Consider the following 262,251-nt stretch of genomic DNA (forward strand, 5'->3'; position numbering starts at 1 on the left):
ACCTGCAGATGCAGCAGCTAAACAAACTGGCCTGGCCCGCCAGGAGGCTTACCCTGGCGGGCTGCATGCCAAAAGTTGCCGATCCCTGACCTAGCCTGTATTTGACCGGCCTGGCTGATTTTTGTATGGATTTGTCAATTGCCAGAAAAATAATTTAATCTGCTGGGTTTTTTTTAAAGGGGTCTAAAGATTTGTATTATTCCCACAATACACTGGGATATCTAATGTTAAAAGTAGGGCTGTCAATTAATCGCAGTTAACTCATGCAATTAACTAAAATAAAACTTAACTTATGATTAATCGCACTTATAACAATAGAATACCAATTGAAATTTATTAAATATTTTTGGATGTTTTTATACATTTTCAATATTGATTTCAAATACAACAGAGAATACAAAGTGCACAGTGCTCACTTTATATTTATTTTTTATTACAAATATATGCACTGTAAAAATGATAAAAGAAATAGTATTTTTCAATTCACCACATACAAGTACTGAAGTGCAATCTCTTTATTGTGAAAGTCTAACTTACAAATGCAGATTTTTTTGGTTACATAACTGCACTCAAAAACAAAACAGTGTAAAACTTTAGAGCCTACAAATCCACTCAGTCCTACTTCTTATTCTGCCAGTCGCTAAGACAAACAAGTTTGTTTACTTTAATGGAAGATGCTGCTGTCTGCTTCTTATTTACAATGTCATCTGAAAGTGAGAACAGGCGTTTGCATGGCACTTTTGTAGCCAGAAAGAAAAGGAGTGCTGGTGGCACCTTAGAGACTAACAAATTTATTTGAGCATAAGCTTTCATGACTACAGCTCACTTCATCGGATGCATTCAGTGGAAAATACATTGAGGAGATTTATATACACACAGAACATGAAAAAATGGGTGTTATTATACTCACTGTAAGGAGAGTGATCACTTAAGATGAGCTATTACCAGCAGGAGGGGGGGAACCTTTTGTAGTGATAATCAAGGTGGGCCATTTCCAGCAGTTAACAGGAACGTCTGAGGAACAGTGGGGGATGGGGGGTGAGGAAATAAACATGGGGAAATAGTTTTCCTTTGTGTAATGACACATCCAGAGTGACCAGAGAGATTGAAGTGTTCTCCGACTGGTTTATGAATGTTATAATTCTTGACATCTGATTTGTGTCCATTTATTCTTTTATGTGGAGACTGTCCAGTTTGCCCAATGTACATGGCAGAGGGGCATTGCTGGCACATGATGGCATATATCACATTGGTAGATGTGCAGGTGAACGAGCCTCTGATAGTGTGGCTGATGTGATTAGGCCCTATGATGGTGTCCCCTGAATAGATATGTGGACACAGTTGGCAATGGGCTTTATTGCAAGGTTTTGTAGCCGGCATTGTAAGGTATTTACGTGCCAGATATGCTAAACATTTGTATGCCCCTTCAGGCTTTGGCCACCATTCCAGAGGACATGCTTCCATGCTGATGATGCTTGTTAAAAAAATAAATGCATCAATTAAATTTGTGACTGTACTCCTTGGGGGAGAATTGTATGTCTCCTGGTCTTTTTTACCAGCAATCTGCATATATTTCATGTTAAAGCAGTCTCTGATGATGACCCAGCACATGTTCATTTTAAGAACACTTTCACAGCAGATTTGACAAAACGCAAAGAAGGTACTGATGTGAGATTTCTAAAAATAGCTACAGCACTGGACCCAAGGTTTAAGAATCTGAAGTGCCCTCCAAAATCTGAGAGGGGAAGGTGTGGAGCATGCTTTCAGAAGTCTTAAAAGAGCAACACTCTGATACAGAAACTACAGAACTCAAACCACCAAAAAAGAAAGTCAACCTTCTGCTGGGGCATCTGATTCAGATGATGAAAATGAATATGCGTTGGTCTGCACTGCTTTGGATTGTTATCAGGCAGAACCCATCATCAGCATGGACGCATGCCCTCTGGAATAGTGGTTGAAGCATGAAGGGACATATGAATTTTTAGCGCATCTGGCACATAAATAGCTTGTGATGCCGGCTACAACAGTGCCAGGCGAAGGCCTGTTCTCACTTTCAGGTGACGTTGTAAAGAAGAAGCAGGCAGCATTATCTCCTGCAAATTGTAACCAACCTTCTTTGTCTGAGTGATTGGCTGACCAAGAAGTTGGACTGAGTGGACTTGTAGGCTCTAAAGTTTTACACTGTTTTATTTTTGAATGCAGATTTTTTGTACATAATTCTACATTTGTAAGTTCAACTTTCATGATAAAGAGATTGCACTACAGTACTTGTATGAGGTGAATTGAAAAATAATTATTTTTGTTTTTTACAGCGCAAATATATGTAACAAAAATAAATATAAAGTACGCAGTGTACACTTTGTATTCTATGTTGTAATTGAAATTAATTTATTTGAAAATATAGTAAACATCCACAAATATTTAAAATAAATTGTATTCTATTGTTTAACAGTGTGATTAATCGTGATTAATTTTTGTAATCGCTTGACAGCCCTAGTTAAAAGTTTCTGTGTCCAGCTAAAGATGCTGCAGTGTTCTCACTTCTGCAGTTTAAGCGATAACAGATCAAAACTGTTGAAAATACAGTAGCTGTCTGCCCACCACCACTGTAAGCACACCATGCATGTGTGAGAGAAGGTTTGAGTCATGTGAGAGTGAGGAGTTGTGCAATAGTATCAATCCTATGCTCCAGTAAATTTGTTAGTCTCTAAGGTGCCACAAGTACTTCTCCTTCTTTCTGCTCATATAGACGAACAGAGCTACCACTCTGGAATCTTATCGATGTGTGTCCTTTCTGTAGATACTATAAGTGACTGTTGAAAGGGCAGGGGTTGCAAAGTTGCCTTATGGTTAGGGGGCGGGCTTGCCTTCTGGCGGTGGGTGCCAGTTTTTTTCCTTTTCAAAGGTAGTAAGCCTAGAAAGGGTAGGGAAGGGATAAACCCCCTACTTCCCCCTTCCCCCAGGCCAGGTGTATTGTCCTGAGAGGGAGCAGAGTTTCCCTTTAGGAAGGAGTGTGGTGTGATGAGGAAGCCAGGCAGAAGCAGGACTTTCAGGCCTGAGAGGGGTGGGGGATGGAGCTATGTGAGGGGAGGGGACGGGCCAGGAAACAGCTTGTGTGAGTGGAGCAGGGGCGAGGGTGGGGGTCCGTGTGCAGAGCGGGCGGTGTTGGGGGTGGAGCTATATGGGGGTGGGCGGGGTCTCCAGTGCGCGGTGACAGGGGAAAGGGAGGAGCCAGGGGGAGGAGCGGGGCGGAATCTATGTGCAATAAGGGGGCGGGGCGACGGGGAGACCCATCTCCGAGGAGGGGGCGGGGCCCGGCTGGCCGTTGGCCGTGTCGCGCGGGTGCAGTTGCAACCTCCGAGGATAACAAACGCCGCGGAGGGGGCAGGGTCCGCTCGTTGGCGGCGCGGCGCGGCCCGGGGATCGGCCGGTGGAGTCGCGTTCCCCACACCCCCCGGGGCGGGAGGCGCCGGGCGGCGCAAGGACAATGGAGGCGGCGGCGGCGGTCTCGGTGGCGGCGGGGGCCTGGCCGGCGGATCGAGCGGGGGCCGCGGCGCTGAGCGGGGAGAACGAGGCCGAGAGCCGGCAGGGCCCTGCGGAGCGCGGCGGGGAGGCGGCCCAGCTCAACCTGTTGGACACCTGCGCCGTGTGCGGGCAGCACATCCAGAGCCGGCGGCCCAAGCTGCTGCCCTGCCTGCACTCGTTCTGCCTGCGCTGCCTGCCACAGCCCGACCGCTACCTCATGCTGCCCCCCGCCGCCCCGTCCCCCGGCCCGGGCACCCCCAAGGAGCTGCAGCCGCCGGCGTCCCCCTCCTCGCCCGTCCCTTCGCCGACCTCGCCCCTGCACTGCACGCCGGGTAAGTGCCCCTCGGTCCGCCCCACCCCAGGCCGGGCTCCTCGCTAGAGGAGCTGGAGGGCGAGGAGCCCGTCGCCGCTGGAAGCCGAGAGGCGCCGCTCTTGCCATCGCTCTGTCAGCGACCGCGGCGGCCCCCCTTTGGAAGGGGAGGGCAGGTGCTCGCGTGGGTCGCCGCCCATTGGCGGGCAGCGGGAGAGGCCCGGGGTCTCTGGCCGCTCTCACCGTGGCTGTTGTGTAGGGATGAACTGGTCACGGGGGTGAGTGAGTGCCTGGGTCATGTCGCGATGCGGGAATGGCGGAGGGGGGGGGGAGTTCGATATTGAAAGGGAGCCCGGCCCCTCTGCTGTGTGTGCTCTGCGGGCAACTTCTTCCAGGAGCAAGTGGGGGCTTGGGATTCTTCTGTTAACTACCACTCTTCTGTCGGGGGGCTCCTAATTGCTGCTGTTATTGCGGTGCGTCCTGTGTCAGAAACGAGAGACGGAGCAAACTCTCTGATACCATCTACATCTTCCACCCCCCTCACGCCGCTGGATTATTCTCCGCATGGTGTTCTCCGGCACTTCACTCTCTAGATCTAGCTCTGGTTCTTGGAAGGAGCTTCTATTATTTCCTTTTGGAGCCACACCCGTTATCATCTGTGACAAGTTGCATGTGCTAAACAGAAGGCGAGAAAGCTGAACAGTGCAGTTTGTGATGTGGATTTGTTGGTGGTTTTGCATCTTCTTACTGCTGACTTTTGCACGTTGAAGAGATTTGACTTGCTCAGTACTGTAAAAGATAACTGAGAAGGGCTTGTGGTAGGGAGAAAAGAAGTATGGCAGAATAAAAGATCTGTCATTTGGTGGTGAGAAAGTTGTGTTCCGAAGTTTAGCTGTTTTAATCATTTTAAGAGCAAGCTGTTAAGCAGCCCCAGATGGATTTTTTTACACCGTTTATAGGTGTGATCTTGTTTGCACCAAGATGAAGTCTGTAATGGAATGTGCTTTTCATTGTAAAGATCTATCTGATGTCTGGTATATTTCTAGAAAATAGATGCATAGTAGCAGAAATCTAGTACTATGCCAGTAGTTTATCAAAAAACAGGGAAAACAGTTTAAAAATGTCTTGATCCCCTTTCTTATACATAAATTCATCCTGAAGAAAACCTCAAACAAGCAGCATAGTATGGGAATGAGTGAAGGTGATATATTTAATGGGGAAAAAGGTGTAACAAAATAAGCTGCTCTGTAATAATGTAGGTAGACCTATTATTGGGATGTTTACTCTATGACTAAACTTAGTTCAACAGGACAATGGTTTTCAAACTCTTTCTGTCAACCCAGTTGAAGAAAATTGTTGATGCCCAGAACCCAATGGAGCTGGGGATGAGGGAGTTAAGGTGTGGGAGGGACTCAGGGCTAGGGCAGAGGGTTGGGGTGGAGCTGGGAATGAGGGTTTGGGGTACAGGAAGGGGCTCTGGGTTTGGGGGGGCGCTCAGGGCTGGGGCAGGGGATTGGGGCATGGGCTTATCTCAGGTGGCGCAGCGGGGGTACTAAAGCAGGCTTCCTGTCTAGTCCTAGTACCATGTCCTAGACTAGTCCTGACTAGTCCTAGTACCATGTCCTTCCTGTCCTAGTACCATGGACCACGCTGTACCCCAGAAGCAGCCAGCAGCAGGTCCAGCTCCTAGGTGGAGGAGCACAAGCAGCTCTGCATGACTCTCGCCCACAGGCCTCCCCTCCGCGCCGCCCTTCCTCCCCGCACACCCGTTGGCCAGGAACCGTGGCCCCCCTGCCTAAGAGCTGGACCTGCTGCTGGCCACTTCCAGGGTGCAGCGCGATGTCATATCAGGTAGGGACTAGCCTGCTTTAGCCAGGCAGCACTACCAGTGGAACTTTTAATGGCTCAGTTGACGGTGCTGACCAGAGCCGCCTCCGACCCAGTGCCTTGCATTCTGTGACTCAGTACTGGGTCATGACCCACAGTTTGAAAAGGGAGGAAGGGAATAGAATAGCTCAGCATAAGCCATCCCTCCACAAACAAGGATTGTTAAGGGGCAAGGTTAGAACTACTAGCTCTGAATATTTTACTTCCTCCTAGCCAACCCGCAAAACTAGGTGGAACCACAAGAAAGGGACTGCTTGTTACTGAGGGGCAGATGTTCTCTGTGATAAGTTAAACTCCTCTCCCAATTGCTCATTATCAGGAACTACTTACAGATGTTTTCTGTCAATGTCATAGAGTTTGTATGGCAAATTCCACCTTCTCTGTATGTGTATATACATACCTTACTATGTTTCATTCAATGCATCCGATGAAGTGGGCTGTAGCCCACAAAAACTTGTGCTCTAATAAATTTGTTAGTCTCTAAGGTGCCACAAGTACTCCTGTTTTTTTTGTCAATGACTTGGTTACATGTGTCTTTAGCTTATCAATTAGACCAGATACAGTGAAAAGAGCTCTGTAGGTCAATGTGTTTTCGTTCTCGTTTTCTGTAAACACACATTGCATATAAAGGGGAGAGTTTCTGGGTGTTAGTTGCGAGTGAATCGAGCTGTGAAATCACTTATCCAGTCTGGTTTGGTATGTATAACTTTCCGATCTGTGCTTTGCTGTGTTGATCATTATTAATCAGTGATTACCTGACACAGAATCATAGAATATTAGGGTTTGAAGGGACCTCAGGAGTTTATCTAGTCCAACCTCCTGCTCAAAGCAGGACCAATCCCCAATTTCTGCCCCAGGGTCCCTAAATGGCCCCCTCAAGGATTGAACTCACAACCCTGGGTTTAGCAGGCCAATGCTCAAACCACTGAGCTATCCCTCCCCCCATCTTGTATTTTTAAAATTTGAACCCATAAGGGGATGGTGAGCTTTTAGATAAGATAGACTTGCACGTCGACTTGTTTTAAAATTCTTTTTCTCTGGAAGTTTCGTTTCTACTGTGAAATAAACGCTTTGGTTTTAAGAAGGTGGTTTGGTCACTACATACGCTAAAGGCATTAGACTTTGGCATGGGCTGACCCCAGTCAAACTTATTGGGTAAGCATTGTTGATACATAGGTTGTTCTAGTCCCTGGACTGGCCTAGGAGTGGAAGGATTGCAGAGTTCCACCCAGGAGAGGTAAAGGCATGTGGCCTGACACATGAGGTGTTGCACTCGGAGACTAGAAAGGGGATAGAGTTGCAGTCAGCCGTGTAACCATGACAGTGGGGTTAGGCCATATAATCATCTTTTGTTGGTGAATTCTCTTGAGTTTTGAGGTCATGAGCGCAAACAGCCCAAATGAAATGTGAATCCAAACTGACAAGTTAAATATAGAAGAGGTCTATAGTCAGGAGACAGATAAGATTAGGACTGTTCAGAGATTACTTGAATAGGAGGGGAGGTATGGTAGAATAAAATGAATAAAATGGAAAGAGTAGATTGAACACTTCTGTTCTTACCCTTTTTTTTTTTTTTATGATTGTGGAAGTGATGGCTGCAACTATAGTTTAAAGATTTGGTTACGGTTGCTTTTTTCCCTCCACTGTAAGGCTAGCCTGGGTGCCAGTGCAGGCTGGGGAAGGAACAGGCACAATCTGTGGAGCAGTCTGTCAGAACTACCAGGCAGCTGGGAATCCTGGGAAGATGTGGCACTCTGTAGTCAAAGCAGCACCTTGGAACCCCCATGTTTACTCCTGTTATGTAATTATGATATATTTCATACGAAGCATGTCACATAAGATGTCATATGAAGAGTCATGATCTGCTGAAACCCATTGTTCTGTCAAAAAAAAAAAAGTATATCATGAGTAAATATTAAGTTATGACATTTTGCTGTATGGTTGTTACTGAAACGTGTTACAAGTTTCCTAATGACAGACAAAGAAGGCAAACCACGCCCAGGAAGGTGTTCAATGACCATTAATCAGCAGGGGAGTTGTAATCAAGGGATTTACAATTCAATGACAATTGTGCTAGCACCAACTCTAGGACTCAGTTGCACAAGACTATACTGGGGGACTGCTCAATGCTGTGACTCGGCAAAGCCCACAGGATGTGTCTGGGCTAGTATTTTCCAGGCACGTAAACTGAGGATATAAAATAAGGGACAGTGGCATCTTGCCTTGGCCTTTCTCTTCCCCCACCTGTGCTGGAAGCAACAAGAATGCTGAAAAGATGGACTTCAACTGTGGTGACTGGCCCCAGGATAGAGAGAGAGAAGTCTGTGTATTAAGTACTGTAACTTCTAGTGGGGTGAGAAAACTGCTTGAACTAATAAGGTTTAAGATTTAGACTGTGTGTTTACCTTTTTATTTTCTTGGTAACGATCTCTGACCTTTTATGCCTACTACTTATAATCACTTAAAATCTATCTGTCTGTAGTTAATAATTCTGTTTTATATTTACCTAAAACAGTGTATTTTGGCTGAAGTGCTTGTAAACTGAGCTGAGATTTCCCAAAGGCTTGTGTATGTCCTCTCCACATTGAGGGAGGGGTGGACTAGGTAATAAACTTGCACTGGTTAGGCTTCAGACCAGGACAAGATGGTACAGCTCTAGGGTGCAAGGCTGGAAGTGGGGGACATTGGCTGGTGTGATTTGCGAGTGTCTCTGGGAGCATTCATGCTATCTATCTGGTGGGGCTCCACATGCTGTTGTGCTGAGTGATCACAGTGCCTAGAGGGGTTTGCTCCTTGTCACTAGGAAAGTATTGTGAGAGACAGCCCATATTGGAGAGGGAACTGGGGTACTGCTGTGCCCCCTTAAAAGTTGTATCCCCTGGGAATCCTGTCACTTAAGGTAGCAATGTTTTGCAGGCTGGAGTGGCTTGTTTCCTAAGGAGCCTATATACCTTGTTTTGGGGTCTCCCAGGGTTAGGCCCTTGCTTGTGGATTGGCTGGGCCCTGGTTCATTAGCATGGGCCTTTCAGAGGACTTGCAGGTAATTACCTCAGAATACTCACCGGCTCAGGGATGACTCATCATACCCACTTCACAAAGAAGTTGAATCCCTGCTTAACTTATGGAGAATACAAGGTATCTCCTTTCCACACTTATTGTATTGTAGTTCGGGTCCATTGTGACATGAGAGAACTCTTGACCAAACTGAACCAGAGTTCCATAATGCATTATGCCTACACCTAGGATGAAAACTACTGCTTATGGAGCTAGTTATATGTAATGCTGGTGCTGCAGTGGTGATTATACCACATATGGAATGAAACTGTACTAATGTTGGGTGAGCTTGGGGCCAAGACACTCAGGTTTATTAATTCAGACCTTTGTTTGAACCAAAAACATGGCCTTGCAGTTGCAATTTCTATAAAAGCAATGAATGATAGCTACACAGAAAAATAAATTGATCAGCTACCTTCTCCTGGGGCATATGTGGGTCACAAGAAATTTCCCTTTACATTCTAACATCTATACCATTCTGGATTATATGATCATCCAGTCAACATTAAGCATTGTCTTACATAGCAAATACAATACTGTACCACGTGCAAGCTTCAGTTTACATACATTTTTCTGCCCATGCAATTTCTCTTTTGTTTCTTTTCTGTTACCACTAACCATGCATGCTGGCCAGGCCTTTCACCTCTTACCAATGTAGGGACGACTTGGCAGTACATTTTGTGTGTTCATTGTACTGATAACTTCCTCTTATCTATGTAATGTCCTTCAGCTCAGTACATTCTGTTTTTAAAAAAATAAAAATAAAAAAAAATCACCTTTGTCCTGTACAAATGCTAAGTTTTACTGTGGAAACTTACTAGTCAAATTATTGTAACTTCTGTTCTTTGTGTAGTATCTGTCAGAAAATAAGATTTGTTTTGTTGAGGCTTATGAAGTTTGCAATCGACCAGGTATGGAATTACGGATGGTTATCTATATTGGGTCTGCTTGGTACAGATGCCTCTGTCTTGCAAACCTAGTATGAAGCTAGGTAAAAAGGTCTGTAAGGTCTGGCAATAAAGTGGAATTTGTGGAGGATTCTATCAATCATAAACAAGTATGGCATAAATATGGGTTTATGGGTAGGTTTGAATGCATACCTTTGAAGCAGGCTTACAGTGCAAGGTGTAATGCTGCAAGACTGTTTTCTGAAGAGGGCAATGTATGTATGACTGTGGCATTACCCAGGGTACAATCTGGACTGATGGAGAGTTAAGGGTATATAGTAAAAGTCATGGACAGGTCACGGGCCGTAAATTTTTGTTTACGGCCCATGGCCCGTCCATTACTTTTACTAAAAATACCCGTGACTAAAATGTAGCCTTAGTCATAATCTAGCATTGGTTGTTTGCATAGCATCTGTATAAAAACAAAAGAACATTAATATATTCTAGGAATTATTTGTGCGGAATTTCTGTGGCCTGTGTTACACGGGAGGTCAGACTTGATGATCACAATGGTCCTGTCCTTAGAACATATGAATCTATGAATATGGAAAAAACGGTTGTGTTGTGTAAAACTGTATAACCACTTATTTAACCAGTAGAACTCATTACTGCAATTTTCCTTAAGCTCAAGAGCTTGTTAGAATTCAAAAAGATTTGGTTTATGTTGTGCTGTAAGCCTCTTCACACCATTCAAATTTGATTTTTTTTCAGTGAACAAAATCTGAGTCTGTGATATCTTATATTTTGTTCCTAAAGTTTAGACTGTCGAAGAGTAAGTCTCAGAATGCCTGCATGTGTATAAACCATAGCACAAAAACTTCACTCATAGGACAAGATCATTAGGTCAGGTTAATTTAATTTATCAATAGTAAAGGCAATTCACCAGGCCCTGAAAGTTTCCTGGTAGGCTGTCTTATCCCCCCTGCCACGTCCCCGCTCCTCCACTTACCTCCCAGTGCTTAGGACTTTCCAAGAGGGATTGGGGGGGCGGGGAGAGCAGGGAGGAGGTGGAGAAGAGGTGGGGCGGGGATTTGGGGAAGGAGTTGGAATGGAGGTGGGAAAGGGAGGGAATAGGTGGGGCCTCATGGACTAGACGAGCAGTCTGAGGTATGAAGTTCAGCATGTATGATTCTTTGCTGGGAGTAGTTGGGAAGAATGTTAAAAGTGGCAATGTATTTTGTATGAGTAGTTACTTTAAAAAGTTCCTGCCATGACAGCTGTGTTGATAGACTGTTAGTGTAGATCATCATCAGTGTTTCTGACCAGATAAGGGATAGTTACAGGTATTTATATTTTATAGAAACCCCTCTTCACATTAGTTTTTAAAAAAAATTAAAACATTGACTTTTTATAGCATTCTATATTACTCTTCATTTTTTTCATTTTTGACTATACTTCTGTATCATTGTATGCGGCCCCTCAGGCCAATATACTAGTCCTCATGTGGCCCTTGTGGTGATTTTGAGTTTGACATAGAGTCATATGGGTTACGAATATTGCTGCAAGAGTGTGCTCCTAAAACTTAGGTTTTGGTGCTCCCAAAACTGAGTTTAGTATATGACCAGTTATCATTGCTCTTGGACATCTGGGCCTGATTGAATTTTTGGAAAATAAAAATTAACTTAATTTATTGGTTTTTGAACACTGAGTGTATGCTTGCAAACTGAGGTTTGATCACTGAGTACAAGATGATTTTTTTAGAAATTTTCTTTTTGCATGAATGTGTATTTTGAGTGATGCCCCAAAGGCCAGCTGAGTAATAACCTCTGTTTAATTCAAGGACAACTTCCAGGGTGGAGGGAGTGCAGAAGCATTTATCTGTTTTTGTGCATTTTTTTTAAATTGAGGCATCTGATAACCACATGAGTGAACATACTTTTTTCACAACAAAATTTCAGAACCATTTATTTCTTGCCATGTAAGCTTGAAACATCTTTGTTTCACTCTTGAATTTTCCATTATTGCCAATTTGGAGACAGAATAGATTTTGCAAATGAATCCTCTTTCTAGGTCAGCAGTTCTCAAACTTCATTGCAACACGACCCCCTTCTGACAACAAAAATTACTACATGGCCCCAGGCCAGGGAGTGGGGGTGAAGCCCAAGCCCTGCTTCTCTGGGCTGAAACCCTCAGGCTTTGGCTTCCGCCCAGAGTGGCAGGGGCTCAGGCTTCAGCTTCAGCCCCGGACCCCCGCGAGTCTAATCCTGATCCTGACCACCCCATTAAAATGAACCCACTTTGGGGTCCTGATCCACAGTTTGAGAACTACTGTTCTAGATAATGGACCTGTATGTTGTGGATGTGATTGGAAATACGTGGCAAAATTTTGCCTTCACTTATATCTATGAAATACTATTAATATCAGTATTCTCATATGTAACTGAGGCCAGGATTTGGCCTTTGTCAGTAGGCTTGTCTACACTAGAATTTCAAAAGCTTTTCATACCTTTGTAAAGACCAGTTTGGACGCTCCTAAGGGTACAAATGTCCAAGAATCTCCAGACTGACTTTTACAGATGTGCTAAATTCCTTGAGTTGGATTAAGTGAAAACTTGACACAGTAAGGATTTCAGTTTGATATTTCATTGGAAAGCTGTCCAGAAGTAATTGCTAACCATGACTATTTTGTGCTTTACAAGAGAGATCCAAGAACTACTCCGTCTCCCTTCATACATTCAACCCATGTCCAAATCTTGTCACTTTTTCATTAATCTTTACCATCCTAACTCTTTTTTTCTTTATTCACACAGCTAAGACTCTTGTCCAGACCCTCATTTCCTATGTTGACTACTGCAGTCACATCCTCTCTAGACTGCCTTACATGTTCAAAATACAACAGCTAAAATACTCAAACTATTCCAGCAAAGCTATGTTGCTGTAGCTATGTTGGCAACCCTGTAGCGTAGATGCAGCCTACACCAATGGAAGAGGTTTTCCTGTCAGTATAGGAACACCACTTCTGTGAATGATGATGGTAGCTACATTGACAGAAGTATTCTTCCATCAAAATAGCTGTGATTATATTGGGTGCTAGGTCAGCATAGGTATGTCATTCAGGGATATGGACATATTCGCTGACAGATGTAGGAATGCCAACCTAACTTTTAAGTGCAGACCAGGCTTTACTTGCTTATTGCTGCATGTAATTCTTCTTGTTTTCATCAGTGATTGAGCTTCTTGTCCTTGCCATCAAAGCTGTTTGTGACTTTGCCCCTCCCTGTTTATCAGCTCTTGCCTTATTATCTTTTTCCTCCCACTCCTCTCTCAGGCCTCTCCAGTCCCTCAATGATTCCAGCCTTGACAGCCTGTCTGCTACACAACTATTTCATACCACCTTGCATGTTACACTTTACGCAATGAATGCCCTTTCTGGGCTGATCTGAAAGTCCATTATTCTCTCTCCCATATTCCTCCTCAGGACCCAGTTCTTGATGCCATGATTCCTAGAAGAACTTAGGTCATATCTACACTATGGGTACTATAACAGCATATATACGGTGCCATAGCTATGCCAGTGTAACCCCGTAATGTAGATGCAGACTAAAGTGATGAATTGGTTTTTCCATTGCTGTAGGAATTCCATCTCCCTAAGCGACAGTAGATAGCTTGAAGGAAACATTCTTCCATTAACCTAGCTCCATCTATATCGGGGGTAGGTCAGCATAGTTATGGCAGTTAGGGGTGTGGATTTTAAGCTTTTAAGTGTAGATCAGCTCTTGGTCAGCTGATTTGGGGCAGTTGGAAGTTGTTGGTTTCTGTTTTAAAAAGAAAATGTTTGATTCTGTTTCTCTCCCCCACCTTTCGTATGCTGCTTGTTGTCTTAAACTGTGAGCTCACTGGGGTAGGGATTGTGTGTGCCTAGCACACTGTGGACAATGCTAGAATAAAAGTAATACATAACATTATTATTTCTATCCTGATAATGCCTTGCATGCTGTGGGCACCGTCCATGGGCACAGTTCATGTACACGATGGTCAAGTCTCTGATCGAGAGAGTCATGTTACTTGTGAAATAGCTTAGATATAGATTGTATACCTTTAAATTTAAAGAGACAAAAACACAAATGTTAGACAAATTACAAAAGTACTTTCTTCTTGTGAGCTTAACCTTTCAAAAATGAAAAGTGATTATAAGAACAGCATTTGAGTTAACATGTCTGCAGGTACTACTTTGAAAGGGGGAGGGAAATGTCTTCAAGTAGCCTCTATATATTTCTGTGGGTCTGTTGCCTTTTTTTCCCCACTGACCTCTGTGTGTAACTACATTCCTGCCCCAGTCAGTCTTGAACATCACGGATGCTGAAAGGCATTTTAAATTCTGTGCTTCCAATTTGGGAAATTCACAAAGCCTAATCTATCTAGGAGCCTCATCCTCCAGATGAGGATGGTCATGTTTGCCCCTGCCCTAAGTCTTGACTCTGTTCCTGTTGGTGCTCAGATGTTTTAACTCTGAAGCCATGTGAGGCTTCACACTCTAGAGCAGTGGTTCTCAAACTAGGGCCGACGGTTGTTCAGCGAAAGGCCCTGGCAGAATGGCCGAACCTGCGGACACGGCAGGTAAACAACTGGCCCAATCGCAGCTCCCACTGGCCATGGTTCGCTGCTCCAGGCCAATGGGGGCTGTCGGAAGTGGCAAGGGCCGAGGGATGTGCTGGTCACCCTTCCTGCAGCCCCCATTGGCCTGTAGTGGCGAACTGCGGCTAGTGGGAGCCACGATCGGCCGAACCTGCGGACGCGGCAAGTAAAAAACCATCCCGTCCCGTCGAGGGCTTTCCCTGAACAAGCGGCGGCCCTAGTTTGAGAACCATTGGTCTAAAACACTGATGTTTTGACTGAAAAGTGACCTATGCCTTGTTCATCATGGTGCTGAGTCTTTAGCCACAGTGGGTTGAATAACCAAGAATAAAATTGGAAACCATTTACATAACTTAACCTGACACTAAACATTTTGGAGTGTGTGTGGGGGGGTGTCTCTGTCCTAAATGTTTTAGATACTCTACCCCTTTTGTGGAGACCTTGTCTCCTATGGCATGAGAAACCAACTTTGTAGAACCTTAATTTGTATTGTCTCAGAATTAAGAATGCACCTATTAACCAGTTAGTAATGTTAAAGAAATATAGACATGTCATAGCTTTGCAGCTCACGATAATTGACAAGGCTGTTTTTAAAATTAAAAGATAAGCATATGCCATTGTCTCTGTTCAGGCAAGAGATGCATATTGAACGGAGGGGCATGTGGTCATGAGTTTCAGATTTGTGTTTACACTCTTGGTAGTGATGCTTCTTGATGCCATAGACTAAGGAAATATATCTTACCTCATGGGCCTTGTCTTCACTGGGGATGAGCGAGGGAGAGGTGAGTTAACTAACTTGAGATAGAATCCTAGTGAAGATAGAAGACAAGACCATTCGTAGTCTTAACACAAGTTAATTCATGTGAAGATTACAAGTTACCTAATCCTCATTAGGATTTTACCTTTAAATTAGCTAACTTGAGTTAAGAACACACTTTCCCCCTCCACCTCCTCAATGAAGACAAGGCCACGGTTTAGAGCAGTGTTTCCTAATGCAATGTGCTAAAAACCTAGAGTTGGACACTGGAAAAATTCTTTCAAAGCCAAGGGGATACATGAGTTTGCGGATGGAATTTCCCGTAACATGGGTGGAATTTTCCAATTATGGTACATCTATAAAGTTGATATTGCTTACTATAGCTGAGCTACTAATGGGGTAGGGGAAATCCCAGAAATATTTAATCTAAGTCCGAAGTGAATTTTGACTTGCTTGTAAGAACAACCTCTGATGCATAACTGAACACTCAGACTTCATGATAGTAAAAACTATGAAAGCTCAATTCTAATAGTATACTTGTTTGTAAAATTTGCCATTTATGCTGTGTAATTTAGTCAGATAACATTTTACAGTGGATTCTGCTTAATAGCAATCACAATATTAGCAATCACAATATTAACAACTTCCCCTTAATAGCAACAATTTGCCAATTTATTTGAGCATGAGCTTTCGTGAGCTACAGCTCACTTCATCGGATGCATACCGTGGAAACTGCAGTAGACATTATATACACACAGAGACCATGAAACAATACCCCCTCCCACCCCACTGTCCTGCTGGTAATAGCTTATCTAAAGTGATCATCAAGTTGGGCCATTTCCAGCACAAATCCTGGTTTTCTCACCCTCCGCCCCCCTCCCCCCAACTCACTCTCCTGCTGTTAATAATAATGGGAGGGGATATTGTTTCATGGTCTCTGTGTGTATATAATGTCTGCTGCAGTTTCCACAGTATGCATCCGATGAAGTGAGCTGTAGCTCACGAAAGCTCATGCTCAAATAAATTGGTTAGTCTCTAAGGTGCCACAAGTACTCCTTTTCTTTTTGCAAAGACAGAGTAACACGGCTGTTACTCTGAAACCTAACAATTTGCCAGGAACTGATCCTATCCCACTGACTTTGATATTCATGGGATTTGGATATTGGCAACAGGAATACCACTTAACTTTTTAGAAGAGAGGTCCTACCTGTAAACAATTTCCTGGCTCTCATCCTTGGCAGCAGAGCACTTCTTCTGCAATGTCATGGCTGCCAAACATGTGGACCTCTCTGTCACTGATTAAGTTAAGATTCTGGAGGCCCTGTGTGAGCCTGGTGCTAAGCATGAGTGAGTAGCGGAGAAGCTTGGTGTCTTGAAATCTGTTTTGTGCATTGTTAAGAATAGCAGTGACATTTTAATAGGAACATGAGAGCAGCACAAACCAAGACTTCAAGTAGCAACACAATGGCAAGGAGGTGACATTAGTGAAGTCTTGTGGCTCTGGTTTCAGCATATACCTGGCCAAAATGCTTGATTTTTCCAGTCTGATATTGAAATAGAAAGCAGCTCAGTTGGCAGCAGCTCAGGGAAAGGAGTTCAACTCCTCTGATGGCTGGCTTAGTTGTTGGAAAGGCCAACCCTGTGTTCTTCAGTGTCAGGGTCACTGCAGGAAACAAGAGCCACTCACTTTCCAGCAGCTCTCATTGGAGGGCGGACACCCTGGCCAGCTTTCTAGTCCAGTTCCAGCCATGTGACCTCTTCATTGCTAAGTCTACTCTCTTCTGCCTGGCTTTCTAGACAGAGGCCTTGCTTTGGTGAAGAGTTTGCAGGAGGGGGGGGAAAAAAGCCATGGACCTCATTATATTGCTATGTTGTGCATACATGGATGGGACAGAAAAAACTGCTTCATATGGGGATCGGAAAGAGGAAGCACCTATTTTCTTTCCTTAAAGATTATTCAGAGCTGCCCATGAGCTACAGAAACTCTGCCAATGCCTTCATGACTAGTTTATTTCAAGAGTGGCTGAAGACTTGGAACAGGGAGCTATGCCTACAAAATAGTCACATGTGCCTGTTGATTAACTAAGTGAGCAGGACAGTTGTTAATGTACAGCTGTCACATGTGTTTAAAATTTTTGCCTCCCAACACGACGTCAGGCATGCAGTTGATGGACATGGTATGTGATAAAGAACTTCAAAAGTCACTGTCACACTCATCTGAATGTGTGCATCATTGCCTCTCTGACCCACACCTACAAGCGATGGATGTTGCAAAACAAAACAAAATATCCTTTAATTGATGCAGTGCATCTCGCTAAGGAGTCATGGATGCTGTTCTTTCCAAGACTGTTTACAACTGCTTCAGAAAGAGGGTTTGAATCATCCACAGAAAATACTGGCTTAGTGGATAATGTGTTGTCCCAGTAATCTAACAGAGGAATTTGAAGCCATTGTTGAGTTTGAGAGTCACCTGGAGACAGGAGGTGACTCACAGATGCCAAAATTCTCATGTCTGTTTAGCACCCACAGGCTGAAAAGCCACAAGAGAGTAATGTGTCACCCAACAAACTTAAAGACCCTTTGCTTCCAGAACAGGTATGTGCAATGGACATTTTCCACAGGATATTCCAGTATTGTGACGTTGACAATGGCTACAAGGCTGTATGCAAAATTGAGAAGGATTTACAGCTAAAGGTAACAGATCATAAAAAGCAGGCAACATTGGACATATTTTAAATTATTTTTTGTTTTTGTTTTAAATTTGGCTACTTGATTTGTTCATAAAATTGTGTGCTGCTTCACCCCATGTCTCATGTGAGTACTAGCAGTATATCAAGATTTAAGTTTGCTCTACTTCTTACAGTGTAACACTTACAGCATCTTTTTGTTTATACTTTTTTAAATTTTTTTCTGCCTTGTAGCGAAGTGAAACTTAGACAGTAGCCAAGCTTCTACAATTTCAGTGGATTGTTCTTCCACACCCAAACAGGTATGCATGGGCTCAAAAATAGTGCCTTATTGCTTAATGTCAGCTGCTGGATAATGGCAACTTTTTGCTGGGAACTGAGAAGTTGGTAAGAAGTGGAATATACTGTATTTTTGCTTTTCCCTGGTAGGATATCTTATATAACTAATGAACACATCATGAATGGCAAATATTTCAATGGAATATGCTGTTTGAAACTTACACTGCATTGATCAGTTGGACAGTGTTCAATTGAATTGTACAAATGTTTTGCAGAGGAAGAAAGTTGTGAATAACTTCAGATTTAAAAAAAAAGAGACTTCTGTGATAATTGAACAAAAAAGGCAAAATTATGACTTGTGAGATTGTTTTACCTCTTAATTACCTACCTTGTATGGATATTGTGGGCATTTATATTTAATGCTGTAGGATCCTTCCCCTGTGGCCTGATTTTTCTGGTACAGACTACTGGGCCCGGTGGTATTACTATCACCATTTCGTTGTCCTGCCTTGGTGACCAATCACATTGCAATATTGTTTCCCTTGAGACATGCACCAGGATGGATTGATTTAAATCAATTTTAACCATGTTTTGCATTTGTACTTTTCTATAGGAAAATAATTAAAATGTTGGTTCTTGATGTTTGGTAATCACTAGGACATGTTGATTTGCAACTGAATATAGCCTTTACATTAAATTTGGTGCTTCTTTATACTAATCAGGAAATTGTTCTATATCTATACATGTGTATATAAGCAATTTATGTTAGAAAATGATGAATGATGCATTTCTTATTTACTAGATTAATTTTTTACTTGCGATTTTTTTTGGTCTGGCTCCATTTTAATGGAAATTCAAATTTAACTAAATGCACAAAAATATCACCTAGCTTTTTTATTGAATAAAGCTGTGTTAAATGTGCTTGATGCAGAAGACAAAAACAGATATTTATCAAAATGTTTTGCATTTAAAAAAACTGATTGAACAAAGGAACTATTTTTTTGTAGTTAGTATATTGAACTGACTTTGCTTTTGTCACAGTGTCTTTCAAGACTTTAGAACTAGCAGAGCTCATCCTCTTGCACCTAGTTTTTATTCATAGTTTGGAAGGAACTTTTTTCCTGCTTTCTCAAAGCCCAGCTGGTTTCTTAACTTCAAATGAAGTAGTCATTGAACTGAACTAGTCAAGTAAACTGAAATGAAGGAAATATTCCCTGTACCTGCAGAAGAAGCTCAAATCAATGAACTGGTTTAACTTTCTTTAAAACTTGGCAGTAAACATGTACTCAATTTTTTTGTATGTAATTTCAATGATTTTTAATATTTGGGCAGAGACCCCCTGAAATGTTTAATGCCAGAGGAAGTTATATTGATAGGTGGTACTATGTTGTCACAGTTTGCTATTCTATCATCAGCATATTTTTCTTTTAAATAAGAAATGTTGATTAATTGGACATACCTTTTGATAAGTATATTTGCTAAGTACCTGCTATATCCGTTTAATGTTGAAAAGCAAACATAAAGTGAAAGTCTTCAAAATGACCCATCGAATGTGTCATAAAATACTTGTTTATTGCTAATGCCTTGTCTACACAGGTTTTCTGTGTATTTAGATTTGTGCGTGCTAACTTGTGGAATAAATATCTTGCAATAATTTCATCCACATGGCTGGCTTTTACTTACTTACCTCCAAATCAGTGCATATACATGGCAATAACTTTTTTTTTTTCTGTCTAAGCACTCAGCATTCCAGACAGGTGCTCTGTCTTGTTGCTGAGTTCTGTACATTCTGGGATTTTTCTCATGGTGTATTGTGGGATATCTACCAGAAGCTGTTGGAATTCTGGAACTTGGGGTCACAGTAACAAATTCCCATGATTCCTCTCCTTTCATTCCAGCATGTCTTTTGTAAGTTAGCACCACTTTCAAACTTTGGTGAGCTGGCATGGAGGGCACATTGCTGTGTATCTTAGTCAATGTACTTATTAATACCAGGGTCGATTTGATTTAAATTAAATTGATTTAAATCACTAGTCAGGAAGACTCGATTTAATCATGGATTTCTACATAAAAGTGCATTCTTGTTGCACTTAATACATATTCTTCACAACTCAGAGATAAATACAGGTTTCATTTTTAGAAGATACACACTATACTTTTTAAAGTGATTTATTTTGAAAACTTTTCAGATTAGTTTTATAGCTATATCAGAAAATGAATGATTGATTGGTTATTTCAATTACCAAAGGTAATTGAAGCAGATATTGATGAAGTCATTGGAAGGTGAGCTATCTCCAATTCAACAGGTTAATCATTAATATTTGGAGGATTTTCTTGCCATGCTGTATTAGGAGGAGAACATCACCACACAGACGTTTAAATTATTCTGTTGAACTAAAACAACAACATTATGTATTCTGGATTTTTTTTCTTCAACAGCAAACTTGCTTGTTTTATATATATTATATGTGAATTTTTGAATTTAGTTAAACATTGAAATTTTTTTAAAATCCAGGTTTGTTTTTGTTAAAATTGTTTTTAACTAAAATATTTGAATCACAGACTTTAAGGTCAGAAGGGACCGTTATGATTGTCTAGTCCAGGGGTGAGCAAACTTTTAGGCCTGAGGGCCACGTCGGGATTGCAAAACTATATGGAGCCTCCCCAAACAGCCTGCCCGCCCCCGACTGCCTCCCTCAGAATCCCTGACCCATCCAACCCCCCCCCCCACTGCTCCTTGTCCCCTGAGTGCCCCCTCCTGGGGCCCCCTCCTCCCCCCGCTCTCTGTCCCCTGAGTGCCCCAACCCCTATCCACATCACTGACAGGCCCCCTGGGACTCCCATGCCCTATCCAACCACCCCCTGCGCCCTGTCCCCTGACTGCCCCCTTCTCCCAATCCCCCAACCCATCCAACCACCCCCGTCCCCTGACTGCTGCCCTGGAACCCCCGCTCCCCACCCCCTTACCATGCCGGAGCCAGCCAAACCGCTGCGCTGCCCGGCAAGAGCGGTGGGCCAGAGTCCTGGGGGCATGGAGGGGGGACAGCGGGGGAGGGGTTGGGGATAAGCCTCCCTGGCTGGGAGCTCAGGGGTTGGGCAGGACAGTCCTGCAGGCCGGATGTGGCCTGCGGGCCATTGTTTGCCCACCTCTGGTCTAGTCTGACCTCCTGCACAACGCAGGCCACAAAATCTCACCAACCCACTCTTGTAACAAACCCCTAACCTATGTCTGAGCTACTGAAGTCCTCAAATTGTGGTTTAAAGACTTCAAGGTACAGAGAATCCTCCAGCAAGTGACCCGTGCCCCATTCTGCAGAGGAAGGCGAAAAACCCCCAGGACCTCTGCCAATCTGCCCTGGAGGAAAATTCCTTTCCAACCCCAAATATGGTGATTAGCTAAACCCTGAGGATGTGGGCAAGACTCATCAGCCAGACGCCCAGGAAAGAATTATTCTGTAGTAACTCGGATCCCATCCCATCACAGGCCATTGGGTATATTTACCGCTAATAGTCAAAGATAGACTAATTTTGTCAATTAATTTATCCCATCATACCACCCCCTCCATAAACGTATCAAGCTTAGTCTTGAAGCCAGATATGTCTTTTGCCCCCACTGCTCCCCTTGGAAGACTGTTCCAGAACTTCACTCCTTTGATGGTTAGAAACCTTCATCTAATTTCAAATCTAAACTTCCTGATGGTCAGTTTATATCCATTTGTTCTTGTGTCCACATTGGTACTGAGCTTAAATAATTCCTCTCCCTCCCTGGTATTTATCCCTCTGATATATTTATAGAGATGAAATATTAAAAAAAACAACATTAAATTGACTGTCAGCCAGGTCAACATGAGAAACTTAAAATATTGGCTTCTGCAGCTAACTCAGTCGTCTTCACCTTCATTTCCTGTTTGTTCATAATCTGGAAAAGAAAAACAAGCTTTCCTGCTTTTTCAGGTCCCAAACGATTTCTCATTTTGGAATGAATTAGTCCAAAGGAAGAAAATACTCTTTCTACACTGGCAGAAGAACCTACTGCTGTTAAAAGTGAGATTATCACTTCAGAAGTCTCTGAATCCAAGTGCTTAAGTGACTTCCACCAGTTCACTGGTGTGACTTTCTTTAAAACATAATCAGCAAACGTATTTCTTGAATGGTTCACCCTTAGCTCTGAAGTTTGTTATAGTTGGCATTACGGAGGGATGATTGCTGGATGTCCATGTCCTAGCCAACTCCTTTTCTTCAGCAGTTAAGGTTTGACCTGGTACTGGCTATTGAGAATATTTGCAAGAAAATGAGCTCGAGATAGTGCTTGTCCCATTCATTTTTTAATGCTTGTAATTTAACTCTGTCATTGCCTATTTCTCTTTTTAAGATCTTACTCAGTTACTTCCAAATTTCCATAGCATCAGCAATAAAACAGCTATTTCCCTGCATTTTGTTCAAGGCTACAAAAATAGGCTTCAGGGTACTCAGCACGTGTTCAACATTTCTCTTAAGCCGAGTGTTGAGAACTTTGGCTGTGACAGTGCCATCTATTTTTTTCACGATTTTGTTCACAAACTGTCATCAGATTAGGCCAGTTCTTGATATAGTGCTCAGAACAGTCCACTAGTGAGTTCCATTGCATGTCGTGTGGGAGAGTTAGCTTGGTTCCTCCCACTTTTTTGAGAGCAGTTGCTGTAAAGTGGTTGTTACAGAAGTATTTTGCAATTTCAACAAGATTAGCCTTTATTTTTGGAACACTAAAGTCTTTGGCTAGGAGGTGCATCAGCTGAGCACTGCAACCATATGTTATTAGCTTGGGACTCTTCTAAATTTTTTCTCCTCTTGGATACATTTGCAGCATTGTCTGTGACCAAGCTGCGTACTAGACATTTTAATTTTTTTTCACAGTTTGTTATAGCTTTAACTGCTGCTACTTGTAAGTATTCTGCTCCTGTGTGCATTTCCTGATGTATCAATTGTTTCTGTAAGGAAGACATTCCCTTCTTCTATTGTCGCACAAGCATGTACAACAGGATCATCGTGGACATTGCTCCACCCATCAAGACTCAGGTTAACAATGTCACCCTCTAGACCTTTTGCACATTGCTCAATTTCTCTTTCATACGCTTTATCCAGCAATTTGCCTGTGACATCTGCTCTGTTGGGTGGACTGTATCCTGGTCTTAATGACTGAACCATGTTAATGTGGGTTCTCAATCATATGGAAAGGAGAGTTTGTTGAATAAGCAAACTGGACAATTTTTTCATCAATTCCTCTTTTTATAATCTGCTGGTTCTTATCACAAATGTACCTATGGTTGCTTCTGGATGATAGAGATTATTTTTTTCCTTTTTGCTACAGGTGATACACTGTGGCTATGTGACGTACATGATATCTGCCAATGCCAGTGTTTGAGTCATAACTCTGAAACTATGGAAAATGATGGTGATCTTGAAGGTGGATAGTCTTCAGAATCCTGTATGTTGAGGATGGATTCTCCTAAACACAATAAGTCCATGCAGTTATTTAATAATTATTATTACCATACTGCTCATTTAGTATTACCCATTGCATTCACTGATACTCAGTACTACTTTAAAGGTGAAATTGTAAAAGGAAGATCTGCCTATTTCAGCTGTTTGGTTTTTTTATCTACAGTGGTAGTACCATAGAGTAACAACTATATTTTTTGCTCAAACATGAGAATTCAGGAATAGTCTAGAAGGAAGACGGGCAGTTCTTAAGGAAGAAGTATGAAATAAAAGTTTACCAACCTGAAGATCCTGTTCAGACATGATGAAAGGAATATCTTCAGCGTAGCTTCCTCCTGAGAAGGAACACTTCTCATGCTGCTGTTTTATTCAGGCAGCCAGGCCTTGCATTTCTTTGTTGCACTGTTTGCGTTTTGCACACATGCCTGTCTTACCCACAGGTAGAAGAACTTCATTAAAATCTTCCCAAACTGGGTTCCATTTACGGCCTGCTGCCATTATAGGTTTTCCCTTCCAGTGAGAGAATGGTATGGTAGATCTCAAATCAATGAAGGCTACACTCAGAAGGACCTCAAGACTTCTGGAATATGCTGCTCGAAGAGTTTCACTTTTGTTTCTACTGCCTTTCCCTCCCTTCTCACATTTATCTCAAGACCTCTTCTTCTTTTCCAGATCTATTCCGCCCCCAACAATCTTTTATTCATTGAACTTTTTGAAACTTTGCACCTTTAGAGAGAGAGGTAAGGGATTGACTCTGTGTACACAAATTTGCAGAGGGACAATAGGGTTGAGGTCTGTTATTTCTCACCTCAATTTATTAATATTTAAAAATATTTTTTGCTGTTAACAAGCATGTTATGTCTGGAGACACAAATCCACAGTTTGAGAACTGCAAAACTAAGCATCTCTGATGGTATCTTCTAGACTGAGCCCTGAGTCCCATTGGGTAGGTAGAAAGATTAACCTATATAATCTATACAGAAGCCCCCGGAACTTTGTAAGACTTTGCTAGAGATCTGTGTGGAGCTCACCTTGCAGCTGCAGTGGCATCACACCAACATGAGAGTTCCCCCTGGTGTGGAGAAGTGTGTGGCCATCTCCATCTGGAAGTTCACCACTACTGATTGCTACTGGTCAGCAGCTAATCAGTTTGGGTATTGGTAGATCAGTGGTCAGGGCTGTTGTCGTGCAGGTTTGTGCTGCTTTAAGATGCTGATGACACAAGTCATAAGCGCTGGCAATGACCAGGAGGTTGTTGATGGATTTTGCACAGCTAGACTTTACTAAATGTATTAGGGCAGTTGATGGAGCCCAAGTCCCTATGTTTTGCCGCCTCCCCCCATCCCCACAAGGCTTCCAAGTCCATCAACAAAAAGGGGTACTTCTCCCTGGTTCTCTAAGGCCTGACTGTCACGAGTATTAATACTAAGTGATCTGGAAAGGTCCATGATGCTAAGATCTTTAAGAACTCACTCCTCTTTTCTTTAATGAGAAATGGAAAATTTGCTGCTCAGACTGCTGTGGATATTAGTGCTGGTGTGATTCTCCCATTCATTCTGGGATCCCCAGCTTACTTTTGCTTCCCTGGCTTATGAAACATTTTACTGGACACTTGGATAGGAGAAAGGGCCCGTTCAGCTATACCCTGAGTAACTGAAGAACGACAGTGGAATGTGTATTTGAAGGGGGGATGGCATCTTATGAGAAGGCTGAAGGCTGAATCATAACTGCTTGCTGTATTTTTCACAGCATCTGAGAGAGCAAGGGAGTCTCACTGATTGGTGGGAAGCACGGTTGCAGAGACTTTCAGGACACGAACTTCCTGAGGCTTTCTCTGCAAACTGAAGCAAATCATCAGGGCCTCAGGGTCAGGGATGCTCTGCCCTGTACTCCTCCTTTGAGGTAAAGAGCTGAAAGGTTCAATGTAATTTTATTATGCACTATTATACCAAGGTTTCATTACTCTGTGTATAGATTAAGTGACATAGGAGTGTATTTTGCTTTTTAAATGCTGTATTCAATGATTTTTGGAGAGGGCACTTTGTTTATATGGTTTACAGTAGATTCTGCTTAATAGCAATCCTGATAATAGCAACTTCTCGTTAATGACAACATATTGCCAGGCACCAGTCCTGTCCCATTAACATCAGTGTTAATGGGATTTAGATATTAGCAACAGGCATGTTTCTTAATAGCAACTTTTTTAGAGGGGAGGTTATCTAATCAGTTTCCTGCCTCTGAGCATACACAGTTGAGTGCTCTCATTGTGTGCTATGGCATCTATATGTGTGGACCTGTCTCTTGCTGATAAAGTTCAGGTCCTGTGGGCCCTATGTGAGCCCAGTGCTTGTGGGGTTAATTTAGCTGATGTGAGGAGGCCCAAGTTAAGACAAGCCTGAACAAGTAATTGCTGACACAACTAATTATTGTGAATGTCTACAGTAAATAAAGTAGGCAGGAATACCCCCACCTGATAAACTTACCTTACACAATCTGCAGATTATTAGTCCTTACATGCTCGCAGTATAGATGTAAGCTAGGAAAGATGTATATAAAGTTTTTTGTGTGTGGAATGGATTGGAATTGTGGTATCACTTTGTACCTAAATCCCCAGTGTCTGGGCGTGGCCAGTGCTGGCAAAGAGCTGCTACATGCCTAATATGATAACCTCAGTGACGAGCTGGAGTCAAACTGAGGTTTTTTTTGGATCCCAGAGAATTGGATGAAGTATTCGTCCAGAACTGGATGAGGTGTTCTGGTTAAACTGAGTGGAAAGATCTTGGAGGGAATCCCAACAGTGCTAAACAGGTGAGAGTAGCTGAGTGGTGTGGTATCTCAAAGTTTGTTTTGTGCATTCAGAAGAAGAGCCATAACATTTTAGAGGAGTACAGGAACAGCATAAACCAAGACCACAAGTGCCAACGTAAAGAAAAGGAGGTAGGTGTTGGTGACGCCCTTTGGCTTTGGTTTCAGCATAAGCTTGGACAAGATGCTGGGCTCTTGGGCCAATGCTGAAACAGAAAGCGAGGCAGCTGGCAGCAGAACAGGGGAAGGACTTTAACCCTTCAGATGGCTGGTTCAGTTGGTGGAAAGCCCAGTGCAACATGGTTCAGCATAAGGACCATGGTGAGAAGCAAGACCTTGACGTTATGGCAGCTACTGAATTGCGGGCAGACATCTTACCCACTGTTCTAGAGTAGTACCAGCCACATGACGTCTTCAGGGCTGACCAGACTGGTGTATCCTACTTGGGTTTTCCTGACAGAGGCCATGCCATGCTGAAAGAAGGGTTTGCAGGAGGGAAAAAAAGCTATGGACCTCATCACATTGCTCTGTTGTGTAAACGAATGGGATGAGAAGTGGCCTCTTCTGGTGATCAGAAAGAGCAAGTTCCCTCGTTGTTTCCCTGAGGTCCAGTCAAAGATGCCTGTGTTCCACTGAAACTCAACCAATGCATGAATGACAAGTTTGTTGTTGGCTTAAGAACTGGAGTAGGGAGCTGTGGCTACAAGACCAAACTATGCCTCTTATTTGACAATTGCCCAGCTCATTCAGCAAATGTAGAACTATCACATATCGTGTTAAAATTCTTGCCCCCAAACATAACCTCTGTCAAGTAGCCAATGGACGTGGGTGTCATGAAAAACTTCAGAGGTCACTACCATGCTTATCTTAATGTGCACATTCTTGCCTCTCTGGATGCTAACCACGTCTACAAATGGCGGATGTCAGAAAAACTGATTGCACTTCATCTTACTAAGAAGTCATGGGTCTTCCTTCTCATACAAAATCTTCTAAACTCCTTCAGAAAGGGAAGGTTTCATTAACAACAGAAAATGATGTCCTGGTGGACATTGTTATGCTGGCTGATGTTTCTGTTCCTGAAGATCTAACCGCAGAGAACTTTTGAGGCCATTGTTGAGTTTCCCAGTTATTTGGGATGAAAGGTGAACTTTCTGATGCTGAGCTTGTGGAGATAGTAGCAGCTGGAAAGCACCAACAGGCTGAGGCACAAGAGGATAGTGCATCTGATAGTGCAGTAGCTGCTGTTAAGGCAGGATTGAACAGTCTCCTCTCCCCACATCACAGTGAAATCCATGACCTCTGCATGGCTTCATGCAGATGCACGAGGCACGGCTGTGCTAATGCAGAGAAGGGTATGTGTCTCTAGGAGTGTGTGACTGCAAATAGGGCATGCCTGGCTGTGCACCATGTCATAAACAGGGAGATGACATCCAGTCAACATTACTTACCCCAATAGAGTGCACAAGGGTAAACAAACAGGTGAGTCTTAGTGTGAAGCAATGCAGTGTGGAATAGAAATGAGGACTGAAATTAATCCCGAATATATGCTTCTCCATACAAACCTTTTTCGATGTTAATTTTATTTAAAAATATCCACTTGCAAAGTCACAGGTGCTGGCTTCTAATTTTCCCTGAGGGTGCTCATCCCAGGTCATGCCCCCACTCCACCCCTTCCCCCAATGCCCCACCCCCTCCCTGCCTCTTTTTGCTCTTCCCCACTCCTCTACCTCCCCTGCAGCGCCTCCTGCATGCCATGAAACAGCTGTTCTCCAGCATTCAGGATGCATTGGGAGGGAAGGGGAGGAGTTGATCGGCAGGGCCACTGGCGGATGGGAGGCGCTGGGGTGAGGGGGAGAGCTGGCTGCTGGGGGGTGCTAAGCGCCTGCCAATTTTTCTGTGTGCGCTCCAGCCTTGGAGCACCCACGGAGTCAGCGCCTATGTTTAAAGTGGATTATCCAATTGGCCAGTTAATTCAGAAGAAGAATTGTGATGGGTGGATGTAGGACATTTTAATGGGAAAAACCTCTTCAGTTAGTGTGAAATACCCTTGAATAGGCAAGCCATAAATGAGGCATGGGTAGCTCAGAAATACACAGGTGATTAGTTCCTTAACTGTAATAAGGAAAGCAAACCGTTACAATGCCTGCATAATTTATGTCGTGCAAGGGGATGTTTTTTACACCCCTGAGGGACAAAAGTTTTGCTGACATAAGGGGTAGTGTAGACATGGCCTGAGTGCTGGACTCACTGGTCACCATGGAGGGATTCCTAGTTATGGTCATAACTGGAAAAATTTTTTTTGCCACAGATAAGCACCTTATTTAACTGTCTTTCTACTTTGCAGTCCCTAACAGAAGAGTGCAGCAGTAGTAGAATAAAACAAGACTACAACTGAAATACCATCTGAAACTGAACTGAAATGTCAAGCAGTCATTGTGAATTGTCATATTACATCAGTCTATACTGCAGCTTTATGTTGTAAAGAATGCACGTGCTTTTCTTTTTACCCAATTATAATTATTTAAATATTTTTCTGAAAGTATGTACCTGAATTAAAAAGCATGTCAGTCTTAAATGTATAATCTAGACTTTTTTTTGTTTACTAACAAACTTCACTGTCAGCACCTAGAAACTTTGAGCCAATCAGTGATTAAAATATGCAGATGGGAAGTACATAGTTCGTTCACCGTAGCATTAGTTTAACAGGAGCTTTTCATATGCATTGTAAAGATATCGGAGAACTTGCATGCCTTGTTCATGACTTGTGGTGCCATTGATTTGATAATCTCTCAGACAAAAGCTTGGATTAATTTTATAAATCAGCTAACCAAGTGATAAAACAATTGAAAGAGAAATTTCAGAGTTCATAGTAAACCAAAATTAGGATTGCAGGTTACCTGTAGTAATCTCTATTGGTCAAATTCAAGAGGAATTAAAATAACTTTAAATTACTACCTATTAGGTGATGATTGTGTGGTTCAAAAAAACCACAACCCCACAGAAAATCTGGGAACGCAATTGTGATTTGAAGCTTCAGTAGTTAACTGTTCAAATATGTAGTGTGCAAAACTTGTTTAAATTCACACCAACAGTTCTATAACTTTTGGCAAATCAGTTAAGGCTCTATTTGCATATTGACTTTAAAATCACCCACTCATGAATATAGAATTTGAATAGGTTTATCATTGTGATAAGCCTTTGAAAAGATTTGAATGTAGTGTGATCGGATATATTTTAGTAAATTCTCATGTTAAATTCTTTTAAGTTTGCAAGTATTAGCACTGAGTAACTTTTTTTTAATTTACTTTTTGTAACTTACTTTAGGAGGGATTTTCAGACACACTCTGTTGGCCTAACTGTACTTCCAGTTGACTTCAATGGAAACAGACTTGGGCCAATACTAAATGCTCTATAACAAGGGTGACCAAACTGTGGCTCTTTTACCATTAAAGTGCGGGTCACGGAGCCCCACACGTCCTCCCTTCCATTTTCCACCTACCAAACTGAGGGTGGGTGTGGAGAGAGCTCAGGACCTCTGCCTTGCAGCAGGGTGGTGGGGTAGGGGCTTCTGCCCAGCAGAGAGGGCGGGTCTCGGGGTGCACCCCAGCTCTTGAACTTCTGAAGATTTGTCCTATGGGGCTTGGAGGGTCAGTAAGTTTGGCCACCCCTCCTCTATAAGTCCACCCATTTAGCTTTTCGAAGTTGTGTTTTTGATTAGTAAAACACAGCTACAAGAAGTCTTGAGATTCTAGTTTGGCAAAGTAACCTGAAGACCAACAAATCTTGCAAAATTTGCAAGAAACGTGATATAGGTAACTGATTTAATCTTAATGACTTAACCAGAATTACTTATCCTTCTCTGACCCTGTGTGTCTTGTCTATTTAGACAATATTATTTCCTTGTACTCCACAGTCTGTCTGTGCATCAGTCTGTTGTCCCTTGTCTTACACTTACAATCTAAGTTCTTTGGGGCAGGAACTATTTATACAGTGCCTAGCACAGTGGGAGCCTGCTCCATGACTGGAGTTCTTCCTAGGCACTACAGTCGTACAAATTACTACTACCATAATGTTCTCTCAAACTCCCTTCCTGCTTCCTCAGGCAGGGCGTGTCTTCAGCCTTATGCTTTTGTTCTTATGCTCATCTCTTCCTGCAGTTTGAAGAGGGAGAAAGAGCTGATGAGGGCTATGTCTACAGTAGCACTTCTGTTGGTAAAACTTTTTGTTGGTCAGAGTGTGAAAAACCACACCCCTGATGGACATAAGTTACATGACTGAAGCACCAGTATGGACAGCACTATGTTGGTGGAAGATGCTCTCCCATCAACAAAACTACCACAGCTTGCTGGGGGTGGTTTAATTATGCACCTGCATGGGAGAGCTGTGCTGCTGTAAGGTCTCTAGTGTAGACATAGCCTTAGATTTGAAAAAGCATGCCCTAAACCTGACCAGTACCTGATTTTTTTAGAAAAAGGATAAGCACGTGGCTAAGAGAGCAGAACCTGGATTCTGAAGACTTGTGACTTTTTTTATTGGCTGTTGGGAGACAAGATAGGAGAAATTTTCCCTGTTAGTCCAACAAATTAGAGAGATGACTTGTGCTTTTCCTGACATCAAACCTTGAGTCACTTCTGTCTTGGGACCCACATGTATTGGAGGTACCCCCAATACCTCCATGCTCTTTAACCTGTTTGTGGGTGGAGAGGGTGGTAGTGCTGTATGGAGGCCCAGTTAGTAAGCAACTGTCTTGGCAGGGTGGGGTTGGAAATAACACAGCTATGGGAGTGAAGGTATGGCAGGAGTAAGTAGTTGGCTTGGGGATGATCAGGCATCTTGGGGGTATCTGCTCTCAATTAATGCTCCATATTAACACCATCTCCTTGGCCCGAGACAAGATATTCTCTCCTACCCCCCACCCCCCTTCAGCATCATTGACAGAGAGCAGATTGCTGTGGGAGCAGTGCTCCCTCTGTCAAAATTAAGAATTTTTGTCCGAGAGAGAAGCTGACTCAGATGGAGCTGCTGGCTCTGCTCTTGACCTGCTTATAATTGCAGCTTTCCCCCCGTGTTGGCTTCCTTTGTAGAACCTCTGTTCAGCTTGAGTTGAAGGACTCTTGTCTTTGGACATTCCTTTCTTCTGGCTCGTGCTGACTCCCTCCCTTTTGACACCTGATCACAACCATTACTTGTAGAGGTAACCTACAAGTAACCATTACTCTTGCGCTTCAGCTTTGGCTCAACAGGCTCAGGCCTTGATCCCCTCTCCTGGGGTCATGTAGCAGTTTTTGATGTCAGAAGGGGGTCGCAGCGTGATGAAGTTTGAGAACCCCTGCACTAGTGTCTATGTGTATTTCTCAAATACCATTAGACAAATTGTACAAATCTTTAACTTCAACAGCATATTAAAAGTAGCATTAATAAAATGTTTTGCTGTCTATATATGGTAGTAACAATTATTTGTATTGCTACTATTACCTGCATTTAAACAGATTTCTGTGTTGTTACTTTTACTAGATAGTAGTAATGTGCAACATTGATACACGACTTGGAGTTCTGTGATATTAAAATACACAATTATGTGACTAAACAGTATTTTAAAGCTATCATGCATAAAACAGATGACTCCAGTAAAAAAAATCTTAGCAATTACAGTACTGTTTGAATATGACCTCAAGGTCACCGTGGTTTTACGGAGCTGTAATACAAACATAAATTACTTGGCAGTTCAGTTGTGCTTTTTCATCAGAGGCTAAGTGCGTCATAGACAGCTAAGTTTCAACACTTCTATGAAGTAGAGAATTGTTTATACCTGATTAACAGATGAGATAAGTGACTTGCCCAATGTCTTACAATGGGTTCATCTAATTAGATGTTCTGTACACTTCTGCATTGGTTTTATCAACTGTGTACACAGGGTTCAGAGGTTTCTACTATACTGTTATCCCATGTTGCGGTAAAATGGGTAGGAAATCTTCTAATATAGACAGAACCAGTGAGTCAGTGGCAGAGCCTGAAAAGAATGCAGGAGACCCTGTTCCCAGCTCTTTCAAACTAGAAAGAACTCCTTCCAAACAGTAATACATTAAACATTCCAAATTGCACTTCAACATCACGCAACTTGAGGATGAGTTGGGCAGCAATCAGCATAGATACCCTCGACAGTGCTGAACAGTCTCCCAGAGGACATGCTGCTTAGTAGAACTAAAAGGTGGTCTCTTAGAAGTAATTTCAATATTTGGCAGATTAACAGTTGTGCTGTCGCACAATTCAACAGCACCTTCAAACTTGGAAAGCTTGGTTCTCTGACATGGCAGCAGTTGTGGAATCTCTGGATTGTTATTCCTCTGTAATGTCTTAATAGCTCTGCAGATATTTCCCATGTTACTTTCTTTAATAGTTTAACAAATTTTTACTTTGTCTTTCATTTGTTGTCATAGCTACTGGCATTTTCTTAGCTTACTTCATTGAGTAAATCTTTGAGTGACTCTTTTGGCACAATAAAGGTTGGCATATGAGCTAGAAAAATTTAAACCATTCATTCAGTACACAAGCCTATCTTTATCTGTGTTCTGATTCACTGTAGCTGAAATAAAGTGAGATGGTCAAGAACTTCTGTGGTTATGTATGGGTGGTAATACAACAGGGATGCAGGGTTGATCTGTGCTAATATCTAGCCTCTACTGGCTCTAGTAGGTAAACAGAAGCCATCCAGCACTAAATTATCAGAACCTAATAAAATGGGATTGAATCTTCGAGCAGGAGGGGCCAGTATGAGTGATTATGGAAGGGCATCAACTGGTGAGATGCCCAGATACTATCTCGAGTCTCCTACAGCTTTATGCCTATGCCCAGGAGGAGGATTAGAGTAGCTGAGAATAAACCCCCATCAACATGAGAGGATGGGTAAGTGTGTTCCTTTTTCCTCCGAGCAGCCAGAGAGAGGCTGGGATCCAAATCCCATGTTTGTGCTGATGCAGACCACACCACAGATGGTCAAATTATTTTCCTGATTACCTGCTAATTGCATTGTCTCAATCAAGTTATGAAAAGCTAGAGTCTAATCCTGGCCAGGCTCTTCAAACTAAGGAGACTTTGCTTCATTCAAGAAGTAGAGTAGACTAATGGTCCTATTTCAGGCTGGAAGAAGTCAAACTGGAAAAGCAGAGGTGGGAACACTGTTCTGGATAGGATAACCAGATGACAAGAATAAAATATCAGGGCACGGTGGTGGGGGGAAGGAGCAGCCACAGGCTCACAGCCCCCACCCCACTGGAGCCATGGGGGAAAGGGGATACGTAGCCTGAGGAAGCCGTGGGTCGGGGGCGCAGAGCCCTGGCTCTGGCTGCAGCCCCACCACAGGTCAGGGGTGCCCGGCCCCTGCTCCTGCAGCAGCCCAGCTGCGGGTTGGGGGCGCATGGCCTCAGCCCCCGCCACAAGCACATGGCTCTAGCTCCTGCCTGCAGCCCTGCCGCGAGCCGTGGGTGCAGGGTCCCAGCCACAGCCCCGCTGCTCACCTGGGGGACAGTTCGCACCCACTGGGAAGCACCTGGCAGGTTCCTCTGGCTCCTAGGGTCAGCAGCGGCCAGCAGGATCTCCACTCTACGTGCTGCGCCCGCCACAAGTACTGGCTCCAGCTGCCATTGCCTGGAAGCTGTGGGGGCGGGACTTATTTGGGAACATGAGTAGCATGCAGTGCCCCAGGGTCAGGGGCAGCCGGGGGGTGGGGGTGTGTGTGTGTGTCTGCGCCTGCAGCTCCCATTGGCCACAGTGGAACCAGCGCTTGTGATAGGTGCACCATGCAGAGACTCTTCTCCCCTCTCTCTCCCCCCCCCCCCCCACCTGGACATCGGTTGGAACGCAGGACAAACAACTAAATATCAGGACAGTCCGGATTTTATCAGGACGTCTGGTCACCCTAATCCTGGATGACTGGTAAAGCTGCATGTTAGCGCAAAGGAAGAGGCACCCCAACATCTACATTTTCAGCCTAGCCACAGAAAAGAAATTAGCAAGTATTTGGGAGTATAATTGGTTTATTGTGAGGGAGTCCATAGTATTTTAACTTTGTTTGGGTTCTGTCTGTGACCTCTTGTATTAACTCATTAATGGACTTGTTTAGTTCTTTCTGCTATGCAATTTTGAAACTACAGATAAATGTTTAAGTTGGCAACCAATGAGTTTCTGCTTGGTAACCCCAATTTGGCAGGGACTTATAGTTTTGCATTTAGCCCACCTTTAACCAGATGTTGTGCACGAGACAGCCCAATTTGTAAATGTCTGTGATCAAAGGCTTTGTGGGGGGTGGGGGGGAATGTTGACTTATAGCACACACTTTGCTCCAGCCATCTTTTATTATTTTCTGTTTTCACAGCATTTTCTGGAAGGCAATTGAAACTGCAGTACCTGGGTGTCTACTGATGGCCTTCCAGTGCAGAACTACTGTTCTTGTTTGTAAATTGTCTATGCAATAGACATTAAAGCGAAGTTTTGTCACTTAGCATTAAATACACTGTTATTGCTTGTATATGAACCCCAGCACTTTTCTGTCAGCATAGCTGCAAGTTGGCTGGTAGTGTGATTTACCCTTCCTCTCCCTCACACTCTTAGCAGACATAGCTATGCTGGAAAAATTATGTAGTGCAGACTAAACCAAAGCACAAGTTAAACCAGTACAATTAAAATAGAATAGTTAACAATACAACACCCCCAACCCACTGTGGATGCAGTTATACTGGTATAAAGCACCTATATACCGGTATGACTTCTTCCTGTATGAGAAGAGGAAATTCTTCTTTGAGTGATGGTCCCAGCTGCACCCCATTGAGAGTTTACGCATGCGCCCCATGTGTCTGGAGCCAGAGAATGTAAAAGTAGTTGCCAAGTATCAGAAGGGTAGCCATGTTAGTCTATATCCACAGAAACAACGAGGAGTCCATTGGCACCTTAAAGACTGACAGATTTATTTGGACATAAGCTTTCATGGGTAAAAAACCCACTTCTTCAGAGTGAAAATTACAGGTACAGGCATAAATATACTGGCATGTGAAGAGAGGGCAGTTACCTTACGCGTGGAGAACCAGTGTTGCCAAGGCCAATTCAGTCAGGGTGGATGTGGTCCACTCCCAATAATTGATTAGGAGGTGTCAATGCCAAGAGAGGGAAAATTGCTTTTGTAGTGAGCCAGCCAGTCCCTATTCAAACCTAAATTAATGGTGTTAAGTTTGCAAATGAATTGTAGGTCTGCAGTTTCTCTTTGAAGTCTGTTATTGAAGTTTTTTTTGTTGAAGGATGGCTACTTTTAAATCTGTAGTTGAATGTCCAAGGAGATTGAAGTGTTCTCCTCCTGGCTTTTATATGTTACCATTCCTGACGTCTGATTTGTGTCCATTTATTCTTTTATGTAGAGACTGCCATGTACATTGGCCAAACCAGACAGAGGGGCACTGCTGGCACATGCTGGCATATATCACATTAGTAGATATGCAGGTGAATGAGCCCCTGATGGTGTCCCCCCGTCCTCCCAATCAAAATATTTACACTGGTATGTAACTTTTAAGAATAGATCAGGCCGTAGCAGGTAAGAAAGTAGTATATTAAGCAGATCTTTTATATGTTACCATTCCTGACGTCTGATTTGTGTCCATTTATTCTTTTATGTAGAGACTGCCATGTACATTGGCCAAACCAGACAGAGGGGCACTGCTGGCACATGCTGGCATATATCACATTAGTAGATATGCAGGTGAATGAGCCCCTGATGTCGTCCCCCCGTCCTCCCAATCAAAATATTTACACTGGTATGTAACTTTTAAGAATAGATCAGGCCGTAGCAGGTAAGAAAGTAGTATATTAAGCAGATCTACATCGGTGTTTCTAAAAGTACTGGGCATGAAGAACTACCTGAAAAGATGAAGATGTATAAATTAAGTTGGGGAGGCTTTAGCAACACACTGAGAGCAGTAAGGGATGCATTTGATTTAAATTTCTGAAGGGGGCTCAACTTCTAAAAATTTGGAAAGCTGTCTTAAATAAAACCCAATTTAAGGGTAGCCTTGAAAAGCTCTCAGAAATCTACTGATGGAAATTGCCAAAAGCACAAAGTATCACTTTTCTTAATAAGCAAGCGTATGAAAATAAGGATTTTCCAAAGTAAGTGTTAGTGCTTTCTTCTCTCTCATCCTGTGGCAACTACTATTGTGCAAATGATTTAAAAAAAATACCAGGTTTATCGTGAAATCAAATCTCCGCTCTGACATGGCAACCTTAACGGCAACAGATTAGTGAAAAAGGGAAAACTTTACCGTATAAAATATTTAGAAGTTGTTGATAAATACAAATTAGAAAGTTGTGGGGTTTTTGTTTGTTAGGCATATGAGTGTGCTGGACATTGTGTACTCTACTCACCATAAAATACAGTTATGTCATCAGTCAATAGCTTATTGCAATGACACTACAATTAGCATGAATTTATAGTTTTGGGTTGGAGTCTAAAACTTCATTTTAAAAAAAAAATGTTTCTTGTAGATGTGATACCTACTAGTTTATTTTACACCAGCACAAGCTGGAGTTACACTGCAGAACAGTAACGATAGATAGATATTTCTAGAAGCGAAGCTAATCTAAATACTGATTCACCTCTGTAGTTTCTTTAGTTGGAATAAATTACTTAGCCGTGCATGAAACAGAAATGACGCCAAGGAAACTGGGTTTGTTACTTGGTAACATGGCTAATCTGGATTTGGCTACAAATATTTGACTCTCATATCGGTGTCTGTGGGACAAGTAAGAGCTGTAATTTAGTTTTTTTCTGTTTGACAGGGATATTCTTTGTCCAGCAATTCCCGCTCCAAAAAACCCAAAACAAACCATATATCCCTATCCCCTAATAGCCAAACCTGAAGTACCAGATCCATAGGTTAATAAACTTGCATCTATCTGTTCTCTGTATATGCTCCCTGCCAAGGTTCCTCCCCCACTCTGAACTCTAGGGTACAGATGTGGGGACCTGCATGAAAAACCTCCTAAGCTTATCTTTACCAGCTTAGGTCAAAACTTCCCCAAGGTACAAAATATTCTACCCGTTGTCCTTGGACTGGCCGCTACCACCACCAAACTAATACTGGTTACTGGGGAAGAGCTGTTTGGACGCGTCCTTCCCCCCAAAATACTTCCCAAAACCTTGCACCCCACTTCCTGGACAAGGTTTGGTAAAAAGCCTCACCAATTTGCCTAGGTGACTACAGACCCAGACCCTTGGATCTTAAGAACAATGAACAATCCTCCCAACACTTGCACCCCCCCTTTCCTGGGAAATGTTGGATAAAAAGCCTTAGCAATTTGCATAGGTGACCACAGACCCAAACCCTTGGATCTGAGAACGATGAAAAAGCATTCAGTTTCTTACAAGAAGACTTTTAATAAAAATAGAAGTAAATAGAAATAAAGAAATCCCCCCTGTAAAATCAGGATGGTAGATATCTTACAGGGTAATTAGGTTCAAAAACATAGAGAACCCCTCTAGGCAAAACCTTAAGTTACAAAAAAGATACACAGACAGAAATAGTTATTCTATTCAGCACAATTCTTTTCTCAGCCATTTAAAGAAATCATAATCTAACACATACCTAGCTAGATTACTTACTAAAAGTTCTAAGACTCCATTCCTGGTCTATCCCTGGCAGAAACCAGCATATAGACAGACACACAGACCCTTTGTTTCTCTCCCTCCTCCCAGCTTTTGAAAGTATCTTGTCTCCTCATTGGTCATTTTGGTCAGGTGCCAGCGAGGTTACCTTTAGCTTCTTAACCCTTTACAGGTGAGAGGAGCTTTCCCCTGGCCAGGAGGGATTTCAAAGGGGTTTACCCTTCCCTTTATATTTATGACACTCCCCTTCTGGGGTGTGTGTATGTGCAGGTTTTTCTTCTCTGTACCTATGTAATTTCTTGATAAAACTGATGGTCCTCATTACAATTACATCAATTTTAACCTGTTGTAAATTAAGTAGTGTGGGAAGTGAAGATATTGACAACTACCTGCCCTGCACAATGGTCTTCAGGAAATTTTAAAATTGATATCAATGTAGCAAAATACAGATTTCTTGTTTGCTTCTTTTTGATATATGAAGACCTGAAAATAATCTGAGAAGTATCAGCAACTTCAAATCTTGTCTTCCTTATTTGTGCTGGAGGACTCCTCAGAAGTCTAGAAAGTTGTGGGAAATAAGGCAGCCTTAAATAGAAGGGGTGGGATGTCAGAATTATTTAAAAAACAAACAAACAACCAAAAAAACCCCCAAACCACTCTTTCCTCATGTGTTTGAGTTAAAAACAAACACAAGACAGTGTTTAAAATTGCAGTTAATAGTTTAACAAATACAAAAAATACATTCAGTTGAAGTTCCTCTTTTATGAGGTCAGCGTACTAATTTTCTCGTCCTACAAGTTCTCTCTTTGGTTTTTACTGGACAAGACCTGATACTATTAATGTAAAGACAGGCAGAACAAGTTTGTATGGGGGGAAGCAACTTTCAGGCCTTCTTTATCTAAAATAACAAAACAAACTTTTCTTGCAGTTTTCCTTTAAATGTTAATCCATTACATACCTTTTACAGCCTTGTTTAGTGGATTCTTTTTAATAGCTCCCCCAGCAGAAATAGAAATATGCTAATCATTCAGTTGTCCCACTTACTAAATTTATAAAAGTATATCATGCTGGTATATATTCTGTTTGATTTCACAAGCTGATTTAAAATGAGCCTTTAATAATTTGAAAATGTATCTTTTGATTCATATGGTTAGCCAATTATTTGAGGCCTTGCTGGTTGTTTTCATTAGGAGAAGAAATTGATAGGTATTTCTTGGATGCAATCCTGTTTCATTATAAAGAATGTACACAAAGTCCTGAATGCTGTAGGAATCGAACAGGAGACAGTTTCCCTGCTCAGTTTTCCAAGCCTTTTTTTCTCAGCAAGCACTTGACCCAAAAAAGCTTTCTCTCCGCTTTCTCTCGGGGTTAGTCTATACCAGTGGCTCCTCAACCTTTCCAGACTACTGAACGCCTTTTGAGGAGTCTGATATGTATTGCATACCCCAAGTTTCACTTCACTTAAAAACTACTTGCTTACAAATCAGATATAAAAATACAAAAGTGTCACAGCACACTATTACTGAAAAATTGCTTACTTTCTCATTTTTACCATATTATAACATAAATCCATTCAAATATAAATCTTATACTTACATTTCAGTATATAATATGTAAAGCAGTATAAACAAGTCATTGACTGTATGAAATTTTAGTTTGTACTGACTTCACTAGTGTTTTTAATGTAGCCTGTTAAATTAGGCAAATATCTAGCTGAGTTGATGTACCCCTTGGAAGACCTCTGTGTACCACAGGGGGTACACACAACCCTGGATGAGAACCACTGGTCTGTGCTAGTAGACTTTGCTGGTACAGTTCTACCAACAATGTACCTAAGGGTATGTCTACACTACGAAATTAGGTCGAATTTATAGAAGTCGGTTTTTTAGAAATCGGTTTTATATATTCGAGTGTGTGTGTCCCCACAGAAAATGCTCTAAGTGCATTAAGTGCATTAACTCGGCGGAGCGCTTCCACAGTACCGAGGCAAGCGTCGACTTCCGGAGCGTTGCACTGTGGGTAGCTATCCCACAGTTCCCGCAGTCTCCGCTGCCCATTGGAATTCTGGGTTGAGATCCCAATGCCTGATGGGGCTAAAACATTGTCGCGGGTGGTTCTGGGTACATATCGTCAGGCCCCCGTTCCCTCCCTCCCCCTGTGAAAGCAAGGGCAGACAATCATTTCGCGCCTTTTTTCCTGAGTTACCTGTGCAGACGCCATACCACGGCAAGCATGGAGCCCGCTCAGGTAACCGTCACCCTATGTCTCCTGGGTGCTGGCAGACGCGGTACGGCATTGCTACACAGTTGCAGCAACCCCTTGCCTTGTGGCAGCAGACGGTACAGTACGACTGGTAGCCGTCATCGTCATGTCTGAGGTGCTCCTGGTCGCCTCTGTGACGTCGATCAGGAGCGCCTGGGCAGACATGGGCGCAGGGACTAAATTTGGAGTGACTTGAGAAGGTCATTCTCTTTAGTCCTGCAGTCAGTCCTATTGAACCATCTTATGGTGAGCGGGCAGGCGATACGGACTGCTAGCAGTCGTACTGTACCATCTTCTGCCAGGCAGGCAAGAGATGTGGATGGCATGCAGTCCTTCTGCACCGTCTGCTGCCAGCCAAAGATGTAAAAGATAGATGGAGTGGGTCAGAACAAGAAATAGACCAGATTTGTTTTGTACTCATTTGCCTCCTCCCCTGTCTAGATCACACTGCAGTCACTCACAGAGAAGGTGCAGCGAGGTAAATCTAGCCATGTATCAATCAGAGGCCAGGCTAACCTCCTTGTTCCAATAACAACGATAACTTAGGTGCACCATTTCTTATTGGAACCCTCCGTGCAGTCCTGCCTGAAATACTCCTTGATGTACAGGCACACCCTTTGTTGATTTTAGCTCCCTGAAGCCAACCCTGTAAGCCGTGTCGTCAGTCGCCCCTCCCTCTATCAGAGCAACGGCAGACAATCGTTCCGCGCCTTTTTTCTGTGCGGACGCCATACCAAGGCAAGCATGGAGGCCGCTGAGCTCATTTTGGCAATTAGGAGCACATTAACCACCACACGCATTATCCAGCAGCATATGCAGCACCAGAACATGGCAACGCGATACCGGGCGAGGAGGCGACGTCAGCACGGTCCCGTGAGTGATCAGGACATGGACACAGATTTCTCTGAAAGCATGGGCCCTGACAATGCATGCATCATGGCGCTAATGGGGCAGGTTCATGCTGTGGAACGCCGATTCTGGGCTCGGGAAACAAGCACAGACTGGTGGGACCGCATAGTGTTGCAGGTCTGGGACGATTCCCAGTGGCTGCGAAACTTTCGCATGCGTAAGGGCACTTTCATGGAACTTTGTGACTTGCTTTCCCCTGCCCTGAAGCGCATGAATACCAAGATGAGAGCAGCCCTCACAGTTGAGAAGCGAGTGGCGATAGCCCTGTGGAAGCTTGCAACGCCAGACAGCTACCGGTCAGTTGGGAATCAATTTGGAGTGGGCAAATCTACTGTGGGGGCTGCTGTGATGCAAGTAGCTCACGCAATCAAAGATCTGCTGATATCAAGGGTAGTGACCCTGGGAAATGTGCAGGTCATAGTGGATGGCTTTGCTGCAATGGGATTCCCTAACTGTGGTGGGGCTATAGACGGAACCCATATCCCTATCTTGGCACCGGAGCACCAAGCCGCCGAGTACATAAACCGCAAGGGGTACTTTTCGATAGTGCTGCAAGCTCTGGTGGATCACAAGCGACGTTTCACCAACATCAACGTGGGATGGCCGGGAAAGGTGCATGATGCTCGCATCTTCAGGAACTCTGGTCTGTTTCAAAAGCTGCAGGAAGAGACTTTATTCCCAGACCAGAAAATAACTGTTGGGGATGTTGAAATGCCTATATGTATCCTTGGGGACCCAGCCTACCCCTTAATGCCATGGCTCATGAAGCCGTACACAGGCAGCCTGGACAGTAGTCAGGAGCTGTTCAACTACAGGCTGAGCAAGTGCAGAATGGTGGTAGAATGTGCATTTGGATGTTTAAAGGCGCGCTGGCGCAGTTTACTGACTCGCTTAGACCTCAGCGAAACCAATATTCCCACTGTTACTACTGCTTGCTGTGTGCTCCACAATATCTGTGAGAGTAAGGGGGAGACGTTTATGGCGGGGTGGGAGGCTGAGGCAAATCGCCTAGCTGCTGGTTACGTGCAGCCAGACACCAGGGCGGTTAGAAGAGCACAGGAGGGCGCGGTACGCATCAGAGAAGCTTTGAAAACCAGTTTCATGACTGGCCAGGCTACGATGTGAAAGTTCTGTTTGTTTCTCCTTGATGAAACCCCCCGCCCCTTGGTTCACCCTACTTCCCTGTAAGCTAACCACCCTCCCCTCCTCCCTTTAATCATTGCTTGCAGAGGCAATAAAGTCATTGTTGCTTCACATTCATGCATTCGTTATTCATTCATCACACAAATAGGGAGATGACTACCAAGGTATCCCAGGAGGGGTGGTGGAGGAGGGAAGGAAAATGCCACACAGCACTTTAAGCACAGCACTTTAAAAGTTTACAACTTTAAAATTTATTGAATGACAGCCTTCTTTTTTTGGGCAATCCTCTGTGGTGGAGTGGCTGGTTGGCCGGAGGCTCCCCCACCGCGTTCTTGGGCGTCTGGGTGTGGAGGCTATGGAACTTGGGGAGGAGGGGGGTTGGTTACAGAGGGGCAGCAGTGGCAGTCTGTGCTCCAGCTGCCTTTGCTGCAGCTCAACCATACACTGGAGCATACTGGTTTGGTCCTGCAGCAGCCTCAGCATTGAATCCTGCCTCCTCTCATCACGCTGCCACCACATTTGAGCTTCAGCCCTGTCTTCAGCCCGCCACTTACTCTCTTCAGCCCTCCACCTCTCCTCCCGGTCATTTTGTGCTTTCCTGCACTCTGACATTATTTGCCTCCACGCATTCGTCTGTGCTCTGTCAGTGTGGGAGGACAGCATGAGCTCGGAGAACATTTCATCGCGAGTGCATTTTTTTTTCTTTCTAAGCTTCACTAGCCTCTGGGAAGGAGAAGATCCTATGATCATTGAAACACATGCAGCTGGTGGAGAGAAAAAAAAAAGGGACAGCGGTATTTAAAAAGACACATTGTATAAAACAGTCGCTACACTCTTTCACGGTAAACCTTGCTGTTAACATTACATACATAGCACATGTGCTTTCGTTACAAGGTCGCATTTTGCCTCCTCCCACCGCGTGACTACCCCCTCAACCTTCCCCCCTCCCTGTGGCTAACAGCGGGGAACATTTCTGTTTAGCCACAGGCAAACAGCCCAGCAGGAATGGGCTCCTCTGAGTGTCCCCTGAAGAAAAGCACTCTGTTTCAACCAGGTGACCATGAATTATATCTCACTCTCCTGAGGATAACACAGAGAGATAAAGAACGGATTTTGGTTGAATGCCAGCAAACATACACTGCAATGCTTTGTTCTACAGTGATTCCCGAGTACGTGTTACTGGCCTGGAGTGATAAAGTGTCCTACCATGAAGGACGAAATAAGGCTGCCCTCCCCAGAAACCTTTTGCAAAGGCTTTAGGACTACATCTAGGAGAACCGCAAATGCCAGGGCAAAGTAATCCTTTCACATGCTTGCTTTTAAACCATGTATAGCATTTTAAAAGGTACACTCACCAGAGGTCCCTTCTCCGCCTGCTGGGTCCAGGAGGCAGCCTTGGGTGGGTTTGGGGGGTACTGGCTCCAGGTCTAGGGTGAGAAACAGTTCCTGGCTGTCGGGAAAACCGGTTTCTCCGCTTGCTTGCTGTGAGCTATCTACAACCTCCTCCTCCTCCTCATCTTCTTCGTCCCCAAAACCTACTTCCGTATTGCCTCCATCTCCATTGAAGGAGTCAAACAACACGGCTGGGGTAGTGGTGGCTGAACCCTCTAAAATGGCATGCAGCTCATCATAGAAGCGGCATGTTTGGGGCTCTGACCCAGAGCGGCTGTTCGCCTCTCTGGTTTTCTGGTAGGCTTGCCTCAGCTCCTTCAGTTTCACGCGGCACTGCTTCGGGTCCCTGTTATGGCCTCTGTCCTTCATGCCCTGGGAGATTTTGACAAAGGTTTTGGCATTTTGAAAACTGGAACGGAGTTCTGATAGCACGGATTCCTCTCCCCAAACAGCGATCAGATCCCGTACCTCCCGTTCGGTCCATGCTGGAGCTCTTTTGTGATTCTAGGACTCCATCATGGTCACCTGTGCTGATGAGCTCTGCATGGTCACCTGCAGCTTGCCACGCTGGCCAAACAGGAAATGAGATTCAAAAGTTCGCGGTTCTTTTCCTGTCTACCTGGCCAGTGCATCTGAGTTGAGAGTGCAGTCCAGAGCGGTCAGAATGGAGCACTCTGGGATAGCTCCCGGAGGCCAATACCATCGAATTGTGTCCACAGTACCCCAAATTTGAGCCGGCAACGTCGATTTAAGCGCTAATCCACTTGTCAGGGGTGGAGTAAGGAAATCGATTTTAAGAGCCCTTTAAGTCGAAATAAAGGGCTTCATTGTGTGGACGGGTGCAGGTTTAAATCGATTTAACGCTGCTAAATTCGACCTAAAGTCCTAGTGTAGACCAGGGCTCAGTGGAGATGCAGCTTATATCCTTTTGCTTTTATAGTCAAACCACCTCCTCAAATGACCATCTAGATCAGCAAAATGATTCTTTTGCCAGTATAAAATGTCTACATGGGGTTTTTTGTTTGTTTGGTGTTTGTTTGTTTGTTTGTTTTTTGCTGGCATAACTGTCTGGCAGTGGTGTGATTTCCCTGCCCCCATTCCTAACCCTATAGCTATTCCAGCAAAACTTTGTGGGGTAGACCTGGCATCAGGTCTGGCTGTCCTTGGCTTTTTGCGCCCTTTTATCTTTTGTGACATTTCTGACTGCATCTGTTCTCTCTGTCTTATCGCTACCAAACCAATACCCAGCCCTCTATTTGCATTCAGCCCCCAGAGAATCTCCTACACCTGAATAGGTCAGCTTTTATCAGAATTTCATGTGGACTGGGTTTTGGGAGGTGACTCCTGTTTTTCAGCCGTCTCACCCTAAAAGGGGCTTAACTGCTTCTTACACCTAGCCTGAGTGAAGGACAGCTATTATGTCCACCAGTTTCATGATGATTCACTCAACCTCCAGCACAACAGTGTTTAATAAGTTCATGGCACTTACACTCAAAATAAAACTGAGAAGCTGGATAAAGCAAACAAAGATCCATACAATACATTTAATGCTAGTAAACACCTGTTGTCTGCACAGCATATATACACACAGATTGCTACTGATATAAGGTGTGAATTAAAACTGATTTTAGTTACTTTGGTGCAAGTCAGTAAATTTGGTATATATCAACACCCGAGGTAAATTAAGGGTTACTGGTGACAGAGGAAGTATGGATTAATGCACAAAGATGAGAGAGAAGGTGACAGAGGGATGCTGCTGGAAAATTCAGTGGAGAAGAGTAGATGGGGCGGGTGTTGTAAAAATTCAGAGATGATTTTGTTTGCATAATAGTGCTTTAAATGAAGTCTTTATTTCTACGTTCAGCTAAATATGTAGGAAAAGATGCTGCTTTTTCAAAACTTCGTTTGTGGAACAATAGTGAATCTGAAACTTCATTTTGTGAGCAGCATTGTCTCACTTCAAAAAACAAACCGATAATGTAGACTGATCCCAGTTAAAGACTAGATGGCTCTGGGCACTGATGCACTGTCCGCACGGAGCATGCAGCCCATCAGGGTTTTGTTTGGAGCTGTGGGGCAGGGTCTCTTCAGGCACTCTATAAAAGCAGCACTGCTATTTTGCTTCTTGGCTGCTCTTTCCTGCAGGGAATTGGCATTGATTGATCGGTTGTTCAGTGTTAAAGTAATATCACTGGATGAGCATGAAAAATTTAAGCAGTTAGTGTCAGTGGCCTGCAGGTGAGTGCAGAGGAGCCTTGGTCTCCTAGTGATCATCATTACCTGGATAGAGAGAGGGCTTGTCTCAGGGTGGATTTGATAATCATGGTTTAAATCACTAGTCAGGAAGACTCTATTTAATCATGGATTTCTACATAAAAGTGCATTCTTGTTGGTTGTTATAACCTTAATACATATTCTTCACAACTCAGAGATAGATGTAGGTTTCATTTTTAGAAGGTACACACTATACATTTTTAAGTGATTTATTTTGAAAACTTTTCAGATTAGTTTTACAGCTGTATCAGAAAATGATTGTTTGGTTATTTCATTTACCAAAGGTAATAGAAGCAGATATTTATGAAGTCACTGGAAGGTGAACTGTCTCCAATTCAACAGGTTAATCATTAATATTTGGAGGATTTTCTTGCTATGCTGTATTAGGAGGAGAACATCACCAGACAAACATTTAAATTGTTTTATTTAACCAAAACAACATTATGTATTCTGGATATTTTTCTTCAACAGCAAACATATACTATTTTAACAAAACAAGCATATGAATTTTTGAATTTAACTAAATTTGAACTAAACTAAACTTGAATGTTTAACTAAACATTCAAGTTATTTAAAATCAGGTTTGTTTTTGTTAATAGTTTTAAACTAAAATAGTTAAATGAAATATTTTAAAAAAAATTTAAATAGACAGCCAGATCAACATGAGAAACTTAACATACTGGCTTCTGCAGCTAACCCAGTCACCTTCACCTTCATTTTCCTGTTTGTTCATAATCTGGAAAAGAAAAACCAGCTTTCCTGCTTTTTCAGGTCCCAAACGATTTCTCAATTTGGAACAAATTAGTCCAAAGGAAGAAAATATTCTTTCTACACCAGGGTACTCAGCATTTGTTCAACATTTCTCTTAAGTCCAACGTTGAGAACTTTGGCTGTGACAGTGCCATCTATTTTTCCATGATTTTGTTCACAAACTGTCATCAGATTAGGCCAGTTCTTGATATAGTGCTCAGAACAGTCCACTAGTGAGTTCCATTGCACATCGTGTGGGAGAGTTAGCTTGGTTCCTCCCACTTTTTTGAGAGCAGTTGCTGAAAAGTGGTTGTTACAGAAGTATTTTGCTATTTCAACAACATTAGCCTTTATTTTTGGAACACTAAAGTCTTTGGCTAGGAGGTGCATCAACTGAGCACTGCAACCATATGTTATTAGCTTCTCTTCTAAATAATTTTTTCTCCTCTTGGATACATTTGCAGCATTGTCTGTGACCAAGCTGCATACTAGACATTTTAATTTTTTTTCACAGTTTTTTCACAGTTTACTGCAGCTACTTGTAAGTATTCTGCTCTGTGTGCATTTCCTGATTGTATTAATTGTTTCTGTAAGGAAGACATTCCCTTCTTCTATTGTCGCACAAGCACGTACAACAGGATCATCGTGGACATTGCTCCACCCATCAAGACTCAGGTTAACAATGTCACCCTCTAGACCTTTTGCACATTGCTCAATTTCTCTTTCATACGCTTTATCCAGCAATTTGCCTGCGACATCTGCTCTGTTGGGTGGACTGTATCCTGGTCTTAATGACTGAACCATGTTAATACGGGTTCTCAATCATACGGAAAGGAGAGTTTGTTGCATAAACAAACTGGACAATTTTTTCATCAATTACCTCTTTTTGTAATCTGCTGGTTCTTATCACAAACTGACCTATGGTTGCTTCTGGATGATCAAGATTTTTTTTCCCCTTTTTGCTACAGGTGATATACTGTGGCTATGTGAAGTAGATGATGTGACTCAAACACTGGCATTGGCAGATAACTCTGAAACTATGGAAAATGATGGTGATCTTGAAGGTGGATAGTCTTCAGAATCCTGTATGTTGAGGATGGATTCTCCTAAACACAATAAGTCCATGCAGTTATTTAATTATTATTACCATACTGCTCATTTAGTATTACCCATTGCATTCACTGATACTCCGTACTATTTTAAAGGTGAAATTGTAAAAGGAAGATCTGGCTATTTCAGCTGTGTTTTTTTTTTTTTTTTTTTTTTATCACAACTGCATCTAAAATGGTAGTACCATAGAGTAACAACTATATATTTTGCTCAAACATGAGAATTCAGGAATAGTCTAGAAGGAAGACAGGCAGTTCTTAAGGAAGAAGTATGAAATAAAAAAGTTTACCAACCTGAAGATCCTGCATGTTCAGACATGATGAAAGGAATATCCTCAGCATAGCTTCCTCCTGAGAAGGAATACTTCTCATGTTGCTGTTTTATTCAGGCAGCCAGGCCTTGCATTTCTTTGTTGCACTGTTTGCATTTTCCACACATGCCTGTCTTGCCCACAGGTAGAGGAACTTCATTAAAATCTTCCCAAACTGGGTCCCGTTTACGGCCTGCTGCCATTATAGGTTTTCCCTTCCAGTGAGAGAATGGTATGGTAGATCTCAAATCAATGAAGACTACACCCAGAAAGACCTCAAGACTTCTGGAATATGCTGCTCGAAGAGTTTCACTTTTGTTTCTACTGCCTTTCCCTCCCTTCTGACATTTATCTCGAGACCTCTTCTCCTTGTCCAGATCTTTTCCGCCCCCAACAATCTTTTATTCATTGAACTTTTTGAAACTTTGCACCTTTAGAGAGAGAGGTAAGGGATTGACTCTGTGTACACAAATTTGCAGAGGGACAATAGGGTTGAGGTCTGTTATTTCTCACCTCAATATATTAATATTTATTTATTTATTTTAAAAACATTTTTGCTGTTAACAAGCATGTTATGTCTGGAGACACAAATCCACAGTTTGAGAACTGCAAAACTAAGCATCTCTGATGGTATCTTCTAGACTGAGCCCTGAGTCCCATTGGGTAGGTAGAAAGATTAACCTATATAATCTATACAGAAGCCCCTGGAATTCTGTAATATTGGGTCCTTAATCCATGAACTATTGGAACTCATTTACAAAACTTTTATTAAACATTACATGAATATATTGTCTCATACTGTAGAATTAGATTTTATAATCCCTATTCCATGGTGAAATATTTTTGAGCTATAGTGTATCTTTATTAAAACTCTTTAGATAGGTGTGTTTTTCCCTGCAAATCTGATTTAAATAAAAATAAATAATTTCTTTTTTAAATCATTGGTTGTTATCCACCCTGGTTTGTCTACACTTGAAATGCTACAGTAGCACAGCTGTTGTAGGGGTTCTCCCATTGACATAGGTAATCCACCTCCCCGAGAGGCAGTAGCTATGTTAACGGAAGAATTCTTCCATTGATTTAGCACTGTCTATGCTGAGGGGTTATATCAGCTTTATGCTGAAGAATCCACTGCCCTGAGTAACATAATTAAGTCAACTTAGTTTTCTGGTGTAGACTATCCCTAAAACAGCTTCAGTTGTGATCAGTCTGGGTGTTGGAAGGGGTTGAGGAAAGAAGATGCCACTCTTCTGTTGTCCATTTATCTGGTGGTGAGCGGGATCAAAGCCCTCAGACAAAGAGGGGTGAGGAAACAGAGTGGAGTGGAAAGAAGTGTGAACTTTATGGGAAAGGGAGAAAACAGCATAAAGAAAAAATGAGGGATGCGGATTAAGGGTTTCCTTTTTTGTAAGCAGTTCTGTAACATTAATTTGTCTAATGTAAACACACAAGTCAGGAAATGGATTAAAATTTAGCAATGGATGTTAATTTTGCTATGAGAATCCTTAGTACTACCCCACTGTTACATGAACATTTGCAACATATTAATTGCAAAACCTACCTTAATGCAATTTTAAGGTTTCCAAATGCTGTGCTGTGGCATGAACGTGTTACAGTATTTGAATTGAAACTACTGTCCTGAAGATCTTCTAGTGGCAGTCTTGTGGCTGGAATGTTTCCTAGTGGGTACCCAATGATCTTCTACCTAGGCCCTGAATCAAGTAAGATCTCTATATAGGATGGCATATCAGCATGTGGTTACGTCACATTGAAGCCTGGCACCTAAAGTTATTCACAGGATCGCTTTCAACCTGACCACCATTATGAATGCAAAATTCTTCACGTTCTCTCTGAAGTCTTCTTTATTGTGACAGATACGACAGCTTCCTGAAATATCCTGGATATCCCTTAGTGAATTAACATCTTTGTGGTTCATTGAAAAATGCAAATGTTTATGTACTATTGTGGGGTTATATGGAACTTCTTTAGCAGGAGACAGGATTAATGCAATCTCTGGATGATATTAAGAACTTTTTGGGGACAACGTGTGAAGTGAATTTCCTAGGAAGTACCTGGGAGTGAGGGGAATGCAGATGACCCACTTTAGAGCTATTCTTTTGAAGCTACATCCTGGGGAGAGAAACTGAGTGTCTATTAATTATCTGCATCTGTAAACTCTATAAAGTTAGGAATTAACTTTTCTGGGGGGTTCTAGTTCTTGTTGGGATTCCCTCTGAGAGCTCTCTTTCACTTGGCTTCCCAAGAACTCAGTTCGACTCCAGATTTTAACATTTAGGTATCTTTATTTGGCATACAGCAAAGCTATGCTGAGTTGATCGGACTCAAATGCAAGGATAACATCACAAAGCTAAGTTACACAGAAGAACCTCTCTGTCTGTCCGTTTATATACATAATTTACCCATTATGTTGCGTTACACATTTTGGAGTTTGGCTTGGTTACGTTGCAGAAACCAGTCCGTGTACAACATGCTTTTGTCCACACATTGTCCATGCACAACTTACTTTTTACCTCATCCTATGTTCTAGACTTACCTTGTCCATTGTTATGTTGTCCGTTGTGAATGGTTCCCAGAATGTTTCCCCTTATGTTAGTTAGTTCAGAAGTTCAGTTTCTTAGCTCAGTGATCCATTTACCTATCTTACCACAGACGTTGTTTCCATGCTGCTGATCTACTTACCTCTCTAATCCGCTCTCCCAAGAAATGAGGTCTTCCTCATGTCCAATTACTCATGTCAAGCCAGGCCTGCAGTTCTGAGCTGAAGCTGTTATGAGCCTGTGACCACAAAAGAGACCTCTTTACATGGTTTGAAGGACTCCCCTTTTTAGAGCCCATGTTGGAGACAGTCGAGGGGATCTCTGGTAAGCTTATTAGCAGGGGTGTAGTTCTTTTCATTTTTTAAAATGTTTTCTCCGTAGTGATCTTTACTTTAAAAATAAAATAGGCTTGCATATGAAATGCTGTGTGGTAACTTATAACTGTTGGCAATTACTGTGTTGTTAGTCTCTGAAGAGAGAGCCTATTTAAGTAGATTGTCTTTTGCTGGGAATAACACTGAAGGTAGGGAACTGGTCGGTCTTGAAATACCTGTGTCTCTCCCTTCTGACCAGGGTATCCACCAAAGATGGGCAACAAGTAGGGAGCCTGACAGTGGATACCCTTGCTGAACCACTAAGGAGAAATACAGGTGCAGTTGCCCCGAGCTATGATATAGCTCACCAGCAGAGTGGGTTGGGAAAATCAAGATAGAAAGTGCTCACAGAGCCCCGATCCCAATAGTAGCATAGGCGCTGACTCCATGGATGCTCCAGGGCTGGAGCACCCACGGAAAAAAATTAGTGGGTGCTCTGCACACACTGGCAGCCAAGCTCCCCTCACCAGCCTTCCCCCCCCACTCCCCCTGCAGCACACCATGTCCCCGCTCCTCCACCCACCTCCTAGTGCTGCTCCCCGGCTGCCGCCAAACAGCTGTTTGGTGGCATGCTGGGAGGGAGGTGGAGAAGCGGGAAAGTGACGTGCTTAGGGGAGGAGGCGGGCTGGAGATTTGGGGAAGAGGTTGGAATGGGGGCAGGGAGGGGACGGAGTGGGGGCAGGGCTGGGAAAGCGGGAAAATCGGTGCCAATGAATACTAGTGATAGCTGTGTCTAAACCAGTAATCAATCAGTTTCATAATTAGGATCTACCACAGGATCTTGGCTGTAGCAACAGGAAAAAATATTACGTATCAGAAAACATACTTTTTCATCTGCTATAGAGGCAGCAAGGTCTCACTGCTCAGAAGTCTTCCAGAATGCCCTGAATCTCTTTTTTTATGGAGTCTTGCCTGAGATTGGCTCTAGCTTCCTAAAAGACAGTAAAAAGAAAAGGAGTACTTGTGGCACCTTAGAGACTAACAAAGTTGTTAGTATTTAACAAATTTGTTAGTCTCTAAGGTGCCACAAGTACTCCTTTTCTTTTTGTGGATACAGACTAACACAGCTGCTACTCTGAAACCTAAAAGACAGTGTCTTTCTACTTCTCCATAATCACAGCTTCCACTACAACACCAAAGTTGTCAATTAGTGGTAGGAGACTGAAATTTCACAGGATCTAGTCTTAAACTATAGAACTCAATGCCAAAAGAAATAAAAATTATTACTAACCTTGCCATCTTCAGAGCTAAATGCAAGACCCACCTCTATGCCAGTTTTTTGGTAAGAGTTATTTTACAGCAACGCTCTCCGACTTGAATATATTTAGTAATAACCACAAACTTGTGCTTTGTTTTCTGGCAAGCAGAGAAGAAAGTGGAGCTATTGATTTCATTACTCTGGAGAGGCACTAGGGCACTATATCCTTGACCACCAATATAAGAACCAGGAATGTAGATATATAAAATTTAGATTTGCAAAATATTATTTCAGTGGCATTTATGTAGAGTTCCTAACAGAAGCTTGAAGCTTAGGCAGTATTAAAACTACAGTGGATGCCAGTCATTAGCAATCCAAATATTAATGACTTTCAGTTCATAGCAACATTTTGCTGGTAGCCATTGACTTTGATGTTAATGGGGTTCAAGTACTGGCAACAGCCATACTGCTTATTGAGAACTTCTTTTGGAAGAAAAGCTCTGGCCTCAGGGAGACTGGGAAATGCTGGGACATGCCTTCCCTGGCTGCAGCCCTGAAAACCTGCCCACAGCTGAGGACCTGCTGCCCTGTAAGGAAGGGCGCTGGGGGCCACAGGGCTAAATGTTATCTCTCTCGATGCCGTTTCATGGCGCCAGAGGCCTGGGCTTGACACATCCCAATGCTTCCTTCCTTGGCTACAGCCCTGCAAACCTGCTTTTTGCTTATTGGCAACCTTCAGATTATAGCACCTTTTCGCAGGGAACTGGAGTTTTGAAAGTTAGAAATTTCTTTTTAGAACAACAAGTTTCTATCAAATTTAAAGTCTCTTTGAAGACCTTTTGTCCTGTGAAATTGGATTCATTACATATCTGACAAATATAAGAATTGGAGCACTTGTAGATTTCAGGACATGAAAAGATGTTTCTTTAATAGTCATAATTTTTACATAGTCATCACAATTGATGTAACTGTTGGTAGTCCTTAGGTCAAGGTTTAGTTGACGGTAGGGAGGTGAGAGGAATTGTACACCTTAATGCTGTTCTGCTATTGTGGCACTTCTCATACCACTAACCTTGTCTTTTAAAGAAAATAAATTGGAGGAGAAAAGGAGTATTTGTGGCACTGTAGAGACTAACAAATTTATTTGCGCATAAGCTTTCGTGAGCTACAGCTCGCTTCATCGGATGCATGCAGTGGAAAATACAGTGGGGAGATTATATATACACAGAGAACATGAAACAATGGTTGTTACTATACACCCTGTAAGGAGAGTGATCAGGTAAGGTGAGCTATTACCAGCAGGAGGGGGGAAAAAACCCTTTTGTAGTGATAATCAAGGTGGGCCATTTCCAGCAGTTGACAAGAACGTGTCAACTGCTGGAAATGGCCCACCTTGATTATCATTACAAAAGGTTTTTGTTTTTGTTTTTTTTCTCTCCTGCTGATAATAGCTTACCTTAACTGATCACTCTCCTTACAGTAAAAAGAAAAGGAGTACTTGTGGCACCTTAGAGACTAACCAATTTATTTGAGCATAAGCTGTAGCTCACGAAAGCTTATGCTCAAATAAATTGGTTAGTCTCTAAGGTGCCACAAGTACTCCTTTTTTTTTTTTTTTTTTTTTGCAAATACAGACTAACATGGCTGTTACTCTGAAACCTCTCCTTACAGTGTGTATGGTAACACCTATTGTTTCATGTTCTCTGTGTATATAAAATCTCCCCACTGTATTTTCCACTGCATGCATCCAATGAAGTGAGCTGTAGCTCACGAAAACTTTTGCTCAGATAAATTGGTTAGTCTCTAAGGTGCCACAAGTACTCCCTTTCTTTTTGCAGATACAGACTAACACGGCTGCTTCTCTGAAATTGGAGAAGAAATACTCTTGCTTTCAGCCATACATTCTGCATTCATAATGTTGTGATAAGTTTCAGTGCAATACAAGAGTTGCAAAATCTGTAGGTTGTTTGTTAACTGAAAAATTTAAAGGCTGGCATGTGGTAAAAACAATAAGCCACGTTTGCAGAGCAGCTGAAGTATTTTTAATTCTGCTCTGCAGTGCTTTCCATTTCAAGAAAGTGAATGCACTGCAGCATTGAAACTGTCCTGTAACACTTTTTCGGAGGGGGGATTGCAATCAGGTAGTCTCTTATCTTTAATATATTAATCCATTTTATATGATGTTTAAATATACCATTTAGATTTTAATAAACTAATTTGCTTGATTTATAGGTTTGCAGTTAGAGGCAGGTTTCCTCTAGAGACACGTGTGCTTGTTGGTTTAACCTATGTGAACTCCACTAGAAGCAGCAGACTGCTAGAACTGGATAGAAGCAGTTTTTTCTGGGGGAAACCAGTTTGAAGAAGTTGTTAATTTTGCCAGCACAGGATTGATTTACTGAGGAAAGGGGTATCTTTAAAACATATTCAGGCTTATTGCGAGTAATATCTCCAGTGTTAAGTCTTTTAATAACATTTTATGTAATATTTAACAAAAATATGACGTGTATGAGGACAACCAGTTTACTCCAACCCCATGCACATGTTTAATAATATTTGTGTCATATTAGTGGGAGTTATGTGCACATATTGAGGAGAGGAAGTTTTGTTACAAGTGAAATGTCCTTATTTTGGAGTCAAACAGTTAAGGGTTGGCACTGTTTTAAAATTTAAAATACCTGGGTTTTTTCTGTCCTTAAAAAAATACCATGTCCATCTTTAAATCTTGCTTTCTGTACTTATAACTCTTCTTCAGTATTTATAATACTAACTTTACTTTTTGTAATTTATCAGTTATAAAGATCTTGCATCAACTAAAAATTGTCATGCTCTGAATTTTTGTAAACTTGGAAAATCCTGTCTTGCTGTCTGTCATTTTACCACCTTTTTACAATGCTAACTAATCTGCTTAACCATAGATATACTTTGGGAAAAACAAAAGTCCCCAGTTGTTCCCAAGTACTCTTCAGGGGAAATGCCCTTTAAACAGGTAAGCTTTGTCTTGGATTATCTTGGAACTATTTAACCATTAAACCACTAGAATGTTCGTAGAACATTTCCTCTCCTCAAGCAAAAACCACTGCATATCTACAAATGGCTTACAACTGGTTTAATTACCATTTGGAACAGACTAATTTTTCAGCAAGTTTATCCGGTTTAGTGCAGTGCCAGAGCACTCTAGATTTAACTGTTCAGCTGGTCTTCCCACTACCATCACAGAGTGCCTCAGTGCCTTGCAAAATCTTTCAGTATTGCTTCTGGGAACTGAGTTAGAGACTGTGGAATAGATATCCAAAGGTAATTGAAACTGAATGGTTTAAAATAGTGCTAGTGTGGATGCCAGGCAAAATTCTTAATGGCCTTGTGTGACGTTATTGACATAATCTAGGACTGTATAGATCATTGTTGCAACCAAGGTCCTGTAATGATACCAAATCTTGTATAAAGGGGGTCAAATAAGGTGTCTAAGACAAGGTTATGGTTTGCTGGTTATGATTATGCTATGAATATGCATGTATCATTTTTGTATTTAAAGTTACAAGTATTGGCTCTATACTGTCTGTATTTCAAACTTGTGCTATGCTTCTGAGTGACAGGTTGGTGTCAGCTCTGCCTAGCCTGCTTGATGGCCCATTAAGGACCATCAGATATACAGCTGACCCACTGAGAGAAGGCAGACACGCCTTGTGACTCAGCAAGGTATGCAGGGACATGCCTATGGACAAAACTCTGTGGCTTTTCCATGCCATGTGATGGACAGCTTGTCCTTGGGACAAAGAAAGAGAGACCACATGGCATGAGAATATAAGAAGCTGCTGCAACTCCTCCATCTTGTCTCCAATCCTGCGTCATACCTCTGGAGGGACTTAGCTCTAAACAAAGGAATGATGACCTATCCCAGCTGTGGATGTACTCCAGAGACTGGATTTGAACATGCAGTTTATTCCATCAATGCTGCAAGCCTGAACCAAGAACTTTGCCATTACTGTATGTAATTGATTCCATTTAACCAATTCTTGCTCTCATCTATATCTTTTTCCTTTCATGAATAAACCTTTAGATTCTAAAGGATTGGCAACAGCATGATTTGTGGGTAAGATCTCATTTGTATATTGACCTGGGTCTGGGGCTTGGTCCTTTGGGATCGAGAGAACCTTTTTTCTTTTACTGGGGTATTGGTTTTCATAACCATTTTTCCCCATAATGAGTGGCACTGGTGGTGATAATGGGAAACTGGAGTGTCTAAGGGAATTGCTTGTGTGACTTGTGGTTAGCCTGTGGGGTAAAACCAAAGTCTTGTCTGTCTGGTTTGGTTTGCCTTGCCTTGGTGTGCATAGAAACCCCAGCCTTGGGCTGTGTCAAGGTTCCTCCCCCACTCTGAACTCTAGGGTACAGATGTGGGGACCTGCATGAAAAACCTCCTAAGCTTATCTTTACCAGCTTAGGTCTAAACTTCCCCAAGGTACAAAATATTCCACCCGTTGTCCTTGGACTGGCCACTACCACCACCAAACTAATACTGGTTACTGGGGAAGAGCTGTTTGGACGCGTCCTTCCCCCCAAAATACTTCCCAAAACCTTGCACCCCACTTCCTGGACAAGGTTTGGTAAAAAGCCTCACCAATTTGCCTAGGTGACTACAGACCCAGACCCTTGGATCTTAAGAACACTGAACAATCCTCCCAACACTTGCACCCCCCCTTTCCTGGGAAATGTTGGATAAAAAGCCTCACCAATTTGCATAGGTGACCACAGACCCAAACCCTTGGATCTGAGAACAATGAAAAAAGCATTCAGTTTTCTTACAAGGAGACTTTTAATAAAAATAGAAGTAAATAGAAATAAAGAAATCCCCCCTGTAAAATCAGGATGGTAGATATCTTACAGGGTAATTAGATTCAAAAACATAGAGAACCCCTCTAGGCAAAACCTTAAGTTACAAAAAAGATACACAGACAGAAATAAGAAAAGGAGTACTTGTGGCACCTTAGAGACTAACCAATTTATTTGAGCATGAGCTTTCGTGAGCTACAGCTCACTTCATCAGATGTTTACCGTGGAAACTGCAGCAGACTTTATATACACACAGAAATCATGAAACAATACCTCCTCCCACCCCACTGTCCTGCTGGTAATAGCTTATCTAAAGTGATCAACAGGTGGGCCATTTCCAGCACAAATCCAGGTTTTCTCACCCTCCACCCCCCCAGCCAAATTCACTCCCACACAAATTCACTCTCCTGCTGGTGCTAGCCCATCCAAAGTGACAACTCTTTACATAATCAAGTCGGGCTATTTCCTGCATAGATCAAGGTTTTCTCACATCCCCCCCACCCCCATACACACACAAACTCACTCTCCTGCTGGTAATAGCTCATCTAAACTGACCATTCTCCAGGTTTAAATCCAGACAGAAATAGTTATTCTATTCAGCACAATTCTTTTCTCAGCCATTTAAAGAAATCATAATCTAACACATACCTAGCTAGATTACTTACTAAAAGTTCTAAGACTCCATTCCTGTTCTGTTCCTGGCAAGAGCAGCATATAGACAGACACAGACCCTTTGTTTCTCTCCCTCCTCCCAGCTTTTCAAAGTATCTTGTCTCCTCATTGGTCATTTTGGTCAGGTGCCAGCGAGGTTACCTTTAGCTTCTTAACCCTTTACAGGTGAGAGGAGCTTTCCCCTGGCCAGGAGGGATTTCAAAGGGGTTTGCCCTTCCCTTTATATTTATGACAGGCTGTAACTGTAACTTTAAGCAATTTGTCTTGAATTGGCACTTTCAGTTGGGTCTAAGCAAAGAAACTCACTAAATAAATGTGTTTGTTTAAAAGGGAGCTAAAGTTGGCTAGCAGTGCCTTTATACCTTCTAGAACACAGAAGTTGGCAGCTGAAAACTGAAACCTCCTGGGAAGCTGGAAATACAGCAAAACAAAACACCAACCTTATAAAAGCAGGAAGTGCAGAGTTAAGGTAAAACCTGCCAGACCTTACTCCCATGCAACCTTAAGTCTGCCCCTGTGAAGATTTCAATAAGCACGGTGAATATAACAGAACTGTGGGAATATAATAGAACCGTACCCATCCCTAACAATAGCTGCTAGTTTTTGTATGCCCACCACAACTCCAAATACTCACTCCTCTTGCATTTACACTGCATTTCTGTGCAGTCAAGCGCAAAATATACTCACGGTGGAATATAACAGCTGTCTGTACAGATTTAACAGTTGAAAAATTTTCCTTCTGACACTGCAAGAGCATTGTGCATTGCAGTATCAACAAGAAGTTTGAGGCTGGTATTAACATGCTGAGTTGAATGCACAACCTTCTGGCCCAGAGGCAAATGTGTCCTAATGATCTTCACTGATAACTAGTATTTCACAATGTGATTGTAGATATCTGGCTTTCTCATGTTTTTGATTGTTGGCAGTGCAACATGATGCAGCTGCAGGCACTAGAGAACAGAGAATGACTTGTTCAAAATGCCAGACAGCAACTTAGCTTACCTATTATAGGTCAGTACCTTTTAGTGGAGTGGGCACTTACCCTGAGGAAAGTTTTCAAATGTTTCTTTGCCCATGAAAGCTTCCTTTAATGTACAGTTTGATCCACTCACCGTCTCAAAGCCCTTTACAGAAATGATAGTTTTCAGAGTAGCAGCTGTGTTAGTTTGTATCTGCAAAAAGAAAGGAGTACTTGTGGCACCTTAGAGACTAACAAATTTATTTCAGCATAAACTTTTGTGAGCTACAGCTCACTTCATTGGATGCATTCAGTAGAAAATACAGTGGGGAGATTTTATATACACAGAGAACATTAAACAATGGGTGTTACCATACACACTGTAAGGAGAGCGATCAGGTAAGGTGAGCTATTACCAGCGGGGGGGAACCCTTTTTGTAGTGATAATCAAGGTGGGCCATTTCCAGCAGTTAAAAGAATGTGTGAGGAACTGTGTGTGTGTGTGTGTGTTGGGGGGAGGAGGGGATAAACATGGGGAAATAGTTTTACTTTGTGTAATGACACATCCACTCCCAGTCTTTATTCAAGCCTAATGTAATAGTGTCCAGTTTGCAAATTAATGCCAATTCAGCAGTCTCTTGTTGAAGTCTGTTTGAATTTTTTTTTTGTTGAAGAATTGCCACTTTGAGGTCTGTAATCGAGTGACCAGAGAGATTGAAGTGTTCTCCTACTGGTTTTTGAATGTTATAATTCTTGACGTCTGATTTGTATCCATTTATTCTTTTATGTAGAGACTGTCCAGGTTGGCCAGTGTACATGACAGAGGGGCATTGCTGGCACATGATGGCATATATCAGATTGGTGGATGTGTAGGTGAACGAGCCTCTGATAGTCTGGCTGATAGTCTTAGGGATGAGTTGTGTATTAGATCTTACTTGTGGAATTTAAGGACTGTTGTGACATCAGTTTGGCTTTTTACCCCCTTCATATTCAGTGTGGCTGAAATTTTGACCAATGTATTGTAACTTTCGTTCAGTTCTACTCATGGGGTTTCCCATGAAAGTCAGTAGGTGTTTTCTGAGTGATTGAAATGCAGCGTTAGAGCCCTGTGCATTGAAGTTGTAAGAAGCTTTGCTGTCACAACAGCAACAAATGTAATTTCCACCTCTCCCATAGTTTTAATAATTTAGGGAAGACTGTGTTGGTAAGGGAAATAAAAGCAAATAATGAAATAAATTAAACACTTAGTACCATACTATCTGTATTTGGGTTCTCCAGGACTTACCCAATGGGGACATATGCTAATGTAGTTAGTTATTGCATACACAAGTTGATATAGTCCCCACATTGAAAAGAATACGGTAACTTCAGGGAAAACACAGGCAGTGAGGGTGACCAAACTCAAAACAAGATAATACAGTTACATAGGTATTGTAGAAATTGATGTTTCCAAATCTTAAATTAAAATCAGCGTGCCCTCGCTACTGCACAACCTAATTATCATTGACTGGCAGACTTGTAGGCATCATAGAAGTGTGTCTTGAAGAAGGAATTAAGGGAGGAGAGATTAATTGCCTCATGGATTAATTCAAGGATATCATTACATGCTTACAGAACAACTGTAGAAGGAAGTGAGGAGATGTTTTGTGGGAGACTTATATAATGAGCAATAAAGGCTGGCTTCACAAGAGTGACTGACTAAATCCTTCTCCTTTTTCGAGAACATTCTTGATTCATTAGACTCTTATTTTAGAGAGGGTTTTCACTGTTCCTCATCTTAAATGGGTATATATAGCTTCTCCTCTTCAAAGTGCTTTGTCAGTACACGGTGACGAATATTGTCTGTTTCTGCCCCCTGTATTTAGACCATTACTTCTACTTATTCTCTAACTGTAAAATATGGTAAACATTCACTTCAGCAATTTTAAACTCAGAAGCCTAAATCGGTGTTTCCAAATATGTATTGTGAACTAATGAAAATTCTGTTTTCCAAAATAGAAAAATTTATGGATTGTCGAAAACCAGTGGGCAAAAAACAGGCAATGCAATACAAACTTTAAATATAAATTAACAGATTAGGACTTCAAAATTGGAAGAGCAGCAAACACCCATTTCAGTGCACAAATGTGGCCTGTTGTGGTGACATATACACCGTCCAACAAGAATCACAGTTCGTGTGTGAAGCTGTAGTCTTCCTTGCTGTCCTCTGGCATGAAGTGGTAAGGGTAAGGAGTAAGCCCATGATGCCACGTGTTTATGTTGAGGGGCTAGAGAGCTGCTACCTTGGAGTTCTTTATGCTGTCTGCCTTGTTGGCCCTCCAGGCCCTTTGTTCAGTGTCTAACACAGCACTGGCTTGCAGGATTTCCCTGAACGTGTGCTCCCTAGTCCTCTTCTTTTTCGCCTCATCAGGGTCAGGTATTCTGCGGCTGATTAAAAACAGTTGTATCATTGTATTTACAGTCACATCAGAAAGGGAATGATAAGGCAAAACTCCCTTGTCTTATTCCCATAAAGACTTTTAATAAGACATGCTTATTAACACTTCAGCTTTGGAGAGCCTCTACACAGCATCACTCTCCAGTCCCAGCCATGGTGAGTATGGCTTTGCTTGCATGATGCACTAAAATTTCAGTCTCTATCCCACAGGGCTGTGGTAATATTGACACTATTTTCCGCAGGCAATGGAAAGCCCAGCTGCCTACTAGCATCCTGAAGCTGCCTGGCCAATATGCTACTAGCCTGTTTACTGCAGTGGTGCCACTTGAGCTCATCACATAGTGGCATGGGAAAATGTCCTACCACAGAGGAAGAAATAAAACAGCCATCCCTAAAAACTTTCAGGAGAGTATTGAGTCTTGCCATGAAAGTTTCCTCGAGATGTTCTGCATGGTGCCCCTCCCAACCCACCCTTCCCCTTCACTTATCCTAAGAGGGGAACAAAAAGCAGATGCCAACTCTACCTCTGTTGTACTTTTTTTTTTTTTAAATATACAATAATTATTGTATATTAAATGGGGAGTTAGTACCTATGTCTTTTGGTGGTGGGCCAGTCACCATCTTTAAATTTTAAACATTGGACAATGCACAGAACAAGGGAGAGTTTCTAGGCATGCTTGCCAAGGTGGGCAATCACCAAAAGCAACACTTATATTGGCCAGAGACAAATTTGAGTGTAGACGTGCACAAAGAGCTTATAAGTTGTCTTGAGTCAGCAGCTGAACTTTGTAGCGTAGACCAGACCTGTGTTTCAGCACTGTTTGCATTAAGCTCTAGAGCTTATCAGACTTCTTGAAAACAGAGTTCCTGATTTATATCCAGAATGATGGTAACAGATATCTATTGCAGTTTTGACCAGGGTGTAGAAAGTGTGTGTGTAAAGATCCTTCTACGTGCTGTTCCACAGTGAATGAGTTGTTTCAGCCTGCAGCTATAAAGTGTTGGCTATTTAGCTCAAGGTGTAGCATCTCACTTTCAGTTCTAGAGTTCCCTAGGTCAGTCCCTGTCTGGTCTGTCAGCCAAGAGAAGAGCTATCACATGTATGTCTAGTGATGCAGCACAACTGTCTTTGAGATATGTAAGCTGTACATCTTTCCTCTTAGCTAAAGATTTTGGGACTGAAATAAGAACTTAACATATCTACGATCGTATACATAGAAGTAAATGTATTTTGTCAAAGTCAACTTTAAATGTGATAAGGCGGAGACAAGATGCAGTGCACAAGTCTGAATTCTCTATAATCTGTGTTAAATGAATGTCCAGATCACAAAGTCACTCTGAGAAAATCAATGGGCTTGTATCGGAAAAGGCCTAATTCTCATATAGCAGGGAGGTTAGTAATACATATTAAGATACATTGGCAAAATTTTATGGGGAGGCTTGTGTAAAAGGTGAGTTCAGAACACTAACAATGTGAAACATAGTTGATTATATAGTAATATATATTTTAACTTTCTACTTCTACATCTTCTTGTCAGTTTAAAAGATTTAACTGTGAACTGGTGTATCAGGTGTCAGTTACCAGGTTAACTGCCCCTCTGGTCCCTCCTGTTTTCAGCACACCTTCTCTTAAAGCATAATCAAAGCAATTAAGAGAAAATAGATCTTAACAAAACTTCATAGAATCATGGAATATCAGGGTTGGAAGGGACGTCAGTAGGTCATCTAGTCCAACCCCCTGTTTAACACAGGACCAATCGCCAATTTTTGCCCCAGATCCATAAATGGCCCCCTCTAGGATTGAACTCTCAACCCTGGGTTTAGCAGGCCAATGCTCAAACCACTGAGCTGTCCCTCTGCCCCAAACCAGTATTCATGTCTGCATTCCTCTAAGGCTTACTGTTCCCTGGATCTGGGGAAGGGTCTAACGCAATCTACGCCACAGAGGCTCTCTGTGGGCATGTCTACACTGGCGGGGTTACAGTGCCGCTCAGAGAGTGCTGAAGGGAAACTGCTGTTGTATGTTCACACTGTCCGTTGCCTCCGCAATAGCATGTTCACACTTGCGTCACTTGCAGTGGTATTCGGAGCAGTGCACTCTGGGGAGCTATCCCACAGAGCATTTCTTCCTTTTCTGCCACTAAGAGTTGTGGGAAGACGCATAGGCACCAACTTCTCATGGTGCCGGTGGGTGCTCGCCACCCCCGCCCCCCCATTCCAACCCCTTCCCCCAAAGTCCCTGCCCCTATTGGACCTCTCTCCAAATCCCCACCCTGGCCCCACCTCCTCCCCTGAGTGCACCGTGTTCCTCCTCTTCCCTCCCCCCCCAGCACTTTGCGGGGACAATCGCTGGGAGGGAGGGGGGAAAAGCGGGTGCTCGCAGACGAGGCAGAGCAGAGGTGAGCTCTGGCAGGGGGCGGGGCGGGGAGCTGCCAGTGCGTCGGCACCTATGTGAAGATGGAGGGGATCACAGGGCATCCTGGATCCTATCCCAATGCCCCGTGATGCATTGCTTTGCATCCCTGCAGTTCCTGTGCTTCTGTCCATATTTGGTGCCATCTTTCAACCATTTGTGTACTGCATGCCATGCCTCTTCGGGCTGCAGGAATGGATCCTGAACTGTTAATCAGTATGCTGCTCACTCTGACCAACACATCATGAGTGGCAGTGGAGTTATTCCTTAAACTACAAAGGCAAGAGGAGTGCGACATTGATCTTTCCACACTACCATCTATGACACAAGAGTCCTTGTGACATTCATGGAGGTGCTGCCCACAGTGGAACACCACTCTTGGGCTCGGGAAACAAGCACTGAGTGGTGGTATCACATCGTGATGCACATCTGGAGTGACAAGCATTGGCTGCAGAACTTTTGGATGAGGAAAACCACATTCATGGGATGAGCTCGCCCCAGCCCTGCACTTCCGTTGGAGAAGCATGTGGTGAGAGAGAGAGAGAGAGGGAGCTGCCTTGCCATTGGAGAAGTGCGTGGCAATTGCACTGTGGAAGCCGGCTACTCCAGACTGCTACTGATCGGTCGCTAACCAGTTTGGAGTGGGAAAGTTCACAGTTGGACTTGTGTTGACGGAAGTGTGCAGGGCCATTAATCGCATCCTGCTCTGGAAGACGGTGACTCTGGGCAACATGCGTGAAATTGCAGATGGCTTTGCACATATGGGGTTTCCTAACTGCAGAGGGGCGATAGATGGCACCCATATTCCAATTCTGACACCAAACCACCTACCCACTGAGTACATTAATCTCAAGGGGTATTTCTCAATGTTCTCCAGGCACTTGTGGATCACTGTGGGCATTTCACAGGCATTAATGCAGACTGGTCTGGAAAGGTGCATGACCCACACATCTTTTGGAACACTGGCCTGTTCAGGAAGCTGCAAGCAGGGACTTTCTTCCTGGACCAGAAGATCACCATAGGGGAAGTCAAAATGCCCATTGTGATCCTCGGAGACCCTGCCTACCCCTTAATGCCGTGGCTTATGAAGCCATACATGGGGCAACTTGACAACAGCAAGGAGCGGTTCAACAACAGGCTGAGCAAATGCAGAATGACTGAGTATGGTTTTGGCCGTTTAAAAGCCCACTGACGCTGCCTATATGGGAAGCTGGACCTGGCCGATGACAATATTCCTATGTTTATAGCTGCGTGCTGTACGCTCTATAATATTTGTGAAAGCTTCACTGCGGGCTGGACCTCAGAGGCTCAGCGCCTGGAGGCTGAGTTTGAACAGCCAGAGCCCAGGGCTATTTATTAGAAAGGCACGGTGCGGGGCCATAAGGATCTGGGATGCCTTGAGACAGCAATTTGAAGCTGAAAGCCACTAATATCTGTTGCTATGCTTGGAAGTGCAGTGCTTGTAATGCTAGGAGGGGATTGTGATTGGTGCAATGTGAACATTTAACATAATTGTCTGTCGCTTTGCAGGGCTCTGTTTGCTTTCAATTCATAGAATAAAGATTGCTTTCAAACCAACACAATTCTTTTATTAAAAAACAACAACCAGAGGAGAGAGTCAAACAAAAAAAAATCTGCAGTGAGGGGGATGGGGAAAGGGAAGATCCCAAGAGGAGGTGGGGATGGCTAAAGATTTGTGTATGTCCAGGGATCATAGCTAACCTTCTTCTTTGATGTACAATGCAGCGGGTACTGTACTTCAGCAGGGCCAAACTGCAGAGGGATGTGTGTTGAGTGCAATGGGTTGTGGGAGTCCACAGTGTTGGACTGTGACAAGGGAGGAGTGAAATGCCGCGGGTATAGACTGGAGCTGGGAGATTGATAAGAGTGTGGTGGTGGTGTCTGGGGGGAGAATGGGAAAGTTTTGCAACAGTGGCCGCAGGGGAGGGTGGGCGCAGAGCTGCTTTGTTTGAAGAGCGAGTATCACCTGGAGTGTGTCCACTTAGCACTCCATAACATTTAAGAGCTACTCCGTGTCTTCTTTCTGGTGTGCCGCGTTCTCCTTTCGGTCCCTCTTCTCGCTGTCTCCGTCACTCCTTCAATTCCTGTTTCTCAGCAATGGAGTGCATCATAACATCACGCAGAAAGTCCTCCTTAGTTCTTCTTGGCCGCTTTCTAATTCTGTGCAGCCATTCAGCCGCCGATAACAAAGAGGGAGGCTTGGCTCCCCAGGTCATCTCTGTGAAATTTAAATGCAACATTTTACAGAGGCAGTATTGTTTGCAACACACAGAACACTGATTCAGTGATTTAAAACACAGCCAGTACTTACACACCTGTCACTAACTGGCTGACCCCAGGCAAGCACACATGAGCCACAAGACCCCCAAAATGGTGAGTAGTTGCAGGGGCATGGTAAATCACTCATCCCAGACTCAGATGTTCGCTGGGCACGTGGCTCTTGGGGAGAGCCAGCTCTGTAGGTGGGGCCTGATGATCATTTCTGTCTCCACACTTTCCACAGGATGTGATCATTATGGAAGATATCTTGCTGCTAAGGGTGAGCAGTCAATCAAGGGAGGGTCTTCTCCAAGACTGCAGCTTCTGCCCTGGCCCCTATGCGGCTTCCCCCCCCCCCCCCCCCCAAGGTGATGGCACAGTGGTGTGGGAAAGTTACCATTAATGGGGCAAGAAACAAAGCAGCTCTGCCAAAGAACCTGTGGCAGCGGGTTTCCCAGTATCTCCATGAGTTTCCTGGAGATCTGAGGCAGATTCCCATGAAGTGAGGGAGTCAATCAACAGCCTGTTCAGCTGCTCAGACTAGGCATGCGGTGGGAGACAAGCCTGCTTTCTGCAACCCTCTCGCCCCGAACAGCTCACTTCAAGTCCACATACCAGGGGCCTTCTCTCCTGTTTGCTCTTCACCAGCAGCTGTGACTGGCAAGCCTCCTCTTGTGTAGAAAAGAGCTGCTGGCTGCATGCATCTCTGGCCTTCGAGTCATCTTTTTGCTTCTGGGTCCCCATCCCCCTTCCCCATCACATTCTTGTCCAAGATTTCCTCCTCCTGGCTCGGTCCACTTTCAACTGGAACGCGACCTACCGAAGTATCCACAGTGATCTTCGCAGTGGAGGTGGGGTCGCCGTTGAGTATCGCATCCAGTTCTTTGTAGAACCAGTAGCTCCTGGGCGCAGCACCGGAGCGGCGGTTTGCCTCCCATGCCTTGTGGTAGGTGTTCCGCAGCTCCTTCACTTTGACCCTGCATTGCAGTGTGTCCCAGTCATGGCCCCTTTCTGTTATGCATCGGGAAATCTGTCCGTAGGTATCATAATTCCTATGGCTGGAGCGCAGCTGGGACTGGACAGCCTCCTCTCTCCAAATGCTGATGAGGTCCAGCAGCTTGGCATTGCTCCAAGCGGGGGATCGCCTGGTGCGTGGAGCAGGCATGGCCACCTGGAAAGGTGCGCTGAGACCACTGCACACATCACCGTGCAAACAGGAAGGGGACTTTCAAAATTCCAAAGGAATTTACAGGATGGGGAGGATGATTGGTCACTTGAGGGCAGGGCAGTAGAGTTCAAACTGATGACTAGAGAGGCGAGAACAGGCATTGTGGGACACCTCCCAGAGGCCAATCACAGCGCTCTGTTCAACTACGGTGTCTACACTGGCACCGCAGCACTGTAGGCCCAGCACAGGAAGCTGTACGCCTCTCGTCAGGGTGGGTTTTTTACAGCCTTGCAACTGCACAGTTTCTGTGCACTGAGTGGCTTGGCAGCGTGTACATCTCGGGAGTTACAGCACAGAAAGTTGCTTTACTGCACAGAAACTTGCCAGTGTAGACAGGGCCTTTGTTAACCTGTCCCTTTGACAATTGACAGCTCTCTAACTGTTTATAGCCCTTTGATCTGTGAGTTTCCAGACTGGTAAAATGTCTGTCTCGCTTTGGGCTGTAGCCTGGAAGTACGCCATTGTCTGGCAATTGTCCTGGGGGGTTTGTTTATAGCTATTATTGTGTTGTCCTGCTGGCTTTTCCTGAAGCCCCCTATTAATTAGAATAGGAAAGTCTTATAACCAATATACAGTAACTTCTCATTGATCAGACGGTATATTGTATTCAGAAAATTATTACATCTCAATATTCTTAGATTATTACACAACAATTCCATGTCCATCACATCACTGTTGCAGTTATGTACCTCTAGTCCCGCTGAACGTATCTGGTACCTTACAAACTGACTCTTCAGCCATTTTGCAACAAACTGCTCATGGGAAGACATGAACCTTTGAGTAGCAAAGGGGTGAAATAAGTACAAGATTCACGACAAAACTGATTATTGAAACTAAAGTGTCTGAATCCTACTAGGAGCTGAGATACTCAGTGATTTTCAGGCAGAGACCCAGAGTCTGTGGGTTGGCAGTGGATAAGAATTGGCATCTTATCCCTTGGGCTCTAGAAATACTAACTGAAAGTTTTCAGAAAAGTATATCTCTAGAACAGTTATTTTTGAAGTTTTTTTGATAAATTGATAAGCTTACAAATCTTAAAAGATTTCTTGCCAGTTGAACTTGCTCTTTATTTTTCTCTCCAGTTGGTGTTATCCGCTGTCCAATTTGCAGCCAGGAATGTGCAGAGAGACACATCATAGATAACTTTTTTGTGAAGGACACCACAGAGGTTCCCAGCAGTACAGTGGAAAAGTCAAATCAGGTGAGTACATTAAAATGTAACCCGCCTCAGCATCCTTTGGGTGCCTAGGTATATCTTAAGCTACTAGCTGTGTGGCTTTTATTGCTTATTTTGTATTGGGGTCGGGGGAGAGAGGAAGGTAGAAAGAGCATTCAAATAGTCATACTTTGTATTTTATGACTGCCATCGAAAATCAGGTAGTGTGTTGGGAGTGGTGGTGATGGTAACTTCTGTTTTAAAAAAATAATGGTTTTAAATATCTGAGGTGAAGTAAGTGCATGGCTACAACGATAATGAGAGAAATAAAATATGTATTATCTTGCTACAGTGAAACTTCCTGAACCCAAGACAAAACACTTCCCATGGAGGACTCTAAATGGGAGAATTCCTAGAACAAGAGACCAGAATGACTTAGAATAATAGAATCAGAGAAATGTAGGGCTGGAATGGACCTTTAGAGATTATCAAGCCCAGCCGCCTCTGCTGAGGCAGAACCAACTATAGACATCCCTGACAGCTGTTTGGAGGTATTTACGAACAGATAGTGATGGGGATTTCACAACCTCTTGCAAGCCTATTCCAGAATTTGACTACCCTTATAGTTAAAAAGCTTTTCCTAACATCTAACCTAAATGTCCCTTGCTGCAGACTAAGCTGATTACTTCTCGTTCTGCCTTTCGTGTAAAACTCAATTTAGTTTGGTCAGGACTGGGAAAATAGAACCTAATTAGTGTCATGTTTTGCTAATATTAAACAGCTGGGTTCATTAGACAAGAAGTTCTCAAATGTTGTAGTTGAGATCATATCTTACTTGTGTGTCTATGGTCCACTGCCTTCTCCATTCACAAGTGCATAATGATTTTTAATGTACTTTTAGTTCCTTTTCATGCATTTTAGCAACCAGATATAAGAAGAGGTAGCACCAAGTAAATAGCCAGTGACGCATATGGCCAAAGTTTAGGAACCTCTGGCATTAGAATTTGCCATCCTTCATTCTGGGCCATGCCAAGATAAAAGTCCATGTGCTTTATAAATGGACTTTGTTAGACTTTAGGAAATGATTTTAACTCCTTTAACCTCTTTCTACATAGATGCTTTCTTTATAATGGCAGCAAGAAGACTACTTTTGCAATGCTGCAGTCATTTAAAGTCAAGACCCTAATTGCAGAGATACTTTTGTATGCTATTCTCTTTTAAAATAAAGATTATTTTGAAAGTGCCTTTTTTAATCCCTTCATTTTGTATAAGGAGTGCATCATAAGTCTTGATCTATTTTGTATTCTGGCAGTCTTTAGGGTTTATTTAATTATACCATGCAATCTTTTTTGTTTCAAAGTTTCTAGTGGTGGGGGTGGAAATATACCTTGTAAGTCTCCTTCCCCTACCCCAAGATAGGTGCGGATATTTAAACTTATGGCCATCTGAAGCTTTTGTTAGCTGTCTTCAGATGCTCAGCCAGCTTGGGACCTGGACCTCTACGTTATGATGATATCAAATTTTCTGAACCTGGACTGGAAAGTGAGATTTGATTAAAGCTCTCCAGAAGCTTGGACAACATCTGTCTACCTTTTTGTGTAGGAATAATTTTTTTTTAAATGTGGAGTATTTTTGATCATGCATATTTTGCATGTCACCCACTGAGTCACCAAAGCAACCTATGATCTTTAATTATGCAGTGATTAATCACTGCTTGATTTGGAAAAGTGATCATCTTATCTTTAGTCAGTTAGCTTTTCTAGTGAGTTTGTCCATTAGGAGGAGTAGCAAGAAGTTATGTAGTTCCAGAGATGTCATAAAGAGTTTGATACCATTCAGAGGTATTCCCAAATTTTCTTAAACTTATAAGAGTCCATATTGCTGTCTTGTTCCAATATATGTAACAATCACTAGGGGTTATAATGGATCACAAATTGAACGAGTCATCAATGTGATGCAATTGCAAAAAGGGCTAATATTTTGGGTTGTATTAGGAGTATCATATGGGAGACAATTGTCCGACTCTGCTTGGCACTGCTAAGGCCTCAACTGGAGTATTGCAGAAAAAGGCATTTTAGGTTAGAAATGAGGAGGAACTTTCCAACTATAAGGGAGTTAAGTTCTGGGATAGTCTTCGGAGGAAGGTTGTAGAATCCCAGTCATTGGAGGTTTTTAAAGACAGGTTGGACAAACACCTGCCAGGGACGGTCTGGGTTTACTTTGTCCTGTGTCAGCACAGGGGTCTGGATTAGATGACATCTGACCGCCCCTTCCAACCCTACATTTGTTTGATTCTATAAGCTTCCCAGAACCTTAGTTCAGAGAGCTATGACCGAACTAGTTGAGGTAATCTTATTGACAAGATCAAGGGTTTTTTATTTGTATTTGCCTTTCAGCTTTCTATCACTAGTATCTCAGGCATTGAGGCCTTTTTGACTGGGGTGCGGATCACAAAATTTGTATAGCAGGACTTCATTCGTCATTCTCAAAGTCTTAAGTCTCTAAAAATTATGGAGTTCCTTCAGGAGTCATGGCTTAGCATATGAGCATTTCTGAAACTCAATAATACTGTGCATCCTCGTTGATTAGAAAACAGATCCCCATTCTTCCCTTGATTTAAGTCTTTCTGAATGCTTGCTGGTCCTGCTCTGCTGGGGAGGATACAAACAGCACTTGAACCAGTGCTTCAAAGTTCTCCATTGGAAGCTGGATAGTCTGAGTGGGCTGTAGGGAAAGCCCTATGTAGATATTCTTCTTCGAGTGCTTGCTCATGTCCATTCCATGTTAGGTGCATGTCTTGCCACATGCACTGGTGCCGGAAGTTTTCCCCTTGGTCTACCTGTGGGGGATCCGCTCTAGCGCCCTCTGGAGTGGTGCGCACATGCCAAGGTATAAGGAGTGCTGCTGGCTCCCCCCACCCTCAGTTCCTTCTTACGCCAGTGATGGTGCTGGAACATTTGTTGCTTTGGCAAATTCTTCAGGTCAGAACTGTTTGTTGCAAACTTTTCCTGTAAATAGATAATTTTTATACATCGTTCCCTTAATGTTTGTTAAGCTAGTTAGTGGTCCCAGACAGGACTTAGCCCAGGGATGGGGTACACCTAGTTCCCGGTTTTCAAACCCTGCGACAGCTGCAAGACGCCTATGCCCATCAGCAACCCGCACAGTAGCTGTCTAAGGTGCTTGGGGGAAACCCACATCAGCGACAACTGTCGCATCAGCAAAAGTTTTAAACCTCAGATGAAGGAGGAGTGGGACATTCAACACTGGGTGCTCCTTATGGAGTCTGTGTTAACACCAGAACCATCCAGGTCGGACTCTGCACCCAGCATCGCAGCCTCAGTGTGGAGTGTGCCACTGGCACCATTTTTGGACCAGCGTCGATACCCCTCCCTGGTACCGACGGGGAAGAGGAAGAAGATGGGAAGAGGTTGTTCTGCTCCCCGCGAGGACAAGGAGAGGGCAGAGGAGAGTAGAAACCCGTGAGAGGCAGCCCGTCACCTTTGACAGGGAGTTGGGCCCCAGCTGTGGTTGAGCAGGCTAGCCCATCCTGGGATGTGCCTTCTACCCCAGATAGTGACAGCAGAGTCCAGCACATGGTGGTACCCTGGACCCCGGAAGCCCTGCAGGCCACGCAGGAGATCATGTTCCTCCCAGTGCCACCCACACCAGGCACAGCAGCTTCCAAATCCAGGGATAAGCCTGCCCTGGGGCTGTTCCATCAGACACAACCCAAACGTTCAGCATTGATTGCTGGGGTACCGTCACGGTTCCACTGAGCGCCAACGCCAGTCTCCGGGTTCTCGATGAGGACGATCGTCTCCCTCATACAGATCCCACTCAGAACATGGGGGCAAACACCGCCAGAACTGAGGTGCCTGGTTGATCTTGGTGCGGTTGAGATCTCCGTAACATGGCCCATCCTTGTGAGGCTCTGAGTCGAGCCAGGAGTCCCTACCACCAGGACAAGGCCCTCCCTCCAGAGCGCCAGTTCTCCCTGCGGTACCGCTAGGGCCATCGTGGCCATCCCAAGGGTGCAAATTGGTGTTGGGAGTCTCCAACAAACCCTCTGCCATGGTCTCCCACCCCCATGGGGAGGCAGAGGTCACCATCCATGGGACCCCTCAGGTGCAACCTGCTGGGGAGGAAGGTCCTGTAGATCAGATCTCAGGGATGGCGGTACCTACTTGCACCTGCATCCTCCTCCTCATCAGCCAATGAGGCGATAGCCGGACCCCCGCTTCCGGTCCCTAAGGACAATGCCAGCGCTCATCAAGAGCTTTTGAAGAGGGTCACCTCTAATTTGGGGCTAGAGGCTGAGGAACTGGAGGAGCCCTTGGGCTCTCTTCGATGTCCTCACTTCGTCAGCCCCAGCGAGGGTGGCATTGCCGGTGCACAAAGGGGTGGCCAAGATTACGAAGTCCCAGTGGCAGACCCCCTACTTGCTACCCCCAATTTCCAAGCGATCAGAACACAAGTATTATGTGCCCACTAAAGGGTATGAATATCTGTATACCCACCCTGCCCCAAGCTCACTGGTGGTCTCAGCAGTCAGCGAGCGGAAAAGACAGGATCAACCAGGTGTGACTCCCAAGAATAAAGAAGCAATAAAGCTCAATTTATTTGGAAGAAAAATTTATTTATCCTCAAGCCTGCAGCTGAGGGTACCGAACTATCGGGCCTTGCTGGGCCGCTATGATTTTAATATTTGTGAATCCCTACCCAAATTCTCCGACTCCCTCACGGAGGACCCCAGAAAGGAGTTCCAGGTGATCCTGGAGAAGGGAAAGGGAGTGGCGAGAGCAGCACTGCAGGTGGCCTCAGACGCGGCTGATTCTGTGGCACGGACCATGGCCTCCGCCATATCAATGAGAAGGGGTCAGTCCTCGGGCCTGTCGGTGGAGGTCCAACAATCCATCCAGGACCTCCCGTTTGATGGTCAAGCCCGGTTTGCAGAACAGACAGACAGTAAACTACATGGGCTAAAGGACTCGTGCACTACGCTTAAGACCATGGGCCTTTACACCCCGGGCCCACAGAGAAAGCGTTTAAAGCCGCAGCCATTTTAGTGGCTGGACAGCCAGCCTAGATCAGAGCCCTTCCGAAAAAAGAACAAGGGCTACAAGTGCCAACAGGGCCAGCAGCCCACTACTTTGGCGCAGTCCGGATCCACTCGCACCCAGCCAGGGGTTAAGCAGGCATTTTAAGGGTGTGCCCAAGGGCCACATTTCAGCAGTGGCTGTCAATGGTCTATAACTCGTCCAGAGATCACCTGGAGAAGATCATCACCATCCCGCCAAGGGTAGTCGCTTCTCTCTACAGTGATGGACCGACCCAGGGGCAGTCCTCGAAGGAGTGCTATTTGACAACCCACAGTCCTCCGTCTCGTTGATATCAGATGCCTTGGACCTCAGTTGGGGAGCGTATCTCTGCACATTGCAGATCCAAGGGACGTGGTCCCCAGAGGTGCTGACGTTGCATATCAACGTCAAAGAGCTCAGAGCAGTCAGTTTAGCCTGCACAGTCTTCCTGCCACAGTTGACGGGCCAAGTGGTGCAAGTGCTGATGGACAACACGGCCTCGATGTTCTACATCAACAGGCAAGGGGGAGCCTGCTCCTCAGCTCTCTGCCAAGAAGCACTCCGCTTGTGAGATTTCTGCATCCATCATGCGATCCATCTGGAAGCCTTTCACCTCCCCTGCGTAAGGAATACGCTAGTGGATCACCTCAGCAGGTCCTTCTGCTCTCACCACGAGTGGTCACTCAACTCAGAAGTGGGGAACTCCCTAAGTGGATCTGTGTGCCACCAGAAAGAACAGGAAGTGTTATCAGTTTTGCTCTCTGCAGGGCCTTGGCAAGGGCACGCTCTGATGCCTTTCTTCTGTTGTGGTCTGGGGAGCTGATGTATGCTTTCCCACCGATCCCTCTCATCATCAGGATCCTGTCAAAAATCAAGAGAATCAGGGCTTGAGTCGTCATGATCACCCCAGCATGACCCTGCTAACATTGGTTCAGCACGCTGATGGACCTCGCAGTAGCCACCCTGTGTTCACTACCCAACCGCCTGAACCTTCTTTCGTTGGATCATGGTCACCTCCTTGCCCCCTCTCCACCTCATGGTGTGGATGTTGCGTGGTTAAACCCAGAAAAGCGGACCTGCCCTAGTAGGGTACAGCAGGTCCTCCTAGAGAGTAGAAAGTCTTCCACTAGAGCGACTTACCTGGCCAAGTGGATGAGGTTCTCCCGCTGGAGATCTGAGTGTAGCAGCTCCCCGACGCGCTGATCTCTGCAGTCCATCTTGGATTACCTGCTTCACCTGAAGAATCAGGGCCATGCCCTTTCTTCTGTCAAGATCCACCTGGCTGCCATTGTGGCTCTTCACCCGCCGATCCAGGGAAGATTGGTGTTTTCACATGGAATGTTGATCAGGTTCCTGAAAGGCCTCGAGAGGTTCTTCCCTCTGATTTGGGACCCAATCCTGCAATGAGACCTCTACCTGGTCATTGCCAAGCTCACAGGACTGCCCTTTGAGCCCATGGGCTCTTTCTCCCCTTCCTACCTGTTGTGGAAGGCCGCCTTTTTTTGTTGCAGTGACGTTGGCGAGACGGGTGTCGGAGATTAAAGCTCTCACCTTGGAGCTGCCATATACAGTGTCCTACAAGGAACAACTGCAACCCCATCTGGCCTTCCTGCCAAAGGTGGTGGTCTCCTTCCATGTCAACCAGGATATCTTTCTCCTGGTATTCTGCCCTAAGCCGCACAAGACCGCTGAGGAGAAGCAGCTGCGTGCCTTGGATGTTTGGCGTCCCTTAGTGTTTTACCTCAAGAGTACCAAACCCTTCCGCAGGTCGACCCAGCTCTTCATTGCGACAGCGGATAGGATGAAGGGCCCTCCAGTGTCCTCTTGGAGGATCTCTAATCAGATTACCTCCTGTATCTGGACCTGCTACGAGCTAGCACAGGTCCAACTGCTGCCTATTGTGAAGGCCCACTCGATGGGAGCTGAAGCGTCCTCTGTGGCCTTCCTGGCGCATGTCCCCGTCCAGGACATTTGCAGGACTGTGACATGGTCTTCGGTTCACAGCACACTACACCATCACACAGCAAGCTAGAAACGACGCTGGGTTCGGCAGAGCACGGTTGCAATCTGCACACCCGTGAATTCCTGTCCACCTCCGATGGTACTGCTTGGGAGTCCCCTAACATGGAATGGACATGAGCAAGCACTTGAAGAAAAGACAGTTACCTTTTCCATAACTGCTGTTCTGTGAGATGTGTTGCTCATGTCCATTCCATGATTCACCCCCGTTCCCCACTGTTGGAGTTTCTGGCAAGAAGGAACTGAGGGTGGGGAGAGCCGACAGCACACCTTATACAGTGTCATGTGTGCACCATAAAGTCATAGAATCATAGAATCTCAGGGTTGGAAGGGACCTCAGGAGGTCATCTAGTCCAACCCCCTGCTCAAAGCAGGACCAATCCCCAATTAAATCATCCCAGCCAGGGCTTTGTCAAGCCTGACCTTAAAAACTTCTAAGGAAGGAGATTCTACCACCTCCCTAGGTAACCCATTCCAGTGTTTCACCACCCTCCTAGTGAAAAAGTTTTTCCTAATATCCAACCTAAACCTCCCCCACTGCAACTTGAGACCATTATTCCTTGTCCTGTCATCTTCTACCACTGAGAATAGTCTAGAACCATCCTCTTTGGAACCACCTCTCAGGTAGTTGAAAGCAGCTATCAAATCCCCCCTCATTCTTCTCTTCTGCAGACTAAACAATCCCAGTTCCCTCAGCCTGTCCTCATAAGTCATGTGTTCCAGACCTCTAATCATTTTTAGCTTATCTAAAGTGATCATCAAGTTGGGCTATTTCCAGCAGAAATCCAGGTTTTCTCTGAACAACATACTAATCCACAGAGGCCTCCCTACCAACATTACAAAAAGAAGGATTCTAGGTGGACTCCTCCTGAAGGTCGAAACAGCAGACTGGACTTCTCCATAGACTGCTTCCGCCAACATGCACGGGCTGAAATTGTGGAAAAGCAGCATCACTTGCCCCATAACCTCAGCCGTGCAGAACACAATGCCATCCACAGCCTCAGAAACAACTCTGACATCATAATCAAAAAGGCTGACAAAGGAGGTGCTGTTGTCATCATGAATAGGTCGGAATATGAACAAGAGGCTGCTCGGCAGCTCTTCAACACCACTTTCTACAAGCCATTACCCTATGATCCTACTGAGAGTTACCAAAAGCAACTACAGCATTTGCTCAAGAAACTTCCTGAAAAACCACAAGATCAAATCCGCACAGACACACCCCTGGAACCCCAACCTGGGATATTCTATCTACTACCCAAGATCCATAAACCTGGAAATCCTGGGCGCCCCATCATCTCAGGCATTGGCACCCTGACAGCAGGATTGTCTAGCTATGTAGACTCCCTCCTCAGGCCCTACGCTACCAGCACTCCCAGCTACCTTCGAGACACCACTGACTTCCTGAGGAAACTACAATCCATCGGTGATCTTCCTGATAACACCATCTTGGCCATTATGGATGTAGAAGCCCTCTACACCAACATTCCACACAAAGATGGACTACAAGCCGTCAAGAACACTATCCCCGATAATGTCACGGCTAACCTGGTGGCTGAACTTTGTGACTTTGTCCTTACCCATAACTATTTTACATTTGGGGACAATGTATACCTTCAGATCAGCGGCACTGCTATGGGTACCCGCATGGCCCCACAGTATGCCAACATTTTTATGGCTGATTTAGAACAACATTTCCTCAGCTCTTGTCCCCTAATGCCCCTACTCTACTTGCGCTATATTGATGATATCTTCATCATCTGGACCCATGGAAAAGAAGCCCTTGAGGAATTCCACCATGATTTCAACAATTTCCATCCCACCATCAACCTCAGCCTGGTCCAGTCCATGCAAGAGATCCACTTCCTGGACACTACAGTGCTAATAAACAATGGTCACATAAACACCACCCTATACCGGAAACCTACTGACCGCTATTCCTACCTACATGCCTCCAGCTTTCACCCAGGCCACACCAGACGATCCATAGTCTACAGCCAAGCTCTGCGATACAACCGCATTTGCTCCAACCCCTCAGACAGAGACAAACACCTACAAGATCTGTATCAAGCATTCTTACAACTACAATACCCACCTGCGGAAGTGAAGAAACAGATTGATAGAGCCAGAAGAGTTCCCAGAAGTCACCTACTACAGGACAGGCCTAACAAAGAAAATAATAGAATGCCACTAGCCGTCACCTTCAGCCCCCAACTAAAACCCCTCCAACGCATTATTAAGGATCTACAAGCTATCCTGAAGGATGACCCAACACTCTCTCAAATCTTGGGCCAGTCCTTGCCTAGAGACAGCCCCCCAACCTGAAGCAAATACCAACAACCACATACCACAGAACAGAACCACTAACCCAGGAACCTATCCTTGCAACAAAGCCCGTTGCCAACTGTGCCCACATATCTATTCAGGGGACACCATCAAAGGGCCTAATAACATCAGCCACACTATCAGAGGCTCGTTCACCTGCACATCCACCAATGTGATATATGCCATCATGTGTCAGCAATGCCCCTCTGCCATGTACATTGGTCAAACTGGACAGTCTCTACGTAAAAGAATAAATGGACACAAATCAGATGTCAAGAATTATAACATTCATAAACCAGTCGGAGAACACTTCAGTCTCTCTGGTCATGCAATCACAGACATGAAGGTCGCTATCTTACAACAAAAAACTTCAAATCCAGACTCCAGCGAGAAACTGCTGAATTGGAATTCATTTGCAAATTGGATACTATTAATTTAGGCTTAAATAGAGACTGGGAGTGGCTAAGTCATTATGCAAGGTAGCCTATTTCCCCTTGTTTTTTTCTACCCCCCCTCCCCTCCCCCTGACGTTCTGGTTCAACTTGGATTTGTGCTGGAAATGGCCCACCTTGATTTTCATACACATTGTGAGGATAGGTTTCAGAGTAACAGCCGTGTTAGTCTGTATTCGCAAAAAGAAAAGGAGTACTTGTGGCACCTTAGAGACTAACCAATTTATTTGAGCATGAGCTTTCGTGAGCTACAGTGAGGATAGTGGTCACTTTGGAAGGGCTATTACCAGCAGGAGAGTGAGTTTGTGGGGGGGGGGGGCGGGGGGGGGGACGGACGGAGGGTGAGAAAACCTGGATTTGTGCTGGAAATGGCCCAACTTGATGATCACTTTAGATAAGCTATTACCAGCAGGAGAGTGGGGTGGGAGGAGGTATTGTTTCATGGTCTCTGTGTATATAATGTCTTCTGCAGTTTCCACAGTATGCATCCGATGAAGTGAGCTGTAGCTCACGAAAGCTCATGCTCAAATAAATTGGTTAGTCTCTAAGGTGCCACAAGTACTCCTTTTCTTTTTGTGAATACAGACTAACACGGCTTTTACTCTGAAACTTGAGGGACATGGTGACTGGAAAAAAATCATTTGAATTCATTAACTACAGATAATACTTCCTTTTGTTTAATAAATCAGTTTTAAATGACACACATTTTGATAAACCTTTTTCTTATGTATCCAGTATGGATTTAATAAGAAAAATTAAAATACTATGTGTATTTTTAATTGAATTTGAATTTCTATCTAAATGGAGCTTTACACAAACCCCACATAAAATATTAATCAGTTACTAGAAAAAGGGTGAATGTTAGATTTTTTTGATTACATTAGAAATCTGAATAAAGGTAAATTAAGCTACATAATTGCTTAAATAAATGTGTATACATATAGTGTATCCTGCTGGTTTAGTATAAAGAATCACCAAATGTAGTATAAAGTGCGTAATTTGTGTAAAAGCTATCTTTGGTGGCAAATGACATGTTTTAATGGTTACCAATGAATGAGAACCAATCTTTCTGTAGGAAAAGAACTAAAAAATAGAAATGGAAATCATGATTAAAATCTGTGATTTAGATCAGTTTCCTGTTTGCTGATTTATATCACTTTGATTTAAATTAGTCCAGACTGATGCACGGTTCTGTTTTGTTTGAATGGATCTGCTCTAGAAAGTGATCATAAAGGAAAATAATCACAGACTTTGTTATATGAAAGTTGGATTTCTGGAAATATTTTCTGCCTATATGGATATCCACCCATTGTTTAGTTAAGTTTTGTATTTAACAGTTTGTCAGGTATTCTTCAAGAAACTTCCATTGGCGAGGACAAGCCAGGGCTGCTATACAAGAGGTAGTGGCTTGAGCCCAGTGTTTCTTTTCTGAAACTGGCTTTTACACCTATGACATCAAGAAGAAGGAGCAGTTTATTCTAGCTTAGGGAGATTTTTCAAAAATATAACTTTCAAATAAGAGCAAAGTTTGTTTGTTTCAAGTTGTACTGTGAAGGCAGTAGAAATCATAATATGTGTTAAGTAGTCCACTGTTTACTCCTGCTGCGTTTCATACAGGTACATAAGGGATGGGGAGCCTACTCTTCACAGAACAATTCCAGACGTAAGAATGGTAATGGGTCATGTTAATAAAACCCTCCAAAGAACTACTTGTTACAGATAACCTATTGTGATATATAGCCATTCCATGAATGAAAGACTTATTTGAAACATTTACAATGCAAAGAATCTCATCTTCTGGGAACATAATTTAAAATTTAACTGGGGAAGATAAGAGAGCATTCTCTTCTTGACTTCCCTGAACAATAAATTTATTACAAGGGAAGTGGGAAACCATCAAAATGTCAACATCCTCCCCCTCAAAAAAAGCAGGGTGTTCAGAGCTGGCTTTGACTTATTACCCTATCCATGGCTGTGCCTTCAAGCTTCAGTAACAGAAGGGAGGCATAAAGTTAATGAAAGTTCCTGAGGAATACTTCCAGTGTAATGGGTCTTCCTGGCTGTTGCATGGCTGAATTAAGGGCCCAGCCTGGAGGGCATATCAGAGGGAGAGAAGGGGAATGTCTGTAGTGCCATAAACAATTGCTAGTCTTATCTTCAGGCAACCCCTGAGTAACCCTAATGTAAATATGCTGAATGAGCAGAGGAAGGTGCAGATCCTTTGGGGTTTTTTGACACTCTGACTTACTGAAAGTAATTGAATGTTGAGGTTTTGAAAATAAATAGGGTGACTGTGTTGTGTACAAAGAGAAAGAAGGAGTTCCAAGACTACAGGATAGCTTTGAAGGAGACAGAATAAATTAAGATAATTACGAGCACAGGCAGAGGAAGAATTAGAGATGAAAAGAAATAAAAGGTGAGGTAGAGCTGTGCAAGGCCTTGTGAAAATTAAGTTTGATTTTGATTTGGAAAAAGGAGAGGAAGCTATTAACCATGTGGGAATTGCCACGCTGGATCAGACCCATGTTGTGCTTACTACTGTATCCTATTGTCCGCGTTCAGCACCAGAAGAGGGAAAGGACACTTTTATTTAGAAGTGTTTTTGTATAGGTTGGACATAACCAGGTATGTTGCTTACTATGATTGAGTTGAATAATAAAGGGTTTTGTTGTAGGAATGGAGAAGAGAGGATGGGTTTTGTTTGAGATGTCAAAAAAGAAGCAACAGGATTAGATTTTGGGAGTGGAAAAAGTGGAGAGAGAAGTCTGATAGACACTAGCATAGCAAGCCTGTGTGATGGAAGTATAGTGGAGCTGTTAATTATAGTGAAGGGGGTAGAAGGGTTGGGAGGAAAAATCGGAGTTTGTTTTTTGTCACGTTGTGTTTGTGAGAGGGGGAGCTGATGAAATACTGTTGAAGAAGGGAAGTGGTGGAGTTTCGGTATGTGGGTTTTGGAATACTCAGCTCATATTTGGAGCCATGTGTGGTTGAGGGTGCCCAGAGAAAGGGAGAAGCGTTCAAATAAACGAATGTCCTTGGTGATTTTTCGTTCATTTAGTCACATTAGATCAACACACAATACAGATGCCAAGAAGTGGCATTTCTAAACTTTTTGGAATACTTAGTTTCATATTTTTTCTCATCTTCTGTTGTGGGCAATTAGATGCAACCAATTAAGATTGGCAAATTTTGGAACACTTGGTGAGTGAATAGTCCTCCAGATTTACCTGCTTCTTGGCATTCTTCCTAAACTGGAAACTTTTGCTTGCTGTACCCCTTTGCTACCTAAAATATAGTTTCACTGATTGCAGTGAAGGCCTTCTAAGTCTCTAACAGGATGTTGCCTTACCTGGATTTTCAAAAGTAAATTTTAATTTTTTTATGAATAGAAACAATCCTGTACAAAGATAAATATATGTAGGGACCTTTCTGTGATGCGAGGAGTATCTTCAGTTTTTATTGAAGCCCCCGTAAGATCTGAATGATCGCCTTGTGCTATTACAAATATTATAACTAGTAAGGAGGAAGTAGAGTAGCTATAGGCTTTTCCTGTAAGCATAATTGTTAATACAGAACTACCTTCTAATCTTGATCAAGAGGAAAAAGACAAGAGAATTTAGAAGCCATAGCATAGCATTTCTCCTAATTAATAAAATAAAGGACATTTTGAATAACATTAAGGACATGGTTTGGTCCCCACCCACACCACCCCCCGAAAAATTCCCGTGAGTTTTAACAAAGTCCCATTTTTGTCTTTTTCAAATGGAAAATGGATTAAAACAAAACTGGTTACCACATAAGAGTTGTTTGAGGACATGACTTACCACATCTGATCCTTGTTTTTTAATTAAATATAAATTGAGAACTCTGATTTTTCCTTGGTGTCTTAGGACATTGCACAAATAAAGGATAGTATGTGCTTTGTCCCATGGAGGAGAGGTGATGCTTTAGTTCATTTGGCAGCGCCTGCTTGGCAGTTATTGAACAGCATTTGAAGGGACTGGTAGGTCTTTCAAGCCCTAACAACTTTTACCAGCTGAGAAAGCTTTAAAGTATGTCAGAAAGAGTGGCAAAGAACTTGGAATCCTAGGAAGGATACTTCATTTCTGAAATCCTTTGAACTCATTTAAATGTTCTGGCTTGTAACAAGTTTACTTGCTAAGAATGCCTGAAAGATTTTTAAGGTTTTTTTTGTTTGTTTTTTGTTCTTTCTTTCTTATGTCCGCTTGTTTTGCACTTTAGAAATAAAAGGAATGTCAAATCTCACCTCTTCTCTTCCCTCCCCTTTAACAAGGTGTTAGAAAAGGATATTTACTTGCCTGTTCTAGCTCTTCTTAGTTAAAGATGCCGAATCTTTAACAATGCTTCCTTTATGTAAAATGTCACTGAAGTTATGCATGAGTCAAGGAGAACATATAGAAAGTTTTAAACAGTCTGACTAAAACTTGCTTCCTCTCTCCATTGTTCCTTTCATTTTCTAAGGTCTTGTGATATCACTTTTTTTTTTTTTTAGTTCTCCATATCTTGCAGCCTAGAATAGGACCCGAATTCTTAGCAGAAAATTGTTTTGTTTTTTTTAAAGTCTTTCTGGCCTCCTTTATCACAAAGAATCAGAAAAAGGGCATGAGCCAAGTTTTTTTTTCTTTGCGTGTAACATTTAATGAAACCTCTTGCTTTCACTTGGAGATTATCCACAATCCCTGTCTTGACTTCCTTCTTGGAAGAGTCTTAGCTTGAGAGGCAACATGATCTAGGAGAGCAGTCATAGCTTTGGGAATTTGGAACTCCCGAGTTCAAATCCTTGTCCGGTCATTGACTTGCTATATGGTCTTAAGCAAGTCATTTCACCTCTTTGCCCTAGTTTTCTCCTTCTGTAAAATGGGGATAGTTCTAAGCATATATAAAGCATACCTTCACCATCATATATAAATGCTTGCTTCCTCTTAACCCTTGTCTACAATAGCGATTATTGCTAACATTTTCTCGTTGCTCCTACTAGTTCCACACCACCAGTGGGGGCTCTAGTGAATATAGAGTTCCAGACAACTTGAGGCTATTGCTTGGAATAGGGTTAAACAGTACATGGAGACTTATCCACACTAGCACACCCATAATTGTTACCATCAGTGCTAAATTATACCAAAAATCCCATTACAGGTACAGACAGAGAGGTGTTGTAAGGATTAGTTAATACTGCTACAATGCTATGAAGATGTCCAGTATTATCTGGGAGCTAAGTGTTATCTTCAGTCCATTTAGTTTTATTTACAATTTAAACAGTTTCTAGTTTCTTGAGTAGTAGTAGAGGAGAAACTCGTGCTGATTAATGAGCGTATTTCTAGGAAGACAAACCAGTCCAATGGATGCTACTAGATGCATAGAAAATCTTTCAAAGTCAGCCTTACTTTAGTTAAATACTTCTCAAGAGCAGTTTACTAAATATATAGTACAAGACAGAAGGAATTGAATTGATTTTTAGCTAATTCATTTTTTAAAAAGTGTTTTATTGGCTATATGAGTTTTTTCTTGAAAAATCACCTTAAACTCTGTATAGTTAAGGGGGTATCTAATGGACAGAGCTGTAATGTGTTCTGTACTTCAGACCATATTTTTCTTCCTTTTGACTCACCAGAAATAATGCACAAGATGCATTTACAACTTGAGGTTATCTGTCAGTTTTATTTTAATTACTGTTTTGTATTCCCCCTTCTTGTCAGGTCTGCACAAGCTGTGAAGACAATGCAGAAGCCAATGGTTTTTGTGTAGAGTGTGTAGAATGGTTATGCAAGACCTGCATCAGAGCTCACCAGAGGGTTAAATTCACAAAGGACCATACAGTCAGACAGAAAGAAGAAGTATCACCAGGTAATACATTTTGCTTTCTTCTTCACTTTGGGTGCAAATCTGTCTTGGATAATTTTATTTAAGCCAGTATACTTCTTTAGGAGGATATGGACTCTAGTGTAAATTTAAGAACCCCCTTCACCCTGTTAAACATGAAGGGATAAATTCATCCCTGGTGTAACTCCACTGAAATCAAGGGATTACATTATGTGTGAGCTTGGTCCAGAGAGACTTGAATCAGGAAAAATGAGGAAAATCCATGCTTAAGATATTGTTCCACACTAAATGGTATTAAGCTATTTTCTAGCTTTTCCCAAATTGACTGCACAGGAGATAATCTTTCGAACAGTCAGCTCCCACACTGTAGAGCTCTACCAACTATTAACATTTAATTTACTGCAATAAGCCACCACAGGGAACGCAGCAGTAGGTGGTTCCTGCTTTTCTTTGGCATTCAGCTGCTGAAGAATTGTGCCTCTAGCTACTAATTCACATCCTGGCATTGCTTATTGCTTTTCAAGCATGTAGCTTTAGTTTATAATTTTACTGTATATTAAAAAGATTTTAAAACTGTTTTTGAGGCAGTGTGTTAAGCACTGTGAAAAGTACTTCTTAGAAGTCCAAGAAAACATTAGGGAGAAGGTTGTTATACTTTTTTGCGACTTTAAATATATTTATTGCAAAGTTATTTTTCTAAAATTTTAATAGGTTTGTTGTACACATTTGGCCTGTTCAGATTGCACTCATTCTCTCGTCGTCTCCTCAAGCCCCCCATGTCTCGTGCACGCACATGAGCTTGGCTACCCTTATTCTTGTACTTCATAGCCAAAGGGTAGCTTTCAAACCAGGTACTCACCTTCAAAACTAAGCTTAAAGCTACTGTATTTAATAATCTTGATTTATTTATTTTTTAGGATACAGCTGAACTCACAGGGAGATGATAAAAGCAGTAAAAACTTTCATTTTTTTCTCTTTCAGTCCCTACTAACTGCCTCCTGTACTGTTTAGCTCTCAACTTTCCTTGCTATAACTTGTTTTAGTTAAGTAACGAGAGTTCCAAGTTTAACTGTCAGCCATCAGGTTTAGGTGCTTAACAAATTATCTGAGTTTTCCAGGTACTGAGCATGTGCAGTATAATAACATATGGTATGGTATTATTTCTTATGTTGTTAACACTTGTCCACTGAAGCTAGACTGAGACTGCCAATTCATTTAGAATTGGTTACTGATCAGCTGTTAGATGGTAAGTTCTGGTTACTGGTTTTCTTGTCTGGTTTTAACAAGTGAGTAAGAAGTCAAAGATTCTGTTTCCTATTATCAGTCCCCTGAGCTGTATGATGCCATGGTCTGAGTGACTTGAGCACAATAAAATGTGAATGACTGTTCTTTTATTATCAAGATATTGTGAAGAACTGCCAGTTTTTAGTTGGTTCTCTGTCATGAGAATTCATTGCCTTGTCAGGCTTAGAACTACTGGTTTTTCTGACTTTTCTGGGGCCCAGAGTCAGGCAAGTGATTGTTTTGTTTCCAGTGCAAATCTGCCTTCAACTCCCTCTATAGGTATGCTGATGATATCCCTCCATCGTCTAGTCCATGCTCAGTCACAGAGCTGTCTGCAGAAGCTCTTTCTGAGGGCTCTTTTCCTTCAAGATCATTAGCTAATTTTTCATGATCTCTTCACCTTCATCTCCAGGTGACAAGAGGAGGGTCTTCAGGTGAATACTTCGAAGAACATGAGGGGGAAGGAGTCCAGGAGAGCTGGCTGTATTATAAAGAATCCTTATTGAGGTTACAGGAACAAACCGTCCTGATGTGTAGAAAGAATGGTAAATATAGCAGGCAAACAGCTTGGCTTAACAGTGAAATCCTTGCTGATCTTAAACACAAAAAAGAAGCTTACAAGAAGTGGAAGCTTGGACAAATGACCAAGGAAGAGTACAAAACTATTGCTCAGGCATGCAGGAGTGAAATCAGGAAGGCCAAATCACAATTGGAGTTGCAGCTAGCAAGGGATGTTAAGAGTAACAAGAAGGGTTTCTACAGATATGTTAGCAATATCATATCTCAGTATCACCCATTCTCTCTAGTACTTTCCTCTTCAATGCTTCGTGTGACATCACCAGATTCTTCTCCAGATCTTTTTTTCCCCCTACAAAACCTTGGTCGAAGAACCTGGAACCGCACACCTCTAGGTAGGGTCACTACTGCCACAAGCAATCTGGTTCAGTTGCCCTTTCAAAGGGTAAAAATGCTTGACACGTCCCTAGCAAAGTCCTTAAGAATTCTTTGGATGTCTGGATATAATTTAATTCGGGTCCAATGTCAAGACATTTGCTGGAGTTCAGGTCACTTCATCTCTCTGCAATTTCCAGTCCTCACAGAACCACCAATCTTTTCATCCCTTTCAAAACACCGGGGCCAAGAATTCTTTCCCAAGTCAGCCAGAGGGGCCTCTCCAGAAGAGGATTCTCTACAAGATAAGCTCTGCTGATTTGAGCCCACCGATCTGTGGCAGGAAAGCCCAAAAGTACCTTCTTAACCTGGGCTGATACCACACATTGTCAAGATTCTCAGACAAGGTCTTCTCATAGACTTTCAGCAGCCACCCTCTCTAACTTGTCGTTTGCCTCTTCTAATTGAAGACTATGTGAAAAGATGAGGGTTTCTAGACTCTGTAGTGCATTTTCTTTCCCTTAGAGCAATAATCTTGGTTCCATCATAAGAAAGGTTTGTTCTCCAGGTTCTTTGTGTTAATTAAAAGATCCCATAGATGTTCATCCAATTCTGGAGCTGTCCAGCCTCAATCATCACAGATGAAAAACTTACTTCAGAATGAGGCTTTAGCGTTTCTAATCTAAGAAATTTCCTTATAAAGTGCTTTATGATCCATAGTGTAGGAGCTGATCTGTTTGGGGTCTTTTGACCATTTTTAGCAGCTCAAGCAGAGAGAAGTTACTTCAGGAGCCTGGATAGGTGGGGGAACCTAGTTTACCTAAACTGCAAAGGACTCCCAAGGGAAGGGTGAAATAAAACAAGGGGTGTTGTGTTCAGGATGTGTGTTTTCTTGATATGTACTCTATTTTATCTCTTAAGTAAAGAGCAGTGGTGGTCTAGTCTTGTACAAAGTCTGTCTGTGTGAGCAGTGTTACACCTACCACGTGTCCCCATGAGGGCGTAAGCCAGTAGGCTCTCGGTTGGAGTTCTGGAAGAGAGGTACGGGGAAGAGGGATTCTAAGGAGTCAGCATTGGTAATGGGCTAGGCTGTTTGACTGTGGAGGTCTCAGCACAGTTTGCGAGACAGACGGTCTGCATCCTGAGAGTGTGCCTATGGACCCCAAGACAGAGGCAGTGCCTAGCCTTTGTTAAAACTTCTGGATGCTCAAAAGAGCTAGGGATTCAGCAACTGGATCACCACACAGTGAGTGGCTAAAAGGGGGCACTTGACTGGACTTGTGATGTTCCTATTTTCTGAAAGCAGCATCATGTCAAAGACCCCCCTAGTCCACTGTCCAACTGAAACAATGGAGCCTCAATTAAGTGTTACACACTCATACTAAATAACCCTTCAAGTCACCAGGAAAATGATCTTGTCTTTTTCTAACTCAAACGTTTGTCTTCTTTTTGGCCATCAGAGAATTAGCATATTTTGTGGTTTCTTTGCAACAAGTAGTCTTACTTTAAACTTTTTTCAGATAAGGTGGTTGAAAGGCAAGCTCCCCATTTCATTTGTAAGAGAAATTTAACCTTCCATTTAAGCGAGTCAGTTTCCTTGTCCTCTTTGTCCTTAAAGCCTCTCTCATTGTGAAGCTAGAGCTTTTGTAGAATGGTAAAATTCAGCGTGTGGGGGAAGCCCAATGCTTTATTAGTGGTACTTACTTCTGCACCCCTTCTTCATCCAGGTGGATTAAGGCCACTATCTTCCAAGCTTCTAATCAAGATCTTCCTGAAATATAAGTGTTCACTAAGGATACAACTACTTCATGGACAGAACTTGCAGGGTAGCTACTCAAGGGTCCCATTCACAAGACAAAGCAGACATGCTTTATGTTCAAAGGCAGCACTGGATGAACAGAATCCAAGGGTTTCATGGATGTTCTCCCATGAAAACACTTGATACAACAAAGCCAAAGTATAAATTTTCAACCTGTTTGGCTTGAAATGTCATCGCTTTAGCACCTCATATGTTTATACTCCAACTGTTGGATGGGAGTGCTACTGCACTGGAGGGGGAGAAGATCTCTTGTCTGCCTCCAAGACTTGAAGAAAGTAGAAAAGTCCAACAGTTCCAAGATGGAACAATGGATTCCTGCTCAAAGAAGACAGAATGGAGATATGGAAACTAACCAACTTCTCATTCTAACCCAAGCCTATAAAGATTGTTTTAACTTGCTAATAGAAATTTTAATCCTCCTTTTTTCTACAGAGGCAGTTGGTGTGAACAGTCAGCGGCCTGTTTTCTGCCCTTACCACAAAAAGGAACAGTTGAAGCTCTATTGCGAGACCTGTGACAAACTTACATGCCGGGATTGCCAGTTACTGGAACACAAAGAGCACAGGTACCAAAGTAAATTACGTATTTTTATACAACTAGTAGCTGATGCCTTATGAAAGATGTTGAACGAATTCTGAATTGGTTGCAGTACTAGCCTCGGTTATATTGTTGAGCAGGGCTCCTGCTAAAATGCAAAATTATTTTTTAACAAAAAGACCCATGAAGTAACTGAAGTTAACTGACTGAAAGGTCTTGCTAAAGAAAGTCTTTGGTAAAGTTGAAAATAGAATCTTGATCTTCCAGCTTCTAACCCTGTGTGGGCCTTTCGTTATTGGCAGTTGAATTGCAGTAGACTCTGAGTTACAAACACCTTGGGAATGGAAGTTGTTTGTAACTCTGAACAAAACATTATGGTGGTTCTTTCAAAAGTTTACAGCTGAACACTGACTTAATACAGCTTTGAAACTTTACTGTGCAGAAGAAAAATGCTGTTTTCCCTTTTTTTTTACTGGTTTACGTTTAACACAGTACTGTACTGTATTTGCTTTTTTTTTTTTGGTCTCTGCTGTTGCATACTTCTGGTTCCAAATGAGGGGTGTGGTTGACTCATCAGTTTGTAACTCTGGTGTTCATATCTCTGAGGTTCTACTGTAGATGGAAATCTTTGCTATGCAGTTGTTCAAACAGAGAGCCCTTAAAAGCACCGGGGCTATATTATGTAACTATATAGTCAAACATAATTCTCAGTTTGCCGTTGAACAGGATGGTTGTTTAAGAGGACCTGACCAAACCTTTCATAAAGGGGAAATATTCATTTCTCTCTGAAGAGTATTTATCAGAGGAAATCTAAAATGTCACTTTAATGGCTCTCACAAAAACTAATACTCTTAATTTCTATGAAGAAAATAATTACACAAGAAAAATACTTCAAAATCAGGCATATTTGCCTTTTATGGGCTTCCTGGTGTTAAACTTGGTCTTTTAGCAGTGTTTTTAGCTGGAGTGATGATTTTGTTGGAGTGCAGTCTATTTTTTAGTAAGTGTAGTTCAAACCTCTTTCTCATGTTTAAATAGTTCATTAAGTCACTGATTATTGCAGGTACCAGTTTATAGAAGAAGCTTTTCAGAACCAGAAAGTGATCATTGATACACTAATCACCAAGCTAATGGAGAAGACTAAATACATAAAATATACAGGGAAGCAGATCCAAAACAGGTCTGTATCATGTTGCTAAATAATATTGAGACACACTGAACATAAGAATGTTACCTAACTCACCAAGGCTTTCAAATTAAAGTATTCCTAAATGGATTTTGTACGTAATCTCTGCATTGTTTGATACTTCCAAAAGGAAATAATTTCCAAAATGTTTTCAGTAGTGAAATATGAAATTCTTAGGTTTTCAGTTGGTTGTGGTAATCCTTGTGTATTTAAGTTAAACTTGATGTTGGTTACATAACTGTTCTCTTAGCCTGTAAACTTCCAGGACAACAGGAGGGCAAGCTCAGCGAAGTAGGCTGCTAGGAGATTTTTAGAAGGCAATTGCAGTATCTCTTCGCCGCCCACCCTCCTTTTTCGTTTCTCATGATATGTATCGCTCCTATAAATGAGATGTTATGGCCAGGTTTTTGTAAATAAATACTTGTGACCGATTTACTTGAAGATCATTTGTGGAATAACAATGTGATCAGGGTTCATACCTGACACTTGCAAGCCAAAGGCATAACCACAGTTGCAACAGTACATAGAATCATAGAATATCAGGGTTGGAAGGGACTTCAGGAGGTCTAGTCCAACCCCCTGCTCAAAGCAGGACCAATTTCCAACTAAATCATCCCAGCCAGGGCTTTGTCAAGCCTAACTTTAAAAACTCCTAAGGAAGGAGATTCCACCACCTCCCTAGATAACCCATTCTAGTGCTTCATGACCCTTCTAGTGAAAAAGTTTTTCCTAATAGCCAACCTAAACCTCCCCCACTGCAACTTGAGACCATTACTCCTTGTTCTGTCATCTGCTACCACTGAGAACAGTCTAGACCCATCCTCTTTGGGAACACCCTTTCAGGTAGTTGAAAGCAGCTATCAAATCCCCCCTCATTCTTCTCTTCCGCAGACTAAACAATCCCAGTTCCCTCAGCCTTTCCTCATAAGTCATGTGTTCCAGTCCCCTAATCATTTTTGTTGCCCTCAACTGGACTCTTTCCAATTTTCCCACATCCTTCTTGTAGTGTGGGGCCCAAAACTGGACACAGTACTCCAGATGAGGCCTCACCAATGTTGAATAGAGGGGAACGATCATGTCCCTCGATCTGCTGGCAATGTCCCTACTTATACAGCCCAAAATGCTGTTAGCCTTCTTGGCAACAAGAGCACACTGTTGACTCATATCCAGCTTCTCGTCCACTGTAACCGCTAGGTCCTTTTCTGCAGAACTGCTGCCTAGCCATTCGGTCCCTAGTCTGTAGCGGTGCATGGGATTCTTCCGTCCTAAATGCAGGCTTCTGCACTTGTCCTTGTTGAACCTCATCAGATTTCTTTTGGCCCAATCCTCTAATTTCTCTAGGTCCCACTGTATCCTATCCCTACCCTCCAGCATATCTACCTCTCCTCCAGTTTAGTGTCATCTGCAGACTTGCTGAGGGTGCAGTCCACGCCATCTTCCAGATCATTAATGAAGATATTGAACAAAACCGGCCCTAGGACTGACTCTTGGGGCACTCCACTTGATACCAGCTGCCAACTAGACATGGAGCCATTGATCACTACCCGTAGAGCCCAGTCTAGCCCGCTTTCTATCCACCTTATAGTCCATTAATCCAGCCCATACTTCTTTTACTTGCTGGCAAGAATACTGTGGGAGACCATATCAAAAGCTTTGGTAAAGTCAAAGAATAACACGTCCACTGCTTTCCCCTCATCCACAGAGATTATCTCATCATAGAAGGTAGTTAGGTTATTCAGGCACTACTTGTCCTTGGTGAATCCATGCTGACTGTTCCCGATCACTTACCTCTCCTCAAAGTGCTTCAAAATTGATTCCTTGAGGACTTGCTCCATGATTTTTCCAGGGACTGAGGTGAGGTTGACTGGCCTGTATTTCCCCGAATCCTCCTCCTTCCCTTTTTTAAAGATGGGCACCACATTAGCCTTTTTCCAGTCATCCAGGACCTTCCCCGATTGCCATGAGTTTTCAAAGATAATGGCCAATGGCTCTGCAATCACATCCACCAACTCCTTTAGCACCCTCGGATGCAGTGGACTCATGGACTTGTGCTTATCCAGCTTTTCTAAATAGTCCTGATTCACTTCTTTCTCCACAGAGGGCTGGTCACCTCCTCCCCATACTGTGCTGCCCAGTGCAGTAATCTGGGAGCTGACCTTGTTAGTGAAGATTGAGACGACAAAAAGCATTGAGTACATTAGCTTTTTCCACATCCTCTGTCACTAGGTTGCCTCCCCCATTCAGTAAGGGGCCCACACTTTCACGGACCACCTTCTTGTTGCTAACATACCTGTAGAAACCCGTCTTGTTACTCTTAACATCCCTTGCTAGCTGCAACTCCAATTGTGATTTGGCCTTCCTGATTTCACTCCTATATGCTTGAGCAATAGTTTTATACTATTCCCTGATCATTTGTCCAAGCTTCCACTTCTTGTAAGCTTCCTTTTTGTGTTTAAGATCAGCAAGGATTTCACTGTTAAGCCAAGCTGGTCACCTGCTATATTTACTATGCTTTCTACACATCGGGATGGTTTGTTCCTGCAACCTCAATAAGGATTCTTTAAAATACAGCCGGCTCTCCTGGACTCCTTTCCCCCTCATGTTGTTTTCCCAGGGTCTCTCAAAGTGGGTCCTAGCAAGTACCTCCACAGCGCTATTCAGATTCAATACCCTGATAATGTAAGTCCAGTCTTCCCCCTAGTTTTAGCTGTTGGGACATGGAGAAGCTTTACTTTTTATGCTTGTTCTCTCCCGCTTCTCTCTCATCACTTCTTGGATGCTGGATGCAAATCACTGCCTCCCTCCCTCCCCCCCACCCCTTGCTCCTAGATGGCAGGAGAAAAGTAATATAATACTCTTCTCCTCCCACATGGAATCCAAGTGCCTTTCTCTCCTTCCTAACTTCTTCTGCCTGGTGTTTTTAAGCACCTGTACCAGGTGCTCAGCACTACCTGATACCCATGCATAAGGTAGTGAAAAGTGTTCACCGCACGAAAGAGAGGGTAGAATGAGCAGCATATTGATTGAGTCAGCAGTGTAGTAGCAATATTCACATCACTAGATAGGGCTGCAAGCCGTGCTGAAGCAGTAATTTGACTCACCATTGGCAAGTGTATTGTTTCAAGCTGTGCATTCAAAACAACAAACACAAATGCAAAGGCCGCCGCTACATTGCTGGATATCTTATTTCTGGAGAAACTTTCTATATTGGAAAAAAATGATATCCTGAATTCCTGTGATGTATAGAGACTTTTGTATTCGCTGCAAGAAAGGCTTAGGAGACTATTAAAATCAAGACTCTTTCAACCATTCATTTTTATCAATAAAATTCCCTTGCTTAAATAAGTGTCCTACTTTTCTAGTCCATATAATTAGAATTTCTCAGACTTGCACCAAGGTCAGATGCATTCCTAAATCTGTGTTTTGTTTTGTTTTTAAACTAACTCAGCCTGATAATTTTCCTGGCTAATGGTAACATCTGATTCCATATATACTACTGGCTGCACATGAGCAGGAATCCATGGCATTCTGTGTACAAAGAATTCATTTCCTTTGTTGAGTCAGGATGAGCTTTTGTGTTGGCTTCTTAAGGACACTGTGCTAAACAATTCTAAATATTTATTCTTTACTTACAGAATCCTTGAAGCGAATCAGAATCAAAAGCAGGTGGAACAGGACATTAAAGTTGCCATATTTACACTGATGGTAGAAATAAATAAAAAGGGGAAAGCTTTGCTGCATCAGTTAGAGGTAAATTCCCTTTTAAGATTATAAGTAACAGTCATCTTGTAAGTGCTTTTACAGAGGCTTTAAATGATCCATCAAAATTCAAACACAGCAAAAACTATCTTTCAGCATGAGTTACATGTTGGTACCCCTTAATGAGAACGTTTCAAATAAGGCCAAGCAGAGAAATATTTCGTACAGTAGCAATTTACTTGGCCAGTAACTCTGAATTCCTGTTTGCACTTAGTTTTCATGAATCAGGACTGCCCTCCCTCATAACCACCAAAAGACGCTGGGCTGTGCAGTGAAGTCACAGATCTATGTCTGATGCAGGAAAACTGAGGTTGAGATGCCACAAATTCAGCTGTCCAACTTCATTATAATAACAAGTAGGAGAGGATAGGTTTCCCTCACAGTCTCTATTTAAACACTACTATAGAGTAAAAACCCATAGAAACTTTTCTGTCCCTAAGGAAAGAAGATGGGAATCTGAATACACACAGTGGGCTGATCTCTTGAGTAAGAGTGTACCAATTTTAGTGACTTTTTAGAGTATATAATCACTCTTTAAATCTCTTCTGACAAATGAGGTGAAATCATTTGATATTTTTGAGGAGTATCATGTTTATGGATTAGCAAATGAGAGCTAATACATTTCTGCTGTAAATTGAAAATTTCACTGGAAGTACTTTACCCCTTTCAGAGTCTGTCAAAAGACCATCGGATGAAGCTTCTGCAGCAACAACAGGAGGTGGCAGGTCTTTCTAAACAGCTGGAACATGTCATGAATTTTTCCAAGTGGGCAGTTTCCAGTGGCAGCAGCACAGCGTTATTGTACAGCAAACGCCTGGTAAGGCTTGGAAAGACAGTATTCCTTAGTTGCTAAGGGGCCATAGTTAAGTCAAACAAGTGAATTTTCTGCGTCTTAAGTAAAGTCAAGGAATTAATCTTGTTGATTACTTCAGTATATTTCAGCACAAGTGTGTAATATACATTTTTTCCTACAACAGCACAAGTTGAGGAGGATGTTAAAACTTTGACTTCTGATCCCTCCTGGATATTCCTGAAAATCTGAATTGTTACAGGTTGTCCACTGAGACAGGGATTGTCACACTGCTGTGAAAGTGTATGAATCACTTCTGTTAACCTTTTTAGGATGAAGCATGTCTCTGTGTATACATGCTCATACTGTTAACACAGTTTTTTAGCTCAAGGATGAGGTGATCCAAACATAATGGATAATATAGATATAGCTTTTTAATGTAAAATTAACATGTTGGCTCCCCACAGTCAGTATAACCTTCCATTGAAAGGTTAAGACCTTGTCTTCAGACTTTCAAGTCTGCATAATGTAGCTGATGCTATAGGTTGATATGTACTAAAGCCAAACTTTTTAATTTTAAAAGAGAAACCAAGGCCTAAAGATAGAAAGGTCCTGCTACATTACAAGTACAATTGTAATTAAAATAAAAATAAAAATTAGAGACATGGGCATTTACACAATTGCAGATAAATGGAATTGTGTTATATTCACACACTGTCTTTTCTGTTATCACAATTGTTTGCTCATCCACACCTAACAGGTTTCCTAACCATGAGTGTATCAGTGCATTCTGGTCAACTATCCCATCATGCCTTAGCAAGACACAGAGGGAGACTTTCAAAGCACAAAGGAAGTTAAGTGCCCAGCTCCTGCCAAAGGCAAAGACATTTGGAAGTTGGATGCCTTTGAAATCTCCTCCAGAGGACATATACCTGTACAGAGGAACATGTGAGGCTGTGCACTGTGGGATATCCTGCCACAGAAAGCTGGGAAGGAGCATAACCTAGCCAACTAAATTACACAGATTACTGCTAGGAAGCCCTATCCACACTGCAGAAAAAGAAACGGGCTGAGCAGGTTGCAGGAAGACTACATATGCCAACCTAGACTTCTGGCATGAACAAAACACTGTTAGCTGTTGTGAATAACTGTAGTAGCTAACAGTTTTAGTCATCTAATGAATAGATAAAAACCATATGTAGAGCCTGGTATGCCATAGGCAGTTTAAAAGCTCTCAAGTGAAATATGAACTAAAATTGAAGCAATCCTGTGACGTTAAGTACCCCAGCTACTGCTGGTGTCCACAGGAATCCTGCATTCAAAGTGGTAGTGATTACAGCTTTAAACATTCCCACATCCCCTTTTAAAATATGTATTTTGTCACGCATTTTCACACTGGTTAGGTATTCTAGAACTGACGTACCTAAAGTTAAGGAAACTACAAGTAAATAAGGAACTCTATGAAAATATTTATATAGTGGGTAATTCATGTCAGTACAAGCAGGGAAGTTAAATTAACCAAATGTATGAGATTAAGAGGCATCTTCAGTAGAATTTTTTTTTTTTTTTTTTTTTGAGGAAGATTTTGAGAGGAATTGGGATTAGGAGGAATCCAGAAAAAATAGGTGTGTTGAGTTGGCTAGCTTTTGCCTGTCTGAAGTTGTCTGTATTATGTTATAATTAGTACTTGGATTAATACGTCAGCCCTTGTGTTTTCTTGGGCCTTTTTTCCCCAGTTTTTTCCTTCCTAATAAAACCCGAATCTTTAATTGTCTGACCTGAAGTATTCTACTCTTCATAATGTTTTCTCTCCAATTGTAAACATAATCTAATTGTTGAAACTAAGGGCTTAGAAAAGCTCTTAGATATTAGAACATTTCAGAGAATTCTTATACATTAATTCATTTCATTATTGGGGGGAGGGAGGACAGAAATTTTTATTCTGAGAACATCCTTTCTAATGAGAATAGTAAGATCTGACCGACATGAGAATAGAGGACTTTCAGACCAGGAATGATCACATAAAGAACAGAAAGTTTATTTGCAAATATATTGGCTCATTACATTGTCATCTAAGGATGACTACATATCTCTACAGTTGGAAAAACTTAATTTCTTTATACTGTAGTTAATGAGTGTTGAAAATTACTTTATTTCTGTGGGTGGGGAGGGGAGAGTGGGAAGTTGAAAATCTTTGCTTTTAGTTGGTTGCACAAATCTCTGTTCTTTTCACCCCAATTTAAGGCATTTTTCTCAGATAATAAACATTAAACCCTGCTGTTGTCTTGTGGGAAAACAGTACAAGTTAATCAGGGTTTTTTCCTATTAAAAAAAATTTGTTTTGTACAAGGTGTTTTCCTGTTCTAGATTACATATCGTCTACGGTACCTCCTTCGAGCAAGGTGTGATGCTTCACCAGTGACTAACACCACTGTCCAGTTTCACTGTGATCCTAGCTTCTGGGCTCAAAATATTTTCAATCTAGGTATGATGTGGCTCCTGCTTGTTTTATCAACTTCTTTAGAAACTGGTAGTATCACTAAAAATAGTTTTGTCAGCTGAACAGCCTTTCAGATATATAATTGAGTGTATTTCTCATGTGTTCTTTCATATATCTTCTACTGGTGGACAGAAATTACTCTAAAGTGCGTGTCTGATCTGACTCCATATTGGATGCTTTTCCAGGTAGTAAGGCTAGCTAGGCAGTGCCTAACTAGTTTTAGCTGACTGAGCTGAGGCATAAGAACTGAGGTTTGGAGATGAGAAGGAAAAAAGGGGGCAGGGGAACTACAATGGAAATGCATCAGGTACAGAAAGCAGTCTTTTGAGTAATAGTTTTCTGTTGGGGTTAGGTGCTTTTTTCCTAGCTCTATAGATTTTGCTTGCTGTCCTTCCTGGCATACTGTTAACAGATGTGAGCTCATAGAGCAAGCAAAGATTGACCATCCCCACTGTACCATGCTCTCTAGGCAGGCTGGATTCCTACCGTCAGACTGGTATTTGCATTTTCTCTTCTATCTGCCGGTGGCTAGGTTTCTGCTTGTACATCCTGTGATAGGCAGCTCTGTGAATAGCCTGTTCAATATGATTGACTAATTATATGTACTCAGTCTAATGAAGACATGCAGCATAGGAACTGCCCTGCTAGGAGCAGGAATTAGAGTCTAGAAAGACTCTGTCTCGATGAATTTGATTTTCATGCCTCCCTTGTTTTCAATATCTGTAGGTTTTTTTTGTCAGTGTCTTCATCTTTCTGTTGGAACATGGTTTTGGATGTACCTGTCAGGCATTTTGGCCGTTGGTCAAAAAGTGCAACCAGCTTTGCATTATAACTAGGGCCCTACCAATTTCACGGCTGTGGAATCAGCCCTTCCCTACAAAATCTGATCTCCCCTGCTGCTGGGATCCCAGGGGCTCCTAGCTGCTAGTCCAGACGTGCTGGGGAGGGACAGGAGTTGTCCTTCCCCTGCGTGGCTGCTCTTGGTGGGGAGATCAAACTCCCCTCCAGAGGCAGCACAGAAATGAGTGTGGTACACCCTTACTTCTGTGTTGCAGCAGCCCGGAAGCTGGGCTCCTGACTTGTCTCTCTTCCCACCCCCCAACCTCCAAGCTCGGGGCTTCCTCCCACAGCTGCTCCTGCCAGGCTAGGGGCTTCTGCTCTTGGAGGCTGCAGCCAGGGCAGCCTGGGGTCTGGGCTTCTGCCCCCCATCTCGTGATTCCTTCCGCAGCTCAGGCCATTCTCCCCCGACGGTTCCTGGGGCTGCGGGATTCCGCTCCTGCTGGCTGCAGCCGGGGCAGCCCGGGCTCGGGATTTCCATCCCCCAGGGCTACTACTGGGGTTCAGGGTGACCCGGTCGGGGCTTCTGCCCTGGAGCTTCTTCTGGGGCACCCATTTTTTTCACGGTGGGTTCTCAAATTGACTTGGAGCCCGCTGCCTTAATCTGTCTTAATCTGCCTTAACCTGCTGGGGTGCTCCTAGCAGCATGGGGGAGAGCCTATTCACTTCAGAGAACCTCTTCTTAACTGCAGGAAGCTCGGAGGCTGCTGTCTTGGCAGCACAGAAGTGAGGGTGGCAATTTTGGGATCTCTCCCCCCCCACCCCCGCACAATAATTTTGCAAACCCCTTACAATACCATTTTGGGCCAAGACCCCCACGGTTACAACACCCTGAAATTTCAGATGTAAACATCTGAAATTGTGAAATTGACCAATTTTAAGACCCTCTGGCCATGAAATTGACAAGAATGGACTGTGAATTTGGTAGGGCCATAATTTTAACAAAAAGGTGGGGAAATGTTGTCATAAGAGTGCTGTCATGACAAGATCCTTTCTCACAGGTACTGGATAACTACTCGATTTGTTTTCAAGTGATTGCATATGTCCATTCCACTTCAGGTATGTGGGCGCCCAGTGCACTAGCATCTGGGATTTTTCCCTTAGTGGTACCTGTTGGGGTGGTGAATGCACTTTCTGTTGTCTCATCCTGCTGTGCAATGATGTGAAGGGCAGAGCTGTCCCTTACTCTCTCAGTTCCTTCTTAGTGCTGTGACGGTTGTCGGATCACTTTATCTTGTTGCTGCAAGTGTTTCCCTTTTTCAGTCTTGTATATAGTGGGTACTTATTTAATGGTTTGCCTTAGCAGAATTTTTTGCTATTAAGTTTCCTTGTCCTGGGATACTTATTAATATGCTCTTCGGTTCCGACCGCTGGGGAATTGCCTCGGTCGTTGGACTTCAGCCTTTCGATGAATGCAAGAAATCAGTGCCAGGCATTGACTCTCTCACTCCAGGTGCCGCACATCAGAGACTGGTGCCGAATCTGCAGGGACTTTAAGCCCGGAATTAAGAAGTACAGGGCGATCAGACTAAAGCACCTTATGGAGGCAGCCCTCCACCCACCTTGGGAGTGTCCCCATTCAGAGCATGCACCAAGCGAGTCTCCTTCAGTTAGGAGCGGTTGCCTGTCTTAGAGTCTCAACGCAGATCTTCTCTGGTACTGAAGAGGAGGCACCATAAGCTGGCATCGAGGAACTCAGCGCCCAGGAGATTAAGGTCTCTGGCACTGAAGTCCAGCAAACAAGCTGGGAAGGAGGTTAGAGGGGCAAATAGCACATCAGTCAGGGTCGTTGACTGGTGCTGATTGTAGCCTTGTTGAGACTGACATCTAAGGTGACACCATCTTTGACTCAGCAGTATCAAGAGACTGTCCCAGTGCCAACAATACCTCAGGTATATGCTGTGGCACATGATCTGCTGAGTCTCTTGGTACCAGTGTCACCGGCAGTTTAGGAAACATCTCAACAGAACCTTCTAAAAAGTGTGACTTCCTTCCTAGACATACACGTGGAAGTAGTTCAGGAGAGCTCATACAGATTGGTTGCTATCATGGGATCTGTGGGGCCTTCTGAAGTGGCAGTTTGCATAAACGAGGCTATTCTGGAGTTCACTAAAGTGTTGTGACAAACTCCATCTTCCATGCCTCCTACAGCTAAAAGGATGGAGCAGAGGGATTATGTGCCCTCATAGGGGTTTGTGCATTTTTATGTCTCTCCATCTCTGGAATCTTTGCTGGCTTCAGTTTCTAATGAGAGCGCGCACCAAGGTCAGTAGGCATCTACTTGAAAATGAAAAGTTGCAAAAGGGCTTGATCGTTTTATGGAAAAAATATATTTGACAGCAGGATAACGCCTCCAGATTGCTAATCAGCATGTATTGCTGGGATGTTATAACTTCTCCTTCTGGGACAATATTTTAAAATTCATGGACAAGTTGCAGGGTGAGAGCAGGCAAGAGTTTCTCACTATGGTTAGTGAGGGAAAGATGATAGCCAAGACCTCGCTTCAGGCTGCATTGGATGCAGCGGATTTTGATGACAGAGCCAGGGCATCGGCTGTTACGATGAGTACGTGTTTGTGGCTCCAGGCATCAGGTCCTCGTCAAAAGGGCCAAAAAAACCATTCACGATCTCCCCTTTGAGGAACTATAACTATTTGCATAACAGATCGATGACAGGCTTCATAGCCTGAAACAGACTCTTGGGCTATGCACAGGTCTTTGGATATTTACACTCTTCTACCAAAGAAGCAGTGGTTCTGTCCACAGTAGCCTTATCATTACGCTTTCTGTATACCTCACCATCAGGGCCTGGCTTACAAAGAAAGGGAGAAGTTACAGGAGAATACCTCCGCCTTCTCTTTTTTGGGGTCTGCTATAGATTCGTCCAGACAGCATAAGAATACCATGCAGTCAGTTTGACGTTCTGGTTGAGGACAGCTTACCAGTTTACCAGCTTCTCCTATCCCTGTTTTCTTCCAACAGACTATCCCACTTCCTAAGTGCTTGGACCCATATCTCTACAGATAAATGGGTTTTACGCATGATGGAATTGTGATACACTCTTCAGTTTATTGCTGCCGCCCCACCACCTCTGTCCCCCATCCCTTTTCAGGGACCACTCTCACAAAGGTCATCTTTCAGAGGTACAGTCTCTCCTCCTGTTGGGAGCCATAGAAGAATTTCCTCTTCTTCAGAGAGGTAAAGGGGTTTTATTCTCGCCACTTCCTAATCCGAAAAGCAAAAGGAGGTCTCAGAACTATACTAGACATGCCGGAGCTCAATATTTATCTAAAGAAAATAAAGTTTTCCGTGGTCACTCTGGCTTCCGTTATGCCCTTCCTGGATCCTGGCAACTGATATGCTGCGCTCACCTTAAAAGGACACACATTTCCATGTCCCAATAAATCAAAGCCACAATAAATTCCTCAGATTTACGGTTAGCCAATCCCACTGTGAGGCTACATGTCAGGACTGCAAACTGTCTGTCTGTGACCCCACGCGTTTTTACAAAGTGGATGGCAGTGGTGGCAGCGTTTCTGAGGAAATCAGAAGTTTAAGTGTTTCTATACCTGGATGAGTGGTGGGTGAAAGGCCACACCAAGAGCTAGGTAATATCTAGCATGACCATGATCCAAACCACCTTCAGCACAGTAGGATTACTGATCAAAGAGGAAAAGATAGTCCTCTCACCTGTTCAGAGGATAGAGTTTATAGGAACAGTGTTAGATTCTATGGAAAACAGGGTGTTCCTCATGCAAACAAGATTCCAGACCATGCTGGCCGTTTTGTTAGACGTGGAGGCTTATCCTACCACAACAGTTCAGAATTGCCTCAGCCTTCTGGGGCATACGGCCTCATGTATTTACATGGTTCAGTTGGCCAGGCTTCATCTCAGAAAGCTGCAGAGCTGTCTGAGCTTGATGTACTCTCCAATTCGTCATCCAGTGAGCATGGTGGTTTGAATGACCACATGGATCTTAGCCTCTTTGGACTGATGGATAGACTCATCCTGTGTGTGTGTGTGCGTGCGCTTATTCCTTTTGTTCCCCCACAACCTACTTTGCCTTTGGTTATGGACACTTCCGCCCTAGGTTGTGACAGTCCATTTGGGTTCTCTGAAGACTCAAGGGCTATGGCCTAGCCAGGATTAGTTCACTTCATAAATATAAAAGTTGAGCCGTTCATCTAGCTTACCACATCCAGATGGTGTTTAAAAATCAAACTGGACCATGCTCGAGTGAAACTCACAGCATTGATGTGGCCTGCTCAGTCTTGGTTTTTCCACTCTGCTGAGCATCTCAAGCAGGTCTCCATTGACACTATCAGCAGACCTAGATTTGATTTCACCAGGCCATGGTTGTTGCATCCTTCATCCCAATGTGGAAATCCTTCACCTTACAGCCTGGATGCTCCCTGGTTAACCCCTCAAGAGGAGATCTGTTCAAAGGAAGTACAAAACATCCTCTTGAATAGTAGAAAGCCTTCTACTAAGTAGGCTTATCTATTGAAATGCAAGAGATTCTCCATTTGGTCTCAGCAAAAAGGGGTTTCCCCTGTCCGGGCTCCAATACAACATACACCAGACTGTTATATCTAAAACAGCAAGGTCTTGCTGTTAGCTGCTAGGTGAACCCTAACGGAACTATCTTGGCTTTCCGCCATCTTACTGGTAATCACTCTTTTCTCTAACCTCATGTCAGTCAGGCTTTCAAAGAGTCTGGAAAGGTTATATACCCAAGGTAAGGATTCTGTTCCTCCTTGGGACTTAAACCTAGTGTTAGCAAAACTAATGGGTCCTCCCTTTGAACCTCTGGCTACCTGTTTGTTGCTCCATCTCTCAGTGAAGGTCGCCTTTTTGGTGGTACTTACCTCATTGAGGTAACTGGCGAGTAGGTGAACTGAGAGTTCTAGTATTTGATCCACTGCATACAGTCCTCTACAAGGAGAAGATAGACCTATGCTCTCATCCGAAGTGGTTTCTCTCATCCATATCGGTCACTTAGCAGCTTACCAACTTTCTTTCCTAAGCTTCATGCTAAGGATGAGGAGAGGCTCTACCTATTGGATGTTAGGAGAGTATTCGCATTCTGCTTGGACAGAACTAAATTGTTTAGGTTGTCCTCACAGCTGTTTGTGGCAGTCATGGGTCTTCTAGTCTCATTTCAGAATCTTGTCATGGATTTCCTCCTGTATACATTTGTGGGGTGTCCTGGCCAATGTAACTCTGCCAGATAGGGTGCTGGCACGTTCAACGAGATCCCATGTGGCCTCTGCAGCATTTCTATCTCACATGCCTATACTGGACAATTATAGCGCTGCAGCTTGGTCATCAATACATACTTCTGCTTCTCGTTACGCCATCTCCCAACAGTCTAGAGATGATGCCAGATTTGGACGTGTCCTACAATAATTCAAGTAGACTCCAGTGCATCTCCAGATTGAACTGCTTGTCACCTGAAGTGGAATAGACACATGTAATCACCCGAAGAAAACAGTTATTAACCTGTTCTGTAATTGTTCGAGATTTGTTGGACATGTCCATTCCGTGACTCAGGGGTCAACAGAACAGTGACTCCACCCTTTATATCGTCGCGCAGCTAATGCACTGGACACCCATCCACCCAAAGTGGAATGGATGTGTGCAACACATTTTGAAGAACAGTCATTACAGAACAAGTTAATAACTGTTTATTGTCTTTGGGAAAGAGATCACAAAAGAGGTGTATCTGTATTTTTCCTTGGGGGGTGAACCCTCCAGCCATGTGAGTAATGTGTGTGTGAATAAGTATAAAAGAAGCTGTTTTTCTTTATTTCCAGGTAACCTTTCTTTCCTTCCTTCTGATATGCCTTTGAATTGTTGGGTTCTGCTCCCTTGAAGTCTGAGATACTGAAATGGGAACAGGAATTCCATGTGGGAGCCTGTGTGTTTCAGGCTATTAGAATGGTTTCATGAATAATAATTTAGCACTGGCCCCTTTTGGTATGTCTCCATGGTTTATTACACAGTTTCAGAAGTTGAAGCCACCAGGGGTTAAAGCTTCAGAGTCAAGGTTGATCGGGAACTTTTTTTCCCCATAGACCATGTCTTGTAAGAGTTCTTGTATATTGAAGAATCTCAGGTCTGAAGTTGTGTTAGCTGGAATACTAGCTAGACTCTTTACTGGCAGTGTGATAATATCTGAAGGCTAACTGGGTGTTACTAAACAACTTAGCGATTGGGTGCTGTTTAGAATATATCTAAGAAAATGAAATAACAGCATTATCAAGTGTCTCATTTCAAGTTAAATAACCCATAGTTTTCAGTGTAATGGAAGGGCCCTCATTGTTATCGATGGCACAGTAATGCACACAGTTCTGCAGCCACTGACACAGATTTTGGAAAGAATTGTTTACCCATCCTTTAAACTGCAATTAGGAATGGTGACCTGATGGCATAAAAAGAGGGAAATTATGAGAACCTGCGTATCTCCCAAGTGTAAGGTGAACATTAAAACATATGTTTTTATTTTTTACCAGGTTCTCTGGTAATTGAAGATAAAGAAACCCCACTACACATGCCCAAGAGCCCTGTGATGGAACCAAATTTACAGCCACAAAGTGGCTTACCTTCAAACCAACTGTCTAAGTTCCCAACACAGATCAGTTTAGCTCAACTACGACTCCAGCACATGCAGCAGCAGGTGATGGCTCAGAGGCAGCAGGCTCAACGCAGGGTAGGCCCAATGGGTCTACCGAACCCAAGAATTCCAGGGCCCATGCAGCACACTCCTACTTCTCATCAGGTAAACTATCATTGTTCCAGAGAGAAGACATGTCTGATCGTACTTGTTCTAATAGAATGATAACGGTGACTTATAGTGACATTTCATTGGCGCAGCAGTCTTTAGCACATATAGTTATAAGGAAGCCCATATTGTATGTATTTACAGCATTTTTTTCAAGATCTCAATGCCCATATCTCTAGAACTTCCAGATAATCTCTAAGCATTGTAAAGAACTCTTATTCTTTGAGTGATGGTCCCTGTTGTATTCCACTGTGGATTACACATGCTCCTGGACCAAGAGAATTTGAAAGCAGTGTCCATTGGTCTGCACATGCACCTGGCTCACCTTGTCTCTCCAAGGGGATAAAGGATGGGGCGGCCAGCTGCCTCTCAAGTTCCTTCTCACCGCTGCGTGGTCCGAACAGAACCTTTAAGTTTCCACAGCTTCGGCTTAGTTCTACAAAATAAAAATCATCAGTTTGTAAATAGTGTTAACAGTTTTAATAGTTTTTACTGTTTAGCATTAAATTAGTCTAAAAACCCTGGGACACCGTTATGCCCAGGACTCCAGGCTTCAAACTCTGTGCTTCCTGCCATGATCCTTCTCAGTCAGCGGCAACCACCAGTGCTGCCTATACTGCCTTGGGGCAGCTCACTGCACCTCGCTGCGATGTATCGGCTGATCATTCCTCAGCCGTATCCAAGGAGGACAGGAACTTTAACTCCGCAAATACCTCATGGAGAAGGCCATGACTATCAGACCCAGACTAGGGAACTCCCCTCGTACGAAAGCCTGACTCAGCAAGGAGTGCACCTCCTGTTGCAAAGTCTGACTCTGCTTTGGGAGAATCTACCCTAATGGACCCCATGGCGGGATCTTGTCAGGAAGCTAGGAAGCACATTCATAAGCATGAGACTAAGTCTTCCTCTAAGTCCACTTCAAAGAAGTCTGACTTGGCTGTAAACAAGCCCACTAACTTGGCCTATGAGGATTTAGGGTGTATTAAGTCCCAGTGGCACAACAAGAAAGCCCATAAGCATTGGGCTCCATCTGTACCAGACTGCGTTCCGTTGGTACTGTCATCCCTAGCATGTCCCAAAACCTGGGATCCTTTGGCACCGACGAATTCTGATCACTGCCAACTTCAGATACCACCCTTCTCACCATTTCCAATGGCCTGAACAAGCAGAACTCCTCTCACACTGGGGAGATATGAATCTGTTGCCACCTCAAGGACGTTTTCGCTCTCCCAGATCTGGAATCCCCTCCTCCACCAGGCTCTTCCACTTCCAGGGAGATATTGCCTCTGGGAGAATCAACTGCTGGAAGGAACTTATTACCCCTCCCATATGCAGAATACATCTCCCCTCCAACAGCATCAGCAATACTGCCACTGGAACCAGAATCAGCCTTCTCCCTGGGAGATGCTAAACCCTCTGATGAGCTGCTTTTCCCTGACCCTGTGTGTCCTCCACCACCTAAAAGACCCATATTGGTTTGGGTCCAACATCCGCCTAAACTCACTCTGAGCTGCTGGTACCTCATGCCATGGGGGCCCCATGACCACTTATCTATCCCTCCTACTGGCTGTATTGGGGGCCTTTGGACAGTATCCATTTGCAGAGTTGATCTGATTTGCTAGGGAGCCATCCCTTGCCTCCCATCTAAGGAGACAGTCAGATCTGCACCTTCATCCATCCATCGGAGGAGGAGGAACATTATGCTCCAGATCCAGCAGTTCTGCCAGAACCAGCAAGACTGCCATTGTCATTTCGAGACAAAAAGGTGACTTCTGTATCCCCTTCCCTTACCCAACAACAGTGACTTTGGGCAATTCCAGGACTTTCTCCTCAGAGTTGCTGGAGAGCTTCAAATTCCTTTTGAGGGGATCCAAGACTCCTAGGACAAACTCTTAAATATCCTGCACACTTTTGGGCCCAACAGAATAGCTCTCCCTGTTAAGGAGATCATTTTGAGATCCAGTTGAGATTTTTTGAACTAGAAATACAGATTTTAAAAAGGAAATTTTTTTTCCTTTGGAGCTGCTGGAAAAGCAGCTTGTTTTCTCTCTGCTTTGGAGCCAGAGCTGAGACAAAAGGGGATTATCTTTGTGAATTGCAGGTTTTCTTTGCCTGGAGGCAGGGTACTTAATTCCTGCAGGGAAATTCAGTCTTCCAACCCAGAGGTTTTTTTTTTTCCCCCTAAAAGTAAATAGGGAGGGGGGTGTTCTACCCATTTGCCTGGAGACAAAAGTGTCAAGGTTCCTCCCCCACTCTGAACTCTAGGGTACAGATGTGGGGACCTGCATGAAAAACCTCCTAAGCTTATCTTTACCAGCTTAGGTCAAAACTTCCCCAAGCTACAAAATATTCCACCCTTTGTCCTTGGATTGGCCGCTACCACCACCAAACTAATACTGGTTACTGGGGAAGAGCTGTTTGGACGCGTCTTTCCCCCCAAAATACTTCCTAAAACCTTGCACCCCACTTCCTGGACAAGGTTTGGTAAAAAGCCTCACCAATTTGCCTAGGTGACTACAGACCCAGACCCTTGGATCTTAAGAACACTGAACAATCCTCCCAACACTTGCACCCCCCCCTTTTCTGGGAAATGTTGGATAAAAAGCCTCACCAATTTGCATAGGTGACCACAGACCCAAACCCTTGGATCTGAGAACAATGAAAAAGCATTCAGTTTTCTTACAAGAAGGCTTTTAATAAAAATAGAAGTAAATAGAAATAAAGAAATCCCCGCTGTAAAATCAGGATGGTAGAGACCTTACAGGGTAATTAGATTCAAAACATAGAGAACCCCTCTAGGCAAAACCTTAAGTTACAAAAAAGATACAAAGACAGAAATAGTTATTCTATTCAGCACAGTTCTTTTCTCAGCCATTTAAAGAAATCATAATCTAACACGTACCTAGCTAGATTACTTACTAAAAGTTCTAAGACTCCATTCCGGTCTATCCCCGACAAAGACAGACTATAGACAGACCCACAGACCCTTTGTTTCTCTCCCTCCTCCCAGCTTTTGAAAGTATCTTGTCCCCTCATTGGTCATTTTGGTCAGGTGCCAGCGAGGTTACCTTTAGCTTCTTAACCCTTTACAGGTGAGAGGAGCTTTCCCCCGGCCAGGAGGGATTTCAAAGGGATTTACCCTTCCCTTTAAGATTGTTTTGTCGCTATAGAAAAAAAGAGTCAGAGGGCATGTCCTCTCCACCCAAAGAATCTTCAGATAGATTTCTGGCTGCATCCTACTCTCCGCTTTCTAACCTTGTTGCACCAGAGCACAAGCAACAACTATGGCATCTCTTCAAGAGGGACCCTTCTTAGACATCTATAAAGCAACCACATGGGGCTCCGTTCACACATTTGCAAGACAGCATGCACCGGTGCAGGACTCTTCTGCCGATACCTCCTTTGGGATGGTGGTACTCTGATCAGCCCTACTGTCTACATCGTCAAACCCTCCTCCTGCTTAGGTACTGCTTGTCAATCACCCACAGTGGAATGGAACAGGGACCATCACTCCAAGAAGAGGAGGAGGTTACTTAAAGAACTGGAGGTTCTTTTGGATGCATGGTCCTTACCTGTATCTCACTATCCGTCCTCCTTCCGCTCTGCTTTGGATCTTATCTGATTTGTGGTAGAGAAGGAACTGGAGAGGCAATCGGTTTGCCCCACTCTTTATCCCTTTGGTCAGAAGCACAAAGTGAGCCTGGACACCCATGCAGACCAATGGACACTGCTTTCAAATTCTCCGGGTGCAGACACTGTGGTGCCCAGGTGTAACCCACAGTGGAATACAGAAGAACCGCCAGTTAGAGGTAAGTAACCTCCTCTTTTCATATTATTACACAATTTGCCTCCGTGATTAGTTCAGATAGAATAATTAATTGTAACTTGTTATATTTTACTCTTATCTTAATTGTCAAGATGCATCAATGCTGAGATCTGATTTCATCTTACATTTGAGTGAATGGTTCAGTACTATGTATGTCATGTATTTTAAAAGTTTAAATAGGAAGTTGAGGGAAGAGTTTTTTCTGGAGTGTTTGGTGTTAGTCCTCAGACAGCTAACTGAGGGGATTGTCTGTCTCTTCCAGCAGCCACCTCCACGCTTGATTAACTTTCAGAATCACAATCCCAACTCTAATGGGTCAATTCTTCCTGCTCAACAAATGAGGTGTCCCCAGAACCAGAATGTACCAAGACTAACAATAAAGCCCAACCCATTGCAGATGGCGTTCTTGGCACAACAAGCTATTAAACAGGTAAACTTTCTCCACTCACCCACCCAAAAATAAAAATTGAATACTGTAAACATTCATTTTATAACTTACATTCCTTACTTTTCTGGGATGGATTTACAGCGAATATACTACTGTCTAGTCCAGTGATTCTCAACCTATTTACCATTGTGGGCTGCATATGCAGCTTTCTCTGTATTATGTGGGCAGCATCCACACTATATATATAGTCTCTGAGCCATACAACTACGTGGTGATTGGGCCGCAAGCGGCCCACAGGTTGAGAGCCACTAGTCTAGTTCATGACAAGATACCTAATGATTTTGAAATGAGTTAATTGTCAAGTACAGTCCATTCCAACTACTTTGACTAGAGGAAGAGTTAGACTTTGTCTACATAACATGTTACTTCGGTATAACTTATGTCATTTAGGGGTGTGAATGAACCATACCCCTGAGCCATTAAGTTGTACTGACCTAAGCACTGGTGTAGACAGTACTATCTTTCTCGTTGGCATAGCTACCGCCTCTCACAGAGGCAGGAGTTACTAAGCCAATGGGAGAGTTCTCTCCTGTCTGCTTAGAGCAGTGGTGGGCAACCTGCGGCCCATCAGAGTAATCCATTGGTGGGCCGTGAGACAGTTTGTTTATGCTGATTGTCTGCAGGCACGGCTGCCTGCAGCTCTCAGTGGCTGCAATTCGCCTTTCCCAACCAATGGGAGCTGCAGGAAATGGCGTAGGCCATAGGGATGTGCTGGCCGCTGCTTCCCTCACGGGCCGCAGGTTGCCCTCCGCTTGCTTAGAGCATCATCACCCCAAGCGCTACAGCAGCGCAGCTACATCAGTACAGCTGTGCTCCAGTAAGTGCTATTGTGTAGATGTAGCCTGAGTGAATTATGGTTTAAATGTTTGCTTTAATTTATTGCTATGTTTATTTTGTATCTATCACTGACTTCTGGGCAGCCTGCAAAACTTAACACAAACACAAGTTCTGTTCACTGCAGTCTATGACAAACAGAGTAGAAAATCCCGCCCTCTAATTTCCCCCGCTGGCTACTGCATCAGTAAACAGACAAAAGCCTGCTTAAAAAGCTCTAGCTACCACTAGGCTCTGGAGCTTGCCACGCCTGGACTCTTACAGATGAAGAGAGGAAAGAAATTCCACAGTTGTGGACCTTCTGCTGCAAGTGATCAATCCCCAGCTGATCAGCAGTTATCTGGGGATAAGAGTGAATACTTCAGCTACTTTCTAGCTGCTCAATGAGGCAAATACCAATGAACCAACACACCATTTAAGGCTGATCATACACTTAAAAAGAGCAGAGTATCTTGCCACCATAGGAAGGAATGAAACACTGATCTGTGACCTAAGAAATGGAATAATAGTGCCATGGCTATCACAGTCATGTGAGCTGAATCAAAGAGAAGATCAAGATTGCTTCACAAGTCCTTCTTAAATCATTTAAAAAAAAACAACCAAACACCTTAACATCGTTCCACTGTCCACTTAAATAACAGTACCTAGTTTACAGTACTAAAAATACAGGAGCAGCTTTTCACCTTCAGCCCATTGTCGGTAGTGCATTTATTCCACTAAAACTATTCTGTCCCTCTGCAACATTGTGCATGTTCTCACGTGTAAATACTAATGCATGTTATCAGCAGGAAATAAATTTTAAGTTTTAAAAATCTCATACATTTGTCCTACCTCTTATTTCTCTTTTTTCCCATTTCTAGTGAGTCATGATTTGAGGCTACAAAGCAAATATGAATTTCAGTTCTAACTTCAACTCATTCTGCTTTTGTGTTGCTGCTTGCTTAGTTCAAACATGTTAGTGTCAGTGTATGTAATAGATGTCTTCTACCACGCAAAGAACAATGATGAATTCTGGTTGTTGTTTTTTGTTTTTTTGTTTTGTTTTTTTTTAGTGGCAGATAAGCAGTGGACAAGCATCAGCTGCTCCGTCAACTGCAAGCAGCACTACATCCACCCCTTCCAGTCCCACTGTTACTAGTGCTGCAGGGTATGATGGGAAGACATTTGGTCCACCCATGATAGATCTGAGTTCTCCAGTCGGTAGTTCCTATACCCTACCTTCTCTTCCTGATGTAAGAGTAACACACAAGCAATGGTTTATAGCTTTTATTTTAAAGTGAATTGTTTGCAAAAGGTGATCAGTGGAAAGGTCTTTGACACTGAAATTCTTTCTCTGCCTACCAAACTGGTACAATATAGAAAGCAACAGTTCAATTTTCCTACATGGTCCTGGAGACAGTGCTCCTGCACTGTTCTGGAGGCACTGCCTTTAAGGGATTTAGAACTGGCAGGAAGAGTAAGAATGAAAAACGCAATTGTACTCTTTTTATGTAGACACCTACTAGCCTTCATCTGTCAAATTCTTCAGTTGCTGCTAATAAAAAATGAGTTTCCTCAGCTTTGGTCATCAGTACCCAGAACATGTAATAGTACATGCTATAAATCTAGGGTCTCAGTACTATATTACTGAGGTTTCTATATAATTGAAAGTCTGTCCCATGTAGATATTAATATACAGTGCTAGGCTGAAATAATTTTTCTTCATCAGCGCATTCAGTATTTTTTTTTCATATGGGTGGGAATGGGTGTTAGGAGCTCATCTCCCACAATTTGTGTGTGGTAGGAGGGGAAGCAGTGTCATAATCTTGCTGTGTTTTATCTAATAGACTTTGAACTGGAATACAGCAAGAGTCTCTTCAGATTACTACATCTTTATCAGAGGGCCAAATTAGATATTTTGAACTTTAAGCGATCTACTTCATTGTGTCAGAAACAAGAAAAGTGCACTTTAACAGGTCTCAACAGTTTATGAATAACTGAAATTTCATATCATTTCAGCGGTAATTTGCTATTCATCCCTGTTTCTTCCTCCTGTCTCCTGGTCCTTCTGAGTTGCTCTCGGATCTTGGATAACCTTTTTATCTTTTATTTTTTTAATTGAAAACATTGGCAGAGGCATTGTGATAGGACAATGTAATGAGAACTGGATACCCCACCATTTAAAATTGTTTTAAGATACTTAGTTAACACACTCAAAACACATCACACTCTGCAATCATAAACATGTAATTTGAATCCATGACAAGTACTTTAACATTGTTCTTCATGTACAAGACTATCAGCAGCTCTGTTTCACTTGTGTATCATTGAATACATGCTATTGGATACCTCACCATATTAGTAGTGATTAAGAACAATGTAATGTGCTTTTTGGAACACTTCACAGTAGTCATATCATCACACTAATCTATAGTGTCAAAGGTCAGTGCAGCCTCTACAGGTGGATTTGCAAGGTGCAGCTTGCCATGTGAATGCTTTAGAAAAGTATGATCCTAAAGTTATTTGTGTTTTCTAGCCAAACGCTCTTATTTAGAGTATTTGTGTTTCAAAGGCCATTTCTCTAATCCTGCAGCATGTGTGACAATTTCAGTGGGCTGGGATGATAAATTGGAACTGGTTTTGCTCTAAAACAGGTGTCTCATTTTTCTGTCCTCATGTGTCATGGCTGAAAAGACATAACCACTTAGCTGACACTGTGTACCTTTTCTACTGAATATGCATGTCCTCTGGCCAGGATGTGGAATGTGTTGGGTTGCTTATTGGGTGATTCCTGAATTAATTCTTTGAATTGTATATATTTGCATGTTCTTTTTTAATTAAATGAAATAAATGAGCATGTTGAAAGAGGGTGTGGAAGTGCAAACTAAGATAAGGTGTCTATATTGATCACAGTATTTTTGTCTTAACAATAACCTCCCTTCTTGCGTCTTTTAGATTGAGTGTTCGGGAAACATTACACTGGATAACATTGTAAGGAAAGATGGTATTGTGGAGCAGAGCCAGCCAAAACCCCCTTCAAACAGAACCGTCCAGTCACCAAATTCATCAGTGCCATCTCCGGGCCTCTTGGGTATGGTGATTAACCTGATTTTAAATGGTGTGGTGGGGAATCTAGCACTTTACTCCCTGATCTGAGTTCCCATTTATCAACTTAATGCAGGGGTGGGCAAACTTTTTGGCCCGAGGGCCACATCTGGGTTGCGAAATAATATGGAGGGCCAGGTAAGGAAGGCTCTGTCTCCGCAAACAGCCTGTCCCCTGCCCTCTAGCTGCCCTCTCCCACTTCCTGCCCCCTGACAACGTCCTTCAGAACGCCCGACCTATCCAACCACCCCTCCCACTTCTTGTTCCCTGACCGCCCCTAACCACCCCCACCCCCATCCAACCCCTCCTGCTCCCTGTCCCCTGACTGCCCCACCCCCTGACAGGCCCCCCCGGGACCCCTGAGCCATCCAACCCCCCTCCACTCCTTGTCCCCTTACCGCCCCCTCCCAGGACCCCCATCCCTAACTGCCCCCCCCCCAGGACCTCACCCCCTATCCAACCGCCCCTGCTCCCTGTCTCCTGACTGCTCCCCTGCCCCCGAACCTCCGCTCCATCCAACCGCCCCCTGTCTGCCCTCTGGGACCTCCTGCCCCTTATCCAACCCCCCTCCCTCTGCCCCCTTACCATGCCACTCAGAACAGCGGGACAGGCTTACTGGAAAGCCAGGGAGGTGGACGGGCACAAACTGCGCTGCTGGCGTGGCTGCGGGGAGGGGCCAGGGGCTAGCCTCCCCGTTCGGGAGCTCAGGGGCCGGGCAGCACAGTCCCGTGGGCCAGATATGGCCTGTGGGCTGTATTTTGCCCATCTCTGACTTAATGTATTATTATCATCATGCCTTCTAGCTTATTACGACATACTGACAAATTCAGGGCAAGGGAGAAGGCTGGCATTGATCAAATGGGAGATGAGGGCCTAACTAAGAGTTTTATCTTTGTGGTCAGAGATTAAAAGATCAGATCTAGTCTGACCTCCTGTGTATCACAGGCCACCATGACCATTCAGCACTCGCACACTAAACCCAACAACTGAAATTATACCAAAGTATTACAGCCCATAGGCAACTTTGCTATTAAGTGCCACAAGGAGAGAACAGGAGGGACAGAATTACATCAATACCCAGGCCCCCCATACTAACAGGTAACTGATATACCCAGATAATCCTGGTAAGTGACCTGTACCCATACACTGCAGAGGAAGGCGAACCCCTCACCTCTCCACAGTCACTGCCAAACTGAGACGAAAATTTCATCTCAACCCCCCATATGGAGATCAGTTAGACCCTGAGCATGTGAGCCACAAGATTTAGATAGCTGTGATGTGAAGCTCTAGGCAGAGAATGGAGTCAAAGTTGGTAACCAAGTTACAAGCCTGAGTGATAGGTATAATGGTGATGATGTCTACTGTGACAGAGAGAGTTAAGTAGCATGGAGGACTTGTAAGGGGAGACAGAATTTGGTTTGGGCTATGTTTTGCTTTCGTTGATGGCAAGGGAATCAGAAAGGTCAGAGCAACGAACTAATGAAGAATTGGGTGGAGAGAGAAATTTTGTAGTCAACTGTGCAGAGAAAATTGTTGCATCATATGAGTAGATGAGGAAAAGATGTAGAGAGAGAAAATAAAAGTGGTCTGTTAGTGGCCTGGAAACTAGTGGAGGAAAAGAGAAGGAGGTTCAGCCATTGAAAGGCTGAATGAATGACTATAGAGATGGGAAAACTAAGAGTACAGAGTTGTGAAAACAATGGGAAGGTAACAATTTAAGAAGATGGAGTATGATCAGCTATCTGAGATGGCTGAAAGGTTGAGGAGGATGAGGATAGAGTAGAAACACCAAGGTTTGACCATGAAGAGGTAGTTAAAGACAATTAACTTAAGTTAAAGCAATTACAGTGGAGTGGGGAAGCTGGAAACCTGAGTTGTGGTGGTAGGAGGATTAAGATCCAAGTCAGGGAGAGGGACATGAGGTGGTAGTTGTACAAGGTAGGATCTAGGATGAGGAATATCATAATGTGTTATATTGTGTGGTAAAGGTACCTAATGGGACTGTGAGGTTAAGGAGAAAGGTGAGGAAATTGCAGGAGGGGAGTATAAGTTTGTTACGGAGGAGGTTCTTGCCTCTGGGACTTTCTTCAGGGGTGCTCATGAGTGGAGGAAGAGGAAATTGGGTTAGTGGAATGGATTTTACTGTGCGAGAGACAGGTGAAGGAGTACAGTATGATGGAGAGAATTGAGTTGAGCCACTGACAGCTGAGTCCTACAGCAGAGTGGTCTGGGAATGCTGAAGTCATGGAAGTTAGATTGGAGGTCAGAGGTATAAGAGCAGAGGACAGATGGAAGATGAGGTTGTGGTTAGAGAGGGAACTCTGCTATTGTGATATCAGACGGAGAAGTGTTTAGTTGTGGGTTGAAAGAACACAAATACAGTGCAGAAGCTGTGAACATCGCAAAATGTCAGACTTCCTGAGGTTACTCCTTTCCTAGTTCCAGTAGTTAGTTAAATTAGCACTTTATACATTCCTGTATTACAGCTATGTATTTGCTGCTTGTGAAGCATATCTTTCCAATGAACATACCTACAGCAGTAAAATAATTCTTTTTGCCACTTAGCGGGTGGTGATTTTTCCATCTGTCAGTAAGTGCGTGCATATTCACTCTCTCTGAATTTCATTATTTTGCCTTCTCTAATACTTTTTAAATAAAAAGAGTGAACAAATACTCTGGATTGGAAATGTGCAGGATAAGATGTCTCATTCTTTTCTAGACTTGGGTTAAATGAGTAAAGAATGACCAAAGTCACAGTAGAGGTGAGGAAGAAGCATATTCTGGTCTGTTTTACAAATAGAATGTGTAGGGTGGTCTGAACAATCAATATCAAGAGATCAAAATGAATACTTATACACAAATCTCTATGTACTTCTCTGACAGAAAATTAAATGCAAGACTTCTTGTATGAACAAACCTGGTTGGTTTTTTTCTAATTTAACCTGTTTTTTAGGACCAGTAACTATGACCAGTGTCCACCCTCCAATTCGCTCACCCAGTGCCTCCAGTGTTGGAAGCAGAGGCAGGTAAGCAGACCAGTTGAAAAAAACATAGCTTCAATCTCAAAGGACACTATATGCATGTGACCGCAGTTGACAGAAGCTTTCACCAGTAATCTATGTCGAGGTTTGCCATGTTATTTCGTCTGAGAGAGCATTTCTGATGGCTTTATTGTAATACTCTTCAAGGCCTAAAATTTAGTTCTAATTTCATATCTAATTTTTAATGGCACATTAAAGACTTGTAATGTGTTAAACATATGGTAGCTGTGAGATTGACAGCTTGATCAGATGTTTTGATAACCGTGTACTGTAAATAATGGTGTAAAGTTCATGACAGTTACACAACTGTTTCTTTTAAAGTCTGAAGCAGAAAATCCTCACTGAACCATAAGTAACTTCAGATTTGAGGAATCAGCTTTATAGAGAGGATTATAAATAGGAAGCTTTAACCATGATGCGGTCAGTTAAGTGAGTACTAGATATTTTGAGACACAAAAATAAAGAAATGATTAGGGCTGTCAATTAATTGCAGTTAATTAATTGCAGTTTTAATTGCACTGTTAAACTATAGAATAACAACTGGTTTCAAAGTAACAGCCGTGTTAGTCTGCATTTGCAAAAAGAAAAGGAGTACTTGTGGCACCTTAGAGACTAACCAATTTATTTGAGCATAAGCTTTCGTGAGCTACAGCTCACTTCATCGGATAACAACTGAAATTTATTAAATATTTTGAATGTTTTCTACAATTTTCACATATATTATTATTCTGTGTTGTAATTGAAATCAAATTATATATAATTTTATTACAGATTTTTGCACTGTAAAAATGATAAAAGAAATAGTATTTTTCAGTTCACCTCATACAAGTACTGTAGTGCAGTCTTTGTTCTGAAAGTGCAACTTACAAATGTAGATTTTTTTTGTTACATAACTGCACTCAAAAACAAAACTGTGTAAAACTTCAGAGCCTACAAGTCCACTCAGTCTTACTTCTTGTTCTGCCAATCGCTAAGACAAACAAGTTTGTTTACATTAACAGGAGATAATGTTGCCCTCTTCTTATTTACAGTGTCACCAGAAAGTGAGAACAGACATTTGCATGGCATTTTTTGTAGCTGGCATTGCAAGGTATTTACATGCCAGATATGCTAAACGTTTGTATGTCCCTTTGTTCTTTGGCCACCATTCCAGAGGACATGCTTCCATGATGATGACGCTTGATTAAAAAAAAAGGCGTTAATTAAATTTGTGAGCGAACTCCTTAGGGGGGAGAATTGTATGTCCCCTGCTCTGTTTTACCCGCATTCTGCCATATATTTCATGTTATAGTAGTCGTGGATGATGACCCAGCACATTGTTCATTGTAAGAACACTTTCACTGCAGATTTGACAAAACGCAAAGAAGGTACCAATGTGAGATTTCAAAATATAGCTTTAGCACTCGGCCCAAGGTTTAAGAATCTGAAGTGCCTTCCAAAATCTGAGAGGGACGAGGTGTAGCGCATGCTTTTAAAAAGTCTTAAAAGATCAACACTCTGAGGAAACTACAGAACCTGAACCACCAAAAAAGAAAATCTGTCTGCTGGTGGCATCTTGACTCAAATAATGAAAATGAACATGTGTTGGTCTGCACTGCTTTGGATTGTTATCGGTCAGAACCTGTCGTCAGCATGGATGCATGTCCCCTGGAATGGTGGTTGAAGCATGGAGGGACATATCAGCGCATTTGACATGTAAATGTCTTGCAATGCCAGCTACAACAGTGCCATGAGGATGCCTGTTCTCATTTTCAGGTGACATTGTAAACAAGAAGCGGGCAGCATTATCTCCTGCAAATGTTAAACTTGTTTGTCTGAGTGATTTGTTGAACAAGAAGTAGGACTGAGTGGACTTGCAGGCACTAAAATTTTACAGTGTTTTATTTTTGAATGCAGTTTTTTTTTGTACATAATTCTAGATTTGTAAGTTCAACTTTCACGATAAAGAGATTGCACTACAGTACTTGTATTAGGTGAATTGAAAAATACTAATTTTTTTTACAGTGCAAATACTTGTAATAAAAAATAAATATAAAGTGAGCACTGTACACTTGTATTCTGTGTTGTAATTGAAATCAATATATTTAAAAATGTAGAAAACATCCAAAAATATTTAAATAAATGGTATTCTGTTATTTAACAGTGTGATTAATTGCGATTTAATTTTTTAAATTGCTTGACAGCCTTAGAAATGATGGAATATTCATGAACAAATAGTTAGACAATGCTGTCTGAAGAGCAGGTCTGTTAATGTGTTCCAGTAAATCAGGGCATACAATTAATATAGAGTTAATTTTTCATGTTGAGAAAAAGCAGAGAATATGTTCGTGCTGCTGGAAGTGGAAGTTCAGATACTTTTAACAGAATATTTCTTGTTGTTTTATTTATATAGTAAAAGTCATGAAGGGTCCGTATATTCTTATGAGGTCCAAGTTAAAAGTTTTATTTATACATAAATTTTGAACTACATTAGATATCTGCAAAATCTACTCTCACAAAATAAATAAGTTTTAGTTCAAGAGATTGTCCCTGTAGGAGCTCCATGTGATGTGCATGCACCTGTATGCTCTTGACCAGAGACTTTTCTGTTAGCAGTGTCTGCAGGTCGATGCCTCTGTGTACTCGGGTATGAGGGCATGTAGGAAGGAGCGGACCTGCACCACTCCAATACCTTCTCAGTTGCCCATAGCTCAACATGGAGTTGTGTAGTGTCTGCTATCTAGCTGAGGCAGTTGCTTCTTTATATTCTTAGTAGCTTCTTTTAGTTTTTGTTTCTTAGCAGGGTTTGTGCTTCTATTCTGTCCCTCCCCTTCCTGTGCCACACTCCTTTTTTTTTGTTTAAGGTCAGGTCCTTTTGTCCTCAGGTCGTCTTGGCCAGTGGCTTGCTTAGCAGGTTATGCCCCAAGGCCCTAGGATTCAAGCCTTGCTAGACCTGCCACAGGTCCTTCCCCTCAGTGATGGAAATGCGAGCTGCCTCCACTCCCTTGCAGAAGCCCAGATCCTGTCCAGATGCAGGATTCAAGAGCAGATCTTGTAAACTGAGGGAAGACTATTTAAAACTGCTCCTCATGGAGTGCTCCCTTAGACCTGCGGGATCCAACTTCCCATTTTGTACATCAGATTCAGCCCCACAGAGTACTCCAGAGACTTCATGTGCTCTGCTCTGAATTCCAGAAACCAGGAGCTAGATTTGGTCTCTCAGAAGACTGCCAAACATAAGAGACCTCACTCCCCGATAGACTAAGAGGAGAGAGAAAAGTCTTCATTTGGACCTGGGATTAGGGAGACCTCATGTCCTGGTGTAGCTATCAGTGAGTCTCCCACTGGGCATAGTGCTAAGATGTTGGTACTGTTGTTGGACTTCCCTAAATGGAAGAACTCCTCGAAGAATATGGAGTCTTTGAAGAAACCATCTCACCTGGCACAGTCTGACATCACCAGGTCTCTCCAGAATGAGCAGGCCTATCACTGGTACCTGCAGAAGTGGAAATATTGCCAGATTTGATGCGCCCAAACCCCCATATCTCCTTCCAAATCTTCCCTTATGTTCATTCTCTATTACCGTCTGAATCTAAAATCTGCTGGGTTTGTCCCAGAGCTCTGTCAGTGGTCACTTAGTTGCTACCACAGCATTCCACTTTCCAAATGAAGGATTTTCAGCACTTGTCTAGTGAAGACCCACTAAATTGACTGCAGATCACTCTCCCATCGACTCCTGTACTCTACCGGATCAAGAAGACTGGGTGGAGTTGATGACATCGCGTAGTGTGGACCCCACGGTAAGTAGATCTAAGCTACGTCTATTTGAGTTACGCTATTCAGGTAACTCAAATTGCGTAGCTTAGATTGAATTTCCCCTGTAGTGTAGACAAGGCTTAATTCTTCGCACATCCTACAACCATGACATTTTGATTAAATAACTAGACCAATATAAATTTAACTTGACACACATTAACTTGATTAAAAACTGGCTAACTGATAAGTCTCAATGTAATTGTAAATGGGGAATAGTCATTGAGCGGATGTGTTTTCAGTGGGGTTCCACAGGGATCGGTTCTTGGTACTATGCTATTTAACAATTTTATCAATGATGTGGAAGAAAACATAAAATCATCACTGATAAGGTTTGCAGATGGCCCAATAATTGAGTAGGTGTGTAATTCATGAAGAGGACAGGTCACTGATTCAGAGGAATTTGGATTTCTTGGTAAACTGGATGCAAGCAAACAATGTGTTTTAACGTAGCTAAATATAAATGTATACATCTAGGAACAAAGAATGTAGTTCTGTCCTTGCATGAGGGGGAACACTATCCTGGGGAGCAGTAACTCTGAAAGATTTGGAGGTTGTGGTCTAAGTCCCCTCTAAGCTGTGTGGCTACGCAGCTGCCTATTAAGCCGCACGCCTGATGAGAGATGCTTCTCCCCCAGACCTGCTGCGGCGGAGAGAGCGCCTGTCCCCGCCAGCCCTAGCGCAGACCTGCCCCAGACTTGCCGGGGGAGAGGAGCCCCTTGCCCAGCCCAAGCCCACTGGAGCTGCCAGGAAGATGAGGTCCCCGTGTGATTGTGACCTATAGAACTAATGCAATCCTGGGATGTATAAACAAGGGAACCTCAAATAGGAATAGAGGTTTTTTTACCTCCGTTTAGCACTGGTGCACCCACTGCTGGAGTATTGTCCACTTCTGGTGTTGACAATTCAAGAAGAATATTGGTAAATTGGAGAGAGTTCAGAGAAGAGCTACAAGAATGATTACAGGGTTGGAAAACATGTTTTATAGTGATAGACTCAAGGAGCTCAATCTATTTAGCTTGACAAAGAGATGGTTATTGTGTGAGTTGATTTATAGTCTATAAGTACCTACATGGGAACAAATATTTCAATCTAGGGCTAATCAATCTAGTAGAAAAAAGAATAACACAATCCAATGTCTGGAAGTTGAAGCTAGACAAATTCAAACTGGAATTAATACATTTTTAATAGTAATTAACCACTGGAAAAATTTACCAAGGGTTGTGGTGGATTCTCCTTCATTGAGAATTTTAAAATCAAGATTGCATGCTTTTCTAAAAGATCTGCTTTAGGAATTATTTTGGAAAAGTTCAGTGGCCTGTATTATTCAGGAGGAGGTCAGACTAAATTAACACAAAGGTCCCTTCTGGCCTTGGAATCGGAGTCTGTGAAATTTCTTAACAGCTTCCTTAATCAGTTTCCTTCAGTGTAGGACCCTGCTCTACCAAGGGACCTCCATTTGCCATTTAACACATTAAGAGGGCCCACTTTTGAGCCCAAGGCAACTTGCTTGTTCCTGCATCTGTCCGTCAAGTTTTCATTTTTTGTGGCAATGACTTTGCCCAGAATGGCTGGGGAACTGGAAGCCCTCATGGCTGACCCACCATATACAGTGTTTTATCCAGACAAAGCTACGTTGCATTCCCATTCTTGTTTCTTCCCTAGAGTGTCATTAGAAGTCCAAATCAGTCAGGATATTCAATTGCCAGTTATTTTACCCCAAGCCTTACCTTTCCAGGGAATAATCCAGTCTCTATAGCCTATAGAAAAGAACAACGCTGGCCTTCTACCTTCACCAGATTAAGCCCTTTAGGGTTTTCCTTAGATTCTTCATTTCCTTTGCTGAGAGGATGAGGGATCATTCTATTTCTATTCAGAATATCTAAATGGGTTTTGGGGTGTATTTTGACATGCTATGAGTCCTCTGGGATACACGCCCTCTTAAAGTCACTGCTCATTCCACTAGGGCTCAATCCATTTCCATAGTATTCCTCAGAAAGGTACCCATCAAGAACATTTGTAAGACAGCCACCTGGTCTTCTGTTCACACGTTCTCAGAACATGATGTATGGACCTACAAACTTACTCTAAATGTGAGCTCAAATGGAAAAAAAAAAGAGTTTAAGTTCATAAGATGTCACAATAACTTATAACAAAAGTTGAAGGGAAAAGGTGCAAAAGTGAGATTCCAAATTAAGGACTGTGTTAAGATCATCCTTAGATTTTCAGTTCCATACTTGTTTTCTATGGACCAAAATTGATGTGTCGAAAACTAGGCCTGATTAGTGGGCAAAATGAGGAGGAGAATGGGTTATCCTATCCATAGTGTTCCACGATTTCAGTTTTTATTTGTAAAAAGGAAAGAAATCCAGGAATTTTTCAGTGTTTATTTTCCAAACATTAAAACCAGGATAAAATCGGTTTTAAAAAAAAGAATAAAAAGCAAGAAAAAAGAAAAACAAAAAAAGTTCATAATATACACATTTTACTACAGTGCAACTGAAACTTTTTTATGTACAAAGGTATTTTTTGGTCTCTGTCAGAGCTAATAGCTTTTCAAGAAATCCTGGTTTGTGTACACTCGCATAACTTTCTTCCAAGTATCCACACTCATTTTGAGCCCCTTGTGCTGTCTTTGAGGTAGTCCAACTTTGAAAATAAGCACTCTGCACCAATAGATCCAGGGGGTACAATCAAAGCTTGCCATGCCACTTCGCTGATGTTGGGAAGTGTGTCTTGATGACTGTTCCAAAAAGCCAGCACACTGAGTTTCAAATAGCCAGGGTTAGGTATGCTCAGGTAAATTGTAAATTTCCCCTTTCAGACTTGAAGTTTCATCTTTAGTGGCAAATGGTGGAAACAGTCTGGCATAATGGCCATAATCTGCTGCAAAATTCACCTTAAGGAAGGAGGTGTAACACCTGGATGACATTCCAAAACGAGTCTTCAGCACCAAACACTTTGGGTTTCCCATTCCTTGCTGAGCATTGTGTTGAAGGTTTTGAACTCTTTTTTTGACGTTCTCGTGTTGCAAGGATTTCCAGAAACATCTGGGTTTTCATGCTGTTTCTTCTGCAGCTTTTGTGCTCCATTCTGAGATTTTGGCTGTCAGGATCTAGTAAACATCTGTAGGGGCAAATGTGTTGTCAGTAGTTGGAGTAACTCCAGAGTTTTCTGTGTCACACAGTGATTCCAAGTTTTCAGCAATGAACGTCATCCCCTTGGTACACAGTTATTTTGGTTATTTGCCAGTCTCTTCCAAGTTTCTGCTTTAGAACCAAAAAACTCAGGATGATCCAGGAGACGCACTAGCACAGTCCATATGTTGTTTATATGACAGGCAGCAAAGTACAAGTTCATCCACCAATGTGGCACAAAAGGAGTAGGTAATCGGCAGTCGGCTTGTCACTCATCTCGCACTGTGTAAAACAAAGCCTTCAACTTGTTCACGTGCTTGAAAATGGCCCCACATGCAATGATGCAAGATTTCATGTCTTTCATTTCTTCTGTAGCAGTAGCTGCTGGCAGCTCAATGTTAGTCAGATGAGCAGGACAGGTAATAATAGCAATTCTGGTTTCTGGTTGAGTTTAATCTCCCGTGCAAACTTAGCCATGCAGGAAGTTAGTTGTGGCCCTGTTTTCCCAAGTCCCTTGGTACATGTCAAACATGTCAGTTATTGCTGCATCAACAAAGTGGCTGTCAGCTGAGGGGATGAATATCCCATTGGCACAAAATAATGCAGGTTTATTCGCTTTGAAATAAAAAAACCAAAAGGCCAAGAATCGGACGGTCCAAAGCATCAGAAGACTTGTCAAAAATCAGACCAGACACCAAATTTCCATCAATTCATTCCATCGTTTTAGATACTAAAGAATCATTTTCTTTCAGATACTTATGAGGGAGGTTGTTTGCATTAGGAAGGGTTTTTGTTGCTGGACAGTATTGTTGCACTAAGTCACCAATAGGCCCCTCTGCAATTAACAGCGGTTATCCAGCGAAACAGAGCATGCACACACTCATGCTGTGTCCTCTTTCATTTAAAACCCTGGTGAAAGCTCCAGATATTGACTGTTTATACCAAAGCTCACTTTCTTATTTAAGCTACTTGTGTTGCTTGCTCTTGATATGCTTCTTTATTCTGTCAGTGTGAGCATTGACCTTGACCTCAATGCTGCAGTACTTGGAGCGTAATGCATCCTCTTCACTCCCACCTTTACTTTTCTTGCAAATTTCTAAGCACTGATTTTTCTTGTTGATATTCAGGCATAGATTTGCGGTTTTGCCCCATGTTTATCTTTTTTTACCTTCTCTATCTTTATCTGTGGAGGATTGATCATTTAAATTCAGTGCCAAACTAAAACAGATGTGAAGAAATAAGTGGCCAGCATCTACTTGTGAGCCAATTTGATTTTCCAACCGTCGCCGCATGTGTTCTGTGTTTTATACTGCGGATCTGCTTTAGTCTCAGAGCTTCAGGACACAACAATCACATAAAGTTAGTGTTTAACAAAAATAAGTACCCCCCCCTAAAAATTGAGTGGATTGATAAACGGGTGTAAATCAGTAAAAACTGAACTCCTTTAATTAAAATAAGTGATACTTTATTGCTGAAAATTGGTAAAAACTGAAAATTTGGAACACTGTCCATCCATACTTCCCTTCTGGGGTCCTCAGAGAAACTTTGGGAGAAAAATTGGCTACTGGAGCAAGCTTCACCATCTGGCTGCCACCCCCACCTTCTCTGGGAGCTCTGGGCCTTCATTATCCTGACCAGGCCACAGAGAGGAAGCCAGATGACATCACCACACCACCAGTTCCGTCGGAATCCCAACCACCACCTGGAATGAGAGACATTGTTTCCTGCCCCCACATATACTTTTCCTTCCCTATCTTACTTATTTTATTTTCTCTCTCCTTTTTCTTTCTGTCCAAGGGCCTGGCTTAGCTCACCAGGGCTGTTTGTTTTGCAACACTGCTGTAAGCCTACAACTAGAAAGAGGAAGCTAAATATCCTAAACATCCCAATGCTGGTACAAGTTTGCCAGTCTGAAAGTAGCTGATAAGACTGTGCTGTACCTGTTTTTTCCAGCGGTGAGGATGCAAGTAAGAGGCAACTCCGGAGACAGAACCTGCATTTTTTTTTATTTTTGCTGCTGTTTTCTCTCCCCTATTGCGTGCTTGTCCTGTTCTGTCTTTTAGGGGATCAGACTTTAATGGCAGAAACCTCCAACAGTGTTTATAATTGTTTAAAGTTGGGTTATTTTAACACTTTTGACCCATATATTCTATCTATATTAATACAATATGCTTTAGTGTCTGCTTCCAGAGTTAATGTGGCCTTTGAAGCCATTCTACGCTGTACTGAATCCACCTCCTCAGAACCCTCTCTTCCATACTGAGGTACTGCTTGGGTGTTTCCTCACATGGAGCTCCCATAGGGACAATAACTCAAAGATGGAGAGTTTACTTATTTTGGGCAGGACCTGGAATTCTTCAAGGTGTTAGGTCTCTATGGGTGCTCCACCATCTACTCTCCTTTCCCCTCTGCATTGGAGTCCTACCATGCTCAAAAGTGGAGAAGGAACTGGAGTAGCATGGATCTACTCCTTCCTATAGGCTGTCCTACTGGGGCACGAGGAGGCATACAGCCCAGGTGCAGACCCGTGGCCACTGTTAACTGAAAAATCTCTGGTCATGAGTGCATGGACTTAATGCACATCCTTGTGTGGAGCATCCGTAGGGACAGAACATCTCAAATAATTCCACTTACTGTATATAGTAAGTAACTTCTCCTTTAGGGTGCAGTCTCCTATGTTTTGAATTAAATTGAAATTCCATCGTAATTTAAGGTTAAGATGTCCTTTCTCTTTTTGTTATGATTATGCACAAAAGCAGTGACATGGAACCTGATTCTGAGGGAAGGACCTGACTGGATATAGTCCAGTGTGTGGTGTTTGAGTGGACGTTGCTGGAATGACACTTACTTTCTCCAAAAATGTAACTGTTCTCCTCTCAAAAACTTCCCAAAATACTGCTATTTTTTAGGTTTTGTTAAAATTTGTATTGGGTGGAGTTTAATGAGAAGTGCATTCACCATGGGACCTAAACAAACCAATGCTGTATTCCAAACCTCTGACCTATAGAAAATAAAACTCTGAGCAGTTCTGCAGTCCTAGGATTAGATTAGCATTTCCCCCCTTTTACTATCCTATTTTAAAAAACCTGAAGATTTTGTTCTATGGTGGGTAGTGCGGTAGCCTCAAAATGTAGAGAATGGAAAATACTGTAGTATTCCAGGGTCATGAGTCTTAATCACTACAAGAGGTGTGATTTTTCTGAAAGCACTGTGCTCTCTTGAATGGTGCAGATGATGTCCAGCAACTTCATTTCTCTTCTTTCTGCCTCTTCTCATCCTCTATAGCTCTGGCTCCTCCAGCAGGCCACCAGGAGCTGATTCTACACACAGAGTCCCTGTTGTCATGTTGGAGCCAATCAGGATTAAACAGGAGTCTGGTACATCCCACGAGAACTATGATTTCCCAATTGTTATAGTGAAGCAAGAAACAGATGAAGAATCCCGGCCTCGGAATGTAATATTAACAATAATAAAGAATCTCTTCTGAGTTTGGGTTTTGGGGAGGGTGTTTTCGTCTACTGGAAATAGAATAAATTACAAATATTCTGTTAGAGCGTTACTCTTAGGTGTTAACTTTAAGGGAAGCACATAATGTGTTAGTGGGTGTGTGTTGTTGGGTTTGTTTTGTTTTTTTTAAAAAGGGATGAAGTGAGATTCCAAAACAAGTTATATTTCTTAATAAACTGGGATGACTAAATAACTGACATGATCAGACTACCATAGTCTGTGAGGATCTGGGAGGTAGGGGGAAATCTTATAAATACTGTAAATTCTTTCACATGGTGTTTGGAGATTTTGCTACTACTAATGCATATGCTCAACTTTAGGAGTGCAAGACCTATTTGCTACTGGAAGATTATTATAGTTTTCTATTGGAAGCAGTTTTTTAAATGTCAGAGCTAACCTACTTGGGTCCTGTTATACTAGTTTGCTGTATTAAATTGGCTGAAGCCATAACAGTGATAATTCCTGTGTAGAGGTAATAAGGGGCCTGACTAACAATACATGTGAAAAAAGTAATGTTTTTATTTTCAATGTGTTTATGCATTGATAATTATACCTGACAGCCTGGCATCTAGATGTATCTTTGCGTTTTCCTACAGACCAACTTTTCAAGAAGCATACTCACCTCACTGCTATTGGATAGCAGTCATAATACCACTTCTGACAAAACAGTCTTAAGAACAGATGCTCCAGATAGCACAGGTGACCGACCAGGGATACTTCAGGAGAATACATCCAGTGGGAAGACAGCATGGATGGGTACCCCTCACATTGGAGACAGCAGAAAAGAGGATGACCCCAATGAAGACTGGTGTGCAGTGTGTCAGAATGGAGGGGAGCTCCTGTGTTGTGAGAAATGCCCTAAAGTGTTCCACCTTTCTTGTCATGTCCCTTCACTGATGAACTTTCCTAGGTAAAAATGACCAAATGAATTTTGCCAAACTTTGCTCAGAAGAAACCACCTTTGGGTTGTGAGGCCAAGTACAGGACGTTTCTGCCCCAAAAGATAACTCTAAGGTTATCTCTACACTACAGCTTATGTTGGCATAATTCATGTTGCTCAGGGGGGTGAATAAACCACCCCCCGAGCAACATAAGTTACACCAACATAAGCACTGGTGTGGACAGCACTATGTCGGCAGGAGAGCTTCTACCACCAACATAGCTACCTCCTCTTGGGGAGGTGATTTTATCATGCTGACGACAGAGCTCTTGCCTATTGGCATACAGCGTCTTCACCAGACACACTGCAGCGGCGTCGCTGCATCAGTGCAGCTGCATCCCTGCAACTCTGTACGTGTAAACAAGCCCTAAGAAAGTTTGAGTCGGTGAAAACCAGGATTTAACTAAATTTGAGTTGTGTAACCTGAACTAGTGCTGCTGCAAAAGCTATTATAAAATGCTGCAGTTTCTTGGCAAGATTGCTTATATCTGGGCCATCTATTATCTGTAGCCACAAAATTGGGCCATAGAATCACCATTCTAAACAGAATCCTTTAAGACAGCAAACCGTTGTTGTTTTTTTTTTTTTTAATTCTTTTAAAGAAAAAGCTCTAAACAGGGGCCACATCAGCCATAGGGCACAGTGCTTGCTGTCTGCTCATAATATTTTTAAAACTACCTCAGTAAGCACTGAGAAGAAGCAAGACTAATCTTTATAGGCCTTAATTGGTTTGTTGGAAGGCAACTGTGCAATTTGCTCAGCCCAGTTGGAACAATCAGAAGATTAAAAATCCATTTTTCTATTAAGTATAAATGTTTGAAAATAGATACGTATCCTTAGTATTTCTAAAGTTTATTATTGGTGTCAGCTGCTTTGCCAGAGTAAAAATGAAATTTTTGTGATACTCTGGTATAGGAGCATTGGATAAGACTTAAGCTAGTATTGAACAAGGATACAAATGTGTTTACCATAAGATGGTCAGCGTTCAGTGATTTGATATAAGTGTTAAATACTGGTTTAGTTTACAGTTTCTTACACTGGTCAGCTCTGCTTACATGCTTTGATTAGAATGATTGCTAGTAGCACATCAGGCTTTGAAATACCAGTTATATTCAAGTACTGTACTTAGTCTATGCACATCGAATATGTGCCTTTTGAATCTCCAAACTATGGGGCTGTCTTCCTTTAAATACAGCACTGTTATTTTGCTGACCATAACAGCTTTCTACAATTTTGTTTCCTCTGTGCATAAGGAAAGACTGTATGAATATGATGGATAACAACTGTTTTTTATTAGTTAAATGTTGTCCTCTCAGTGTAAAGGAAAATATCACTGTTTTCATGTCACATTGTACAGTTATTGGATTTTCTAAACATTCCAGAAATATCTTTCTAAAGTTTCAACTTTTCTTTGGCTGTGGCTTTTGCTGAGCTTATTCAATGGGGCAAAGAGCAAAAAAAGAAGTTTCCAAGTGGGGCTCAAATCTGTAAAGTGCATAGTAATACTAGTGGCCAGTACTCTTAACTCTGAGCAGTACCGTCACCGATACTGAGATTTCACACTTGAACTCCCATCTCTAAACCTGCCCCTCAGCCCCATCCCATCCTATCAACCTTCCCTCATTCCCTCTTTTGCCCCTTTTGCTCCTTACTGTCTTCTGGTCCGTTCCCTTCAAAATAGTTGCCCTGGACTCCAACTGCCTCTCCTACTTGCAGCCCTTCACTCTGACATGCTGTTACAGCCATTGCCTTGAATTGCTCTGCTTGTACTCTGTCTTGAATCCCTTTCTATCTGACATCTGTTCTCTTCACTCCACCAAAACTGCTGTCATACCGTGTCCCTAATGTACTCTTTTCATGGCTAAATATGTGTGAAAAGCTGCTAGGATTCAGAGAATTGTGAATTACTGTGTTACCCATCTTAGCCTCACCAAGTGAGTTTTGCTGCTGCTAAGCTGTAGGACAGCTCCCGGACACACAAGCTCGTATGCCTTGCCAGCAAACTCTTCAGCTCTCTGCCAGTCCAAACCTTGCCTTGTGGGTAAGAGAGTGAACCCCAGCTTCCCCAGAGATGTCTCCCTACAGCAGTGGTTCTCAACCTGCAGCCTGTGGGCCGCTTGCAGCCCAGTCAACACACAGCTGTGGCCCATGTGACATCCTCAGGGCCATACGGGTAGTATTGGATGCGGCCCACATAATACACTGTGGGTCGCATATACGTCCCACAATTGTAAATAGGTTGAGAGCCACTGCCCTATAGTGTCCAGCCCTCTTACTGAATACTTAGAGAAGTTATTAGGTTTGTTGCTCTTTTAAAGAGACAGTATACTGCAGGCAGGTAGCTTAACTGGGGTTAACACACCCTTCCCTTCAAACAGTGCTGAATTGGTTTATCGTAAAAGTAAAACAAGTGTATTTAACAAAAGAACATAGGATTAAGTGATACCCAGTGTAAGGAATAAAGGTAGAAAGGGTTACAAGCAAATAAAAGTAAAAATATGCTTTTTAGGCTAAAACCTTATTTAACAAATTAGACTCTCTTGTTCACAAAGTCTCTTTTCCAGCATGGCTGACCAGACTCTGAGATCTGTGAAGGGTCCTGGACAGAGTGCTTGGTTCCTTTGTCTCTTCAGGTGAAAGATAACTTGAGTTTGCTCCCCCTTCTTTATAGACCAGTGAACCTGTGAAATGTATTCTCTGGTAAAGTTCCCCCCCTTTTTTTTTTTTTTTTTTTTTTTTTTTTGCTGGGAAGAGATGCCACATGGTCTGGTGAAGACTTCATGCTAGTTCCTTCCCTAGTAGTGATAGTTGGGTGGTTGCTTCCTCCCCTTGTTAGCTTGATGGCTTTCTTTACCTTTTATGTAAATACATTTTCAGTTGTCTTGATTTACCTTGGAGACACATTCCTTTGTCTTGGGTGGAGTATCTTGTCCTGCCTGGCACACATTTTAAGAACATAATTTTAGCAGGTTTCTAATTTTTCATATGTTACCTGTATATACACTATGCAGTATATCAGCGAGTTACTCTTAGACCTTATGGGTCTTAAAACTCCATCCCTCAGCACCAGACTTTTTTTTACTCTACCAACAATGCCAGGCTTGATTTTTTTTTTTTTTCACGCCTTCAATACATTTATTTATGCTTTCTTCAGTGAATGGAACATCTTCCCCATACTGATCCTTAAGGCTACTATTCTCTTGTGCTCAGGATCCATTTCTGCCATGATTTGTATGTATTTGAATATCTCCTTCCTCCATCCTTCAAATGTTTCTTGTTGTCTCAGAGATGGGCCGAGACTCAGATATACCTCCGTACTGCACCTAGCACAGGCTCCCTCTGTTACAGGTGGTTAGGTGTTACTAAAATATAAGTAGTTGTTAATTCTCAAAATAAAAGCAAACAAACTGACATTTGCCTTCAAAAGAGTTAGTCACTCATTACCTTCCAGGCTCAGGCTAGCCTAGGAGAAACTAGAAATCTTTTAATTATCCTAACAGGATGTATATCTGTTTTTCTGGAGGACTTGTAGTTCTGATGTAGGCTTTAACAAGTTTCACTGTCAAAAGTAATTTTAACTTGCTCCTGAAACTAACCCCAATGCCGGAGGTCATGTTTATATTATTAGATCAGATATGTGGTACATACATGCACATTAATACTGTACTTTTCACAATCAATCATAGCTGAATTCTGTCTTTATTCATTCTTGTAAGCAAGTTAATACAATTCAGCCATATTGTAGTTATCTGTGAAGATGCAGGTGTCTCTGTAAAGAATTTTACTAAACCACAAACATTCACTAGGATTGCTCAAGTATTTGAGGGCATAACTAATGGTAGGGGGGGAAGGGTAGTTAGCAAAAGTAGTTTGTGAACCATTATTCCCCTGCCATTTAGAGTTTTCTCTCAAGAATAACTGAGATGAGGGGAAAAAAAAGCTGAAAAGTTATTTTGTTAAGAATAGAAAACTATAGCCTATAGGCTAACTTCTAATGAGAAAATATACTTCCCACAGGTCCCAACCTCTCCGTTGCTCCATTTTTGTGGTTTCTGAATTTGTTTTGCACTCTGCCTATTCTGTTCCATTTTTCATCCCAAAATTTTAATTTTTTCTCCTTTTCTCTTGTACTTTTTTCTTCAAATTGCCTCCTAACCAGCAACTGCACCTGCTGTTAAAATTTGAATTTAATCTGTCAACCCATATGAATGGTTTCAAAACTAGTGGAAATAGATGCTATTTTTTGGTGTAAAACTATTCCAAAAATTTCAGGAATGAGTGAGCTTTTCTTCCAAAGAGATGTCCTTTTCCATCATTATCCCTCCTTTTGGTGGTTGCAAAAAAATTGACACAGTGCAAAAAGAAAATAGAAATGAACAACTTGTCCAAAGGCATTTGGAAACCCTCTGTTGAAGACCATGAAACTTTAGCAGGTGCCCGGAGTAATATATCTGTTTTCCCCTTGTTTAGAGGAGAGTGGATTTGCACGTTCTGTCGGGACTTGTCGAAGCCGGAAGTAGAATATGATTGTGATAATCCCAATCAGAGCTCTGAAAAAAGAAAACTAGAAAGTTATATGGGATTGGCACCAATAGATCGGCGGGTGAGGATACGTTGTTCATTCAACCAGTCTGCTTGTCCAGTCGTTTTGTAAATGCTGCTTTTTATATATTTGGTGGTAGTAATAAGAGTTCACTGGAGGATTTCTAAACAGCTCTGAGAACTTGGCCGTACATTTAAAATATAACCAAGAATCACTGAGTGCTCTTCAGTTGTCTTGAGTAAGATGTTAAATATCTTTGCCTTGGTTTCCCACACCTGGAACAGGCCTATTCTGAAGGCTCTTTTTCATTCATAGAGCACTATGAAGTCTAAAATATTTTTTGGCGGGCCGCTGCATATCCCCAATATTGGGAGGTGCTCTGGTGTCGCAGTTGCATTAGTAGCAGCCTCTGGAGCAGGGTCTGCATGTTGTGTTCTCCCTTTGTGGCTCTGAATATTAGAGGTGAAGCTATAAAAGCCACCTCTGTTCCTTCCAACTGTGGCAGTGTGCCGAACAGAAACCTGGGCTCAGTCTCTTTGACCTAATGTTCTGGGAAAATTGTTTCCCAGAGCCTCTTGGTTTTTGTATTTTACCCAGTATTAGGAGATTAGTAATTTTAGTTAATGTTGGGTTCTAAGGGGATTTCTGCACTCTAGCTTTAGTCTATAGGTATAAAATGGAGGCTCCTACTATAAGGAGAACTAGAACTGAGGTGTGCTTCTCACCCTGCAGTCTTTGCAGCACCAGACACTCTAGGCAGAACTGCAGCCAGGGGGGCACTCTCTTGGATGGCGCTGTGGAAAAAACACAATTAGGCTTCTTGGTAATGATGATTGACTTGCTTTTACTGACTGTCTGAAATTTTCAGATGTGCTTGATTTTGTTTTGGGGGGGCAGGGAAGTATTAAACATCTGCCTGAATTTTTTAGCATAATAAATTATTAAAGGTAAAATCGCAGCATTCTCTAATACACAGGCATTCTTTCTTTCCCTATATACAGAAGTGTGAAAGGCTCCTGCTGTACCTCTACTGCCATGAAATGAGCCTGGCTTTTCAAGATCCAGTTCCTCCTACAGTATGTACATTGTCATTTTTGCCTTATAAAAGAGTCAGAGCACTTGGCACCAGCACTTCTGTGGGCGTTACTGGTAACAAATCCATCATCAGAAGAGTAATCTACTCCAGATATTTAATGTAACAAATATCAAAATGTAGGATAGCGGTAAAAGGTTGATACTAGATGCATGGAATTTCTGTGCTCACTGAATCCGAGCAGAGATTAAGGTGAGACTTAGTTACCAATTGCAGTAAATTAACAAACTTTACTATAAAGTGTACGCTACATCTTAAAAATCATGTGTTTTATGCATGAAACATGACTTAACCCTTGACTTCTGGTTTTCCCACTTCATCTTGAGTGTTGCTGCATTCTATTGAAATCAGTGGTAGTTGGCACATCGTTGAATTGCATAATGAATGGTGCTATTTACATTTAACAGCAGTGAAGCATTTATTTGTGTGAACTCAAAATGGAAGGAGAGGCTTGATCTACGCTACCAATGTATGCCAGTATTTTCCACACCCGAGTGATATAGTTATGTCAACCTAATCCCCAGTGCAGACAGCACTATGTGGATAGGAAGGCTTCTACCGTTGACATGAAACCTTCCTATCCAGGGGGGAGGGATAGCTCAGTGGTTTGAGCATTGGCCTGCTAAACCCAGGGTTGTGAGTTCAATCCTTGAGGGGTCCATTTAGGGATCTGGGGCTTGGTCCTGCTTTGAGCAGGGGGTTGGACTAGATGACCTCCTGAGATCCCTTCCAACCCTGATATTCTATGATTCTATGACATAACTATCGCCTTGTGGGAAGGTGGAGTACCTACACCAATAGGAGAAGCTCTCCCATCAGCATAGGTAAAGTCTTCACTAAACGCTATAGCTGCACCGTTGTAAGTATAGTTGAGCCTTAAGAGAAGTCTCTCTTTCTGTAATGTCAGTAGTACAAGCACATACTTTAACTCCACAACTTGGACTACATCTTAAAATTCTTCACAGATCTGCCTAGATTGTTGGTGGATGGGGAGAAAAGAATGGCTTCTGGTTCATAAATAAGAATCTGGAATGTGAAATAAATTAGCTGTTCTAATTGTTGCATCTAATTGCAGAGAGAGAAAAATTACACACAGATTAAAGAAAAAATTTTTAAAGACCGAATTTTATCCACATCTCCTGCTGACATGCAAGTCAGGATTCGCTCATTGTTTGTGCATAGGAGCCAGGCAGGAGCATACAAAATTACATCTTTTAAAATTTGCACCTTCATGCCTTAAGTACCCTCTATCTTCTTTTTAAAGTGTCAGATGTTTTATTAAACACACACAGGAAGCTGCTAATCTGATAATTTATTTCAGTTTGACAAAGGAAATGCATCTTTGGAACACTTCATGTTGCTGTAAGGCAAGTTAATTTTTTTTAAAGTGAAGTTACATGAACCACTTTTTCATCTAGTCAAATATTGTGCTGTATTTCCTCTGTTCTAAAACTGCAGCTATCTGCGGTTCATCTATGGTGCCTATTGCTATTATAGCTAAGCACTGATGTATCCGTAAAATGGCAGATCTAAGTGAAAGGAAACTTACCCTTTTATTGTGGCGATATTGAAACAGTGACTCATTTTTGGAGTTAAATTTCTGATTTTGTTTAAAATCAATATTTAAAAAGGAGGAGATGAAGAGATGCATAAAGATGTAAAATATTACTGAGTACTTCTACTGTAGAACACTGAGGTTTAAATCCCTTTGAAAAATAGTTTTGAAAACTCATTTTTTTTAAACAAAAATGTGCCCTGCATACATGGCAGTAGCTATACGATACATTACATTTCTTTATTTTTGAGAGCCTCAGCTGCATTTTGCCCACTGATTTCACTCCAGACTGCTTCTAACATTCCAACGCTTTGAGCTGCTTTCTATCAGTTACTGTATTAAAAAATAAAAAACCTCTGCCTCAAAAATATTTGCTCTTCCTCCTGAGGCAGAGTCCTTACACTACTCAACCTAGATCAGTCACAGGTTTTTAGGTCCAATATCTTGTGAACCATCAGAATTTGAAATACAGGTTCTATTCTATTGGATAGCAGGGAAATCACCCCACGCACCTTGAGTGCACTTTAGTTCTTGCCTGAGCAGGTTGTCAGATACAGGAGTTCAAAACCATGACATGAGTTTCAGAAAAGCTATCTTAAATTTGTAAATCTCCTGTACAGTTGGACCCCATATATTAAGACAGTTGTCCCCAAACTGTGGGGCGCATCCCACTGGGGGGCACAGAGGAACATTCGGGGGTGCGCACTGGCGGGGCCTGGGACAGCCCCCATGGGGGGTGGGGAAAGAGCCTCACTCTCCCCCATTTCCACTCCTCCCTGAGTCCAGCTCCCCCCTGCTCTACCATCAGCCCAGCTCTGCCCTCATTCCCACTCCACCTCTAGCCCCAGGTCCTCCCCCAGCCCCAGCTCTGCCTCCAGCCCAAGCTTCTCTGCTGAGCCAACTGTGCAGTAATGGAGGGGACGCAGACAGATTCCATCACTGGCAAGGGCTGCGGGAGAGCAGGAAAGTTTGGGCACCACTGTATTATGACGACAGCCTGGCTGCACAGGTGAAAGGATTGAAGTAATAGTTTAAATCATTTATTGGTACTAATATATATAGATCGGTAGATAGCTGTTTATACCTCAAATGCATCTTTAACTAGTCTTGCCATTTTCATTTAATGTAGTATGGAGAACACTTAGGGCATGTCTATACTACAAAATTAAATAGACTTAAGTTAGCTTGCCCCACAGCAACCATAGTAATGACATCCGTTCTTTGTGTCCATACTATGCTTCTTCTGTTGGCGGTGCACGGCCTCGCCAGGAGCACTTGCACCAATGCAAGCGAGGCATTGTGGGGTGCGGAAGGGCTGTGAAAGGCAGCAACAGGCAATGTAAGCAATGCCGTGTCTACACAGACACTGCGTCGACCTAAGTGCTACAGCTCTTGAGGTGGAGTTATTAGGTCAACATAGCACGCAAGTTAAATCAGTGGGAGAAAAATTGTAGTATAGACACTTACACAGGTATTTCGACGTGAGCTGTCTTATGTCGACCTAATGTCTGTAGTGCAGACCAGGCCTTAGCGGTGTAGAAATAAATCCAAATAGATCCTTTATCTTATCATAAAGGTAAGCAGAGTTGTGTCTCGCTACTCACAGGGAGCCAGGCTCAAGGAAGAAGGCATTATGTTTACATCTTAAAACTATACTTCAAGAGTTAAACTGAATAGTATTTTGCCTAGAAATGATGATTAAAAGTGTGTGTGTGTCTGTGTGAGAGAGAGATCTGATTGAATTGATGATTTTTTTTCTTTTAGGTGCCTGAATACTACAAAATAATAAAGAAGCCTATGGACTTGTCAACAATCAAAAAAAGACTGCAAGTGAACCATCCACTGTATATGAAACCTGAAGATTTTGTGGCTGATTTCAGACTGATTTTCCAAAATTGTGCTGAGTTTAATGAGGTCAGAAAAGTAAAACCGTATAGTTTTACAAGCTTATATATTTCCAAGAAAGCAGAATTTGTGGCAGGTGGTAGAATTTCTTGATGCAAATGACATGACATGACATAACTTTGTGAATTAATCTTGCTTTGGTTATAAGACCTATTCAATGAAGTTATAGATTTCACTTGAAATTACTTTTGTATTAGATTAGTATGTAGTAGAGACAGTTCCATAGAAGGAAGAAGGGAAAGAAGGCAGTAGCAAACAGTTTGGTTTAATTGTTATTACACCAGGATTAAATATGCATTAATTCTTCTTTGAGTAGATACAAATGTGTATTCTAAGTAGGTGTATGCGTGCCCCACGCTCCAGAGCCTTTTGCCTAGCAGTACCTGTAGAGGGATGGCATTCATGCCTCGGGCCTGTCACTCCTCCCCTGGATATATGTGGAGGTGGCACCCCAAGCCCCCCCAGTTCCTTCTTACTGCCCATTTGCTGGAGTTGGAGCTCTATGCAGTTATTGCTTCACAACCTCACGAGTTTATATCTTAGTCTAGTTTGTTGTATATATCTATCCTCCCTGCTTTGTCTCAAAATGGCTTGCTTGCAGCTCTGGTCCTTCAAGACACCTACTTCTATGTGGCTATTCTACCGAGTCACAGGAAGTATCTTTGCTTCATGGTAAGAGACTGCCACTTTCAATACGTGATTCTCCCATTCGGCCTCTCTTCTGCTGCGCCCCCGAGTCTTCACCAAATGCATGGTAGTAGTCATGGCATATCTGAAGAGGAAAGAAATCCATATCTTTCCTTACCTTGATGACTGGTTGCTGCAGGCTCCAGAGGGGAGGTTCTTGCCCACATTGATACCATACTACACTTCCTTGACTGTTTGGGACTTTGGCCCCCACTCAGCAAATAGTGTTCACTGGGGCCCTGTTAGATTCCATGAGGTCAAGGGTGTTTCTGATGACCAGTCACTTCCAGATGATTCCACAGCTGTGCCTCAGCTTGCAATCACAGCTGTCCGACAGTCCATGTGTGCCTGAGCCTATTGGACCACATGGGAACAGGGAACTTGTACCACTACCAACAGCACCTAGGTGGTCCATCTTGCCCGGTTACGCCTTTGTCTTCTTCAGATGTAGTTCAGGATGGTTTACAGCCCTACCCTGTATTCTCTAGACAGGTTGATTCACCTTCATTCATCAGTCCTGGAGTCCTTGCACTGGTGTGAGTCACCATTGAATATGTGCCAATGGGTCCCCTTCACTCGGCCCTCTCCCACCAAATCAGTGGTTACCACCACATCCCTTCTGTTTTGGGGAGCACATCTGCACTCGCTGGAGGTGCAGGGTCTGTGGTCGGAACAGGAGACCTTGCTTCATATCAGTGTGGAGCTTCAGGCCATCCACAACACGTTGTGCCTTCTGGGACTGAATCAGGCATTCAGTGGTTCACATACTCACAGATAATATTACTGTGATGTACTATGTGAACAAATAAGGGGGGAGCCCACAACAGAGCACTCTGCCTGGAGGCAATCAACCTGTGACAGGTCTGTATCAGATGATACCACCCCAATAGCTGTCCACTTACCAGGGGTCCAGAACCATCTCATGGATCATCTCACTGGGTTTTCTCCCTGAGCCACGAGTGGTCCCTGAAGACTGAAATCTCATTTCATCTGCCTGTCCAAGGAAAATTGTTTTTCTCCAATGCCATGGTGATGAGATTTCTGAAAGAACTACTCCACCTGCATCCTCTGGTCACAGAGCTGGTCCCCTTGTGGGAATCTGAACATGGTTTTAGTGGGTCTAATGGGGCCGCCATGTAAGCCCCTTGCTTCCTGCCTCCTGTCCCAGAAAACTGCATTCTTGATAGCCATTACCTGTGCCAGAAGGGGTGTAAGTTGCAGGCCCTGATGGCTGGTCCTCCTTAAACGCAGTTTTCCGGGGACAAGATTATGCTTTGGCCACATCTAAAGTTTTGTATCCAAATTGGTCTCAGTTTCACTTGAACCAGGCAGTGTATTTGCCTGTATTTTTCCCCAAGCTGCATTCCTCCCCCGAGGAGCAATGCCTCCATATACTAGATGTTAGATGCTGTCTAGCCTTTTATCTGAACAAGATGAACAGTTTTGTGCTTCGCCTTGCCCTGTTTGTATCATATGCAGACCATATGAAGGGTCAAGCGGTCTCTGTTATCCATGTCTAGATGGATAACCTCTCACTTCAATACTGCATACGAAATAGCATCAGTTACGTGTCCTCAGCAGATATGGGCACATTTGACGAGAGCACAGGCAACTTTGGTGGTGTTCCTCAATGACATTTCCATATTGGACATTTGTCGGGTGGTCACAAGGTTGTCTGTGTATACTTTGACAGATCATTAGGCAATCATTGCTTCTTCCAGAGCAGACACTAATGTCAGAAGAGCAGTCCTGCAGTCCTTGCTCAGGTGGACGCTAAGTCCTCGCCCCAGATGGGGTTCGCTCGTTATCTGCTTGGAATACGTGTCTGCATCTACTGAAAGAAGACTAAACAAGTACTTACTGTAACTCTGGTCCTTCTAGATAGGATGCAAACGTGTGTACCACAATCCACCCACCATCCCCTCAGCATCAATCTTCCCCTAGCATTCTGTGCAAAAGAACTGAGGGGACATGGGGTTTTGTCGCCTCATATAGCCAAGGGAGGGGCTACAGGCATGAAGCGTGAGCGCCACTGCTCTACGGCTACTGCTTGGCAAAAGTCTTTGGCTCCAGCATGTGCACAAACCTACTTGGAATACACATCTGCATCACATCTCAAAGTGCAGTTACAGTTAGTAACCATTTATTCTATGGAAATGGATAGGAGCAGATTTTAATATGGCTTCTTCTGTTGGGTGAAAGGCACAATCCACACCAGTTACTTAAGCTTAATTAGTTGAAAACTTTAACAACTTTTTAGGACACTGTATTACCACCTTAACTAAGTATAGAGCATAAGTAAAGCAGATCAGAGTAGGATACAGTCCTGGGGCACTGGTAGTCTGTTTCTGTTCTCATCAGAGCCATTCTGGTCCAGTCTGGTAGGGGTCCTGCATTGCTCCACATGTCCTTTATACCTTGTACAGGTATACAGGACACTGATTATTTAAAATTCCTTATCTGTCAACATTCTATTCTAAACATTTTCATATACACACCATCGTAACTCTAGTACATCTTTTACTTATCCTTCAAAAACTCTAATTGATATCTCTTGTCTTTTTAACCATTGCTACCGTCCTTCTTACTCAATCTAGCTGTCTTTTCATTGCTTTTGTATGTCTTATTCTTATCTTCATCTTGTGACCTTGAACTTCGCTAGTTCTGTCTAGTTAATATCCATCCTCCCTAGTCCAAGATCTTCACCTGGCTAGTAAATCTCACACCTTGTCTGAAGAAAAGGAGAACTTGTTGCACCTTAAAGACTTTTTATTTGAGCTGTAGTTCACGAAAGCTTATGCTCAAATAAATTGGTTAGTCTCTAAGGTGCCACAAGTTCTCCTTTTCTTTTTGCAAATACAGACTAACACGGCTGTTACTCTGAAACCACACACCTTGTCTGGTTTACTTTGCCCTGTTATCTACACGAACCAAGAATCCACTGGAGATAAGAGACAAACCAGCTTTCTGATTTTTACAACCTTTAAAGTTGTTTTAGCAGAGTTTTGAGAGCTGTCATCTTGACAGATACAGAAAAATTCCCTTTTACATATACCATTATTATGCACGCTTATTTAACAGTTATATATTTCTTTACATCTCTCTCTCTCTCTCTGCCTTTTGCCTCCTATCTGCAGAATAATATCCTTTCCACTGCCCTTCCTCCCTTCCCTGACCTCTCAATGAGTAGTGAGCCTTTCATTCCCCACCCACCTTGTCCTGCCCTTCAGTCAACCTCTTAAGTACACAGTGGCTTCTGACTGCCATGCCAAGAACTCCTTGGCCACTGCTGGCTTTGTTAGCCATCTGCTGATTCCTCATTTGAAGTGAGGGGTGGAACCCTGGGGAAGAGATAAATGTCCCAGATAGGGCAGGAAGGAGGCACACCTGACTAGAACTGGCTTTAGCTATTAGCCTCTGCTTAAACCAGGAAACTGGCCAGGGCTGCTGATGTGAAACACCATGGGGCTGGTTAGTGTCCTAAGGTATAATCATCCATGTCAGTAACATTTTATATTCTGCTGTGTATATGAGAGAGGCGGAAAAATGGCAGCATAGCAGTCAAAGTATCTGGTACAAAATACTCTGTCGTCTTAGTGGCACAATTGACCCAACCCTTCCATTTCTGAAGTGGCTAAACCTTGTACCATGTATGATCTCTTAAGTAGGTTTTTCAGTGGAGATCTTAAACCAATGATCTTGTCTGTTCTTGAACATTAGATTTTATGTCCATTTTGTAAGAGACGGAATTAGCTGTGATGTCCTTGGCCAAAATTTCCCCTCGACCACTGATTTTTGCAGAGTTCTGTGTGCTGGTTGTTTGCCACCCATTTCCCAGAGATGTCTGTGTCTTATTGCTACTTGATTTTTGTAGTTTTCACTTTGAGATTCTTTGGGTGCTATAAGTGTCAAACTATTTTATGATACACTGATTATTGTAAACTCACCCAACAGCCTGATTCAGAAGTGGCTGATGCTGGCATGAAACTTGAAGCCTACTTTGAAGAACTCCTAAAGACCCTTTATCCAGAGAGAGAATTCCCTATACAACCCTACTGTCGGAGTGAGAGAGAGAATCCAGAATTTAGTGATGACTCTGATGATGATTTTGTACAGCCCCGGAAAAAACGCCTCAAAGGAGAGGAGCGCCAGTTGCTTAAATGAATGAGTCGCATGTACTGGAATGAATTTTTTAAAACTAAACAAATATTTATCGACTGTCAGTTGTCAAGAGGAAAAGTCATGACCACTTTGACCTGTACATTTGTGGATGTTTACTAGACTTTATACCCTTCCCCCTCAAACAGAAATCTACCAGGGATCAAGGCATTTGGAGAGACTGTTCTCTGAAGTTCAGTCCTTACATCCTACATGTTGAACGTCATTCAAACGGCAGTCTGGAACAACAGCTGCTCAAATTCATTTAAAGAAAAGAATTTGTACAGAATTAAACTTTAAAATGTTACATGAATTCAATGTGTGACTTTCTCAGTTTCAAGAAAATGTAATATCACCAGACATTAATTTTACCAAAGGCATGTGGCTGGCCAGAATTTGAGTTTTGTACTGTACTTAACCCCAAGCCATGAAAGCACATGGTGTAATTTGTTGTCCTAGAATACTGACTGGTACAATGGAAGTGTAGTTGCCCCCCCAAAGAAGTTACTGGTGATTTAAAATGTAAAGGGGGGGCTGTATTAAAATATATTTAAAAAATCAGGGATTTGTTTGGGGTGTTTTTATAGGTGAGAAAGGTTGTTCCTCTCATCCCAGCAGTTGGATTTCTCTTGGTCACTATGCATTACTGCAATGAGATGCACTAAAATGTCTCTGAAATGTCCTCTAAACAAGATAAGACAGATTCAATGTACATGTGCTAATAGGAGTTAATGGCATAGTTGCAAGGAAGGAATAATTACTTGTACCTAGGGTTGTTTAGACAATTTATTGAACTTCTAAAAATGTCATCTTTGGAATACAGTTTTGGATTTCTCATTCCTTTCATAGAGGTGGTCATGGTGATCGCTCCTGGATGACTGAGTCATCACTATAGCAATACCTCTTCAAGTTGGAAAGCAGGAGACACTGTTGTTCAGCTCTCCTCCTTCACCCTGCTATTGACCTCACTAGCTCTCTTGTGGCAGTGTTTGTGAAATATGTCAACCCATGCTCCCTTCTCAAGTCGTTCTCTTTGATGCTCCACTGACCTAAGTACAATTTCCTTTCAAAGGCACCTGTCTGTGAGTGCTCCACAGACCAGTTAAAAGCCCTAATTCAGGTTGGTTTTATGTGGAAACTGAACTTCATAAGGGCAGCCGTAGCCAAACTATTCCCATTTGTGGGGCACTATGGTAGCTGTCTACACCGATACTGCAGGTAAGCAAACAGATAGATAGGTTGCTGCTCCAGTGTACATGATCGTTACCACAGGAGTTTAGAGGCTGGCCACAATCATTGATGACTACTTGGTGGCAGAGCTCTGGAGTGAGGGGAAGAAACCGACTGAAGGTGAGCATTATAGCCAGGTAAGTCGTCTTTGCCTTAGTAGAAGGGTGGCTGGTACTTCCCCTTTAGCTGTAGGTTACCTGCCATTTTTCATTATAAAATATTAGGAAGTTTGCAGCAGGGATGAAGCGAGAAGGAAAAAAGGCAGAGGCAGGGTCACCTCTGCTCTGGAATAAGAACCTTCTGCTGCTGCCAGCTGAGGTACCCTGGAGCCCCACTAGCAGTATGTATTCTATTGCTGGGGGTTCTAAACCCCCCTAATACGTAAGGGGAGTTGCTAAAAGTAAACAAACTATTTTAAAAAAATCTAGGAAATTACCTACAGAAAAACTGTCAAACATTTAGTTTAGGTTTTAGATTAACAGTTGCCTGGTTTTGTTACTTTATTTTGGTTCTCCAGAGTGGAGTGTAGGGCTGCTGCTGGTGGGTGCTGAGTTGAGTGAATTATCAATGATTTTAAATTTACAAGTATCAGGGGGCAGCTGTGTTAGTCTGTGTCCACCAAAACAACAAGGCGTCCAGTGGCACCTTAAAGACTAACGGATTTATTTGGGCATAAGCTTTCATGGGTAAAATACCCCACTTCTTCAGATGCATGGAGGTTTCATGACTGTATATCAGTCACCTCACCCTCCACTCCCATGTGATATAATGTGCAGAGGCATAGCCAGCTTGAAAATTGGTATGACCATGGAGGGCACAGGATGGATGGGAAGTGGGGAGGAAATTACTAATGTTCAAGGCCAGAAGAGACCATCTGGTCACCCCTCCAGTAGAACACAGGCCATAGAACTTCCTTAAATTAATTCCTAGAGCAGATCTTCCAGAGAAACAGCCAATGTTGATTTAAAAATGGTCAGTGATGGTGAATCTCCTATGACGCTTGGTAGATTACCCACTGTTAAAAATGTACACCTTCTAGGCTCAATTTGTCTAGCTTCAACTTCCAGCTCTTAGTGTTACACCTTTCTCTGCTAGGCTGAACAGTCCATTACTAGATGTGTTCCTCATGCAGAGACTGTAATCAAGTCATCCCTAAGTAAAATAGATATGACTTACAGTGAGTAAGTTCCATAAGTCTGTTTTTTTATCATTTGCTTGACTCTTAAACCCCCTCCAATTATCAACATCCTTCTTGAATTGTAGGCACCAGACTTGGACACAGTATTCCAGCAGCGGTTGCACCAGTGCTAAGTATAGAGGTAAAATAACCTCTCTACTCCCCTGTTTATGGAGCCAGCTGCACACTAGCTCTTTGGGCTACAGTGTTGCACTGAGAGCTCATGGCCAAGCAACAGATTATCCATCCCCAACCCCAAATCATTTTCAGAGTCCATTTCCTAGGATTAAGTTCCCCATCATGTAAGTATGGCCTATGTTCTTTGTTCCTAGATGTATATACACTTAGGTGCAGCTGTATTGAAACAACTAGTGTTTGGAGCCAGGCCCCTGCCCCGTGGTTGCCGACACAACAAGCCTCGGGATAAAGACTATGTGAGCAGGCATAGACAACACTACAGGCCCAAAATAGAGAAGCTGGGCTGTGGGGATTAGAGGATAGACTGACCATGTCTGTTCTAAATACAACTGGGCATGTTTCATGTGCTTACTCCTGCTGGAGTTCTGTGGCAAAAAATTCTGCACTGGTATTTTAAAGTTCTGCAATTTTTTTGGTCAAAATGACACCCTATAATCCTGCCTATCAGCAACTCTGTCTGTAACATTACAGACCCACACAAATTCCCCAGGAGTAGAGTTTTAAGGAAATTCCTTTTCTCTACCCCATCCCCCCAGAGCCCAGCTGTGGCACGCCCACCTCAGACGCTGGCAGCACACGCCCCCTCCTGCCCAGAGGGAGAATCAACCTGTCTCCTGAGAATTGCAGCTGCAGGAAACCCTGCAGCTCCCAGCCCCTCTAGTGGCCAGCATCCCATTTCTGTGGAGGAAAAGGAAATTCTGTGCAAAAAATATTAATTTCTGCCCAAATTCTCCATAGGCAGTGGCATAATTAAGGCAAGGAGTGCTTCCCTCATATGATGCATTAGCTCAAGATTGTATTCCCATAGTGGGGCAAGTATCCACTAGCAAGGTAACAGTAGCTTACTCATCTCCAACACTTCCTAACTGTCTGTGTCTCAGTGTGGAGAGGAGACTGAGGTGAAGTGAGGCAGTAGCCCCTTGATAAATGCTACATTTTACGCCCATACACACTAATGATTAAAAAAATTCTAAATGATTGCGGTTACACTGACTGTGTCCATGAGCCTCGTTCTATCCCAGCCTGTGACAGCCAAGGGAAGCTTTAGTTTTCACATTAATGAAATGCAGGTATTTTGAAAAAGATGAATGATTTTGGAATGTTTAAAAACCACTATAGTTTTCAGACTTCCAGCATACAAACCCACCACCGCTATGCAGCCACTGCTCCCTCTGTGGGCCTGATCGGGAAAGCTGCCCCCTTCACCCAGGTTTTGACTCCGCTGTATTGAACCCTGTTTTGTATCTGCTGTTTTAATTGAGCTCTGTACAACTTCCAGTCTTACAGAAATATCCATTAGTGGAAGTTATATTTAAAAAAAGAGGGGAGGGAGCCCTAGTGTTCTGCCAGGGTCCCTGATTGCTGAGGGGAGAAACAGAAGCTGGCACGTGTCCAATGGAAAAATTCCAGCCAGCTCTAAACATTGAGGTAAATGTAAGGGCCAGAGCAATCACCCGAAAGCCCCATTGTGAGGGCAAGGTGAAACTTGCTTTTACAGGTCAGTCCCAGTGATGGGAGTATTTGGTCCTTGAGGAAGGAATGCTGTACTTGATTAGTATGTACATGCTGTAAGCCAGGTTGCTGTGGCAAAAACCATGTTCCACTCATGAAGGAAAAACACCCTCCCCCTTTTTCCAGCTGTAAAGTAAATACGCCAACTTGCCCAACACCAGGTACTCCAAGATGGGCCTAGGACCTATGTATTTTAGTGGCCATCTTGTGGCATAGGACCAATACTAAGCCCAGGGGGGAATCCAATCTAAGTTACGCAACTTCAGCTACATAATGTAGCTGAAGTCGACGTACTTGGATCGACTTACCGTGGTGAGTCGACTGCTGCTGCTCCCCCATCGACTCTGCCGGCGCCTCTCACAGAGCTGGAGTACAGGAGTCAGCAGGAGAGCACTCGGGGGTGATTTATTGCGTCTAGACTAGACACGATAAATCGATTGCTGCCCGCCGATCCGGTGGGTAGTGTAGAGACTTCATCTTGTTCCAGGGGCTGGGGAGAGATCTATTTATTGAATCACAGGAAAGACCGCGCGCACAACAGTTTTTCCAAATGCATCCTGTAGCTTGTGTGCTCTTCAACTGTGATTATTTATGCATCCTCTTTCCAGAAATGGCATCAAGAAGCAATCAACATAAAGCAGCTCAACTGCAACTGAGAAACTATTCAAAGGGTTCCTTTTTCTCGCACATACGAGGCAACTTTGAGTGTCTTCATTCATTTCGTTTGCTAAAAAAGGGAAAGATACAAAAGGATAAAAATTTCAGAGTCAAATTGAAAGAACAGGGGCTTATGGACCAGGAGCAGGTTCCACTCTCAGATACAAATGTGTATTATTGTGTGTCCAAAAATCCTGCCTTGTATTTGCAAGACCCATACACTATTCTAAGATTGCTCTAAGATTAGAATCTGATGCAAGGCTGGATATTTTCAGCCTGTGTCTCTTTCAAATAACATTGAGCAGACTTCTAAAATTACTTTTGAAATATAGTTGCCTACAAAGCAGATTTGGAAGGCATAATGTAGACATTGCCACCTTGGCTCTTAGCCTTAAATGTCACTGTGTTAAAGAATACAGACAGCATTTTATATGGCCTCCTATCCCTACTATTAGAGAGCAAGGGGCAATACATTCATTAGTCTAGAATCTGCAGGCATGCATAACTTTATGAACAGAATTAATCCCATTGATGTTAATAGGATGTTATCAAGTATGCAAAGTTACACATTTGCATAAGCATTGGCATCATCCCTGCTGAAAATAAAGCCTGTGGCCCTAATCTGGTTAACTTTTGTGCACAAGTAACTTTGCATGCTTGATTATTTCTATTAACCTCCATGGGACTAATCCTATGTGAAAAGTATAACTGGTAGCAAAATCAGGGCCATAGACCTTGTCTGCAAAAAGGATGATGTCTATTGAAACTTCAGCTGTGATATTAGCTCACAAGAATGCAGCCCATTTATCTAGGTCATGTCAATTATAGATGGATCAAAGCTTTTCTCTTACATGTAATGCGATTTATTGGAGTGGTCTTGTTTGATTATTGCAATATTAACCATTTGAGGGTTTAAATAGTGTGTGAGTCTTCAGCACAGGGCTGCCTTTTACCCACAGAGGCAGAGTAATTAAACAACCTTAAGTCCTTCTCTGAAACTGGTTTTTTTAGGAAGGTGGTGGCATTATGCTAAGAGGTATGGTGACAGTGCTCTGGCAGCCTAGCTATGCCAATAGAGCTATAATGGCAAAGTATTTGTAGTAAGACAAGGGCTTAGTTAGATCAGTCCAACCTGTGTGTGTAAAGACACTTATTTTGGTTTACTTGTGGCACTGTAGAGACTAACAAATTTATTTGAGCATAAACTTTTGTGAGCTACAGCTCACTTCATCGGATGCATGCAGTGGAAAATACAGGGGGGAGATTTATATACACCGAGAACATGAAACAATGGGTGTTTGTTACCATACACACTGTAATGATGAGGTAAGGTGAGCTATTACCAGCAGGAGAGCGGGGAAAACCTTTTGTAGTGATAATCAAGGTGGGCCATTTCCAGCAGTTGACAAGTTTTTTTGTTGATATATATCTATTCAGGGGACACCATCATAGGGCCTAATCACATCAGCCACACTATCAGAGGCTCGTTCACCTGCACATCTACCAATGTGACATATGCCATCATGTGCCAGCAATGCCCCTCTGCCATGTACATTGGCCAGACCAGATAGTCTCTACATAAAAGAATAAATAGACACAAATCAAACGTAAAGAATTATAACATTCAAAAACCGGTCGGAGAACCCTTCAATCTCTTTGGTCACTCGATTACAGACCTAAATGGGGCAATTCTTCAACAAAATAAACTTCAAAAACAAACAGACTCTAACGAGAGACTGCTGAATTGGAATTAATTTGCAAACTGGACACAATTAACTTAGGCTTGAATAAAGACTGGGAGTGGATGTGTCATTACACAAAGTAAAACTATTTCCCCATGTTCTCCCTCCCTCACTCCCCCCACCCCCCCAGTTCCTCAGACGTTCTTGTCAACTGCTGGAAATGGCCCACCTTGATTATCCCTACAAAAGGTTTTCCCCCCCTCTCCTGCTGGTAATCGCTCACCTTACCTGATCACTCTCCTTACAGTGTGTATGGTAACACCCATTGTTTCATGTTCTCTGTGTGTATAAATCCCCCTACTGTATTTTCCACTGCATGCATCGGAATAAGTGAGCCGTAGCTCACAAAAGCTTATGCTCAAATAAATTTGTTAGTCTCTAAGGTGCCACAAGTACTCCTTTTCTTTTTGCGGATACAGATGAACACGGCTGCCACTCTGAAACCTGTTATTTTGGTTTGTGGGCTTTTTATGGAGCTGGGAGAGGATAATGATTTTAGGAGCCTCTAAACTGATTTAGTTAAATCAGTATCATTTTCTCATGGGGACAAAGCTGTAGCTGTGTCAGAAATGAGATATTACAAACCTGGAGCGCTCTTCCTTTGGTCTCTATGGGCAGAGTGAAGGCAGAGATGGCACACACCACACACACGCCTGAGAAAAGGCACAAGGCCCCAAGGAAGGAAGCATTCATGAGAACCTACAAACAAACAATTCAAGCATCAGCTCCATGCTGCAGTACAAGATTGTGGTCAGGGGGCATGGTAGGAATCAAGATGTGAAATGGATAAGAGACTAAAGGATTCAATAATAGCCAAGAAAACAAGCTGTTCTAACAGCTTCCGCAAAGTGTGTAACACACGCTAACCAGTTACGTTCTGTACAGAGAGCTTTACACAGGGCAGGAGCAGCTTGCCAGCCCAGGAACATGAGCCACAGGCTACTCAAGAATTCCCAAAAAGCTACACCATACCTTTTGCATATTCTTTTTTATGTAACTGATACTTTTATACAGCTTTAAATGGCACAATCCACGCACCCGTAGTGAAACCCCACACTAGGAAGTTTGACGAATGTGGTGCTGCGTGAGGCTGAAATGTGGGATAGCGAAAAGTGCCTCAAGGAGCTGCCTTGTTACCATGACAATTTACCCTGCAGAGGACTCATTTTATCAGCATTGCTGTGGTAAGCACTGCATGGAGGGGCCACAGCTGGGGAATGAGAGCAGTTGAGGTCAGGCTCAAGGGGAGGTTCAGGGGGCAGGGTTGGGACCTGTGCCTCCCTAGCCTCAGGAGGGCTGTCCAAGTTAACCACCAAGAGCTGTTGTCAACTCCCAGGCCGGCCTCATGCTCCACCCTCCGGTTGTGGCCTGAGTAGCCGCAGCAGCAGCTCCAGCTCCCGAGTCCTCCTGCTGCTACTACATTATAAATAAGATAAACTTTTAATAGCTATTAAATTATACACTGGGGAGGGGAGATGTAACCATTTTCTGACTTGTGTCTCATCTGTCAAAAAAGTCAAGAACCACCATGGATGCGGGTCTTTTTGGCAATGACCACATAACTAATCCTAGTATCCCACATAAATATCAAAGACCCAATGTCTTGGCAAAAACAAAGGTCAGTATGTACACGTGTATGCATGCACCTATGAGCTTTCAGGAGATCTGTGGGTGCATCTGAGGGCAACGCTGGGCATAGAGTTTACCAAAAACCAAAACGGTGCCCATAAAAACAAAGGCCAGTGCTGAAAGCTCTTCCAAGGTAGCTGAAGAAATACCATCCTAGGGCTTTTTTTTTCCATTCCCCATCACTGACAACCCCCACCTCATACCAGGCTGATAACAGGAAAAGCATCTTACTTGTGCTATAAATGGTGCCACCATAGCTCCAATCCGACATAGTGAACCACTTGTCCCCATCCCCAGAGCTCGCATTGTGGTAGGGTAAACCTGTAACAGGACAAAGAGGGTTTAATTCAATACCAGAAAGAACTATGGCATGCCACTGGTTCCTGGCGGCTCACTGCACAAGAAAGGACAGCTGTAGGGGGAGATTTTCAAAGGGCAGTAAGGCTCCCAAATCTCTCTTCCATATTGAATCAGTTTGTGTTAGTCAAATGGTTCTCAACACATGGCCCATGGGCCACTTGCAGCCCAATCAGCACACAGCTGCAGCCCATGTGACATCCTCAGGGCCATAGAGGTACTGTTGCGGCTCACAATGGTAAATAGGTTGAGAACCACTGCGTTAGTCCAATCAAAGCTGGAGCGGACACTGAACGAATCCCTCAGCCTTAGAGGTGGTTGCTTAAGGTCAGGGTTACAGAACCGTGATAGGGTGATACAGGGTACGCTTGCATGGCCACGCTCCATGTCTGATGGACAGAGACAAGTAGTGTCCAGGGCTTTCAATCCTTAGGCAAGCCCTAAATTCACTTATGTATTAGACAAAAAAGTGATCTAAAAAGAACCTCCAAGACTCACTGTGAATTATGCTTTTTGCCACTCCTAGGCCCTGTTTCAGCAAAGCACATAAGCATAAAGGGGTGGGACTGTGTAGTTTATTATCTGTTAGAAATATGGTTGTGGAAGGACTCAGAGCGGTATCATTCTCACTAAGCCACTTCAAGAGAAGGATTCCCCAACTGCTTTCCTTCTTCGAGGGGAGCAGTCTCAAGAAGCATTTTCCAGGCACTGGGTGGGCTTCATTGTCCCTTTTTATTAAACGGTCTCAGGTTAGTGGTTTCTGACACATCCATAGCCAATAATGGACTTCCGCAATTCTAGACCACCAAAAGATTAATATATCTATGCACTGCAGGTGCATTCTTGTAAGCACGCTTATGATATACTAAATTATTATTACAGAGATAGTAAAGCAGACTCATAGACAATCATATAGTTACAATAACTTTGCCACAGACAACTAGCATGGGAAAATTCCTGAGAATAGGCAACTGTGCTGTTATTCATTTAATACACTCCATAAGAACAGCCATACACTGTCAGACCAAAGGTCCATCTAGCCCAGGATCCTGTCTTCTGACAGTGGCCAATGCCAGGTGCTTCAGAGGGAATGAACAAAAATGGTAATTCCCTTCGCCCATTCCCAGCTTCTGGCAAGAGCAGCTTAATGAGGACCTTTCAGAAGGACCTACCTCTGCTGTGTAAATGTAGATGGTGTTGAAGTTTGCTGCTACCAAGGCACGCAGCATGAAGAGAAAACCGATCAGACCCGTACTAGGGAGAAAGGGGTGGAGAATATGGCACTAGCATCAGAGAACACTTGTTAAAACACAGACAAAGCAAGTGGTTACTCACTGCACTAAGGAACTTCCCTCCAAAATAAGAATATAATAAAAGACACAAGTAAAATGTAATAATGACAAATGTAACCTTTATCCATTCAATTGACAAGGAAAGGTTGATGATTCACACTGAGGGACTTTCTTCTTGAGGAAATGCTTGGAAAATGGACTGACCAAGCTTTCAAGCCAAGGGAGAGATGACATCTATATTCATTATAGCACGTCAGGTTGCATCTGTTAGAGTTAAGACTGGGTTCTAACTTGCTGTCTTATCCCTCTTTCTCAGTTGCTTATTAACTCTCACAAAGTCTATGCTTGGACTCAGCCCAAAGGTGAAGACTGAGCATAATTGTTTCAGGTATTTGGCCACTGGAAAAAGCCCTTTATTCCAATCAGAATTTTGCATTCAAGTAACTATTGCATAGATTTGGCTAGAAACTTTGACTTTGGCTTGATTTCTAAATTTCCCTGCCATGTATGCAACAAGCCAAGTTTGAAGAAAATTATACTAGTCAGGGGTGCTGGAACAATTTGTACAGTGGGGTGCTGAGAGCCACTGAACCAAACTGTGAACCGTGGATATGATGGAAACCACTTCAAGCCAGGGGGTGCAGCATCACTGGTTCCAGCACCTATGATACTAAATTTTTAAATTTCCCATCTCAAACATGAACATACAATTTTCCTATGCTGTTTTTCAGGCACCAGTAAAGCAGACCATTAGCAACTGTGCTTCATGGCCGTCCCTCACAGCTGAAAGGTCAGTTTAATGGAACCTTTAAGCTGAAGGGTCATTTCAGAGCCCGAGCTGCAGTCCTGGTCCACTTCAAAAAAACTGACAAGCTCTGCCAGCTTCACGGGAGGAACCTGTAAGTCCCTTCAGCTCAGTCTTTATTTAGTGAATATAGTCAAACCTTGCTAATTCATCCTGATTACGAGACCCACCCCCGCCCCATGGATTATTAGTCTAAGGGGATGTCTACAAGGCAAAGAAAAACGCGCAGCTGGCCTGTGCCAGCCAACTTGGGCTCATGGACTCGGCCTGGACCCTGAGCTCTGGGACCCTCCCACTTCCCAGGGTCCTAGAGCCTGGACTTCAGCCCAAGCCTGGAAGTCTACACAGCGATGAAACAGCCCCATAGCCCAAGTCGGCTGGCTCAGGCCAGCCATAGGTTTTCTGTTCTCCGTAGAGACCTACCCTAACTTGGTAAATGAGCAAACAAACAATGCAAAAAATTATGGGCACTGTACCACACAATGTACTTTGTTTCCTTATCTTGATGTGTGGTTTAGCTATAATTATTTATCGCACTCCATAGCATGCTAGGACACGTCCTGTCGTATATTTTGTGAAATCCCCGTAGTCTCAGCAATACAAGACCTCACTACAGCTTCTGCTATTACATTTTTTTGCTGGGAAGTGACAGGAAACTGCAGGAGATTTTTTTTGAGAGAGAGAGAATTATCAGGACTGCTGATTAGCAAACTGAGAATTTAAGAGGTCCTGCCCTCTGCCTATGGTATTACAAACCACCACGACAGTACTAGCATACTAATCTAATACGCTACCTTGTAGTGCAGATATTAAGGAAGAGGAAAAATAGTGCAGTGCATCCCATTGTTATAGACAGGCTCAGCCGTCTTCCTAGGAAATTGATGCCTAGAATGTTTAAGGGATTTACTGGAAAACAGAACAAAACATAAATGTCAAACTTCAGAGTTAGATGATCTAATTATGTCTCAGCCCCTATTTAGCGGTCATTTCCTGACACTACAAACCAGGAATTCCATCCCACCATGCCCAGTAGAAAAGATTTCACCCTCCATTACCCAAACACTATGATCTTCCTCTTACTTATTTTTCCTTTTTCTTTTTTTTTTTAATGTCTGGAGTTTCTGAACCGGCCTCACTTGAGACACTTTAGTTCCCGCTATAGACACACTACTATTGTGTCACGACTCCAGTAATGTCTCACTAGCATTATAGCCTTGATCACTTCTTAGTACCAGCAAGATGCTGGGAGGAAGGGTGAGGTCATGTGGTTAAGCACAGCACTTGAACTCTAGACAGCTGGGTTCTATCCCCAACTCTCCCAAAGACTTCCCGTACGAGTTGGGCAAGTCACCCAGAGCTCCAGGATGCTAAGCAATGTGGCTCCAGCCCAGCAGAACACTGAAGCACATGGTTAACTTCTAGCTTAAGTATGTGTTTATGCCCTTTGTTGGACTGAGGTCAGAGAGTTTGGCACCTTACAGGATCAAACTTTTAATCTCCTTTTATCTCATTGCCCTAGATGTAAATGGGGATAAAGCTTACCTCACAGGGGAGCCATGAAGCTAAATCCAGTAATGTTTTACCAAGTACTTTGAGCACCTTAGATGGAAGGTGCTATGGAAACATGTTATCACATGACACTTTTACCACCTAATACTGAAGTAGAGGAGATATACCAAGAAACATGGTGATTTGTGTTGCTCTGGATGCATTGTGTACTTTCTGCTGTATTCCATTCTAACCTACTCTGAGCAGGTCTCTGCTGCACAGTACAGGATGATGGCACTGAAATAATACCCTTTCTAAGCTAAAGCACACCTTTGCTGCATTCTGTTGCCTACATATCAGTGACTGATTGCAATTCTTGCTAGCATTTCCAAAAGTCACTGTTGTCTGAAAGTTTGCCTTCAAGCCAGTCCTGGCTCTCTCGTAACTTAGAACCTGAACTTCGGAAGCATTTGGGTGCTTAGCCTCCACTGATTTCAGTGCAAGATAGGCACCTAAGTATCTTTGAGGATCTGGACTTTACTGTTCAGGTAGTTTCCTATGGTCATTTTAAAAAAAGAAATTCATTATGTATCCCCTGCATAGGGGCTATTCGGCTTTGCCAGTTAAATTTTCACAACTGTCCTTAAAGATAAATTAGTCATGTAGGGTGAAATTCCTCCCTTTGACACCAGCACAAAGCATATGCAGCTACAGCAGAACCTCAGAGTTATGAGCACTAGAGTTACAAACTGACCGGTCAACCACACACCTCATTTGGAACCGGAAGTATGCAATCAGGCAGCAGAGACCCTCCCTTCCCTCCCCCTTCACCTCCTCACCCCAAAAAAAGCAAATACAGTATAATACTGTAATAAATGTAAACTACGAAAAAAATAAAGGGAAAGTTTAAAAAAATGACTTGACTAGGTAAGGAAACTGTTTCTGGGTTTGTTTCATTTAAATTAAGATGGTTAAAAGCAGCATTTTTCTTCTGCACAGTAAAGTTTCAAAGCTGTATTAAGTCAATGGTCAGTTGTCAACTTTTGAAAGAACCACTATAACATTCTGTTCAGATTTACAAACAACCTCCATTCCCAGGGTGTTTGTAACTCTGAGGTTCTACTGTAAATCCCACTGAAGTAGTGCATTGCCCTTGGCTGGCTCTGTGCACAGGGTGATTTTCACCTATAGCTTATATATTGTTTTGAGCACGGGCATGTAAAACTGCCGAGTTAAACACTTTGCATAACACATTAAATAGCCACAGAAAGACAACTTGGAGATGTTTCTGTTACATGCAATCTCTCCAATTGTGCTGATGATCATGATCCGGTAATCTGAAGGGGCAAATAAGCGACAGTGACATGGGCTGTGGCTTTCCTCTGAATCATTCCCCAACTCCTTCGCTGCTGCTGTCTGCAAACTACAGACCATGTCCCGCTCCAGTAACTCAGCACTGGCCAGGATGACGCCATAATAAGCAAAAGATATTCCAAGCCTGGGGGAAAGAAAACCAATGTTGACAAGGAGAAAATAATCAGATTCATGGAACCACAGAGGAATAAAACTCAGCAGATATTAAATGCCCAAGTACAATTACAAAGCAAAACAGGTAAACAACACTTAACTTTTGGAAATCTTAAGTCCAGAGAAACCCCAGTAGTTATTTGTGCAACCAGCAGCAAACTGGTTGTCACGAATGTGTTACACAATGGCAGCTACCATATAAGTACTCCTCTTTATTAAAAGAAAAAGCCCAGTTCTTAACTGGACTGTTATTATTAATTTGTAGTATGGTAGCACCTAGAAGTCCCTGTCATGGACCAGGACCCCATTATGCTGTACAAACAGGGATGAAAAGACGGTCCCTGTCCAAAGGAGCTTACAGTCCAAATATCGCTGATCTCTGTGTGTGTCAGTTTTCCCATCCATAAAATGGGTATAAATCTATCTCACAGAGGGTTAAATTCACCTTGGTACAGAAAGCCAGCATAAGGTCAATGTTTCACTTACACCCTGTTTTGAGGACTTAAGAAGTAGAATTTAAGAAATACATAGGCTTTTGTTCAGACTTTCTGCATAGGGGTGAAATTATCACCACGGAATATGAGCTTATTCCATGTTAAAGCCGCAGAATAAAATACTACTCAGCTTGAGGAAGTGTGGCAGCATTGGGCCCACGGTGTTCTTAAAATTTGTTGATGCAGGGCTCTATATACTGTAGTTTACAAGCTTTCATTTAAAATGTAAAGCCAAGATCCTGATCCCTTGTGACCATTAAAATTCCCATTATAATTTTCATATGAACAGGAAGATTAGCCCTGAAGCCCTGGCCAAATGCCAGTCTGTATAATTACATTCTGTCTCTCCCTGCCATTTCAGTTAAAGATAATTTTTCCCCACATGTATTGTGAAGTATTGCTGTGCACTGCTAAACAGCTGCCATGTTCTATACCAGAGGTGGGTGCATGGTGGGTGGAAATTATCACTGTATGTTTCTTACCTACCTTATACTATTTTCCAAATGTTTGAGACCCATTGATGAAAGGAGCAATGGTATTATTTACAGGCTGGGGCAGTGGGCCCTAAAAATGTGTAGCAATGCATGTTTGTGCCAGGAAATTTTTCAAACATTCACTCCTGGTGGAACCTGCCCATTGAATATTTAAAACAAATCCCTGATGCTTCTTTTACCAAATCCTAGGACCATCAGAGCTTCATTCCCCATTCTGTGCAGTGACTTTTAAAATCAATTTTAGGCACCGTCTGATGGGGGAAGCTCATATATTGTCATAGCTGTCTGTCAAGAGCAGAGTATTAATGACGGCAGCCTTGTTGCAACATCATCACCTAATTCGGCATGTCCCTCATCATAAACAGGCTAAGAAGTGGATTTTCATTCCCTTTCCCCTCCCCCCCCCGGCAATTGAAGAAGCGAGCCTCAGAATTACAAGCTATCAAATTATTTGAGCATAAGCTTTCGTGAGCTACAGCTCACTTCATCGGATGCATACTGTGGAAAATACAGAAGATGTTTGTTGTATTTGTTGTATTTTCCACAGTATGCATCCGATGAAATGAGCTGTAGCTCACGAAAGCTTATGCTCAGATAAATTGGTTAGTCTCTAAGGTGCCACAAGTACTCCTTTTCTTTTTGCGAATACAGACTAACATGGCTGTTACTCTGAAAGCTATCAAAAGACCTGCATACTGAATGCAGGGAGAATGCTAAGTACACAGAGGATGGGAAAGTAAATCTATGGAGCCTATAAGCTGATTTATAACCGTAGAAAAACTGTATTTTACAAAAATAGAAAAATCATAAAAGATTCAGGGACCGATATACAAAGATTCTGGATCCCTGAGCTTCCACACACCCATTATCAGCACATTACAATTCTAGTCTGCAGTGGTGTCATAGCTGCATTGGTCCCAGGTGCTGAGAGAGAGAAGGTGGATGAGGTACTATCTTTTATTGGACTAACTCCTGTTGATTTGAACTACACAGAAGTTGGTCCAATAAAAGATATGACCTCACCCACCTTTTCTCATTATAATTCTAGACAATGGTGCCATTAAAATATAGATTGATCTACTTCAGGCCTACTTATGAGACTTCAGATGAGAGTCATCTTTTGTTCACGTTGAATTTTCCAAAGCCAGTGGAATCAGTAAGAGCTAACAACATTCTGTCTGAAACCTATTTCACTGGTACTCTGGCTGTGCTACCAAAGCAGCTGGTGGAGCACGGGTTCTCGTTTTGGGAAAGCCAGGGGTGAGAGAGCAATCTTAAAACCAATCCAGATGTTCCCCCCTATGACCGCTACACCGGATGTCTCTGTAGGTCACTCAGAGTCTGATCCAACTTGCTTTAGAGTCAATGGGAGACTTTCAATCAGGGTCCTACCCCCCTCATATGAAAGAATTACGTTAAAAACAATAACCAAAACCAAATAACATATTTACCATATGATCCATATTTGCAAAGTAGTTCGTAAGTATTTGGAGTCCAATAGGTCGCAGAATCTACCTCTTCTTTCCTGCATTTAATAGAAAACACAAGTTTGGAGAAGTATCTTGGCTCTCTCGACTAATTTTCTGGTGCTACCATGTATTTCTATACACTAATATGTTTGCTGAGCTGAAAGGCAGACATGTAACACACTGCAGCAGCACACAGATGAATCTGGAGATTAAAGAGCACCAAAAGGGAAAAGGTTGTAGAGAGAATGTGTGGGGATGTGGCCATGATCCTGTAAGTCCATGTGCAGCCCCACTGACTTCCACAGGGCTCTGAATGTTCCCAGGCTCTACTTGCGTGGAAAAATTTGCTGTATTATGGCCTAAGCTGGGAAAGGTGTTGGTTACTTATTTGTTTCTGGTTTGACTACTGCGGTCTGAATTGACCGCAGTTACCACTTGTATGTAACATTTTATGTTACAAGACATAAATGCCGTAATGAGAAACAGAGTCAGAAATTAGAGGCTGAATGCTTGCTTTTGTATTCTGCATCTAACCAGCTGTCAGACATTGGGCTAGCAGATATGAAAGTGAAGATATGTAGTAACATCTAGAGGATTGGTACATCTAAGGCAAGATTCTTGCTGCCATGAATGTGAAGAGAGTCAATTAATCATCACTTGTCCCAGGGGAGGGGGAAAGAGTTAACATGAATGTTTCGAGTTGATTTTTTTCTCTTTGTTTAACATGGCTGTGTGCATAACTTTAAATTTTAATAAAAACATCACAGAGCCAGTGAGATCTCTTTACAGAAATTCTACAGAGCGTATAGGGAAGGCCTTTCTTGTTTAATCCTAATGCCAATTCAATAGTACCACATTGCATGAGTTGCCAAGGCCAATGCTAAGTGCCTGTGGGATTAGATAAGCAGCAAACAGGTCTAGAAGAGGGACCCCTCCAAGCTGGGTGATGGTGTTGAAGATTCCCATGGTTCAGGTCTAAGTTCTTTCAATCTAACTGTGGCCTCTTGAGCCACTCACACCATGATGTTTCCTTTAATATTGATATGCAGGGCCTGAGCCATATTGTAACCAATAATGACTGCTCCAGTGCTCCCGCACCGTTAAGTGCTCCAGCTCCATTCCCCCACATCTGCCAGTGCCTGGGTGTTGCCGGTCATGACTAGTACATGCTTGCCTTGCAGTTCTATCTGGAAAGGAAGGAGCATAAGCCCAGTTTCCCACAGTTCATGATTCTTTTTCACTCTTGGTCTGTCTGTTCTCCCTGAGTCACTTGTATGTTTCTATGGGCCCCCATTTGAGGAGTTGGACTGCATACCTGAGGCAGCAAGCCATGCTTAACTCTGTCCAGCCATGGCACAGAGAGGGGAGGAGGAATCTTTGTAGCTCTTTATCTGGAAATGTGCCACCTGGAGAATTTCCACACTTGATACTAGTGTGCCCTGGAGCTGCATGAGGAATCTTACTGATACCTGGGTGCAGTTGTCAATCATTGAGTCAGGCCAACAAGGGGCAATTGTCTCATGTCAGAGATGAAGGCCTTGTCTTTGGCTGGGCTAGCATTACTCCGAGGTGCTTTGGTCTCTGACTCAGAACCAGATGGTTTTTCTTCATGTTCACCTACAAGCTATGCTCTTGCAGGCAGGTGATGGTTGTTTCTGTGTCCTGAAGGGCCATTTTCCTCAAAAAGGAGCTTGGATGAACAGATCTTCTAGAAAGGGAAAGACATGAATTTCCTGCACCCGGAGAGCTGTTGCCAGATCTCTCAGCAACTCGGAAAAGACTGCTTAGGGATCTCACCAGGTCAAAGAGGGTGCTCTCTACTGGAAGCCTTTTTTATGGTAGCAAAAGCAAACATTTCCCCAGCATTATGTTCATTTGAATGAGAAGAAGAATAGAATAAACAAGCCCAGTAAAATGAAAGGGCTAAGATTTCTCTCTTTTAAATAGACAAATGACAGCTTCTATCATGGCATTCAATATTCCTTTGGAATGATGCCTGATATAGTAGAAACGCATAGAGCATGAAAAGCTTAAGCAAGATAGCCCTGTCCCCTAGAATCCCAGTAATCCTGTGCCCCAGGAAATATCCAATCAACCATCAGCGTGATGAGAGAAGATATTTTAACTCTCACATTAACAGACTCCACCAAGATCCCTTCTGGCATTACTGAGCGGTTCATCTTGGCTATCTTCTCCAGTGTTTCAACGGCGGCTTTGTTATTTCCAGTAGATACATTGTACCGAGCAGACTCTGGAATGAACTGCAAATACAGGTTGGTTAGGAAGAGCTTTAACCGCTTTGAGCAGCAAGACAGAGCTTTGGTTAAGTGCCAGGAGACAGTGCACAGACCCAACAGTTATTGGATTTCCCCCTTCTTTTTGCTGTTTCCCATCTGCATGGTTCAGTTTTCCAATCCACTGAGAATGCACATTCATAAATATTAAGCCAGACCCTCAGCTGGCGTAAATTGGTGTCACTCCATCGACTGCAGTGGAGCTATGCTGATTGACCCAACCTGAGGCTCTGGTCCAGTCTATAAACAGTGCTAGATAAGTGTTCTGAACAACAGCAATTCCTTGCACATATTCAGTGAGTTCTCAGAGAACTAACAGAACTACTGATCTCCGTTCTACAGCCATTCTGGGACAGCCAATCAATAAAAAGAAAATGGCTTTTTTAAAACTGTGGGGAAACCAAACCAAAACAGTGAAACAAAAATAATAATTAAACAAAACCTAACTTGAATCTGACATTGTAACCTGAGACTAACAACATACCTCTCCCTCTTAATAAAAGCGTCCCAGACTTAAAAGAGATTTTGGGTTCATTTCAAGGGATGGACAAAACTGGGGGACATTAGTTTAACTGGAGTGTTTCACTCATCCCTCGTATTGATCACAAAATAAGTAGAACTGAATGAATATTACAGAAAGCGGTGCTTGAATTTTTAAAGGCATTTGCTTGGCCATGCTTGTGCCTCTCATTTTGTTATTTCCATGAACAAATCATGCAGCATAGTTTTACTAGCAGAGATGTTCAGAGAAGTCAAATTTCAAGACATGGGTATTTACAGAGATCCTAGTTTATATTTGCAAGCATACGTATTTATCTCAGTCCATGTCGACACTGCAATCGAAGGTGTGACTGCAGCTTGGACAGGCATAATATAGGCCTAAATATAGCAGTGAAGATATAGGAGCACAGGCTTCAGCATGGGTTTGGAATGTGAATCCATATTCCAGGGGACCAGGCAGTTTTGTACTTCACTGCTATTTTTAGCTGTACTAAATACATTAAAACTAGAGCAATGATGTCTCCCCAAGCTGCAAATCACATTTTTGCCTGCGGTGTAGACATACTCTCAGACATGCTTGGGCACTCATCCAATCAGGGAATGGATTTTATCGTCTATGTGATTTATCTGACCAATCACAGCTAACCAACATAGCTCAAATTGCGATATTCACAGAGACTTGTTTACATCAGTCCAGAGAAAGAAAATATGCTCTCCCCTTAATAAATAAGACGACATTGCAACCTGTTAAAAGGCTAACTTTGTTGGGTACATTGTTTGTTGTGAATTATTCACTTAGTTCTACAAAATGTAAAGAGTTACGAGGATGGGGTATATACATGGATGACAGCAACAAATTCCTAAATTTGCCAGCTTCTACGTAATCTAATCCAATCTCATCTCATCTACGTTTGCATGCCCTTCCCTCCCCCACCACCACAATATGAGAACACAGTGTATGGATCCAGAACACTGATGCCCTAGTCTTGGGATGCTGCTATGAAGGAACAGCAAATCTGTAGAAAGAGGCTGTCTCCTGCAGGTCCCTGCGTGCTGGTGGCTGGTGTGGGCTCTTCAAAGTTTGTCTCCATGAGAGGGCTGCTGTGGGTTACGGTGAAAGCAGGACCACAGGGGCAGGCTATCAGGTCCTGCTGTCTCTATCAGCTGATGGCAAAATATACCTAGAGATTCCAGACCTAGTGTGTTCTTTTGGGTGGGAGGGAGTGTTCTTCTCACCTTAAATGCCAGGATGAGAATGATGCCTGGAACAGAGGAGATTCTGATCAGCCAGCGCCAGCCTATGGTCGGGTTAATCACTGATGCCAATCCAATAATTAATAAGGAGCCTGCCAACCAAAAGACCTTTCAAATGGAAAGTGAGAGGTTACAATAAAGGAGCCAATGGTTATGGTTTGTATATTTTAGCCACCATTCTTTTCTTTTCTTTGTTCTTTTCTGAGCAACCTTCCCCGTCCACACCATTAGAATATGGTAGAGATTTGACTCAGACACAGTCAGGGAAGTCGAATTTTTGGAGAGAGCTGGACCAAAGTTTTGGTGCGACTGGGCCCAGGATGGTTTCAGGTAGCTGTGGTTGAACACAGAAAGCCATGTGTGGTTATCATTCCAAATGAAACCCTTTAATTTGCTTCCCTGGTATTCATGAGCCTTTTTATTTGCTTCATTAGTCATATGAATGAGATTTTTTTTCTTATAAGAATGCTTGTAGAAGGCAATAGTGCTATGAACACTAGTGCAAATAGTGAGCAATACTTTCCACTGATTTTACACCACAGGAGAATCTGGCCCAATACTTGCAAGCATGTGTGTCCTTGAAGTTCTCATGTAGCCATTAGAAAAAATGCTTTTTTTTATTTACACAAATAAGGTAAGCAACAACAAACAAATTCATAAAAGCCACAACCTCTCCACTGCGTCATCTGGGGGCAAGGGAACATAAATAATAAATAATAATCAAAGGATTTTGCCTGTTTATAAATCTTAGGCGAGAACAGAAACAATGACTTAAGCGATCAATCCAATGGCTCAAACAGAGAATAATGAAAAGCAAATACTCGTTGCTACAAGACCATGAATAAGCCAGAGGCCAATATATGTTTGCACAACTATTGGTTGACAGGGGTGTCGGAACCGAGGGGAGCGGGGGTTCAGGGGGCCAGGGCCCTTTCGCTTTTTGACCCCCATCCCAAGTGGACCCCACCCCCATCCCCTCCTCTTCCCCCAAGGCCCCATCTCCTCTCCAGGCCAGCATGGAGCCCAGCCAGGGAGGGGAACCTGGGCAGTTGTGGGAGCCACGCATGTGGATCCTCCACCTGCCCATGGTGTGGCGGGGGAGGCTGTGAGCAGCCCCCGGCCCATGTCCTCGCCCCGCAGGTTCCCCACCCGGCCCAGGACAGGTAGAAGTGGAGGGTCTGTGACTCCATGCCAGCGCCTCACACGGCTCTCCCTGACCCAGCTCCAGCTGGGGGGGCTCAGAGTCGCAGCCTGGTGTGGGCAGGGAGCTGCAGCCCCTCCACCTGCCCTGGGAGGAGGGCCTGAGGGGTAGGGACACAGCCAGGGACTGCTCTTAGTGCTCACCCACCCCACCGGGCAGGTGGAGGGACCCAGGCTCTCCTCAGCTGCCCACACTGTTCTGCCCACACAGGCTGGGCTCCAGCTCTGAGGGTCAGGAAGAGCCCACACAGGCAGTTGTGGGGAGCCTGGGTCCCTCCAGCTGCCCTGTGTGGGAGGTCTGGGGGACGGGAACATGGGCAGGGGACTACTTTCAACCCTACCCCCACCCCGGGCGGGGCAGGAGGGGCGCGCAGGTTCCCTGGCCCTGCTCCAGCTTCCGGCTGGGTAGGGGATGGGGCCTCCAGGGGGAGAGGAGGGGAAGTGGCTGGACCTCGGGCCCCTCACTTTTGGGAAGGCTCCAGTGCCCCTGCTGGTTGAGCAATTGGACAAATTCCTGTGTATCAGGAGCTCTTTACAGATAATTCCAGAAACCCATGGAAAAAGTGCTAAATTCATTGGACAAATCATTCACAAGAAAAAATTCAAGCAGCTCCAGATTTAACCAGCCCTTGCTAGGCAGTACAACCTGTCCCAGTGCACCTCAGTCCTCACTCGCAACCATCAATGCTGCTCCATTCCTGGCCACCCAGGGCACCTTTAGCTTTTCCAGCTCTGAGCCTCTCCTGAACAGAAACTGCCCATTATGCCACACTATATGATAAGTTTTTGATGTACATAAATTGGGGACTTGCATGGGACCACCTAATGAATCTCTTATTATGACCCAAATCAGATTTTGAACTCATCTCCAAAAGTACACAACACAAGTGCTGATTCATTTGTCCTGGGCCAGCCCCAGTCTGAAAATTGCTTCCAGATAGACAGAGTCCAGTCTACCGGCGTGGAGCACATTTCTGTTTCAATTTTTAGCTGCCTATGTGCTATTATCTTGAAACGAGATTGAGCGGCTGACCCAGCTCCTGACTGACAGCCTGTCAGGGGCGATACTGTTAGAACAGGCAACGGACGCATTTATCAACCTAGCAACCAAAAAGCTGGATGTCAGCTGTCAATCAGTGTCTCAGTGCCATGTACAGAGCAGCCAATTATCAGAAAAGAAATTGCTTTTCTTCTGCACACCCGTGCACATGTTTAATAATGCAGTGTTGCCTGTGACACACGCTGAGAATGAGAGACCCTCACTGCGTGCAGTACATATTCAGATATTGTGGAACACATTAAAACTGGCTAGAATTCTGCTTTCTGAGCCAGACACAGGAAATCTGGGACTCTGGGCTGCAATGCATTTAATCTTACCTGAGATAAAGGCAACATATACCCTCGGTATTTTGTAGGCAAGAATTCGGTTTTTATGATAAGTCTGAAAAAAATGCAGAGAGAGTGAGAATCTGCATGCAGCTGAAATGCCAGCTCAGTCAATTTTAGACTCCACGGTCAGTCAATCGAATTTAGACTCCACTGTCAGTCAATTGCTCTTTCACTGCTAGCAACTGAAAGTTGGGCACGGAACAAATAAATGTACATAGCGTTTGTGAGCATGTCTCATTGCGTACCACAGAGCCAGATCCTCAGCTGAAGTAAATAGGTGTAACTCAACTGACTTCACTGGAACTGTGTCCATTTACAGCAGATGGGGGTTTGACCTTAACCTTGTAATTCAGTGAAGAGTCTCTGGTCCTTTGACAGAGAGTGTCCCTCCTCCATGTCAGAGATCCTTTAATGTTACTGCTCCTGCAGCAAAGATTGCTGGCAAATATCGACCTAGTTTAACACAACATGCTGCACAAATATCTGCCCACAGGGACAAGGAGGCTCTGTAATGTCAATCCAATAGTACACTTGAGGACATAATCTCAGGATACAAGTATCTGAGTGCTGGCACTTTGCATCGTGCACACCTCTAAGGGAAGGAACCGTGGAGCTGTTTGGACTCCATGTTTAAATGCTATGCATTCTGTGTGATGTGAAGTTAAAGAAAGGCTGGTTTTGGTTAGGTATCCTGAGGGGCTTCTTTCTTCACCTGCCTATCCCCAGAGCCTGGAGGTGGGTCATAACCTTTCACATTGGATTGAAGCCACTTTGCAATTCATCAGTCTGTTCACTACTCGGGCAGCAGAGTCCCAAGAATAGTAACTTCTGCAGGGCACTGTTTCTTTCCCAAGGTCCAAGTGCCCTGCAGCATAGCACTACCAGAGAGAGCCAGTGGAAAAAGAGAGGGAGGGCGGGAATAATGAAAAATGGTGAGTTTTCTGATTTGTTTCCATGTTGCAGGGTTTGAAATGAAACAGTTTTTCCCTAAAACCTTTGGTGAAATTTTGTTTTTTCAAAAAAAAAATTTAATTTTCAATATTTTTAATTTAAATTCCCTCCCCTTTCTCCCTTTCCTTCCTTTCTGCCACTGAGTGCAGAAAAAGGAATAATATGTGAGTGGAAAAGGGTTCTTCACTTTTTTTTCTCCCCACCATAACTTTTTGAAACATCTCCAACTTCAAAAAAGTTACAGGGATTTATTTTTCCTTTTGTCACGCTATAACTTTTCCAGATTTGAATATGTTTTGAAAAGTTAGAGTGGGGGAAAATGAGGGAAAAAACCCCCCAAATCCATACCAAACCAAACACAGGGAAAAGTGAGGGGGAAAAACCCAACATACATCATTCAGCTATTACAGTCAGTGGCAAAAAGGTTGGGAAAGGGGAAGAAAAAACCCCCCCCAATCCGAAATTTTTGAAAAACCCAACCAAATAAAAATTTCAATTTGAAATCAAATGTTTTGCTTTATTTCAAAATTTCCTGTCAAAACAATTAAAGAAATAATCAAAAATTACAGTATCCTATGAAAATTTTAATTTTTGACAAAACTCCATTTTTTAGCGGGAAAATGGTGGGGCTGAAAAATATTGACCTGCCTGGGAATTGGGAGTGACTCCAGGCTTCCAACAATGGAACACGCCAAACTAGGTCACCTGGGCAGCTCTCGTCTTTAGCTTTTTGATTTGAATGGACTCCCATGTGTTTATTCCTAGTGGAATTCATGAGCCTTTAATCTCACTTTCCATGCTGAGATTTTCATGAAGGGGAGGCATCTAATATCCATTTAGTGGGGAAAGACTATATGTAAAGTATCTCTCTCTCTCTCGGGGTTTTACACTGCCTCCCATCTCCACAACATCTGAGCACCTTCCACAAAAAAAGAATAGCAACAGCAAATTCCACTGTGGATTTCATGTAATCTCTAGTACTTTCCCTTTTCCAAATAAAAACTGTACTTGCAGTAGAGTTTTTGTTCTAATTTTTTAAATGTAGTTATTTTCTCCTCTTTTTCTTCTTTTGTTGTTCTTGGTTGGTTGGGGGGTCAGGAGTAAAAGGGCTGACAGTGTTGTGAGTGTCAATGTTACAGCGTAAAGGCTTTTTCTGAAAAGGAAGTACTGAAAGTGTTCGCTATAACACTGACTGTGTAACACTTAACACTGCGGTTTTCAAGTACGCACTGCATTTACATTTCAATACAAACGTACTATTCTCATAAAACAGTCCATTATTAAAACAGAATTATGTCCATTTTTTTTTGTTTACTGTGAAGTAACATTTACACATCGATTACTTTTTTATTTGTCCCTTATCAAATGTGTTTGATAAGCCATGAGAGAGACAAGGTGGGTGAGACAATATCTTTTCTTGGACCAGACTTCAGGTCTGGGCCTGAGATAAACCTGAGGAAAGCTATGGCTACACTACAGAGCTTACAGCAGCCCAGCTGCACTGCTGCTAGTGCCGATGCTCTATGCCAACAGGAGAAGGCTCTCCCGTTGTCTTAATTACTCCAGCCCCCGGGAGCAGGGCTAGCTATGTCGGAGAGAGAAGCTCTCATGCTGACACGTAGTGCTGTCCACACCGGCTCTCAGGTCAGAGTAATTTACATCATTCAGGGGAGTAGCTTATTCTCACTTAAACTGTAGTGTAGCCATAACCAAAGACCTGAGGAAGAGCTCTGTGTAGCTCAAAAACTTGTCTCTCTCACCACCAGTAGTTAGTCCAAGAAAAGCTATTACCTCACCCACCTTGTCTCTCTAATATCCTGGGATTGACACAGCTACAATTATCTTTCATACCCTGTTTGATAAGCCATTGTCATTCATTTAGTGTAAACTAGCTGCCCCTGTCTAATCTAGATTGTTTAGATCTTCGGGAAAGTAATTTAAAGCTCTGTTCAGAAGGGTTCCTTGAAATTCTGGTAAAGTGGATGGGGGAATTTCCCCTCATTTCCCCTTTATTCCCAGCCCTCTTAAGAAGTCCCTGGTTGACGGTCTACTCCCATGATTGCCCTTGCCTGCCTGAGGTGAAGTAATATGCCTCCACATCACTCCATGGGCTGAATACAGGGGGAAATGGGGGAAATTCTATGTCCTGATATACACTGGAGGTCAGACTAGATGATCGAATGGTCCCTTCTGGCCTTAAACTCTATGAAGCATCCAGCCTCTACTAGGCCCAGGATGCTGTGGATTGAACTCGTAATCTGCAGAGCACTACAATTTAATAGAACTCCGTTATCACTTTTAACCGACTGAGTCTAACAAAATTAGATCAGTTCAAAGTGCATTCTAGTCTGGCTACCACGGCTAACCGAGTGCTATAGGTCTTTTTCTCTTTGCTTTTGAAAAAAGGGCACATTAGCCAGCTTGCCAGTAAGTTTTTCACTTGCTTACACTGGTTGGAAAATGTCAGTGACCTTTTCTTTGGCATAAAATGAGAATTTATTTTTTCCACACACACCCCTCATGCAACCAATTCTATCTGTCACATTTAGTAAGTAGTACTTAGTCACATGAGACATGGGGAGAATTCAGCTGATCTCCTCCCCTTAAAAGGTGTTCTTGATTTCTATTTGCCTATTGCTTCCAGGGCTACAGTGCTCAAAGTACAACGTTACCCTTGTGCGTGGCCTGACACACCGCATCCCACCATGGCCCGGAGGAAAACAAACCAGATGTACGATGGGGAAAATGATGTCAGCAAGGAGAAATAGGCCCCCCATAAGAAAGAGATCAGCAGAATCTGGAAGGGAAAGATTAGAAAATATCCCTGTTCAGGACAGCACTTCAAGCATAGGATTGAATGTTTTGCTGACTTGGGGCATAAATAAAGCACAGATCAGCTGAGCCCAAATGGAAATTCAAAGCATCGGTCTCTGAGACCTTGTCTACACTACAGGTTACTTCAGCAGCAGGAGGTATTAAGCTGATAGGAGAGCTCTCTCCTGTTGGCTTACAGAGTCACCACCACCACCACCTGTGCAGCTGCAAGTGCTGTAGTACGGATGTAGCCCGAGAGACTCTTTAAATAAATAGAGTTGGGCGAGGCTTCCTCCTTAGTTAATGTCACCTACAGCTCCAGTTGGCCCCATTCTTTCACATTGACCTCTTTAAAGACCCTGATCCAAGAGCAGGCTTTCAAAGGGCTCTAGATCAAGCTCAAGGGGAAGTGAAAAGGACCAAGGATCCATAAAAGCCTTTGAATGCTTCTGTACCCTTCCAACAACCAACCACTGTGGAAATTCGATACCCTCTGACACAAGTGCTCATTGTCATATAGTCTGGCTGCCCATTGTGAGAGACACAAGGGCTCTGCTTTCTGAACCAGTTCTAACTCTGGAATGTGGAGTGCCTAGAAATAGGGTAGTATCCCTTTAAATAGCTTGTGAGCAATCTAATGGTGCCCACCATATTCTGTGATTATGTTTCAGAGGCTTACCTGGAGGAACCCATGTTTGAAAATGTCCTTAATTCTCATCCCAGCCCCGCCACTGATTCACTGTGCAGCCCTGGACAAGTGCATGTGTAAAGGGGGACGTGAATAACAATAGCCCCTTCACAAAGATTGATTAGGTGATGTGGTTAAAGGTGTAACAGTCTGGGTCAGTGCTAACCTTATTATTTTGACAGTTCTGTCATCAGGCCTGGCTCTGTTGTTAAAAGGGACTAAAATGGAATGCTCCAGAACTTTCACTTACCTTCCAGCGGCCATATCTGTCAGCTAAGAGTCCAAAGAGTATACTGAATATCATATAGCCAAAAAACACCATCTAAGAGAGATTAAAACATTGTCTTGGTTAATCAGTAGGGCTTTTTCCACACCTTGTACCTATTATGTGGCACTGCTCTTAAATGTGTGGTTGAACTTAATACACCTGAAACTGAGGGATTAATAACTGTGACTTAAGCCATGTGTATGGTCAGGTTTACCATTCACAGCTTTCCCAAGGTGGCTTAATCCAGACCTGTAGCATCCTCTACTATTTCAATCCTGGGACTGATACTTCGGATAAACTACGACAAATCTTTAAGAGGGAGAGGATGGTCTTGTGATGAAGGCACTGAACTCAGAAGACCTGGATTCTAACCTTGACAGTGCCACATGCTTGTTGTGTGACTTTGGGCTATTCATTTAGTCTTTTTGCCTCAGTTTCCACAATTGTAAAATGATGATAACATGTCCCTCCCTCAAAGGGCTGTTGGGAGATTAAATTCATTAACGTCTGTGATGTGTTCAGATACTGCCCTGTGGAAGAGTCTATAAATAACTAAAATTAGTATATATTAGGTGGCAATTTTCTGAGTACTCATATATCCCTTTTCTCCATAGCATTGAGCATCTTCCGATCTGGTTAAATGTGCATTTAAACTAAACCAAACAGCTCCTTCCCCGGCAATGTTTGCAGACTACAAGCTTAAGGGGTTACAAATGACACATACCGTTGTCACTAAAGCCACCTGCCAGTCGTTAAGTTGCCACTCACAACGGATAAGTGGAGAAACAACAGCTATTAGCATGATCTCCATGGCTTCTACCACCTTCAAGAACAAACATAGACATTTGCAAAGGTCAGTTCCAGTGGCAGCACAGTGAACAATTCCTTTGCATGCCGGGGGGAAAGATCCCAGTCATGCTAGGGCTTGAAATCCAGGTGACCAAAAGTCAAGCCATCCATTTCGAACAGTACACATACACTTTCCAGAACCAACCTGGAGCATTCTGCAGGCAGAGCCGAAGGAATCATGGAACGGGCATCTCCCTCAGCCCCTGATATGGAGTATATCCAGTACCTCTGCAATGCATGCATACCCCCATTGGTTGTATTACTGGGATTCTCAGTCATTCAAAGAACAGTTACTGTGGTACTGGACTCCGAGAATAACAACCATTTACAAGGCCTACTGGAGGACCCAATCTTTGTCTTCTCCAGAAAGTTGTGAACTCTTGGAAACATGGGGGGAGGGGTTCCGAGGGAAGCTTCTCAAATTATTTTTGGGAGGGCTAGAGACTGACAGGGTCCTCTCTCTCTGCCCATGTGTATTAGTGGAGACTGCTCTGTCCTTCACACTCTTGAAAAATCAAGCTACTTCTTTCAGTGTCTAACTATGAATTTAAGAGTTTTAACTCGAGGCACCCACATTTGAAAATCTTGGCTGGGAAGTGCAATTGTACTACATTGATTTAATACATGTGAGCATGTCACCCACTAGTGACTGGTGACAGCAAAGATAAGAGTCTGCTATTTGCTCATAGCTAATGAGATCCCTCTTTTAGCTGAAATTATAACACTTTGGGTGCAGTCACTCTCAGGTCTGAGCCCAGCTGACGACTGTGGTGTTTCTGTGTTTTTCAGGATGGCTTGTTACAAAAAGAAGAAAGGAAAGGGAACTAAGAGTGACAAATGCTGACCCATGTACACCCATGCAATCCCAGTTAAGTCAATGGTGAGTGATAGGTGAGGTCAGAAGTGAGCCTAGAGTCTATGGATTCTGTTTCATATTAATAAGGATACTGTAATAGGATTTTTAGGCTCAAGTTAGTAGACAATGAAAACCTACACCAGTACTGCCCATGACCAGGAAAAGCACTATATGAAACCGCCCAAACCCGATGGTTTCCACAGCCTCTTCCACTGTAAATGTCTTCTGTTCTAAACATCAAAGAGAAAGAGAGTGTTAGAACTGAGACCACCCCTAAGTATGTCCTTGCAAAACAGAAACACTTTTTGTTATTGACAGGAAAGATGTTGGAAACTCCATCAGTGCCAGAGAGCTTCTTTCAACTAAGCAGCTGTAGAATTATATAGATCCCCAAGAGGTCAGGGTTGCTGGGCACTTTAGAGATTCAACAAAATGAGAGAGAGATAAAATCAAGAGATGATAGATAGCCAGTGAGAATACAGAACATACATGGAAGGAAGGACGAGGTCTATCATCCAGTGCTTTTCATATAGTATTCTGAGCTACTGTATGTATTGCTCAGACCAAGGAAGGATGGTTTCGGGTTAGAGAACTGTACTGGGATGCAGGAGCCCTGGGTTCATTTCCCAGCTCTACCACAGATTTCCTGTATGGCCTTGGGCAAGTCTCTTACTCTGGGGCCTCTGTTCCCCAGCTGTACTAGTCAGGATACTTCTACTTTCCCCAGCACAGCAGGCATTTCAGAATGAGAGGAAGCCAGAGCTCACTGCAGCCCAGTAATCCTTATTATTTTAACGGCCCCAGATGACAATTACAAGCTGGCTGCTCTAACCTGTGCTATAGGTCAGGTCAGCCGCTGAAGAGCTTAATGCCAACTTTACTTTTCCATCTTCAGCATAAGCATGACACAGCTGAGGACTGGGCCCTAGCTTTCCTTGCATAAATTGCTTTAAAATAAGCTTAATAGAAAGTGCTAAAATCTACCTTCAAACTATATTAGGGTAAAATTCACTTGCTGAGTTGCTATCACAGAGTAGCATCCAGGGGGCTGGCTATTTATCCCAGCAGAACCTTGCTCATCCCGTATGGAGGTAGTAGGGCTCTCTGTGGGGAAGCCACACCCAACCCCAACCCAGGGCCAGACTGCCCCTCCTTACTGAGATGTGACAACCACCACCCTCAGTCCAGTTTATATGAACCAACCTTTCTTGGGTTCTTGCCTCTCAGTGCCTATTTCCTCCAGGCCAATGGCGTTTGGCACTTCTTTTTGCTGGGCGGCCATCTTCAGCTCTTGTTGGGTTCCCAAAGATGACAATGGAGATTACTTTGATTTCACTTTCCAACCTACAAGATAGTCACAGTCTTAGTAATGAGCCATCAAGTAATTTCCAATGCAAGACTGGTGGTAGTGAGGGCAGTTTAAAGTCTCTTAGTTTCTCAGGATGCTAATCGGAAATGTTAAGGGTTCGCACCTACCTCCTGTTGGTGTGCATTTAAATAAAAAATTAGAAGGGCTGTCATGGACTATTTATTAAAATTGGCAAAGGTCAGTCACCATCCTGGCCTATTCATGAAAAGTCCAATGAAGCTACTAAAAAAGGTAGGATAACACTCATATACCTTTGTGGGGTATCGTGGAGGCTTTTTAATCAACATTTGTAAAGAGATTTGAGATCCTCAAGTGAAAGGTGCTATATGTGCAGAAGTCATTGTCTGAAAGGCACCTAGCATGCTGTGGGTTTGTGTTCACCCAAGGAAAGGAAGGCAAAGAAGGAATCAGGTAACTTAAATGGGAGACTGTATGAATGGTGACTTTCTAACTTTTTTCCTTAGAGTAGTAATAGACTATCTCTTCACAGAGAGACAGAGTGTGTTTCCACCGAAATCTAAATGCTTCACTGAATCAGGTTGATTTCACCAGAATTTTGTTTTGGAAGAAAACTGGAAAAAAGTTCCAACAACATTGAAACAACCTGTTTTCACGTTTTCGTAATGGAACATTTACATTTTTCATTACAAAAGGACTTTTCATTTGAATATATGATTATATTACATATTATGATGCATACAAAACATTTAAAGGGTCAAAACTGACATGAAAACGAAAAACAAAATGCTTCAGAATTTTCCTTCATGGAGAATTTTGAAATTTTCTGCTTTTGCTTTGCTGCAGAACAAAGCCTAATTTAGAAAGCCCTAAATTCCTAGCAAAATGAAATCTCCCTCCTCTGCGCAGTTCTGCTACTCACTCTTAGCAGCAGGGCTTGTTCTGGGGCGGAGGGGGGGGGGGCGGGATGAGCAGGGCAGTTGCCTTAGGTGTCAACTTCCAGGGGGTGCAGTGCCACTGTGATGCTCAGGTTGTTTGTTTTTCTCCTCTGCTGTTTGGAAGGGGAGTGGGGATGCAACAAAAACATTTTCCACCCTGGCTGGCACAAGAGCCACCTCCTGTTTAGGGGAGACTCTTGTGTGACACAAATGAGAGCATCACTCCAGATGAAGTCCCAGTAGGGGCAGGTTCCTCGTTACACACAAGCACTGAGAATATAATAAAGAGGGTTGTGCTGTTGAGTTGGAATTCTGCCTGCTTCTCCGGTTTCCTCAGAAACAGATCCACACTGGGTTTCACATGAGGTACCCAGCAGTGCTGGGGAAAGGACCAGACGCACAACATTAGGGATTGCCATCCTCCTTCTCTGCATTCAATGGGGATTAGCCTGAGCAGCAGCAAAGCAAGCTACCTTAACACTGCCCCCCTCCAGCCACCAGCGGCACCTTCAACCTCCTGCTGAAAGAACAACTTCTCAGGGTGAAGATAGCTGTGGAGGCTGGGATTTGCAAAGACGCCTAAGGGAGTTAGAGCTTAAATCTTCCATGTGTCTGTAAAAAGGGGACAACAATGCCTCCCTCACAGGAATGCTGTGGGGATTACTTCCCATTGGCTAAGCTCTTTTAAAGACATAATGGGCTCTCGAATTGCTAATCATTATTACATCGTGCTTTGAAATTAAGCCCAGCAGGTTGGAACACCCTGCACACATATCAAAAGGGATCGCGCATCTGTGCTCTTAAGCACTCTTTCTTAAGCCCTTCGTACACTGCCTGAGAACAACACTGCCAGTGTATTCTGTGCAACCTAACCCCCCATTATATAACCAGCAAAACACTGCCCCTTGTTGGTGTCGCTCCTCAATGAAAATAACATCATGAGGTTGTTTTGTCCAGCTTCCTCAGTTTTAACCCCCATCTCACATTCTATTGCCTCCGGGGCAGGGGAAACAGGTCCAAACGATTATAATGGAGGCAATCACAGGTCTCCTCTGCTGGCTGGGGAGATGAAGGTTAGTGTTTTCACTAACGCTGCAGGGCTGTGTGCTTGCCTGCATTCGGGATGTGGGTCCAACTCCCAGTGAAGTCAATGGAAGGCTCTCTTTTTGACATCAGTGGGAGTTCGGTTGGGCCCCTGGAGAGTTACGCTAAGAAATTCACTCAGTCACCCTCTCAAACACATTCCTCTTCCAGGGGCAGGACCAATGTGCTGTTTCCCATCCCAGTAGGCCCAGCAAGGGGAGAGAGGCGATGGAGGAGAGAAATGTTGACAGAGAGGGTTGAACACTGAAGGCAAAAATAGATAGAGACCAAAAGGCCAAATCAGAAAAGACAATGGTTTGAAGAGAGTCAGAGAGTTTGAGAGAAAAAAAAATGAACTGTGACATTTTAAAGAGATGTAAAATGTCAGTTATATTAGTTAGAGGGAAACACAAACATTGAAAAAAAATTGAATTCTGGAAGCATTCAAAATTTAGGTCAACACTTTACACTGAGGGACATTTTAAAGGGTTATTAATTGATTAATAGGTGTTTTAGATGACAGAATCTTTGTTATAAATTGTTAAAGAGTCCAACAGGTCAATAAGCTGCTTATTGTATAGCTCAGTGGTTCTCAAACTTTTGTGCTGGTGACCCCTTTCACATAGCAAGCCTCTGAGTGAGACCTCCCTTGTAAATTAAAAATGGTTTTATATATTTAACACCATTATAAATGCTGGAGGCAAAGCAGGGTTTGGGGTGGAGGCTGACAGCTCGGGACTCCCCATGTAATAACCTCGCGACCCGCTGAGTGGTCCCAACTCCCAGTTTGAGAACCACTGGTATAGCTTATAACATCTTCCTTTGAGGTGTTTATAACTGTCCACAACACATACTACTCCTATCGGCAATATGTTTATACTGTCTCCTCCCAGTTCTTAACCGTTTATAAGTGGAAACAATATAAATTGTTACTAAAATGGATTATCTAGAAGAGCCCTTGGAAAGAGAACAGTGCTTCATTCCAGGTTAGAAACGTCTTCTTCACAACGATAAAGGCTAGAGATAAATAAATAACTCTGTCAGTACGTCCTGCCCTAATATTGCTGTGCACTGCTGAAAAGCTGCGGTATGCCAAACCAGAGCTGGCTTCGATGCAGTGAAGTGGTGATTGTTATTAGAGTTCAGAGTAGCAGCCGTGTTAGTCTGTATCTGCAAAAAGAAAAGGAGTACTTGTGGCACCTTAGAGACTGACCAATTTATCTGAGCATAAGCTTTCGTGAGCTACAGCTCACTTCATCGGATGTAGCTCACGAAAGCTTACGCTCATATAAATTTGTTAGTCTCTAAGGTGCCACAAGTCCTCCTTTTCTTATTATTAGAGTGTTTGTGGTGGAGGGTAGCAGTTGGAAGGCAGCTAACTAGATCAGATGAAAGGAGAGAGACACAGGAGGTCTTTTAGCTAGTAAGGGCCCGATCCAAAGCCTGCGGAAGTGAAAGGAAAATCTCTCATTGACTTCAGTGAGCACTGGATGAGGCCCTAATGCCATGCTTTTACTATTTCAAAGACAGGGTGGGTGAGGCAATATCGTTTACTGGACCAACTTCTGCTGGTGAGAGAGACAAGCTTTGGAGCTTACACCGAGCTCTTCTTCAGGTCTGCGAAATGTACTCTCAGTGAGGCTTGGAGCGCCTTTCCCAGATCGGAAGAAGAATTCCATGCAGTTCGAAAGCTTCTCTCTCACCCACAGAAGTTGGTCCAATAAACAAGATTACCTCACCCACCTTGTTGGGCTAATATTCTGGGACCAACACAGCTACTACCCCACTGCATATGCTGATTCAGACAGTTTGATAGTAAGGAGCCCATCAGAATCCTAAATTGAGGGTAGCGCAGAGAAAGCATTTGGCAAATCAATGTTAACAGAAGGCTCTACCTTTTTAGTCACTCTCCAGCGCTCCCACACTGGCTGGATGCTTCACAGTTAAATACACTGATAGATCTTTCGCAGTGCCACTGTGGTGGTCATGAGAAAAAGCCCCTTGCTTCACATCTACAAAGGAGGAGCAGCACCACAGAAATATGCCCTGTATATTCATCTCTCTCTCCATACGGTGTCTTGTGCTGGATGCATCATGAAAGACGCTGTATACTTCAAATGTCTATAGTACTACATGCTATACAACAGCTTTTATGTCTAAAAGAATGGGTGAGCGGAGAGTGACGTTTTTATCCATATGTGAATACTTCTAAGAAATCTTACTACAGCTCTTACTAAAAGTGCAGGCTTGCTCCCCCCAAACATTTCCAAACTTATTTGCCCTGGTACAAGAGCTAGAGTCTTCTGTCCTTCCTAGGGCTGTCTCAAGGGTTAATTGATTAATAATTGTAAGTCACTTTGAAAACACTATGTGCTGTATAAGTGATACATTAATAGCCATCACCACCACAATAATGCACTAGCTAAAGGGAGCAGCCTGAGTGATAAGTTTAGTGGCACAGAGATAACACAGAAAGATTAACTGACCCACAATGAGAACCCTGGCAGGACTTCTCAGCAATGGAGGCAGGTATAGGAAATACATGGCTGCTCACCAGGCCTTTAGATAACGCAGTCTCCGTCACAGCAAAACACACAAACATTCAAATAACCGCACTCCACCTAGACAGGACTTGGTTTTGATTTTTGAGTGAAAGTTTCTTACCTTAGAAAGCTCTCAAACTTGGGGAAATGGCTCTTTCCTCGTTTACAGTTTTAACTATTCTGCCTCTTTTCCTTTTATTGCACTAGCTGCATTGCTGCTTTAGGGGCCAGCTTCCATAACTTACTTTTCTTCCTAGCCGGGGGCACACACATCCCTCTCTAAATCCTTCAGCTCTGGCTTGTCTGGGTTTTAAATGAAGGGTTTCAAAACTTCCTCATTCCTTTCCAAAGTAAGTTGCTGCATTTACGGTATCTTAATAGGTCAATTCACTTTGTGCCTCCAGGAAATGTTTTTAAGGAATTTACACTAAAATATGCAGGTTAATATCCTTGAGCCACACCTCCTCCACGACAACATTTCACCTGTCCTGTCTTAAAAGGGCAACACCAACCCATAATTTCATAGCATTTAAGGCCAGAAGGGACCATTAGATCATCTAATTGGACTACCTGCATATCACAGGCCATTACATTTCACACAGTTACCCCTATATTGAGCTCAATAATTTGGGTTAAATTAAAGCAATTTTAACTCCTCAGGAAACTAAACTATTGTGTTCCACAGGCAGAGAACAGTAGAGACTGAGGTGCCACCTATGCCCAAGGCCTCTGCAGTGTCAGGGAATTGATTCGGTGAGATGTGCCCAGATGATCCCAGCAGGCAAACCAGGCCCCATGCTACAGAAGAAGGTGAAAACTCTCAAGTTTCCTGCCAGTTGCCCTGGAAGAAAATTCCTTCCCGATCCAGAAAATGGCAATCAGTTTGACCCTGAGCATGTGAACAAGGTGCACTGGCCAGGTATAGAGAAAAAGGCCTCCATATACCACCTCAGAGCACTGATTCATCCCATCTGTTGTCCTGTCTCCTCCTCTGGCCAATCCCTCCTGCTTCAGAGGAAGGCAAAAAAACCCCAACCAAACAAAAAAACAAAACCCCAAACCAACCCAACCTAACTCCCTTCCCATGCCCCCACCCTCTGACCCACGCTACTTCTGGCCAATTGTTCATCGGGGGAAAAAATTCTTCCTGACCCCTGCAGGTGACCAACTAAAGCCCTGAAGCCTGAGATGTGGTTATAGTCATCATCACAATGCAAAACTGAAAGTGGCATGAGCATATAGAGCTTCCTGTTCTCTCCATGGCTAATGAAGGAAGGGAATCAATGGGAGAAGTCACAGATTCACAGACTCCCCTCAAACTCTTACACACCGAAACTGATGGGAAGACACCCTTTGTTAAAAGAGAGAGGCCCCTAACCTAATGAATGGGAGTGTGAGATTCCAAATGGTCTCCTCTGAGGCTGGCCTGACGGCCTGACGTCTATTCCCAGATATTTCCAGTTTAATATGAGCACTGTGTTTCACAATGAGGACTTACGAGTTAAGTAAAGGAGGGCAGTTTTCTTTAGGCACCATCTTCTCCCTGTTTAAAATGTGAACACCAGAGCTGAACACCGTGTTATAGTAGTAATCTTACCAAAGCATTTTAACTTCACGCCGCATGGCCTCCGGGGCTCAGGGAGGAATTTGCTCCAGCCCAACACATAACATCCCATAGCGTTATTTTACAACTTCCTTTTAAATGTCCTGTATTGGCCCAGGCTGAACTAGATGGATCAGTAGCAGGATTTGGTGTGCCAAATCCACCATCCTATACCCACTTTGTAAACTGGTTCCAGCAAAATTGAAACGCTTCATGTAAAATCACAGCATTTTGTAGAAATTTCACAATGCCAACTTCCCTGTGTTAATGTGAACAAAACTGGCCACAGTTCTGTGACATTCCCAACCAGTAGAAACTCATAATTTTAGGCCCAGAGATCCAATGTTCAAGCCCTCCCAATGATACATCCAGGAGAATCGTGACAAATAATGTTCTGTTGGAGAACTGAACTTTTGTGGATCTCTAATGCATGGGATGAGCTTTCCTGATCAGTGAGAGTGTATAACCTACACTAACATGGTTGACTTTGTTCCCCTCTAGTGGCTAGGCTATGTATAGAGATTTGTGGGTCTATACCGCCGTTAAACTAACACAGCTAATTCTTTAGCTCAAGCAGTAGAGGCTTGTGCATTTAGATCCAGAGCTCTCCACTGGTGACCCACTTAGCAGCATGTTTGTACAAACATATGGGAAGGAGTTCAGAGAGATTATTATTATTATTCAGATGCCCAGAGACACTGGGAATAAACTGGCTAATAGAATGTGTGCGTGGGGGTGGGGAGGAGTAGATGAAGCAGCAGTATTGCCTATTAGTATTCCGAATGAAGTGGGGCCAGACCATGCCCAATGAGACACGTGAATGTCACTTCCTGGGAACGTCAGCCATCCAAGAAATAGAGGTGCAAACACACAAAAAATACTCGTGGGGCAGAGAGAGCAGGAGTAAAAATGAATGACTCCTGCAGCTGCCCTGGGAGGGACATCAACGACTGGAAGGTATTAAATACGATGGTGATGAGGGCAATATAAGGGCCAGTACACAATAGTTCAATTATAATAACCTGGTGAGAGATGCATTCCTCTCATCCCTGGCCCCGGTAATGCCTATGGCATGCAGAAGGGGGAAGATGCATCTGGCTCGGCACTTATACGTAAACAGGAATGGAAATGCAAAACAATGAATATTTTGGATAAAGCGAATGAAAATGATACTTCTCAATGCCTTTGTTGAATTGGCAGCTGCCTTAAAGACTGAACGAATTCAATCCAGTGATGTGCATGATTGTGTCAGTGATGCGAGAATGAACACTTGGATGGCAGTGGTCTGGATGGCTACGGGTTCATCCATTAATGTAATCAAGGCTTCAGTATAACAAACCGGTGTTAAGGAATGTGGTAACAGAAAGGGGCACTGTGTCGGAGCGCGGGAGGGTCTGCATCATGCCACGCCAGTCTGAGAGTACTCTGGAAATAAAAGATGGTGACGTTAGCAATGATGTGTCAGCCACAAGGCTTTTTTCAGCAACGAACTGCAAAGGAACAAATGCAGCTGGCAGCTTGTGGTTCCCAGTGGAATTGCCAGAAGCGTTTTCTGGCATTCGTTTTTGGAAGTGGTTTTACCACACTGGCGGAGGGTGCTAGATTGCCAACGGTCCAGGCTGTTTCCCCACATGAGAGGTACAGTGTGGGCAGCAGCACATCCAGATTTGCCATCAACGTGTTTTAAGGTTTGCGCTAGCGGGATCACTTCTAGGGAGGAAAGAGGTTTTAACTGCTCAGCTTTGGGATGCAAATTTGAACCAGACTGCCTGAGGCTTGGCAGTTCCTCTGCTCTGGGTGGATCTCAGGAAACTTGCACTATAGCCCTGACAGGAGATGACAACAGTTACCGTGGAAAATGTCAGGAGGTGCTGAGATTTTTTTTGTTTTGTTTTGTTAACCACCTCACGATACTGTGTAGCTCCCATCACCTCGCTACTGCAAACAAACACCATCCAGATCAACGGGATGTACATAAGCCTGGATACACAGGCAACAATTTCTTGCCAAGCTCAGATCATACAGCGCTACCCCCACGTGAGGACTATTTTGTAGGCTGCTAGTCTTGGACCCGGCAAGTCTTAGTGACCACGATCTCAGAGAGAGGACCTCTCTTTACTGTTTTAACAAGGTTTGAACTCGTGCAATGGTAGCTACGTCTGTGCCTGTCTGCACATCGCAAGAGGTCTTCGTTATATCACCCCAAGAGGCACCCAGATATCTATGGAGCCTCAGGCTTTTGAGAGCTTATTCCCAGATGTATATCCTGTGAAGCCCTTACTCAGTCAAAATTCCCCGTGACTCCCATGGGAGTTGTGCCTGTGGCCAGCATTGAGTAAAGAATGAGCAAGGATTTCAGGATTTGTTGCTAAGACCTGCTAGTAAATAATGACCAGCTTTACTGAGCTCAGCCATGACAGGTACACACTAGAACTAGAAACCCCAAAGGCCCGCATTGCTGATCTGCAGCTGGTGTGTCCTTGTATTTGTGTGATTCAAATTTAATGCTTTTCTAAAGTGACAATGTGTGAGAAAGCCTATAATCCAGCGATGTTAAACTCTGGAACAAATAAGATAATAAGCAGTTTGTCGTAGTAAAGGATGTCTTTAAAAGCAAGCATTTTTCTTAAGTTACTTTGAATTGCATTTGTGTGCTATATTAAGAAATGTAATCTTGTACAGGGATTCATCACATGCAGTTGTCTTCTGATCACCCAAGGAATTCATCTGAATCAACCCTTAAATGTTTTCTTAAAAAACAAAAACCGCAAAGCAGGACAGCAAAGGGGGAAAAACACGTGAGAGTTGATGATTAATTTATTTCAAAACAGTACACATCCTCTGTTTTTAATCCAAAGAGTAGACAGATGACTCCTACATATAGGGCCAGATACGCAGCATTGACATCAACGGAGCGATGCACCTGTACACCAGCTGAGGATCTGTGTTCTGTTGCTCCACTGATTTACAGTTTAGCATTGTACAGGTAAAAATGGTCACCTTTTAGATTAAAATTTTTGCTAAATTATGACAGACGGTTAACCCTTCAATGAGAGTAGTGTCTGGTTTGTACCTAGTGCTAGGCCAGCGCAACAATTCCATTTAACTACATAGAATATGAAGCTCACTTGAAGAGGTTTCTGTACTCCACAGTGTAATCTGTTTCAAGGAATGAAAAATATGGTCCAGGAAATAAAGGGTTTTTGCAATGAGTTGTCTCTAGTCTTCTGCAGTTCCATCTATGATAGACTTAAAGCAGAATGGAGAAAACTTATAACCTGTCCCCACGTAGAACTTGTTCTGGAACTCCACCCTGATAGGGGGAAAATAAACACAAAGAGAAGTTTAAGAGGCACCGTAATGTGTTATATGAGTTTGCAAGAGAAGATATGGAGGTGGGGAGAGAGGGAAGAAAGGAACATTTAAAAGTCAAGCAGTGAGGTACAAAAATAGCAGCTCCAGGAAGAGAGAGACCGGCTGCTTAACTAACAGTGGAGGGTCTGTGTCAGAAACATGCACAAGTTTCCAGGAATCTCTACAGCTTTGTGATGTGCATGTGGTCTGGACTGGTGGCTGAAATAGGGTTTCCCGAGGGCCGCTCTGACATAATGGAAAGGGTCAGGATCAGCAACAGCACCATTGGCAACTACATTTCAAAGGAAGAAGAACCACCCTTGACATATTTGGTTCCCACCTTCCTTGGGTTGGGGGTACAAGGAGGAAAGTAAAGTGTCTGAGAGAGAGTAACAGCTGTGGCTGAAAAAGGAATTCAGAAGAGCCACTGACCATTACAGCTCCTTTCATACATCAGTCTGAAAACACTGCCAGTGAGGGGACAATCACCAGTATCTTTGAAGCAGTGAAAACTAGGCCCTTGTTCCTACACTAAACCTAATATCCGAGAGAGCTTTGATAACCACTGGGGGCAGCCAAGTTCACTCTTTCATGCAGTACAATGGAACCCGACAGCTAGCAAACTTCTCAGGCCCTCCAGCCCCATATCAAGTGATTCCAAGCTTTACAAGCTGGTTTTTGCTCATTGTATTGTGTGGTCAGGGATGGAATGTCACGTGATGCAAAGTAAACAACACAAGCCCTCCAAGAGAACTCCAGGGCCGATGAGTTCTTTTTTTCCCTTGCACTGAATTTGTTTTACACATCAGTCTGGGTTCTTATAAGATCTTAGAAAAGTGTCTGAACCCCTAAGTGCAGGCGGAACAGTGAGTTAACACTAAATCTTCCACCACCAGGAAGGAGTTTACAAAAGAGAGTTACCTTTTCTGTAATGGGTGTTCTTCGAGATGTGCTGCTCATGTCCATTCAACTTAGGTGTGTGTGCTCGCCACATGCACTGATGTTGGGAGTTTTTCCCTCACCACTATCTGTAGGGGACCGGCTCCGGCGTCCCCTGGAGTGGTGCGCACATGCGGTATATAGGGCGCTGCCGGTTCCCCCCACCCTCAGTTCCTTCTTGCCGGAAACTCTGACAGTGGGGAAGGAGGGTGGGTTGTGGAATGGCCATGAACACCACTTCTCGAAGAACACCAGTTACAGAAAAGGTAACTGTCTTTTCTTCTTCGAGTGCTTGCTCATGTCCATTCAACTTAGGTGACTCCCAGCAATACCCTTGGAAGTGAGTAGGAGTTCACAGATGCGTTGATTGCAACAGCGCTCTGCCGAACCCAGCGTCGTCCCTGGCCTGCTGCATGATGGCGTAGTGGGCTGTGAACATGTGCACCGAGGACCATGGCTCGACAGATGTCCTGGATTGGGAAGTGTGCCAGGAAGGCTGCTGAAGATGCCTGCACTCTGGTCGAGTGGGCTCTGACGATCAGCGGTGGAAGGACTCCCGCCAACTCATAGCAGGTCCAAATGCAAGAGGTGATCCAGTTAGAAATCCTCTGCATGGACACCAGGAGGCCCTTCATCCTATCAGCTGTAGAGATGAAAAGCTGAGTCAACTTACAGAAAGCCTTTGTCCGATCTAGGTAGAAAGCCAGAGCCCTTCTTACGTCCAAAGAGTGAAGGTGCCTCTCTTTGCTAATCTCATGGGGCTTAGGGTGGAAGGCCAGAAGGAAAATGTCCTGGCTCATGTGGAAAGTGGACACACCTTGGGAAGGAAGGCTGCGTGCGGCTGGCGCTGAAACTCATCCTTATAGAAGACCATGTAAAGCGGGTCTGAGGTCAGGGCTCGCAGCTTGGAGACTCTCCTTGCCAACATCACTGCCACCAGGAAATCTACCTTCCACGATAGGTGAGACAGGGAGCATGAGGCCAAAGGTTCAAAGGGCAGGCCTGTGAGCCTGGAGAGAACCAAATTGAGATCCCACCGAGGGACCGGGGACCAAACTCAAGGAAAAAGTCTCTCGAGACCTCTGAGGAACCTGATCGTCATGTCATGGGAGAACACCGTCTGCCCCTGGATGGGTGGATGAAAGGTGGAAATGGCTGCCAAATGCACCCTGACAGAGGAGCGTGCCAGACCCTGGTTCCTCAACTGAAGCAGGTAGTCTAAGATCGACTGCACTGAAGAATGTGAAGGGGAGATGCCCCGTTTGGCCACACAGTGAGAGAACCTCGTCCACTTTGCCAGGTAAGTCTGTCTAGTCGAGGGCTTTCTACTCTCGAGGAGGACCTTCTGGACCCCTTCTGAAGAAGGGAGTTCCCCACTTGGGGAGTTCCCCACCTCTGGAAGACCACGTCGGCTACCTCCAGGTGGAGCACCCACTCATGGTGAGAGGAGGAGTCCCTGCTTAGGTGTTCTGCTAGCATGTTCTTGGCACCCAGAAGGTGACACGCTTCTAGATGGATTCCATGGTCGAGCCAGAAGTCCCAAAGATGGAGTGCCTTTGGCAGAGGATCATGCTCCCCCTTGTCTGTTGATGTAGAACATCGAGGCTGTGTTGTCCGTCAGGACTCTGACCACTTTGCCCGACAGGTGAGGCAGGAAGACCGCACAAGCTCTGCGCACTGCCCTGAGCATTTTGACGTTTATGTGTAGCGTCGTTTCCTCTGGGGACTACATACCTTGGGTCTTGGCCCTGAATCGCTCCAGCAGCAGGAATGCCCTGGTATGGGTAGAGTTGAACACTGCTCCGATGAAAGGAGCGGGACCAGGAGTCAGAGTGGGCCCAATGCCGGGAAGCACCTGCATGCAGTGATGCCCTCTTAGGGGATCGGCCACGGTCCAAGGAATGGTGATGGTGATCCCGCAACTGGTCCCTGGAGTGGTACTGCGGTCTCAGAGATACCGGGTGCCAGGATCGGTATTTCTGCCGGGGGGCACGTGCCTCCAAAGGTCTGCACCCAATGACCGGCGAGCTGCGCCTCAAGCCTCTCTGCCTGTGCCCAAGGGCTGGGGACCGAATGGTGCTGTGCGGTGTTTGCATTTTGTGGTCAGATGCGTGGCGGCTATGGGAGGGTGAGTGCCGGCGGGATGTCCCCCCACGATGGGGAATGGTGCCCGTTGAGGTGGGGACCGTGGTGGTCCGAACACAGGTTTACCCTGTGACCGGGGAACCGCAGGAGCCGGCGTGGGCGGCACCGGGAGGGACATGATCTCCTGCGCTGCCTGCAGGGCATCTGGCATGGACGGCACCCAGAGCTGACTGAAGCCTCTGCTGCCATCTGAGGTAGCTGGCAGGGAGCAGGTTGGGCTACATCGCTCCACAGGAGCGTGGGCCCAAGATCCTTACGTGGGTGAAGAGTTGCCCGGCTCGGGACCTTGCTCACACCCAGTCTTATTCTTTCCCTTGCGGGAGGTTGGAAACCGGCCTTGCGCCACCTTCTTGGACTTCTTCGTCGAACACTGGCAAACAAATGTCCTGGCCCAGATGGAATTGGGAGACAACCTTAGGGAGGAACTTGGGGTGCGGCTGGAGCTGCACCTTGTCCTTGTGAAATACTGTGTACGGTGGCTCAGAGGTGAGGGCCCTCAGTTTGGACACCCTTTGGCCGAGGTAATGGCAACCAGAAATGCCACCTTCCAGGAAAGGTGGAGGAGAGAACAGGTAGCAGGGGGCTCGAAAGGGGGTCCCATGAGTCTAGAAAGGACCAGGTTAAGGTTCCATGGAGGGACTGTGGGGTGGGAGTACGGGAACACCCTCTCCAACCCCTTAAGGAACCGTCCCACCATTGGGTGGGAAAACAGTGAGCACCCCGAGAACCCTGGGTGGAAGACGGAGATGGCCACCAGGTGCACTCTGAGTGAGGACGGGACTAGCCCTTGCTGCTTGAGGTGCAGGAGGTACTCCAGAATGGCCTGCACCGGGGCCTGGCCCGGCTGCACCTGTCAGAGTTCACACCAAAACGAGAACCTTTTCCACATGGCCATATAGGCCGCTCTGGTAGACGGCTTTCTACTGCCAAGCAGAATCTGCTGCACAGGAAGGGAGCACTGGCTCTCCAGGACATTTAACCACGGAGCCTCCACACCATCAGGTGCAGTGACTGCAGGTTCCGGTGTAGGGGCAGGACTACTGGGGCCTCCACCGACAGCTCTAGGAGCGATGTGTACCAGTGTTGGCAGGCCCAGGCTGGGGCAATGAGGATCACCACCGCCCTGTCCGTGCACACCTTGAGCAGGACCTTGTGCATCAAGAGGAGTTGGGGGAAGGCATACATCAAGCCCCCTTCTCCACGGGATTGCAAACGCGTCCACGAGTGAGCCCGGGCTGCAGCCCTGGAACGAGCAGAACCGCGGGCACTGGGCGTTGGCCCTGGTGGCAAACAGATCTACCCGGGGAAACCCGCACCTGCGGAAGAGAGAAAGCACGACATCCACCCTGAGCGTCCACTCGTGCATGTGGTACGACCTGCTGAGGGAGTCCGCCAGCTCATTCCGCACCCCTGGGAGATAGGACGTGTCGAGGTCAATTGCATGGGCTATGCAAAGGTCCCAGAGGAGGAGAGCCTCGTGACAGAGTGTCAAGGAACGAGCCCCACCCTGCTTGGTTATATAAAACAGGCAGCACCTGGCTGTTGTCGTTGGAAACTGGTGCAGGGAGGCCACTGCCTGTTGGATAGTCTGGAATCAGGATACCGGAAGGCTTGCCCTGGCCTGCACTGCGTACAGGACCACCCCTATGAATTCCACTCTCTGCGTGGGTACAAGCGGGACTTGGGGATGTTGACAAGGAGCCCCAGTTCGTGGAACAATCTCAGGGCCACCTCCACATGGCCCCACACCTCCACCTCGGATCGGCCCGCCAGGAGCCAGTCATCGAAGTACGGGTACACCCAGATGCTCTGCCTCCGTAAGAAGGCCGCCACCACCGCCATGCACTTCATGAACACCCTTGGGGCCGCGGCTAGACTGAACGGGAGAACCGTAAACTAATAATGCTCTCGGCCCAAGCGTAGGAACCGCTGATGTGCTGGGAAGATGGTGATATGAAAAGAGAAAAGGAGTACTTGTGGCACCTTAGAGACTAACCAATTTATTTGAGCATAAGCTTTCGTGAGCTACAGCTCACTTCATCAGATGCATGCTGTGGCTGTAGCTCACGAAAGCTTATGCTCAAATAAATTGGTTAGTCTCTAAGGTGCCACAAGTCCTCCTTTTCTTTTTGCGAATACAGACTAACACGGCTGTTACTCTGAAACCAGTGATATGAAAGTACGTGTCCTTCATGTCAAGGGCAGTGTACCAGTCCCCTGGATCCAGGGAAGGGATGATGGTGCCCGGAGAGACCATGCGGAACTGGGTCTTGATCAGGAATTTGTTGACCCCGTGCAGATCTAGGATTGGGCGAAGGCCCCCTTTGGCCTTGGGGATGAGGAAGTACCGGGAGTAGAACCCTTTTCCCCTTAGGCCGTGAGGCACCGCCTCTACCGCCCTCGCCTCTAGCAGCAAGCAGACTTCCTCCTCTAGGAGATGCTCATGAGAGGGGTCCCTGAAGAGGGACAGAGAAGGGGAGTAGGAGGGGGGGAGGGAGGCGAAATGCAGCGAGTACCCGTTCCGCACCGTGCGTAAGACCCAAGGGTCTGACTTAATGGTGGACCACGCATGGGAGAAACAGGAGAGGTGGTTCAGGAAACAAAGGGGCGGATCTGGTGACTGGTCTGGTATGCTGTCCTCGAGCGCACCTTCAAAAGCCTGGCTTAGTGCCCGGCCGGGGTTTGTGCTGGCCTTGGTTCTGGCCCGGCGCATTATTGTTATTATTGTTATTGCACCATTGCCTGTTATCCCTGCCTTGCCTATGGTAAGGCTCATGCCTATGGTGAGGCTGGTACTGGCATTGAGGGGGAGGCTGCGGCTTAAAGGGCTTCCTCTGAGTCGCCGGGCTGTGCATACCCAGCGACTTGAGTGTAGCTTGAGGCTATGCAGCCTCGTGTCTGTCTGGTCCCAGAAGAGCCTGGACCCTTCAAAGGGGAGGTCCTGGAGTGGATTCTGGACCTCGGGGGGCAGACCTGACTCCTGGAGCCACGCCAAGCACCTCATGACCACCCCGATGTGATTGTTCTAGCCGCCACGTCTGCCGAATCCAGAGAGGCCTGGAGAGGGGTCTTGGCTATTGCTTTGCCCTCATCCACCAGGGCTGTGAACCCCTGTTGGGAACCTTGCGGGAGGTTGTCCTTAAACTTCCCCACCGCCACCCAGGTGTTGAAATTGTGCCAGTTGAGGATGACCTGTGTTAGGATATAGATATTCAGGCCTGTCTGCAAAGGCCTGTACTCTAAGAATTTAGGTGTATTCTTATCACTTGGCTAGTGATAGAGGTATAAAAGAAAGAATCAAGATCACTGTCTGCTGGTGTAAGGGCCTTCTCTTACTGTGACAGTCTGAGGCCCTGTTCTTAGGCTAAGGCCTTTGGCTAAGCAGCAGAGGCAGCCATAAGCTGGGAAGCGAACGGTCACATCCTCACATTCCAAACTAGTCACATTGAAATAAGGTGCTATTGGGCTGTTAGGCACTATCAGGACAGGATTGTATTCCTATCACCTCCAGAGAAAGGGAAGTGCCTAGAAAATGTAAAAGGAAACTTAGTTTGATAGCATCCTGTCTGGCAAGAACTCACTTATCAATAGCTGGGATGTGAAATCCTCACTTCTGTATTGTTTTGTCATTATAGTTCCCACTTTGCTGTTGTTTGTCTGTATAATCTCTGTCTGGTTCTGTGATTGTTCCTGTCTGCTGTATAATTAATTTTGCTGGGTGTAAACTAATTGAGGTGGTGGGATATAATTGGTTACATAATCATGTTACAATATGTTAGGATTGGTTAGTTAAATTTCAGGAAAATGATTGGTTAAGGTATAGCTAAGCAGAACTCAAGTTTTACTATATAATCTGTAGTCAATGAGGAAGTGACGGGGTGGGGGTGTGAGTGGGGGTGGGCATGTGGGTGTGTGAGATGGGAACAGGGAATGGGGGTAAGAAAATTGGAATCATGTTTTGCTAAAGGGGGAGATGGGAACAGGGAATGGGGGTAAGAAAATTGGAATCATGTTTTGCTAAAGGGGGAAATGGGAACAGGGAATGGGAGTAAGGAAGTTGGAATCATGCTTGGCTAAGGGCAGGAATCGGAACAGGGACATAGGTGTAAGGCTCTGTGGTGTTAGAGCTGGGAAGGAGGATACTAAGGAAGGAAACTGGAATCATGCTTGCTGGAAGTTCACCCCAATAAACATCGAATTGTTTGCACCTTTGGACTTCGGGTATTGTTGCTCTCTGTTCATGTGAGAAGGACCAGGGAAGTAAGTGGGTGAAGGAATAAGCCCCCTAACATCTTGGTGCCGGTGACTCGGATGCATCGCATTGGATAGGTGAGTGGCAGCCTGTAAGTCCCCCTCCCCAACAGTCCGCGCAGCTGCTTGGAGGGGGTATCGCGAACTCTCGTGATGGTAGTTGCGGGTTCTGGCAAGCCAGGGTAAAGGATTTTTTGGATAAATGGATAAGGGAGGACCAGGGCCCATACCAGGTACAGGGGTCAACCTGGGATAAGATTAAAAAGGAAATGGAGGAAGTGTTAGGGGACCCAGAGGTATGGGGGGTGGCTGAGGAGCCCACCCTCCTTGGTATATGGGTAGGGGAAGAAGGTCCCTGCCCATGGGGACTGAATGCCTCCCAGGGAAAAGAGGCACTTCAGTCTGCTTGAGAGGTTTGAAGTAAGGGCAGCATTATGGGAAGCTGCCAGTAATCTTTCAAGTTTGGTGCTGCTTCAGCAAGGGCTGCTGAAGGGTTGTAAATTAGTTAGGGGTAGTGAAAGATGATTTGGCACAAAAGGGTTTAAGGTCAAGAGCAGAGTTAACAGACCACCTTTAGAGACTGGATCTGAGACTTGGTCCTGGGGGAGTAGAGGAAAAAAAAAAAAAAGTTTCAAAGTGCAACCTGCCTTTCCACACTCTTTTGTTTTTCTGAAGTTTTAATGGAGGGTACTTTGGATACTTATGTGAGATGTCAAGAAGGAAGTTTTTGTTTAATGATAAAACCCAGTTATATAAATGTAACTGTATGTGCAACTCTGTGCAGTCACATTGGATGGAAGCTTGGTCATTAAATTTTCCAAGGGGGTCAGGTAGAGTGGCTACTATCACCACTACGCTTCTGTCCCCAGAAGCCTTTATGGCTATTCTGAGGGAAAATGGGCCCTTTTCCCACAGAAATGGTCTATAGGGGACTGCTGCAGGCAGCAGGCAGAGAGAGAATCTGATCAAAATTATTTGACTATTGGGTAATGTAATCAAAATCACTAAAGGATGGAAGGGGTTTCTACTGGAACTTAACTTGGCTGCCCCTGGTTGTGTCTAGTTGTACAAGATGGAAGTGTAATCGGGGTACAGTTGTGTAAAAAGAGTAATTACAGTGCAAGGGATGTTAGGCAAAACAGAATTTTGTGTGTATGTGTGCACAGGTAAAAGAAAAGGAAAAGGGGAGGAATGATGGGAACACTGAACCTTGGGATGGCTCTGGGGGATCAGATTGTTGCTTTGGTGGGTTCTGCATGAAAACTCTGTAGGCATGGGGGAGGCAGTTATACCTTGTGTAAAATTAATTTGGCTAATATGATGTTATGGAGGTTAAACTATATGGAAGGAATTTGCATTTTCCCAGGACATGTGCAGTGTATATTGGAAAAGGAGTAAAAGAAATGCAAATAAAACATGGTACTTCATTAAAATCCTAATAGGGCTCCAAAAGGAGCCACAATAGGTTGTGCTTTCTTTTCCAGGTCGCTGTGTTTTGGAGCAGGAGATGAAAGTGGAAAGTAATCAGAACTCTGGTGGAAGTAAAATGCTTCCCTTTTAAGACAGTGTCTGAGCTGCTAACAGCTTTGGATCCAAAAGCAAGCTAGTAAGCCTCTGTGTGTAAATGCAAATTACCTAGCTGATGGGCACAAAGGAGCTGCAAATAACAAATACATCCGGTCAGCAAACAAGCTACTAGAAGACTCAGATTATGGCCCTTCAGGAAAGGGAGGTGAAAAAAAAAAAACAAAAAAAACAAGTTAAGCCTGAAAATAAGGGGGACAGGTTAACCTTAAGGGGTGTGTGTGTGTGTGTGTGTGTACAGTGCTAAAATCTGAAGCTGTGTCTCAGCTATTACCTGAGAATAAACTTAAAGCTTGGTACAGCAGAGAAACTATTGCAAACTTGGTCTGTTGTACAAGAGGGGAAACTGAGGTACACCATCTCATGAATTTCATAAATGACCAGTGAGTGGGGTAATTCACTAGCCTGACTATAGAACAAAATAAGGACAATCTGGAGGTAATTCTTCTGTTTTTCCTGCAAGTAGCAAGGACATTTGTAAAAGAAAGTGGTATTATTATTAAGCAATAATCTGTCCCCACCAGGGGGGTGGAAATTGTTTCTTTTGTTTTTCAGATACTCTACAAGCAAGCTGGCGCCAGCGGAAAAATAACCCAGAATACCATGGATCTATGTTTTGTGTTGTTTGTCTGTGGTGTTTGTCTTGTTGCTAGCATTGTTGTGTTTTAATGAACAGAAAACCTCATGATGTGGGTGAGGGATGGCTTCCAAAGGCTGGCCTTGGGGGGGAAGATGTGTATGGGAATGCAAATTCTCAACTAGGAGGCCAGCACCTGTGTAATAGCTACCGTGGTACCTGGAAATGGAATGGCAACTAAGGTGGCCCCCACAAGCCCTATGGAAATAATGAAAAGGGGAGGAGCTCACTGGGAATTAATGGAGGTGTGTGTAAAATAGTGTAAATCAATAGAAGATGTTTGGATGTGCCCCTCTCCTATGACTATAGAGGAGCGGGATCAATGGCCTATGCAAGGGGTGGACAATTGGGTGTACTGTGTATAAGGTGTTTTCCTGGGAATGTACATATTACTGGGGGCACAATTACACCAGCCCATAACCAAACTACACACATCTACATGCTGCTATATGGACTTTGGTGCACAAATGGATCTGTGAATCTTATTGCTGTGAATAAGCCAGGGCTTACTGCCTGATTCCATACCAAGTGGTCAAGCTGGTTTGGACAATATCCCATTTCTCTGTGAACATTCAATGGACTTGTGATATGGACAAAAGCATACAAAACTTGAAGGAGCAGCTTGTTGCAACTGCCAGCAACTGGACACAAGATCGTGACCCCATCGAAGGAGGAGAGGCAGTATTTTGGGGGTGTCTCGGACGTTGGACCATACTGCAGTGGTCAGGACTCGGTGTTGCTGTGGATTTTGTATTGTTAACTGTACTTGTGTTACGTTGCATAGGGAGATAACCTATTAGGAATGTAATAAGCCCTCCAAACCCTGCAGTGTACTAGACAACCCGGACCCAACCTTCTCAGGCCCACTCTAATGGGAAGTCTGGAACACTAATTGGAATAGGTGTGGTATGCCCGTATGAGAGAAGGTGCAGGGCACTATACTACACAAGGGGCAGTGGGACAAATGGAATATCGACACCTTCCACCTTGATGCCTGGCCCTATCAGGAAATGTGTCGCCATATGTCCTATGCTTTTCCAGGGATACCTGGGCAGGAGGATCCCAAAAGAAAAAGAAAAAAAAAGGGGTGGAGTGTTAGGATATAGATATTCAGGCCTGTCTGCAAAGGCCTGTACTCTAAGAATTTAGGTGTATTCTTATCACTTGGCTAGTGATAGAGGTATAAAAGAAAGAATCAAGATCACTGTCTGCTGGTGTAAGGGCCTTCTCTTACTGTGACAGTCTGAGGCCCTGTTCTTAGGCTAAGGCCTTTGGCTAAGCAGCAGAGGCAGCCATAAGCTGGGAAGCGAACGGTCACATCCTCACATTCCAAACTAGTCACACTGAAATAAGGTGCTATTGGGCTGTTAGGCACTATCAGGACAGGATTGTATTCCTATCACCTCCAGAGAAAGGGAAGTGCCTAGAAAATGTAAAAGGAAACTTAGTTTGATAGCATCCTGTCTGGCAAGAACTCACTTATCAATAGCTGGGATGTGAAATCCTCACTTCTGTATTGTTTTGTCATTATAGTTCCCACTTTGCTGTTGTTTGTCTGTATAATCTCTGTCTGGTTCTGTGATTGTTCCTGTCTGCTGTATAATTAATTTTGCTGGGTGTAAACTAATTGAGGTGGTGGGATATAATTGGTTACATAATCATGTTACAATATGTTAGGATTGGTTAGTTAAATTTCAGGAAAATGATTGGTTAAGGTATAGCTAAGCAGAACTCAAGTTTTACTATATAATCTGTAGTCAATGAGGAAGTGACGGGGTGGGGGTGTGGGTGGGGGTGGGCATGTGGGTGTGTGAGATGGGAACAGGGAATGGGGGTAAGAAAATTGGAATCATGTTTTGCTAAAGGGGGAGATGGGAACAGGGAATGGGGGTAAGAAAATTGGAATCATGTTTTGCTAAAGGGGGAAATGGGAACAGGGAATGGGAGTAAGGAAGTTGGAATCATGCTTGGCTAAGGGCAGGAATCGGAACAGGGACATAGGTGTAAGGCTCTGTGGTGTCAGAGCTGGGAAGGAGGATACTAAGGAAGGAAACTGGAATCATGCTTGCTGGAAGTTCACCCCAATAAACATCGAATTGTTTGCACCTTTGGACTTCGGGTATTGTTGCTCTCTGTTCATGTGAGAAGGACCAGGGAAGTAAGTGGGTGAAGGAATAAGCCCCCTAACAACCTGCTGGTTAGCAATCCTCAACTTAAGGCCCCCAGATGAGTACACCTTTCTACCAAAAAGGTCCAGGTGTTTCGCCTCCCTGGCCTTAGGGGCCGGGGCCTGCTGTCCGTGGCACTCCCTTTCGTTCACTGACGACCACTAGGGAGCAGGGACTCAGGTGGCAGAACAGGAACTCATAGCCCTTAGATGGGGCAAAGTATTTATGCTCCACTCCTTTAGCTGGTGGAGCGCTGGAGGCCGGGGTCTGCCATATAGTCTTATTGTTAGACTGAATGTCTTAATGAGCGGGAGCGCTATTTTGGATGGACCTTCGCGGCTCAAAATGTGCACCATGGGGTCCTCCTGCTCAACTGTCTCCTTGGCCTGCAACCCCAAATTTTGGGCGACTCTGCACAGCAGTTCCTGGTGGGCTCTATGGTCTATCGGCGGAGGGCCGGACACCTCTGTACCCGCCACCGCCTCATCGGGGGAAGATGAGGAGTTAGCTGCTGCTCGACCCCCTCTGGTTGGTCCTCCTGCTCCCCATCTCCTGTGATAGGGGCCTCCGGCTCAGGCCGCGGTGGGAGTCCATGGGACAGCACCGGGCTCGGTGCTGGACTTTCCACTCTATGCTGGGGGGATGCTGGAGACCATCTGGCATTGGTGCAGAGACCGGGACTGCTGTACCGAGTAACTTGCCCTGGATGGGGCCCCTTGGCGCTCCTGATAGGCCCAGGGGGTCCAGAAGGGCCAATGGCCTGGCGGCTCCCATTGAGGTTGCCAGCTCCCCTGAGGGTCCCTGCTTTCCGGGCCCTGGTGCAGGTAGGTATAGTGGCCGGAGCCGGCACCAGACTGTGGCGATGCCAATCGTGAAGGCCATGGCGGTGCCAACAATCTGCGCCGGCGGGAGAATGAGTGGCTCCTGGCTGAGCGGGACTGGGATCGGTACCAGTATCCCCGGGACTGGGACCGGGACCGGTGCTGGTGCTCCCTGGACCGGGACCATCTGCGGGAGACCTCTGGCGAGGGCCGTCTCAACTCCTCCTGGTGCCGGTCTCTGGGCAGTGCCAGAGAGCGGTGTGCCCTTTCTGGTGCTTCTTCGTGTCGACCTGCTGCCGGTGCTGCAACCTCCTTCTGGGCCGCTGGCAAGTGTGAGTCTGCAGAGCCGGAGCTCGACCAGGACCAACTCTGGGAGCGGTGCTGGGACAGTGTCCTCGAGCAGCCCACCATTGCCGGCTTACCCCTCAACGGCACCTGAGGCATGGGTGACGGAGGGTTCTCCCCACAGGGGAGGGGGCTCGCCGCCGACTGCTAGATGAGGTCCTTTTGAGCCTCAAAGGTGCGAGGGGTAGAGGGCTGATCTGTTATGCCCTTGAGCCCATCGTCCGCATTGAGCTCACTTAGGTCTGGGCTCGGTTGGGCTTGTGCTGCCGGGACCGTCGTGGTCAGCACCGGTACCGCGGCCTTCCCGCTCTTAACGGCACTCGGAGCCTTGGGAGGCACCAGCCTCCTGTGCGGGCAACGACCACGCCTTCCTTTAGGCCGCGCTGGGGGCCACACCGGGGAGGACAATCGGTGCCAGGATCTAGCCTGGCGCTCCGGGGCCGACAGTTTACGGTGCTTAGCCAATGCCTGGTCTCTTGACGGCTCCGGGGCACTACGCACCAAGGAAGTCTGAGCCAGCGTCGGGCGCTTCAGGCCTGGCAGCTGCAATGCAGCCTCCATCAACAGTTGCTTTAGGCGAAAGTCTCTTTCTTTCCTTGTCCTTGGCTTAAACGCCTTGCAAATCCTACACCTTTCAGTTTGATGTCCGTCCCCCAGGCAACGTAGACACGAGTTGTGGGGGATCACTAATTGGCATAGGTTTGCGGCACGTGGTGCAAGCCTTGAAGCTGTGGGCCTGCGGCATGCCCCGCGGCCCGGGGCAGGTGCTAGAGGCCTCCAAGCACCTAATGACTTAAGTGTCCACAATCTGTATGTGAACAAACTGATAACAGCTACTCTAAAGGCTAAGGGACTGCTCTTCTATGAGAGAGAGAGAGAGAGAGAGAGAGAGATTGTTCCAATGCCGCCACAGATGGTAAGAAGGAACTGGAGGGGGTTGGGCTGGCCGGGGTATATATGCACGGCGCAGTGGTGCCCCTCGGGGGGCCCGCCGGCAGCCGCTAAGGGAAAAAGTTTGCAACGCTGGTGCACGCGGCATGCGCACACCTAATGTGGAATGGACGTGAACAAGCACTCGAAGAAGAAACATGAGCTACTCCCCAACAGACATGAGTTTGGAGGTCTCAGTTAGGCCACTTCACCTGACCGTTTACATATTTTTGCATGCCTGCCCGTCTTCAAACAGGAAAGTGCAATCTCGAGCAGTGTTATGGTATAAGCCTGAGGTACAATAAACGGCTGTGAATAGAAAACATCCTGTAACAAATATGAGCATCTACCGAGGCATACAGTCTCACTTTCTAATTAGGTATTTACATGCCCTCACCCCGTGCCCCTCCCCATGCACATCATCATGGACTCTCTGCAGTAAAATGTGTGCCCTCGTTTCTGCACTAGAAAAGGCTTCCATAGCTTGAAGAGGGACGAATACGTACCAGTGAAGGCGCAGTGCATGCAGGAAGGCAGAGAGGCCCTCCATGACAAGCAGAATAGCTACAGTCAGAACTGCAAAGATGGCAAAGATGATGAAGACCCCAATAAGTCCTCCCCAGCCGCTGTTCTTCAGTCCAATGTTCATCACCATGGTCCAGAGGACCTCTGATAACTCTGCAAAGCAAGCAGCGGGGAAGAGCAAGAATAGTTCAACCATCACAATGGTAAAATCCATACGCCCACCCCGTTCACTGGATGGAACAATCCATTTGTTCTGTGCTCCATCATTCACAATGCCTTCCCTAAAGGGAAGCTGTGTGCAGAACGAATGGGAAGTGGGTATATACTGCAGCTGAGGTGTAACATCCTGGTGCTCCGTACAGCCCCATTGACTTCAGTGGAGCACTGCCAGTTTAGCTGAGGATCTGGCTCTATGTCCTTTTGCGGAGCTGTGTGTGTGACTGCACCTGCCAGAGATCTTTAGAGAAATCCAGGCTGCTTTCTCCTGAGATCTCCCTTTTGTTTCTATCAGAGTTATAATAGTCTGTGCCATTGTAGTAGTTCTGGTCCCCCAGACAGTGGGATGCCAGGAGCGTCCTTCATGGTTTTCGCAAAAAGAAAAGGAGGACTTGTGGCACCTTAGAGACTAACCAATTTATCTGAGCATAAGCTTTCTGTAGCTCATGAAAGCTCATGCTCAAATAAATTGGTTAGTCTCTAAGGTGCCACAAGTCCTCCTTTTCTTTTTGCGAATACAGACTAACACGGCTGTTACTCTGAAACCCTTCATGGTTTTGCATTTCATCCTTACTGCCAAAATCAGTTCCCTTTCTTACCACTGACTGTCTACTTGATCTCCAGCTAATGTTAAGATCTGTGATCGTGGGCAATAGGAGCCTGTGTAAAAGGTGGGTTCTCTTGGGGTTCAAAATTATTTCTCTTATCAGTCTATCCTATGATTTTGCCTTGCAACGCCGGCTACAAAAGTCCCTTGCGAACGCCTGTTCTCACTTTCAGGTGACATTGTAAATAAGAAGAGGGCAGCATTATCTCCTGTAAATGTAAACAAACTTGTTTGTCTGAGCGATTGGCAGAACAAGAAGTAGGACTGCGTGGACTTGTAGGCGCTAAAGTTTTACAATGTTTTGGTTTTGAGTGCAGTTATGTAACAAAAAAAATCTACATTTGTAAGCTGCATTTTCACAATAAAGACATTGGACTACAGTACTTGTATGAGGTGAACTGAAAAATACGATTTCTTTTGTTTATCATTTTTCCAGTGCAAATATTTGTAATAAAATATTTTTTTATATTATAAAAAATAATAATATAAAGTGAGCACTTTGTATTCTGTGTTGTAATCGAAATCAATATATTTGAAAATGTAGAAAAACACCCACAAATATTAATAAATTTCAATTGGTAGTCCGTTGTTTAACAGTGCGATTAAAACTGCAATTAATCTTTTTAATCACGATTAATTTTTTGAGTTAATCACATGAGTTAACTGTGATTAATCGACAGCCCTAGTTTTTACATGTCCCTCTTGACTATAGTATCTAGGCACCTAATAATCTTCATTGTATTTCTCTCCACAGCACCTCTGTGCTACTATCCCCATTTTACAGATGGGGAACAGACGCGAAGTGACTTGCCCAAGGTCACATGGTAAGTCTGTGGCAAAGCCAGGAATTGAACTCAGCTCTCCTACAGTCCATGCTGGCACCCTAACCATTGGATCATCCTTCTTCTATCTCCTTGGACAGTACAGAAAGATCCATAGACTATATTTTGATGTAAGAGTTCAGATGAATGGGCTATCATCTTAGGTGCCAACAGTTGTAATGAACACCTCTGCTAAACCTCCCAAGAAAAACAGGTGTTCAGATGTTCATGAAAGGGTTACCTGTATATTTAAGTGCATTTCACCCTTTTACTCAAATGTCTTATACTTTTTATCACTTTATCTCCAGTATAAGGCTAGTGTGACTTGGCTTCTAATTAAGTCCTATTAGACTCACTTATGTGCCAACAAGGCTGTTATAAGGGGAAGTGCAGCTCACCCCTTCCAATCCAGGGATCTCTGCACTCCTTCCTTCTGTAGTTGCCCATTTCTAGATTGTAAACTCTTTGGGGGCAGGGACTGTCTGGTACTGTGTTGGACAGTATTTAGCACAGTGGGGTCCCCAGTACATGACTAGGACTCCTGGGTGCCACAAAAATATAAATAATAAATATATAATAATACTTAGAGTTGGTCAAAAAATCAGAAATTCTGTCCTACGGGGAATTCTGATATTTTCACATTTGTTTCATCCCAAATCAGGATGAAAAGTTGACATATTGAAATTTTTCATGAAATGGAGAGTTCTAAAAAATTTTGGTTGGAAAATTTCAGATCCAAATGAAAAGTTTAGCTATTCCCACAGCAAAATGTTTCATTTTTATTTGCTGCACGTAATCAAAATATTTCTTTTCACGTCAGTTTGACATTAATCTGTGTCTGCCTGAGCTGCCCCAGTGCCTCGTGGGGAGTTGTAATTCTGGTGCCTCATGCTCTCATTCTCCTTTATGGGCTGGGTTCCCGGATGTGCTACCTCTTCCCATGATGGTTCAATTAGTGCATCATGGGAAATGTAGTTCAGCCAGAGAGCCAAGGCCACAGCGTGGACATGAGGAACCACAATTACAAGACACCAGAGGGACTCGGACTTTTAGGCCAAAAGGGACCATAATGATCATCTAGTCTGACCTCCTGCACATCGCAGACCATGGAACCACACCCACCCCCTCCTGTAGTAGGCCCATAACCTCTGGCTGAGTTACTGATGTCCTCAAATCATGGTTTAAAGATTTTAAATTACAGATAATCCATCATTTACACTAGTTTAAACCTGCAAGTGACCCGTGCCCCATGCTGCGGCAGTTTAGGTGAACAGATTGAACTGCCACAAAACATTTTGATTTTGTTCGACAAACCAAAACACGTTTATTTGGGTTGACATTTGGTTTGATTTTCCTGATGGGCAATTTCCCTGATTTTTGGGGAAACCAAAATTTTCCCCAGAAAACTTTTTGACAAAAAATTCCCAACCAGCTCTACTGAAATCCTTTCTGTAGCAGCCTTTCACAGTCACTACCTGAAGAATAACGAACACAGAGTGATAACTCACGTGCATGAGCCAAGCTGAGGGCCCAGAGCCGAAGGTAGGATGCTGTGTTGGAGATGCAGCCCAGGCAGTATTCAATCGTGTGGATAGCTTGGTGGACAAACGTATCGCCAAAACTGAACTGGAATGATGTAAAAATGAAGCTGCTGAACAAGCAGCACTAAATGAGCGTAAGTGAACAGCGCAGTGCTGCCTTAATGTGCTGCACATTGGTCTCCTTTCTCCTCTTCATGGCAGTGGGAGCAACACATGGGTACTTCACAGGTCAAAAGGAAAGGTTTGAAAATTGTTCCTTCTCTTTTATTTTCCCAGCCCACCATTCAGAAGAAAGGCAACTTGAGGCAACTTCTAAAGAACTACCCTTTACCATCCCTACAACTTAACCCCTGCTGGGGGGTGGCAGTGAGATGACCACTGTCCTCCTTGGGCTCCCCTAAGGCCTGAAGCTTTAGTTTATGGCTGGAACTGCACAGGAAACCTGGTGGCAGATGCTTCTGGGGACATACGCCAAATCAGTGCATTTCTTAAGAGCCATCTCCCTCCTCAGCCAGCCAATCCCACTTCCCGAACTGCCAGCTGAGACTGAACCCCCTCCCCCTGAAGCATCTGGGACTGCTGTGAACCCCAGTCTAGGCAGAGTGTCTGCTGCCAGAGGCCCACATCCTGGGTTCCCCCAGTTCAAATGAATGAGGCCTAATGGCCCCCTCCCCCGCCACACACACACGTTACAGGCTGCAAGGGTGCAACCCTGAAATAAATGTGGAGCACAAAGGGGCTGATCCAACACTACTGAAATCAACAAGAGTTTTTCTATTGTCTTCAGTGGGTGTTGGATCAGTACATTCAGGTGAGAATTATGCTCAACTTCTGTCACTATCTTAGTTGCTCTCACCTTCCTCTCCAGATTTCAGGTTCTTTTAATGCCGAACACTCCTGTGCTTTTTCCAGCAGGACAACTGCTTTTCCTTCGGGCAAGCCTACATTTAAAACATTGCACCGATGCAGCTGCTCCGCTGTAGCACTTTAATGAAGACGCTCTAAACCGACAGAAGAGAGCTCTCCATCGGTGTAGTTAATCCAACTTCCCAAGAGCGGTAGCTATGTCAGCGGGAGAAGCTTTCCTGCTGACACAGTGCTGTCTACATAGGGGTTAGGCTGGTATAACTACATCACTGAGGGGTGTGGATTTTTTGCACCCCTGTGCAACATAGTTATGCTGATAGAAGTTTGTAGTGTAAACCGGACCTTCGTGACAGGCAAAACCTCAGAAGGTGGGGGAGATGTTAAACCTTGGGCTTCAGGGCTTAAGACAACTCTAATAATTAGAGAGCAGGATGAGACTTCTATGGGGAGCTGATTGTTCTACATCTGCCTTCTGCAAGGTCCTTACGCCTTCCTCTGAAGCGGCTGGTACTGGCTAATATCAGAGACAGGGTATGGGACTGGATGGGCCTGAAGTCTGATCCAGTCTGGAAGTTCCTATAGTTAGGTTCACACCCAAAACCTCCGATGCTTAGCCTCAAAATCTGAACCTCATGGGTTCACAGAACTGGGTGAGAAGATAAAAAAGAACAGGTTCTCCCACAGGAAGTACATTATGATATGCTACACGCTGGCTTTATTTGGCCAGCTATAAACCCAGTGAGGCATGAAAATGAACAATAATAGATGGGGAGTGGAAGGGGATGGAGCGTTATACCTGTCTGAATCTCAACAAAGTTTAGGTTCAGATTTGGTCAGAGGATTGGGTTAAGGTTCAGGGGGCTCTTCTCTTACAAGGAATGGGTTCAAGAGCTTTCCCTGAAACTACTGAAAAGGCCGCAGGCAAATTCCAAGACCTCAGTTTGGCCTTGCAGAAGATCATCCACATTCCAGTCTGACCTACTTGCAGGTAGGATTCATAAGGACTGCTCCTCCCCCTGTCCCGTGTTCTGATTTCCCTACCTCTTCATCATGGTCATGTCCCGCATGGCCACCACTATGGTCTTCCTGACCAGCTTTCTTGGCGTGATTGGAGTCAATGATCTCCACTTCAATGTCACCAGCAGGGTTTTCTGAAATGGCTGGTGTCTGGAGCTTTCAAAAAAGAAAAGAGAGAGGCGAGGTTTGTATTATTCAAATTGCCTCAGTGGTCCTACAGGTCAATAGATGCACTATGTAACTATACCTATACGTATGTGGAACATAATTCCCCTTTATTGTTGTAGCACAGACTATGTGTGACATATTGGTGATTTCAGCGACAGTCAGACATTTATTAGACTAGAGAAAGAGTGTATTGCTGCCTCCATCACTAGGAATAAATAAATTCTTTAATTTCTAGAACATCCTCCAGCCAAGGATTGCAACATAATTTACATGCACTACCTTCAGCCTCGCAACCCCTCTGTGAGGCAGGGGGATACCATCTGCATTGGGCAGATGAGGACACTGTGGCACTGAAAGCCTGATTTGCTCCTTGCAATCACACCAATGCAAATCGAGAATAGTTGTAGCCAATGGAGTCATGCTGTTACAAGCCAGAGGAGAGAATCAGCCTCACACAGACTGAGTGATTTGCTCAAGGTCACACAGTAAGTCTGAGAGAGAGATCTGGGAACAGAATCCAGATCTCCTGACCTATATCTGGTGACAAAATCTCAAGACTATCCACCCTCTCTCCATAATCAGTATTTGTGGAGCATCATCAAAGTGCACAGCATTATAATACACACAGGATGACTTGATCCATGCCTCCAAAGACCATGAACGAGTATGTGAAGAATCTTATAGCCAACATAATATAGGGCACAATAAAAGTCTCGTTTTAGTACTGATATAGCAGCTTGTTAGGCCGGATCCTGGCATTCTTTAATGCTTCCAACATGTTTTGTAGGAAAGGTCTCATAATAATGTGTTTGTTCCGTTGCACCAGTAATCTCTGTGATACCTGCTTATCTTAGAGTTGTCTTGAATATCATACAAAGAGCGCCTTTTGTTAGAGCTGTATGAATCTGGCCAAATCATAGAATAGAATATCAGGGTTGGAAGGGACCTCAGGAGGTCATCTAGTCCAACCCCCTGCTCAAAGCAGGGCCAATCCCCAATTTTTGCCCTGGATCCCTAAATGGCCCCCTCAAGGATTGAACTCACAACCCTGGGTTTAGCAGGCCAATGCTCAAACCACTGAGCAAATCTAAGATCTAATCAGACAGCTGACATATGAAAATCATTGGCTGGAATAGGGGGGAAAGATGGAAAGAGGAGGAAAGATATCAAATGTTATTGGCGTAAAGCAGAAGCTGGAGTCAACAATGTAAAACTTGCCTGAAAATCCCAGAAGAGTTACACAGTAAGAAGTTACAGGACAAATGATAGGTTATGAGCTACTGGACTGGAAAAGGTCACTTAGCATAACTAGCTGATCTCTTTTTAAATGAAAACATCTGTGCCATACAAAAGATACTCCAGTCACTACATCTAACTACCAAGAAAAGTAAATTAGAAACAAATGTGATAAAGAACAGAATTCACAAGCAGCTTTGACTGTTATGTGCAACAGAGTAGGACCAGGGGCTTTAAAACTTGCTCATATGAGTTCTATCATTTAAGGAGGAAAGCATTATTTACAAGTGGTCAATCACTTTTAAATCAGGCATTTCCCCAGGTACTGTATACGTTCCCTGAGAGCACCATTTCTGCCCTGCTCCCTGTTTATATGGAGCAAGCAATCAGCCATAACAGTGATTGTGAACTGAGCACAGCAGGGAACTGAGGTAATCACTAGACCACTGGCCTCACAATTACTTTTTTCTAACTGCTTCTGACCTAGGATATAGTTTTTAAAAAACACTCAGTGTTGGCCTAACTCTGCTCCAATCAAAGTCACTGGTAAACACTGTTCCCTCTAAGCTGCGCGCGCGTGTGCACACAGATCCTAGACCCCGCACACACGGCAAAACACCACGCACACAACAGTTTGCACAGAATTAATTTTTTTGTGCACACGGCCTGTCAAAAATTAGAGGGAACATTGCTGGTAAATAACTCCTGTTAACTTCAACGGGAGCAGAGTTAGGTCCTATGCTTAGTGCTTTGGAAAATCCCACCTCTAATCTTCAGCTCTGGCCCAATGTATTGAAAACAGAGCTGTCTGCAACTTCTGATTGCAGCAACGGACTTGTGCCCTTACCATACGCTGAGCTTTCCGGTGATTGGCTCGGAGGATGAAAGGTTTAAACAGAAGCATCCAGGGAACGGCTATCAGGGCAAATATGACCAGAAAGCTCTGGACTTCTTCCTACAAGGGACCAAGGGGGGAAAAAAAATCTGTTAAAGGGACATCACAAAAGCTTTTTTTAAAAAAGCTTTGCAAGTGCAATTATGGTCAGAAAAGTGATTCAGTAAAAATGGTCCCTTCTCACTCAACCAGTCTGCTCCCTGTGTACCTTCAGAGTGTCATCTGCTTGCTTGGTGACAAAAATAAGCATATTTGCACTCCTGTTAACACTGCAGTTTGCACTCCTTTGCACTCCTGTTAACACTGCAGACCCCAGACAGCTATTGGACAGCGAGTCTATTCCATCTTAGGCATCAACAACAGTCTTGGCAACTGAGTCCAAACCGCAGGACAGAAATCTGACCTCAGAATGCTGTAGGGTTGCACAGATGCGACCAAGGGCAGAATTTGTCCTGCAGAACCTTCCTTATTAGAGATTAAGTATGTATGAGCCAGAAAGAACACAGCTGGACTTTGTGAAGCCAGCATGAATTTGCAGGGCTGACAGTTAGAAAAAACATCTTCTCACGTATTATCTGACCAAATGGACAGAGCTGGTAGGAAAACAGTTTTCTTTTGGTGTAAGATTTTGACTTTTCATTAAAAGTAAAGAACCTCCAAACCAAATAATTTTTGATCAAAAATTGCCTGAAAACAAATACATTTCGGTTTTCAGCCAAAAATGTTGAGTTTTCAGCTTTTCCGATGAAAAATCAGAAATTCTAGAGGAAAGCAGACATTTCTGGAAAAAATTTTGCTTTGTCAAAAACCTGGTTTTATGTCAAAAATAGTTTCGCCAAAAAATTTATGAGCAGCCCTAAAAACGGAGTCACCACGAGACAATAGAGCACCACAGCTTTGCTTCCACACTCACTCTCCCAGTCTTGGGCGCGTCATCACTGGGGTCAGCAATTAGAGCCATTTGCTCACTACCGGAGCAACCTGAATTCCAGTAAAACAATGCTCCCCAGCCTGGCACCTGGCACTTGAGCCCCTCTGCGCCTCCCCAGTAACAACGTTGATTTCGCTGCCTGGAGACAGGATTTGCCTCTCACAGAACAAAAAGACAGCAGGGTTAGACATTAAGAGGAGATACTGCTTTCACTAGAACCAAATTCCACCCTACACAACCCACCACACATGGAGGTGTGATGGAGGGCAGAATTTGACCCTGTCAGGGTTTCCTCCCCTCTCTGAACTTTGGGATACAGATGTGGGGACCCGTATGAAAGACCCCCTAAGCTTATACTACCAGCTTAGATTAAAACTTCCCCAAGGCACAAATCCTTTCCTTGTCCTTGGACGGGATTGCTGCCACCACCATGTGATTTAGACAAAGATTCAGGAAAAGGACCACTTGGAGTTCCTATTTCCCCAAAATATCCCCCAAGCCCCTTCACCCCCTTTCTGGGGAGGCTTGAGAATAATATACCAACCAATTGCCTTTAATAAAAGTACAGACCAGACCCTTTCTTTAGGACACTAAATTCAATCAGGTTCTTAAAAGAAGAACGTTATAATAAAGAAAAAAGGAGCACCGCTGTAAAATCAGGATGGAAGGTAATTTTACAGGGTAATAAAAAGATTTAAAACACAGAGGATTCCCCTCTAGGCTCAACTTCAAAGTTACAAAAACAGGAATAAACCTCCCTCTTAGCACAGGGAAAATTCACAAGCTAAAACAACAGATAATCTAATGCATTTCCTTGCTATTACTTACAATTTTTGTAATCTTAGATGCTTATTTCAGGTAGGGTTTTAGGAGATCTTTTTTTCCTGCCCTGGTCCCTCTCTGTCCGAGAGAGAACGAACAAAACCTCCCCCGCACAGATTTGAAAGTATCTTCTTCCCTTATTGGTCCTTTTGGTCAGGTGCCAACCAGATTATTTGAGCTTCTTAACCCCTTACAGGACAAGGAGGGATTTTATGCTACCCATAGCTGTATGTTTGACCCATAGAAATTTTCTCAACAGACTTGAACTGTTTGAAAGGTAGGACCAGTCTAAACTGCTTATTATACCACTGCTTGTCTAATTTTCAAACTAACATAGCTTGGGGCCCACACACACCAGTTAATGAAGTTGGGCTGAAATGGCTCTCTAAACTTGGGGTAAAACTAGGTGTAAATATACTCGAGTCATTACCTGGTGTGGATATAAGGGACCGTTTGTAGGATCGTTGTAATTAAACAGAAACATGTTGATGAAGTGGATGAGAATGCTCGGTGCTTTCTGGGATACATGGACGTCGAAGCGGCACCATTTGAAAATAATCATGAAGACCAGGTAACCAAACAGGCAGAGGATAAAGATCATCTCTGGAATGAACTGCAGGACGATGTTTACGGTTTTCTTGAAGTAGCTGGAAAGACAGAACCCCACCGAAGGGATTGGTGTGGCACACCCGGGACAAGGTCACTGAGTTAGGGCTGTGGAGCACATAATGTAGTCTCCGAAAAATGAAACTAGCATTGTACAGCTATGGATGGACAAGGGAGAAACGTGTGACTTGGGCAAATTTAGGGATTAAAGGTACTATTAAGATATAAATATTATTTTACACATTTTCTATTCAGGTCTTACACTTTGCCTATCACTATGGTATCTGAGCATCTTTATAGATTATTACATTAAAAAAGTACATTAAAAGAATGTTAAAGTAGCAAATATTAGGAAATGCTAGAATTCAGATTGCCCGTGCAGCCCTAATTCATACCCCCGTGTGTGTGTGCATGTGTGTGTACATGATCACATACTACTTTTCTATAGGATCCCTGCTGCAGTCAGTGCACAGGAGGGATAGTGCTTGCTGAATGAGCAGTTTTCAGTGTTTTGTTTTCTCCTCCCTGTGTGACCCCAGGCCTTATTTATTGCATACCATCCACACCCTGTACTGAACGCAGAATTATTAATTTCCTTATGGGCTTTTCTATGGTGCTCTCATCATATTACGTTAGTTCCAAACAAGCACTGGTGAATTTATTTTCACAGCACCCCTCTGAGGCGAGACGTTTTTAGCCCCATTTTACAGATGGGGAACTGAGGCATACAGATTAAAGTCAAAAGTGCCCAGTAATTTTGGGTGCTCAATTTGAGGCATACAGGGCCTGACTTTTCACAGTGCTTAGCTTTATATAACACTGTGTTCAGAGCACAGCTCCCATTGACTGCAGTTACAGCTGTGAGGGCTAAGCACTTCTGTAGATCAGACCCAGGGTCTCAAGTTGGGCGCTCCAAAAATGAGGAATACACAGTTAGGGGCCACCTGGGAAAAGTTTGGTTTAAGGGACTTGCCTGGCATCACACAGGAACTCTATGGCAGAGGCAGGGATAGAATCCAGTTCTCCAGGGGAGCGTTCAACTGCCTTAACTATGAGACCAGCCTTCCTCTTCCTGCAGTTTCCTGCTTCATTCACTATGTACCTTCTGACTTTTCAGCAAACGAGGGTCCTATAGACAGCCTCATCCACTACACAACCTCCATGAGATCCCAGAACAGAATCTGGGTTTTGTGGATGTATTATACATATAAGGCCTGATCCAAAGCCCACTGAAGTCAATGGAAAAACTTCCATTAACTATAGTGGGCTCTGGATCAGGCCCAGAGAGAGAGATTTTAGCCAAAAAAGCTATAGATTCTACATATAAAATTAACTGCACTTCTGTATCTCTGAAAATAGTTTGTGAAATCAAGAACACACACACACACACACAGAGATCACTCAGCAGAAAAGCCACAACCCTAATCAAGAAGAGATTGTGAAAACTGGTGACCTATTGCACATGGTTCGGTTTCAGCAATGAATTGGAGCAGTGATGTGCATCAACACACAGGGCTTGCCCATCTGCATTAGAGGGAAAATTCGCTTCACCTGCAGTAAACCGAAGAATCAGCCTCGATGTGGGTGAAGTGCAGGTGTGGGGCACCGGCACGATCAGCAGGGTTGCTGCATGGCTAGGGTGATCATATTTCCTAAAGTAAAAACGGGATGGCATAGGGCTCGCTCAAGCTGCCCTCCCCCGTGCCCATGGGGCTCGCCTGAGCCGCCCTTCCCCCTGCCCATAGGTCTCGCCAGAACTGACCACACCCCTGCTACCCATTGCTGACCTCCCCTCCCCTGATCTCCGTGCCCCATGCCACCCAATGCTGGGGCTCACTCCCCGAGCTCCACGCCGCCCAGGGCTGGGGCTGAACCCCCAAGTTCCGTGCCTCGTGCTGCCCATGACTGGGGCTGACCCCCACCCCCCTGAGCCCCATGTCACCTGCGGCTGGGGCTGAGCACCTGAGCCCAATGCCGCACTGCAGCTGACCCCCCCCGAGCACCACATCACTATGGGCTGAGGCTGACCCCCCCACCAGAACTCCCTACCCCATGCCTCCTGCGGCTGGGGTTGAGCACCCGAGCCCCGTGCCTGCTGGGGCTGACCCCATAAGCCCTGCTGCCCAGCACCTCGCATCGCTGCCCCCCCCCAACGTTCCTCTGCACCTGCACCCGAGCTTTTTGCTAAACTGGGCATTCGTTCATTTGCTCTTGCCACCTGATCAGCTGGGAACAGCAAACAGGACAAATGCCCATTTTTGTCAAAAATGTCGGGACAGCCAGGACAGAGCTTAAAAAGAGGACTGTCCCAGCCAAAACGGGACCTATGGTCACCTTATGCACAGCCCTCCTGTGGCTACTACCCTATCTTATGAGCGGTAGAACTGTGACCCATCACAGGTCTATCTCCTCACCTAGCTAGGTTTTCATAGGGCATGGCTACACTGGAAACTTCAGAGCGCTGTCGCGGGAGCACTCCCGTGGCAGCATTTTGAAGTGCAAGTGTGGTCGTGCATGAACGCTGGGAGAGAGCTCTCCCAGCGCTCCTGGTAACCCACCTCCACGAGGGGATTAGCTCCCAGAGCTCAGATCCTGTTTACACTAGTGCTTTAAAGCGCTCTGACTTGCTGCGCTCGGAGGGCGGGGTGATTTTTCACACCCCTGAGCCAGCAAGTTAGAGTGCTATAAAACGTACGTGTAGCCAAGCCCATACTGGCTCATCATGATAAATGAGCACCAGCTAAGGTCCAATTGGCACTGCAAACTGTAACCATGTTGTAAATGGGTCCTCTGACTCAGCTGTCAAGTGCAGATGTACCTTACTTCCAACCTGTTTTCCTACAGGCTTAAGTAGAGGCTTTGATACAAACAATAGTCCAAGGCTTTCACTCACTTACAGGGACATCGCTAGGTCCAATCCGCACTAAAACATGTTGCAAGTAGGCTGAGAGACAAGTGTGCGGTTACTGGGACCCCTGACTCAGTGATAGCTGTAGTAGAAAAGTGAACGGTACAGGGAATGTTGGGCTGGGGAGAATTTTCTGCAAGGCTGAAGGCCAGGAATGCATATCTCCTTCAGTGGAAGCTAAGGCCGTGGAAAATACGTAAAACATAAGTACATAAGAATCACTTGCTGATAAGGATAAAATATTCTGGCCAACACTTGATCCTTATCAGGATTTTCCACTGTACCAGACGAGGGTGCGGTGCCCAGGCTTCAGAGAAGGAGTTAAAGCCGCGAAGCTATTCATGAGCAGCAGCAACAGGCTTAGAGTCCACGCCTCTAGCCCAGTAACCCAGAGCAGCCTTTAAAAGGCATGCGCGAAACCGTTACACTTACATGTGGTTGAAAAGACTGAGTGTGACCCCAAAGACCATCTGCGTAATCCCCATGATGACAGACATCTTCATTTTGTAGGAGTTTAAGAACGTCAGCTTGTTTGCAGCGATGTTCCAGATCTTCAGAAAAGCGAAGGGAGAAATGGATGAAAACAGCAGGATTTGGGGGAATGCTTTTGATAATGACAGGTGAAAAATCATTAGACCATTAATTTCAAATGCCATCAAACTCCTTTTGCTAGTTCTACTTCGAACGGTCCCAAATGACTGAAATCTAAGTCTGACTCATAATACACTGGATTTATATAAAGCTTTTCACCCAAAGATTTCCAAGATAATTATTATCCTGTTTTTAAACAGATGAGGAAACTGAGGCCCGGAGTGCTGAAGTGACCTAAGATCATGCACATGGCAGGCCGGTGGAAGAGCTGTTAATACAACCCCGATCTCTCCAGCGTCAGGCACTAGCCACTAGACTGTGCCATAGATGCGGGAACTACGGGTGCTACCGCACCCCCTGGCTTGAAGTAGTAATAACAACGCAAATACATAGTTTCCACCCTCAGCACCCTCATTATAAAAATTGTTCCAGCACCACTGGACTGTGATGTCTCTCTCGACAGCAGAGGTGGATAACAATGCGAATATCCTTCCTGCCTTCATCCACTATAAAAAAGGTCTCCATGTTCGCTGGAGGAAACAGTGACCTGTAGAACACGTGCTCATTTCAACTCAAGAAAGACTATTCTCATGCATGAAACTGAGAGACAGCTCTGGTCACCACTTAAAGGAGCAGCTGAACCGTTATGGTTATGGAAACCATTGAAGGCAGGAAAGCCTGTAAGAGAATCAGAGGATTCACTGGACTACCTGAAGCTGAGCGAGAAATTAAGGATGAAAAGTACCTTGCATGTAATTCAAATAGTTTATTTGCCTCGTTTTCCACTGTGGAGGATGTTGAGTAGATACCTACTTTCCTCTTCAGGCAATACTTGTGAGATACAGTATAAAAAGGAGCCGGGGAGCGGGGTTCGGGGGGAGGGAGGCTGGATGGGAAGGGAGGTTTGCTGGGAAAGTAACATACTAGTTATTTATTTATTTAGCTAGTAACATACTAGCTTCTACACACGCTTTAGAGTAGGATATACTATCATTTTGAAGGAGACCCCAAAACAGTCAGATCTCAGTCTAGGGTGATGATTTCTCTTCAAGGTATAAATGCATCATACCATCCTACTAAACCCGCACAAAAGTATTCTCCACAAAAGAAACAAGCCAGGCCTTTATAATGAGTGAACTGGTTAAATCCCATAGAAATGGTCATATTAAAAAAAGCAGAGAGACAAGGCGGGTGAGGTGATATCTTCTATTGGACCAACTTCTGTTGCTGAAGTGAGAGAAACTTCCAAGCTCACCAACAGAAGTTGGTCCAATAAAACATATCACCTCACCCACCTTGTCTCTCTCGTATCCTGGGACCGACGCGGCTACAACAACCCTGCAAACACACCAAGAAATGTGCGGCACTGTCCATTTTCTTACAGCCTGCTTCTTTGTTAGGATTCCTGTTAGAACTTTCAGCTAAACCTGTGCAGTACTGGAAAGAAAAGCTGCCATCTAGTGGCCTGCTGGGCTCATCACAGTTATTCTTGTCCACTTTCGTGTTGCTGTATGCTGCATATCTACATTCCAATTAAATGACACAGCTGGGATAATTGCTTTGTTTCAATAAAATCCAATTAACTAATAATAATTATGCAGCAAAGCCCATGTCCTGCCCTAAAGCTAGCTGACCCAATCACCGGTGGATTACCAGAGTGCCGGGGAATCCTCAGATGGCATACATGGAGCCACTGTAATGTCTTCTATGCACAGCCGGTGGAATATGCCCATTGTCCACTTTTGCCCTCCTCCCCCCACATCCTTGGATGCCAGAATAGCCCACTGGGAGAATTAGCAGCCAGAGTAAATAAAAGCATACGGCTGTTCTAATTTACACCAGCAAGTGGACACAGATGGTCCCAGGAGTGGGGGAGGGAACATACAGCTGGCTTAAACCCACTTTAAGGCCACTTCTTGAATTGCAGTGAATGCTTCTCAGCTACACTGCCAGGTCTGGGCCCAGGACATTAACATGTTACTGTGCTGCTATGAGTTTCTTTGCCTTGTTTTTTGACAATGAAATCACATCTAGCTCTTTTACGAACAGAGGCATGCTGGATGAGAATGAAAGGGAAGTAGGGAGGTTGGTGCTAGTGACCACTTGGTGCTAAATGAATTTCATACCCAGCATGAAGAAAAAGGGTTCACACAAAATTGCAATGATGGGGTATTAGATGTCAATAACTCAAATTTGGAGACATTAATAATCCTTACATTTATTCAGTGCTTTAAATCACTGTACACACATTAAGGAGTTAATCCTCAAATCAAAATGATGAGATACATAGGTACACGTTATCATTATCCTTATGCAGTTGGGTAAATTAAATCCACTGACTCACAGGCAGAGCAAGGATTAGACTCAGAATTTCCCAAGTCCCAAATCTGTGCACAAGCCTGCAGACCACACAGCCTCTATCTATTGGTCATGGCATGAGGGGAAGGAATATTGTACTAAAATCTTGACGGCTGAAGATGAGCATCCTAAAAGACTCCATAACTAAGGTGTAATGGACTTGCAAAGAGCAGGAAGTGGCCAATGTGGCTTTGGGAGGGACTGCTTGCATATTTGAAGGCTATACACAAGCTGCTGATGTACTAGATCTGGAGACGTGAGGAAGGAATATAACTAAAGATCTTGGACCAACTGAACTTTATTACCGGATCAATTCCAAATGGATATGGATTTCCTGAGTAGACTCCAGGGATCGCGGGATCCAACTGCAATAGTTGATTTTCTTCAAGAACATGTGGACTACAAAAGAAAAGAGAAGGGGCAGGTTCTTACTGCCTCAACCTGAGGTTTTTCTCTATCAAGAGTGCTAAGTACTACAAAATTAAAAATGTCATATACCCAAGGCCTACAGTGGCATTGTGCATGTGCATATGCTATACATGTGTGTGTGTGTGTGTGTGTGTACACACATACGTGTCTATATTGGATATACAAGGCCTGACACTCCTATTCCAGCTACAATGAGTCTGGGAGGAAACACATCAAGGTAGCATCCGAACAATTCCGGAACGTCTAGGCAATTGCTCTCTAGCATTTTGATTGTTCACATTGTCATTGAAAAATCTGAAGGAATGCCACAAATCCATTTCTCCCCAATGTGTGGATACTAGGGGCTAGATCCTCACCCTCATTCCAGTCCCTTCACACCTGGTAAAAGGGCTGGAGGGAGCAGTGCAAAGGGCTCAAAAAGCCCTGTAAGCTGGACAGGAGTGGGGGTTCCCCAGAACAGGAACTGAGGAAAACTGCCATAAAGCTGCCTTCCAAGACCCCCCTTGCTAGCATCAAAAGGACCATGTCGGTGGCAGGACTGGAGGTGGGACTGGGCCTTAGCACACAGTTCTGCAGAGGTTCCAGGCAGTACTGCGGCCCATAGGGCAGCCCAGGGGAGGCTGCCATAATTTAGACAGGCCCCCAACACTATTTAAATTATGCCAGAAGCTTCCCAAGCTCCCGGAGCATGAGAGTTTTGGTACATCAAAGAATCTCAGTCCAGGAATTTATTGGGCCTTGGAATCTCTTGGATACAGACATGAAGCCGGATCGTGAATATAAGAACGGCTATACTGCATCAGACCAAAAGTCCACCTAGCCCAGTATCCTGTCTTCCGTCAGTGGCCAATGCCAGGTGCCTCATAGGGAATGAACAGAACAGGTAATCAAGTGATCCATTCCTTGTCACCCATTCCAGCTTCTGGCACACAGAGGCTAGGGACACCATCCCTGCCCATCCTGGCTAATAGCCATGGATGGACCTATCCTCCATGAATTTATCTAGTTCTTTTTTTAACCCTGTTATAGTGATATGGGGCTGTGTACAGACAGGGGAGGAGAAGAAGTGGGCAGGGCAGGCTCCAGGAGTAAAAGGGGGCTGGGAAAGGTGAGTGGGAGGCAAGTGGAGTGAGAGAGAGAGAGGTGAGGAACGGGAAAGCCAGGTCACACTCCCATGTGCCGGGTGATGGAGTCCACTATGCTTATGATGGCCCCTCCCCAAGTCAGCAGCTATTTTAAGTATCTGTTAAAATACACCTTGATTTTGAGATGAGATTTGTCCAAACGTGAATTCAGTCACACAGCTTGGTCCATTCACACATGAATTCACCCCAGGGATTCAGCCCAGCCCCACATGCATCCTCAGCAGGTCTTTCTTTTAATCCCCAGGGAACAAAATATTGTTCCATTACATGTCATCTTGCTTTTTGTTTTTATATCATTTACCACTTACTTCCACGTATTGTTTCTAAACATGGGGCGGGTATGCCAGGAAGAACCAAAGATGTTGAAAGATTTGGAGAAGCAGTCATTGTAGATAAAGCCAGTATAAATGGAGAATATGCCCATGAGCAGGATCAGGTAGCGCCCACCAAAGAAGGTGTTCCAAATCTGCAAGAGAAGAATTCAGGGAGAGCAAGCAACCATCACACAACACAGCAATGCTCGCACTGTGCAGCATGCCTCGAGAGAGGAATTCTTTTACAGAGTCATTCACTCACTCCCCGTATTTCCAGATGTTCATGCTTGGATAAGATGTTCCTACAGAAATGGCCTAATTTCAGACTTGCTGAACACCCAGCCATTTTAATGGGAGCTGCTGGTTGCTCAACATTTTTGAAAATCAGGCCAATTACTTAGACCCCTAAAGGTGGATTTAAGAGCCTGACTTTAGTATCCGACTTCTGAAAACTGAGCCCCAATTTGTACATACAAATGCCAGCTGCAGTTTTGTACAGACATATACGCGGGTGCATGAAACTGCAGGTGCAAAGTTAGAGCGTGTTTGGGGCGATCTGGCCCTTTGTGTTATTATTAGGCAGAGGAACTACTTGCCAAACAGCAAGGCCTCTTAGGTGCTCTGAGTTTTACAGAAGAAAATTCATTTAACATTTTGGGGTTTAGATGCCTTCAGTATTGAGTAAGGATTTTGGAACCCATTGCAAGGCTGACAGGATGCATTCAGCCCTAGGAAACTCACCTCGTTATTGCTTTTCTGGGCCAAAAGTGTCTTCTCGTTAGTGACCATCCAGAGGGCAAAGCCCAGCATAACAGCCCCGTGGCCACAATCTCCAAACATCACCGCGAACAAGAAGGGGAAGGTAATGATAGTGTATGGAGCTGATGGAAAGAGACAGACAGGAGCTCAGTTTCACTGAAGGGCCTCAACAAGAATCAGCTTTTTAAATCAACCACTAGGGTCAGAAGGCCAGACTCTATGCCACGTGTAAAGGGGTGCAGTTTCACTGTAGTCAATGGAGCTGAACTAATTTGCACCAGCAGAGAATTTGGTTCAGCTGTGACATACGTGGTTTTGGATCACAAAGTGTGGTCAGAGACCGGAGGCCTTCCCCTTTGACCCACGCCCTTGGCAGGATCTCATCTTCAGGCTGCAGCAAAGCACGTGTCTTTTTACCTGGATTCATCTCCCTATAGCTCCCCACACCATAAGCATCCACAATGTTCTGAAAGCCTGCAGTGAACTTGTTGGTTCTGTTGAAGGTGGGTGGGGCCATCTTAGACTGTACTGCAGTCAGGATGGGGGAGATGGTAGAGCCGCTACGTTCCTGCAAACAGGTGACAAGGATGGACGTTAGCCCATTTTTACTAGTCACATCACGCGGTTTTGCCAAGAAACCTTACCCATGGAGTATTATTTGGCTAGTGAACCCTGCCCAACAGGTCTGCATTATACACCCCTTTAGCCCACTGTCTCCCAACCTTGGAAGCTGGTCCCCTCAGGAGACGGGATAGACAGACTAGCCCCAGTAGACTCAGGGCACAGTGGCTGTCATAAATATAAAGGGAAGGGTAAACACCTTTAAAATCCCTCCTGGTCAAAGGAAAAACCCTTTCACCAGTAAAGGGTTAAGAAGCTAGGATAACCTCGCTGGCACCTGACCAAAATGACCAATGAGGAGACAAGATACTTTCAAAGCTGGACGGGGGGGGGGGGGGGGAACAAAGGGTCTGGGTCTGTCTGTGAGATGCATTTGCTGGGGACAGAATAGGAATGGAGTCTTAGAACTTAGTAAGTAATCTAGCTAGGTACGCGTTAAATTATGATTTCTTTAAATGGCTTGAGAAAATAAGCTGTGCTGAATGGAATGGATATTCCTGTTTTTGTGTCTTTTTGTAACTTAAGGTTTTGCCTAGAGGGATTCTCTATGTTTTGAATCTAATTACCCTGTAAGGTATTTACCATCCTGATTTTACAGAGGTGATTCTTTTTACTTTTTCTTCTATTAAAATTATTCTTTTAAGAAACTGAATGTTTTTTCATTGTTCTTAAGATCCAAGGGTTTGGGTCTGTGGTCACCTATGCAAATTGGTGAGGATTTTTTATCAAACCTTCCCCAGGAAAGGGGGGGTGCAAGGTTTTGGTGAGGATTTTGGGGGGAAATACGTTTCCAAATGGGCTCTTTCCTAATAAAATAAACCTGGTTAGACGTTTGGTGGTGGCAGCAAAAGTCCAAGGACAAAAGGTAAAATAGTTTGTACCTTGGGGAAGTTTTAACCTAAGCTGATAAAAGTAAGCTTAGGAGGTTTTCATGCAGGTCCCCACATCTGTACCCTAGAGTTCAGAGTGGGGAAGGAACCTTGACAGTGGCGTTGGGCAAAACAGCGCATTCCTATACTGTACTCACTTCCCTGAATCAAACGTGCTCCCACAGCCGCAAATGAAGGGGCAGGCAGTCCATGAGGGCCGCTCACCTCTCCTCCTTTCTCTGAGTGGGCCTAATGCTGCTGGGTGCTCAGAGCAACTCAATGCAGAGCTCAGCTCAGCCACAACAGCACATGTGGCCCAACTCCAGACGCACCCAGGGATGTCCCCACCCAGCCTGAACCACGAGTATCTCTCTGTCAGGGAATGAGGACAGGAGCCACCAGAACCGGGAGAGCCAAAAATAAGAACAGACAAGGAAAAGGACAGGAGAGAGATAAAAGAGAGGGACAGACGAAAAAAACTGGCAGAGGAAAAAGAAGCTCTGGTGGGTCCTGGGAGTCCATTCCGAAGCAAGAAGGGGGCTCCGATACAGAGTGGTTGGGAAGCGCCGCTTAGCCCCTCACCATTCCCTGCTGGAGAGCCCTTTTTATCTTGCCGGAGTCAGCCACTGGGAACCAGATCTCAGCGATGACGCACTGCTGGGTGATGTCAATGTTACAGCAATTCAGGATGTGGTAGATGGCTTTGATTTTCTTCACCTTGATCCCCCAGGTCCACAAGTTCGCAGCCGCCTCGCACAGCAGCCGCTGGCGGTGCGATTCCGTTTGGGTTATCACCTGCAAGCAAAGCAGGAGCAATAGTGAAGCAATGGGAACTTATTTGGTGTGGTGCCCTTCAGCTGCATTTTAGGGAAGCCTGAGGAAGGATTGCAGGTGTTTAGTATGAGTCAGCCAGACACCTGGTAATGGCATTCAAAGATGTCTGAACATGGACGCAATTTGCCAATCTCTGGAAAGCTGAAATACTGGGGGGACGAACGGGGGAGAATTATCACAGCTTCATTCCTGTTAAGAAATTTTCCAGGGAAGTGGCTCAGTAGCTGATACTGTAAGGCACATTTTCCTGACACCAGAAATTTAAAACTCTGCTCATTGCGAGCTTGGTCCTGAAAGGGGCTGAGATATTTCTTGCAGATATTGAGCACCTTCAACACTGATGACACCTTCAGGAGTTCCTGGGCAACAATTGTAGGATCAGGCCCTAGTTCAGTCTCTCTCAAGAAGGCCTCCACAGCTAACAAGCAGAGAGAGGAGTCTGGCTGGCTGAGGCACGCAGAATTAAAAGCAAAATCCTGACCAGCTGGCTAGTCAGCAGTGAGACTATCAGGGGGTCAGTCTGACATGAGCATTTAGAGAGGGGATGATATCATGTCAAATAAACATCTGCATCTCTAACTGCTAGCTGGGACAGTTTGGAACAAAGACAGAGAATGAGGGCTGCCCACTGTGTCGCACTGAGCAGTATTACCGAAAGTTTGCACAACATAACAGGCCAATGCATCAGTCTCATTTTCAAATGGAGGAAAATCCGTGTCTTTATAAATGGGCGGGAGCGTTGTATTTTAACTATCATACTCTTTCAGGGCCCCATCCTGACTTCCGCACACTACTCATGAAGTGGAGCATGGGCCACAGCACTCGGCCCCTAGTTCTTACCCTTACTATGCATCCTTACTATGCCACCCTCCTGCCTTACAGGTTAATGTGTGTCTAAATAGGGGCTGGGTGACAAAAGTCAAAGCAATCCAAACAAATGAGTTTTGGAAAGCTCAGCGTGATTCAAAGACAGCAGAATTCATGGATTATTTAGGACATTATCAGTGCCAACTAACCAGTCAAATAAATAGATTAAACGCCCAATCCAAACCAATGGGCGTCTTTCCACAGACCGGTTTCAGAGGAACAGCCGTGTTAGTCTGTATTCGCAAAAAGAAAAGGAGTACTTGTGGCACCTTAGAGACTAACCAATTTATTTGAGCATGAGCTTTCGTGAGCTACAGCTCACTTCATCAGATGTTTACCGTGGAAACTGCAGCAGACTTTATATACACACAGAAATCATGAAACAATACCTCCTCCCACCCCACTGTCCTGCTGGTAGACCGCAATCTGAGTTCAATCAGGCCCTTTAAGAGCAAAGGTCACGTGTGGGATAAATTATCTCACAAACACATGGATTTTTAATATATCACACGGTTTTGCAATTTATCATGTGCCTTTAGCCAACTCAGCTGCTCAGCCAGCTTCACTAGACGACTGCTACAAGTCTCAGAGCCTCTTCATTCAACTGCCACTGTTTTTTTTCCCCCAAAGGAATCTGTTAAAGAAACTTTTGCTTCTTTCCCCTCAAATGTGGAATTTTCCCCACAAAATTATACACCTCTGAGGCCCAAGATGGGTAATTTTCAGTTCTGCCGCTGTCACAGATTTAAGGGTTGAGATTTCAAAGTTAGAAACAGGAGATGGATACCACTGGAAAAGGAAGATCCCTGGCTTTCCAGAGTGGTTCAGGACTTGTTACTACACTAAGGGCCTGAGAGATCAGCCATTTTAGGTACAGTAAAGCTATTTCAGGTATTTTTAAAGGGTTTTATGGTGCCCTCTCATCCCTATACAGTTGGACCAGGTGGTAAAGTAGGTGTTTGTATACAAGAGTTGAGATCCCCATCCTCTGCTAAAGCTATTGCACAAAACAAAATAGTTCCAATAAAAACATGTAAAGCTCTCTCAAACATTTGTAAAAACATTTTTCTGTCACATATGTGGCACATACATGATGATGCAATGTGGTACAAATATGTTACCAGCACCTCTTGAGGGGAAGCAGTGTTGCCTAGTGGTTAGACCACTAGACTGGGACGCACAAGACTTGAGTTCTATTCCAGCTCTGTCACGGGCCTGACTGGAGAAGTTGGGCAAGCAAGTTCCCTTCTCTTTGCCTCAGTTTCCCTACTGGTAAAACAGGGACAATGACACCTTCTTTCGGAAGCACTTTGAGATCTACTGCTAAAACGTGCTGTAAGAGTATTATTATTATATTGTCTTGGATGACCTGTAATTCAGCTGTTCCATATTCAGGCTACTAAAACCTTTAGTTCGTACCATACCATCATGTACTCCCTAGATATCAGAGCTGTAGGGTATAAGTCTGGCAGCAATCAACCACCTTTTCTGAGAGAGTCCTACTTTTGTATTTTGTTCATCTACCACCACGCCCCCTTAAGCTTTTAACGTGTGGGGCCTTCCCGGCATCGCTCTCCCTATATCTAATGGAAAATGGCACAGCTACCACCCTGTGCATAAAAAGAAGGCTCTGCCCCAGCTGACAAGTCGCAGAACTGGTCTGAAATCAACAAGATGAAATTAAAAAAAGACCAAGTGCAAATTTACTACACTTAGGAAGGAAAAAAAAAATCAAACCCACACCTACAAAAAGGGGAATGACTGGCTAGGCGGTAGCACTGCAGAAGAAGGATCTGGAGGTCACAAATTGAATATGAGTCAACAATATGATGCAGCTGCAAAAAAGGCTAATGTCATTCTTGGCTGTAATAACAGGAGTGTCGAATGCAAGACATGGGCGGTAACTGTCCTGGCTACTCGGCACTGGTGAGGATTCAGCTGGAGTATTGTGTCTAGTTCAGGGCAGCATATTTCAGGAAAGATGTGGACAAACTGGAGAGAGTCCACAGGAGAGCAACAAAAATGCTAAAGTTTAGAAACCCTGAGCTATGAGGAAAGGTTAAAAAACTGGGCACGTTAAGTCTTGTGAAAAGAAGACTGAGGGGGCAGCTGGTAAGAGTCTTCCAATATATGAAGGGCTGTTACAAAGAGGACTGGGATTAATTGTTCTCCATGTCTGTCGAAGGTAGAAAAATAAGTAATGAGCTTAATCTGCAGCAAGGAAGATGTAGGTCAGATATTAGGAAAAACTTTCTAACTATAAGGGAGTTAAGTTCTGGAAAAGACTTCCCAGGGAGGTTCTGGAATCCCCATTATGGGAGGATTTTGAGAAAAGGGTTGGACAAACACCTGTCAGGACTGGTCTAAATTTACTTGGGCCTCCCTCAATGCAAGTGGCTGGGCTAGGTGACTTCTCAAGGTCCCTTCCAGCCCTACAGTTCTATGATTCCATGATTAGCTATTCCTGGAGCCTGTCCTCGTCACCAGGTCCCCAATCCTGCAACTGACTGTACATAGCCAGAGCCCCATTTGTGTGTGGATCCCTGCCGTTGTCAGCTGGGCTGCCCAGGACCATAGGAGCCAGTCTGTCTGCATGCAGTCAGTCACAGGATCGGGGCCTAAATAAAGCTAGTGTCACTTACTGCGTTTAAATCCTCAATCCTTGTGTTCACACCATCAGACATTTCTCGACGTTCAGTAGCAGACTCTGGACAGGTATATACTGTAGCACGAAACCTAGTATGAAGAAGGGGGAAAAGACCCAGTCATGCTTACTGTCACTATGCACAGTCATCTGTAAGGCTATTTGCATACTCTTTTCAGTTGAAAACTGGTCCCCATCTCCACTTCATGCATTGAGATGCACTGGCATTGCAGCTGAGGTGCAGTTATACATAGGAACCTCCCTCAACCCAACAGTAAATGAGACTCTCATTCAAATGGGGCTGCTCAGACAACAGGCCTCTCATTCTGTGCTGTGAGTTAAGGTACCTGATCTTCCTGAGGTCATGTCTATCCATACAGCTCTGCAGTGGGGCAACTGAATGGATACAGCTGTGCCGCTGAAGCACGTCTGGTGAAGATGCTCCCTATACTGACAGGAGAGTGCTCTCCAGTCAGCATAAAATACCCATCTCCGTGAGTGGCCTAAGCGATGCTGGCAGGAGAAGCTCTCGCGCCAACACAGCGGTGTGCACAGAAACACTTACGTTGGGGTAACTCATGTGGAATATTCACACCCCTGAGCAACATATGTTTTGCTGACATGTAGACCTAACCTTAGTGGAAAGGATTTTAAAGAGTGACAAAAATAACATTTTCTGCAAAGCCAAAGTGGGTGAGGTAATATCTTTCATTGGACCAACTTCTGTTGGTGAGAGAGTCAAGCTTTCGAGCTTACACAGAGCTCTTCTTTGGGTCTGGGAAATGTACTCAAGAGTGCCCCAGCTAAATGCAAAGTGGAACAGATTGTTTAGCATAACACATATTTCAAGGGACCACTCAAGGTGAAGAGACCTGTTAACATTGGTGGGTTACAGATTGTTGTAATAGGCCATAAACCCACTGTCTCGATTCAGGCCATGATATTTAGTGTCTAGCAAAGTCATGAATTTAAGCTCCCAGGCTCATCTTTTGAAGATGCTGTACAGGCTCCCTTTGAGGCTGAGGACTGAGAGGTCAGATATAGAGCGATCGCTTTGTGAAAAAACTGTTCACTGACAGGCAATAGGATATTTTTGTCTTTTGGGGGGAGGGGTATCATTTTGTTATGTGAGTTCATTCAAGAGCATAGTGATTGTCTCATTTCACCCGCTTAGCTGTTATTGGGGCATTTCATGCAGTTTCTGAAAAGTCAGTCATTGAACAGAGCAGCCAATAGATGTCCCTGTAGCACCATGTCTTTACAGTAGCCATTCACCTTTCTCTTTGCATCACAATTGCAAAATCAGCATATCCCCAGTCAGTGAGCTGTTACATGACGCTTAAGAGCCTTCACTGAGGAAAATTTTAATAAAACCCAGTTAGTCTATAACGTATGTTTTCTATATTTATTTGCCAGTGTAAACAACTAAAACTGAGAATGTACAGTATTGTGTAGACTGAGGCCAGGCCTACACAAGCAGTGCTATACTGGGATAGCTATAGTTGTATACTACATCAGCAAAGCACTCCTAGCATGAATGCAGCTATTGCAGCAAAACTGCAGTTTGTATAGTAAAACCACCCCCGAGTGAAACAAGCTATACTGGTGAAAGCCGTTTTGACGCTATAATTGCATCTACACAGGGAGCTTCTGCTGGCACAGCTGTGTTGGTCAGGAACCACACTTCTTCACACTCCTGACTGGCACAGCTATGCCAGCCGAAGTCTGTAGAGTTTACCTGGGCTGGGGCGTGAACTCAATCTAAAAGTGTCGACCCCAGTAGAAGCACTTTTATATTGATAAACCTGTGTTCACACTGGGAGGGTTTTGCTGATTTAACTGTACAGGGATAGTTACAGTTAAAGCACGGTATGCATGACTAAGGCCTTGTCTACACACAAAAGTCTACACCCCCCCAATCTGGATTCACCAATACCAGTGTAAATATGCTTATACCAATATAGTTGAGGCCTGGTCTACACTTAGACTGAACTAGCTACATCGCTCAAGGCTGTGAAAAGCCCCGAAGTGCTGCAGTTAAGCCGACCTAACCCCCGGTGTAGACGCAGCCAGGTAGACTGAAGAATTCTTCCATCAACCAGCTTACTGCAACTCAGGGAGGTAGATTACCTACAAAGGCTGAAAAACACCTTCCATTGACGTAGGAAGGGTCTACATGACAGTGCTAGGCTGCAGTTGTGTCACTGTAGCGCATAGTGTAGACTTGGCCTTATTCCTGTACAGGAAGGGGAATAAACAATATTGGCATAGAACACCTTTATTCAGGAATAACTGTAACTACTGTAGGGGTTGTACTTGTATAACTAAAGCAGTCAAAAAACAAACACACCCACCCCTAACAGTACAAAAATTACACACAGAGCAGGCTGTAGTTTGTGTTACACTCATGTAGCATACACTGACAGATTTTTCTGGCCTGCTGTCCACTGGGACCCTCACAAAACAAGACACACATCTCACGAGGCTCTCTCAGTGGATAAGATTTTTAACTACAGAAAATAAATGAGTGCAAGGTAACAGATTAGCTTCTACTTATACACAGATTTCTCAGTCATTAGCTGTTTGATTCATGCAGCGATGGCATACTATCTAGTGCTCATGCCACCACTGTCACTTCAGGGGATGTCACAAAGGCTGTATTGAGATATGGCTCCATGAATCAAACAGTTGAAAAAGAACGCCTAGAAGAGAATGCTGCTTTTTTACACAAGGGTACGTGGTCAGATTATCAGCTGGTGTAAAGCGACCATTCCATTGATCATTTTAAAAGACAGCATGTGACATTTAGAAATGCGTGTCACATTATGGTCTCAAGGCATGTCACGGTATGTTTCCCAGATCAGTTCTAGCCCGTGCGTGAGGAAGAACAGTGGCAAACTTAACAAAACACACAGCCGTGTATTTGAGCCCTCTATAATCACAACAATATCTCTTTACCTAGCCTCCCACTCTGAACGGGATCTCTAACCACAAAACATCCTGCAAAAGAATCCCAGGGTTACTAGCCCCACTTAATTATCTCCAGCTTCTTATGCTTCAGAGCTCTTAGCCCATCTTTTAATTGGTATTTTTCATCAAACTTGAAAGCTTATTCCACCGTGCTGTAGAGTTCCTACATTTTGCACATTATCACAGCAATGCTACTTTGATCGGTTAACAGCCCCTTTGCATATTAAATATCGCCTTTGCCTTCATGACAGACATCTATGAAAGCTGAAGGAGAATTCAGCAGGGAACGCTTACGCTGATAAACCCATTTTGGCATTCACATTAGCATCTAGGCAGCCACCAGCTTAAGAGAAAGGGGAAAATCTCCTTGTTCCCACCCCTCTGTCTCTTTAATAAATTTGTGCATGGGATTAATGCTCATGAAATTGGCAGACTAATGTTCTCAGTTAGAGCCAAGCATACTGCAAGTGAGGGATGTGCGAACATTTCATATACTGTTCCCCCAATCAAAGCTTATTCTGACCTGTAAAAGTCCTGCTATTCCAATCCAGGCGTTCTGCAGAATATTAACCGTTAATGGTTGTGCTTAATTGTGCACTGATGATGTTGGGTTTCTGATGTGAGCAAATGCTTTTTAAGGACTACAATGGCACCACCAAGTTCATTTCTACTTTTAAATTAACCAGGATTAGGAGAACCTATGGGCATGTTCATAGAGCCACTGCTCAGCGTCTGCTTCCCACAAAGGAGGAGTCTGCTTCAGCTCTCAGGTAGAGGGTGTAGGTGTTGGTGCCTAACTCCCTTTGAATTTAAATGGGATTTGAGTACCTAACTCCCTTAGGCTCCCAGCTGCTGCCCTTTTATTCAAGGGGCAGAGGTTCACGCTTTTAGCTCTGGGGACCTGAGTTCAATCCACACTGAGAACCAAAATGATGATAGTTCTTATATCTACTAAAATTGTTTTCTGAAAAATTCCCGCTGGTTCTACAACAGGTTGGGTGGTGGCACCGGTGACAGCCCTGGCACAGACAAGCCTTCAGGCATAGTCGTCGCCTTGTTACATACATGAGAAATTTTGGTTGTTGCTTATTGCAGCACGCTGTAAAGGCAGCCAGTAAGGGACTGATCCCGCTCCCACTGAAGTGAAGGACAAAACTCTCATGGATATCAATTATGCAGGAGCAGATCTTAAAGGTCAGATTGTCAAGTTGGAGCTCCACAGTCAAAAACCTTTGCTGGGAAAATTCTCCTTCCCGATCCAGTCTTGACTGAGCCTAGGGACCAAGGAAAAGACCCACCCACCAGATGGCTGTGTCAGGTATGATCAGTTCTGGTTCTCACATAGGGTTCTTTCTTGGAGTCATCATTGCAAAAATCTGCCAGCCTTAAGACTTCGGCTAACCATGCCAAAGGGTTGGGGGTTATGTGTGACAGTGACAGTTAATCAAATCTGACTTACACAGTACAAAGCCCATCAGTACTGAGTGCTATAAAACAGTAACGCAGTATTTAGACCTGATTCGTTTTTTTAAAGTTTGCTCAATAGGGTGGGAACGAGACGGAATGTTTAAGATTTTAATTTTAATTTTTATTCTTTGCTGTTTCATTTTGACACCAGTTAAAGAGACTAGCACAGAGGTCAGCAGTTAATTCAATACAGAAAGGTTTATTAAAAACATAGCCCCAGATCCTTTAAACAGAAGCTTAATAAAATTTGTCCTAAATTTTCAAACATGACTAGAGATTTTAGGGATCCCCAGTTTTGGACTGCCCATCTTCTGACACCCTAATAAGGGCCTGATTTCCATAGAGTGGGTGCTGAGACCTTCTGAAATCCAGGCCCATTAAGGTATCAGCTTAGAAATCTAGAAATTGAGGCTCCTGAAATCTCTAGTCACTTTGGAAAACTGAGGGCCTTAATTTTAAAATGCCAAAGTGATATATATTTTTATTATTAGACACAACAGAATTGAAAAGCAGGATTGAGCAAATTGGTAGAACTGACAGCAGAGTGCTGAGAAATAATCTGTACTCCCAGGCTCCTTTTGTCAATCCTGCCAAGTAAACACCCCCGAAAGAGTCATTGCTACTTTCTCAGCAGCCTGCCTTACCCATCACAAATCTTCTTGATTTTTTGGTTGAGCTGCTCTCCTTGATAGAAGATAATGAACACATTCTTTTTCATCTGTTCCTTCTGAAAAGCAATGCAGGCAGATTTTAAAATGCTCATAACAAAGTACAGCACAGTACTGAAAAGGGAAAATTTTTAGTCACCCTTTTTCAACAGCATTTTTTAAAATAGTTTTCCAAGAACAATAATTAAAACACAAAATGCTGTTCAGAGGGTTGCAGACACAAGGGCTAGAATATCTGTTGCAGGCTGTGTATACTGGAGACAGAAGGCCAGCAGGAGTTCTAAGTGTGACCCTCAGAGGAAGCAAAGGACAGGGCTTCTTGGGCACAGAGCTTGCTGGAGGGACAGATTGGAAATTTCTGAGCGAGAAAACCGCTGTTTGTTTCTACTGTGTTCAGGGACACAGAACTTTGTGTACACTTTCATAAATAAACAAGAATACACCAAGAACGTACCTGACAGTGAGTCCTCATCCTATTGAAAACAGCCCTACAAGGCCCTGATTATTGGCAAACTGCTCAGGCCAAATGGGCAACAGTGATCATAACAAATGAAAATGGGGAAAACAAAGATCTGTTGTGTTTTAAAGAGGGCCTCCCCGCCTCATATTTGTCCCGCCTCTCTTACTATATGGATTAGCCTCTTTGAACCCCAGGTTTAACTAAGGTGGCAGGTACAGTAGAGTGGCAGAGGGTTATCATGGCAGTAGTTTGGGTTTCTCTAAAGGTGTGTGTGTGTGTGTGCACATAAAATGGGAAGGAGGTAAAGCGGGAGTATACCTACCGTAATAGGGTCCTCCAGGGAAGTGTCCATTTCAGTGTACCTCAGATAGATGTTTCCCCTGCAGGCTCTCCACAATAAACGCTCAAAAGGCACCATCCTTTCCCTTTTTATCACCCCTGCTGTGAATCTAGGCAGTGTTAACAAGACTGATAAATGGCAGGCATATTTTAAATATTTTTGAACATGTACCACACTGGGTTTTATAACCATTAAGGCGCCGTAGTCTACGATAGACTGTATTCACATTCAAATCCAACCTGGGACCCTGGCCACAGGTGTGGCTGTAGTTAGGTGAGGCCTCTTTATTAAGAGAAGTTCAAGCATGGATCTTACTTCTTAATCTATTCACTTTTCTCTATCTTCTTAGGGGGCCATAAGCCCACCTCTCTGTTTCACGATTAGGGGAGGGAGGGAGAGGAACAGGGAGAGAATGATTCATTCTCTTCTTAAATATGTGAAGCGGATATAGTGATGGTGAAAGGCACCTGGATGACAGCACTGGAAACTGAAATACTCTCCATACACACAGCCGGTGCAGCATAGGCAGGGCATGTGAGTTTCACCATATTGACCGAACAATGTACCTCGGCCTCAACCCGATGAGGTCAAAGGTTTAGAACAGAGTTCAGTTTCCCGGCTTTCTCTCCCTCTTTCTCTAGCGCAAGGCTGGAGTAACTAAGCCCTGACTCAAGGCAATCATGCCATCATGAGGGCCACTGAAGAATTGCCTACTTTACAAAACACCACTATATGGAGATTTAACCACGACGAGCTAACACAGTGCTGAACGTGACTTGTCTTAGCCAACATTGCTGCAAAGTCACAGTCATCATCATGCCATCTGACTCGACTGCATTCAAACTCACTGCAGTTTTCTGCTGTAGACAAGCCCTGAGTGTAAACTGCAGCGGTGGTTTCTGTGATGTGCACATCTTTCATTAGAACATAATGGCCATACTGGGACAGAACAATGGTCCATCTAGTGAAGTATCCTAAATTCAAACAGTGGCTGGTGTCAGAGACTTTGGAAGGAATGAACAGAACAGGGCAATTTATTGTAGATCCATCCCCTGTCATCTAGTCCCAGCTTTTGGCAGTTGGAGGTTTTGGGACACGCAGAGTATGGGGTTACATCCCTGACCATTTTGACTAATAGCCATTGACAGATCTATCCTCCACGAACTTATCTAACTCTTTTTGGAACCCAATTATACTTTTGGTCTTCACAACATCCCCTGGCAATGAGTTCCAAAGGTTGAGTCTGCATTGTGTGAAGAAATACTTCCTTTTGTTTGTTTTAAACCTGCTGGCTATTATTTCACTGGGAGCCCCATGGTACTTGTGTTATACGAAAGCGTAAGTAACACTTCCTTATTTACTTTCTTCACACCAGTCATGATTTTATAGACCTCTATCATATCCCCCCTTAGTTGTCACTTTTCTAAGATGAGCAGTCCTACTCTTATTAATCTCTCCTCAGACGGAAGCTGTTCCATACCCTTAATCATTTTTATTGCCCTACTCTGTACCTTTTCCAATTCTAATATATCTTTTTTGAGATGGGGCAACCAGAACTGCAATCATTATTCAAGGTGTGGGCGTACCATGGATTTATACAGTGGCATTATGATATTTTCTGTCTTATTTATCCCTTTCTTAATGGTTCCTAACATTCTGTTTGCTTTTTTGACAGTCACTGCATATTGAGCAGCTACTTTCAGAGAACTATCCAAAATGACTCCAAGATCTCTTTCTTGAGTGATAACAGCTAATGTAGACCCCATCATTATGTCCGTATAGTTGGATTATGTGTGCATTACTTTGCATTATTAACACTGAATTTCTTCTGCCCTTTTGTAGCCCAGTCGCCTAGTTTTGTGAGATCCCTTTGTAACTCTTTGCAGTCTGTTTTTGACTTAACTATCTTGAATACTTTTGTATCTTCTGAAACTTTGCCACTTCACGGTTTATCCCTTTTTCCAGAACTTTATGCATATGTTGAATAGCACTGGTTCCAGTACAGATCCTTGAGGGCCCCCATAATTTACCTTTTTCCTCTGTGAAAACTGACCATATATTCCTACTCTTTGTTTCCTATCTTTTAACCAGTTACTGATCCGTGAGAAGACCTTCCCTCTTATCTCATGACTACTTAGTTTCCTTAAGAGCCTTTGGTAAGGGACCTTGTCAAAAGTTTTCTCAAAGTCCAAGTACACTATATCCATCGGATCAGCCTTGTCCACATGCTTGTTGACTCCCTCAAAAAATTCTAATAGATTGATGAGGCATGATTTCCCTTTACAAAAGCCGTGTTGGACTCTTCCCTAATATATCATGTTTATCTATGTGTCTGATAATTCTGTTCTTTACTATAGTTTCAACCAATCTACCTGGTATTGGAGTAAGATTTACTGGCCTGAAATTACCGGGATCACCTCTGGAGCCTTTTAAAAAAATCGGTGTTACATTAGCTATGCTTCAGCCATCTGGTACAGAAGCTGATTTAAATGATAGATTACATACCACAGTTAGCAGGTCTGCAATTTCATATTTAGTTCCTTCAGAACTCTTGGGTGAATACCATCTGGTCTTGGTGACTTATTACTGTTTAATTTATCAATTTGTTCCAAAAGCTCCTCTAATGACACTTTAATCTAAGACAGTTCCTCAGATTTGTCTCACAAAAAGAATGGCTCAGGTGTGGGAATCTCCCTCACATCCCCCAAAGTGAAGACTGATGCAAAGAATTCATTTAGCTTCTCCGCAACAGCCTTGACTTTCTTGAGTGCTCTTTTAGCACCTTGATCGTCCAGTGGCCCCACTGATTGCTTTGCGGGCTACCTGCTTCTAAAGTACTTAAAATAAATTTTGCTATTACTTTTTGTATCTTTTGATAGTAGCTCTTCAAATTCTTTTTTGGCCTGCCTAATTGCACTTTAACACTTGACTTATCAGAATATATGCTCCTTTCCATTTTCCTCACTAAGTTTCCCAGAGGCCACTCAACAGCTGTCAGATGGCAGTGATTTTCAGTCACTAGGCACATTTGAACCAGTGACCTGGAGCTGAAAGGCTGTCCATCCCATTTAGCAATAGTCTGAGCCATAAAGATCAGTTTTTAATCATCTATTGTCTCCTTCAAAACACTAACGTTGCTTTCATTTTAATCAATGAGTTACAATTAAGAGACTGAAAAGCAGCCTGTACTAAGCTATCTGAAGATAGGAACCGAATTCAGCAAACCTCTAAGACTGGGTCATGGTGCTGAAACCAGCTTATTAATGCTGGTGGAAGTAAAAGGGAAGGGTATATTTGCATTGGCCTTATTAAAGCTATAAGCCTATAACCACACTGACCCCAGCTTTGCAGCCACTGCAGTAGGAGTACTTCTTAATTCCAACAGACCAGAAGTGTCTTCATTGAAGAAATCATCTGGCAGATTGGTTTCTGTCTGAAAGCAGAAATCATCATTTTCTTTTGAAATTATTTTAAAAACACTAACATGTTCCAATGGATTTAACTGTTGTCACATCTTTACTGTTGCTATTTTTTGTCTGAAGACAGTTTTTTACGGAGAGCTAGACCAAGTGTCTAGACCAAACTTTCAAGTGTCTAAGTGACTTAGGAGCCCATGAGATTTAGGCACTGAGAAGCCTGAGACCCAGTGAGACTTAGGCTCACCAAGGCATTTTGGAAAATTTGACCTCGAATCTGCAGTAAAGGAAATCTGGAGTCTTTTTTACACCCCCCCCCCCAAAATAAAGCCAAAAGCATAAACAACTTTAAAATTCATCAACCCCTCTGCGAAAAGAAAGAAGGACAAAACTGACAGATAGTAACACATCTGAAGAACTCTCACCTCAAAGAAGTCCTGAGTTTTCCTCAGGAGATGTTTTAGTTCAGTCAGTTCTAGAAAGTTCTGTTTCAGGGTTTGCTGATTCTGATTGGCTTCCTGCAGCTCACTCTCCAATTTCTCCAGAACCGTCTGTTTACAACCAAAACAAAACAGGAAAGATTCAAGACAGGCCCAGTTATCCTTTTACAGGCTGCCACATCCCTGTCAAAAGGATTGTAAAATAATATGGGCAGACATGTACGATTGTGCAATGAACATTTTAAAATATGCATTGGCTGTTTAGGAACATGCACACAGCTATAAAACCCCTGACCTTCCCCCTGCCACCTTCTCTGTTACATGCAGTGACTCAAAGTTATATTTAGGCATTAAATTAGGCAAGCCAGCAGACCATCATTCTACGTGAAGAGAGATCATGGTCTCTTCCCAGACAAACAGTGACAGTCAACCTCGATTAAAACCAATCAGCGATATATAAATGCAGTATTACTAATCTAGTACACAGGATTGTGCCACAACTACAGAATAACATGGCTAACCCATGAGAATCTGTCACTGGTGAGTCACTTGCCTCCACTTCTGGGACCCACATGTTTTTCCTGAAATGTTAAATATATGGATATATATGTAATTTCACTCCTCCCCTGCCCAATCTTGCTCCATATGCCCCCGAGGCAGGGCAGAATTCTGTACCTCCAGATCAATCATTTCTCGAGGCAGGGGGGTCTCAGGATACTTTTCAGGTTTGAAGATCACAATCTCATTTTCCATTTCATTTTCCAGAAAGCCTGCAAGGAAACCACACAAAAGGCACTGTTAGGCTTTCCCTGGGGTCACTGACACGGCCTGCGGTGGTGACCCGCATGTGACATCATGACACATGATCACAGTATCCAAATGTCATTCGACACTTATTCTAGGAGATTCACCAAATATTTGTGGAACTCTTCGACACCCAAGAATCTGGCTCCCTGGAGCCTCCCTCAGCAGTAAGGAAGCTGCTCCTTCTCCAGAGGAGATAATTGTATACACCTGGGAATCGTGCCTGTAGTACGAAGCTAACCTAATCATAGCACGGCAGTAGAAAATGATCATCAGTTCATTGTGCCTGCTCTCCAGCCTGCTGTTCCTTACAACACAGCATACAGTGGTTTCTCCAGCAGTTTCAAATCCTCAAGGGGGGGGGGGGGGCTACTCCAACCTCCCTTAGTACTCCTGGTGGAATTCTGTACCAAAAAATTAAAAATTCTGCGCACAATATTTTAAAATTCTACAAAATGCTGCATATTTTATTTGTCAAAATAACACAATATAAACACACCAGTTTCAATTATTTTTGGTCATTTATTTCAAAATACCTGTCAGCAAGTATATCTGTAACAATACAGATAACAAAAAGATTCAGGAAATGTTTTTTGACAAATAGATTCCTTACTAAGCATATTAATACAGAACTCTGAGTAATAATTCATTTAAACTACAATACAGAACCATATTTCCCACACCCCTCAGAAGCAAAGTGCAAAGGTTTGGGGGAGTCAGAGCTAATAGAGGTGCTGAGGGAGAGGAAAGTACATTGCTGGGAAGGAGCCTGGGTGTGAACTTGGAGGGTTGTTGTGTATGGGTGGGAAAAGTATGGAACAGGGGAGCGGAGGGATTGTTAGGGAGCTTTCCCCATGCAGACCCTGGCTGACCCCTAGCCTCTCCCATTCAGTCAGACACATCTGCCCGTCCCCATGTGTCTCTGTGCTCTCACCCAGCCACTCTCTGTCCCTGTGTCCCTGTACCCCCTCCCCATGTGTCTCTGTGCCTCCACCCAGCCACTCCCCTGTCCCTGTCTCCCTGCACCCCCTCCTCCTGTATCCATGTGTTTCTGTGCCCCCACCCAGCCACTCCCATCCCCATGTAGCTTTGCACTCCTCCCCCTGTCCCCATGTGGCCCTGCACCTCAACTCCCATTCAGCCCCTGTCCCAGTCTGTCCTCCCCCACTAGCTGTTTTGAACCGATCTGACCCAGCAGCATCCCAAACTGTCTGTCTCCCCATACCTCTGTCTCCTGACCTGGCCCGCTGCGAAGAACGCAGCTCTCTCCTTCCCTCGCTGTTGGGGAGCTGCAGCTTTGCTCTATTGCCACAGCACCCTCTGGTGTGCAAAAGGTGGAACTGCAGCAACATTTTGGCAGAAGCTTTTTTCCTCACAAAAAATTAGAAATCTGCAGGGCTCATTAATTATGCGCATGTGCAGTAGCGCAGAATTCCCCCAGGAGTACCTCAGGAGAATACACTGCAATAGAATAGATCCCACTGGTAGCAAAGGTTCTTTGCTATCCAGCCTACATTTTTCCTGTGTTTCATTTCATACAATAGATTTATTTAGACACCTTGAACCTTGCACCTCCTCGCTTTGATATCACACAGCCAGGGTTTGGTGCCCAGGCTCCTGGACAATGAATGAGACAGGCACCTGAGAATGGGATTCACAAAAGCCGGCATGCTAGGCAGCTCCTCACCTGAACTAGCTAATGAGAGATGCCAAAGCAAGGGGGGAGTCCTTGCCCCACCCCTCTCAGGGAGTTCACGGCCTAAATCCAAGCTGGAGAGAGGTGCCACCCTCTTTTGGGATTCTCTCTTGGTGCTAGGGGCCAAGTGGAACAGCTTCAACAGGAGAAACGGCGGAAACCCCATATCAGACTATCCCATAGGCCAGCGGTTAGGGCACTCACCTGAGAGATGGAAGATCCCTGTTCAAATCCCATCTCCTTGCAGCTGGAGCGAGACTTGAACCAGAGGTCTCATGCATTCCAGGTGACCAACCTAGCCACTGGACTAAAAGTTATGAGGGAGCTCCTCCTCCCCTCCCCTCTCCTCCCCTCCAGTTGTTTTGAGTGAGTTCACCTGCAGGGGCCCAATCTGGTAGGCAAGCTCTGGGCCTGCTTACCAGATTGGGCCCCACAGGTGAGTTGGGCAGAGGAAAACTGATCTTCCCGCAGTTCAGGCATCACACTGGGGCTTGGGCATCTGGATGTCTAGAGCGAGCAGCAGTGCACGTGCTCGGAGAAAGAAAGACAGGGGCAGAGGGAACTTCTAATGCAAAAATGTAGCCGCCAAATGAGTTTCGTTGCCTACAGAATTCAGTGGCAGCTGACCGGGGGTTTGTGAAACCCGGTGGGGCCTGATTCTGGGATTTAGGTGCCTAAAATAGCAGTTAGGGTACCTATGTCTTTTTGTGAATCTAGCCCTATATCCTTGGCCACTGACTTTTTGATTGCACCCCTTCAAAATCCGGACCCTGCAACACCAACTGAAAAACTGTCCCCAGGCAACAACAGCTTTCACCCTCCTCTCCCCAACAAGCAGCACTTGTCTTAAGTATCCAGGGCCCTCTTCCAAAAGGGATAGAGCTGAAGGCTGGAAGGTAGGAGACCTACGGTCTATCCCTAGTTGTGCCACTGACCCACTGTGAGACACTGGACACGAAATTTAACCTCTCTGGCCCTCAATAGAGCCACCTATAAAATGCGGAGAATAGCGCTTACCCACCTTTGCAAGGTGCATGAGGATCAATGGGTGATTAGCACTATAAATGCTAAGGGAGTGTAATTATTTCCCCCTCACACAGTAGAAAAGTAGACATTTTAAGGATCCTATGGACACTTCACTTGATACCATTTCCTAGCAAGCTCCACAAAAATAATGACTAAGAAAAAACAGCTTAAAAACCCCCCCATTTTTATTGCCTGCCGGCTTTTTAAAGAAATCTCTGACTGGGACAGTGTGCTTTGCTGCAGGAAGTATGTTCTAATGGTTAGAACACAGGACGAGGAGTCAGGACCCCGGGTTCCATTTCCAGCCCAGTTGCTGGAAATGTGATTTTATGCAGGACACTTAACCTCTCTTCTGACTTTACCCATATGCAAAATAGGTGTGATACGTACACTCCCCCGCCCCAGCCCCAGTAGTATAGTGGCACTTAATTGGTGCATGCAAACACTTCAAAGCCTTCAGATGAAAAGTACAAAGCCTTTCTAATGAAAGCTTTGCCATCTTTAGAACAAATTCCATTCAATTTTGCTAGTTAGATCACTTTGCTTTTTGAAATAGTAGATTACCACTTCTGGAGCCAGTAGCATTGTACAAATGTCTACTTACGGAGGATCCTCTCCAAGGATTCACATCTTCTGACTTCATTCACAAACTTTCTCTGGAAGCTGTTCACATTCACATTCAACTAGAAATTAAAAAACAAAACAAAAAACCCAAACAAACCCAGGGCTGAATGCACATTGCCAGTTGGGAGACTTTTAGTTTAACTGTATATTAGCGTGGGTGAAAGATGCTGCCTTTGCATATTACTGAAACTTGTAGCCTCCTAGCCACACAACAGGCACCACACAAACAATGGGAATACAAAACTTCTTCAGACAATCACTGTGCCTCAACCTTAACTGGTATGCTTGGCCCATTCAGTCATGGCTTCTCTGGCTGCCAGAGGTCTGAGCAGGGGTAGAAAAGGCTTCTTGGATTTTATAGATTTTAAGGCCAGAAGGAACCACTGGGACCATCTGGTCTGACCTCCTGCATAACAGGGACCACAGAATTCAGCCAGTGATTCACTCAAGACAGCCTGCTCATTATCCTGACAGAGGAGAGTTCTTCCCCACTTGCCACCGAGGAACTGAACCAAGATCCCTGAACTTGTATCACCAGCACCACTGAACAGGCATCAGACAATTATTCTCCACCACTGCTGACCTCGCTTGGATATGAACTGGGGTCCTAGCAATGGGAGACTTGATATTCTCCTGAACAAGACTCTGAATCCTCTTTCCTCTCATTTCTTTAAATAACCAAACCTCTGTTTGGGGATGTACATGCCAATGTCACAGGTGTAACTATTTGGGGTGTAATTTTGTGAGGCACATTCCATATACCTTGTTTACACTAAGCAAATTAGTAAACATTTATCTGCATTGATGCAGCTCCAGCGGTGGAAGACACTAACCATTGCCTCCTGTCTGCAGTACAGCTTCCGCCAGTGCTACCAACAGCACCACGGCAGAAAAAATACTCATGAATTTTCCATGTCCCACAGCAGACTCTTTTGGTCTGCTAATTCACCAAGGATATGTCTGTCGCTATGCCATTCACTACTGGCAGTTACCAATAAATCTCAGTTTCAAGCCTTGTATAAATACTTTATAGTCCCTTCCTTGTACAGATAAACCTCATGCTGCAGTTTTTGCTCTCCAAAAACAACGTTCTTGTAGATACCCACTTTGGAAAACCACCAAAGGTAACCAGGTGATTTAGGTGGGTGATGGGGATTGACTTTAAGGATATGCAAATGATGCCTAATTGGCATGCAGAGAAATGGTTCATATTTTCTTAGCTGAATCTAACTTCTGGCATCAGGCTCAGATTTAGCTGATGAACTGGAGGAGCAGCATCTTCCTTGATGGGCTTAGATTTTTGCAGAAGCACCACACTGTGCATATACTTCAATCATGCATAATTGGCATCACATGGAGACATTGCATCCTTGCTCATCTTTACTATAGAGACTACAATACCCAGCAAGCAAAGCTCTATCTGGAGCCAAGATGTCTCTGCTCTGATTACAATGGAGCTCTGTGGATGTAATTTCTGTGGATCGTATCTCCATATTAAATTATGGGTAAGGGTGGCCATAGACTGCATTGTAGTGTAGTAGACACCCTTGGACTCCAGCAATTCCAAATACTCCCCTTACAAGTTATTATAATTCTCACAGAAGAAACCCCCTTTACTGTAGATAATTTAGACTGTGGCTCTGTTTACCATACTGTATCTGGCCTTAAACAGACATATAAATAAACCTTTACTTTCAATTTTCAGACAGGGACACTGTTCAGGTAATCCGATCAAACTGGAAAGTCAATGATAGGAAGAGTATTATGTGTAACAGTAAACTCAGAGTAATTATTGTTACGGTAGAACCTCAGAATTCTGAACACTAGAGTTATGAACTAACCAGTCAACCACACACCTCAATTGGAACTGGTGTACGCAACAGGCAGCAGCAGAGACCCCCCCAAAAAAGGGGGGGAATACAGTACAGTACTGTGTTAAATGTAAACTACTAAAAAAAAAAAAAAGGAAAAGCAGCATTTTTCTTTTGCACAGTAAAGTTTCAAAGCTGCATTAAAGTCAATGTTTAGTTGTAAACTTCTGAAAGAACCACCACAATGTTTTGTTCAGAGATATGAACAACTTCCATTCCCGAGGTGTTCGTAACTCTGAGGTTCTACTGTATTTGTATTTGAGTAGCGCCTAGAGGCCCAAGTGAGATCACAGTCCCAGTGTGCTCTGTGCATACACAGACTCACAGACTGTCTCTGCCTCCACAAGTTGACCATCTAAATAGACAGGACAGATAAATGGAAATATTTTTATCCCCATTTTACAGATGGGGAACCGAGGTGCAGTGAAAATAAACGACTGGACCAAAGTCATGCAGGCAGTCTGTGTCAGAGCTGGGAATTGAACCCGGATCTCCCAGTCCACTGCCTGAATCCCACGGCCTCCTTCCTTTCCAGAGCAAGGCAGGTATTTACAGTCTTTATGCCAAGCCCTTCCAGCATAGGTGCTGGAACTAGAGATGCAGGGGGTCTGCCACATCCCCTGGCTCGAAGTGGTTTCCATTATAGACAGGGATTACAGTTTGGTTCAAGGGTTCTCAGCACCCGCACTATAAAAACTTTTGTAGCATCCCCGCCTTCCAGATTAATCTATTGTCCCAGCATCTTTTGGGACCAACCACATTTACAGTGGCCCTTTAATAGCTGATCCCAACATTCCTACCCCAGAACCTCTCATAACTACTTACATCTCTGAACTGGACCAGGCCCAGCTCGCCAAGCTCTGCAACGCAGCAATAGGCAGCCTCCACCTGGAGAAACAGCTGCATCAGACACATCTCCTCACTCCGGAACATTGACGCCATCTCGCTCGCTCTTGTTCTGCACCAGTGTTGATGGGAGAATTAAGGTGGTGACGCTGGCTTGTTTGCCTTGTGACAAACCTTAAAATGTAAAGGGCAGTATAAATGCTGGCTTATTAAGCCAATACAATGAACTCTAAATGCTGGGCATCCAGAAAATCTGTACCTTTGGTAAAAATTAGGGCTGTCAAACGATTACAAAAAATTAATCGTGATTAATGGCAAGAAACTGCGATTAATTGCGATTCACTTTTTTAATCGAGTTCATTTGTTTGGAGTTAATCACTTGAGTTAACTGTAATTGACAGCCCCAGTAAAAGTGTGACAGGTACAGAGCACTGGGTTGTTTTGATATGCCCTGGCTAAGGACAACGATGGAACTGGGTTTAGCTGTGAGGGGTTACAAAGCCTGTCAGCCACAGCCCAGCTGCAGAGGGCACTAACCGAATCCCAAACAGATCTCCAAAGGGCTGCTCTAACTTTACAGCCGCTTTACACTGCTACCTCCAGGTCATTCCGGAGCCAGAACAAACAGCCATCCAGCCATGCACCCTCCTGCCCACCCAGACACAGCTTGGGGGCAAGGGGTGTAGGGCTGTTATGACAGCAGGAGGACCCCCCGTTATGATAGGGGGATTCCTGGCACATGCGGATCCAGCTGCTTCCCCCATCTCTCTCATGGCCCTCCTGTCGCGTAAAAGGGGGCAGAATGCAGTCAAAGGGCAGTACCCCTGTATACAACAATATATGGTCTTTGTCCAAGATACTAACGCATTAGGGAGACTGGATGAATTTTAGGCATCTAGTTTGCTTCTCCCTATTTACACCTCACAACTCTCCAAACAGAAAATCAGGGTGAGAGAGAGAGCGAGAATCCAGAAAGGGTGCCCTGTCCACCTCTCCCACCTTTAGGGTGACCGATGTCCCTATTTTATAGGGACAGTCCCGATTTGGGAGTCTTTTTCTTATATAGGCTCCTATTACCCCCCACCCCCGTCCCGATTTTTCACACTTGCTGTCTGGTTACCCTACCCACCTTTAATCCTCTGTCTGCTCACAGTCCCTCTACTTCTCCTCCTCCTGGTAGCTGCAGTGAGGAAGAGAGGAAGGAGCAGGCCTGGGGAGAGGAGAGTAGCAGGGAGAGGGCTCTCTACACAGCACAACCTGCAGGCGAGGAAGAAGTGCTGCAGCACAACACACACAAGAGTGTTTCTTCCTCTCCTGAGGGCAGTAGCCATGTTGCCCACAGAGTCATCATCATGGCAGGGTAGGGTGACCAGATGTCCCGATTTTATAGGGACAGTCCTGATATTCGGGGCTTTGTCTTACATAGGTGCCTATTACCTCCCACCCCGTCCTGATTTTTCACACTTGCTATCTGGTCACCCTATGGCAGGATGGAAGGTTAGTGGGGGGTTGGGAGGGGTGCATGCTTGTCATGGGAGGTGAGTCTCATAGGTCTTCTACATTAAACAGGTGAGTGAATCCTGCCCTCTCCTCTTCTCCCTGTGCCCAGCATAGGATCTGGGCACTTCAGACCACCCAAATGTGGGTGATTAACATGTTTGGATACTGAAACTGAAATTCACAGTACTGTCCACAAAAGTGATGAGCCAAGAGGCCTGACATCTTGTTCCATTAAACTCATCTTGAATATAGATAGGTAAGGGAGGCTGATCTGTTTCATGTCAGTTTCACTCCTAACACAATGTGGTGTCTGGGTTGCAAACACAGCAAGGGACAGTTTACATCATAAAAGGGAAATCTATTTTCATTTAAATTTAAATCAACATTTCTTGGAATGTTTCATACTAATATTTGTTTTATAAAATGCTTTCTTTCTTTCTTTCTTTCTTTCTTTCTTTCTTTCACAAAGGGCCTATTTTCAAAATAAGGCACATGTAATGACATACGCAAAATGCACATGCAATTTTTCATTTGCTTTGTGCATGCTATTATCACTATTTACATAAGGTAACCGCACATGCAAACTGCAGATAATCATGTCATTGAGCATTCATGCATGTAATCAGCTAATTTCAATGCACAAACATAGCAATCACTTGGCCAGAAGAAACATGCAATTGAACACATTATTTCCATGCATTTAAAAATAAAATCAGACCCAAACCGACATTTTTATACTTCGACTACTAACTGCATCCCTTGATGAATTTCTTCCACCTAATAACAAAGGCGGGAAGGGAACTGTCCCTAACCTGCTCTCTTTTTCAACCCAATCTTGCAATGCTTATTCCTAGTAGGTCCGCGTATGTTCAAATCACCTCTTATTTAAAGCACCAAGGACATTAAAAAAAACCACCCTAAAAATAATAGATGAGTTTTACAAAATGTGATAAATGGCCTGATTTATGGAGATTCAATGAAGTCAATTATTCATATATAGAGTCAATGCATATCCCTTTTCCTCTGAGCTTTCATTGCATCACTCACTGTACCCATTCACTAGGTAGTTTTAAGGTATAGAAAAACAGAACATTTGATAACTAATAACTTGCTAAAATAAAATATATCATCTGTCAGTTTCACATGGCTGAGATAGGATGCGAGCAATACAGCTGGTTGGGAATTTCACAGTAAAACATTTTTTCCATCAGAGAAAACAGATCATCAAAACCTAAATTATTCAGTTTCAACAAATCTCCCCATTTGAAAAGAAAAGTTTCAAATTTGTTGAAACAGCCCATTTCAACATTTATGAAACAACATCTTCAACTTTCATTTTGAAATTGTAGGTAATTTATATACTTTAAAGGTAAAAAAAAAAATCAAGATTGAAATCAGTTCTCAAATCAACATTTTTTTAAAATGAAACATTTTGATTGACCCAATCCAAAGTGAGGGTTGTTTTTTTTTAAAAATCAGATTTTTGATTTGTGACAATTTTCAAGATTTCAGACTGGAAAATTATTTCCTGCCCAGCTCTAATGAGCATAGTAGAAGTTTCTCATTTACTTTAGCCACTATTAATTTAATATGGAATATAATCCCAATCTGAGTTGCTGTCAGGTTTCTTTTCCTCAAAATTCTTCAGTTTGACAAAGGGATAGCTAAACAATCATCCACAGTTACTCCATTTGTGATCTCCTAAGTTATAGTTAGAATGTACACACGTTTAGATATAGCTGTAAGAGTTAGTTGTTGATTTAAAAAGAATATTATTATGTGTCATCAGGTCAATGACCAAAAAACTTTATGTAGGCTGTTTCCTTAGCAGGGCTGAGAGGAGAACCGCCCATCAAGTCTTAACAATTCTAAAGGTAGTTCTACAACAACGAAAATGTTCCATTTTGGCTTAGCTAGCCAGAATTCTTGTGTTAGGTAATATGAATGCCTGTTCTTACCTTGATCACCTGCTCTTTATGGAGCCTGAAGAATTCTGGAACTACTTCCAATTCTACTGAGCAGCAAATGAAGGACCGAAGTAAACTTTTCTTTCTTTAACATATCTATAGAAACCAGTTCTTTTAAGGGCTGAACTGGTCTAGACCAGAGAAGAGAGACCCTTTTTGTCCTAAAACAAACACGGAGTGAAATGGATCAGGAGCTGTCTGGCTCATTCTAAATTTTTCATGCCAGATCTGTGACAAGAGTTGGCTGTTTTGTCAGTGTGCAAATTGTTGTGATTAATAACAAATCGGACATGCTTCCTTGCACAGCCAAGGTGCTCTCAAACGAAAATGAACTTTTGTAAAGTGCTATACTCTGAGAAGTATAAACCAATGAAAGCTCATTCAAATATTGGTTAAAGAAATAGCAATCCCCAGGAAACAGAGAAAACCTTCAAGCTGTTTCTCACACAACTCTATCAGCTTTAAGGCAAAGACACAATACTGGAGATCAGGTAGGAACAAGGAGAGATTTAGGACTTTCTTCCAGCCAAACATTGGTATGAGGTTAATGTGGAATGTTTACACACCAAAAAGAGGTTCTATGAGGAGTATTATGTTAGTGATCATGAATACTGATTTTATGGACCTTTATTTTTATTGGTTTGTGTGATGGGAAATGGATGCTTTATATTCCTTCCCCTCAAATGCTAAAGAAAAAAGACTCAGTGAAATCCTGGCTCCAGTGAAGTCAATGGCAAAACTCCCATTGATTTCACGGGAGTTGGGATTTAACATTATTTTTTTCCTTTTGAAAACTATATTATTTAAGTGAACTTTAGTACTCATGAAAGCTACTACATTGTGAGCCCCAGAGACTTGAAGTCCTTTACTCGTCAACATGGCGAGCAAAGGGGAAGTAGGGAGGGAATGGTGTCTCAGAGGGATGGTCCCTTCTAGGGTCTCTCCTGGGGTGGGGATTCTTATGAATTACCCCTTGCTCAGGGCTGTGGACTAAGGGTATTTCTACGCTGCAGCTGGGAGCATCCTTCCCAGTGCAGGTAGGCAGATGTGCCAGCTCTGCTCAAGTTAGCTGGGGGCAGAGCCCTCCCTTGGGTATGGCGAATCAGGGCGACCGCCCTGGGCTCTGCGCTTTGGGAGGCCCCACACTTGTATAAAATCATGGGGAGGTGAGGCGCGCAGGTGAGTGGGGTGAGGAAGCAAATGGGGAGGTGAGGGGCAGGCGGGCAGGCGGCAAGGAGGAGAGTGGCGGGCAGGCAGGTGGTGGGGGCGAGGAGGTGAGCTGTGGCCACCAGCAGCCCCCCTATGAGAACTTCCGCCTCCCCACAGTGCCTCCTGCCCGCCGGCGGGCCCCGCCAATCAGCACCTCCCGCTCCCTCTCAGCGTCTACCACCCACCACAGATCAGATGTTTCACTGCAAAGGGAGGCACGGGGGGCGGGGGGGAGGAGAGGAGCGTGGGCGTGGTGCGTTCGGGGGGAGGGGGTGGAACTGGGCAGGGGCAGGGCCTTGGGAGAAGGGGTAGAGTGGGGGCAGTTCCTGGGCTGAGCTGGGGGAAGGGGAAGCACCCCCTAGTAGATTAGAAACTCGGTGCCTTATGTCGTGGGCCCTGCACTCCCCCAGGGATGGCCCTGCCTGGGGGTAGCATGGGCATCGACTCACCCTAGCCACCTAAGTATGCACCCAGGGGTCCGGATGTGTTTGTACTCAGGCGGGTAGCCCAAGCTGCAGTCCATGCTACTCCTGGCGACACTGGTATTTTTAGCATGCTAGCTCAAGCAGAATTAGTGCGTCTGTGTACTCATGCTGGGAAGCACGCTCCCAGCTGTAATGTAGACATACCCTCAAAAGCACAATTGAGCTCTATATGACTAAATTGTTCTTGTGTGATTGGACAAACAGCTCCCAAGGTTGGCCTAGCTACAGATATATACACCCCTCTATAGCTGGGGACTGGGATCCACTGGAGGGACAAAGGCCTGTCTCAAAGCAAAATCATGAAGGCTAATGATAATGCATGTTACTACGTAAAATAGGGTATTGACTAATACCTGCTGACTCTGGACTGTTAAAAGAGACAACGACACACTTTCTAAGACCCAGACATTTCTGGACACACAACAGTGAGCTCACAAGCGGAAAGCCACAGTTTGACCAGGTGGGGTAGACAACCACACTGGCAGAAACAAAGAGCTTGTGAATACGTAAGGCTACATTTTCAAACAAGGACAAGTGATTCCAGATGCCTCAGTTTTTGGTTGCTCAGCTTGAGAGGGAGGGTGCTCTGCACTTTCTGAACCTCCCCCACCTTCTCCAATTGGGGTACCCAGAAAGCTGAGGCATCTAAAACCAGGGGTTACCTTGGAAATTTAGGCCTAAGGTTTTCATCTTGCTCACCTGGCATCCTCCAAGTGACTTTAGAGCCTAGAAACTCTGCTTGGCCCAGCACTTGCCTGCTTCGTGCCTGTTTTGCTTGTGATTTGCTCCTCATGTTCTACCCTGTGTCATTGAACTCAGCTTTTCATTTAAACTAGCCAGAACTGGAAGCGACAGCTGTTGAACTGAGGTACTTACTGTCAGGAGAAGAAACCTCATTTCTGACCTCCAAGGAGACAGAAGCAGGAGTGAAGTAAGAACATAAGAATGGCCTTACTGGGTCAGACCAAAGGTCCAGCAAGCCCAGTATCCTGTCTTCTGGCAGTGGCTAGTGCCAGGGGCCCCAGAGGGAATGAACAGAACAGGTAATCATCAAGTGATCTATCCCATCACCCATACCCAGCTTCTGGCAAACAGAGGCTAGGGACACCATTCCTGCTGATCCTGGCTAAGAGCAATTGATGACCTATCCTCCATGAATATATGTAGTTCTTTTTTTAACCCTGTTATGGTCTTGGCCTTCACAATATCCTCTGGCAAGGAGTAGCACAGGTTGACTGTGCATTGTGTGAAGAAATACTTCCTTTTATTTGTTTTAAACCTGCTGCCTATTAATTTCATTTGGTGATCCCTAGTTCTTGTGTTATGAGAAGTAGTAAACAACACTTTTTTATCTACTTTCTCTATACCAGTCATGATTTTATAGACCTCAATCATATCTCCCCTTAGCCATCTCTTTTCCAAGCTGAAAAGTCCCAGTCTTATTAATCTCTCCGCAGATGGAAGACATTCCACACCCCTAATCATTTTTGTGGCCCTTTTCTGAACCTTTTCCAATTCCAATATATCTTTTTTGAGATGGGGCAACCACATCTGCGCACAGTATTCAAGATGTAGGCATACCATGTATATATGGAGGCAACATGATATTTTCTGTCCTATTATCTATCCCTTTCTTAATTATTCCCAGCATTCTGTTTGCTTTTTTGACTGCTGCTGTACATGGAGTGGATGTTTTCAGTGAACTATCCACAAGGACTCCAAGATCTCTTTCTTGAGTGGTAACAGCTAATTTAGACCCTTCATTTTATATGTATAGTTGGGATTATGCTTTCCAATGTGCATTACTTTGCATTTATCAACACTGAAATTCATCTGCCATTTTGCTGCCCAGTCATCCAGTTTTGAGAGATCCTTTTGTAGCTCTTCGCAGTCTGTCTGGGTCTTAACTATCTTTAGTAATTTTGTATCATCTGCAGATTTTGCCACCTCACTGTTTACCCCTTTTTCCAGATCATTTATGAATATGTTGAATAGGACTGGTCCCAGAACAGACCCCTGGGGGACACCACTGTTTACCACTCTCCATTCTGAAAACCGACCATTTATACCTACAATTTGTTTCCTATCTTTTAACCAGTTACCAATCCATGAGAGCACCTTCCCTCTTATCCAGTGGCAGCTTACTTTGCTTAAGAGCCTTTGGTGAGGGACCTTGTTAAAGACTTTCTGAAAATCTAAGTACACTATATTCACTGAATCCCCTTGGTCCACATGCTTGTTGACCCCCTCAAAAAATTCTAGTAGATTGCTGAGGCATGATTTCCCTTTACTAAAACTATGTTGACTCTTCCTCAACAAATTATGTTCATCTATATGTCTGACAATATTATTCTTTATTACAGTTTCAACCAGTTTGCCCAGTACTGAGGTCAGGTTTACCGGCCTATAATTGTCGGGGTCACCTCTGGAGCCCTTTTTAAAAACTGGCATCACATTATCTATCCTCCAGTCATCTGGTACAGAAGCTGATTTAAATGATAGGTTCCAGACTACAGTTATTAGTTCTGCAATTTCACATTTGAGTTCCTTCAGAACTCTTGTGTGAATACCATTTGGTCCTGGTGACATATTGCTGTTTAATTTATCAATTTGTTCCAAAGCCGCCTCTAATGATATCTTAATCTGGGACAAAAAGAAAAGGAGTACTTGCGGCACCTTAGAGACTAACCAATTTATTTGAGCATAAGCTTTCGTGAGCTACAGCTCACTTAATTGGATGCATAAAAGTGGAAAATGCAGTGAGGATATTTTTATATACACAGACCATGAAAAAATGGGTGTTTATCACTTCAAAAGGTTTTCTCTCCCCCAACCCCACTCTCCTGCTGGTAATAGCTTATCTAAAGTGATCACTCTCCTTACAATGTGTATGATAATCAAGGTGGGCCATTTCCAGCACAAATCCAGGGTTTAACAAGATGTCTGAGGAACTGGGGGGAGGGGAGGTAGGAAAAAACAAGGAGAAATAGGTTACCTTGCATAATGACTTAGCCACTCCCAGTCTCTATTCAAGCGTAAGTTAATTGTATCCAATTTGCAAATGAATTCCAATTCAGCAGTTTCTCGCTGGAGTTTGGACTTGAAGTTTTTCTGTTGTGATATATGCCATCACGTGCAAGCAATGCCCCTCTGCCATGTACATTGGTTAAACTGGACAGTCTCTACGTAAAAGAATAAATGGACACAAATCAGATGTCAAGAATTATAACATTCATAAACCAGTCGGAGAACACTTCAATCTCTCTGGTCACGCGATTACAGGCATGAAAGTTGTGATATTACAACAGAAAAACTTCGAGACCAGACTCCAGTGAGAAAACCCCCGCTCCCCCAGTTCCTATTACCAGCAGGAGAGTGGGGTGGGGTGAGAGAAAACCTGGATTTGTGCTGGAAGTGGCCCACCTTGATTATCATACACAGCAGGAGAGTGGGGTGGGGGGAGAGAAAACCTTTTGAAGTGATAAACACCCATTTTTTCATGGTCTGTGTGTATAAAAATATCCTCACTGCATTTTCCACTTTTATGCATCCGATGAAGTGAGCTGTAGCTCACGAAAGCTTATGCTCAAATAAATTGGTTAGTCTCTAAGGTGCCACAAGTCCTCCTTTTCTTTTTGTGAATACAGACTAACACGGCTGCTACTCTGTAATCTGGGACAGGTTCTTTAGATCTGTCACCTAAAAAGAATGGCTCAGGTTTGAGATCTCCTTCACATCCTCAGCCGTGAAGACCGATGCAAAGTAACTGGCTTCAATACTTGGTGAAAGGCAAGGGAGTTGCATTTCTCCACCCAAATGGTGCTGTGAAGGAGCCGGCACAGGTCAGAGTGGGCACTGCCAAACAAAAGGGTTGCTAAGCTTGGTTATAATGCTAAGAGAACAGAAATCATCATTCATTCCTTGGCTGAGGTATACTGACGCAATAAAATAAACTGGCTACTCAGGGTCTCCCATGTTAAGTCTAGTATCCACAAGATCACTTTCCCTCCCAACAAGATCATATTATTTTAATGCTAACTTTGTTTGTACTAAAGGGGTAGGAACAAAACTATAAAACTCTTCCCATTTTTATTCACAACATTTCAGTGGTAGGTCCAGAATTACATTCAAATACTGTCCTAGAAGGTAGCTGGGAAAGGGGCCTGGTATTTCCAGACATGCAATCATCACCAGCTGAGCACTGCTAAGATCCCTCCTGCATTGGAGACTAAATCTAATTAGTTGACACTGAGTGAATATAGAGAGGAGTAATAAAGCTGGATCCCCATTTTTATTACCTTCACAGACTCATGATAGAAGCTGAAAGGATAATCCATTTCATTCCTTTGGCATTTTGAATGCAGAACATTATTAAAAAGAATATTATTAAAGATCAGATTGTCACTGGTGGTGACCAGACCCAAGAGTAAATTCTGTTCAGAAGAGCCCCTCCCCCATATGCAGTGCCTAGATTGGTAGTGAGCGTGTTCTAATTAGTACTGGATCTGGGTCTCGAATCAGGAGCCCCATTGTCTGTACGCAGCAGCTGTGCTAGCTGGAATTAAAGGGAGCCTCTTTCTAACTCAGCCAGAAGGAACTGTGTAGTAATGACTTATACAATTTCTAGGGTGCTGGAGGGACAGCGGGAAGAGAAAGGAAGGCACATTAAGGTCACGCTATCGTGGACCAGTCAAAGAAACAAACCTAGCACTGGCTGGCAAACCCAAAAGTTTTGCAAACCATTTCAAAACCTCGAAATTGATTTTGTTCCGAAGCATTTAACACAGAACCACATTGCATTTGCTAAGAGATTCTCACAATATCTTTTGCAAATTCCCCCCAATTTTTTTTGTTCTCAAACACATCATCAAAAATGTTATTGAGAAAAGTTAGCCAATGTTCATTTTGATAACATCGATAACATTTTTGCTTTACAATTTCAACAACAAAAATATCCAGAAAACCCATGAAAGAGAATCAGCTATTCACATGCTGAAAGTTAGGCATGTGTGTAAACACCTTCTTGAATTGGAGCTGTGAGGGGGCCACTGCAGAAAACACCGAGTGCCAAATATAAATATGATAAACTAAAGGGGAGGGGAGGCTAAGGGGCTTTGGAGCCACTGAACAGCCCCAGCCAACCCCACAAATCTCTTTTCTAAACGTGGACCTGGAGGTTTAGTTACTCACAGGGAAGATGCAAAGAGATAGAGGCTTATATGATCGATATCAAGACTGGATCAGGGCTATCAGGGACCTGAAGACGTTTATTGAGCATTTAGCTCTGCAGTCCTGTTTTGCCATATGAGCAGGATCTTTGTTCGTAACGCTCTGAATGTTAGAATCCGGGAATTGCAATAAACAAAACTAAGCTAGGACCCAATCACATCAACACTCAAGCACATGTATAATTTTACTCGTGTGTGTCATCCCACTGATGAGTCAAGTTACACACAGACCGAAGTGTTTGCTCAGATTACATTTGTACACAGCTGTATCACACAAAGATATTCTGTATGGCTACATCAAATGTGAACAGGTACTTTTTCTTTACACCAAAGCTGCCCTCCTCCACAGCAGTAGTAAAAACAACAGTAGGCCGGCATGCTGGAGACAGAGCAGGGACCAAAGATGTAACTGACTACCAAATGCTTCATTTGAAAAAGGGGATTTGCTCTCTTTTTACTTGACTGTGTTGTGCCACGCACCTAACGTTCTTTGCTCTAGTGCAGTGTATGTTGTATTGATTTAGGTATTTTTTGCTCTAGAATGCAGAACATGGCACTCTTTACTACTCTTTTCAGCAGAGTTGCACTGATGCAAAGATCAGCTTTTGTTTAGAATGTAAAAAATAATCATCGGTAGTAATTGGAGGGTCACACAGTTGCAGGCAGTGGGCAAAGAACATTTAATTAAGCACAGAAGCCGTAGAAGCAGTCACTATAAACCAAAAAATACACTCAAATGGTAGCTAATCCCACATTTGAGATTATTATGAAAAATTGCCTAACAAATCTATTAGACTATGCAATAGTCTCTCAAGGGGAGCGGGGAAAGCCCCCTTACTTGAGTCATCTGAAAATAAACTGGGCAAGGCATTCAGCAAAATCCATAAAAGAACAATCCCTGGCACGGGAAGGACCAAAATGACCTATATCTTTTCCATTTTTAATGTCTGTGATTCATGCACTACCCTTTCTCCTCTGGAGACTGGAGTTCAAATACTGCGATAGATCAACAGCTAAGAAAAGGTTTGATGGGTCTCCCCACACAATTTAGTATGATTAGCAGCTTCTGCTGAAGGGAGCTGCAGCACTGAAACATTACAGTGTTACAGATCAGAACTGAAATAAAGCCAGAGTTGTGTGCGGAGAACCTTTAACAGAGTTTACTTGAGTTCATCAATAATCCCCTCATTTCAAGCCCAAGCCAAAAGCCATTGCAGTCAGTGGGAGTCTTTCCATTCTCTTCAGTTGATTTTGGCTCAGCTACCAGTTGTTTTTTTTAAAAGGTAAAGAAACAGATCATTGTGCATGTCAAATGCTCTCTAGCTGTGCAAACGCTCTGAAAGCAGTACCAGTCTCTCTTGGAGGTGGAAGTATTTACATACAATCTGACAAAGGCAGTTTCAATAATGGCTACAATTGAAAAGATGCATCATCACAAATTATTTGCTAAACAACAAAGTTTCTCTCTTTCTCAAACATTTTTTAGCGTGAAGTGGGTTTTGATTTTGATCATGTCTGTGAAATGAATTTCCGTATCAACTCCCAGCAAAACCCAAAGAAGAGCCATTCAAGGAGGGAAGGGTGGAGTGGAAGGGAGAGCACTTGGCTTTCTTCCCAGTAAACAATTTCTGTTTTTCAGGTAAGCTCATTCTCAGGTGAAAATGAAAATAAAAAACATGTATTTATGAAAGCTCTGGACACTGTAATTAGCCAGAAGTGAAGATGATCTTATACAATGAGTTCCAAAGGCATTCTGTATCTGGGCACTCAGGTACTTTTTAAAGCATTGTCTGTTATGGAAAGGCTTATTTCTTTCAGGATCACTGTCTGATGGTTTGATCATACACGCAGTTCTGTTGTCACACAAGCAAACTCCATCCATAATTGCTCCACTGTCAACAGAAAGTATTTACAGCGGGTACAGAAGGCTCCGACAAGAACGAGCCATTGCAGACTGGCTAGAGGCAGTTGTAACTTCATCTGCTGCTGTGGACAAGCTAAAAAACATAAAACAAAGCAGATCTGGAATGGCAGGGCCTGGTGGCTAACTGTCAATTTTCCCATTTCAGCTGTCTTGTCTTTTTATTCAATTGCAGCTTGACAAGTCTTTTCTCATGGAAATCTCAAGTGGGATAAGTTGTATTTCATCATGGAAATATTTTATTTCAAGGACTGGGTGTTCTGAAGGGAATCAGTAAAGCGATACAGAACCGTTCACTGCCAGTACAGAACTGGTGGCAGTCTTCTCGGTCCATTCTTAGTGAACTGGTGGGTGCATCACAGTTGTCATGAACCAGATGTCTTGTCGTTAGTCTGAGCTGAGTGGCAAAGAACTAAACAGAACGACCCATTCAGCTCGCCAGGTCAGGGTTAGGGCTGGTTGGAAAACAATTCCATTTCGCAAAAGACAGGTTTTGACATTTGTTTTTGTTTGGCCTCAGAATGACATGGAAGGCTTGTGAAAATTTTCACAAAAGACATGAGAACACGCTCCCCCAGAATAGTGAACAGCTTGGTGGCTGGAGCATGAACCTGGGATGTGGGAGACCCAGCTTCGACTCCCCGCTCTGCCAGATGTCAGTGAAACATGTCTCTGTTGATGAAATGGGTATTTTTTGACAGAAATATGTTTATTTGATACTGACAATTCTTCAACCAGCTGGAATGAGAGTGGAGGCCAGGTAGCTGGGGACAAGGCAGAGGACAAAGCTTTCCCGGCCTGGGGACAAGGCTTTCCCTGCCATTCTCTGTGCTGCACCTGTCTATAAGAATAAATCAAAGACTTATTCAGCTTGATGCCTTTTGATTTCACCAGCATGAAATTGCCTAGCCTGTTAAATTTTCTCTCCCAACAGCTGTTTCCATGCAGCACAAGTTTAGTGAACAAGGCACAACAGATATCTATGCTGACTGCACAGATCCAGCATAGCTTTTATTTTACTTGTGCACCTGAAGTTATTTGTAATTATGGCAAAAAAATGTCAATATCTGTGTGCTGCTGGAATCCAGGTGGTTTTCTGTCTGATTTAACTTCTGAAGTTTCTTTCGTAAGGACATCATGGTGGGTAGAAGACAGGAATGGGCAGAGATAATGGCTCATGGGAGCTGTAATAGCGTACAGATTCTCTCATAGCTGTACCTTAGGTAACCAGTTCTAATTCATGGTAGAATCCAGATCACTAGTGACAGCCAGTCACCATCATCTGACAGCTGTGAATGGCCTACACAAAAGGACTGGTCTCAGCTCTTTTCTTAGTGGACAAGTACTAATCTCAACTGACACACTGACTGCCCTCTGCACAGAAACTGCCAAAGACTGTGTGAACCTAACGTCTGAATTACTCTCTTATGCCTAGAAGTACCACCTCCAGAAGAGAGTTAAGGCGCAACTGCTACACAGTATGGGGAAGATGACCAGCATACAGAAATCTTTGGATATTAGATCCAAAATGTAAGACAGGTTCCTCCCACTGATCATCTTCTTTTTCAGTTCTTAAGCCATCTAGCTAAGATCAAAGATCATGACTTATGTAGCTGCAAGCCCCATTCCAGAGCCTGCAGCTGCACCACAATGCCATCCAAGATTGCCTAGTCAAAGCCATCCCGCCACCCAGGGACTCTGATATCCCTGGAACGGACAGTCAACTGCAACAGGACATCGTCATCGCTAACGAGGAATGGAAGAATATGGTCATGGTGGACATCACAGTTGCCTTTGAAAACAGGACCCCGGCCTTCTGCAAGACCTGAGCTCGAAAGGTAGAGAAATACACCTCTCTGGTCGATGTCTTGAGTGCTAGGGGTTATGAGGTTCAAACACATGTGCTGATCGTCAGAGCACTGGGCGCATGGGATCCCTGTAACAAGTAAGCGTTGTGCGAATGTGGGAACGGTCAGTGCTATGCTCGGCTGATGCGGCAACTCATGATGTCAGATGCCATTAAGTGGTCAAGGGACATTTATTTAGGACACATCACCGGACATCAGCAAAACCAGGAGCTGGCGTGCCATTGAGAAGTGAAGTCCGGAAAGTAACTGAAAAACTTCTCTGATGGATTGTATTTACTATCCTAAATTCTCAGTTACTGAGGAACAATCTACACCCATTGCTATATTTTCTTTCCACAAGCTACTCTTAATATAACTTTTTATGAGTGATGTATTTGGATGCTACTGTTTTAACTGTATTCTTAAATTTATTAACCATAATTTGGGGTATTGCAGATTATATATTATGTGTATTTTCTTTCCTTAATTTGTGTATTAGATAGTTTTAACATTAGCTTTAATACAATTTTTATATCAAAAGATGTACGTAAGCAGATCAGGGGCCTTTGCAAGAAGAATGGACTCCAATAGAAAAGGAGGACTTGTGGCACCTTAGAGACTAACAAATTTATTTGAGCCTAAGCTTCCGTGAGCTACAGCTCACTTCATCGGATGAAACCTGACTCCAATAGGTCTTTCCTATCTCTTACTACAGTGATCCTGTCAGGAACTGGGGCCTGACCTTCAGGGAACCTTTACCAGTTGCACTGTTTGTAATCAACTTACCCTGAAGGCTGCCAACACACAGACTTTTGTTTTGGTTAAAGCCCTTCTCTTTCACTGTACAGTACGTGATAGGAAAGTTCAAGGTGTACTGGCAACAGGAATTTCCTTTGCTCCACCCTTCCCCCTGAACGTTAGGCTTGAATTTTATCGAGGACTTGCAAAATCACCTTCAAAGCTGCCATTGACTGCATATTGATTAGCACAGCTGCTCGGCCAGGGTTCCAGCATGAAGCTCTTTACCATCGTGCCCTGTACTACCATCACCCTCGTCTTCCTCTCCATCATTCTTCGGAGTTCTTACTTAGCAGGTAATTCTGTTCTATTTAGGTTCTTATACTGCAGCCGTCACCTAGGTATATGAGTGCCTTGCACCTCAGCAGTCAGGTGATTAACGGATTAAACAAAGATTTTGTTCTTGATTTATGCAAGAAACAAGCCTCTGTCCCTTAGCTAAGAAGTGTAAAGAACTGGTGCTGGTTAAAATTAGTGATAGTTACTGCAAAAGGATTCCTTGAGGGGAGCACTCACAGTATCATTCTGAAGAGATCTGATGTTATTAAATGCAGCAGTTTTTCAAAACTCCCATGCGCCTTTGCCAGGCATGTACTTTAACAGTACCACAGACCGAGTCTGCTGATTCAGCTGTAGTTTGCTCTGTAGGATGTTAAGTACTGGAGGCAGCTACAGAAGAGACATGTGGTTTCCATACTCAACCTGCTGGGTTAAGCGATCACTTTAAAGTATCCAGCATTTTTCAGTATAATTTGGTTCAGTCTTTAACTGCTAATTATTCCAGACAACTGATTTTCGCTGCTCCCTTGAGAGGAGTGGCTGCTTAAAACAGGGCAGGTATTTTCCTCTCAGGATATTGCGTCCATTTAGGTGTCAGAATTTCTCTAGATCTTTTAGCAGATTTTTAAAGATGGGCTACTTAGGGTACATCTACACTATCCTGAAAGCCCCACAGCACTGCTGCGGTTGGCTGGCTCAGCTGAGTCTGGCTGCAGGATACACATTCAGGCTTGGGCTGGAGCCCACGAGGAGGGAGGGTCAGAGACCAGGCCCCAGCCTGAGCCTGAACATTCAGACTGCTATTTCTAGTCCCGCACCCCAAGCCTCATGAGCCTGAGTTAGCTAACCCAGGCTCTGAAACTCAGTGCCATGGGCTTTTTATTGCGGTGTAGCTGTACCCTTAGTTTGCTTTCACAGTAACTCTTTTTCAGCTAGACCAAGGGTGGCCAACCTGTGGCTCCAGAGCCACATGCGGCTCTTCAGAAGTTAATATTTTAACGGCTCCTTGCACAGGCACGAACTCCGGGGCTGGAGCTACAGGCTCCAACTTTCCAATGTGCCAGGGGCTGCTCACTGTTCAGCCCCTGGCTCTGCCACAGGCCCTGGCCCCACTCCACCCCTTCCCACTCCCTCCCCTGAGCCTGCCATGCCCTCACTCCTCCCCCCAGAGCCCCCTGCATGCCACAAAACAGCTGATCAGGAGGTGCAGGGAAGGAGGCGGAGGCACTGATTGGCAGGGCTGCCGGTGGGTGGAAGGCACTGGGAGCAGAGGGTGGGAGCTGATGGGGGGCTGCTGACGTATTTCTGTGTCTCTTTGGCAATGTACATTGGTAAATTCTGGCTCCTTCTCAGGCTGGCCACCCCTGAGATAGACTGTAAAAGTAGAGATTATAACCACAACGCTGCTTTGTACTTCCGTGGTGCCTTTCTTCCAAAGATCGCACATTATTTTACAAGCTTCACAACATTCCTCTGAGGTAGTTATTAACCCTGTTTTACGAGTGGAAAAACTAAACACAAATGGATGAAGTGAGCTGTCCAAGGTCATGCAGCAAGTTGTAGCAGAAGTGGGAAAAGGAACTGGAAGTCCAGACTGCTCCTGCCCTTCTCTAAGCTGCTCTCGATATAGCTGTGCAGAGGAAAGGACAGGATTCGCAACTCACTGAGGCCAACTGACCCAAAGTCTAGGGTGGCACACAAGAACGTTATTCTGAGCGGGAAGATTTCTTTAGTATTTCCTGTAACCTCAAGTTTTGTGGCTCTAGATTTCTAAAAACATGGAACAAAATTCCTGAAAAACAAAACCAAACCAAAAGAGGAAGGATGGTTTTGTGGTTAAGACACTAGACTGGGACTTAGGAGACCTTGTTCAGTTCTTAGCTCTGTCAGCCTTCCTGTGTGACCTTGGACAATTCATTCAGGTGGGGATTTTCAAAGAGGCCTAAGGAAGGAAGACAACTCCTAGGCTCCTTTAGAAATCCCAGCTTTATTCTCCTTGTGCATCAATTCCCACAGTTGTACAAACGAGATAGTATCTCCTTTCCTCCCACTATTTGGCTGTCTTGTCTATTTAGGCTATAAACTTTTGGGGGCAAGGACTGACTTTTCCTGTTTGTAGAGTGCCTGGGCACAACGGAGATGTGATAAAAAAATTAAGCATTCTTTAGGTCTTTCGTGACAAGAGACGCTTCTTTCTAAGTTAGTGCTGACAATGGTGGTCTGAGGGGAAGGGAACCCAAAGGAGACAGCATCCTAGAACACACATTTGGGAACTGTGGGCTTTAACAGTAGAAGCACTGGCAACGTACAACAGCCAGACAAGGGGCAACCTCCTCCCACACTAGTGAGTTGTAGATCAGCTGAACAACGGGCACTGTCAGACAGCACCTGCCCTGGCAGAAAACCCCATGTGCTGACATTTCACCTGTGCCACAGGAAAAAGCTCTTTTCCCCAGTGCTTCTTGCAGAAGAGGATCATCATCAGATTGCCTGTGGTCAGCAGACTCCAGCCGGGCCAAGACATTTCTCCATTTCCTGTCTTTGTTTTTCTGCCTACCGAACTTTTTCTCCTGTGCTTTTTCCTTCCAGAGGCCGAAATGAGCTCCAGTGTCTCCTTGACAGACCACGGGGGCAATGGGAGCCAGTGGCCATGCCCTGGTAAGACTTCTTTGATTCATTACTACAGCTCCTAAGCCTAGTGGTGAGATTACACAAAAAAAGCATCGAAAGGCAGCTATGGGGTAGGATTTATGTACTATGATGCACTTAACCGAAAGCTCAGGTTATGGGTAAAGTTCTGTGAAACATTTTACTAGAATCCTAAATTCATGTGATATGGGTGGCTTTTGAGGCCTAGTGCTTCCTGGGACCAGTCAGCCCAGGTTCACAACTTTCACGGGCCTGGACTAATTCAGTTTGCACAGCGTTTGGTTCCACATCCCTTTCCACACAAACCAGACCTTTGTTTTCTCAGGCACCCAGTGGTTTGAGCCCCTTCCCTCCGAGCCAGACCAGCCATGTCTGTAGGGTGTGAAAAAAACCCTTCTTAAAGAGCCCATTGTCCCCTCCCCACAATCCCCAGTTACCAATCCCTCCCCAAACTACCTAATGCACTGAGTTTAACTAATCCAAGAGCCTCCTTCCAGCTGCTAGCTGCTCCAGTGCTTCCAATCTCATCCTCTTTCCCAGGTGCCAAATATTTCTGTGAGCCATGCACCTCCACCGGACTTTTCCCTGCTTCAAAATGACCCCCCACTCACTCACACATAAATGAGATTTGCCTTCACTCCCCCCTGACTTTTTTTCTTGGAACAGCTACTTTTACCTTAGTCCATCCCTGGAATCAATCAGTGGACAGATGCTGAACTAGGTGTTTTCCCCTTGAGGGAGCAGCAACTCTTGAATGGGAGGGTTAATATTGTCCCCCACCACCCTCTGCATTCAGCTAAATGAAGGCAGTTGGCCAGAGAGTGTAAAACTGGGGCATGAGGAGTTGGAGAGCGCAGAATGTAGAGGCCAGGATCAGGTACATGCAAAAGTCATTCCCCCACCTTCCCTCTGGCAAAGAGAAGTCTGTTCTGTGTAAAATGACCTGGATGGCTCGTTTTGCTTTCTCTGCCATCAGATGTGCAATTCTGCCCGGATGTAGCCAACTGCTGCCAGCTCGGGGTAGACGAATACGGCTGGATTGCAGCTGCTGTTGGCTGGAGCCTCTGGTTTCTGACTCTCATCCTGCTCTGTGTGGATAAGATCATGAAACTCAGTCCCGATGAACCCAAGTATTTGCAAGCATGAGACGTGGCAAGCCAGCAAGAACCAGCATCCGCCACGGTCATCCAGGGAAGAGCAGATGGGTTAAGAAGCAATTGAACTGCTTTGCTGAAGAAAGAAAAGGACAGTCAGGCCTCTTATACTAAAAATGGGTCCAGATCCAAGTGAGGCATGGTAGTGCCTTCCCCAGGAGGTTTTATAGCTGATCCGCTTGAGCCAACCAAGTCCTGGAGTGGATTCCAGTCCCTTGTAGTAATTTACAATTAGTCCTATGATGCAGAATGCCCCCTCTTTCCTGGATACCTGTACTCTGCTATGAGCTTGCCACCTGCAATTCACCTATCACTAGCCCACATAACACTTACAGAGGACAGTTCAGTACCCAGCTTTTGACCGTCGAGCAGACAACAGGTTAGTGAAGCTAATTTTATTTATAAAAGACCCACCATTAGCAGCTCCATACTTAAGAGTGTGTAACCTGGGCCAAATCCTCAGCTGGTATGAATTGATGTAACTCCACGGCTTTTATGGAGTTGTCTTCACACAAAAGTTGCACTGGTTAAATTAAAAGTGCATTAAAACTGATTTATTTAAACTAGTGCAGACTTCTGTGTGGACACTCAAGGCTTGTCTACACAATAAAATTGTGCTGGTTTAATTTAGAACTGATTTAGTTCAGCTAGTGCAACTTGTGTGTGTGGATTCTCTTGAATCAGTTCAAAATTGCACCAGTTTAATTTAAACAATTTTTAAAATTATATATTTAAACCACCATGAACCCATCTGGACTCACTTTGGTTTACGAGAGCATCATTTTGTTTTAATAATCAAGATCAACTTAAACTAAATCCAAAAAAGCCACCGTTAAACCAAAGTAAGTGCGTCCACAACAGGTTTGCACTCTTAACTAAATCAGCTTAAATTCACACCTCAGGTTCCAACTGTGCAACTTTCCTGTCTAGACAAGGCTCAAGTCAATTAAAAAAACAACCTTTAAGACCTTGTCTACACCTGTGGTGGTGGCGGCATATAGGGACATGTAGCTCCACAGCACAGTGAAAAGTGGGGAGGCAGTGGGACCTGCAAGGCACTGCTCAGATGTGTAGAGGGCTGGGTAGGGTATATACCCTAACAAGACACCATTTAATACAAGGTAACTCCTCTGTGGAGAGAAATGCTGAGCTGAAATTTTAACATCAGGAAATGAAGCATGAAAAAGGAAGGACTTTATTCTTTTGTGGCTTTTTTATTGTGATTTTTTTTTAAACATGCGCAGAAATACCAGTAGGAAACAATCACAAAACATCGCTCATCAAGAAAACCTCACCATTTCAACATGCAAAAATTAAACAAAAGCAACAGTCACCTGACAAATATTGGTGTTGGACCCGCCAACTACTCCTTTTCACAAAAAATATATATAAACTTGTATATTTACAAACTTACAGAAACAAAGGATTTGTATTTTGTTGTCATTGATTGAAAGAACAGTGAGTTGACAGTTAAACACTGTAAATTACGGATGAATGACAAATCTTATAGCTATATACACACAATGGTTTTGTCCTGATCTATTATTTTAATGTGTATTGGTCTGACTGCAACATGATGTGTGTTGTCAAAAATACCACATACTGCCTAGTATCTACCTGCTGCAGAACCCTTTCTGTTCTTCGCCAGTTTTAGGGAGATCGTTCTCCAGATTAGAAATAGGTCAGCAGCTGCTGGAAGTGGGATTAGCTATGATTTCTGTAGTTCTTTCACTACCCTAGCTAAGTTTGGAAAAAAAAATCACGGCTCCTGATACTGTGCAATTCCACCACAAAACATACTTTATACACCAGTGTTGTGGGGCAACAGCCTCCCATTCTCAGCAAGAGGCAGGTCTGAATTATATTGACTAAATTAATTATTTAGAATTTCTGTTGTTAAATGGATATATCCCAGATCCCCACTCCTGTGTAAATTTCTTATGTAGTACAAGGGCCTTGTTTGCAAGCTGCATAAACCCTTTGCAAAGAGACAACTACACAGTACAGCATATGATTTTAAATACCTATTTGGTGCTTGATCCATAGCCTTTCAGTTGGACTCACTCCATTGACTACAGCGGGCTTTGCATCAGGCCCTTAAGGAAAATGTAGTCCTGTTTATGAATGTCATGAGTATAATACTACCATCACCAATATGCTCTGGGGTCCTCAGAAGTGGTGGCTGTATCCAAAAAGCTCCTAGGTACCAGTGCAAACAATTTAACAGTCCCATTTGTACACAGTAAGTTATGATGTAATTAAAACTCTTCTAAAAACAGAGACGGTCAACGAGGCATGTATTATATTTTTGCAATGATGACACGTGTTGTGAGAGACAAGCACAATGTAAAATCTACACACACACACGGCAAATAGCCAACTGGTCTTCCAGTAACAGGACTTCAAGAATTAGACAGCAGTTGCAGAAAGTGCAAAATAAAAGGTTGTATCCAAGGACTCTGGAAATGGGCCTTCTAAAGACAAATAGAAAACTAACTAATGAGCCGTCATATGCACAGCAGGGTACCTCAGAGCTGGTGCACAAGAGTGCACAGTACCCAAGTACAACCAAAAGTTTATTTGTGATGTGCCGCTACATTTGTTAGCGTATTTGGGAGGTGGAAAACACATCACAGTAGGGTTTATGTTGTGGAGCTGTTAAATAGCTTCTTTCTGACTGACAAAATCACAACAGAAGGTTTATCAATGTGAAGATACACAACAAATAAGATGTCCAGTTTTCATCTGTAAGCCAAAGACGATTCAGTAGTACAGCACCTTTTACAACTGTGTTCTTTAGGCAAAACCATGAAGCATTTAGTCTGCTACAGTCATACTGCTAATAATAAATACATCCGACCAGAACCTCAGCTGGTGTAAATCTGCATAGTTTTATTGACCTCCAGTGGGGCTATACCAATATACCCCAGCTGTCCCAACCTTTAGTTTCGGCATTACAAATTAGCAAAGCCAACCAATCTCTTTTTCACAGTACAGAACATTAAGCCCAACTAATTTGTGTGCAAGCTTCATTTTCACCTGCGATAAACCTCACAACTCTTAAGCTAGTACATACTGTACGGGTGTTATCGGATTGTTTAAGATGTTTTAAGATGTTTGGTCCCCAAATGTCTAAGACAAAGCATGCTGAAATGAACACAGACTGACCAAGTGATCTATTAAACTGTGAAATAACCTCCCACAGATGACGATGGAAGTCCCAATGCTCAAATCATTTAGAACTTGACTAGTGCACTGCACAGAACCACCTTGCATTCGCAGGAAGATGGACTAAATGCCTTCCCCATCTCTAACCCATGTAATCCAGTCCTGGCCATTAGAACAGAGAAAAGGCAAAAAGGGTTGAATTTGGATGGTAAGACAAATAAACATAATTGAATAACCCCAGTGTGAATCTGATCATTGTTGGTCAAACCAGCAGACTTCTATTTGCTTTTGACGAGGGTAACAAAGATTCCCAATTCCAGGCATGAGATGTAGTGCCTATAAAGAGGGAGGGAATATCCAGTAGAGTTGCCATTAGCTTAAATAGAATGAGAGTTCTATGCACCCTAATAAGATGAATAGAGCAGCAGGAGGCTTGCAGCTGATCAGCTTTTCTAATACCACCAAGTGCCATTGAAATAAATGAGCATTAGTCGCAGCAAATGATTCTGGTGTAAATACATTAACTTGCTCTGAAATACAATAAATCCAACTACTGTATATCTGACTAGGGTTTTTCCTTATTCCTTAACTCAAGGCTAACCTGATTAGCACTTCATGCATGCCTCTTCATCTTTCTCGATACTGCTGTTCTGGTAATTACTCACACTACTCACTCACTGTTTCTATCAAGGGGCTGTTCTTTGGGGTTTTACTGAATAGGCTACACATTAATCAATTGCACTTTACAATGATTGCACTTTACAAGTTCACCACAGGGATGAAAGCTGGCAAAACACCAGAGCTTCCTGCCTGCATCTAATGTACAGAGTGAAGACAGAGATTAACTTCATAAGAAAAGATGGTCTGTACTGGGACTTGAAGAGCTGGGATTTTTTAAGCCAAAGAAGTTAATAGATTTCATTAAAGAAATATACTTAATTACTCCCATTATAACCAAGGACAGTAGCAGACATTCATGGGAAGCCACAACAATTATGCTCAGAACTATATGCTCAAGACCTCCTGTATTCTGTGATTCAGAGGTTTCAGCATCTGCCATAGAATTCACTCCTTGCTGCAGATGTGAACCGGTATCTAAATGTTCACTTTAAAAAGAATAAGTTTCCAGCCCTTATGTCACGCTGATAACCTTCCAAATGTGATTGAGCGTAAACAATGCAGTACTGTCTTCCTGAGTCTGCAAACAGCTTGAAACAATAGCCGTAGAACTGCCCCTTCATCTAAGTGGGATGTCAACTCTGAACCCTAAAGAGGTCAGTTTAATTGTTCACAATTAAGTATCAGCATTTCACTGCTGATCATTGTAAAAGAAACATCCAGCTAACTCATTTGTGTTGGATGCAATGGCAAATAATGGGGCAGAGGCTGCAAAATGTTGCTGGTAAGAATTCAACTTCTGCTTCAGAACCTAAAGTCATCTCTGAGGTTTGGTTGACATCTAAAAGTTAGGTCACCCTAGCTACGTCACACGGTGTCACATCCCCTGAGAGATGTAGTTAAGCCAACCTAAGCCCCAGTGTTGACAGCGCTGCAACATTTATAGCATAGACATACGGTGACTCAAAGAGGGAGGGAAAGAAGAGATGCATCCATACGTCACGAAAGCTAAAATGCTTCCAGAGTGCCAAAACTCAGTGTCCCCTTCGCTGTCCCACATTCTGAAAGCTCCAACTGTCCCCTCCTCAACTGTGGAAACCTCTAATTTCCCCCTCTGCCAACATCAGCTTACACAATTAGGTTTTTGCCATACAAATATCTGCAGCACGTTGAAAATTTAGGGGCAGTATAAACTAAAACAACAATACACTACACACTGTATTAGTTAGTCAGAAGCCTCCATTTCTATACTTACCAAAAGGTGCCACAGAAGCTTGAGTTTGCTACACTAGAGAACCCTAGAAACCAGGGACACTTGCAACATAATTTAGATCTAGTTGCCAGAGAATACATGGGCTTTTCACATGCTACTGCAATATGGTTCTTTTCAAAAATAGAATTATTTAAGCAGTCAGCCTGCGCATTTTGAAGTTAACCCTTTGGAAACAATGGATAGATTATATCAACACTCCTCAATGACTTTCTCTTTCTCTTTTCCTTTTTATTCTGGTCACCACTCTTGTTTCTCTCTCTCCCTTCTGATCTTGGTTTCCCTTTAACACTTCCATATTCACTACATAAGATTTGCACAGCACTTTAACCACATAAAAACTCTATAATTCCTAAGTATTGGTGATATATATATATATATATATATATTTATATTTTTAAGAGACAGAGATACGTCATCCTACCTTCAATCTTGTGTTCCCATCATAACTCTTTCCTTCTGCTTCTAGGCTCCATAACCACCTCACCCTCCAAACCCTTTGGTCATCTCCACATCTTGTAGTGTTTTTTGAAACTTCAAGGCTCTATACCCTTTTCTCCAGTTCTCTACCCCATAGGTGCATTCAGTGTTTGTTGTGACAATCCAAAAGTCCTGTGAAACTCCCCTCCTGGCTTCCTAGAGAAAAACATGCCATTTTAATCACTCCCTTTATCTTGCCATAAACTAATCTTTCTTCGCTGATGACTGCACTTTACATGACAGTTCTTTCCCCTCCACTGGCTTTTTTCCATAACATACTTCCATGTCAGAGGCACTTCCAAGTCTAAAATAAACCACATTGCCCACCACATTATTTGATTCTCAACCTTTGGTCCATGGACCATTGGTATTGTATGGAGAGTTGGTTGGTCACATAGTGCTGGCCTTTCCTAGTCTCTGAGGCTGACCAGACAACACGTGTGAAAAATCGGGACGGGGGTGAGGGGTATTAGGAGCCTATATAAGAAAAAGACCCAAAAATCTAGACTGTCCCTATAAAATCGGGACATCTGTTCACCCTGTAGTCTCTAGTTATTAGATCAAATTAGTAACAGCTAAACATTCAGCCAAATACTTTCTTAATATTACACTTCCACGTTACACAGGGATGTCAGGCAGTTATGAACGGGAAGTGGAGGTGGTCCACATGACGGTGAATGGGAACAGTGGAGTGCTTGAGGCACTCTCTCTCTGTCAAGTTGTGGTCCACACAAAGACATCGATTGAGAATCCCTGACTCGTAGGGTGTCACTAACGTAATATATTGTACCCAACAGTTCCCAGGATCTGTTAGGAAAATATTCTCTTCATCAGCATGCTCAGAATGCCCTAGCTCAAATCAATACCAAAGCTAGTAAATTTCATTTTCCTTTGTTAATGTTTGTAAGCTCTCTGAAGATATAAAGCACTTTATAAATGCTAAAGTGTTATTTTATTGCAGGCAGACACACAAAACATTGGCATTTGAGTCTTCCGGGGCTTTTCTCTACAGCTGGAAATTCGTAGTAGATTGAATGGTAAGAAATAAAGCTTTTAGTATGAAATAAGACTTACGTGTCTCTCACATCAGTAGCGCCTCCCTCTTCTGAATCCATTCTAGAAGAACTGACAGAATAGGCACTCAGCTACATTTTTGCCCCAGTATCTTCCTGATAATCAGGGATTATAATGTACTTATTTGCCCTACAAAAGTGAGCCATCACTAGAGTTTAGGGCCTGATTCTCTATTGCTCTGTGCCTTGTACAGTCATTTACACCAGTGAAAAGCAGATGTAAAACTCAACCACTCTGATCTGGTAGCATCTTAAACCCACTTGCACTGGTATAAATGACTACACTAGGTACAGAGCAATGGCAAACCAGGCACTTAGTTATTAGTCAGTGTTCACAGTAAGCTGACTGAGACATCACTAGGTCATGTAGTGACTCACCAGCACAGACAGGGTCCTCCTAACTCCCATACCTTCGTTCTAAGCAATAGGGACAAAATTTTCCCTCGGTGGTTTATAAAATTTACACCTAAATACACATTTAAGTAGCTAAACAGAGGTGGGTTTTCAGGGATCTTCAACCAGATCACTTATTTAGGTGCCTGACTGAAGAGACTTGCATTTGAAAATTTTGTTGCAGAGGACTGCAGTTTCATTGTACTGTGTTGGAATCTGCAGTGGTGCCCTATTCCCACCATCATCAAGGCTGTAATTCAAAATCAAGAACCAAATGGCAGAGACTCAAATGCTGTTCACTACATAACTCTCATTTGCTCAAAGCCCACT

The 262,251-nt window shown here is 43.7% G+C and overlaps 4 protein-coding genes across 19 annotated transcripts; 2 read left to right on the forward strand and 2 right to left on the reverse strand.

The window, feature by feature from the left end:
* The first annotated feature begins 3,300 nt into the window (after positions 1-3,300).
* Positions 3,301-141,421, forward strand: TRIM24 (tripartite motif containing 24). Of its 6 annotated transcripts, none has more exons than XM_073322713.1 (20): positions 3,301-3,857; positions 68,132-68,250; positions 83,800-83,947; positions 88,350-88,482; positions 89,518-89,634; positions 93,276-93,390; positions 94,070-94,216; positions 96,557-96,674; positions 104,042-104,307; positions 108,399-108,566; positions 110,471-110,650; positions 112,353-112,488; positions 115,456-115,528; positions 125,758-125,926; positions 126,576-126,889; positions 129,484-129,552; positions 131,390-131,522; positions 132,464-132,538; positions 135,875-136,024; positions 140,657-141,421. In XM_073322713.1, the coding sequence occupies exons 1-20, from the start codon at positions 3,488-3,490 to the stop codon at positions 140,864-140,866; spliced, it is 3,210 nt and encodes a 1,069-aa protein (XP_073178814.1). In that variant the 5' UTR covers positions 3,301-3,487; the 3' UTR covers positions 140,867-141,421. The 6 variants fall into 6 exon arrangements, 5 of the variants coding, with proteins under 5 accessions (XP_073178814.1, XP_073178820.1, XP_073178829.1 ...); XM_073322719.1 differs by having other exon boundaries at positions 108,402-108,566; XR_012156085.1 differs by lacking the exon at positions 140,657-141,421 and having other exon boundaries at positions 132,464-132,747; positions 135,875-135,961.
* Positions 104,726-177,490, reverse strand: SVOPL (SVOP like). 6 transcript variants are annotated; one of them, XR_012156088.1, is made up of 17 exons: positions 176,008-176,272; positions 171,199-171,339; positions 170,134-170,225; positions 169,015-169,113; positions 168,273-168,344; positions 167,193-167,317; positions 163,558-163,621; positions 160,963-161,088; positions 159,064-159,192; positions 156,914-156,987; positions 154,243-154,445; positions 152,254-152,365; positions 150,535-150,616; positions 149,237-149,326; positions 147,962-148,075; positions 145,286-145,704; positions 104,726-104,746 (listed from the first exon to the last, which is right to left on the reverse strand). XR_012156088.1 is itself a non-coding variant. In XM_073322774.1 (16 exons), the coding sequence occupies exons 2-16, from the start codon at positions 171,275-171,277 to the stop codon at positions 145,693-145,695; spliced, it is 1,473 nt and encodes a 490-aa protein (XP_073178875.1). In that variant the 5' UTR covers positions 171,278-171,339; positions 176,008-176,272; the 3' UTR covers positions 145,088-145,692. The 6 variants fall into 6 exon arrangements, 1 of the variants encoding a protein (XP_073178875.1); XR_012156089.1 differs by lacking the exons at positions 104,726-104,746; positions 176,008-176,272 and adding exons at positions 127,939-129,855; positions 177,385-177,490; XR_012156086.1 differs by lacking the exon at positions 104,726-104,746 and adding an exon at positions 127,939-129,855.
* A 2,798-nt stretch (positions 177,491-180,288) lies between these two features.
* ATP6V0A4 (ATPase H+ transporting V0 subunit a4) lies at positions 180,289-239,576 on the reverse strand. Of its 6 annotated transcripts, none has more exons than XM_073322834.1 (22): positions 239,341-239,576; positions 237,012-237,062; positions 235,862-235,994; positions 233,146-233,224; positions 229,691-229,785; positions 229,001-229,126; positions 228,498-228,592; positions 225,142-225,268; positions 224,336-224,418; positions 219,253-219,346; positions 215,492-215,704; positions 213,837-213,987; positions 213,402-213,541; positions 212,655-212,812; positions 211,078-211,171; positions 208,256-208,374; positions 204,740-204,956; positions 202,509-202,616; positions 200,282-200,413; positions 198,341-198,458; positions 195,170-195,341; positions 180,289-180,802 (listed from the first exon to the last, which is right to left on the reverse strand). In XM_073322834.1, the coding sequence occupies exons 3-22, from the start codon at positions 235,976-235,978 to the stop codon at positions 180,709-180,711; spliced, it is 2,532 nt and encodes an 843-aa protein (XP_073178935.1). In that variant the 5' UTR covers positions 235,979-235,994; positions 237,012-237,062; positions 239,341-239,576; the 3' UTR covers positions 180,289-180,708. The 6 variants fall into 6 exon arrangements, with proteins under 6 accessions (XP_073178935.1, XP_073178910.1, XP_073178920.1 ...); XM_073322809.1 differs by having other exon boundaries at positions 235,862-236,056; XM_073322819.1 differs by having other exon boundaries at positions 235,862-236,056; positions 237,012-237,092.
* An 11,312-nt stretch (positions 239,577-250,888) lies between these two features.
* TMEM213 (transmembrane protein 213) lies at positions 250,889-257,789 on the forward strand. Its single transcript, XM_073322853.1, has 3 exons — positions 250,889-251,133; positions 253,706-253,774; positions 254,742-257,789. Exons 1-3 carry the CDS (start codon positions 251,052-251,054, stop codon positions 254,909-254,911), a joined length of 321 nt encoding a protein of 106 aa, XP_073178954.1. The 5' UTR covers positions 250,889-251,051; the 3' UTR covers positions 254,912-257,789.
* The last annotated feature ends 4,462 nt before the right edge of the window (positions 257,790-262,251 follow it).

This window comes from Lepidochelys kempii, chromosome 1 (genome assembly GCF_965140265.1).
Source record: "Lepidochelys kempii isolate rLepKem1 chromosome 1, rLepKem1.hap2, whole genome shotgun sequence".
Lineage (NCBI taxonomy): Eukaryota > Metazoa > Chordata > Testudines > Cheloniidae > Lepidochelys > Lepidochelys kempii.

Coding starts and splice junctions, on each gene's coding strand:
- SVOPL (XM_073322774.1), bottom strand. CDS start 171,277: ATGGCCGCCCAGCAAAAAGAAGTGCCAAACGCCATTGGCCTGGAGGAA. Junction 170,226..171,198: donor GAGGCAAGAACCCAAGAAAG/GTTGGTTCATAT, acceptor TTTGATGTTTAG/AACAGAAGACATTTACAGTG. Junction 163,622..167,192: donor GTGTCAGGCCACGCACAAGG/GTAACGTTGTAC, acceptor CATTTTTTTCAG/ACTTATCATAAAAACCGAAT.
- TMEM213 (XM_073322853.1), top strand. CDS start 251,052: ATGAAGCTCTTTACCATCGTGCCCTGTACTACCATCACCCTCGTCTTC. Junction 251,134..253,705: donor TCGGAGTTCTTACTTAGCAG/GTAATTCTGTTC, acceptor TTTTCCTTCCAG/AGGCCGAAATGAGCTCCAGT. Junction 253,775..254,741: donor GAGCCAGTGGCCATGCCCTG/GTAAGACTTCTT, acceptor CTCTGCCATCAG/ATGTGCAATTCTGCCCGGAT.
- ATP6V0A4 (XM_073322826.1), bottom strand. CDS start 235,978: ATGGCGTCAATGTTCCGGAGTGAGGAGATGTGTCTGATGCAGCTGTTT. Junction 213,988..215,491: donor GGGCTCTCCAGCAGGGAATG/GTGAGGGGCTAA, acceptor ACCTGTTTGCAG/GAACGTAGCGGCTCTACCAT. Junction 198,459..200,281: donor GACATGACCATGATGAAGAG/GTAGGGAAATCA, acceptor ACATCATTCCAG/TTCAGTTTTGGCGATACGTT.
- TRIM24 (XM_073322713.1), top strand. CDS start 3,488: ATGGAGGCGGCGGCGGCGGTCTCGGTGGCGGCGGGGGCCTGGCCGGCG. Junction 112,489..115,455: donor GCCATCTCCGGGCCTCTTGG/GTATGGTGATTA, acceptor CCTGTTTTTTAG/GACCAGTAACTATGACCAGT. Junction 125,927..126,575: donor AAGAATCCCGGCCTCGGAAT/GTAATATTAACA, acceptor GTTTTCCTACAG/ACCAACTTTTCAAGAAGCAT.